The sequence below is a fragment of the Amblyomma maculatum genome, chromosome 1, assembly GCF_055883805.1.
Source record: "Amblyomma maculatum isolate TAMU_Amacu chromosome 1, ASM5588380v1, whole genome shotgun sequence".
NCBI classification, from domain to species: Eukaryota; Metazoa; Arthropoda; class Arachnida; order Ixodida; family Ixodidae; genus Amblyomma; species Amblyomma maculatum.
This window is the reverse complement of record NC_139344.1, coordinates 169421726-169710083: the sequence shown is the minus strand read 5'-3', so window position 1 is coordinate 169710083 and position 288358 is coordinate 169421726. Positions and strand designations below refer to the sequence as shown.

At 46.3% G+C, this 288358-nt stretch overlaps 3 protein-coding genes and 1 pseudogene across 7 annotated transcripts in view; 1 reads left to right on the top strand and 3 right to left on the bottom strand.

The window, feature by feature from the left end:
- LOC146204847 (uncharacterized) overlaps positions 1-111462 on the bottom strand; it is a 297997-nt gene extending 186535 nt beyond the window's left edge. For both annotated transcript variants that reach the window (XM_084589560.1, XM_084589561.1), the window contains exon 1: positions 110966-111462. In XM_084589560.1, the coding sequence (XP_084445686.1) occupies positions 110966-111067 (102 nt within the window). In that variant the 5' untranslated portion in view covers positions 111068-111462. The remainder of the gene's footprint in view (positions 1-110965) is intronic.
- A 43660-nt stretch (positions 111463-155122) lies between these two features.
- LOC146204846 (uncharacterized) lies at positions 155123-171560 on the bottom strand (annotated as a pseudogene).
- Positions 171561-188101: 16541 nt separating this feature from the next.
- Positions 188102-282475, top strand: wapl (cohesin release factor wings apart-like). 4 transcript variants are annotated; one of them, XM_084589556.1, is made up of 19 exons: positions 188107-188259; positions 193020-193099; positions 198648-198833; positions 200019-201296; positions 205580-205648; positions 206733-206876; positions 207100-207236; positions 207754-207865; positions 212686-212943; positions 214443-214554; positions 220672-220784; positions 226427-226503; positions 229182-229384; positions 247849-247964; positions 257113-257247; positions 262819-262996; positions 265717-265805; positions 268249-268344; positions 280743-282475. In XM_084589556.1, exons 3-19 carry the CDS (start codon positions 198657-198659, stop codon positions 280806-280808), a joined length of 3360 nt encoding a protein of 1119 aa, XP_084445682.1. In that variant the 5' UTR covers positions 188107-188259; positions 193020-193099; positions 198648-198656; the 3' UTR covers positions 280809-282475. The 4 variants fall into 4 exon arrangements, with proteins under 4 accessions (XP_084445680.1, XP_084445682.1, XP_084445683.1 ...); XM_084589557.1 differs by lacking the exon at positions 193020-193099 and adding an exon at positions 188321-188378 and having other exon boundaries at positions 188110-188259; XM_084589554.1 differs by lacking the exon at positions 193020-193099 and having other exon boundaries at positions 188102-188259.
- Positions 241236-242479, bottom strand: LOC146204845 (uncharacterized). The gene has a single exon (XM_084589559.1). It carries the CDS (start codon positions 242477-242479, stop codon positions 241376-241378), a length of 1104 nt encoding a protein of 367 aa, XP_084445685.1. The 3' UTR covers positions 241236-241375.
- Positions 282476-288358: the final 5883 nt, after the last annotated feature.

The following is a 288358-nucleotide window of genomic DNA, read 5'->3' as shown; positions in this document are numbered from 1 at the left end:
GGGTACCGATTCATGCGGAGCCACTTGAGTCTTTTTGTTCCCGATAGTCCGCTCGTTGACCGCTGTCGAAGAGCGGACAAACGACACCGCGTTCTTCAGAGGGGCAGCCAGTACTAATCGAGCTGGAAAAACAAAAGAGATCGGGGAGGTGCTCAAAGGTATACGGCGGCAACAAAGCACGGATTACGGCACAGACCGTTAAACCTTAAACAGGTAAATTAAACGAATTCTAGAGACGACCGTGCTCGACTCATCAGATTCTTTCTTTGGAGTCGGTTGTTTTTTTACGTCAAGCATTGAACCAGCCACGAACTAATGACGAGAAAATGTAACGAGTACAAGGCAGCGATCACTGATCGGAACAGTTCCACGCGCTACACTCAGTTTCGTCCTCTTTGTCCTCTGTTCTGCGTTCTCCACTTGTTGTAGTGGAAATTTGCCCGTTTCACAACGCTCGACCTACATCACTCGAGCTTCGCTTCAGCACGTTCATTGCCGAAAATATTGATCGTCCGAGCAAGACGGAAAGGTTTATTCAATGCCAAAGGCAATAAGATGCGGAAAGATTCGCATCTCCTTAGGGAAGTTCCAGCCAGGGAATTTTCTTCTTATTTTATGCCAAAATAAGATCAAAATCAAAGCAAAACACCTTCAGTAACTTTTAAAATCGTACGCGCTGCAGCGAAACGAACTGCTGCTCTTCGTGGCAATTCGATATCGTTTTAGTCTATATGTTTGCGTAAAAAATCCTCGAATGCATTCTGATAAAGTTGCCTCAAGACACTTCTCGGGAAAATAAAAGAGGTGCAGCACCGAAAGTTTGACAATGGCGAATAGAGGCCCAGAGTGGGAAGTCCCAATTTGCATGTGTACCAGCGGTGCACAGAAAGAAGCTGCGCTCTTAATATGAACATCCCTGTACTACGCGCTCAATCGTTCAATGTGTTGTTACGTTTCGCCACCGACAAGTGGGACAGCTGACGCGGCCACCGCATAGCAACAGGCAGAACCGCGAGCGGATCGGCCATTTCGGCGCCGTTCATCGGCCGCCCAACGCTTCCTCCCGCGGGCAAGTCTCGACGTGATCCTGCCACACGCCAAATGTGTGTGTGTGCGTGCGTGTGTGTGCAAACGCCGGCCAAGCCCGGAGCTCGAGGGAGAGTGCGTCGCCCTCGCCCGTCTGCAGGAGGTGGAGGAGATGCGGTCGGGCCACCTGCGATTGAGTCATCCCGTCTTGTCCAAACGTGTTGGGCTCTCTCTTCCCTGTGAGGGCTCCCCCTTTCCCTGTGAACTGGCTGCCGACTCCGCTGAGACAGAGACTACTTTGGAAGGCGTCGCTGTGACGACGCTAGACACCAGCTGTGTGAGAGTGTCTGTATTCTCGCCGGGTTAGCTTCTCTGCCCGTTTCTTCATGATGTTGTAGTAAAGGTTGTTTCGTTAGAAGACGCCTCGTCTTTGCTGGGACCGTTGATGCCGTCCGCCGAGCCACGGAGCCGCCAGGCCAACGCTACCGAGGGGCCGCGAGCCGCACCTAATAATTGGCGTCAACGGTGGGCGGAGCCACGCGAGCCACAAACGTAATAACTGGTGGCAGCGGTGCGATGCTCAGGCGCGCGCAGCCCCAAACCTAATACTGTGCACGCCGGACATATAGAAGAAATAATTGTCGTGCTCATTTACTTGCAAGATCTTATTCGCTTATTTATTACTGCCTGAGCGGATAAAAATTATTTCTAAGTTCCCCGATAGCGGCTCTACAGAAGTAAGTTTTGTGGATTATTGATCGGAAATCGCGCGACAAAAAAAAAAAAAAAAAAAGCAAGCAGACACGGTAGGAAAGCACTAACATAATACCCGGTGCGTACGTACATGCTATAACGATTTTCAAAAAGGTGAAGGAAGCAAGAACAAAATTATATCACATGTGCTCTGCGATCGGACTTGTGAAACTGGAAAGCAACCGAATGAATGACACGGTTTCGCTTCGCCGAATATGAGTGTGCATAGTTTTCTCGGAGGAGAGAAATGGAAAAGAACGACCGTTTAGCCTGCCCAACTGTGGAGTTGTAACGCCTGCTTTTAGCTGAACACTTGGAGTATGCATCAACCGAACGAGAAGAAAGTGATTTGTTCTCATTTTCTCGCAACTATTCGCACAAATTTGCGCGAATAATGCCTTGAGGCTTAATTCGCATACTTCCTGCTTTGTGACTCCCGTGTCATTCTCCTTTCGCTTTTCTCTCCTTGTGACTTCACCTTCCTTTCCTCAATTTGCAGTAGAAAAAGCTATATGCATGCTATCTTCTACCTGTCCACACTCCTTGCCCCCAACGCTTCTGTCCCCCTTCATCTAGTGCAGCCACTGCCAAACAAAGGCCGCGCGGCGGAAGCAAGACACAGGAAGAATTCATTAACATCGTCGATCAGATTGTACATGTAAAAGCGCTCGCTGCGAGCGATGAGAGTCTAAAACACGCTTTAAAAAAAATAAAGCCCTCAGAGATTTTTTTTTTATGTATATTGTGTTTCGGATATCCGGAATAACTGATCCTGGACTGTGCCTCACGCGGCAGTCGATAGCGAACAGCGATAAATGGCCTTTAATTATGCACAAAGATGGTTGACAGTCACACGCGTTACTTGTCTTGTACAATGCGTTGGTCTCCCTGATCTAAGAAAGAAAACACAAAAATGATGAACCTACATCAGCAGTTCTATATGTTCAGGATATGAAAAAATACTTCTGCTGAAGCGCATATCATTTCTTTCTGTTTTTTTTTTTTTTAAACCAAGAACTAAGGCAGTGTGTGAAGTTTCAGCTGCCGCGATTCTCTGCGACTGCACCTTTCTTCGCGCACTATACTAAGGCGAAAGCCTTTAATGGCTCATGCTGTCGTGGACAAAATGTGTCCCGCTTTTGCGGCGGCTCTGATAGGCCGAGGATGGATGACGTCATAGAGGTCTCGACCAATCACAGAGCACCACCACAGTATGCGCTAATGCGTGCCTTATACGGCCATATGTCAATAACGATCAATTACTAATTAATGACTGAAAATTAGTTATTAATCAATTACTAATTGGTGTCTAAGTAATTAGATAATTAATTAATTGTTTAATTACCTGCTTAATGTCTAATTGTTTGAAATGACTAATCAATTTTATAACTAATTACTAATTAGTGCCAGTTGTGTAGCACAATGCGGCACTCAGGCTGTCGCCTTTCATTACTTTAGTCGCTGAAGTCCCTCATATTCCTTTTTAGTTCAACTTTCGCAGTAGTATGTGGGCTTAAAGAAAAGGTAACAGCGCCCTTATAGTTCTCTTGCCGGTACATAATAAAACTGACGCCGCTTCATTATGAATAAGCTTATCACCAAATTCATTCAATAAGAACTATCGAAGGATTCTGGTACTGCAGAAGAGCAGCGTATGGTTTCCGCCAAAAGCACACTCATGTGAAAGAGAAGCGCGAACTACAGAGGCACAACTTCAATCGCCGGGTCCGGGGACTTCTGCGACACTATGGTGTGTATAGCCAACTTTGAAGCCGCCGCTTCCACTCGGCAGTCACTCCACCGCGACGGGATGGAAGTTGCCCGCTTCAAAAGGTAAACCCAGTCCAACAACAACAATGACAGCGGCGACATAGAAGGGAAGAAAATATGTCGCAGATGATAAGCGAAGATGAAAGCGCCTTCAGCACCACTAACTCTCTCGTTGGCGCAGTAGGCCTTATTTCATGAGCTCCTCCCCTACCTAGGCTCGCTCGCCATGTGGTTCGTTTTTATCGCCTCCAAATCAAATATACCGGCCGGGTGAGCACGGGCGGCGTGATAGCGAAAAGCTCTTGCACCGCAGCACGCGCTCGCGAGGCAGAAAGTCATGCAAGGAAGAAGAGAGTGCAGAAAAGAAAAGAAACCGATGAGAAAGAAAAGATGCCTAGAAAACGATGCGCGGCGCAAAAGGAAAAGAAAAAAACAAAACAAAGAAAATGCGCGGCAAAGAGCGCAGAGCAAGGCACGCCAACAGGTCCAGTCAATAAAGTGCCGACGACGAAAGATTGGCTGCCGTCGACGCCGACGAGCAAAGCGCGCAGCCGGAAACGAGCATGCAGGAAAAACAAGCCGCGGTCGGCCAAGGTTGCAGTGGCGCCCCGCCGGGATCCCACGATGCGCTGAAATTTCAAACGTCCGCCGTGGCGGCATGGGGCCTCTATGCCCTTGTTTTATTTTATTTTTCTTGCCCCCGCGCCTTCCTCGTGCTATTCGACCCAGGTGCGGCCCATGGTTGCCGGCTGCTCCTGCCGTTGCCTAGCGCTGCGCGGTCTGGCCTGTACTACAAGGCAGCCGTCTTGCATGCCGACCTTTTGCATCGCCTTCATTTTTTTTGCTCGGTCGCGTAGCAAAAAAAAAAAAAAAAGAAAAAAAGAAAAGATCTACAACACACTTTGCTACGTCGCCGCAAGAGCCGGCCGCTCATGTGCCTCCTTTGGGGCACACCGCTACGAACAGCTCAAAATGAGAGAGAGAGAGAGAGAGAGAGAGAGAGAGAGAGAGAGAGAGAGAGAGAGAGAGAGAAAATCTGGCTGAATAAACTTGACCGACCTGCACAGGGCCGGGCCGGTTACATGTTGGCCGCTGGTTTGCGCCTGCGTCTAAATGCAACCTCTTTTTTCCGGTAGGCATTCGTTCCTCCTGAGCAATTTACTGTTGCAAACTACAACTAGCAAATGTTGCATAAGCCCAGCATCCTTCTCAATCTTATTTTCCACGCCGCACTAACCGATGCCGGCAAGCGCCGCGTCTCACACACTGGTTGCCTTCTGAGTGGCCGTCGCCGGTGCGAAGTAGACACATATTCGCAACTCTGTTACGCTACACTGTTCATTTTCTGATAGTTTTGGTTTGCTTCCTGGCCTGTCATGATGCCGGTTAAGGCACTGGGAAGCACACTTCAGCAAAAAGAAAAAAGTGGCATTTGTCTATGATCGGAAATCGAGTAAAAAATAACGCGCGGCATAGGCACAGACAGGGGGAAAAAAAAAATGCTGTAAATTTTGGCGTCTAACTTTCCGAAGGACGCCGTAGTGAAGAACTGCGCCCAACGGTTCTTTATAGTGCGCCTGACATCGCGAAGGTGCGGTTGCCTTTTGCCTCCATCGAGACATGGCTCCCGCGGCCGAGATCGGAAGCAGACGCTCCGAATCGGTAGCCGAATACTCTAACCACTGAGCGACTGCGGAGGATACAAGACAGCCGGTGGCAAACGAGCGCGTACGTTCAATTTGGAGACGCATCAAACTCGCTGAGGCTGCAACATCTGCCGGCCAATTTGCTTTCTAATGTGAAACATTGTAAGGAGTTTGCATTGGCCAGAAAGAAAAAAACATAGGTGTACGTGGTTTAACTTGCGGTTAAACCTGGAGTTACGTGTGAGCTGTCTGCATGGTTACGCTTAGGTTCTACTTGAAAGTAAATACATGGCTTTTTCATATAGTAGTTTACTCTATGGTTTCAGCTTTATTTATGCCATAGGGGGCACTTTTAACCACTGTAGTGCGATGAGGTGAAAGCCTCTATCGCGCCGTGGTCCTAAGCCCTCCACTACGGCGCCTCTCTCTCTGTTTTCACTCCCACTTTCGCGATGGCGCAATGACGTAAGCTATACCAGCCAACATCTAAAGCCCCGCTTTAACCGAGCCGTATGAACGTGCCTGCGTGGCCCAAGGATAACATGAATGCAAGGGTCTTGGTAGGCTGATTGTGATATCACCCTCCCACATGAAAGGAGGGGCCCGAGTTGGCAGCTCCTGTCAAACGAAAGCCCTACATCCAGTTAGTGCTCGGCCATGTCAGCTACCGCCTCCCACGGCCTCTTCTTGCTTTGCTCTTATAGACAGGACGGACAGGCGCCGGACAGGCACGGCGAAATGGCAAGACTGTGGCCAATGTAGCTCTCGCTACAAAATCTGTATTCGTTGCCTCGAAAATGAAAGGTGGTGGTGATTATTGGTGACGCACTTCGCATTTTTCGTGGCAGCAATGCGCACATTTAGGGGCAGCCCGTGTGTTGCCTGACGTAACCTAACGAACTGCTGGACGAAGCGGACGCAATACGGAAATCTCCCGTTGGGAGAATGTTCGCCCAACATGCCAGGGCGAAAATCGAGAAAACGTGCCGGCGCTCCAGTTCAGCCCGGCTCCGAGGCGCAGAAGCGGTATAGGATCGCAACTGCTCGACTCGGGAAGGACGAAGTATGCGCGTGGAAAGGGGTGGAATATAGCACGCGGCGCCAGGAAGCCAGAATGAGCAAATAAACGTTGGCTGAGGAAGGGGCGGGTCACGCAGTTTCACAACCTGCTCGCACTTTTGCGCGATCGTGGAGACAAGTTCTGCATTCTCCCCGGGGAAATGAAACCGCCCTCCTTCTCGCCCCTTAGAGCACGCTGGCCATTTGTCAGCTCCTCGGTTTCTCGTCGCTCCGTTACCCATTTGTTTTATTTTTCATTTCACTCTGGACTTGCTCGTGCAGCTAGCTATCTCTCGCACTCAGCTTTATTAAATCACATTCCGCCGAGCAAGTGCTTCATCCGAAGTGCAAACAGTGACGGTCGACGAAGAGAGGAGGAAGGTATAGGCAAGGGGATGAGCCGATACCATTAATTAGGAAAACGGGGAGCCCGTATATGCGCATGGACGAACGGAGCTATACACTGCTCCGGAGAGCGCACTTTTTCCTCTCTGCGCTAAGAGAGGGAGAGAGGCGGCGAAAACGGTTCATGCCGATAAATGGCCGTCGATCGTGCGTCGCCGCCAATCTGCCTCCCCCAACCTAGACTTAGCCCATCCCCATCATTCCCTCCTCACTCAACCCACGGTACGAAAGCAAAAGGTTCCGTTAACGCACGTAGTACTCAAGTCGCTCCTTCACTCGTCCCAGGGGCGCATTGTGATCGTTTATTTCGCTAAGTTTCGACAATTAGAGACCTTCTTTAATTTTCACATGATGTGCATACGACCACGCCTTCCTTGCCTTTCTTCCTTCCTTTTCGTTTTTTTTTATTTATTTATTTATTTTCCTATTCCTCGGCGCCGGGGTACATGCGTGGAAGAAGGCTGAAGCAGCTTCGGGCTCGCAACCTCCGAATGTTTTAGACACCTGCAGGAGCAGTTCGCAAAGGACGTGACGAAATAAGAAAGGTGGGAAGCAGCTGGAGACTTCCCTGAACCATTTGTGCTTGTGTTCTGTATTTTGCAATTGGTAGATGAAGAGCTAAAAACTACAACAAAGCGTCTGTCGCAAGCCACTCACCTGTTCTTCAATAGGTGAAGTTTCTCCGCTAGCCTCGTAGGTGCTCAACTTCACTGTAGTGAAACGCTTGGGAGAATTGGCTCTTTGGCTCTAGCCCGTGCAGACCAAAACGTGTTATTCATGTATCCATGGAGGTCTTTGGCGAAGCTGTCTCTCGCCATTAAAATAAAAAGTATCATCATGACGCGAAACGGCAGCGTCGTTATGAAAAAAAACAAAACTGACAGAGAACGCTTCGCCTGCGATGCATGCCACTGTGCAATGGCATTGACCTCTCGGTAACGCCATTTGTAAGAGCCTCCAAAGGCGGAAAGTGGAACTTGCAAGAGGCTTTGTTGATGAGCCCTTGAAAAGCGAAAAGAAACCGCGGGAGGTGTACGAGGGATGAGTAAGTTGACGCCGTGTAAGTGCCAGTTGAACGAATTGGTCGTCACCCATACTCGCCCCATAAAGCTGCAAGTGCCAAGGGTGGTTCCAAGTGCTAAGAAACATGGCAATGCTCCGGGAGACCGGCTGCGCTAACTGAGCAAAAACGATGCGCGAGCCAACTGAGGTTGTTTTGGCCGGGAGAATGACACTTTGCACTTCTGGTGAAGTCATGTAGTACACCGGTTCCTGCAATCACCGCAGTACAGGATAGCGTAAAAAGCTGAACGCCACTGTTACTTTCTTAAGTAGAACTGTTCTGACGGTCTATTTGTTGAGGTATTGGCATATAGTTTGGAAGAAAAGAAAAATCGATGATAATCGCACCGATGGGATTAACCTTAGAGCGGGGAGAAAAAGGTATACAGCACACATTTTATAGCGCAGAAGTTAAAAGTGAAACAACTTTTATAAATTTGGGTTCCTTAATTGATACTTTCTAAGGCCCGAGAAAAACGGCTGATATTTTTTTTTTTCGACCATCGTTTCAGCCCGTCAGTATACGGCTCGGCAAGTCACCGTGCACCCCCAGAAACTGGATCCGCGACCTCGCAGGCCAACTGTATATTCTTCAAACCCACTTTACCTCGGAGAAAGATTGCACAGAAACTACGCGCCTTGTGGTTGAAATTGTCCTCCCCTCTCCACTCTGGCATTTTGTACGCAGAGACCTCTGTACGTGCACCGATGCCTCAAGGCCATCCACGGCGACCCACCATTCCCATCGCGTTCTTTAGCTATCTTAGAGCAAATGCAAATTATTTTGCCGTTTTAAGTAATGATGAGAAGTTAACTACTAATTTGCATTCTGCCGGCAGCTCCCATCTTTCCTGACGTTGTCGGCACGCAAGACCAAGTTAGGACTGCAGGCACGAGTGAAAGTAAAGAATAAAGTGAGGCCAAGTATGAATAACGGTTCAGGACAAGGCCGGAACGCGGGAGAGTCTGTTGGCGCTCAAAACATCGTTTGGTATTCAGCGTACGGTACTGCGTCCAGCTTCCCAGCGTGCTGAGTCGACCTCTTGGGTACGTCTATGTACACACGCGGCACGTGAGTTTGACTTTAGCTTCTACAAGGAGCTTTGCATCTGCTTTCTCGGGCACAAAAATAAAAAGGCGAAAAAGAACAAGCAAATATTTGAGCCATAGCCTGGAGACGCCCGACCTCATCGGCATTATTGATCGCCCCATCCCCTAGCTGCTGCTTCAACCACGACTACTACGACACACATTTCCGCTCCTTGGGTTTTGTCTATTCGCTTACTCGGGAGCTTATTTCCTGGGTGACCCGAGCAACCCAACTGTTATACATTGTAGGCTGAGACAAGTGCCTCCTTCTGTCTCGAGACGCGAAGAACAAACACGAAATTTTCTGTTGTCATTGACCCACTTTGAAGCACTCATAAATTATTGGTAGGAACATTTGTAATGCGTACTTGTTCGTGTTCTAAACCACTGGAATGCTGCTTTATCGCTTGTTTGTTGAGCGCGATGCGACGAGATTTATCTGGAATGTTCCTAGCCGCGGGCAATTGGCTTTCCGTTGGTAGAGATTAGGAGATGCGTTTGCCTGGTTTCAAAACCTCTTCGTCAGCTTTAAACTGAGCGCGGTCGAAAGCGGCAGTGATTCTGCTGTTCAGTGACCGCCGAGCTGTTTGTTTCTTTGTGAGCGCAAGTATGCCCAATAAACTGCTTCTCTCGGAAGCTACGCTATTTTTCTGACTGTCGCACTGACGCCACCGCTAACAGCGCGTCTCTCAGAAGCCACGTCACCGCTACGTGCATCCGTAGACAGCACCGGGTCCTAGCATTCTTCCTAATCTCTCTTGGAGGCAATGTGCTGCCAAGCAAATAATGAAAGGCTCTTTCCTCTTTTGTCTTTTTTTTTCCTTCGTCCATTCATGTACAAGAAGAGGTTTGAATTCATTTTGAGAAATAAAAACCGTGAAAAAAAATGTTTTTTTTTTTTCTGGTTCAATATAGATCAGAGTAGTTAATTTGATCTGAACACAATGTTTATGATCCCCAAATGAATAAATATTAAATGCTTAATGTCCCGGAATAACTACCACCTTTTGTTCATGAGTAAGCTACAAATGCTGCATCATATTCTTAGTATACACTGGGGCCTTTTTCTTTCCTTTCTTTTTTTCTTGTTTAATTCACAGCCGACGACTGCTGCCAGCGGAGGATACCTTAATGCGCGGATTTCAGATGCAACTGAACGGTCTCTTTTATTGGCACGTGGCCGTCTATGTGCGGCAGTTTTTGCTTGCTCAGATGGCAGCCACATTGGCGTATCCATGGCATGGAACATTTTTCGGATCAGACATTTCTAACTTCCTAACTGGAAACTCTCGTTAACGTTCCAAAGAAACCAGCAGCTGCCAGTTTTGTATGCCTCGTGGTGTTCACCAGTCTCTTTCTAAGCTTGGCATTTTATGCAAATGGTTCGGCTGTTTCGAACAGCACTCTTATGCTTAGATAATACACCCGCGTGTTTGATGGGAAATAGGCAGAAAGGAAACAGTTATGAAAACGACTCATGTCTGAGCTCGCGTTCTCCCCACCAGAAGGCCTCCCTGCTCTTTAGCACACCACAAAAGTGAAAACAGGGGTGAGAAAGAGGAGGGACGTCTTTCCTGGAGTCATCTAGCTCTTTAAGATGCAGCGGGCTTCCTAAGTGAGCACTGAGTACCGTCTGAGCAACGTGTGAAGCAGGGTGGGAAACTCCGCCATTCAAATAGTTTAACGTCCTTTCTTTGAAACATGGGCAAGCAAGACTGAATCAGTGTATGCGAGGAAACCTTCTTTTTCCAGCAAAAGAGCATTTACAGAGAGCTTTTCCGCAGCCTTTGAGCACATCCATAACATCGTCTTTGGGGATCACAGCGGGGTCGCCATCTACACGTAGGCAGTGACCAGATCAGTAACACTAACTGCCGTTTATTATCTGACGAAGAGGGATACAAACAAAAAAAGAGCACGAGTCGAGCTACCATGAATCCAATAAAATGCATGAATGACGGTTTAACGAGACAGAATACGTGTGCGAGCGAAGTTCAGATTGAGGTGTATTGCAAAAAAAAAAAAAATGTTCGAAATCATGTTGCATAATAATAGCGAAAAACGGTCATGAAAGTTGGATGAAATCGAGAGATGTGAAAGTGGTCTTCAAGCTACTAGAGTTCCTTCTTGTACACGCGTAGGGTAATCGAAGTGCTTCTAACACAATCTCGTCCAATCTTGTGTGAGCACAACGCCTCGTAAATATCCCGTGGGCACCGGTCAAAGGCTGAGCTGCTGTTTTTACACGACGCGCGATGCACTACCAGATTGCTTCCGCCTTCGTTTGGCAGATCGTTTCCGTGCTCTCTCAACCGATCATTTATGCAACGGCCGGTCTGGCCCACATAGCACCGCCCATACCAGAAGGGAATCTTATAGACGACTCTCTTCATGCAGGCAACGAAGACCTTATCGTGCCTCTTGGTGTCGCCCAATTTCCTCTTCTATGCATCGTGGCAGAGTTTATTCATTTTTATGTTTGTGGTGTATGTGTGTGTGTGTGGGAGGGGACAGAGAGTGTCAGACAGCGCCCGTACTTTTTCGACAACCTTCTTTAGCTTATCTGAAAACTGATGTACTATGTAAGGGACTTCTGTCATTTTCCCCTCCGGTTACTGGCTCCGGGTTGCAAAGTTGCCTTAAGGTTCTGTTTACCAACTTTTCCGCCAAGTTTAGCAACAGGTATGGGTCGAATATCCTCTCGACGGTGCTTCTGATGAGAGCCTTGACAAAGCCTCCTTTTACCAGCTTCGAATGGGGTGAGGCAAACGAAAGCAACGCCTTTGGGGTATTAGTATCCTAGCGCCAGTAGCCTGCGCTCTGGGAATAGAAAGAACCGAAGCGAAGGAAGCGGACTTGGCCTTATTTATGTACCTATACTTTGTTAGACAGATACTTTAGGGTATTTTAGAATCTTCTTCAGGCATTTGAGGAGGAGGATGTTCGACGTCGAAAAGGATTAGAAAATCATCTACAAATCTGCAAAATTTTCCCCGCCAGTGTGTCACAAAAACATCTGCTATAGCGGTGTGTCATTAACGGGCTAAAAGTAAGTCACCGAGAGCAGGACGTACAGTGCTATTAGTAGAATCGCACGACTATTCTGCAGCACCAGGTACCAATAACAGTGCTCCGTGAGGAACCCGATAACAAATAAAAACTACGCCTGACCACAAAGGGTTTCTCTGGTAGATGCTCCTGATTTCAGAAGCTTGTTCCAGTTGGGCTTCGTGCTCACTGCTGTGAGTTCCGCTAGGGTGAGGGAAACATGAGTCTCCCACGTCTGTGGTATCGGTATAGTAATTGCAAGCTCTCCCTTTTTTGCGTCGTCTTTTTTATCGGTCCTTTGAGACCAGAAAGGCAAAATGAAAGAGGAAACGCTCCACAGCAAAGATTTTTCGCGATTAAAGTCACCTCAAAGTAAACAGGCCCCCCGTGGTGGCCAAGTGGTTAAGACGCTCGACAACTGTGCACACGGATGCGGGATCGAATCCCGGCCCCGGCGGCTGCTTTTCGGTGGAGGCGAAAAGCAAGGCGCCCGTGTGCTGTGCGATGTCTGCGCACATTAAAGAACCCCAGGTGGTCGAAATTTGCGGAGTCCTCCACTACGGCAACTCTCATAGCCTGTGTCACTTTGAGACGTTAAACCACATAAACCAAACCAAGCCAAAGTAAATGGAAATAATCTTAGCGTTCAACAACAACAAAATGTGTTAAAAAAAAAAAAAAAACAAACTCGCAGCACGTTTACGAGAGCGTAACGCAAATGTCTGGGCGAGCGTTAGTTATGATGCGACCCGCCGAAGGCCATCTTGCATCGATCCTTTTCGTGAGTGTGAAAACATGCCAGACACAGTATAGCAGCACAAGGAATTTTGAAGGCTTAACTTTTATAACTCTGCAACAGCAACGACAAAAAAAAAAAAAAAAAAAAAAAAAAAGTCTCCTTTGGTATAACGCTCTTCAAAGAATATAGGGCAGTTTGTCAGTGTTCGACAACAAAGTAACTGATGACAAATGACACTGTCCTTACAGCAATTTGTATTTACAAAATCGTCATGTAGTTGGCTGTTGTAGAGCATAGGAGGGCGTTGTCCCTGAAGGTTTGGAATAAAAAATGCCAAAATAATGGCACCGTTGGCAGCATCGCCTTACTGAGACAATGATAGATGGCAAAAAAGAGGACAACATCTGCCTTTTCGTTGGCGACACACATACACATACGGGGCTGCCGCGCGTGTCTGCGCCTTGCGGGCTTCAAGGCCGGCCATCACGCCCAGCTTAATAAAGACAGATGCATCTGTCAAAGCGTCAATGCACCACTGTGCCGCCGTCCTGGCTTCTCTTTAGGCAGTCTCGTTTTCTGATCCCTATTTTTATGGTTATTCGGCACACCTTGTCTCGCGGGGGCGAAAGACGTGAAGATGTCTTTAAAGAAAAGACAGAAAGAAAGAAAGGAGACATACATGTACATATATAGAGAGATAGACGGGGACAGCGAGGCGAACAAGCTGCCCGATGTCTACTCCAAACGAAATCACATTTCGGCGCTGTCGAGGAGCCGGAGATATTCTCTCGCCTGGCGGACAACGCGATGAGGCAGGAGCAGCAGGAGCGCTGAGTAGTGTTTATTTGTGCCTTTCTCGCCAGACCCGCCCACCAGCGTGCGGCGAGGGTTTTAGCGCCGGCCGAACGCCTTTCCCGTGGCCCGCGTGGGTCCATCGTTAGAGCCCCGCGGCTTCCCCGTGACAGGGCCATCAACTCTTGGCCCACACACACGCGAGCGGTGATCAGCAGCGATGCCCTCAAACTTCGGCGGACAACGCACGCATTTTACTTTCTTCGTTCAGTCGCGGTGCCGTGCATGTGATACGCATCATTTGCTGGGCGCCGTCATCTCGGAAGCCTCGAGCAACGAATGTTCGCTCATGTTCGCACCGTGAAGGAGCCACGTCGTCGACCGTGGCTCTCTGCGAAGAGCTTCATTCTTGGTTTAAGCGACGTAGGCGCAAGTGATTAGTTCGGTCAGAAACTCATGTTCCACACGCATCCCTACCATTTCATTAATCCATACCGACAACAGCGACACATGACGCAGTTGTAACCAGTGGGCGCTTAGTTACCGACGCGCACACAAAGAAATAGCGCATTAACAGCGTTCGTGTAATTAGTGAATATACCACGGCTTGCTGTCAGCTTACTTGGGGCATAAACTGCACTGCGAACCGAGATCAGCAATAAGGAGCGAAGGGGGCGGGGGAGAGAGAGGGAGGGGCTCAAACACACGACCGGCTCTGGCAGAACGCTTGCCTACCAAATGCGCCTGGGAGGAGCAAGGGACACTGGGTTCACTCATAAACTTAAAGTCGTCCGTCACACTAGCAAATAGCCACAGCAGCTTACGAGCGCAGTGGACGTGGAGACAGGGGCCCCAGAAACAACGAACGCATCACAATTAAGAGTCACCTCCCTTGTCATCCTCGGCACCGCTGGTCTCGAGTGACCAGAGCTTTGGATTTGTCTTTAATCACGCCGACAAGTGGGACATGCTGGCTCGCGTCACTCAGACAGCAATTCTCCCCTCGTTTCGTTCGGACCAAATACGCTCCTTTCGTAGAAAAGCGTTGATCTGAATCAGTCGCTGCCACCACCTAGTGTGCTGTTATCACATGCAAACCGAATGCGCTATAGATAACATATAAGCGTTCTACGGAACGGGCCTATTTGGTCCGAACGAAACGGAGGGAGAATTGCGCTCTGAGTAATGCGAGCCAGCTTGTCCCACTTACTGACGTCGTTAAAGACAACAGACAAAGAGCTGGTCAATAGAGACCAGCTGTGCCGAGAATGGCAAGGGAGGTTATTGTGAATTGTGGTGCGTTCGTTTTTTTTTTTCGGGCGCCTGTCTCCAGGTCCACAACACTCGTAAGCTGCTGTGGCTATTTCCTGGTGCGAGGAACGACTTTAAACGTTTGAGTAAACCGGTTCTCTTGCTGCTCCAGCCGCATTTCGTGTAGATGTCTGGACTATCAGTACCCACGTAACGTGGGCTGTTGACCGTCATTTGTGGGAGCGAATGCTGTCGTAAGTACGTGTGGCAATCGCCAATTTAGCTTGTCGTGGAGCGAGGCTCGTGAACGAGGCTGCAATCGGTGTTGCGGATTTTGCATGCAATATCCGAGACTCATATGAGCCACTGAGTACGTGCGCTGCTATTATACGGATCCAGTGTTCTTTTCTTGCTGCTCTCAGTATCAGCAATATTGTCTAGTGGTAGACGTTACGAGGCAGCCTGGCCTGGAGCAAACGCTGTCTACTTCGGCCACGGTGGCTTTAAAGCGCGCGCAGGAAATTGAAGATATATCCCCTACAATGCGGTTGAGGTCCCGGGAACAGCTTCTTTTGCGCCCTGGTATTATGAACAAGTTTAAAACAGCAACCGTCGATTATTTCGCAACGCAGTTCAGGCAACTGGACCAGAGGAAGAAAACATTTCTCTCTATATGCCACAGCGACCGTCGTGTCAGCAACTTTCTTTCTTTCTTTCTTTCTTTCTTTCTTTCTTTCTTTCTTTCTTTCTTTCTTTCTTTCTTTCTTTCTTTCTTTCTTTCTTTCTTTCTTTCTTTCTTTCTTTCTTTCTTTCTTTCTTTCTTTCTTTATTTATTTATTTCCTTCTCTCTTTCTTTCTTTTTTTTTTTCAATAAACAGAATATTTCACCAACAGCTGTTAACAGTCCGAATTCGAATCGCACAAAAAACGGCCATGTAGTAATCAGTGTGAAAAATTATTTCTTCCTTTCTTTCTTCTTTCTTTCTTTCTTGCTTGCTTTTTTATTTCTTTCTTTCTTTCTTTCTTTCTTTCTTTCTTTCTTTCTTTCTTTCTTTCTTTCTTTCTTTCTTTCTTTCTTTCTTTCTTTCTTTCTTTCTTTCTTCCTTTCTTTCTTTCTTTCTTTCTTTCTTTCTTTCTTTCTTTCTTTCAATAAATAGAATATGTCACCAACAGCTGTTAACAGCCCAAAGTATGTTGTAATCCGTGTGAAATATTCTTTCTTTCTTTCTTTCTTTCTTTCTTTCTTTCTTTCTTTCTTTCTTTCTTTCTTTCTTTCTTTCTTTCTCTCTCTCTCTCTCTCTCTCTCTCTCTCTCTCTCTCTCCTTCTTTCTTTCTTTCTTTCTTTCTTTCTTTCTTTCTTTCTTTCTTTCTTTCTTTCTTTCTTTCTTTCTTTCAATAAATGGCATATGTAACCGACAGTTGTTAACAGCCCAAAGTAATTCGCGGAATTTGAACCGCACAAAAAACGGCCATGTAGTAATCAGTGTGAAAAATCACGGCGCCAGGTAGAACGAACGCGCTATTTTGCGGCGTTAGTTCATGCAGTGGTGTGTTCGGAAAATTGAGAGAGCGCTGTTTGGCGCTGTCAATTGGACACAGACGCATCTTGGCAAGTGATGGAGCGTACCTACCTATGTCTCATTTGTCACGCGATAGAGAGAACGACCAGAGGAACTTTCAGTTAGACGCCCCGTCGAATCGGGATATATATCAGACACGATTGCCTTCGGCACTCAGTTAAGCTCCATCTATTGACGCCTGCTTGGAGTTGCAATCCAGCCGCTATTAATAAATTGCGCGTGACGTCATTGACACCTCTATGTGCCCACGATTTATTACGGAGGATTCTAGACTAATTGCAGGAGTTTATAAATCTCTTGTGTTCTGTTTATTTGTCTGTGAATTAGTTTGTTTCTTTCTTTCTTCGTTTTCCTGCGCTTTGAGAAGCAAGCATCGTTGACTGTCATACTTATAACACAATACGGGTAGGCTTTATTGCGTTTCACTCATATATTGCCACGACTTTTTTCTTTTTTTTTTTTTTGCGTTTCCACATGAATTCATAGTACTGCTAGTGAATCAGACTACGGGGAAAATTATTTTTTTTTTCGCTTCTATTCATCGCTATTTTTTTATGCTAAGGGCCCATTAGAGGACTTGCATAAGGGGGAAAGAACAACAAGAAGAGGCAATTCTGGTATCTGCAGGGCTGTAACTTCTTTTATCCTAGTATGAAATTGAAGGATGTTGCATTCAAGCGCAGTGTATTCTCTTCCAGGAGTAACTTACTTTTCAATTCAATGCATAGCTTCCCTCAGCGGTGATGCATTTCCGACATTGGAGCGCGCATTTTGGCACACCATCGTAGAAAAATGAAGGCAGCTGCCGACTACTTCACCAGTGCACAATATGCAGGATCTATTCGTGGGACGAGAGGCGCGTACCCTACACATGCTCCTATATCTTGAGAAACTGCCAGAAGCCAGACGGTGCTAGGTCCGGGCTGTACAAAGGGCACAAGCCCGTTGGTGCAGTGAACAACATCCGTCAGCAGCAGCTGTCGTCAACGATGCATGCATGCAGAGTGCATTGCCGCGGCTAGTGAGTACTGTATAAAAAAAATCTTGGGAAAGAAGGCTTTCAAAACCGTTCCTTGAATATGCGACGTCAACTGCATCGCTTAATATAAACGTTGCAGCTCAAGCGGCTGGATTTGATGAACACTGGATTTAGAGCGCTGGAGGAAAAAACTTATTGTGTTAACGCCAGCTCTCAAAAACGAGGACGCCCAGCTGAACGGCCGCTCTGCGAGCCAGGCGTAAAGAACGGGACAAGCAAGGCAGGCAGGGTCTGCCGCTGTAACCCGAGGCCCCGAGGCGTCCACAAGAGCAGAGAGAGAGGCAAACAGAGGGTGAGGAGGACGCGCTCCCGCGCGTCGCGGGACTGGGGACCAGGGGAGAAAAAAGAGACTGCGTGCCGGACGCGGAGGAGGAAAGATCACCGTTGTCGTACAAGCCTATTTTCGTGTAATCAAGAAATTTAATAAACGCAGTTTAATTGGATATACTCCATCCTTTTTTTTTTAACAAAAATCAGAAGTGGGATAGGCAACGTGCGCCCGAACTGTCAAACCCCACCATGCCAGTCACTCGCAACGGAGCATCGTCGACGAACGAAGATGGCGGACGACCGGGCAGCGATGGCGGGAACGACGACTCAGGCCAAGGCGCAGACGACACGATAACCAGCGGCAACTTACCTCAGGTACCCCACTCAGCGATCAACGTGGCAGAAATCCTGCAAGCCAGCGTTCAGGCAGCAGTGAGAGAAGCTATCAACGGAATCGCCTTGCTTCAGACGCAGCAAGCAGCGGCTACACCCATCATCGGCGCGGCAGAGACTGCTCGGTTGGTGCCTTCGTTCGATCCGGTGTCTTCCAGCTCTCCAACGGCAGACGCGTGGATACGGCGCGTAGACGACTTGGCACAAGTTTACCATTGGTCCGACCGGCTGACATCTGGCAATGCACTGTCAAGGTTGGAAGGTCCTGCGAAGATATGGTATGACTCCCTCTCCTCCGTCAACAAAACCTGGCCGGAATGGAAAGAAGCAATCAGGCGCGCCTTCCCCATGACAGCGGGATCGCAACGACTCCATAGGGAGATGGAGGAAAGACGACAAAAGCGAGGTGAGCCCATCGAGTGCTACTATTATGACAAGCTATCGAAAGCTCGCCGTTGCGCCCTCGCAGATGAAGCGTGCATTGAATACCTCATCACGGGGCTCTACGACGAGGAGGTAATCAGAGCAGTGAGCGTACGCACGTACGAGTCACCGGAGGATCTCCTTCACTGCCTGAAACGCCTCGAAGAAAGGCTAGTAAACATCGCCTCTAAATGTTCGAAGTCGGGTGGCCTCCCGAGTGCGCGCTCCTCCGCCATTTCCAACGGCCACACAAACAAAATCGGCGAAGCTCCGGCGGCGACCTTGAACACCAGCCGCGGCCTCAGGGACGCTTCTCCGAGGGCGAGGAGGAAGCCGCCATGGAACGAGAGAGGAGAACCCCTCTGCTTCAACTGCAGCGAGTACGGCCATAGCCCTGTATACATGGACTCGACAGCACCGGGTCGAGTAAGCGTCGAGTAAGTGAGGTCACCATTACTCGACCCGATTGGTGTCTACACGAACTCGCTTTCTAGCGAGTAAGTATCGCAGCGGCGCGTAGCGTCGAGATTTGTAGTTATTGTGCAAGTTTCTTACTCGTATTTGATTCCGTTGCCTTTTACTATTGAGAGCTTCGATTATTCTTTTTTATCGTTGATGAGGGCTAAAAAGCATTCAACTTCGCTGACGCTCATCGCCGCTCCGGTTGCTTTTTAATCCCAGAGTTCGCCATAACTCGACTCGCTGACTCGACAGAGTTTACATGCTTTTAGACAAGCGGGTCAAGCGAGTTAACCTACCCCCTGCAAGCGAGTTAACGCGACCCGCTCCGCGGCTATTTTACTCGACCCGACTGGGTATACATGAACCCGACAACTGGTTTTTTACTCGACAGGCTTACTCGACCCGACTCTGTCGAGTCCATGTATACAGGGCTCATGTGTCTCTCAACTGCCCCGCACCGCCGCGGAGGGCGAGATGCAGAGCTTGTGGGCGAGTGGGTCACGAAGAAAATGACTGCAGGGCAAAGACACAGAGAGGAGCGCGCGTCGCTCAAAACGTCGTGGGATTCGACCTCCGAGCCGCTGAAAAGGCGAACGAAAAGTATTTTATGATGGCAAAAGCAAACGGCTCTGACATAAGATCATACGTCGATCTCGGCAGCCAATGCGTAACTCTGCGGAAAGAGGATGCAGACCGAATTGGAATCGCTTACTCGAAGTTGACTAAGCCGTTCACCATCGAGGGTTACGGATCAGGGCATGTGACACCGTGTGGAGAAGCGCACGTCACTCTGACGGTCGACCAAGCTACAGCGGACGTTCCTGTGCTGGTTGTTCCCGACGCGTCACAGACCATACCCCTACTTGTGGATCAGCCTTTCACCGAGCAACCACACGTCACGGTTGTGAGGCGGAAGAATACCGTACGGATATTTGAGGAACACGATAACGTGGACGACGGTGACGACAACCTTCAGTCGATTGAAATACCAGAGCTCCCAGAACGACCCGTATGCCTTTGGGCGAAGGAAACAACGGTGGTGCCCCCACAATACGTTGGTCTCGTTAAAATCCACGCCACAGGCAGCGCACCATGCTCGGATGTGTTCGTTGACGTCCAGTTCAGGTGCCAAGAGGGTCGGGAGCATTGCATACCACGCTGTGTCCTCAGCGTTGACGGGGACAATGAAACATGCGTCCCGATCATGAATATTTCCAATCATGATCTGACGATCAAAGAGAACGAGCGGATCGCACGAGCGGAAATTTGCTACCCGGACGACACGCCACTGCGAGAGTGTGACTCGGAAACCAGTGTTACTCGGCCTTTAATGATGCCGAGCGAGGATATCAAGACAGGTCCAGGTGTTACTCCTCAAGAGCGAGAAAAACTCGAAAAGCTTCTTTGTGAATATCGGGACTGCTTCGCAAACACCGTTTCAGAGATTGGCTGCACGAATGCTGCTGAAATGAACATTGAATTGACATCACCGGAGCCAGTGAAATTTCGTCCCTACCGACTCTCCTACGCCGAACGAGCACAAACAAAGGAAATGATCGAAGAGCTAAAACAAGCTGGCATTGTTGTCGACTCCAAATCGGATTATGCAAGTCCTATCCTGCTGGTGCGAAAAAATACAGGGGAGCAACGACTTTGTGTGGACTACCGAGCCCTCAACCGTGTCACAAAAAAGGATCGGTATCCGCTACCGCTAATTGATGATCAACTCGACCGACTAAGAGGAAAATGCTTCTTCACGAGCCTAGACCTCGCGTCAGGCTACTACCAAATCCCGATGACCGAAGAATCGAAACACAAGACTGCGTTCGTTAATCCAGACGGCCATTATGAATTTGTGCGAATGCCATTTGGCTTGGGCAACGCACCGGCAGTGTTCCAGAGAATGATCAACGCTGTACTGGGTCCCCTGCGATACACCGTGGCTCTCGCCTACATGGACGACATTCTGCTACCCACAACAACCGCGGAAGAGGGACTGGACCACCTACGGGTGCTATTGGATGTCCTCCGGAGAGCGGGATTGACTCTCCGTTTAGGCAAGTGCCGTTTCTTCTACGAGAGAGTCGACTACCTTGGCTATGATATTTCGGCCAGAGGGGTACGACCCGGAAGTTTAAAGATCCAGAGCGTCGCTGACTTCCCGGAACCCGCCAATGTACATCAGGTGCGTCAGTTTTTGGGTCTTGCAAGCTACTTTAGAAGATTTGTAAAGGGATTCGCCAGCATTGCTAAGCCTCTAACGCAGCTGACATCGAAAGATGCAGCTTGGAAATGGACCTCAGAGCACGATGCTGCGTTCAGTGAATTAAAAGTTAGATTGACGGAAAGACCAGTTCTGGCGCATTTCTCGTTCAACGCAAGAACAGAGGTGCACACGGATGCCAGCAAAGATGGCCTAGGGGCAATTCTTTTGCAAGAGCAAGCGGATGGGCAGCTTCACCCTGTTGCGTACGCAAGCCGCCGAACAACTGACTACGAGGAGAGATACCACTCGTACGAACTCGAAGCGCTGGCTGTTGTTTGGGCGTTAGAGAAGTTTCGAGTGTACCCAATCGGGATGAATTTCAAAGTGGTAACCGACTGCAACTCAGTACGCGCAACGATGAGCAAAAGGAATCTCCTTCCCCGTATAGGCCGATGGTGGTTGCGGATGCAAGAGTTCGACTTTGACATGGGATATCGAAAAGGGACGGCAATGACACATGTTGACGCACTAAGCCGTTCAGCATGCGACCCTCCCGAAGAGACCGACATCGTTCCTGGCCTTCAAGTCCTCGCGACATGCGTAGAGATAGAGGACATCCTCACCGTTGCCCAAATTAACGATCCAAAGGTGCAAGCGTTGAAGGAAAGGATAGAAAAAAAAGAAGACCTCTCCAAAGAAGACACGCGCGTCAAATGGGATTACCGGCTGCGTAACGGCATCGTGTTCAAGAAAAACCAAGACACTGACTCGGAGGAAAAGCTACTCTGGGTAGTGCCGAGTCAACTACGCTGGAGAATCGTGAAGTCATGCCACGACGACATTGGCCATTTTGGTGTGGAAAAAACTTTGACCAAATTAAAAGAAAGGTATTGGTTTCCAAGCATGAAGCGTTACGTCAGAAAGTATATCGCTTCCTGCATCGAATGTCTCTTCCACAAGACTCCATCTGGAAAGAGACCAGGCAAGCTCCACAGCATCGACAAGGGCAATAAGCCATTTCAGGCAATACATATTGACCACCTCGGTCCATTTATAAGAAGCAAGTCCGGAAACGCCTACATAATCGTAGTCGTCGATGCCTTCACAAAGTTCGTAATGTTGCGTGCAGTCCGCAACACATCAGCTGCACCAGCGGCGCAGTTTCTACATGATGTGTCAGGAATGTTTGGCCCACCAGCAATGGTGATCACCGATCGAGGGACAGCTTTCACAAGTGCCAAGTTCAGAGCGGCATGCGACTCTTACAAAATCAGGCATGTCAAAAACGCAACCGCCACACCACGGGCTAACGGTCAAGTCGAAAGATACAATCGCACGATAACCCCAGCTGTGGCGAGCATGACGGAAGATGAGAACGGAAGAGATTGGGATGCGGTGTTGCCTCGGGTGATGTGGGGCATCAACAATACGCTTCATCGAGCTACCAAAACTACGCCGTTCGGACTGCTCTTCAGCTTCAGGCCACGGGGCATTAAAGGCGACAGCGTGGAAGATGCCCTCGAAGAAGAATTTGACGATGAAATGGAAGCCAGACGAGCCTCAGCGGCTCAAAATATTCGAGAGGACCAGCGTAAGCAACAGGAGCGGTACAACAAGAGGCGGACGGAGGCGCCGACGTACACTCCCGTAGATGTTGTACTGGTGGAACGAGAGCCGGTAGCAAGCGGAGAATCGAGGAAATTGAAAGCAAAATACAAAGGACCGTACATAGTGCGAGAAAGGCTGCCAAACGACCGCTACAACATTGAGAACATGCCTCAGGTTCGGCCGAGGCGAAGAGCATACAGCAGTATTGCGCCTGTTGACAAACTGAAGCTTTGGGACAGAGAATTCAAGGAGACGAGCTCAGAAGAATCTGACTGCGAGAACGATTCCGACCGAGACGGTCGGTCTGACAGGATGGCCGAATGTTAACGCCAGCTCTCAAAAACGAGGACGCCCAGCTGAACGGCCGCTCTGCGAGCCAGGCGTAAAGAACGGGACAAGCAAGGCAGGCAGGGTCTGCCGCTGTAACCCGAGGCCCCGAGGCGTCCACAAGAGCAGAGAGAGAGGCAAACAGAGGGTGAGGAGGACGCGCTCCCGCGCGTCGCGGGACCGGGGACCAGGGGAGAAAAAAGAGACTGCGTGCCGGACGCGAACGAGGAAAGATCACCGTTGTCGTACAAGCCTATTTTCGTGTAATCAAGAAATTTAATAAACGCAGTTTAATTGGATATACTCCATCCTTTTTCTTAACAATTGCAAACAAATGATGTATGCACTTAAATTTTAATGTGACGCTGAAAAACAGCAAACATGATTTAAATCCCATTGATGTATGTCTACATATTCAAGATGCAAAATACGAGAACGATGTTCGAACAATTGCAGCGCAAGTCATCATAATTGCCCCATTCGCTCAATTTCGACGATATTCACATCGGGGAACAAAAGGCGTACTACATCTATGCGCTCTACAATCAGTCATGGTACGCGTTACGGAAAATAAGTATCACCAATTTAACATTTAACAATTCCTTCATATGAAATGTTCAGCGGTCACTTACAGCTCGCGAATATAACTGAACAATTACGGGTAAGTAATCGGTTATTACACTGTAAAAAATGTGAGTGAAATCACAGGTATTCTTAATGTCCCCATACAGAGAACATCTGTTCTACTTCATTGACCGAAATACGTTCACGAAAAAAACAGTAATTTTCGGTTTTCCAGCCAAAACCTTGATTGGAAGGCAAACAATTCGATATAGGTTATATATATATATATATATATATATATATATATATATATATATATATATATATATATATATATATATATATATATATATATATGTGTTTGTCGTCTGTTCTATTTTCTACCGCAAAGTAGTTTTTACTTGAATAGTAGGTAAATGTTGAATAGAAAGGGAAACGCTATTACAACCCCGAATGTACTGTCTGACAATCGGCAGCGTAAAAATTTTGATTGTGGCGCCACACTGAGGTCAATTTTTGGTTGACTCCCTGCTACAGCGGCATCTGTTATGCATTTTTCCACTTGCCTTTTTTCGGTGGCTAGCCAACGGCTATTGCGCGGCGAACTTTATGGGTGTAATCGAGTATTGGCAGCGCCAAGAGATATCCGTGAGATGAGTAATTAGCAAGGCTTTCGACTTATAAATGGTGTCCATTAAAGAAATTGGCACTCAAGGCAATTTTGTTGTTGTTACAGGCAGACAAACATGTGAAATGAAAGACGAGTAAAAAAAAGGTATTTGCATCATTACTTTAACTGCAACAAAAAAAAACTAAAACTAAAAAAAAAAAAACAGAAAACGCATTACAACAATTTTTTTTTTGTAAATTTACAAAAAAATTCTATCAGGTGTAAACAGAAAAAACTGTAAAGTCACAGAAAAATTAAAAACCGAAATTATAGCAGAACAGAAAATTTCTGGAAACACAGCTGCCAGAAAATTTCTGTATTTTTCAACAAGACTTTTTTACAGTGTAAATAAAAAGACTAGACCAAATAACATAGGCACAGACATAGGAGTAGACAGGACGAGCGCTAATCCTCGTCCTCGTTAGCGCTCGTCCTGTCTACTTCTATGTCTGTGTCTATGTTATTTGCGCTAGTCTTTTTTTTTTTTTCTTTTTTATGATGACACACCAACTAGCCCAGCTTTCTGCTTTTACAGTGTAGCACGCAGTTTTTCATCCGTATTTTATAAGCACAGTAGAAATATAAACAAACGAGAATGAAGCTGACGCAGCTTTCCCGATTTATAGTCCGTTCCAGTATATGTGTTGATATTTTTCTTGCAGTCATTTTTACAAAGTTTTCTCCGACATTTTTTTTTTTTCACATTTCCTTGCAAACACACTAGTACCGACACTGAAGAACATCCGGATGTACTCTCCAGCAGAAAGTGCGTTGTTTTGATATATTCGAAGACCTTGCGCATCAATCTCGAATTTGCTCAAAGCGCCACGCTTCACTGTTGTTCGTGCTCTCAAAGAACAAACCCTCAAGCTCACTTAACATTACACTTGTGCCGTCTTGCTTTGTGAAATGTGAAATGATAAGCGCGGAACATAGGGCTACTCAAATGCGAGTCGATCGGGAAATATGCAGAAATCCTGGCACTCGCGGGGATTCTCTGCTGGTCGACCGTTGCCGCTTTAAAGCGAATGAATTCTTTGCTAGGCAGAGTTTACTGCCGAGCTCATGTTCGCGAAGTTATACCTCTCTTTAATTTTTTATTTCAAAACAACAATACTACAAATTACTTGTAATCTATTACTAAAATGATAAGTGGGTTGCAGATGATGTGCATCTCACTAAAAAATAAGTGCCTTGCAAATTTTGAAGAATATTTAATTTATTAACAAGTAATCAGTTACTTGTAACACATTACGTAGAAGAGAAGGCAATGCAGCATGCTGTACACAGCGAGATAGCGGGCTATGCTTCGTGCGCGGCTAGCCGCAATGGATGGTTAGCCTATAGTAAAAACGTTGTTAGGTCATTAACTTAATCTTAAAATCCTAATAGTATGCGACTGTTTCAATAATTATATTTTATTGAGGGCTAATTGAAGCACAGCAGTGATGGCGCTCAAACAGACTCTTGATTTTAATTCTCTCTCTTGAAATGCGGCGGGTTTCGCCCAACTAGTTTGAGCGTCTGATCAGCAAAGAATTTCTCCAATTCCACGCATTTTGATAGAGAGCATGTCTGTTAGACTCTTGTTCTACTTCAACCTGCAAGCCGTTTTCATGCATTCATGAGAAATTCGCATGATATGGAATTGCAGAGAACAACTGAAGAAATATAACGCTCGAGCACTCATGCAGACAAACGGAGTGGGAGGCGGGTGTGGCCCACACGGGTCTCTGAGCAGCGAAAGCTGCTGACCAGTGCTTGGGAGGCAGCCCAAGCCACTGGAATCCTGGTAAGAAAAACCACCCACATAATTCCGTCAACCAATTAAAGTTTATTCTCTCTCTCTTTCTCTATTGCCAACCACTTTGTTCCTTATATTTTTCACAAATGTACAACCGCAGCTCTAGACTGAGACATATTTCTTTCTTCCCAGCAGTGCGATGACTTCCTGACAGCGTCGGAGGGTACCAGAGTTTACGGCTCTTTTCTTTTCTTTTTTTTTTTTTTTTTTTGTTCTTGAAATGCATCGCCTCAGTCGCAGCGTCAAGCTTAGTGAAGTTAAACATACTCTGATTCGTCTGGAAGGATTTTTCCAGATGCGTGACACTTTTAGTACCAGGAAACCGAGACCGCCTCGTCATGATTGCCACGTTGCGAAGCTTCGTTGTGACGCATCGCGCATCGAATTGTCTGTTTTTGTCTTCTGCCTACAAACGGCTAACAAATTTGTACGCTTTTTCAAATAAAGATTAAGGAAAGCTTCCTAATCAAAGAATTCCGAAATAAATTTTACATTATAGCCCTGCTCTCAGTGCAATAGAAGCTTTTTAAAACCTAACTTTAATTCTGCGCCGCCCATCAAACAAGAATTACGGACCGCCCGCTACGCCTGCAACCCATTTGCCAGAACGCTTTACATAGGCATACGCGTGTATAAAAGCGCGCATTCTCACTTCACTTGCTCAGCAAAGCAACTTAACTGAACGCTGCATGATATGCTTGACGTAAATAGTAAAATGTACATGCTAATGAAAACTGCACGGAGCTGGTGTTGGAAATTGCTGGAATGGGTACAGAGGAGCGCCACCAAATGAAAGCAGTTTCGAGGTACGGTGCATAAAGGATGGGCACTTTAACTCGATTATGATGACTTCGATGGTATATTATTAAAACCAATGAGCTTCATTCGGTGCACTGCGTCTGGTGATAGATCATTCCAGCCTCCCGATATATCTTGGCGACAAACGACTCGCGTCGAGCTCAGCGGGAATATACGACGGTATTTGCTGTCCCAAGTGGCTTCTCTAATTATAAGCGCTCGTGACCTCTGCACAATCCTCCCTTGCAGTTTCCTCGCGTCAAAAAAAAAAACGCAAATTGCATCGCCAATTTTGTTGCTTGGTAAATAATTTTGTAACTGAACGCAGATGTACCAAGTGTTGGCAAAAGACCACACTGCAGCTGTGCCTGCGGTCAGCGGAACTTTCATACGTCAGATCTCAGCGTCAACACTGTAAGGAGCCAAATACTGCCTCAGTAACGGGCCTTTCCGTCATGATTGAGAAGTCTTGGTCATGCTGATAAGCTGACTTGAGAATTAGGCAATATTTCATACGTGACCAGCGGACTTTACGCAGCGGAGTTTATGCAATTTTTTCGAGCCTTGAGCAAGGCTTGGCAACCAATTAAGCAGCAGGCTGGGCCCTTTTTATTCGGCTTTCTTAGTGCGAGGCACAAATCGCACAACTAGGAATCAGAAAGAAAGATAGCAGCTTACTACTCAGCCTGAAGAGAAGTGTTCGATTCCGAGCACGGCGGCCGCGTTTCGATGAAGGCGAAATGCAAGACGCACGTGGTCCTTTAAAAAAATCTCCAGATAGTTGGTTACCCTCAGCCCTCCACTACAGTGCCCCTCATGGCCTGAGTTGATTTGGGACGTTGAAGCCCACAAACTAAACTGTCTTACATCCAAGCGTTTATGGAAAACGAACGGTCCACAAAAAATAATCTACGACTAACAAATAAGAGGTGTTTCAGAACGTTCAATAAAGTTCTCTTTCAAGAGGCATGAAAAATACGCCGGTGCGGTTTGTACAGGTGAATTGTACGGCAAGGCGGACATTATTTGTCTGGCGGTGTGCAGCGAAATGACGAAACATTAATTTAAAAACTTCTTGAATTTTTCCCTTTAGGTTCCAGCATTACACTGCGAAATTGAACGCCTTCTATATTGGATGTGAGTTCAGTTTATATAATTCCTGATTTGGCACTTTTACTAGAAAGTATCACACGTAAAAACAAATACGCTTTCGATTGATGACGCGCTCTTAGTGCACATTCCTAAAACGGCTTTTCTGCGCGTGGTATCGTCGTGTCAATAACGTAAACGTCTTCTACACCTTGAATGACGTACGCTGCGTCTGCATTAAAACACTGCACGGGCTCGGGCAGGCCCAAAAATCCGAGCACTGTCCGGCCCACGGGCCGCTCTTCGATTGAGACGGACAGCATGGCACCCGTGCACTCTGCGGTGTCAACGGAAGTTGAAGAGCCCCAGGTGGTAAAAGCGATCGGACGCACTCCATTGCGGCGTTCTTCATAGCCTGAGTCGCATTGGGACGTACACTAGCACGTTCGCTTTCCGACCAAATTGGCAGTGAATTTCGTCTGTGAAATAGTGTTCATTAAGAAAAAAAAAAAAAAAAGCCCTTAAACTGGCTGCAACGACGCTTTAATAGTGAGCCATCGCGGCCCGTAAAACATGAGTGATTAAAAATCCCGAGCAAAATCGATATTGGTCTTGCCTTGCATGACGACAAATAAAAATCACAGACGCACGTCTGATAGGCTCTGCTTAAGCTTTTTGATTTTACTTAACGCTTCAACGGGAGAAAAAAAAAGAAAAAAGAAAGCTTGTGCGCAAAGTTTAGGCAAAAAAAAATAATAAATACGTTGAAAGGGAGTAAAATGGTGGAAAATTTAGAAGCGGAGCACAGCGGAATAAACAGACTTCTCTAAAATAGCAGCCATTCAAAAAAGGTTTTGCTACCGAATAATCTTTTACTTTGTACCGAATGCCGCGGTCCATAACTTCGTATTAACGCGATAGCTTTATAGGCCCGGCGCCGGTGTCAGCATGGCTGGAAAATCCTGATTGGTCGAGAAGGGTAGTGACGTCGCTTAAAAGGATAAAATAGATGGTCGAGAGCTAGAATCGAACCTACAATCATTAGGTCATGAGCCGGGCACCTTACCCATATAACCACTGATGAACGTTAGTCCAGTGAGGATAAACGCAAGCCGTTTAAGAGCACTCCACCTCACAGTACATTAGAGTACAGCAACGCAGCAACGCGCAGTTAACGAGTGTCGCTAATTAGTGATACTCATTAATGCCACACCCGCCGCGGTGGCTCTGTGGTTAGGGCATTCGACTCTGAACCCAAGGACGCAGGATCATATCCTGGCGGTGGCGGCCGCTTTTCGATGGAGGCGAAAAGTAAGGCTCCCGCGTACTGTGCGATGTATCTGCACGTTAATGAGCCTCCAGGCGGTGGAATTTTCTGGAGACCTCCACTACGGCGTTTTTGATAGGCTGAGTCGCTTTGGAGGTTAAGCTCTATGAACCAACAAGACGACGCAACATGAAATGACTCGATTGACCCTTTAACCGCCGTGTGATCTACATAAGAAATTACCTTTTGTAGCTGACAATAACGAATAAACTGTCACATCTCAGTAGATGCGAGGGGAGCGAGGTATGATTATGACCTCAGGTAGCAGGCACTGCGGCAGGCTTAGCTTAGCAGGCTTAGAACAATTCTCGCGCAGGACACATCATTCAAGAAGTAACCTGCTCGAACCCATTTTTGCAAGGACTAACTCTTTCAAGCACAGTTATTTTCCATGGACCATTTCCGACTGGAACTGTCTTCCTGAGGCCATTCTCCAGTCTTCCAATTTCATTAAAGCTCTAGAGTTGCATTTTTTTTTAATGATACAGTGTTGTATTTTGTTGACTTGTTCATTTACTCTAATCCCGTGTTTTTATTTTTATTTGTTGTTTTAATGCCTTGTATATCCACTCCTGCCTGGGCCAAAATATTGGCCTGCAGTATTTTGAAATAAATAAATAAATAAACATGTCTGTGCACTGCTGCGTCGCCCAACCTTTCGAGCCATGTAAGAGCACTCTACGAATGCTGCCACAAAAGCGGGCCACGTCGCCAAACTCAACCTTCCTAGCCACGCGGACCTATTCTGTCAGCGTGCTGAGAATGCGACGAAGAGGGCGCTGTGGGCGAAGGAAACTACGGCCTACGGCGTTTCAACTGACACGAGAGCGCGGCTACTTGATGTTACATTTTCAGATACCCATTAAACTCTGCATTCAAGACTGGCTGGACTAAAGCAAATATTTGCTATCCCCACTCACATGTATCAGGCTTTCCAGGGCAGCTATGAGTGACAGCTGAGGCTACGGAATATTCACATCTATATAAAATGGGTCCCAGCCCATGTCTCTATTGACGGAGTGCTGTAGAGAAAGAGGGTTTTAGTTCAGTGAAAGGAGAGCGTATATGCAAAGGGGAGCTATAGGGGAATGCTACTGATACTCACCTAAGCTGAAAGTACGGAGACCTGGAAAAAAAATAGAGGAGGAGGGGGAATTTTTATAGCGAAATCTACACTGCGGTAGGTTTTCAAGCCGTGGGCGTCGCACCGTGTTACCGTGGCACCGTGGAAGAAGAAGAAGAAGAGGAAGAAGAAGACAACTCGATAGTTGGTCGAGGCGAACGAGAACAGCAAGTTGCTAGGACAGAAGGTTCGTTCGAACGTTGTGACGGCGGTGTGCCCCTGAGTTCGACGTAGAGACGATGTCATACCACTAGAAGTCTTCTACACCCTAATGAGAATGGTCAACGACGAGAGGCAAGGGGTGCTCATACGTGAAGTGATTACCTTATGGCATAAATAAATCTGAAACCATATAGCAAACTACTATGCGCGAAAGCCATGTCTTTGCTTTGAAGCCGAACCTAAGCGTTGCCATGCAGATTGCTTTCGCGTAACTCCAGGTTTAACCACAAGTTAAACCACAGCTAATTTCTTTTTTTTTTTTTCTGTGCCATGGTTTAAGAATAAGACAGTTTTTCTTAGGAAAGCCTGAATGGCTGTCGGTGAAGAGGACTTGCATACAGCCTCCTAATTTTGCTTACGTCAATTGCTTACGTCATTTTTCCCCTTCTCGTTCTTCAGTACGTTAAACAGAACCTGGAGTTATGCTTTATAGCATTTTCTAGCGCGTTTAAACCTTTTCATTCTTGCTTGTTCCTGTTCCTATTGTAACCCCGCCTAAAGCGGCAAAACAGCGTTTTTGTTTTTTTTTTCATACTTAACAGTTATGAAATCCTTTGTGCCATAGAAAGACACTCGACATGACTTAAAACGTACAATGTTGTGGCGACATTGCTCACATGCGTGCAGACAACGATGGAACGCTTCATTCAGATCAAAAGTACCATACGAACATCGGACTTGAAAAACCTCAAATTAAATACACGCCTACAGAGGTTTCAGGCTGAGAACGCCTGTATCTGTTATAAAACTGCCAACTGAAGGTGCCAACTCGGTCGCGCATTTCAACGCTTTCACAACCGGAAGGCCATATGGCGAAAGAGCGGAGGAAGAAATCGTTGCAAAACGACGGGCTGGCCGGATCAATATAGTTCCGCAAAAAGCATAAAGTTCGATTTCGGCTTGTTAAACAGCAGTCCCGAAATTTCGAATACAAAAGTGTCCAGGCAATTTCGAAACTCCATCGTTGCAAGATATCACAAACGACGGCATGAAATGCGAACAACACACGCGAGGTCTTTCTACAGGTCGTACCCACAAATTTCCAACGCTGCTCACGTGTAGTGTAGCAGGCTATTAGTGGTGCACTATCGCTCTCACCGACTTCTCCGTTTGCAGTTTCCCACGTGTGCTGTCTAATACCTCAGGCAGCGTATATGCTTCGGAACTGTACAGCAGCGTTTATGGTGCCCTTTGTAAAGGTTACATATATCAGTCAGCAGCAGCTAAGGAAGTTGTGTTCCACATCGCTTTGGACGAAATGAAATGTTGCGTAAAAGTGGGGAAACTTTTACGCGAACCTTACTCGCTGCATTGCCGGGCTGCTACGCGGTTAAGTCGTTCACAAATGCAAGTAAGCAGCCCAAGCTCGCAAAACGAAAACACGAAACAGTGCCAGACATTGCATAGGATTGCGCAACGAGTCCCCTAAAGCCTGCGTTCGTCATTCTCGCGGTCAGCCTGAGTGGGACGCCGAGGACCCGCTCTGCTCCCTCAACCTTGATCAGGACGACAGGTGCCTGCCGGTCTTTCTCTACCCCCTCCCCCCCCCCCCCTCTCTTTTTTTTCTTGCTATTTTTCACGCTCGTCTTTTGCCTATCTTGTCTTCTCGCGAGGCTCCCTTATTTCGTCCATTACTATCCCGCCGTATAAGCTTTTGCTATATCCTGCCTGCTCTCTGCCCTGTACAAGAAGCGTGCCTTCGCTCGATTGCTGTCCGAGGCCGCTGGCTGTCACGACGGCCGTGACATTCGGATCGCAGGGGGTATGTATCTTCTCTGGCTAGATACATAGCTCTGTCCGCGGACACCCTTTTGACGGGCTTAGCTATGTTAATTATTTCTGCTTTCCCTCTACTTCCACGGTCGCGTTTTTCATGCTTGGCTGATTATTTTTCTTTCTTTTTTTATGTAGGCAGCCGCGTGATTGGCTCGAATAGAACTTGAAGCTTGCAGCTCCGAGGCCAGCGTCCCCTGTTCTGTAACGAGTTCCCGATTGCTTCCAAGGCCGTACGTGGGCCTCGTAGGGCGACATTTCAGTTTCAAGGTAGCAAGCAGCCAAAAGAAAAGACAAATAAAACGTGCGATTACACGCGGCAGAGGAAAACTGTGTGCAATTTATGCCGCTCTATGCGAGACACTGCTGTCCAGTGCATTCGTCAGCTCTCGGACGGTATTATTAACGGCACTGCTCGATGCAAACGAGTCGCTGTTCGGCCGACCAGTGCAAAACGATTGCTGCCGCTTCTTTCATAAGCAATTTTAACTCCACGTATGAGAATGGAGCGTAATATCGCAACAAGAAAAAAGCGTAAAAAAGCGAACTCTACACCTTGATCTAAATTCACTCTGACCGCAGTGTTGTTTTGTTGCCGCACTTCTGTCAGGTCTAAATTAATCCGTAACCCAGCACTACGGCGTCTATCACAGTCCACGTGGCTCCATATATATCACACACCATACCAATCTATGTCGATGTTTTGAACAGCCGCTCAAGATTGTCTCGTTCGCGTATGAGCGGTATGAGCACGCAGAGTTTCTGTACTCTAGCATGCTAAATTGCGTGCCCTCCATAGCACGCAAGGTTAATTAACCCTGATAGCAGATTAAGCCGATGCTACAGTATACGTTGAGGCATAGAAGACGCTATGCTAGGTTATGGTAACATTAAAAGGTAACTGCTTTGGTTTGATTTGGTTTATGAGGCTTAATTAACGTCCAAAAGCTACTCAGCTGCAGGCTATGGGAGACACTTAAACTGTAAATGCTTTCAACTTCAGTGTCTGTGAAAGAAACAAGGAGCTAAGCGTTCCAAGCGAACACTTGCCGATAACATGTGCGTAAAATGTTAAGGTGATAAGTTGGTAATGATAAGGTGATGAGGTGCGCGCACTCGCTTAAACGGAGGCACTCGTTACATTCGCTGCAAATCTGCGAACAGCCAATTTTCTAATTGAATCGAATTGTGACAAACTGCGGCGCTGAGTGGCGAATTGAACCAAAGAACATTTTTTTTTTTAATCTTAATCTCCTCAGAGAAAAAGAGAGCGAATAGCGAATTGAATACAAATGTTCCAAATCTGACCATGTCCTTGCAGACATAATCAAGTAGATGTAATGAATTACATTAAGCTTGGCAGCACACAGTCGAAAAAAAAAAAATACAGCCGTGTTAAATATACGATCATGTATTGTGTAGTTCTGTAGTAACGTCAGACTTTTCTGTAGTACTTTCTGTCGCTACAACACAAAATTTTGATGTTACCACAAAAAATTTCTGTTGTCACAACATGTTCACTGTAAAAAAAAAAAAAAAAAAAAAGCGCACAGAAATTCTTTTGTGACAACAGAAGCACCTTATAGTTTTTTTTTTCGACTGGAATGTATTCATGCGAGTGAGAAGTGAAAAGCCGTTACACCTGTGGTGGCCCTAATGATGATAAACCCAGGGTTCATCATCATTGCAGAATAAAAAAGGCAGATTTGTAAAAGGACGGCGCTCAACTAGCATGTGCAAATATGTTCGCATAGAAAGCCTGATTGATATTTAGCGTGACAGTACAAATAATTTGACAGCTTACGAAATAGATAGATAGATGAGCTCATTGAAAGGAAAGGCAGAGATGTTGGCCAGAATGAGGAAAATCTGGCCTGTTACTCTGCACTGGGGAAGCGGAGAAGAAAGAGGGACAGCATGCAGAAGTCTCAAGTAAGTATATTTCAGTAGAACTGCATATGACGTCAGCAATTTTGTCACGCTAAGTGACCATTTTTTCATGGATATATTCGGTCATGAGCGAATATTCGGGGATGCCTAATGCATTTTTCTCCAATTGAATACGAAATGAGTATTATGAAATGTCCGATTCAAATTTCAATCTCTCGAACACTCGCTGAACGCGCAGAAGACAATATTTTATAGCGGCATGAAATATTCGCTCTCCGTCAACTAAACAAATTTTGGTCTGATACCAGTTTGAAGCCCTCAGATGCAAGGCGTCTCGTGCCGCTCAACTCTTCGGCCAGGCTCATCTGCGCTGCGTGCTTACGGAATAGCGAGAAAACATGCGCAGACTCAGCTAGCGGTGCAGCCGAGCGCGTGTATTTGGATCCGTACGAACTTGTTGCGCTATCTTTTCTTTGCCGAACTAGAATGGCCCGTTAAAGTCCCCAAACTAAACATATATTTCCGAAAATCCGTGCTCAGCAGATCGGCGCATTTTGGGCACGTAGAAAACAGCGGACAACCACTCGCGTACAGTCGAGCGCGATTTGAAGGTTATCGCGCGAGCGTCGACCAGCCTTGCACTCCAGGCACCTGGCGGCCGGGTTTGGAACAGGAAAAATCATGATTTCGCACTCTTCTCTCCCTCGTTCGCTGTTCCATGCAACAACCATCACCCCCGCGACACACTCACCGCCCTTTCTCTCTATTCTAAGCTTTCCATTTGTTGCGATAAAATGTCCAATTTCAGATAATACCGAAGAATACGTCGTGCTCACAACGATAACTGCCTGTTCGTAGAACCAAACGAAAAAAAAAAAAATGAAAGTGATGTCCCAGCAGGGAGTGACGGCTGCTAAACGAACAGCAAACAGAGTGAGGGAAGCTGGCTTGATACCTCCCTCGCCTCGGCAGAGAATTCTGGGCCATGGCGCTGTTCATGTACCCGGTCGACGCTCGCGCGATAACCTTCAAATCGCGCTCGACTGTACAACACATGGACGGACGACATGATTACGCAATCGGTCTCCCGAGTGCCGGGCGGTCGCCCCGCCGTACACACACACACACACACACACACACACACACACACACACACACACACACACACACACACACACACACACACACACACACACACACACACACACACACACACACACACACACACACACAAAAAAAAAAAAAAAAAACGACACCGCCACTTTCAGCTTACGCGGATCGATAACCAAAGATTTTGCCGTCGCTGCCGCTGGGCACACCGAATGCTCAGCCAGTGCCAACAAGGGAGGACGACTGCACCGCAGCCACCGCGGAGGAGGCACCCGCGCGGCCCAAACAGTGCGGCCGTCGTTTACAAATGACAGCGCGCGGGTGCGCGCGCGTTACGCGCGCGTAAGGCCGAGGGCGAGAGTGCGGGCCAGTGGCGTAATGGCGCGTTCGAAACGGCACGTCGCGCGGCGATAGACAGCCGAGGAAAGGAAACCCATTTGCCACGCGTCCAGCCCTGCTCGTGATGAAAGTCGACGGGCAGCACTCCACCGAGTAAGCCGCCGCCGCCACCACCACTTTCTTTCTCGCTGTTTTTTCTTTCTTCCTTTCTTTCCCTCACCTTTGCTTTCTTTCGTGGCTCGTCCCTGCTTTCTCACTGTTTCTACCTTTCCTTTTTGTCTTTCTGCAGGTGGGGTGCATCGATCCTCGGAGCGTCGTTAACGGTAAAGCTTTGTACTCTGCCCATCAGGGCGCAACCCAAGTTTACCCGTTTATCTCTATACATGTACGCACGCCCCAGACACTCAGATGCATACCGCGTGGCGTAGTTGGCGCAAGAGTCGGCCATGGAACGGTCGACGATTATACGAGGGCTACAAATACTAAAATACCTCGGGCACACTGGGCAAAGTCCTTGTTACAGGGCCGAATATGAAGGAATCGCGCTTATTATTTCACTTAGGTGTTCTTTTTTTTTTTTGTTTTTACTTTCAGTATATTACCTCTTTAGTTTTTTGTAATGAGCCGTGCACTCAATGTCACCAGAGAATTATCAAACGACTGGTTATTAAGTTCTTGCCAGTCAATTTAATTTTTTTTCCCTTCGCAACCAGCTGCATAATCTCCAGGGCTCCGACCATACGCTGTGGCGGAGAGGATACACGATACGAGCTGCTTTACCGTGAACACTCCGCGCAACCTTGTTGCACTCTGATGGCTGGCTACCCGACTTAGTTCGCGCTTACTTCGCCCTAATCAGCATTCCAATCACGTTCTGTTATGGCTTTTAAGTCTGCTCGTTCTCGGCCTGTTTCGATAAGACATATTCGCTCAACTTTAATCGGCCACAAGCGGATAACGCTCTACACGTAGCGGAAGCAAAAGCTGTCTTGGCACGTATGTTCCAAGCGCCACCAGCATTTCCCGATTCAGATAATATTGCGTTTGTACACTCTGTGTTTCGGAAATGTTCGCGCACGTAGGCCACTTGCCCTTAGTCACTATCGCCTGAGGCTGGGGTACCGACTTGTCGAACTGGCCGGTCATCTGCCGGAGGCAGTGGCTGACCGCTGCTTCCTTGAGCGCCATCGAACGCACAGAGGTCACGTGCTCGTGCCGCTTGTATGTTTCACATATCAGCCTTCTTTCTTTTCTATGAAGAGAAAAAATATCGCCATATAATGCGGAGTATTTTGTTCTCGGACATCGCAATTCTACGAATAGTGATTGTTGGAAAGGCAAAGCAGTTCGCTTGCAAATGGATACTCCATGCGAGGAACGTAAGACCTTGCTAAGGATTTTCAGGGTGACAAATGAGCTACGCTTAAACCGCGCGTGGACACTGTGTTGATTTTTTTCTGTGCGTGAAAGAGGCCACTGATTCGCTGCCAACCCTCTCCTTTATCTTGACCAGGTCGTATTCGCAGAGCTTTCCAAGCACTATTCGTTTTTCTGAAGGCATCGTGCTTACAAAAACAGCTCGCGGCTTCGCAGGGCGTGTCCTTATCTGATGGCTTTGCTTATTATCTCATTCTCCTCTTTGCCTTTTGCACCCCATTTTTCATTTCTCTTAGTGCAAGGTGGCCAACCGGAGCACCATTCTGGGTAACCTTCCTGTCTTTCCTCCTTCCCTCTCTATCTCTCTCTATTCGCCCATGCGCATGGCCAGTTATTCAGGGTTCAGTGTGCGCGCTGAGACCAATCGCGATAACCGACAAGACCATAGTCGAAGCGCCCACAAATCCGGAACTGAGCATAAATTAAAGCGACCTTGTGAAATGGCGACTCGTGTCATGAAATCAAGGCCGAAAAAAGCATCTGGTACGTGCAAATGGTTCTTCACCGCCTCACGCCAGTCACTTTGGTAATCGTGATAGCACGGCATAAGGGAGCAACTGCAGTGCCGACCAATCACAGATTCGGGTTTTTGCCTGGTTATACCTGTTGCGCCACTTCTTCAATTGCAACAAATTGCGTGCCTCACAGTTTGTGTGATGCACCAGGGTGCGTCGATGAAAAGGCGGAGACCGAGCGCTCGGTTTTCTACAGCCTAATAACGTCAAGCGCCGAGGGGTCAGCCCCTCGTAGGCGGTTGTTCACAAAAAGTAGGCCACCCAATCCGCTTTTTCTGGCAAACATATAATATCTGATGATTCCATTTGTCGCAAACCAAAAGCTTGCCGCGAATCTGCCAGAGGCATCATTACGTAACGTCAGCTCAATCCTCCTCGCCTCAACTCTCCCGTCCTCCTTCTCGCCTGATCGTTAAACGGCTACGTACGTGGGGGGCAGCTGCTCCGCCGGAGTAGACGACCTCTTCTTATACCAGTGACAACCGGCTAACCAACTACAGAGAAGGGACCCCTGACCTCCCTTAACCGTCAGCTAAGAAATGCGGATCAGCGCTCATGAGCCGTAAAAGACATTATGTTAATTCGTCGCCCACACACGCCACACCTGCCCTGACAGCGCTTGATGTTTTAATGCGTTGAGTCCGATTCCACGCACGGTGCTTGCGTGTGCTGTGTCTGTGCGTGGTCTTCTGAATGAAGGCAGTGGTCTCTACAGACGCTTTCTTTATTACTTTATTTTTCACTGAAGACAACGAACAAGACATCAGCAACGCAGCACTCACTATATGCATTGTAGCCGTGCGTCCTTACCACCAAGGGAGGAGAATGATCTGTACCCACCGTCGAAGTTCTCACTTGGAGTTGCACATAAGAGAACTCACAAATATGATGCCGACGCGGTGTGGAATATTCGTTTTAAACGGCCACTCGCTGCGATCATTTGTTCCGAGCGCGCAGTGGTGCATCTCCATAACCGCCAGGTCATCATTCGAGGCGTATAACTCTATTTCAGCGATTAGGTCGCTTATTGCGAATTGTAAAAAAATAATAATAATAACAATAAATAAATAAAAAACAAAAAATTAAGCCATTCCTTCGCGCAATTTTTTTTTTTTTTTCATTTCAACGCAACAGTTCGCCTGTCTAAAAGAACCGTACCCATGATGAGCACACTTTTTTCCTCTCTCCTCCTAAGGCAAGAACATAATAGGGCCTACTCTAAGCGCCAATTTAACAGATTGCACGACTAACTCAGCAGCACTCTCCCCAATCTCCTAACAAAATCTACCTTGTGGTTGTTAAGTATTCTCTGCAGCATTAGCCTGCCAAGCCTGGCTAAGGATAAGAAGGAAAAGCTGCTCGAGTTTGGGTGGAGAGCTGTCTCGAGTAGGCTTAATGAGCAGATTAAATTAAAGCGGTACGGCACCAGAACAAAGGTGCCGCTGACCGCCGCGCCCGCCTACAGAAATGCAAAGTCTCACAACAAAGGACCAAACGGTGCGCAAAACCATGGACTCTGCAAAATGTGCCCGGCCTTGCCGCGCGAGACCACATCAGGACAGCCAGCCAGAGGCGCTTCTGGCATAAAGTTTATTTAATCACTCAGAAAGCTACGCATAGCTCAGCGGTTACTGCGCGTGTTTCTTTTCGAAGACCGAATACTCAAGTAACGAGTTTCATTATACTGTCATTGTACTTTATATAAGCCCAAGTGCGCCTGGCATGTAAAGGCTCCCAATTAGTTCTGCACTGTGCTGAAACATTGTTGCCTAGACCCAGCAGCGAGACAAGAAAGCTAGCTACGGATTATGAAATCCATATCTAGTTTCGAGGAAAGGATTACGAGTGAAATATAAAAGTCTCCAGCTCTCCCTCTTAAATGCCGTATTTTCAGACATCCGTATTTGTTCAGTCGCTTCGCCAGGAGATGCCCTCAGAGGTACTTTACGTGGCGAAGTATATTCGGAACCCCCACCAATTTCGCTACCTCGTCCCGAGCGCGAACGGAGCCTTTTTTTCTTCTTTATTTTGTTTCTTCTTCTTCTTCCTCGCTTTATCCAACACGTATTTCCTCACTTGAAAGCAGAGGCGTACGAGACAGCAAGCACAAAGTACTCAGCTACCACAACCAATTTGTATTCCTTTACTCGTGTCATTCCTTCAGGAAACAACGCGAGATCTTCTAGCGCACCAGCGCCTTTATATGGCAGCAAACACTTACACAGTAAAACGTTCGGTAACCGCTGCTCTTTAAAAAAAAAAAAAAAAAAAAAAAAAAGGAATCGATGTTCGCTGATGCAAGCCGGGCGTGGTGTCCATCAATATGGGCAAACAATAAAATCCCTCTGGTCGAGCACGTGACAAGTTGCAGATGCAGAGGTCAGCCGCCGCAGCCGCGAACGCAGAAAGAAGGCGGACGTGTCGTGCATTGCAAGTTGGCGTAGCCGACATGCTGCGAGCACGCTGGTTGACCGTAACACAGCGCGCTTGGAAATAGCGCGCCCGTGTAATTAACCGCTCAGAGGAGAGAGGCACTTCGACACCCGCAGCCGCATTGCGTGTGCAGGGCACGTTTTTGTGAACAGTGTGTGCTCAGGTGTGTTGCGTATGGCGATACCGCACCGCCTCAGCTCAGCGTTTTTTAACGAATACTTTCAATGATGTTTGAAACCATGCTGTGATAAAAATAGAGAAAAAAAGATTTTATTAAAGACTGTTGCCGACGTGAGAAAGAAGAGAACCATCATAAAATGTGAGCTGTTTAACTAAAATTTACTATTACAAATTTCAGGCCTTGCATACACTGCGGCCCTTCACAGCAATTACGTAACTGTAGTTAAGAAGATAGTGAGAGACCGGAAAGCGTGGCGTGACATGGTCCATAGGGTCACGAAGAGTCGGACACGACTGAACGCCTGAACTGAACTGAGTTAAACGTTTCTAAATATCAATACCGTGTCTCTTTCTCGCTCTCTCCCTTTCTAAAATCAGCTCTTAAGGAGCCAACTTTAGGTCTCACGTCAGTACGGAGAGCCACGATTTCTTTTTACCAAGCATCAAAAAGAACCACAGTTCTTATATTCTGAAGTCTGTAATTACACTTTCTAACGTTTAGCATAAGGTTCCTAATAGTAGTGGGGCTTCATATTTCCATATTTCCTGGATTAAACAGAGACGAACAGCAGTTGTTCACATTGCCTCCTTTCTTGGGGGAAAGCCGTGGGGAGTGTCAGTGTGATCCAAGGTCCAATTATAAAAAGTATTATTCTTGGGATTTCTCTGATGCAATTTCCCTGTATACCATCAGGAAAGCATCCGAGCTCTAAGGAGCGTTCAAGCTCAGGTTTTCTAGACGTGTCTAGGGTTGCACAAATCCGCCCTTGTGGCCGCACCCTTGATAATCGTCAGCACATATTTGTCACCTCACTCGGATTCCCTGTCCCCATCTTGCAAGCCTTCTTATTACCAGGCCGCGCACATTATTTGCAAAAATCATTGACGCCCCATCGCACTCTGTTGCAATCTCCGTTTACACCCTCCTGCAGAGTCCTATCCATGATGAAGCCTGCATCGGATATCGGCTGAAGGTCTACGCAGCTAGACGGCTCAATGAACTCAGTCACTGACAGCGATCAGAGTAAACACATTTCGACTTTACCTAAGGATTCATAACTTAATGCCATCTAAAATTACAAGACTGCGCATAAATCTGCTCAAGAGCGGAAATGGCGAAAGCCCCTTTACAGGCCTCACGAACTGCATCGTCATTTTCGTCCTTACTATCATCATCATCATGGTCATCATCACTGGCGCTACTATCGTCATTATCAACTAAATGCCCCGACGCTGTCATCGCTACCGCCATCATTATCACTAACTGCACGTCATTTTCATCGCCGCTATCATCCTCACGCTAGGTGAAGAGAATCACGATCGGTTTATCCCGAACCCGGCGCGATATAGTGGTTAGCGCGCTCTGTTCGAAATCGGGAGGATAGCGGTTCGATTCTCGGTGGAGGAAGATTTGTCCCTACATAATTTCATGCGGCAGACACTCCAGACGGACACTCCCGGTGAATGGACACGAACGTCACCATCAGCCTAGAAAGGCTTTAGCGTTAATGTATATAAGTCCAGAAGACACACAGCAGCGGTCTATTTCAACTGACTCAAAAGCAGCTCACCAAGGTTTACAAGCTGCTTTTCCTAGTGAATATAATGAATAGCCGCTCTAGAAAACCTCATAGCTACATTCAGTTCAGTTCATCTTTAGTTTCAACATTTCGCTATTTTGACGGACTGCCCGTCGGAAAAGTGTTAAGGAGAGCTTGACGATGTCAGGGAGCCAGCGACAAGCAACGGTGACAGTAACGCCAAAACTTCAATCAAGCATCTATTGCTCATCGGAGGAATTCACTCTGCCATCAAAAAAAGGACACAGTATAGTCTTCCAATAGCTACTGGACACAACGGCATCTATAGGCAACTACCGCTCAGTGGAGGCTGCGCGAAGTGCCTACCACGCCGGACATAATTTTTAGGGGACGAATATAAAGGGGTAGGCTTCGAACACCTGCGAGGGAGATACCGCTTTCCTCCTGGAATTCTGGCCCGTTTTCCAACCCACTTCTGCAATTTCTAGGCCCTTATTACCTGCGGCTCCGATTTACACCCTACCTAACACGACGTTAAGGAAATGTACCGTCTTTGCCAAAAGTAACCAGGCTGCTCCGAAGGCTGGCGGAGCGAGCGCGCGGCCGTGTGGCGGCGTTGCGCTCGCTGTGGCTTATCGGTGCTCGTCAGCTCCGAGGGTACAATAGCTGACGTAACTTCGCACCTCACTCTCGTCCGTTGAATGATAAAAACTAGGTGCGTATGATGTGCCGGCTGCGGTTTCATGTGTGCGAAGCTTGGTTGTGCCCAGCGAGGGCGTTCAGTATATCGACGGGGCTATTCGCTTTTCTCGGCAACTTCCCTGAAGCAGATATGTCGCGTTTCTCGCTATATAATTATACATTCTTGCGTTCTGTAATCCGCTGCTAAAACGCACTAGCAGTATTGCGCTTTCCTGTGTATTTGATGCGCCTGTGCATTAAAGAATGATAACCCACCTCAAAATTTCAATATGTTTTCTCCAAGGTGCCTTGCGTAGTGCCATATTACGGGTCGTAACTCCGGTACTAAGATATGGGAAAGCTTGTGAACCCTTTCGAACCACCTTATCTCTCTTTTAGGCTTGGAAAATTGTATTAGCCCCTTGGGGAGGCTGTTTAAAATTATGTGCAATGATTGATTCTAACAAATTTTTGCATTTGCTTGTAGGTAAGTTTTGGTTTAAGTAAGGAACTGAAATGAAACCTTCTTTGCGCTTAGCCAATATATGCACATGATTGCTTTCTCGTTCCCGGAACACTTATTTCAGGGCGATACTGCCTGGCAAAACCTAGCACATATTCGTCTTAGAAACGAACATGAGCTCATCGTGTCTACTATCACCTGCTTTTCGGTTTTCCGCAGTTGCCGAGAAGAGCGAATAGCCCCATCGCTATAGTGAGCTCCCTCGCTGGGCACAACCAGGCTTCGCACGTGTGAAACCGCAACCCGCACATCATAGGCGCCTAGTTTTTATCATCTGACGGCGGGAGTGAGGGTGCGAAGTTACGTCAGCTGTTGTACCCTCGGAGCTGACGAGCACCGATAAGCCACAGCGAGCGCAACGCCGCCTCACAGCCGCGTGCTTGCTCCGCCAGCCTTCGGAGCAGCCTGGTTACTTTTGGCAAAGACGGTACAATCGCCTGGCGATTGGTATCGTATTCGCGAGCCACTACTCCTTTGCTGTCGGCCCTGCATACACTGTCGAAAGGCGCAGTCTCGAGCGCCTTGACCCTCGTCCGCTAACGGAGGTGAAGATTCTCGCTCGGACGCTGTGGTAATCGTCGGCCATGAATGCTTGCCAGGATTAGCTCAGGATGTTTTTTTTTTTTTTGTTTTTGTTTTTTAGTGCATCGGGTTTGCGCCTTGGCTCACGCTAATTGCTTGACTTCATGACCCTCTTAATGCCCTTTTTCTCCTTGACCTCCCCTCATCCATTCCCCAAGTACGGCTATCAAACCGTTTTCCTGTCCCATTTAGCCTCGCCGACCTTGCTTCCCATTCTTCTCCTCCTTATCCTGACTGTAGTAGGTAAAATGCTAAGCAGCTTTGTTCGCCTGTTTTGTGACGGTGGCCACGTCTGACGTCACAGTTTCCAAGAGACTATCTATTTTTCGACAGAAGTTGTTCGGGTTTAACCCAGATTTTACCGTTTACAGAGCAGAAGCTCCATTAAGCATGGTCAGACACGGTTGGCGATGGTTTAACTCCTCCCTGGCTGTCTGCGAACATCAAGGAAACGCAGCCGAAGCACTTGTCTAGAGCACTATAGCACTGGTTCCAGCACGCGACTTCTCTATGGCTGTCTGCGAACCTCAAGGACACCACAGCCGGGTCTATACGACACGAATGTATCGACGGCATTTTGATGGAGGTCCCATGAAGCAAGATGGACAGCGGTGGCGGTGGAGGGAACAGGTAGGCAGGGGACTAGGCTGTGCGGCTTTGCGTCAGGCAGTGTCGTATATTTGAGGAGGTATGTACCGGTACGAATAATATTTGCCAGATGTGTGAAGAAGAACTAGCAGCAGGCGTGCAAAGTAGAAGAATCGAAGAAGAAAAAGAAGCGATTGCCGCCGACTCCACGCGCCGCACGTGCGAAGAAGGCGCACCGGCTCCTCGCGCCACACCTGAGGTCATCTCTCGGTAGGACATGACCTTCAGTTTTGGCATGGGAGAAGCATAGACTTCCGCTATAAACTTTTAGGTTTGAAATGTTCAAAGCCTTCGCCAAAACACTCCCCCCCCCCCCCCCCTTCCCATATGGTGGTCGTCGGAAGACTAGACAGGGCAGGGCGCGCACTATGTCTGTGCTGGCCTGGCTATAATAGCTGCAGCTAAGCAGTACAAGCCTATAGATTTGTATGAGGTGCTAGTGCAGAAAATAAATAAATAAATAAATAAATAAATAAATAAATAAATAAATAAATAAATAAATAAACAAACAAACAAATAAATAAATAAATAAATAAATAAATAAATAAATAAATAAATAAATAAATAAATAAATAAATATAGCCTTCTAGCAGTGCTTCCTTGCACGCGTTGTCTAAGGCCATTCTTCACCTGGATGTTAGCGCCTGTCGTCAAGACCAGGTGCTAATGGGTCTGTTCTACAGCGACATATTTGCTGTGCCTTAGCCGAAAAAAAAGGCCGACAAGACATGACACCGTCACAAGTGACAATCCCATGGCATTGTCAGTACCTCACGCGGCTCTTCCGTAAGTCTTTTCGCGTGGCGTCTTAAATCGGTTAATGTGTTCTGCGCTCGGAAACACTTCAACCGAACTGGTTTCGAGGTATCTACATCGTCAGTAGTTAATTCCATCGCTTTGCGATGCACTGCCGCTGCTGTTGAGCTTTTTCTTTTCTACGCGATGGGTCACACCCCTATTTCCGGTTGCTTGCCTCGTTTGCTATTCGGTCACTTGATATTTAGCTTTTCAGTGCCTCCTCACCAGTTGTTTCGAACGTGTCAGCGACACAACGGCCTCAAGCGTTCGGCGCTTCATTTTTTTTTTTTTTCTTTTAAGTGTACCTCGTTCCACAGAATCGCAGCGCTTCGAGTCTGCTCCCGTATTCGTGTTTAGCTATTGGAATGTGCAGGAGGGGTGCATTTACCCTTTTATCCTCCCTTTTCTTTTCCGTTTTATAAGCCGTCAGCATCCAGTTTTCGTTAAGGAAGGATGGCGTTGTTTTGCTTACACTGTGGCAGTTGACACCTCGTTTCATGTTTTGTTTTTACGGCATTTGCTATATGATTATATTACCAATGTTCATGATGAACTCGGCCAATAAACAAACTACAGTAACAAGAACAGAACTGAAGACCCAAATTTGTCTGTGTATTTTCGCCTGCGCATTGGCCATCAGAAAAAGGAATGAGCGGAGATGACGAAAAAGTAACCGACCGTCGATCCGTGATTACTGCCAACGTGCCGTTGGGACAGCTGGCTGCGACAGCCGCAGCGCGCCAACGATCATATGCGGCAGTTGCAGAAATATTGTGCATTGATTAAAATTTTTACAGTAAGCTACATGGGCGACTTATGAAATCAAGTCGTTGTCGAGTGGTGAAATAACACGATTCGTCGTGATCGACCGTCCCAGACTTTTGTGTGAATGCTATATGGGAAGAGGGAGTGGGGCCGGAAAAAAAAAATATAGGTTGCTTTCTTTTCGGCAAAAAGAGACATGTTTATTTCTCGCTTTCTTTCATGGACGTTCCATGCCAGGCAAGGCTTTCGTCACTAGAGGGAATTGCCAACAGGGACTGTCGGGAGAAGAACTTCGGAGAAGCGGCCATCACACAGATGATCGGGGGGTTTGCAGACCGTTACACTGAGCCCACTATGCGTCATTGTTACTCAATCGCGAGCTGAGCATTGAGTCCAACTCAACATGAAATACTACTCTTCATAACAGCCGAAAATCAGCCCAGCGTGCACAGTGCACCAATGTGCCCACGCGTTAAGAAGGCATGCATGCATGGGTCGCGCCGCTAACAGGGGGAATATAATCACGCGGTCGCTCGATCGTTACATAACCATTGCCCCTTGTGCCACATGTGTCCCTATTTCCGAAGCTGCATTTATGCTATTTCCAGAGTAGCGAAACCGACACTCCAGCGAGCCGGGCTTTGTCGGCCACTGAGTGGCCTTTGTTTCCGACCACCACACAGACTACGCACAGAGCGGTATGTCGAGTGGGCTCATCGTGCTCACGCTATGCGTGCGGTAAGTACGAGCTTTCGCGCACGCACGCGCAAAGTTCGTCTCTATAGCAAACCAAGCTGGCCCCTAGATAACGCCCGATTGCCATTTCTGTTTTTGAGCTATCGGAATAAACGCTGCAAACCCCATTTCGTGTGCATGTTGTACGTGTCACGCATGTAGAGTACACGCATAAACCGAAACTATATTGCGAGAAGACTGGAAGAGTAAAAATACCTTCTACACGTCATTTCTGAAATGCGTGACGCGGTATCGACCAACTATTATACTTACTGTACATGTGGAAAGCGAAAACGCGAGAAAGCAACGCAGCGCGCTCTTTTGTCGTTTTGTTCCCAAACCTGCACACACGGCCATCACACGTGCTTATCCACATCAAATAAATCACGGCAGCTACCCCCTTTTCAGCTAACGTACGAACTCGTACGTTTTTAGTTGTTTTTTTTTTTTTTTTTTTTTTTAGCACATTTTAGTTGGCTGCACGGTTAGCTCGGTTTATCGGCCCATGAGCAACTAAATCCGCCGCCAGCAAAAAACCGTACGGCTGAAAACATGGCGTGTTTCGTTTTCGAAATGTGCTCTCATATATATATATATATATATATATATATATATATATATATATATATATATATATATATATATATATATATATATATATATATAAAGAGAGAGAGAGAGAGAGGTCCGAGAATCCTTTTTAATCTACAAATTCAATGCAGTTACTTCTGGTCTCAATGAAAACCTAGGGAAAAGATCTTTTTTTCCCAAGACGCGTGATTAATATTGAAGTGAAGGTGCATGACATGCTATGTTTACGTTTTTACATGTATTTGCTTTTAATACAAAAGAGTGCTCCAGTAAACTTGAATTGAACTTTCTACATGTCAGCATATAAAATATCTTTCTCTGTATGTTTCACTAGCGACTGCTCCTCGTGTGTTGGATTTTGCATTTATTTTGTGTGCAAAAGATGATTACATATCTTGCGTATGATTCTTGGTCATATCTTAAAAGATGCAATACGCATTAATCATTACCTTGTGCGCATGTGACCGGACATTGAGTGTCGAATTGTTATGTATCTGCATGCCACGCCGAAAATGTACTGCATGAGCGCCACACGCGCCATTATGAAATGATATAACCTCTTTGACAATGTATTATTTGTGGTTTTACGCGCATTTTATTCTATTGTCATTACAGTGTCACTACTTGTCACATGTCCTTCGATAGCGCATGTATTTAAGCGGAAAGCATAGGCTGCTCTGCGCATTCCTTGACGAAGGCCGGGCCCCGGCCGAAACGTCGGAAATAAACCTTTGTTTTCGTTTGTGCGCCCCTACCTCATCTTTATATATATATATATAAGAGGTTCTTGTCCAAGAAGCAGACTGGAGTGAAAATACATTATTCGTTTACAAAACTATGGCAAACGTTTTTCTCTTAGACCGTCGAGTTCTTTCGCGCAATAACCCAATAATTTACTGCTTTAACATATCGACAATTTTCACAGGTTGGTTTGTGTTGTTTCTCGACCACGAAGTTGTGCGTGATGTATCTGTGATCAATATGAAAGCGGCATAAAACAAGTTGGAAAAAGCCCTCATATTTCCTGCATCATTTATATTCTCGAAGTAAGCGCTAGTTCAAATCCAGCTTTCTGGGACAACTTTTAATCTTGAGGCAAGCGTGGGACGTTTATTTATTTATTTATTTATTTATTTATTTATTTATTTATTTATTTATTTATTTATTTATTTATTTATTTATTTATTTATTTATTTATTTATTTATTTATTTATTTATTTATTTATTTATTTATTTATTTATTTATTTATTGTTAGATACTGTTATTCACGTGTTGGTGATAGGGACATAATCTTTGGATACGTAGCAAAAACATGTTGCTGAAACTGGTCCTGCGTTCAGGGCGAGTAATTAAGACTGCTATTCTGAAAGCCAACAGGGTGTCTTTTGAAAACAAATAGCAAAAACTAAGTTTGTAAATAGGGCATCTGAGGGCACATTTATTTTAAGTTTATATGGTTATGCAATATGCGAAAAAATTCCATTGAAAAACTGTTTCCCAGAATTTGTCTAAACTTTTGTGGCGTTTGTTTGGTGAGGCATGTTATTGAAGTCATTATCCCAGTTTATTTTCCAATTTTCTTGCGAGTTTTAGGCGTGGATATTTTGTGTCTTTTTTATGGATCATAATACAAATATTGTTAATGTGTACGTCGTGAGCTAATGCTTTGCACATGGCCGCTTTTTCCTCTGTTCCAAAGCCCGGCTGAATTTGTCGTGCATCCGTGTTTCGCAACTGTCCTCACGTCGCGTACGACGGGCCCTAATAGAAATGCAAGTAAACATCTGAAACGCAGCGCCCAGAGAACGCTGAAAAAGTCCGTGTAAAAGCATTTCAGAGAGCGCTATAGTTAATAAACACCGTCCGCGCGTTATTTTAAGATCGTAACACAAATTTATGCCGAAATAAGCTCGGGATATATATTTCCATCTGTAAGAAACGCGTGTAAAATGTGTGTTCCTCTGTTGCAAACAAATAAACCGTGTTTTCCGCGAAACGCTGCACAATAGTTGATTCGCTGCATAGAAAGTTCTGCGCCGCTAGCGAAACAAGGGCTCACGACAGAAACACGTGGCGTGATCAAATACTCTCTGCAAAAGTTTTGGAGAAGCATAGGGCCATCTCCGGAAACGAGAAGAGATCGAACTAATTACGAAAATGTCCCTCACTGTTTGTTGCCGTGTCTGGCGAACGGCGCACTCCCCGCGCCGGTTCATGGTGTGTGCCGCGGATGTCATGGAAACCGTGACAGACGCGGCAGTTGGCATAGAATGTCGGACGATAGGACCTTCCTCATTTCTGTTTATTTTTTTTTTCTTCGGCAACGACGCATCAACAAGGAAATCGAGTCGCACAAAAGAAGTGCGCGGCGTCCATGCTCTATATTAATAATCAAACAGAAGCAGCTCTTTTTTTTTTTTTTTTCGCGACCTCTTTCAAGTAGTTCCATCGACCATAATATTACTTTAATAGACGGTGTAATCAATATGTCTGCATTCGGAAGTACCACTTGGCAAATTGTATCAACTGGTACCGGAAAACTAAGATCATCCTGTCACTTGAAGTCGAGCTTACGTGTTTATTATAAAAAGTTAGGAGCGTGTTGATTCCCATTTCACAAACAGCGCGAGTTACAGGCCATTAACCGAGCCCCATCCCACCTTTATTCTTGGTACTTTAATTTAAAAAACCACCAGTATACCAGCCGTTCTCGCTGAACTACGGCTTCAGCCAGCATTAGCTCTTTCCCCACTCCCTAATGCCGTGATTTCCGGACAGATCCCTATCCCCCCCACACACGCCTAAGGAGCAAAAACAGAGCTCAACGGTCGTTAACTATCGAGCGTGTTTACCAAGCGTGCGTGCGAGCAGTAGGCTCAAGTGGGTCACATTGCGCCAGCACTGCGCGGCCAGGTGCGTCCTAAAAGAGCGTTGCAACCGCGAGATGTTGTTATGGGAGCGGGTGAAGATGGCGGTGGGTGGAGTGAGCGATGCTGCGGCGGCGGTGGTGCCGAGCGGGCCGACGTCGAGGCTCCCGCTGCCTACCCCGTATAACGCGCAGGGCCACGCGCCAGTATTAATGGGCATTGTTTGTAGAGAGCCAACGCGCCTGATTTATTAGCGCCATTATTATCCGCGCGGGCCGCAAGACAGGCTCCGCGGAAGCCAAGTCTTCCATATTATACGCAGGCACGACGCGGAACCGCCGTCTAGCCTGGCGCGAAAACCGACACCGGAGCGTGGAAGCTGTCTCGACCGTTTCTTTCCTGCCATGCATTCGCCGACACTATGCGCTGTAACCTCTCTCTTTGCCGCCAATGCCTGAAAATTGGCTCCGGGCGCGATGGAGCCTTGAGCGATACTTCTAAAACTCCGTGTGCGCCTCAAGGGCGAAATATTTGGCCAGCCTATTTTATCGACCAAGCAAACAGCCGCTTACTCGGCCCCATAAGCTATCCAATAACCTGGGACCGACAGATCGGGAGCGAAGTGACGCTACAGCGGCTGCAAAGCGCATTTTATTTTTTATGGGACAGTACAGCGTATGAAGGTAGTGATGGTCACCTGCCGAGAGGAAAAGTAACGCGTTCAAAACGGGACTATAAATGATCTGCCTGCTATACTGTTCAGTTAAGTGACATATTAACAGGATAAAACGCTTCCTAGCCTCCGATATCGTACAAATAGATTTTCAAATATAGCTTTACCCTACCCACCACCTCCGCATGCAAACCTAGGGCGAACCTAGCGCTCCATTCAAGGACGAGTTTTAAGCGAGCTGTAGCCTAAATGTTGCACCTGTTTACCAGCTTGGAAGCGATGGCACAATGATTAAAATGTAGCTGCAGATGTAAACAGGGCTGTCACAGGTGACCGACAGGACGAGCTCTGGTGCCATTTCTTTTGCCTGCGCATACGCCTCATTAACGCTGAGAATCTTTTAACTAATGACGAACCAAACAGTCCAACATATACTTTTGAGGGAACGATCATCTTCGTATCAAAACAACAGCGATTTCGCGATGGTTTGTAATGTGGCGGCGGCCACTGATGGGACGCATGCATTTTGGGAACGGCAAGAGAAGGTGGTTGCGGTTCGTACACGTTGTGCGCGGTATGACCGCAAGAGACACCGCAGTGGACAGCTTCGGATTAGTTTGCACCAAGTGACGTTCTTCCTCTATCGAAAAGCGGCCGGCCAAACCAGGATTCGATCCCGTATTTTTGGACTCGTAGTCGATGAGTGGACTGCAACGGGTCATTGCTTGCGGTGATGAAATCTGAGGGAAATGGTAACAACAACAAGCATCTTGCGCCACGCGCTTGGGCTGTCACTCATGACAAAAAAAAATTAAAAAGCAAGCAATCCGTGAAGGACCCGGATGTGCAGCCGGGCTAGCGCAAGTGGAAAGGCTGGAGTTACAATTTGTGAAGCGAAATCGAGGTGCTATCATCCGGTCCGTATTGATGAAGGATCTAGCCCTCGAGAAGTACCTAATCCGTCAAAGCGTGCAGATAGCTATAGAAGCAGCCTAATAGGCACGCTAGGTTTGCCGCCGCGCAGACTGCACTGCAGCGTGTAGATGCCGAGAAGGAAGCTTGCTGCCTTTGGGGCGCGTGGCCCTCGTGAGTGCCTCCGCTGGGCCAATTCGCAGTTTTGTCAGGCATGATACGCTTTTAGCTCCCATTCTCGATGAATTCATTTGAACGTCATCCCGAAATCGAAGCTAGCAACTCAGCTACTTAGCGCTTAATATCACTCTGCCGCTGCCGCAATGACGGGCGCCGCGTATCTTAACCCCACAGTTAAAGCGTATTGTAGCTGGAAACTCGCGTTTAACGCCACAGACGGACAGCTTGTAGCAGGTGGCAACCCTATCAGTACAATACACACTTTGAGTACTCTTGCGCACTAGCGCAAAGGGGACATTATCGTCGTCGTTGTCATCATCCTATAGATGGCTGCTGCATTCGCTCTACAACACGCAAGCGGCACAAATCATCGGCGCAGTCATCAGTCATCGTTTATGTCCAGTACGTTCGTTCTGCGCTTCCACATACTTTATAGCTGTAGGGCCGCAGTCATAAAGCGGGCGAAAGCTTTAGGAAACGCTACGCCGGTTTTTATTTATTTATTTATTTATTTATTTATTTATTTATTTATTTATTTATTTATTTATTTATTTATTTATTTATTTATTTATTTATTTATTTATTTATTTATTTGAGATACTATCAGTCCGGTCAGGACCAAGATAGGAGCGATACAGGGTACAGATTACAAAGGCGGAACACGACAAACAAAACACCAGCACCATCCAGTCGGTGCCAAGTTTTAACACATCAACGCCAGAGGTGAAAAAAAAGGTTTAATTACGCCAGCTACAGCAGTTTTATACGCTGCCGCACGCGAAGGTCGGGTGGTAGCAAAGGGTTAGAATGTGCTCCTATAAGGCCGAAGAGGGCGAATACTAGTTAAGCAGCCAATTAAGCGAGGGGTGCTCAGAGAACAGCTAGTTGAATGGGTCAACCAATCGGTGCGTTTAGCGCTGAAAGGAGCGATGGAAGGCACGTGCGCTTGCTCAGTTGAAAAAAAAAAAAAAATAGAGAGAGAAGCAACTCACGATGTTGGTATAAGCCGTGAAAACAGCCAGGAATACCATGTGCGTCCCATTCAGCTCGAAGAATAGCAAGGGGCGATGGCGAAGATTCGTCCAGGTGGCAAAGAACCTGGCCCATAGGCCCATTTAAAGAGCGGCAAGCACCATCTATGAGGCATCCGAGAATATGCCACACACGTCCGGCTGAGCAGTTCATGCTTTCGAGTCGGAATCTCGACCATAAGGTATAGGTGCAAATTTATCATGTGCAGTGCGTCCCTTTTCCGCTTTTTTGAGTCTGCCAGTGCGCGCAGCTTCTTGTTGCCTGCCATCTGGCACTAGTACTGCAAGCTGCCATCACGTCGCAGCAAGTTGGACGACTGCAATTTCACGTCTATAGCTGCCTCCAAAATCGCCGAGTGCAACGATTTTTAATACTTCTCTCCTTGTTTTCTGTTGAAATGCTCATGACATTTGCTCCTTTCAGTAAAGTCTTCTATCCCTGGAAGTACGGTAAACAAACAAATAAAAACATTTAGCAATTTTCCTACCCGCTCCCGCTGGCCAACTGCAGTAGTCAGAGCTCTAGAGCAACTGCGAGTTATTTGTGCGTCAGACCTGCTTTCGAACTAAACTCAAGATTTTGAAAAGAAAAAAAAAATATTTATACACCTCTATCCTGGCCGAACAGTACGCATATTTGCGAAATAGTGAATTATGCCAAACATCATCTAGTAATAAATCTCGAGTGAACGTCGTCCCGATTGCTGCAATATGACCCTGCGGGACAAAAAAAAAAAAATCCCTAAGTCCGTAAAATATAGAACATTACATTGATCCAACACTTCCAAGTGTGAGCGTCAAATTAGTTTCCGTATTCGCCGCCATATTTATCCGCTAATCAGCGAAACGCACGAACTCTGCGATAATTTTCCGTGAACGGCTTGGCTGCGCGCTAATTCGGGAAGGATACGTTGCGACATACAGGTCCCGGGGTGGCGTGCAGAAACCGGCGGATGACAACAGCGATCACCACTGACAGGACAAAGGACGATTACAAACCTTGGCGATAGTGTTTTCTACGCTTCCTCTTGACGGAGGAAAAGAAGTAGAGGAAAGACAAAAACGCGACAAAAGCTATCCGAAAGGAGTGCAGTATAAATACATAGCGCGGCAGTGAAGTTTATTACGTGCCCCTCTTGCATTCTTACTTCCCTCAGCGCTGTGCCCATTACTTGTACCATAGCGCCACGCTTTGTCGCGTTATGGTCTGCAGCGTGAAGATCCCGGGAGAGATAAATCGGGCGTTGATGGCACGACATTAGCTAATTAAGGATCATCCACCTGTGCCTCCCCGCGCGGTCGGTGTCCGCTGGCGGGCACAACGTCCCAGGGCGGCCGCAGACAGATAACCGAATTAGACACACTGCCGCTGGCAACTAGTCCGAGCTTTCCAACATTTCTAGCTGCTCTCGGGCAGCGCCGTTACCATTGATCGCGCTCGAGGAACCATTTGCACCTCGAGAAACATCTCACTTACGCGGTCCATTTATCGCCACATTTGTGAAGGAGGTCACGGCAAATTGGTGGAAAAAGGGGGGGGGGGGGGGGGGGACAGGTGATGGCGAGGAGAACCCGCGCTGCATAGGCACCGCCTAATTTGACTTCCATACGCTCCCAATGAGGTGTCGAGCAGTCGGCTGTCTAACAGGGCGCACGAACTTACAGCCTCTCGAGTGATTGCTGATGTGCATGAGGCTAGTAAGTCGCGCGTAGGCGTCCCGTCAAATTATGCAGGGAGCAATTATGCGGCCAAATTGGCAGCCACGAAGGCCACTTAGACTCACTTCGTCATATAGCGATTAGCATTGCTACTTCGCAGTGCCATCTCCGTCAGCACTCGTGCGCGTATACAGTACCCATGCAGCGTTGAGACCAGGTGGCTATGAATACAAACTTCACACGCGCCTCCTTTCAAGGCAGCGAGAACAAGAAATCTGCGCCAGGGTTTAAAAAAAATGGAGCGTGATGGCGGCTCGGCGTCTGCTGCCGATAGCGCACGACGCAACGCCAGTAAGAAAGCGAAGCTCCGCTCGCCGAGTTAGAAAGCAAGCGCAGCAGCGGAACGCGAAGAACCGGCAAGCCGCTGAAAATCGCCACCGCGTTCGTCATTACTCCGCCCGCCGTCTTTTCGCTGTCAGCCTGTTTCCCGGGGAGCGATGTCTTTGCGCGCTTTTCTTACTCACTGCCTGTATCTCACAGCATCTGGGGCAGATGCCTCGTCGAGCCTCGAATCGTTGCGGATGAGCCTGCGTGAGTGCTCCTTTGAAGTTCCTCGGTGGCTCAACCGTCACGGAGGGAATGCGCCGAAATCATGTTGACTTTGCGCTGCACCTCCTTTGCGAGTTATTTGTAAGCGAAGGATATGGTGTATTTAGGCCTCTCTTGCAAGCACTTTCCTTTGCAGCTTTTCGCCGCCAAAGCGATATCATGTCAGTTTATTCTGGTATATTAATACCAAAGACACGTGTACTTCCTAACGATGTCGGCAAGCTACAGAGGAGGAAAAAAAGGTAGCGTAGTGTCAGAAATGTGGGCAAGTATACAACAAAGCGGACAGATGAACATCAAGAAATAAAAAAAGGCCTTAAAAAGAAGTGGTCGGCTGGATTCAGAGGCCGAGAAAAAGAACGCGAGCAAGGAAGTGCATTAAGGATAGAAAGCACAGCACTAATTCTGGTAGGCAGGTTCATTGGCTCGCAGTAAGTGGCGAACCAGAGAAAATGTTTGCTCGCGAAAGTGAATCACCAATAAAAAAATGCTCGAGTTATCGTCTTCCAAGAGGGATAAAAAGTGTGGGAGAGAGAGAAACTCAAGAGGTGTATTTGGATACATCAGCTAAAAAAAAAACGGCTTGTGCTAAAAGTTCACGTGTATTTCCAGAAGCGACTGAAATGTGAGTGCTTCGTTCATCCTCGACTTCACTTCGAAGCGCTCCATGAAGGGAAACCAGGGCGCAGAATCTTCCATACCTTCGGACTTAGTCTGGGGAAGTAACGAACACGGGTGTTATAAAGCCGCCTTCCCCTGTCTGAACCTTTCATAGAGTTAATTATATGGTTAGTTGCGCGCATACACCAAACACATGAACGCTTTGAGGCAGGGCCCCTTGCTTCGGAGCGAATTCACCGTGGTCAATGCGTTTTTTTTTTTTTTTTTTTTATACGTTCATTGTAAATAAATGGGGCATTCGGCTTTCGGTCTGCCTCATGTCCCTCTGGAAGAATATGCGAGCTGCGTTGCTCTTTTCATTTTGATTGAGAATTTTTTCGCTACTAGGCTTATAACAAGAAACGTCGAAACTGGTGGCAATTTTCGTCCGAAACGCAAACATTGCGACAAAAACAGTCCGAAACACCCCGTGAATTCTAGCCAACACCAGCGCGAACCAAGCAGCTTGCTCGACTGACTCTTCAAACCATTGGCACACACACCCTAGCAAGGTGTAAAGCCACTTTTTAGCATCTATTTCTACACATTAACTACACCGTAGATGACAGGTGGCCAGACTGAATGTATTTATGCGGGTCGCGCCCCTTGGAAGAGTGCATGCAGGTGATCGCATCGAAGACACACGGCAGTGCTTTAAGGGCACTGATGGTGACAGCGCGGAAGCGCAGGGGGCGACTCCTGCCGCACTAACACAATGGGAATAGATCTACATTATTGACGCTGTCATCGGTCACCTTTCGTGACCGGTATTCGAATGTGGCTATGATTGTCCCGCGCGCACACGCGCTTAGCGACAGAGCAGCCGCAGTTGGCTGCTGTGGCTAGACCACGACCGGCTAGCTGGCCGTGGGCTAGACGATCCCTGGAGTCGGCCAGAAAAATAAAAATGAGAGGGCAACAAGAAAGAAGTTTGACACCAGAGTGAAGCAAGCGCTCAACTGATCGGCGTCGGCTGGTCTATGCGAGCACGTACACTCGAACGCGAGAAGGGAGCGGAGTGTTTCATATAGAGAAAAAAAAGCATACACGCATGCAACCTGACTCAGACGGATTCGAAGAACTCGGCTAGTAACCACTGCGGCCTATTCTATAATGTGACACGCTGCCTTTGCAAAGCATTTCCTGCTAGCAACTACTCTCAGTCACGAGACAGACTAGAGTTTATTTAATTAATTAACCGCCAATTTATGAGACTGCTGAGAATTCGAATCGGTGTATGAACTTCGCTGTAGCGTGTGCCCACTTTCGTGTCCAAACTCGGCCTTTGAGAGTTTGCATGGCAAACATGAACTATGAACGCCTTAATTATCGCCTGACTAATATGGTTATTTTGCTAAGCGACAAATGTCTAAGTTTCCTTATTATTTGGTGATATACGACCGCAAGTTTGATGTCAACCTAAAAGGGTAATAACAGAACCCTAGCGTGCTGTGAATGTCCAGCAACGCTCTTGCTGAAGAGCGACGTTACTGAAAGCAAAGCAGATTTCATCTATTCAGAAGGCTGCTTGTCTACTCATTTTAGAAAGCAGAGTTACTCTGTGGCGTTCACTTTCCTAATATTTGGCTTGATTTATGGGATTTAACGTCTCAATGCGACTAAAGCTATGAGGGACGCCGTAATTGTGGTCTCCGAAAATTGAGAACACCTGGGATTCTTCAACGTGCGCTAACATCGCACAGTACATGGCCGCCTTGCTTTTCGCCTCCATCGAAAAGGGGCCGCCGCGGCCAGGATTCGATCCCGCGTTTTTGGGTTCAGCAGTTGCTTAAGTCACCACGGCGCGGCACATTTAAAAGTGGGCGAGGAATAAGTATGTGGGCAATAATAATGTACGCTTTAATTTTTATCGAGATATCTGTGTGTGGACAGGAGAAAGCAGAGCCCGCTGTTGTGTTTTCATCCCATTTGCGTATTGCCAAGTATATATTGCAGCGAACAATTCAAATCGTTTATTTGTTCTTTTTCGACAGCCGCTGGCCTGCGGCCATATCACTCTGATTCTGGCACGCGGATAAATTCTGTATTTTTTGTTTGTTAATACTCGATGTCGCGAGACGCAGCTTTACCATTGCCTTTGTCGCGCAAGATGCGCCGAGATGTGTCTTGAAGATTCCGGCCACTCGCGTGTGTTTCTGCAATGTTCCAGGGTGCACTAGTCACCATTGTTTCTCAGCCGCCTTTAAGTTGAGCGTTGACGGGTGCGACGGGATTCGTAGATCGACGACCGCCGCGCACGCTTGTTGCTATCACCGCCGCCGATTGCTTAGTTCTTTTGCGGCCCCAAGTCAGCCCAAATAAAGAGTTTATTCCAGTTAATACCAAGCCTCCTCATTTCTCGCCAACGGCATTGTCACCACTACGTGACAATATGAAGTATATCGAGAGCGTATGCAGGTGAGTATTTGAAGAAACGTTTCGCGCGGACACGGACTTTCTATTGTTTCCTTCTATCGGTCAGGTATGAATGCAGTATAGCAGTATACCACAATAAGCAGAGACCATCGCGTGGGAAGATTCTCAGTGAGCGACGTAATCCGTCTTGCGCCAAGGCTTGTCTATTGCAAAACGCAACGGTATTACAGTGCCAACTGCAGCAAGACCTGTTGCGCGCTTTCCGATAACAGCACCGACTGCATACGTCCTCTGGAATTGTGCGTCGTCGCGACGGATTTAAAATGCGCAACTTCTTGCGTTTAAGCATTCCCCTCCACGTCCGCCGTTCCGTGGTGAAATTTCCCTTCGAGGCAGTGCACGTGTCGCATCACGCGTGTCGACACTAGCAGGTTATTAACTGAATGTTTAGCGCCGCCAAGATGGAATAACCGGCCGGCACTAGCTGCGCAAGCTGGCTGTAGAGAAAGGCGCAAGTAGCTTGTGGCACCCAGCCTCCTCGTCTACGGATTTCAAAATATGCGGCCATTACGCGTGAGCTGTTCGGCAAACACGCGCTGAGCGTCTGTGTCACTTGCGCGGGAAGAATTTGCGCGCGCATGCGTGTGCATGCAAGCTGCGCTTTCTTCCATCCCGATCACTGGGCATTAAAGATCACGTTTCCTCCTCCCCCTCTTTATTTACCGTCTTCCTTTTTTTGTCCTCATGATGATAATAATATATTATCAGTGTATTGCATATCATGTAGTTACCAACTAACAAAAACGGTAGGCTTCAATAATTCAATATGTATACCAGGTGTTTCAGGAAAGCTGGTCACTAATATTTACAAATACGCCTTTTAACAAAGAAAGGAGCAAAAAAGGGATGAATCATGCCAGCCAGTAAGTCGTTAAGCGAGTTCTAATAGTTCAGTTGTTAACCGTTACAGATAGGCACCTCTTCGTAGTTACAGATATAGATTACCAATAATAACAGCCATATCAGTTTCCAGAACTTCGCAAACGACATTGTCCTCGCTGCTGCGGTTACGAAAAGCTCGGCCTTTTCTGGCCCAGTTCCTAACTGACCCACACGCGTTGCGGGCAACGCGACGACCATGAGTCAGTAAACGTAACTGCGCTGCGCATATACCTCGCCTTGTCCCCGCCTCGGCAAGAGGAGTTAGCCGCGGCGTAGGACAAAGAAGGTCACGTGGCAAGCGCGCTACGGAGCGAATCTTTTCGATAGACGCCGCTATGCGCACAAAGCAGGCCCTCACTTTTCGATCTGTGCAAAAGGCCAAGAACAATCTCTTTCTGCAAATTTAAAATAAAAAAAAAAAAAAATTAATGGGTATTCCTGATCATCAGCTACTAATCTTTAATTGAAATTGCAGTTTAAAAAGCTTTCAGAATTCGGTTCACTAGTTAACATAGTTCTCTTGTTTGCCGGCATCCGCCAACACTGGTATTAAATGGGGAAAAAAATGTGTTTGCCTCAAAAAGCCTATTTTTAAGAATTAGCAGCGGGCTATGAAGCTAGTAAGCTAGTAAGTAGTAGAAGTAGTAGTAATAAAAGTAGTAAGTAGGAGGCCTCTAAAAAAAAAAAAAAAGTCATAGCACCCTTCTGCGTGTTACCGCAATAGCTGTGAGAACTCTTTAAAAAAAAAAAAAGACCCGCTTCTTCAGTTAGGGTTCGTAGCACAGTCTAAAAGGGGGTTCGTACGCTTTCATCCGCACTCATTGAATATGTCGCCGCCAGCTGTTCGTCCGATTTTCTTCTTCAGTTTAAACACGTGCTCGTCCCTTTCGTCACGCATATTACGCTACCGTTGCCAAGCGGTCTAGCGTTTCTATAGGCTCTGGCGTCCCACCCGTGTCACATATTCCGAAGACGCTTTCTGGCTCTCGAATCACCGAGCCCTCTAGTAGATGCATAACTGCTGCTTACACGATCTCCATACTCATAAATAGCGTTTAGATTTAGCACCCGCAGAGCCGCAATAGTTAGCGAGTTGGTCAGCCGTTCAAGCGAACGATTCCGCACTGTTTGTGAGCTCAAATACGGAACAAAACGCAGTGAAATATTTTCAACGCAGAATTGAAAATAACTGAAAAGAGGGATTATAAGGTGAATTAAAGATCGGCGCTTGTCTCAAACGGCGTAAGTTTATAAAGTAGTTGATATTACGGAAAGAACAGTTTGCACTGTTTATTGGGATTCAAACCCATGATCTTTGGGTTATGGGAATGATGGGATTAACTCTTTGTAGCCCCATACATTTAAGGCGGAGCTTAAGTGTTCCCCAAAGTTATTTTTTGTGCACATTAATAAAACAAACAAAAAGAGCAAATCGTGCATGTTCCTCGAAAGTACGTGACATTACCATGAGAGTATAAGCGATTTATGAGCACGTTCCGCAATGTAACTGTGCACTCAGTTTCTTCTTATTCATCCGATCGCCATTCCTTTACGCACCTTTCCAAGAGCGTAGGCCAGTTTTTTTTTTTTTTTCATCCCTGTTTCGCTCCGTAACCGCTGCAAGGCGACTAAGTTTTACATTAAGATGCTCCGCGTACTCGCGTGGTGGGACTCTTGATTAATCATTATCATCATCATCAGCTTCACTATACCCACTGCAAGGCGAAGGTCTCTCTCATATTCTTCCAATTAACCCGGTCCTGTGCTAGCTGCATCCACTTGACCCCTGCGAACTTCTTAACCTCATCTGCCCACCTAACTTTTCTGCAGCCCCCAGTTACGCTTTCCTTCCCTTGGAATCCAGTTTGTTACCCTAAGCGACCATTGGTTATCCTCTCTTCGCGCTACATGTCCTGCCCATGCCCATTTCTTCTTCTTGATTTCCACTAGAATGTCAGTGACTTGAGTTATTTCTCTGACCCACTCTGCACGTTTCCTCTCTCTTAACGTTATACCTACCATCTTTCTTTCCATAGCCCTCTGCGCTCTGTCCTCAACTTAAGTAAAACCCTCCTTGTTAGCCTCCACGTTTCAGCCCAATAGAGTAAGATGCAACTGTTGTATACGTTCCTCTTGAGCGATACCGATAAGCTGCTAGTCATAATCTGGGAGTACTTGCCAAATGCGCTCCATCCTAATCTTATTCTCCTTGTTATTTCCCTTTCATGATCTAGATCTGTGGTTACTACCTGTCCTAAGTAGACATATTCGCCTACTACTTACAGTGCTTCGCTACCTAACTTAAACTGCTGTTCCTTCCCTAGGCTATTGAACATTACCTTAGTCTTCTGCATATTGATTTTCAAGCCTACCTTTCTACTTTTCCTGTCTAGGTCACCAATCATTATATGCAGTTCATCCCCCGAGTTGCTTAGCAAGGCAATGTCATCAGCAAACCGCAGATTACTGAGGTATTCTCCATCTAATAAGGCGGAAACTTGGGCGAGTTGGAAAGCATTTGAACTCATGTGTTCCTCCTTCATCTAATGTCCCTTGTGTGTTACGAAGTGCTAGAAAAGATGAGTCTCCATCTACCCTTATCCCTAACAGCTCCCATTCCAAGTCTCTGAATACTTCTTCTAAGCAAACTGTGAATAGTACTGGGGGGATCTTGTCTTCTTGCCTATCACCTTTCTTTATAGGAGTTTTGTTACTTTCTTTATGCAGAATTATGGTTGCTGTGCACCCCTTATATGTATCTTCCAGCACTTTCACGTACGGCTCGTCTAAACCCTGATTTCGCAATGCCTGCATGACCGCCAAAGTTTCTACTGAGTCGAATGCTGAGTCGAATAGTAGAGTATGATGATAGTAGAGTGCGAGAGAGTAGCATGATCGATAATAGATAGGACTCTTGATTAAGACGGGCCGAACAGGCTTATTTAACGCGCGTTTAAGTCTCAAACGCGAGTGTACGCATTCATTTCATTACCGCAGCCTAACTAAACGCCCACTGCGGGATAAAACCTCCTCCCCCAATATACCCGGACCTGTAACAGTTGCATCTACATTATCTCTGCAAACTTCATTATCTCATCCGGTCATCTAACTTCTTGCAGCCCCTTGTTACACTTGCCTTAATTCCCTTGGATTCCATTGCATTTATGAATGGTCCACTGGTTATCCTGCCTTCGCATTACATATCCTTCCCGTGCCCATTTCTTCTTCTTGATTTCGACTCGGAAGCCAATAAGTCTTGTGTGTTCCCTCAACCATTTTACTCTCTTCTTGTCTCACGTTATGCCTACCGTTTTCTTTTTCATGGCTCGCTGCGCTGTCCTCAGACTTTCCAAGCCTTTCCTTCAGCCTCCAAGTTTCCTCCCCAGAGACGAGCATTGGCAAGATATAAATGTTGGCGACTTTCTTCTTGTAGGATACTGGGCGCGGTAATAACTCTGATTTCAAAATTCTTGGGAGACGCTTAGGTGACGCGACAGCGTGGCTTTCTTGTTTGTTTTTTTCTCGACACTTTTGGCGACTGCTGGCGTGATTCCAGGCCACGGCAACGGAACCCATTCTTCGAAACGAGCAGCATACGCCACTGCGTAAAATTAGACGGGTTGTAACGCCGCACGAACCGATTAAGACGTATGAAAGCACTGGTTGGCATGGTTTGGCGTAGTTTTGCAGGGCGTTTTGGCATTGGGAGATTGGGACAGAGTTTGGCAAAGTGTTAAACGTCTTTAATTGGTTTGATTCTTGGGAAAAGGAAGGCGCAGTATCTGCCTTAGTTCTCGGTGGACACCTACACTTGCAATGAACGGCGTACAGTGGCGGTCTGCGGTTCGAATCAATATCGAAAACTAGCCTCCATCTTGACTAGCAGGCCAATGTTAACACATTTTTTTTCCAACACTTTTTTTTTTTTCCCCCGACAAGTTCAGAACGGTGCCATTCTTTTTTTTTTTTTTTTTTTTCAGGTGACGGCAACGCCTTTTCCATGGAACATAATGTATGGGCTGTCGCGTAATAACGCCTACCAAAACTCGCTCAACCCGACAGTCATACCCATTGTAATTTTTTCTCATGGTTCCGCTCAGCGGGTACTACCTGTCCTTAGTAGACATATTCCCTGACAACTTGAATGCTTCATTGGTTATCGTAAAGTGCTGTCCCCTTCAGAGACTATTGGAATTAAGCTTAGATTTTTATATATCAATTTTTAGGCGCACCGGATCCACTTTGCACGCCTAAGTGCTGGATCATACTTCGCATTTCGCCCTCGTTACTTCGAAGAGAAATGTCATCAGCGAATCGGCGATTGCTAAGACATTCTCCATTCATCTTCATCCTCAACTGTTGCCAATCTAGTTCTCTGAACACCTTGTGCAAACACTGTCGGTCTATTCACGCGAGGCGCTGGCCAGGGACTACTCCATGTACGGTGTCCAAGTCATGCTCATGGTTAGACAGTATACACTGTCGACTCTTTTCGCCAGGATCAGGCAGCACGCCAGGCCCGGTGGGACGACAAGCGCAAGCCATGAAGAGAAGAAAGCTTGAGCGCAAGAATCGTTCCAGTCTTCATCTTTTCTTTTTTTTTTTTTTCGTTATCTGGTCAGTTGCGTGTCACCCGTACTCGTACCGCGGCTCTCCCACATACGAGGAAGACACTCTACCTTTACGTCATTGCGAAGTGTATTTACCTTTCGTGTGCATCGAAATGCGGCCGTCTACGTCGGGACTGAGCCCCCTTAATGGCGTTCAGCAGCTAGGCGACCGCCATTATATGCCCTGAGCCATATAGCGACAGGCAAGTGACCACCGCAGGGTGGAGGAGAAAGGCAGAACTGGTTCACTTACTGTCTTGAATGACTAGTCACTTTGCGTGCTTCAAAACAATGCCGCATCTAGGCGGTAATTAGACACTCTTGCAAATGGCGACCATATCAGTGTTATGGCGTAGTGGACTAGAGTCGCGAAGCCATAAGGCCTAATAAAAAAAAAAAAAAAAGAAGGTTCATCGGAGCCGCTTCGAATTCACGCACGCGTGAAATTAGAATCTTCCCTGCACGGAGCTGAGACAGGCAGTAAGAGAAGTCGTGTTTATCGCCCTTATCGCGCCTTCTTCCTCTACGCCTTGCAATGGAACGTCAGCTTCTTCCTTGTGGTTTACGTTTTATAATTTTCTGTGTGCCTTCTAGCCATTTTTTTTTTCTTCACTTGCGTTCTGCTTGCACTCGACCCAAGAACTAAAAGCGCAAACGTGCACTGTCGGTCTCGATCATTTCCATGATTTCTCCATTTAATCCTCTTCCAAATGAAATAAGGGAGGGCAGGGCGTAGAACATAAGGCATAACTTTGCTTTCGGCTTCGTGACGATGGGCAAGAAAGGGCGCGGTAAATGCATGTGGAAGGGAAAGAAAGAGGAATGCAGAAAATATTTCTCATCTTAGGTCACTTTTGTACTCTCATTTGCAAACGCATATGTGTAGACTTTTCTCAATTTCAGGGGATAAAAGCACGTTATATTTCGACCCCAAACGCGAAGGACGGGTTTCGCATCATAGGTTGGGTTCTTTCTTTCCTCTCACCAATTTCAGACCTGCACGTCAAAAGGGCCACACGGACGGATTCTAAAATTATATTTTCGCTCTCGCTCACTGCTTCCGTGTCTCGCCTTCTTTTATAAAACACTGTATATACCCACATGGCTATTCAGCCGCGAAATTCTCAGTTCTTTGTGACAACCCAATAGCAACATGGGAGGCGTAGCAGCGGGCGGCAAAAAATTAGGTAGGCGGATGCCGTTAAAAAGTTTACAGAGGGAGAGGCAGCTAGCACTGGACCGGGTTAATTTAAAGCCACCTAGTTAAATGCAGGAATATAGGAGAAGCGGTATAGTCCGGTTGTTGTTGTTGACGATGATCATGAATGCAACATGGGGCTTCCTTAACCTTGCACGCCGTAAAGGTGAACGGTTTGATTCCTTCCAATACAGTGTGTTTTAAAAAATAACAGGCTAAAATATTCATGTATGTGGTTACAGCAGCTGAAGGTCAGTCTTTCGAACGCTCTCATCTGATCGACGCTCCATCGGGTTTCTGTTCGGGCCACGCTGTGCGACTCATTTTGCGCCATCAGCGTTTCAAAACACTCGAAGGTGCGATAAGCTATCGTACTTACCTTGCCGAAATACTTCCGGCGGGAGACGTCTCAGAAGCAAACGCCGTGGACTGATGTTTGCCATGCTCCATGCTCCGCATTTAAATCATGGTCCCGATGAATTCGTTGGTTGGAAACTATACCAGCTTAGAGAATTTGTGAATGTGCGATAGCCAATACGGTATTTGGCGACGAATTCTTTCTTTCTTCTCACCTGTTTCGGAATTGGAATGCGTCAAAAGATGGCGAGCTCGTGAGTACACTCGCTCGCGGCTGGGTACGAGCACTACACAGGCTGTGTGGCATGCACTGGCGCTCGAGCCGCTCTGTTGCCGCTGCCGTGGAACGCGTGCTCACAATATTTCATTGCCCTGTGAAAATCACCGGCATGCTGGCTTGACGCTAAAGCTCGCGCGCTGGTAAAGTCAGCCGATATTCAAATTTCATCGTAACTGTTGTTGTCAGGGAAAAAAACGTTATTATTTTCCCCGCGTATATTGTCGCAAACTGCAGGAAAAGGCCAGGCTCCATGGACTGTGATTAGCGAAGCGTTTAACCTTAAAACTGTGCCTATATGACGAACTATATCGCGGCAAAGCGCGTCTAAAGCCTTGCATAGCGCTACGAAGCGAATTAATTTCCAGCGTATAAGCTGACCCTTCGCAAGCATCGCCGCGACGAAACAATTCCGAGCCATTTCACCTGCGACGCCACAACTCGCCGACCTCGCGATACTAACGTCGCAGCCGGCAACGCTCGCCTTCGGACAGACAAATGTCGCACCGGCCGCCTGTCGCTCGTCCGGTGTCCTGGCGGAAACACCAGCGGCAGGCAACAGCTGACGCTGCAGCGCCTTCATTTCCCAGAGGTCCGCAGCCGCTTCATCCGCAGCCGCTTCATCCACAGTGACTCTCTCGCAACCAGGTCCGCTTGCAGGGGAGGGGTTATATTTAAGACGCAGCCTCTGGGGGCTGTTTCTCTCGCGCGGGGACGCGGCTGTCAACGTGTCATTCAAGACGAAAGCGGCGGGCCCCTCTTTTTGATCGCGACCCTTTTTGCGCAGCGCGTGGATGCACTTGGTTGGCGCTGCTTCGGATCGCCCGTCGCTTTCGCTCAAGATGGGTCATCTCTCTCTGAAACCACATCGATTCCAATGCCAAGTTCAGTTTCGAAAAAAAAAAATCAAGAAATTTTATCATTTTCGCCGCCCTTGCACTTGTCTGTCCACGGCATACTATATACCGTTCCGGAGGGCACTGAATTTTTAAAACTCGGATGAATCAATAGACAAAGACGTAATAAATGTAGTTACGTCATTGCGCGGCGATATACATACCGAAATAAATAAAATGTCTAGTTAGCCTAAAATATTTATATCGCTGGCGTGTTTTCACATCTTTTATTGGTGTCATACCCTTGCACCATTTGCATAGATTTTAGAGGACTGGGTCGAGTTGAGTTATTGGATAGAAAACCGGCTATTATAGGTTCATGTAAACGCCGCTGGGTCAAGTCATTGAGTCGAGGTGTCGACTCCAGTGAACTCTGCCGCGAGGTGTGTGTTGACTCTCTCGACCCCGCTGCAGGAAGCACGTAAACAAGGTCGAATAGAGTCGGCGGATCGATGAAAAGCGTGGACAGGGGTATTTCCAGTAACATGACATGATTTGGTGAGAAAAATAGCAGCGCCAGCCAGCCTTGTCAGCAACTGCATCGCCTTGAGTGAGGAATAAATTTGGGTTTATCTCTCTTTGATTTCCGAAAGGCATGCAAACGATCGGCTCTAAACCAAGCACTAGAAGAAAATAGTTCATTATTTTATGGCCTGGATATAAGCACCCATCTACGGGAATGGCAAGAGCTCTGTAAACGTTGGCAGAACCTAAAGAAGAAGTTCACTGCCCTTAGTTCAATTAACTTTACTTGTCATGTGTTAAATCTTTGCGAAAAAGTAGCATGGCTTTTCATGATTAATTTTGCTTTTTTTATGTATGTTCAAGAGCGTCTAATGCAAGCGAAAAGCGGAGAAACGGAAGGCGCTGACCCGTCCGCGGCTACCTTTGCGGATCCTTGTTCACGCACATGTACGTACATTGCCATTGGCTGAATCACTGGATCCCTTAATTTGTGCATCTATTATCTCACATGTACTCTACCATCAACGTAGCGAGTGAAAAATCACAGGAATGGCTCTAGCAGGTGGTAACTGGCAGCTGACAGAGGTGGGCAGCGATTGGTCGCAGGGTTGTGTGACGTCACACGACACCGTGATACGGCTGATTTGGCGGCAACTGCAAGCTCGGGCTCCTCATTTCGGATGAGAGGGTGAAGAGAATAAAACCCTCTAGGACCTTTGGATTCCGAGTGAGACACGTTAATCTAGCTAGGTCACGCTGTCACGTTCGTAAGGCTTGGTTAAAGCGGGCTTTACATTTCTGGTGGTCATTTGACATATAGAGGCGCACGTTAAGGGATGACTGGTTAAGCGAGTGGCAAAGTACGTATACGCGAACGAGGATCCTGAAGGGTAGCCGCCGATGGGAGCATTTAACACTGTCACGTTAAGTCCGCTAAAGGCAAAGCTTAAATACCCTCCACCGCCCTCCCCCTCGTTTTTTAAACGACTTGCTTTCTTTCCACAAACTTTTTTTACCCGAATGTTCGCTTGTCGGCTGTTTCAGTTAACGTGCATTCATTAGGCTCGGTATAGGCCCTAAATACAGGGTTCTGTTTTATGCAGTTCGTCATAACCCGCAGTGATTATCTTTATATTTAGCTTATAAGAAAAAAAAAATCAACTCTTTATCATGTGCTAAATGTAAAAGAGAAGAAATTAGCAGTGGTTAAACGCGATTAAACGGAGTTTCACAAGCGATAATTCGGTTATGCTTGATTTTGCTAAAGCCAGCTGTTCAGCTGACGTCACAGCAAACATATCACGTGACCTCTGACGCTATTGAAAAATAAATTCGAAATTCAAAGGTTCGTAGTCATGGTCAAGTGGTAACTTAATCATGGGCTCATGCACCAGCTTACCATACATAGCATAGCACAATGCACGAAACTTGTCACTAGAAAGGCCAAGTTTGACCTTGGCTCAGCTTCAAGGTCACCATGACAGAACCAAGCGGTCTCCGTGTTTGTACCTGAAGGACTACCACTCTGAAGCTAGCCTATCTTGCACAAGCGCCCCTTCGTTCGTATGGCAGAGGTATTGAAGAATACGTTTGTGTAACATAAAGATTTGACAATAGTGTGCACATTTTTAACAAAGTAGGTGCCACCACAGTCATTGAACAACGCAGGAATCTATTCCCGGTGGCTGATTGGTTGGGGCGCTGGACTTCTGAATCCAAAGATGCGGATTCGATCCTGGTCTCGGCGACCACTTTTCGGTGGAAGCGGAACAGAAGGGACCCGTCAACTGAGAGATGTCAGCGCGTTAAAGAACCTCAGGTGATCGAAATTTCCGGAGCCCTCCACTACGAGGTACCTTATGGCATGAGTCGCTTCGTTTTGGGACATTGAACCCGATGCACCAAACCAAACTGCGGGAAGAAACTTTGAAATTTAAAATGTCCGCTTCGCGGTTAAAATGTGTAAATTAAACTGCCGACTTCCTGCTACAAAGCTTTGTTTGCACTCCGAGATGTGTCAATGCAGGTGCTGCCTTCAAATTGATTTTGACTATCTTATTTGCCTTAACGCTGTCCTAAATTTCGTAATACGTCGAGGAAAGGAGAAGGGGAGCTGGTTGGTTTTCCTATATGTCATCATCGTCTTAAAGCACCTAGTGCATCTAAAATACAAAGCTACAAACAACGTCGATATGAAGTTAAGGTGTGTAAATATAGTTTATTTACAGTCATTGGGGACGCCGCGGAACGGTCAGCGTAAGGTAAGCCACTGCACCTCCGCTCTTCAACTTCCTCATCTTCCTTCTACTGCTTCACAGTGCAAAGTATCACTTCCCCCTGGTCAGTCAAAGCTCGTCCTCGAACGAATGCATTAGTGAGCTCGCTGATGGCAAATATTTAGGCGGACAAGGTTGCCCTGGGACTTGCGGTAGCGACGATGGCTTGAGGTAACTTTAGAAATAACATAATTAACATCCCCGAGGCGGTAGAGGAAATTACGAGGGGACCGGAGTACACAGCGAGGGAAATTTCTAGTACTGGCCTCATTACCTCGTCGACGCAGAGGCGTGCACAACCAAACGTAGTCACCTGGTGTGTAGGTAACCGTAATGCAGCCGTCCCTAGTACCAGGCATTAGTGCGACCTTGTGTGCTGAGGGTCCTCAGGTGAGCAAGTCGTCGCGCTTCGTCCGCACAGCATAGTTTTCGATATGGATGTATCAGGATGGAGAGAAAACGGCAAAATTATTTCCAGAAAGGTGCGTGGTGAGCGGGCGTAAAGGAGAAAGAACGGCAAATATCCGGTGGTCTCCTGCTGTGTTATATGTATAGGTGACAAATGGCTGCACGATTTCCCTATTCTTACGTCAGTGGTAACATGCATGACCAACCTGTTAGTTAAGGTGCCGTTTATGCGCTCCGTACAGCCATTCATGTGTGGATGATAGGGTGCAGAGTGGCGGTAATCAGAGTTACATAGTCGGAGTAACTACGACGACATCGGCACTGAACTGACGTCCGCGGTCATGATAGAGGAGCACCGTGGCGAAGAATGGCAGAGTGCAACAAAAAGTTGGAAATGTCTCCTGCTTTGGCAGACAGGAGAGCAGCGGTCTCTACATATATTCTGCAGTAGTCGACGCACACAACAATCCAGCGGTGGTCGGTTGATGACATGGGGAGCGGACACGCAAGTCGATGCCAATTTTCTCAAATGGAGAATGCGGCGGGCCGATAGGTTAGTAGTTCGATGCTTGAATCGTCGGCGCTGGACACAGCTTGCAACGTACTGCCGCGCAACCTTGTATAATCCGGGCCAGCAGATTTGTTGCCTTGTTCAGTGGTATGTACGGGCAAAAGATGGCTGGATGCGATATCATCGTGCATGGTGCGAAGGACAGCGCACGAAGGCTTGCAGGGACGACCAGAAGCAGACGGACACCACACTTAATAGTTTTTCTTGAAAAAACAAAACAAAAGAAAACACGCCTTAATTTATGAAGAATGCTATTAATTTACAGCGATTGGTGACCCCACAGAACGGTCAGCTTATTGTTGTTGGTGTGGTGCCCTTAGATAATGGTCAGCCACTCAACCCCCGTCCCTCAGCTCTTCAACTTCCTCATCTTCATTCTAATGCCTCACAATGCAACACATCAAGGAAGAAGCAATAAAACGCGTGGCGCCACAGCGGTGGTTGATATTTTAACGAAATTGCATAAATGGCATTGGTGTTCGCCAAAGAAAGAAGAAACAAAATAGAGGATTGCGCGAAGAGCGTAACGAGCGCCAATGGAGTCATTGTACTACAGAATGGTCGCTAGCCTTCATAGAAGTTGTTTACTGTTTTTAATTAAAAACACAGCCATCGCGCTTAGCATTGTAGGTGGTAGCATACATCAAAATCCTGCTGGGAAGTGGTGCCCACCACGCTGGTTAACAAATATCGAATATTTATATCTTTAAATATTGTCACTACATTATTTTCTTCACTATGTTTGCAACCCGTCGTAAGTGGTATCTTATCAGTTTTTTTTTTATTTATTTAAGGAAATGTCATTCTCGTCGTCGCTGCATACAGTGCAATGAACTCTGGGACCGGACAGGGGCGAAACCAAAACTGCGTTACCGAAGAGAGCGCCAGCCACGCCTTTTCTTGTAGACGTGGCTGCCGCTCTCTCCAGCCGCGCAGTTTCGGTCTCGCCCCTGTCTGGACCCAAAGTTTATCGCGTTGCAGCGAAGACGAGAATGGCATTATTGAAAATCTAAAGACTTTATATTACTGTCAGTTATCGACAGTCATACCAATAAATCACAGCTTAAAAGTAACAGGTAAAAGGGAACTATTCAGTATTAACCAGCCTGCTATCTATTTGAGCATTAACTGTAATCTGATGCTCAAATAGATAGCAGGCTGGTTAATACTGAATAGTTCCCTTACTTCCTTTGAAAGTAACTGTAGAAGCGGACCCTGCATGCGCATAACAGCGCATAGGCAAGCGATCCCCAGAGCGGTCTCTACGGGCACCGCTGCAAAACCCGAATCCAGCGCAGTCGCTGCGACAACGGGAAAAATGCCGCGCAAGTGCGATCACTCAAGCAGCGGCTCTGTAGCACCCACAGCCATTAACTGTAATCTGATGACCCCGCCGGGGTGGCGCAGTGGTTACGACGCTCGACTACTGTTCCCAAGGACGCGGGATCGAATCCCGGCCTCGGCGGCAGCTTTTCGGTGGAGGCGAAAAGCAAGGCGTCCGTGTGCTGTGCGATGTCAGCGCACGTTAAAGAACCCCAGGTGGTCGAAATTTCCGGAGTCCTCCACTACGGCGTCTCTCATAGCCTAAGTTGCTTTGGGACGTTAAACCCCACAAACCAAACCAAACCAACCAACCAATCTGATGCACACCACTGCGGTCAATGTTATGCCTAATGAGCGCTCTTCTAACACGAAGCGCCTAAATTTTAACACTGCTGGAATCCTTAATTACGTGAGACATCCTGTATATGTAGCATACTGCCCGCGATAATCTAGTGGCGCGGGAGGTTTCCTTCTCTGAGACTCATCTAAATTCTGTACATAGCGTACTCTGACGAAACGTGCCCTGCGAGCTTTGAAATGTCCCCCCCCCCCCCCCTTTTTTTTTTAGAACTAGGGCATGTAGTGCCATGTGAAGCTGACAGATGAAATGCTTCTTCCATTTCGCTGTTTTTTATTATTATTTGCGTTATCGAAAGCACTGACGCGTGCATGAGGTTTATAGCTGATATGAACGCCGCTAAATCGAACATACGTACACACCGCTAGATATAAATCCTAGATACACACCGCTAGATATAAGATATATATAGACATCTAAAAGAGAGAGGGAAAAAAAAGTATATTTGAAGGGCGATAGGGACAAGTGCTATTGGCAGCTGGAAAGAGCGAATGAGGCAACAAGCGAAGCACCAGTGCAGAAATATGTTTACACTCGAAGCGCTCACAAGCAGCAGTGTTGCCTACAAAGCTCGACAGTAGCGGCAGAAGAAGAAAAAAAGTATAACAAGACGAAATACACAAAGTGTTAAACGGACCGCCAGATCAATTTTCTGCCACCGCAACCACAATGTGTGGGCGTTTGTTTCCCTCCACCCTCGGTGCGACAGCAGCGGGAGCAGTAAGTAGTCCACGGCCAGCGCCTGTAATGATGCGCGCCCACGAGCTGTCGCTGCGAAAGAGCGGGCGCCTTTTTCGTTGCCCCCCTTTGTCCGAGAGCGCGTCAGGGAAGTACGATAAGACTGCCGCCGTTTACATGCATTGTTTACATGCCCATCTTCCCCGCAACTGTGTTACTACGTGAGCATACGTATATTCACTGGCGAGCGCGTAAGTGGATTCATGTATCTTCCCGCACCATCGAAGAGGCTAGTGGTGTTCGAGCCCACACGCTGCGGTCTGTCTGTTTTGGTCGCCGAGCCCCCTCGCAGCCCTTTGCGTGCGATAGAACCTGCGTCGTCGCAGTTGTGTACACGCAGATGCAGCCGAGCCTCTTATCTAAGCCTATCGCGTGCCCACCGCTGCGTGCAAAGTAGAAAAAAAAAAAAAAAAACGCCATCGCAACAGCTTCCGGGTATGCCTTTTTCGCGAGTGCGCATGTTTTTTCGTGCTCAACAACGAGGCTCTCGAAGCACGAACTTCGAGAAATAGTGGTCGGAGAAAACTGCGTGTTGTCTCTGTGCCGCGAGGTGTCTGGGTGGGTGACTGCTTGATAGCACGTGGAAAAAAAAAGTAAAACTGCGTTCAAAACGAAGAAACGCTTATAATTTAAATCCAACTCAGCGGCCGTCATGTAGGCACAAGTGCAAACGGCAAATTAATCCGCACAAAGGGACTCATAAATCTAAGATGTCAGAGAGATGCACATATCTCCTCTACGGATGTACGGCCGCGGCGATATGCGTGTTAATAACATCCATTTATTTCTACACATTTTTTTTTTATTTGAAGACTTATCATGTGGTATAGTTAAAACCCTCAGGAGACATGCACTCGAATAAGGTTGTTTTTGTTGTGTTTTTTTTTTTCTTATTTGCTCCATAAACGCCGAACCCCTGTCATTCCCAGTCCATTTTCTTCATCTTCGGTGTGCAAGGACATGCATGTAATGTACCAACCCGTTTCTCAGTCAGAAAGTGCAGCATAATCGACCACAACCTTCTTTTTATTTTCTTTCAAATATTGCAATAAGGCTACTGTGCAGACTAGACTGGTAAAATTGTTACGTTTAAACAAGCAGCTCTTCCGTATTCTACCGGTCAAGCAAAATGTTTATATTTTATGTTATTTACATACGTTTCTATAATTAGGTACGCACCAAGTCGAGCATTGTGGTACATATATATACGATGCAACTGCAGCATATGATAAGATGCTGTTACGCACGTTGTGAAAGAAGTGGCTTAAGCTTCCGATGCATACCAAAATTTTGATGAATTTGCCCTGCGCTCACAACGAGTAACTCAGACTGCTACAGAAAAACAATGGAGCTCGTTATTGAAAGTTAATTGCAAAGAGTAGAAGCCTGCTGAGGGAAGACCTGTGGATATAGTTATTGTTATCACGATGTAACCCGCCGAGGTGGCGCAGTGGTTACGGCGCTCGACTACTGTCCCCAAGAATGCGGTATCGAATCCCGGCCTCGGCAGCAGCTGTTCGAGGGAGGCGAAAAACAAGGCGCCCGTGTTCTGTGCGATGTCAGTGCACGTTAAAGAACCCCAGGTGGTCGAAATTTTCGGAGTCCTCCACTATGGCGTCTCTCATAGCCTGAGTCGCTTTGGGACGTTAAACCCCACGAACCACGAACCAAACTTGTTATCACGGTGTTAAAATACGTGGGGGGAAAATAGGTTCAAGAACTTTTTCCCAGAAGATGTCCAAAATTTGAGGATATGAGGTGCATCTGTCAATGATGAAAAAAACGAAGACTGCTACATTTCACGGCGCACTTAACAAATATAAGGAACCTGCTCTGGAGTTTCCCGCATACTACTAGCGCCGCATTGTGACCATCGCATCACTCGCTTAGTAGGATGGCGACGGCTACTGCGGCCAGAGGCGCGAACGGCCGGCCGAATTATCATGGAAACCGAAGACACGCTGCTGCGTTCGCAAGCGCTAGGCTAACATAAAAATTTTGCTTTACTTATATATAGCAGTATTTACGGTACAAAAGGAGCAGTGGCAAGCTGGTTCACGCGCCCGGACAAGTGCGATACATCCTTTTGCTTCTCATTTGTGCGCTGCTTTGTCATGTGCGAAATGCGGCTTCGCCTACTGCGCCGTAAATAAATGTCTTGTTTATACGCCGTTATAAATTGCAAAAATCTCAGATCATAACGCGAGGTGAAGTGCACCCGTGTGAACAAGGGTCAGCTCGAGTTCCGCGCTGGGCCGTGAAACCGTTGCTCGCGTCATGTGCGTGAACGTGAGCCATTGCGAGATGAACAGGGAGGAAGCCTGTTAACAGGTTGTTTGTTTTATACAAGCTAGAACAACAATGATGAATTCACTTTTTTAAATCCCATACGCCTATGATGTACGCATAGCCACGTCTTTTGTATCTGGTTCGAGAAATTTTGTACTTCGATATTTTGTACTTCGATATTTGGTCGTCACGGGCGCACTCGGTGGCAAGAAAAAAGGAAGATGGGTGGAGGCGTCAAAGCACTCAAACACATCGCGGCATCAAAAGGGTGCCTGCCACAGATATCGTCTCGTGCAGAAAGCAATGAAAAAAAAAAAAAAAAAAGAACTTGGTTTCTCAGTTGCCTCTATTCTGCTTGCATGAGACAGAAGAAAACGATATTAGACGAGATAAAGCCGAGCAAGTAAGGACTTCATGACCACCTATTCTACCACACGCGTTCTTAACGCTTAAGTAACGCTGCGACATACAGCGCTGTTTTGTCATGCTGTATTTTTTTTTTTGTCGTGCTTTTTGTCGTTCTGCTGCTTTATTCGTGTGCTACTGTGTCGCTGTGCCGTTTTTTTTTTTTGTGCACATTTTTCGCTATGCTGCTTTTTGTGGGCTGTTCTGTCGTGTGATGTTGTTCTTTCATGGCGCCAAGGTCGTGGTTCCAACTTACCTCCACCACTCTCGGCGTCTGCAACTTTGGCCACGTCACCCAGTTACGGGGTTGCTAGTTATTAATTTAGAGGTTTGCGACGTCAAGAGGTAGCGTGACCTTTCTCGAAAAATCAGGCAATTCAGTTACATAGAGCGCGAGGTTTTTGGTAGTGAACGGGAATACACACCACACCAGTCAAACTGGACTTAGTAGATAAAAATCATCGATACACAAAAACGTGATTTATGGAACCTCCAATTATGGTGTGCAAAACTACTTTCGCCTGTTCCTGGTTCAGCGGCGTAACCTTTTGGTAGCTATAAGGTGGCCCAGACGCCATTATACCCTGGGGCTGAAGGTTCTACCCGGCCTCCCACGACCCACCATGGTGATCCTGAACAAGGGCGTCTCGAACAGCCTCATGAATGACATCGTTGGGATCTTCTACCAGTGCTGCTTTAGCGCTCGCAGAGGCCACAACAGAGCCGGAGGAGTGACCATCTGCCTGCGCAAAGGGGGGTGAGTGAGTGAGTGAGTGAGTGAGTGAGTGAGTGAGTGAGTGAGTGAGTGAGTGAGTGAGTGAGTGAGTGAGTGAGTGAGTGAGAGAGAGAGAGAGAGAGAGTGTGTGTGTGTGTGTGTGTGTGTGTGTGTGTGTGTGTGTGTGTGTGTGTGTGTGTGTGTGTGTGTGTGTGTGTGTGTGTGTGTGTGTGTGTGTGTGTGTGTGTGTGTGTGTGTGTGTGTGTGTGTGTGTGTGTGTGTGTGTGTGTGTGTGTGTGTGTGTGTGTGTGTGTGTGTGTGTGTGTGTGTGTGTGTGTGTGTGTGTGTGTGTGTGTGTGTGTGTGTGTGTGTGTGTGTGTGTGTGTGTGAATCTGTGGCTGCGTATACACACCTACATGACGCTCGAAAAATGTTCGCCTCATTACAGCGAAAAATGAAACCACGTTAAGAGCTGGGCACAAATTTCGAATTACTGAAAATCGTCATCGTCGGCACTTTTGTCTTTCCGTACTCAGCAGAACTTTTAGAGTGAACCCGCCCGCCGCTGTGGCTCAGTGTCTTTGGCGTACGGCTACTGATCCCAGGGTCACATAATTTAACCATGATCACAACAGCCGCATTTCAGTCTAGGCGAAATAAAAAAAGAGAAGAACCCTCTTGCAGTGCGATTTTAACACTGCCGGATTCGGAGGATAAACCGAAGGTGACCTATGTCGATCAGCTGCGGCATTCTGAGGACAACGATGCCCCTCGCACCGGAAAAGAACCCTTTGTAAGGCAGAAAAAGCCAAGGCACAGTATACAGACGTCTCCATCATCGACCCATTTCGCGAGCAAACTGCATGTGCCGACACTATGCGCGGATATCGAAAGCTATGTATACGCTGCCATTCACTTCAAAACGATGGATACAGATCTCACGAGTTTAAATTGAGCGGCGGGCATTTTTTTAGACCGAAGCCACAAATACATACTTCGCTCGCTGTCAAACATTACCATGCATAGCGATAAACAGCCAATGAAAACGTTTTGCCATCCCCGCCGTGGTGGTGAAGTAATTAGGTCGTTCGACTACTGTACCTAAGGATGCGGAATCGAATCCCGGCCACTTTTCGATGGAGGCGAAAAGCAGGGCACCCGTGTGCTGTGCGAAGTCAGTGCACACTATCAGGAACAAAAGAAGAAATTACGAGACACTTTGGCGACTAAAGTGGTGAAAGACGAAAGCCTGAGAGCCGCATCCTGCTACGCATTTGTTGCGAATGTGGCGGTGAATGATGCTTCGAGTAAAGAGGGTGACTACTGTTTCACTCCTCCCTTCCTTCACGGCATGGTACATGTGTACGCGGAGAATTGTGACAGGTACAGCGCCTTTTCTATCCTGCAAATCAATTCCAAACACCGCTGATGCCTGCTGTACTAACGCCTCCTATCAGTGTAAGACGCTAAATTATTGGGGACACTTAACCTTTGAGGGTATGACGCGAGAGCGTAAGCTGCCAGCCCACATATGAAGTCACGCTTCAAACAAGCCGTATAAACGTGCCTGCGTGTCGTGGGGGTAACGAGAATGCAAACGGTTCTGGCAGACTGATTCTGATATCACCCTCCCATATGAAAGGAGCGACCCGAGTTGGCAACTCCTGCCCGCGTGGCATAGAGGTAACGTGAATTGAAATGTCGTGGAAGGCTGATTCAATGGCAAAAGCGTCACATTTTTGCTGACGACAACGATGAGCCATTAAAGGAAAAAGGCGAGAACCGAAGGGGGTGTCAGGAGACGGCGGTTTCGTTCCCCTGATCGCTGGCCGAACGGCCCCTCGCTGGTGTGTGCGCGTATGTGTGCGCGTCACAGTGCTCTTCAGCGGCTCGTGTAGCTATTATAACAGTTTGTTAAGCTTACGGGAGTTTTCTTCTGTGACCAAAATACCTCTCGTCATACACGACGACAACATAAAGATTGGTGCCGAAACCCAGGACTTGGATCTTCCGTGGATTTGTGAGATCATCGCTTCACTTCAACGCTCACATCAACGCATCTACTACCGGTGTCATCGATCCGGCGAGCTTAATATTGGCTAGCTAATTGTGGAGAAGAAAATGGAACGTCTTTTAAAGAAACGGAAAGTTTTGCGCTCGCAAGTTACCAAGCTCATAAATAAAATCGACGAGCGGCAAGCGCCACGCACAAGTGCTGATGCTAGAATCAGCAAGCTGCAGCCACAGCTCGAGACTGTCAATATCGAAATTGAATCATTTGTGCCAGAAGACGACGCAGAAAACAAGTATGAGCAAGTGTTTGAATATCAAGACCGGATTGTCACCTGCCTCGCTGGACTACAGCTTCAAGTGGATAGTGGTCAATTACCAACGCAGGCTGCCGTGAAATCGGCGGGCAGTGGCATCATTATTCAAACGGCCACGCCAGCCGCTCAAATGACCGCGCCAACTACCCAAATGGCCACATCGTTGAATACAAGAGTCAAGCTGCAGAAAATTGAGTTAATCAAATTCAACGGACGAAGCTCTGACTGGCAATCCCTTGGGGAAGTGTTCGGCAGGTAGTAGACAAAAATAAGCTAAACCCAGTAGGTTGCGTAAGCAAAGCCGACGTAGCTTCTCTTTCTGTTCTTTCTTCCTCGTCTACTTCTTTTTCCGCTTCCTTTTCTTCTTCTTCTGCTTATGCGGCGCGGCGCCGGGTTTGCCCGACGACTTGAAGAGGGGCCCCATCTGCGGTCGCTCTAAAGGTCAAACGTGGCTACCGGCCGGGTTTACGCGACGGGCTCAAATCTGGCGTGGTATTGCTTACGCAATAAAAACGAAGACTTGTCTGATATAGACAGATTTCACTAGCTGAGAGCTTAAGTTACGGGTGAAGTGGCAGCGGCACTTGCTGGTCTTCCATCGACGTCAACGTGTTACAACGACGCCATCCAGCTACTCAAGAAACGGTTTGGCAACGAGGGGCTTTTGGTTCAAGAACATCACAAGAGGATGATCGGCTTGAAGCCCGTGCGTTCATCAAAAGATATCCGTGGCCTCCGTCTTCATTACGACACCTTGGCGGCACACATCAGAGGCCTCGAGACGCTCGGACAAAAGTTGGAATCCTGCAGCTCGATGCTATACTTCCAATCGTGCAAAGAGCGATGTTATGTGACATACTGTTGGACTTCAGCCGCAGGTGCGTTGTGGACATAGACAGCCTCGCCTGTGAATAGGGTTTTATCGGCAAAGGTACTGTTTCTTCCTTTTTAAAGCTACTCTCCTTTCTGAGAGTAGAGGTCGAAATTCGGGAGAATTTGGCTGCACTGCAAAGCATGGACCTCAAGTAATAACCTATAGAGAAGGCCTTAAGGACAATTTGAAGCCGCACAGGAAAACGCATGAGAGCATGCCCGATCGGTTGCGATGCTGCATCAAAACGCAATCCCGTTGACCTGCTTCTTCTTGGATCCAACGAGCACAAAACGCCGAACTGTGACGCCGCAAAAACTTTGGAAGAAAAGAAACGACGTCTGCGGTCGTCCGGCCAATGCTTTAAGCAGAGGTGCATGTAGCTAGTGTAGCATTGTAGCCAGTGCAGTGAGTACATGACAAAGTTGCTGATCGTTCGTGAATATTTCTGTGTCAAAATCTTTGTAACTTTTTCTTTAAGTGCAAGAAAGCCGGTCATCAGTCACGAGCATACAGCGTAGGCCTGCAATGCAACAAATGTCGCAAGAAGCATGCCAGCACAATGTACGACCCATCGTACACCGGTAACAGACCACCTGAACCGAACCGAATCGTGACGAACGCGCTAGTAAGCCTCGAAACTATAACTACGGGAAACGGCTCTACTCCCAAAAGAACCATTTTGCTGCAGACCGCAACTACACTGTGTGGCGGAGAAACTTGCAAGGCTCAGGCACGAGTTCTATTCGACGGAGGAAGTCAGCAATCTCACATCACTGCTGACACCTCGCGGAAACTGGGATGCACACTTCTCGGGCATGAGAGGTTGTCCGTCGGTGTGTTCAGATGCTATCAAGATGAACGCGAGTTCCGAAGAGTAAAAGTTACGCTAAAGACTAAGTGCGGAGACGAGCGGAAAGTCGAAGTACTGGAAACAGATACTATACGCGATCAACCTATTCCCTCGCCACCAAAAAAGGTAATGAAACGACTAAAGTCCCTTGGGTACGAACCGGCCGACTTCTCAATTGATAGCGCTCCGGGAGGCGTTAAGAATTATCGAATTTGACCACATATGGGACCTCACGACAGGTAGATCGATCACATTAGGAAACCGACTGAGGCCACTGGAAACATCAGCGGGCTGGACAGTTCAAGGGCCCATTTAGGATAATGTCGAGCAAACCCAATGCTTGCAGACCGTGGCACTACGAACATCTATAATCGAGAGGCAGACGACAGATATTCTGACCAAATTCTGGACTTGGAATCAATTGGAGTAAAGGAGATCGAGGAAAACGACAAAACGTATCAAGCTTTCGAGTTAATTGAGGACAACATCAAGCGAGTCGGTAACCGCTATGACGTTGCGTTACCTCGGATAATCTGAGGTAGTGGTCGAGGATAACCGGGAAATTACACTGAAGCGCCTCAATCAGTTGGCGAACCGACTCAAAAGAGTTCCTGATCTCGAAGAGTACGACACGGCGATCAGGCAGCACGGCATTCAAGACATATTAGAACGAGTAGAAGACGAGGTCAACCACAACCACTGTGTTTATCACATGCCTCATCAAGCGGTCATCCGCGACTCCAGAAAACTGAGCGTTGTAAGTGACGTTTCTTCCCACGCCAACAGTTCAAAAAGTCTTGATGACAACGTGGAAACCGGACCGAACTTAACGGTAGAACTCGTCGGGCTTTTGTTTGATTTCCGTGAGTATCGAGTTGCGTTTGTCGCGGACATTGAACAGGCCTTTCTGAAAATTGGAATGCGAGAGCAAGACAGAGACGCTTTGCGATTTTCTTGGTTCCAATAGACCCCTCAGCCCGGTACTTCGTTGCCTCCCATTGAAACGTGGCGAATGAAACGAGTACGGTCTGGAACCACCGAAAGCTCGTTTCTGCTCTCCGCTAACGTTCAGCACCACCTGAAAGATTGCGAGGAAGAGTTTCCCCACACTGCGAGCCCGCTGCAGCAAAGCCTTTATGTATACGACCTGCTAACCGGTGCAGATGACGAAGAGGAGTATGTGAAGCTCTACAACGAAGCCAACGCGTTCTTTCGCATCGCCTCGATGGAGTTGCACAAGTGGTCATCGAATAACGAAAGGCTGAGCCGACCGTCATTTCGTGGGGGAATGTGCCGGGAACAAGAAAGGCCAGAACCGAAGGGGTTGTCAGGAGACGTCGGTTTCGTCCCCCTGATCGCCAGCCGAACGGCCACTCGCAGGTGTGTGTGTGTGTGTGTGTGTGTGTGTGTGTGTGTGTGTGTGTGTGTGTGTGTGTGTGTGTGTGTGTGTGTGTGTGTGTGTGTGTGTGTGTGTGTGTGTGTGTGTGTGTGTGTGTGCGTGCGTGCGTGCGTGCGTGTGTGTGTGTGTGTGTGCGTGTGCGTGTGCGTGTGCGTGTGCGTGTGCGTGTGTGTGTGTGTGTGTGTGTGTGTGTGTGTGTGTGTGTGTGTGTGTGTGTGTGTGTGTGTGTGTGTGTGTGTGTGTGTGTGTGTGTGTGTGTGTGTGTAAAGGCCCGAGACCCTACTGACGTATGCGGCCACGCAGCATGCCAGCTATACTGGTATGGACACCCCACGAGCAAGAGGACGAACTAGTTGACTGCGTGGCTGGGCAACGAATTCGGGTATCGAAATGTCTGGTATGGCACACCTGGAACAGGTTAGCTACACGACGCAGTACGGCTGCAAGAATAAAACACTATAAAGACATGCACCGTCTTCACGAGCATTGCGCGTTGAACAGTTTGATTGCAAGCCAGCTCGTGTTCTGGCAAAGCGATATATAAATGAAGCCCTGCTCGTTTCCAAGACAGCAGTGACATACTTCCAGCTGGGACGAACATTGGAAAGGCCATAGTGACGAACACGAGGCGGTAGACTCGGAGTGAGGAGTAGCGAGCGTTTTCAGATGAGCTGACACAACGTTGATAGCTGCCTGTTCGTTGCGGAGACACTGTCGTCTGCCTTAAAGTAGAATGGAGATGTATTGCCAGACCTAGGCACGCAGTGTGAGTACATGTTTTTAACACAAAATTAACAGGGTTTCAACTAAGGTTAAACCGAGTTAGACGTGTGAAAGCACGGTTTAATTCGGTTCAGTTGTTTGTCGGCACTTTTTTTTTTTCCCTCTAAGTTTCGATTAGGTTACGCTACAGGATATACACACATTAGGCAACGTGTTCATGCTTACGGCGTCTTCTCTCCCGTTGCAACTCAACCCGCAGGGCACGGCGCGCTCCTTTGGCCGAGGCAGTAGAAGGACCCGACTCACTCGCCATCCTGGCGCGGTCTGACGTGCCGTAGCAATTGCGCGGTGCGCCCATGCAGGTCAGCCATGGCGGGCAGCAAGAAGCCAGTCGCATCGCGTCGGGGCTGAGCCACTGTCTGTGCGGCAAGAGCGAGACAACCACGTTGTGCGTCTAATCCGATATTGACCTCTGTCCCAAAGCGTGACGGAGCGGGCATTTGTCAGCGTCCGTGGACACTCTAGGTCAAGCCACGCACACCGGTTAGACCTCGTAAAATAGTGAATTCGCACAAAATGCAGTTTCTGCTGTGAAAAAGGTCATTGCAGACACTGCACTCAGAGTATGCGAAAGCATCAGCTCTTTTTTTTTTTTTTTTTGTAATGTTTACTGTTTAACTTTTGGTGTTTTTATTTTGCTTCTTATTCTCAACTATATTTTTTATTTTTCTTGTTATTTTTAGCTTTTATTCTTGTATCTCACTAATTATCATGATATATTATTTTATTACTAATTACAATCGACACTTTTTATTTATCATTTTTACATAAGCAGTGTTTCAAATTGCTTTACAGGAAAGGAAAGGCGCAGTATCTGTCGCGCACATTCTGAAGGCCGGTTAGACCGCCTAAAATCAAATCAAAATTCAGGGTCGAGTGCTGAGTGTTCAGCGGCAGCATTTAGAGAACGCACACTCGCGTCGCACCGATTCTGGTTTTAGAGCACAGCTCTTTAGCGCCCGTTCCTGGGTTTCGCGTCGGCGTAGGACTCGTAACCAGCTCCGCCCCCCTTTCAGCCCCCCAAGTCAGCCCATCTCTTCTTGCGTGGCGCCAACCACGCGTGTTATCTTCTTACTGCGCGCGCTCCCCCGTACGCCGCTGCTTATACCCCCCCCCCCCCCCCCCCTCTTCCTGCGTGGCGGCGAGGGTGCTCTCCGGTTGCCGAGCCCCGCCGGGGTGGTGCAGTGATAAGACGCCCGACTAATGTGCTGGGGTACCCGGGTCCGAACCCGACCTCGGCGGCTGCGTTTCGATGGAGGCGAAACGAAGAGGCGTCCGTGTGCTGTGCGATATCAGCGCACGTTAAAGATCCCAGGTGGTCGAAATTACTTCGTAGCCCTCCACTATTGGCTCCTCTTTCTCTTTCCACCTTCACTGCCACCTACCTCCCTTCCCTTACTGCGCGGTTGAGGTGTCTACAGAAAACAAGTGAGACAGTTACCACGCCTTTCCCTTCCTATAAATCAATCTAATCAAATCTCCGGTTGCCGAAACGCCGGCTGGCTATCAGCGGATCACAGTGCGTGCATCCCAAGACGAAACGCAGAGCCACGTTCTCTTCACTCGCTAGCGGCGTCAGCGGCATCAGTCAGTCGCTGCTATCTGTTCGTCGCGCAACGTTCCTATGGGCCCACGCGCTGCTTCCCGTAACCTCCCGATAACCTAATTGCTCTCTTCATTTCTCCGACCACAAAGCTTCTTTCATGACAGCCAAGAACTGTTAATGGAGTGTTTCTTGAAGGGATACATCTGAAAAATTAAAAAAAATAATAAGTTGTCTGTAATTGTACATACGTGTCTTGCTCGAGATTTGTCTCAATCTATCGAAAAGGTGAAACAGCTGATGAGCTCCGCTCAAATTTCGCATTAGGAAGTAACGTAATCGTCGGAAATTTTTCTAGCGTTTTCATTTTTCTTTTTAAACCTATTTTCTAAATTACTTTAATTTCCTTTTAATATTTTATACAGTTTTAGTCATTTATTTTTAGTTTTTATATTATCCTTTTATCCCACTAATTATCATGAACAATTTTATTAGTACTTGTTATTAATTACCGCCATCACTACATGTCATTTTTACACGAACGTCGTTTCAAATTGGTTTACAGGAAAGGAAAAGCACAGTATGTGGCGCGCACATCCTGAACGTCCAGTTGGACCTCGTAAAATCAAATCACACATTCGGAGTCGAGAACTGAGTATACAGCGACAGAATTTAGAGAACGCAGGCTCGTGTCGCACCGGTTCTGGCTTTTTAGTGTTGTTTTTTTCTCTTCCTATTTTTAAATTTATTACTTTTATTTATTTTTCTTGCTATCTTAAGTTTTTTATTTATTGTCTTATTCATTATTAGGTTTATTTTTCTCATTATTTTTAGTATTTATGTTATTCTTTTAGCTCACTAATTACTATGGATTATTATTAGTTCCTTGGACTGCCAGAGATCAAATCAGTCGATATTGTCGACCATAAACCCTGACTGCTCATTGGAGGGTGAAATTCTAAAGTTAAAGCTCAGCTACTGTGGTCATCTGATGAGAAGAGAGGAGTCGCTGGAGAAAGATTTGATGTTGGGAAAGGTTGAGGGTCACCGGAGAAGGAGCAGGCAGCGAACGCGATGGTTAGATGGCATCCTCGAGGCGCTGCAGATGAAGTTATGTGATGTTAGGAAGATGGTGAGAGACCGGAAAGCGTGGCGTGATATGGTCCATAGGGTCCCGAAGAGTCGGACACGACTGAACGGCGGAACTGAACTGAATTATTTTACTAGTTGAAAGCGTGGCGTGATATGGTCCATAGGGTCCCGAAGAGTCGGACACGACTGAACGGCGGAACTGAACTGAATTATTTTACTAGTTATTTGTTATTATTTACCGTCATCTCTATTTATCATTTTTACATAAGCAGGTTTACAGGAAAGAGAAGGCGCAGTATCTGTCACACTTACTAATGCTTTGATTAGTAATTGGTTTACAGGAAAGGGAAGGCGCGGTATTTGTCACGCACATCCTGAAGGCCCGGTTAGACCTCGTGAAACCAAATCAAACATCGAAGTGCTGAATGTTCAGCAAGCGAGAAACCCAGAACATACCGATTCTTACGTATGCTGTTGTGCCTGTTGGAGCCTGCATGTAATGGCGCAAAACGCACCTTGAAGCGTAAAATCAATCAGACAAATTGTGATCACTTTTACCAAAATTGTTGGCTGACAAAATCAAATATGCGGCCAGGGCGCTGTGTTATTGTTACTACGCAAAGTTGTTATTATCAATAGCGTATTTGCGGTTGAAAAGTGATCTGCTATCTGCTCGTTAAGAGATGATCTTAGACGACAGGCATACAATCCCGGTTAATACCACTCATGCAGCGATTTCTCCCTTTGCCTCTGCATTGAGCTGCCATATTCGTGAAGGAAACACTTAGCAGTTTATCTCGAGTGCACGTGGTTGCAGTGATGTGCAGCTCAGTACGACGAGGAGGGAGGAGGGTGCAAAGTGATTCGCGAGCCGCATGCAGCTCGCTAGCTGCAGTTCGGCCACCCCTATAGTGAAGAGCTTCGGCCCGCAAAAATACATGGGTTAAGTAAACATTTTCATTATTTCGTCGCCCTGCTGCAATGGCGCATTGTTAGGGTGCTCGACTGCTGTACCCAAGGATGGGATCGAATCCCAGATGCCGCCGTCGCTTTTTCAAGAAAGCGAAACGCTAGGCGCCCGTGTGATGTGTTATGTCAGTGCACGATAATAAACCCCGGGTGGTAGAAATTTCCGAAGCCCTCCACTACGGCGTCTCTCATAGCATGAGTCAGCAAAAAAGTTTTACCAAGCACGTTAATTTGTTGAAGTTGTCCCCAGTGTCCCTTTAAAAAACCTCAGCAGGTGAAATTAATTCGGGGCCCTACACCACGGCGTCCCTCATATCTCGTGTTATGTTTATATCGCATACCGCCACCCACCACCATGGTTTCAAGAGATATAATAAAAAATCTTCTCTAACATCAGCATGATGTGTTGGGCTTCATTGGGCAGCATGGGTAACTTTCAAAATGCTATTAATAATCTGCTGAGAAGAAAAAAGGCACAATGTCGAATGCCCAAAGAACAGCAACGCTGTGCAGCATCCGGCTTATCATCAAAGTACCGTTGCTTTCGTGTAAAACAAAATAAACAAGTTCTATTTTTGCACGCGATCGATCATTTGGAGCTAAATATAGGGCTAACACTGCTTCTTAAACACGATGGCCAGCACTCAGCCCCCTAGGGTTCCTCACAAGAGAGCGAAGAATAGTGTGAACATCCCCTGACCGTCAACCGAATAATCGGCGCGAGAAGCAACACTCAAGACGGAATCAAACCAGGTTTCGCGCTTTTGTGTTTAATCCTGCGGGTCCGCCTCCCACGCATGAAGAGAACGCATTATACCCATAACACGCGATAACGAAGTTTGTATGCGTTGTTGGCAGCTGTGTTTACTGTACGCTTTCTTCCCAGATACTTCAACCAAGCGTTCGGTGCTGCAGCCTATGGGCCGTCTTGACCTAAGACAGGAAAATTTGCGGTTACAGAGTGATTGAGTACCACCAAAGCAGATCTCCTTGCCCCCTAGAACAAACCCGCAGTAAGAAGGAAAAGAGCAAAAGTATAACGCTTCCCGGACTATGGATTAGACGAATAACTACGAGTAAAAGAAGAAAAATAAGGTGGGGTTCTTTGGACAGTTTAATGTTGGGGCTCTACACAGATACCGGCACTTCCGAAAGCGCCTGTATGCAGTCGTTCTTTCAGACGCGGTAAACTTTTTGCTCTGTTCGATCAAAAATGGTATGTAATAGCCGCGGAACTGTGCATTTACGAGCGGGCAGGCATCAAAGGTAAATAGCAGTGTCAGATACAGGCAACTGCGGAAGCCGTCATCAAGCGCTTGTTAATCATGCCTCGACTCCGAACACTTCGTCAAACGTAACATTTTTTCTGCCTCTCTCAAAAAACGAGAGAACGGGAAGGAAGAAAATGTTGAATACCGGGTTATGTGCAGGGATGAAGGTTACTACCTCCGCCGTTCAGGAGTGTGCAAATAATGAATTAAAGACGCATGCTTACAATGCGGCACAGATATAGCGGCCTTAGAATGTTTTCTGCCGATAAAGCTTGACTATGACGCAACAAAGGCAGACTGCTTCTCTTATAGTGTAACTCTTCGGTGATCAGTTCGAATATGAATTCCCATAAATGTTGCATCTCCATCCGGGGACGAGAGTCACCCGAGCAGCGGATTTTCGCCGGCGCCAGCGAGTAGGGTGTTACTGACTCATAAAACATACTCACGCAAAAGAGGGGGGAAAAAACGTGAACGTCGCACCATAGAGTCAGACTTCTCGAATGACCAGCAATATCGGCTAAACAACACTAAGGTGAGCTCTCGACAGAATTATGATCCCTACCTAGCCAGGCTTGTTCGCGATACCTTGTTCGCGATAACCTGGAGGGCCCTCGAGTTTGCTGCTTTCGTCGTTCGTGCAGGATAGATCGGTTATGCGGCGTATTTTCTCGTTCAGGATTATGGGTTAGCTGCCGTTCATCAGGCTGCCCAGACAGCGATACAGACCTGCTCATTTCTCCTGTTCATTTCTGTCTTGTGATCAGAATATGCCGTAATTACTACGTCTGAGGCAGACACGCGCATACTGCGCAGTCGGCGTTAGACTTGCCTTGCAGTTTTCGAACAGTCATGGCGAAAGAAAACATAAATAGAGGAAAGGGGCCTCAGGATACGTCACGACTACGCAAGCGTCTGATATTCTCACCAAACGTGACAGAAAGCAAGTGTAAAAATAATTATTATACTCAAAAATACAAACTTACTATTAAGTGCTTTTCAACATACTATGTGTGAAAATTTACTTTAATGTAAAGCGTTTTCGGCCTTATTATTCTTTTTTTTTTTTTCTACCATCGACAAGCCTTTCAACGCTGTAGCCAAATCGCCATTTGTCTGGAAAGCGTTGTGAGTGTCGGTCGCGTCAGTGTTGCTGTGTCGCATTTTCTCGTGTTGGATGACACTGTGGCTAAACGGACGAGTTCTTGATACGTCACTAGGGCAACGGCGCAGAAGACGGGGTCGAAAGAAGAAAGACACGTTCGTCCATCCGTCGCTCCGTCCTTCCGTGCCGGTGGTTTGTTTGCAGAATGGAGGGGACTGAATGGATACCGCATACACTCAGTGATTCGGCAGTTCTATGCTAGTCCTGCGGAATGATTGAACTTTCGGGCGTTTCACTGTACCGGAAATTGAGTATATATACCGTTTACTCGCGGGCACAGTGCTCGCTGGTAAGCGCAGCGGCCGCTGTGTTCTTGCTTACGGGCGGCATCACCATTTTGCGGATGCGGCTATCATTCTGTGTCGAGACTTTCTGTACCAGTACGTCCTCATTCTTCATCTAGGCTTCTTTGCTGATTATTTATCTTTCTCCGAAGAATATAGTTTCCTCGACAGGATCCGTCTCTTTTATTAAATACTGAAGGCTGAATACTTACCCGTTTTAAACACAACACAGCCGCACCAAACATAAACGGCATTTTGTGATTTATGGCCTCAGTTATAATCGTGTCGCAGGTAAGCTTTTCCGTCCCAACTGACATCGTAATAAACGCGGTAAGACAAATTTTGGCACAAGGAATTAAAAGAGACTTTATGTCCACCTTCGGCAACAGCCAAACACGGGTAATGCGCGAGCGATTCGAGATTCGTGCCAGTAGAAGCAAAACAAGAAGCGTGGGCCAGTTCCTCTCATCAACCGCTAGCTACACTGGAACCAATTGAGCGGCTGTGGTCTATGGGAGTGTCCTCTCTTATTCATTCTTTCTTTATTGCACAGTTGTCAATAAAAAAAAAATTATGCAACAGCTCCTGGCTTCGAGGTGACACTCTTGTGTGCGCCTGGCTTTTATGTGGATCTTCGTTAGTGCAAGCGTTGTCTAGAGAATGTGGCGGGCGACAGGATGTTGTTTTGTTCGCAGGGCAGTGTGCCACTCGAGCACTCTGCCCAATGCAGGGATAAAGCACCCACTGTACCTAACTGCTTATCATGAACAGTTGCTCCTTCACGCAACCGCTCTTTTTGTTGTTGTTGTTGTTGTTGTTGTTGTTGTTGTTGTTGTTGTTGTTGTTGTTGTTGTTGTTGTTGTTGTTGTTGTTGTTGTTGTTGTTGTTGTTGTTGTTGTTGTTGTTGTTGTTGATACTAGTCGCTTACCTGCGGCGCGAAAACTTGGTGGCTAACAAAAAGGCTTAAATGAGCCTGAACAAAGTGCGACGAGCAATGGAAAAGGAAGTTATGAAATATGAGGAACAAGAAACATTCAGTCAATTACATTCAAGCCAGATACATCATAAAGTGGAGTAGTTACTATATAAAATAAGAGTTTAAATATTCCTTAAACGTTATAAACAAAATGTTGGTCCTGGTTATATAATGTTTCCTAGAGAATAGCGGAAGTGGTTGGTATACTTGTCGATATTGTATCAGTATACTTAATTTAAGCAATATAATTCTATTCACGTTCCCATCACGCCGACCCTTTCCTTGTTCGGGGCACTAGAGCGGCTAATAAATTTTGAGCGTGCAACCGCAGTCCCCATCAAGAAAAAGGATTTACCCAGAAAATACTTCATGACGTCCCGATATCCTACACAGACCCGTTTTCTAACCAAAGAAAAGAAGACAGTTCCAGCTTCTTGTGCTCAACCTTCGCAATGAAAAAAAAAAAAAAAAGAAATTAGAGGCTATCAATTTGATTGACGCGTAGAATTGCTCAAGCATACGCCCTTTCATCTCCAATTATTTAATGATCAGGAACACGTTAAGGACTTTCAGCAACTTTATTTGACTTTCCGCTGTTGCTACCCGCATCATCCTATACACGTGGCGCCATCCACAGGCAATATTTTCACCTGATAGGCAGTGTAGTTGCTGCACTCGAATACAGCTCAAGAACGAAGCAGTAGATGCCCCTCAAAAGGAACTTTTCAGCAAATGACTTCGACCGATTTTCATGACGCAGCGGTTAATACGATTAAGCCTTCGTACTTTCATCTGCCATACCCTTGCGATGTCAATCCGTGGCGCCATCGGAATCGGTCGACGCCATGGGCTGGAGGGCCTTATGTGATGCGCATTTGATGCTTTGTTTTTGGGTTGTATCCGACCATTCATCTCCAATTTTGCTCGGCTATTTTCTGTCGTTTTTAATTTTGTTGAGACATTTTAGTCATCTTTAATTGTGCTGAGTCGTGCCTCGGGCAAGAACCATTGTATCCTAGTCCGTCCTTAATTCGAGGGTTTCGTCATATCGAAGTCCTTCATTGTATACACACTGATATCCTTCTCTTCCTGATGAAAAGATTTACTTCTCTGCACTCTGCCACCTGACCACCGCGACAGGTGGCTAGAGGTTGCAGAACCACGCCGAACAGTTTTCGTTTTCATGGCCCGCATGTCGCATCTGCATTAAAAACGACCGTTTTATGAACATTACGCCATTCAGGTCTTTCCTTGATTGCCATAGAGTCCCCCCCCCCCCCCCCCATTTTTTTTTCGCACACACTTGAGGTGTGAAATGAACTTGACTGCTCATTGCGACAGCTACCACCTGAATAGTTTTTCGAACAAGCGCCTACTCATGTACTGCGATCTTCATTTTCTATGTAACCACTCGATCCCCTGCCATGTCTGAAACTTAAAACAGCAGTATCTGTAAATAAACACTACATTGAGCATCACATGGGCAGTCTGTGATGGAACACTGTCAAGGGCGCCCTACTCCTCCCGCCACACTCCCCCTTTCCTCGGCAGACGTAGTTCTTACGGTCCAGGAACACCTGAAAATCACCTTCGCTCGGACCTGCTTCCGACTCGCTGCGCCCACGGCAACGCCATATCATCGCATGTAATGGTCGTCGTAAAGACAGATAAAACGCAAATGACTTTTTCTCTTCTTCTATAATTAAGTAAAGCGAATGTCAACAGTAGAACATCATTTTAAATTAGTACATTAAGAAGTTTTGCAAAAGAAATCATGTTTGGTTATAAAATGAGGTACTGTTCATTTCATTTTAACAAGCGCTCTCCGTTTCCCTAAGTTACACAAGCGCCGCAATTTATCGTCGTTATTTTGCACGATTTCGTTGCGAGAGAAAAAGTCTGGGCGCTCTTTTAATCAGATTGGTTTTATGCGCACAAAAAGACAAGGGAGACAGGACGGAGCGCTCCTGTCTCCGTCCTGTCTCCCTTGTCTTTTTGTGTCGTCTTTTTGTGCGCATAAAACCAATCTGAGTATGAACCAACTAGCCCCACAACGCATATTACTGGAATACGCTCTTTTAATATAAATATTAGCGAAGGGAATTACCTCATTTCATTTTATTTTTTAAAGGAAACCATTATAAGCCAGTGGAGAGGAGATGGGGTTAAGGAGACATTTTCTTTTGCACATTTTTATATCTTTGGGTCGAAGTTTCCGAAGAAACAGTTTTATGCTTGTCACAAAGCGATTTAATTTGTCGAGTAGCTTGATGATCGAAGGCATTCGGAAGCATGCGTCTGTGTCATAAGGAGTGTTGGAAAAGCTGACCAGCGTATGTCATGCGCGCGCTGTGAGTGATGAGCTGCATATGTCGAACTAGTTGTGCATCGCCTAGTTTTACTACTTAACCTGTTCACTATATGATAAGCCAGCCTGCACTCGAAGGTTTGGTACAGCAGCGCTAAAAATTCTGAGCAGAGAAGCAGCTGTTTGACTACGCTTTGTCTAAGAAGCATAGCCGAATCAATTCCCTTCGTCAAACTTGGGATATCTGAGATACTTAGCCTCTAATATGAGATGATGGAACTAAGGATATCACCTACACAGATTTATGGCCCTTCTTCAACATGCGCCTGACAGTATGTTGACAATGCAAGGACTAAAGGACCGTGCAACCGCACTGCAAGTGCCTACAGCGTAAGACAGAAAAATTGCTCACTGCATATAGTGGTGGTGAGCATCGTCGCAAGTGTCATGTGTACTACCCAGCGTGCACTGCTAACGCGGCCAACAACAGAACCTTCTGCAGCGACGTATTGCGACGTATCGTCTCATCATCGACGTGCTACCTTGGCCTTCACTGGGCCCATCAATCGACGCGAACACACCTTTGCAGACCCGACAAGTCACCTTCCCTGCCAATCAACGCAGTGTGCGGAGAAGCATACAGCGGGTGTCTTAGGGTAAGGCTTCCCTAACTCTTTGACAGTGAAGCCAAGAGAAAAAGCGTGGTCACTCTGCATTTCCTCATAGTCTCCTGGCTCGGCTCTGCTGATCAATAGCCTGACAAAAAAAAAAATGAAAAATGGCTTAGCTCAGCCATGCCTGGATATACGTAGCGAAAAGCAGTGACTACCTCGGGATCAGAAGAAGTGAATTTTTCCAATCTTCTGCGCCGTTCGCCAGCAGCTAAACTCTCCTTGGCTTCCATGTCGAGAACGTCTAAGTTCACCGGCGTTCTATAATTCGTTTACAGGAAAGGAAAGGCGCAGCATCTGTCACTCGCGGAAGGCAAGAAGCGCCGCCAGGCGGCGTTGGAGCGCACTTGTTCCCGCTTGGGCCTCATAGCTGACGGCAGATGGGTGACGTCACATCCTTGGCGTCACCCTAACTGAGTGATTTAACTATTTTAGTCCTCGGTACTTTCAAATTGCGCGCCAATCGCAGTATCTGTCACTCGCGGAATCCCGCTTTCACGACCCGGGGCGTGGCACAGCGGTAAAGCGCTCAGTTGGGGATCGAAGGGGGTTCAATTCCCGGATGTAGACTAACATATATATATATATATATATATATATATATATATATATATATATATATGGCTGAGGGTGGCGCTGGTGAACACTCTCAAGGTTCGTATACAGACAACATAAATACCCAAGAAAGTAGCAGGGGGGACAGCGGCCGATGTAGCTCAGTTGGTAGAGCACCGGACGCGTTATTCGGAGGTCGTGGGTTCGGATCCCACCATCGGCACGTTGTTTTTTCTTCTACTTTGTGTCTAATTATCTTTCCCCTAAACAGATTACATTACTAATTTCTGTGGTTATCGAAGTAAACATTAAAAAAAAATGACATAAAGATACCATCCCCAACGCTTTCCTTGGCCTCGCCGACTGTTGGCTTCTTTCCTTCATATATATATATATATATATATATATATATATATATATATATATATATATATATATATATATATATATATATATATATATATATATATATATTAATGAGGAGGAGTCGCCCACCTCTTAAGCGTTGCTAAGCAACGCCGGCAGAGCTTGGCGAGGGGGTTGCGCAGCTGGCCTTTGCTGTGACGTCACTCGATCACGGCATACGGCATACGCGAAGCTCGGCTCCGACATTCGTAGTGAAGCTTTTCGCTTCAAAAAAGCATTCATGCGCTCTTGCGTCTGCAGTCTTCATTGTCAAAGTTAAGCCGAAGTCAGCATTTTTCCAAAGAAGAGAAAATAAACGTGATCCCAGGTAAGCCTAGTCTTAACGCAACGATGTGCGTCAACCATGGAGGAAGGATGTTCTTTCCTTCCTCCATGGCGTTGACACGCAGGCCGTTGTGTCCAGACTGCCGCCGTGACGCTGCTAGTGTCGCGTCCAGTGCCGACGGAGCAAGGGACGTTCGTCGCACCTATTTCCCGTGTCGAAATACGAGCGCCACAGAGGCGCTCCGCCTGGCCAGCGTGGGGTTCGACGCACGTGCTCGCCCTGAGCTAGATGAGCTGCCGCCGCTAGCGCACGTTTTCTGTGACGCACTCGCCGCTCTCGGCCGTCTCGGTTCGACCAGTGGAAACTTCCATCTAGTTTCACGAGGAAGAAAGCGCTCGCCTTGCATATCGGCGCCACCTTTGACGATAAACACCTTCCCTGATGACAGCGTTCAAATGGCTTCCCCCGTAGAGACCTTTCAACCCGCGAAAACAACAATAAAAAACAATGCGTTGAGCTTGAAGCGCGAAGCCAGCCGCTGGCCTGGAAGCTGGCTGCCTTGCGTGCCTCTGCAGTCGCAAAAGTAGTTTCCTTTTGCACATGCGTTAATTTCTGCCTTGGAATAAGAAACATGGACCGTAGTATGTTATTATTATTATTATTATTATTATTATTATTATTATTATTATTATTATTATTATTATTATTATTATTATTATTATTATTATTATTATTATTATTATTATTATTATTATTATTATTATTATTCACATTGCTGGTTTCACGCTCATCTTCAGAACAAAAACGAGAAAAGTGAACGCGCGATGCACAAAGTACTTGCACAAACTCTAGTGTTCCGATATTACGATTTGCAACCATCGTGGCGTTTTGTACGAAACTGTGCGCGGGCCTATGAAAAAGTAGCAGTTGGTGTTGTGAAACCGATCGGCTTTCTTTCGGGCTACAAAGAAAAATTAAGCAGGGGCCGTATTACGGACTCCGCTCACAAGTTTGTGAGCGTGACGTCAAAATTACGAAGCTGTGGCGCAGCCTTGAGACGTCAATCGTGACGAAGTACGAAATCGTCCAATTACCAGCGACTTTTAGCGTGGCTCCGCCCTAGTAGTCCCGAATCCTCGGCAAACGTTGATGCCACAGTGTGGCACAAAACTGAGCAGGGACCGTCTCCTAACTTTTTCTAACACGACGCAACTAATACGCAATAAATAAAACAAACAAAGGTTTATTTTGGCAAGATACTATTTTTAGTATTGATTAACATTGAGCTCAAGTTGAAGCGTTCTTAGTTGTGTAGTTATACTTGCTATTAGGTAACTTTTGTTGCCGCGAGGGTGCGCCGGCGGCGTCATGGCGTGCACATGGCGGCCTGCAAGCAAACAGCTGATTCCCCGAGAAGGTGCTGCTTTTTTAGTGTCGTCGGTAATCGAAGTGCCGTGCAAGTGCCGTGAGCATGCTGAAAATCTAATAGAATGCAGTCGAAGACCAGGGCCTGCAGCGATAAAATTTCATGGAGCGCTTGAGACGGAAATGGACAAAGACAACTTGCGAAGGTGTTTTCGGTCGGCGCCTACTAGTATCGATGAGAAAAGTGCTGAAAGTGCAGGCTCCGTGGTTCTATTTGTTTCTCTTTAGGAAATGCAAGACGACTGTGAAGCATGTAGTGTAGGCCAAAATGAAGCTCTGTCCTTGCATTATCATCTGTTTGTATGTAGCTGGATAGTTTAGGAAAGAACATGATCATGGGAATGCTTCCACCCCTGCCGTGACTGAACCCGAAGCCTTCATTCACTGCAGTGCCACCGTGACAGGGCTTTCGATGTAGCTTTCATTGTAGTGTGCTCTGTATTTTTTTTTTCTTTGTTCTCATGACTGAGTTGCTTTGTTTTTGAGCGATACCTTCTGCCCACACACCATTTGCTTGATGCATATGTGATGTTTTTCTGCGTACGCTACAATCACTGTGAGCACTAAAACTCGCAATATTATGCATTCAATTTGTCAGCTTTACACTGTTTAGCATTAAGCAAATGCTTTCTATGCGTCCTAACAGTATATGCAGGCCTGTAGTCCTGGAAGGTTCACTAATGGAGACTACCTTATGCAAACATTGTACATAGCACTACTTGTGTCATGTTTCTGCACTGTTAAGAGCCATACTTTGTTTCCTGCTTCTGAAATGTGCCAAACCTATGACAACTACTATGCAAGCCTGTAATCATTAAGCAACTATTCTTTTGTGTCATGCCTCTGAGTCGCAGTTTTATGCACAATACTTTCATTTCTTGTTTCTGAAGTGTGTCAGACCTGCGATGAGTACAGTGCCAGCTTACAGGCTCTAAAAAATTATTCGTGTATGTCTTCTCTGTGTAGCACAATTGTGCAGCACGTGCAAATAACTGCCTGTGCTATTGCAGGCAGTTGGTTTCGCTGCTGCATATTCAAGCGTGTGAAACGCTGCAGGAAAATAAAGGGGCACAGGTGATACACGTGCTTCTAAAAAACTTATGTGAGACTTTCCCATTCCGATAGGCATCACAATTGCTGCCTCGTTGTGAAACACTTTAATTATGTACTCAAACACAGGCACACACACAAACACCAACATGCACGGTTGCAAGCAACAGTGAATGGGGGGGGGGGGGGGGGGGGGGTACGAAGACAAATTTGACTTGACAGATGAGGTTCGAGAAGATTCATCATTATCACAAAGGTTTCTGGCACAGACATGAAACGAGAAGGCGCTGCACTTGGCTGCCTGCGATGAGTTGGTCAGCTACGTGTGGTATATCATAGCCGATTGTTGTGCTGGCATTGACGCCGCAGCTGTTGCCGCACCATGGGCAGCTGTGCCAGCCAGCTCTGGTGGCAGGTTCTGTGGAACAGGCTAACATGATTCTGTATGGCTTTTCCCTAGAGGTATGCATGGCAATAGTGATCCCACTTCCAAGTAGCCGGTACACAGATGTGACCCTTTCTTGTCCAAGCCAGCAGCACCCTCCTCGTCTGCAGGCAGGAAGACATCCAAAGAAGTTATGCAACACGGCACATGTTACACGCTCTGGCTGGTAGAGGAGCGTCTAGTATTTTTGCAAGCACTGGAAGCGGCTCTTCAGCACGCCTACGCAGTTATCCACCATTAACCTTGTGGAGGTGTATGCCTTGTTCTATAGCCGTTATGGAGAGTCCGGACCGGGATGCCATGGCACTGGCAGCCATGTCTCCAACAGGTGCCCCTTTCACCAGCATAACCGAAAATGGTACGCTGTTAAGCACATTCTTCGTCGTTGTCGACCTCAACAGCCTCATAAACTTTAACAGCCTTGCTGACACAATGGAAGAGTCGCATCAAGTAGCTCATTGCCAGGTCTTGCTGACGATGACATTCATGGGAGTGCAGACAATGAATGATTGAAAGTTTCAGCAACACTGCTGTAAGGACAGCCTTGCACTTCATATCGGTATAAATGGTGCCCCATTCCTACTCAATACAGGCATCAAACACACGCATTCCCATATTCGTTTCTTACGTAGGCATTTCAAAAATGTACGACGTGTCTTACGTTTCAGCTTTTATAAAAGCCCAAGAACGGCAATACATGTGAGGCATGTGGAGCCTACCGTAACTTATCTTGCAAAGAGCAGCACGGCTCACTGTCGTGAATTCCACGCCTCGCAGAAGGCCTTCCTCGGCCTGTGTCATGCCGGTGTGCAGCCGAAAAGGCCGCCAGAAGAAAGCATCATGCCAAGATACCACGTAGGGAGGTTCATGGCCCAAATCATGTCGGCATCTCATATCTGAAAACAGGGACATCACAAGGCTACTCGTAGACGCCCGATGGGCCGTCGACAAACCCGACGACGCCCGGTATGCTGCCGTGACGAAGGAAGCCTTTCTTCGCCGCCGCCTTGCTGCATGCCGCAAACGCTTTCGAAGTGTCGGCTGCGCGAGGCCGATGTTCGCCTCGTTGCCAGTAGCGGTTTGGAAGCCACTAGGAGCTCGGAAAAAGCGCAGTGCACACATTATCTGCCGCCACACAGACAGCGCACTCGGCCGCACACACCTATCTCAGTTCGTCGCGTCGCACAGTCACTGTCCTATATCCTTCTCGAGTAGCAACATGCATCGAAACATCTCGCCCGGCACGTCAAACAGTCTTCGTACACCGTCCTTCGCCGATGATCGCGTCGGGGCGCCGCCGCTACCGCCTCACGAGAACGCCGGCCGCCGCATAGACCGCCGTCATTTTTCCTTTGTGAGTGCGCTCACAAACGAGTTGTGAGCGGCTCGCGTCGCTCACAGCCTCCGCTCACAATTCGCCGGTAGCCAACGTCATCACTTCAAGTGTGTTCATGACGTAAACAGCAGACGTCGATGACTTAAAGAAAGGCCACTCCCGCCGTGTTGCCGCTGGCCAATAGGAAGATTGTGAGTGTGATTGTGAGTGTGAGCCGTCTGTAATACGGCCCCAGGGTATTTTCTAAAAGCGAAGGCTCTATCAGCGGCGTTCCCAAATACCGAGGCGTATCCGTCCGCTCACACCAATCATGCATGGCACGCGTGCTTCGCGTTATGCCTTCGTCACCTTTGGCTCAATCTCGACCATGCCACCACCTGAGCCTCGCGCTTCATGCAGCTTTTGTCGACTGTGGCGCGTTTTTCTCGGACTTGTTCCGCGCGCTTCAGTGCACAATAACAACTTGCATCCACTATAATGAGACCACGATGACTGCGACCAAATGTCGCACGCGCTTTGCCCCTTTGCGGCTGCAACGGTGTGTAACGCGAAATGGACAGTTAGACGCTTCAGGCGGCGAGGCGACGACTCGAGCGAAAGAATCGCGCGGAGGATCACATTGTCACGTTCCGCGTCGTTTCGCCTTCGCCTTTTGTAAAAGCCGCATCCGCACACCGGGGCGCATACACCGTAGAAGGTTCCAGCCCACGTGGACAATATTATTCTGCAACCGTCGCCCTAGCCCCACTATTTGTTCTCGACTCTAGCTGGGCTCGTCGTTTGCGTGACCGCACAGAGGCGCATCCAGAACTCGGAAAAGGCAGACTTTCACGCATCGGTGTCCTTTCAAATAATTAATATATATAAGAACGAGGGAATAAGAAAGTGCGGGAGGCACTATAGTAAATCCTTATGCCACGCTCACCGGGCGGCTTTGCGGATGATCGGAAGAGAAGTCACCCATGAGAAGGGGAGAGATCGGTTCGAGCCCAGTGAAAGTGTGCACGCGCAGGCCGATCTGTCCCGTGCGGGCCGGCCTCGCTCGCGGTGCTCGTGTTTGTCCCCCCCCCCCCCCCCCCCCCCCACTAGCGGATCGGCGCCACAAAAGAAGCTCATCCACAGTTGCCGCCGCGTGATTTGCATAGCCCGTGCCGGCCGGCCGGCGGTAATAATGAAGGCGCCAAGCAGCAAAACGGCGGCGTTTGCACTGCATTCGCCTCTCGCGCGCCGCCGCAAACTGCCTCGACTTCTCTTGCTTGCTCTCCCTATCTGGCGCGCCGCTGTCCCTCGCGGCCGCCCCGTTAACAAACAGCGCTCGCATTACGCAGAAACACGCGCGCACCATACCCTCGCGCCAACGATGCCGTCGCAGTGGCTTCCATGCACCTCTTCTCCCTCGCCCGTATGCTCCGGTACTGGTGAGCGACGCACGGCAGCTGCAATGCCGCCTCTCATACCCGCCGCCCGAACTAATTAGACGCGCTTCGAGTGAAGGGATGACATCTCCGCTCGTGATATCCCCCGAAGCATATATCACGCAGTTTGTCGGCTGCAGACGACCATGAATTGCGCCAGACATTCCTCGATTAGCCGAGGGACGGCGCCTCAGACAGCTCGTGCAACCGATACGAGAGTTGCTTTTTTCCTGTCATGTTTAGCGGTGAAGTTCTTTGCCCTACTGTGAACATACTTTCAACGAGGATTAGTGTGTAGTTGACGGCGGAGCCATAACTCTCTTTGGCGCGGTTAGCTACTACTAATGCGTCGTGGTGTTTCAGTCCATCTTTTGCTTATTCCTGAAGCACAACCTCGTTACCATACAGCTCTGTACAGGCCTTAAGGGAGCGATGTTTATGCAAGAATCCGATAGAGAAATGGCTTTTCGCATATTTTTAACCATTAACCATGAAGTTTTCTGACTTGTAAAGCGCTTATTTTAGACCGGGTGCATGAGGTATTCCGATTTAAAGTTAGTCGTCATAAAAAAAAAAAAAAAAGAAACTGTTGGGCGGTGTTTTCTTCGCTGTAGGCTGTGGCTGCTGTGTGCGCTAGACCGCTGTGTCAGCCACGTATTCAAAAGTTCCCATGAAACGCGACTTCCTTTTTCTCTATTCATGCAATAGTCACCAGCAAATATATAAGAACTGGGACCTGCTCCAATTCGGAAAGACAGCCCTTAAATGAATGTTTCCGGTATGATGCGATATATGGTTTACCACGGCGGCAAACAGGTGTGCAGTTAGTCGCCTGCTGGCGGCGTTCCCTATTCGGGTTGCGTCTATATTCCCCTCGGTCTCTCCATGGTATTTACGACACGCAAACGGTGGGCCAACCTAATACGTCATCACACAAAAAAAAATATTTTGTCACCTCCACCATCTTCGCAAAATTACACGTTACGAACATCATAGATTTAAACAAAGTGCATTGGCCGTTGGAAGGATGCAGGCAAAAATGTTTTCCTTTGACACAGCACATCTTGACTGAAACTCGTACTTGCGACTCAGCCTCGAAACGCGCTCGCTATTGCATGGTATCTATAGTACAGACGATTAAGTATTGCATACACAAGGGCGTCGCGTGCGATAAGTGTGCTTGCTCCGAACACTATTAGGACCGAAAACTGAATTCATTCTTTTTCCGCGCATGCTGCTACAGCGAGCTCCGGACGAATGGTGCTATCAACGCGGTGGCGCTCTCTGAAGGAAGATTCCCTAGCTTCAGAGAAAATAATTTAGAGGACGCTTAATTACCTAACGTTCTTAAAGTGCGATAGCATTAAACTTCGAAGTACACTCAAGTCCACTTTACCTGCTTATCCTCCTCCGTCATTGCTGCTCTCAGCCTAGGCGGAGCCTACGCTTGGCCCTGTGCAGAACCAATATCCGATCTTTAATCGACACACTTCCGTGGCCGTCCTCTCTACCTGCGGGGATTTTCCACTACAGTAGACCCCGTGGCATTGCTTCTGGGTGTACTCCAACATGATACGCGGAGATGTCAGCTCAGTTGTCAACTGCCGCCGAGCCCGCAACCGCGCTCGGCCATGTGATGTGGCCAGCGCACCTGCCAACCTGGTCACGTCGTGCGGTTTCGCACGTGGCGTCACCCATCCGTTGACCAATCAGAGACTTTATGGAAGACGACGTCGGACGCCGCAGTTTTACCAAGTGAGGCTTCTAATGCTATTGCATTATTTACACATGATCGCTGCCCTGCTTGCTTTTTTACAAGCAGTAAAACCTTACATCATGCTTTCGCTTCCCCTCGCCTCGCAAAAAAGATAACTGATAGCCCCGACAGAGATTTTGCGACTCTTCTGAGATTCAGCAATTACTCAACTTGAAAGGCACATTTTTTTTTTTTCTTACGAAGTCGTGTCAGTGAGAGAGTCTATGGTTAGTTGCCTCGGATTGAGTAATTGAAGGCACAGTATTTGGAAAAATGGCATTTGCGGTATGACAAGCATTGAGACAAAAACAATTTTTTTTTTGTTTCCTTTTTCTTTTCTTTTTGAAGCGATGACTGTTTTTATTTCGGTTCAAGTAGAGTACGCAGCAGTTGGGATTCACTCGAGTTTGGATTGCTTTGGAACGCTTTGAAGAACTCTCTACGTGTGCTCTGCAGATTATGTACTCTCTGTGCTTGGTGCATAATTTGCCCAGCGAAGGCTCCTCTGTACATTTACAACGGGTGTCCTTGCACATGTGTGTCTTGGGCAGAGAGATGGCGGACACCTTCGCCTGTGGTGTCTCAGAGTACGTCAAGAAACGCACCTCAACGCATCGAGAGAACTTTCGGAAAAACTGTGCATAGCCATTTCAGTACCCTGTGGCGCCCACCCAACAAGCTGTATGTGGCTAACGAACTAAGACCCCACAAGATTTTACTACACCGCATTCGCACGGGCTCTGCTCGTACGCTGGTGCGGATGCATAAGACAAGCCTGACGTCACCTGCGTTATGTCCCTCTTGTGGTGCGTGCTCCATGGTATATAGAATATCATCTCACGTGCTGTCCAGCAAGACATACCCAGCTGGGTATGTCTTGCTCGCTTCTCTGAAAAGGGCTGCGCAGTTCTCTTCGAGACATCGTTTACCCGAGCGGCAACCAGGCATATAGAAAGGAGGTTTCTCATCTTATGAAATTCTAACGAGACACTGGCCTGGACCTCTGGCGCACCGTTTATTGGTTTGGTCGACATGAGGACCTCATCAGTTGTTTACTGAGGATGACTGCGTACATGGCAACGCCCATTTACCAGGTTACCAATATGCGCCTATATTCCGGACTTTAATATCCCAGTGTCGCTATACGGTGGGGCGACTGCCGGCAGATTCCGCAAGGCTAATTCGACAAGTAGCTAGCAACAATCTCAAGCTCTGTACGGCAGCTGAAGTACGCACCGTCCTCTGTGAACGTTATTTCGTGACTATTAAACTATAGCTCGCAGACATGTCGCAGAGGCTTCGCTAAAATCGTCGAGGTCATGTGCCCTGACCGCGATTTCTCGGTTCCCGTGAAGAAGTCGCGGTTACCTCATTTAAACAGTGTCGTGCGAACTGGTCACTTTACATTGCTGTAATTGTGAAGGCTCTCTGTTGCAATTCCTGTGCATCGTTCAAAGTGGGTTTAATGCGCTGTAATCCTTTCTGGCGGTAATGAATGTCACAGTGAGTGAGACTTTTCACTAGCTCTGGTAATTACCGTGCATAAACGGAGCCACCCTTGCTTTGCCCTAAGAGAGGCTACCCTCGTGGAGGTCAAACCCCTCGTCTATCAGTACATAACCGCATCTCCGTCCATACATTTTCGGTTCCTCCCTTTTAAACTCTCTCCTCGATGTAATTACTAAATATGCTAAACGTCGTGCGTTACCACCAGCACCACAGCCGTGATAACTTTATGTTAGGCTTGCGCGCTGTTTACTTTAGGTCTAGTTCTGAAAAGTGCTGCAGCGGTGCCAGGCGGTCACGTGAGCGTACAGTGCCAGTTCCGACACGGCTTGCGAAGGTAGCTGCCAAAACGAGTACTCAAGCGTAGGACTCCGCAACCTAGTAGACGCGTGCGCGCAGTATATATACATTTCAATTTCATGTCTCGCATGCTATAACATGATCACGTCCAATTTCGCGACAGTGACGTTGACTGCGACCAACTGACCAACGTACGCGCGACTGCACGATCGTCATATCGGTCTACGAAGATGTCATTCATGCGCATGAGTACGAGAGAATTAACGTTGTAAGCAGTTGCCACGAGTACTAGTTTAAATAAGACTGCCTAACGAGACGCTTGACTGGTTCAGCGATATGAATTCCGGTCTTCTGTCCTAAAGCGCTGCTACTGAAAAGACGCACGCATGTATGTACCTCATTGCGAGGTGTATACATTGACTCTCAGAAGCCTGTGTACACCGTAGGCGACAAGTGTGATGTCGCATATAGTCGCTGCGCATGCTATCGTGTGGATCGGGTTTCTCACGCACACTTGGCACGACAGAAACTTGATCTATCGCAACTGATTTCTGTTCGCAGCTACCCGTATTCTTAGGTCAAGACCAGTGCCACACAACACGATAAAAAAAATATATACTACATAGGACAACGCGCGCTATGGTGCTGTATAGCTGCCACGTACTGCTACATAATATGTGACCTCAACTTCATATAATACCGCTCCTCCACCAACAAAACGCTAATCACCAGCATGCAGCCCAACTACCCTGAATACGCAACCACGAACCGCCCGGGTTCTGAACGAGACGGACTCTATACAAAGCTCTGCAGAACGATGCGCTGCGTCGTCTGCTTTTGGCCGAGCGGAGAGTACACCATGCTGCACTTTTTCTGCACCTCCTCTGGAGCAAGTGCAAGCTGGACGAGAACTCGTGCAGAACTAGTCCTGCACCTTGACAAAACGAGGGGAGAAGTGCTGCGGCGCACGCTGCACCAGCAAAACGAGGACGACGGTGCTGCACTACTTGAACTAGTGCAGCTGGTGAAGCCAAATCGAAGAGACCTTATATTTAACCCTCTGCCGTGATGAAATGTCCCTATACTGCTGCTGCCTCACTTGAACACGAAGAACGCTAGCATGCGATCAGGGTACAGCTCACCTCAAAGTTGTTTCTTTTCTTTTGTGCGCGTGTCAAAGCAATCCTGTGGTCTGGCTTCGGCTTCAGCATACAGCAAGGAAATCCTTGAGTAATTTAGACTCTGATAGCTCGTCCACCGCTAGCGCGTGTTCGGCCAGCTGAAAGCCGCTACAGCTTTCGAAGTTCGAAGAGCCGCGGCTTATTCGGCTGCGACGAGACTGGAAAGCTTTTTTCCCGCGGCCGGCGCGTCAAACTCGACTTTATTGGAACAAAGCCTCCCTTTGATCCAACTCTTGATGGAAACTTGGGCCAAGTAGGTGATGAGGTCACAGCCGCGCGAGCAGAGAAACCCGTCTTAAATATTCATGGAAAAGAGCGTTGTGTTCGGAGAGTAACCAGCACTTCAACCGCGCTGCGTTTGAGACGAGGACGGATTACTGCTTTGTCCCGTAGAACGGTTCCTTCTAACCGAGCGGTTTTTTCTCACGCGTTTTCTTTTCGCCTTGGTTCTCTGCACACAAACGTCCGAAAAGCGGCGACGTATAGACAGGCGCTACTCCGCTCTCGGTCGAAGGCTGCGGTCTCCTTTTGGAACGCGTGTTCCCTATGCGGTACAAGAACAGCCATGAGGACCCTTAGTGCATGCAGGCAGGTAATGGCTGTGAATGTGTTTACGATCATTGTAGCTATACGAGGGTTACTTAGTACGTTTGAAGCCTAAATATGACGCAGTAGACAAACGGTTTCTGATTGGTAGGTAGTTTACGCTTCACGTCAGTTTCCTCCTTCATTCTACTTTCACTGCACCGTAGTGAAGATCGCTCAGCTAGCAGCAATGGTCGAAGCGAAAGAAGCTATTGCCGAATTTCTGAGGAAAACGTATGAGGTCGATAAATTTGTGGACGCACGAAGAATGCTCACGACGACTTTGCGGCGTTAAACACTGTTGCCAGACAGTGGCTCAACATTGTTTGCGGCAGTTTGTCATCCTGCCCCTGAACTGGGCTTCTGCGCTCCATAACTATGACCTGGCAGGAGCATTGCGCATGTCCGAGGACTGTCCCCGTTGATTCGCGAAAACGCTGACACGTGAAGTAAACAAAAACGAAGTAAAATCCCGAAGTGTTTGTCGTGAAAAATGCTGACGAGAGCTCCATTTACAGGCAGTTGATGACTGGTGATGCTGCCTGAATATATAGCACTGGGACTATAGCACAAGCAATGAAGATGTGCGCGGCCTGGAAGCAGAATACTCTAGAATGCAGCGTTTGCCATAATTACCACAATCACAGTACTTTTTATTTAATCCTATTGGCTTGTTGGCTGCCTGCCAGCCAAAGCAAACTCAAGTGCTACCTCAAGTGCTGCCTCAGTTTAACGAGGATGTCAAATAAAGCAACGGGGAAAATTGAGCGAAAAGTTTTGCAATTCTTCGTGTCAATGCCCCCGCTAGCACGACCCACGTTGCACAGGACGCTGCGCATGGCAGCTGGTTCTCGCTTACCGCCAGGCCTATTCTCTGGACAATGCTACCCTGTAACTTCTTTTTGCTCCGACATTTCAAGCACCCCATTCGAGAAGACCAATTTCTAGACGATGAGGGGCTCAAAGAAGCTGTTGAGCGCTATTGCCAGGGGTGCGACAAAGTTAGTGTCTTCACTTCAGAAATCAAAGAACTTCGAAATCGATTTGTGAAATGCGTGGACGTTTGAAGGGAAGGGGATGGCGAAGGTGGTTAGGTTGGAAAATAAAAATGAGTTGCTTTTTCTTTTTCTTTTTTCTTTTTTTTTTTTGCTGTTGTCTTTGTCTTAGAGTTCTTGCTTTTATATTGTTAGGCTTAGAACTTATTGAACGCTCCTCGTACATAACTAGCTCTCACCACAGACGGATAGGCAGAGGACCTTCATTAGGACGTCTCTCAAATTCGGACGCCGTAATCAGAGCTATGCCTTAACTTACAGGTGGATCAATACGTTGAATTTAACGATAACGAGTGAAAGCACCATTTGCAACGCTGAGCTCTTTTTTTTTTCGGTAGCATCACACAAAATGACACACACGAGACCATCGTAAGGGCAAGCGGTTCCAGCTGGCGTTTTTTTTTCTTGCTGTTTTGCTAGCTTTCTTAATTCCTTCTTAATTGCCTTCTTGCTTTAGCGATCATCACGAAAAAAAAAATCAGTACGTCTCCTCACGAGAGTAAAGAAAAAGCCGTTATGCGATGATTCCTTTTTAGCAATATTAACTCATTAACACCAGTGAGTGGCCTATTTCCTTGTTTTACACAGGAATATCAGTCAAATGGTGGCGCCCAATACCGGCGTTCCTACTGACTGTCGTTTGAAAGAAAAGCCGACATTATTATGGCAACGTCACATGAGGAGCACACAGCAGCACAGAGTGGTGCGACGGAGGTTCAATACAAGGAAACCATCGCGCACGCGGTTCCAAGTTTCACTCTTGAGAAAAAAAGAGGTTCTCTACAGGTATTAAATACAGCCGCACTCGCGATGTTGCACACAGACGGACGTTCTCAACGACCATTTTGGGGATGCGGGGGAAAACCGCAGTTATTCTCAGCATTCATTCTCGCGGTATCGTGTTCGCTATTAATGTTCCGTGTTTCCTTCTCTGTCCCGACTGACCTGCACGGTTGGCGGCAATTTCACAGACGTTGGTGCGTGCGAAAAGGTCTTCAAATCTGGCCCTGGTCAACTGATGTCAGCCCAAACATCCGCTATGCTGCACTGAGACGCAACACTTTTCTTTCCTGCGGCTCCTCGCCTGTGACGGCCACATGAACGTATGAGACGTTGATTAAGACTTATCTCATCAGTACGCGCTTTGCTATTTTCCTTGATTTATGTTCACAGAGGGAGCTGCGAATGGCTGAAGTTCACAACACCAAAACAAAAAAAAAAACAAAAAAGAGAGAAGAACGTTAAATAACCTTGTATGAATACGCCGTGATTTGTGTGTGTGCATGATTTTCTGTTGTTGATTAATTCACACTTAAAAATTACTACCTTAGTAACGTGGCGGCGCGGTGCACAGGGATAGCATCCGATCTATCTATATTAAACTGGTGTATTATTATTTTTTTTTGTCAAGATCCACAAACAATATAAAAATTTTACTTTCGAACTTTCCAACGGTTTGGCATCATTTGAGTCATTTTCGCCTACACAGATTTAAAGAAAACACAGCGTAACACGCGGCTTTACGTCACTACTGTGGTCGGCTCGACGAATCCGATCACTATCATGGAGATTGCGTATATCAAATCTTCACAGCAGTCGACCTGAAGGTTGGAAAAGAAACAAAAACAGGGGATACACGGCTGTCTCCTGAAGAATAAAAAAGGTTGTCGAGTGCTGCCGTTCCATTGACATTTGTAGCAGACATTTTCATGCACGCCACGTGCACGGCCTCTTTTGATACTGCTCCTGTCTTGCTCAGCCGCCCATCATAAATAGCCGAAGCATATTACGGCTTTCAAAAGAGAACGTCTTAGTTCACGCAAAAGCACGCTTGCACCTCTTTCGGCCGTCTACAGCCTTACATAAAGCGCCAACGTTTGTAAGACATTTCCTTATGCGCCTACCTCGAATCTGAGTCGTCTCAAGAGCCACTTTCAAAGCTAAGGGAGGGGGACTAAGGAAAGGAGCTGCGCAAGAAATGAGTGATGGCTGGTGAGTGAAGCTGCCTGCTTGACAACTCGAATATGCAACCGCAAATTAAAACCCCATTTTGAGCCTCCTCCCTTTCTCTCTAGCGTCACGGGGTACCTGCACAACAGAACCAAGAATGTCGAGACCTACCAATAAATCGGGTGTAATTTTTTTGCTATAGTACAAAACTGTTATCGGGCATCGGCATGTCGCGATGAACGCCACTAAATATAGTAAGTTTCTTCGTTTGTTTGAAAGAAGGGAGAATCGCGAAGAGAGAGAGGGACGCACTGGTGCTGTCGGCACTTAAACGCACGTGCAGCTGGAAAAGCTGGCAGAAAAAGAAAAAAAATGACATAAGAAGTACAGAACACCTTATTTTCCAAACTGCTCACAAGCCTCCGGGCTAGCTGATAGGAGCGATGAACAGGCAGATGTCGGTGATCGGCGTCCTTACTCCCTCTGCGTGTTCTTGTTTCTTTGATTAACACAACCTCCAACTTATGCTTCTTTTTTATTTTATTTTTACTTCTCAAGATTGAAAATAAATTAACGAAACTGACGCCCCCAGCTTTTCCAGGGCGGCGATTCGAAAGGCAGACGAAAAGGGAAGGGTGGAAAGTCTATTTTGAGTCGTCCAGAAGGAAAAAGCTATGAGTAGTGAAGAGAGAGGAGCCTTTTTGCGTTTATATATTGCGTTGCCCTCAGGCAGGCTAATTACAAGCGCGTTCTTCAACTGTATAGACAGACGGCTTCATTTTAGAAATGCGGGCCTGGTCTGTGACGTTTTTAACCATAGCTTTAAATCATGTGCTTTGACAATGATTGCACGGGTCCAGATTATTAAAAACTCGAGAAGAGAGCCGAACAAGGGAGAGGGTGCACGAGACGATTACTGTTTCTGCGCTGCCGCTACCGCACGACCGAAATAAAGCTTGCCCGTCAGAGCTTAGTGTAGCCAGTGTACGTCCTCCGTGAGACAAAGCTGTGTTTTTTTACCAAGGTGATTTAGCCTATATTTCAATACATATAAATGCGTACACTGAAGCCTGGATATTTTATAACAGGTGCTTTCGGACATACAACCCCTAGAAAATTCGTATATACTATACCTCGTCACGTAGCTTGATAGTATATTATGTGTGACAGCAAAGCCTGCGGTAATACACCTGGTTAAGTCGTTTACAGCCAATTACGGCCACAGCCCAATAAATTTGAAGTTTCATAGGTGCATTAAATATTACTGTAACTCTACCCTGGCACCCAAAAGGAATATCTGAATAACTGGTTTGGTTTTGTTTATGGGGTTTAACGTACCAAAGCGACTCAGTCTATGAGCTAGGGACGCCGCAGTGGAGGGGTAAAGAAATTTCGACCACCGGGGGTTCTTTAACCTGCACTGACGTCGCGCAGTAGACGAGGGCATCACATCTAAACGCGGCGGCCGCAGTAAGAATAGAACCGCGGATCTAGGGGCTCAGTAGTACACGAGAGCTCTAATAGCTGAACCGTCGCGGCAAGGAAAATTAAAAATCCTCCAGTGTAGGGGATCCTTGTCAGGAATGATCGCAATTCACTCAGCCAAAAACTTAATGAATCGCAACACAAAACAAGTCAGAAGTCAGTGTCAGTCCATTGTGCGCACTTAGTGCTTTGCTTAGCGGTCCGTGCAAGTCCGTTTATTCTAGTCATAGTCTTCAGCGCAATGTCATTACACTGGCTATATGTAACGCAAGGTAAGAGATATATACAACCTGAAAACGCATTTCTGACAGGCCGCATGTCTTTTTTTATTATTATTGCGACGTATGTGATTTATGTTCATACCGACTGCTCCCAAAAACAGTTATCGGGCATCGGCATGTCGTATGTGTTTGTTAAACGTTTCAGCACTCACCTGTTATCCACAGCCTTACGGGACCTGGCATGACACACGCGGCTGTGCGTCAGAGTAAGCACTTATGAGTCGTAGGTGTCATGGCAACGCGCATTCTAAATGCGCGTCAATCTCGGATATCTCAAAATATTGTCCTCACTCAGATCGTCGTGACCACTGCGAAAGCAACCGCAACAATAACATTAAGGAGACTTTTCCCAATCGCCTCAATAATAAACCGGTAGGGCAGCGTATGCAGAGTTGTTTGCCGTAAAACGAGAATGGTGTCTGGGGGAAAACTTGCAAATACGGCCACCTGGGTTTTGGATAGACCAATAAAACAAACCGTTCTTTTATTCTTTTCTTTCTTTCTTTTTTTTCTTTTTTTTTGTAACGGACAGATCACTCATTAAAGCACCACATGCACTTTCCCTTTTTTTTTTTTTTCAGCAACAGCAGCGGATCTGAATGTGTCGAAGCTCCTGTGCCTGGGACCGTTCCGTGGACTCAAAGAACATTTACGTAGCTGCCCTAAACGCCCCTTAGCCGCCAAGTTTCCCATTGTTACCTCGTGAGGACAGTTGCCTACTGCGGCTCAAGAATCAGACAGAAGATTCAGGATTGTTCGCCGATGCCTTTCAGCGTGGATGCTGCAAAAGATTCCAACCTTAGTGATTTATGCCAGAAAACACGACTTTCAGCCACAAGCAAATGGCCGGAGTAAACGTGCAAGTTCGCAATCGCCCTGTGGCGCAAGCGCACGTAATTACACGAGCATGGTTGACCCGTGCAATTAATTGCACTTGCGTAGGTGGTGTCCGGTTGTCTACAAAACCGCACTGTTTAGTGCGTCACTGTCACAAGGAGGCTAAATATCGTTAATGTCAACAGTACTACGGCTCTTCACTGATTATGCATACTAAAAATTCTCAATTGAATGCTGGCCCTGTGGTCAACTTTCTTATTCTGTAGCTACGAAAACTGACTTTCATGCAAAAAATATTCTTCCTTGTTTTGATATCGTATGCTGGTTTAACAAGACGTCCTAATCCTGCCGGCTTTAACTATCCCTCTGCATGATGAAGTTCTACACTGCTATTAATGACGTCAAAATCACATACTTTTAAAATGACGTACGATATAAGTGTCTTTTCTCGTGGTTGCATAAAAGGAGCCCGAAGTGTCCCAATTGTCGACTGAATAACTTGATGCAGACTTCCGCGCGGTATTCAGTCGCGCTGTCTGAATGATACAAAAACATTGCATTGTTGTACTAGGCCTTCATCGTGGATGACAGTAGGTGAAATGAACGCTTCCATTCGGATCGATCACGAGACGATGGTTACGGTGAACCTGCGTCCTCAGTGCCAGACAAAACACGCAAACGCATGCACGCACTAACGCAAGGTACGACGTGGGCTCACCCGTAGCATGTCGAAGCGTCTCCTTGGTGGCCTTTTGACGAACAGGTAGCCCTGCTTGACGATGTCACCGGACGAAGAACCGCAGAAGCCCTGGTCAGCCATGCACGTACAGAGGAAGGGACTGTGGGCGCTTGGCCGTGAATCTCTGCGGGCAGGCACGCACCGCTCTCCGGTTCCAGTCCACGCGGCGAGCAGCGACTTCCCTCTCGTCCACTACTGCCGCGAACTTTTTAAGCTGCACGCACAAGCTTCCCAGCAGCCGGCACTGTCCGGCCGCTGCAGCCTCCCACGCGGAGGCCAACGCGCAGGACGCCCGCGGTCAGCGGTCGGGGCGGCGTGTCTTGCCGGGTGCGCGCGCGATAGACGGGACGGATGGCGCGCGCTGCGGGCGACGCGCGCGGAGCACGTTTATCTACTGTGGGTTCGCCGTCGTCGCTGCTGCCAGCGCGCGCGCACGTTGCTGGCTCTCTTTGGCCGCCGCGGCCGAACCCCCTACTCGCGCCTCACGACGCCGGAGCGCGCCAAGCGCTCACGGGGGAGCGCCGCCCCGTGTTGGCGACGCGAAGGACAGGCCTTCTCGGCGCCGTTGCTGCAGCTCGAAGTGGCCGCGGTTTTCACAGTCGTGTTCGACCGTGTGTGGGAAAGTTTTCTCGGAGTGTTCGAGCCCAAAATTAACTGGCTCCCACGAGTAACAGATATGCGCTACTGAGCACCGCTTGACAGCGAACGAGAATGAGCTTTTTGCGAATCTTAAAATTTCGCTCCCTTTCTCCCGTTGACAAGAGGGAGGTAAGAGCCAGTTGGCTTCCTCGTAATAATGGCGCAAGGAATGGGGGGAACCCTTCTGTGGCTAGCTTAAACAGAAACACTGTTATTGCAGTTCGTGCGAAGTGAAGGATTAGCTTTTGCGTGCTTTTTTTTTTCTCAAGATTAACAAAACTAGAAAATAGTACTAAAGGCAGTATTTAAACACATTTTTGCTCAACTAAAAAAAAAAAAATGAACTGCAGTGAATATAGTAAACCTTTCTCCCTCAACTACTAATGTTGTGTAATCTTCTGAGGTCAGCCTTTTAAGCTAACGCATCAGCACCCCCTTAGCTGTAGATGTATGTAGCACTTCTTGACATATTTCGAAGGCTAACACATTTCGCTAGACCACTTGAAAAAAATTAGCCTCTTATTTTTTTCATTTTTAGGAGGGCCGCCACATCGTCCGAACGTGTCTTCCTGCTGCTTCCGAGTTTGAGGATGATGCCACAGAAGCCCCTCTTCGAAAAGTAGCAAGCAGATGCTTTACTCTTGTTTTCTACGAAACCTTCGTGGTCCTGTCCACGTTGTGCAGTCATGCCAAGCCTAGTTATTTGCAATGATTGTTGGCAGTATTCACTCCAGGCTTTCAAAACTTACAAGTGTTTTTGAAATACTTTCTTTCGCCAAATAGCTTATGTACTATAAAACGGTGTTTGTAGAAAAAAGGCTTCTTCGGCGAAAGTGGCCTGTTATCAATATCATAATTCCTTTTTTTTTCTGTTATGAGCAAGGTCTTGGAGGCCGTAATGTACTGACTATTGCAGGAGAATGACGATGGAATGCTAGATAAACAAAGTTTGTAGTTTGAAGTTGAAGTATATTGTGACATATACGCCCTGCATCGCTGGAAGTTAAGATGAAAACGATCAGCAACAGTGACACAGAAGAAGACAAAGTGGTAGCAACGATTGATGCTAGAATAAGGTGGACGCTGCTGTGTTTCTGTGTCTTGTGTGCTGTGCCAGCCTGGACTAACCTTCGTGGACTAACCTTGCCACGTATCAATATTATCAATGATGGTAACCGAGCGAGCTCTTTCGCAACATACTGGATAGGGATACTTGTTCAGTAAAGTAGAAAGTTTGGCCAGTTGCTAATGATTCGTGTTCTCATGTTCTTCTCTGTGCCTTCGGGTTTTATGTGCGCAGTTTTAACATGGCTTAGTTGATCAGAAGCGGCCTGTATCACGCAAAATGGGTCGTTTTGCGCCGTCGTTCCACTTGAATGGTCTGTACAGGCACTGTAAGTAATTATTGAAAAACAGAACTGCGCCAAAGGGACGGGAAAATAGAAGAACACAGGACGAACGCAGGCGCAGTTCAGTTTTTCAATAATGCCTTACCAACTAGCCCCCCATCGCAGTCTATTAGACTGTAAGTAAACAGCCTTGGACCTTTCGTCCTTACCTTTCTCCATCTTTTGCGAAAGTGTCATCTCTTCCTTATTAACGATATCTGTTTATCTGGATCGGCTTTTCGTGCGTTGCAGCACTGTGTAGCTGTTGTGTTTTATAAAGCGACCGTCGTCGGCGTGCACTTTTCTCGGACACCACGTTTACAGACTTCTGACGTAGTTTTATGTCTATCCATCTAAAGCAAGCAGGAGAAGAGTTGAAAGAACTTGCTGTGCAGGCGCTAACATTTGGGGGGAAGGGGGGCAAGGGGTGACGTAATTGTTGGACGGCGGAGTCCTTGCAAGACATGACATTTTCGAGGAGGCTAGTTGCTTGGACGTGGGAATTCGTACTGTGGAGGCATGGTTTTGAGATATGAAAATATTATGGTAAATTTTAATCTCTGGCTTTAATTTAGTTATTCAGGTTGATTTCGAGACATACATTAAAGAAGGCTTGTGAAAATGCGCGCTGAAGATGAGAGGAAATTGTGGTGGTTTCACGGCGGATACATTGCATCTTCCTACGCAACGAATGGTCGTAAGTTAGGTCTCAGCTGCCCTTTTTAGCTGATGGCGTTTTTGAGAAGCGGGTTGATTGTAATAGTAATAATAAACTTTATTAGTGTTTTATCCGTATTACATCACTGGCCTGCCATAGCCGCAGTGGGCTTGAAGGGCGGGCCGACAGGCAGCGGTAACAAACTATAATGAAGGAAATACCACAGTATACTTTGGAATATCTTGAGCAGTAACATGCAAGAAAAGAACTGACAGCAATGAGGAGAGAAAAAATAACAAACAAACCACGTAACTTACGCTAAAATGAAATGTGGGGTAGTACTTCGTTTCCCCAAACTGTTTGCAGCACTACGAAAGCTAGGAGCGATCTGGGCCAATAACGAAAGCACGCATTGCACGACTGTGTTCCTACGTGCCTATCACTGACGACGGCGTAAAATATTACGAGCACAGCCATGCAGTGCGCACCACCCTAATTGATCCTTTAATACGACGAAGGATTTGTTTTAATTTAAACTTTATTTTTACGCGAAAGGCACTTGCTGGTAGTTGACTGAGACAAGATGTTATACAGTAAATCCCGGTGCGCTGGTCGTATCTGGCGGAACAGCAAAGCACCCTGTAACGGTATTTATGCCGGAGGCAACGCGAAGGAACATATATACTTCGAAGCAAGTATATATACATTTAGACTGCAAAGGAGTATATATATATATATATATATATATATATATATATATATATATATATATATATATATATATATATGTATGTATGTGTGTGTGTGTGTGTGTGTGAAGGAAAGAAGCCCTAAGCAGATTACATTACTCATTTGTGTGATTATCCAAGTAAAAATTAAAAAAACGACATAAAACATAATCCCCAATGCTTTCCTTGGCATCGTCGACTGTTGGCTTCTTTCCTTCATGTATTATAACGAGCACCCTCATTTCCCCTTCATTTATCTGCTTGTAGCTTACGGGGGTCTCGGTTCTGGCAGTCTTGAAGCCATATGTAGCATAAGAGGGTTCTAGCACAGCTTTCGCCCTCGCTCTTGATCACGTTCTACGTGACGCTGGCGGTAACACAGGACGTTCCAAGTTCGCCGCTATGGTTGAGGGTGGCGCTGGAGAACACTCTCAAGGTTCGTATACAGACAACATTAATACCCGAGAAAGTAGCAGTGGGGACAGCGGCCGATGTAGCTCAGTTGGAAGAGCACCGGACGCGATATTCGGAGGTCGTGGGTTCGGTCCCCACCATAGGCACGTTATTTTTTCTTCTACTTTGTGTTTAATTATATTTCCCCTAACCAGATTACATTACTCATTTCTGTGATTATCCGAGTAAAAATTAAAAAGAAAGACATAAAACATAATTCCAAATGCTTTCCTTGGCATCGCCGACTGTTGGCTTCTTTCCTTCATGTATTATAACGAGCACCCTCATTTCCCCTATATATATATATATATATATATATATATATATATATATATATATATATATATATATATACCGGGTGTCCCAGCTAACTTGAATCAAGGGTTACAAAATAATGTATTTGAGGTAGGTCAGTGAAACCAAATGCATACAACTGCCAGCCTGTTTGCGCGCTACAGGCAATTTTTTGTTTTGCAGTTACTTAATTAGCTAATTATGTTAATTTCTCTAATTTTTTAAAATATCGACTTTAGACCAAACATGTGAATTGGAAAGTTGTAGAGCACCTTCAGAAACCCCCATTCCATTAACTTCGATAAAGAAAGTCTCACGTGTATCTTTTTTTCCGGGCTCAGAAGAAAGCGCGCGAAATACAAATAATACCATGTGACTAGCGCATTTGTGCGCCGCGATTGTGGTGCTCTCAGTCGTGGTTTGAGCGAACGACATAAGCTGCGGCTGTGATCCGATGGTCCCGTTGTTGTTGTTGTAGCGGTTATTTATTGTATGTACAAAAGGAAAGAAAAGATGTTTGCCAGCCCCGGTATCTGCTATCTTATATCTGAAGCACCTGAACTGGGGCGGCGCAAATAAAGGGATAGCGAGGAGAAGGTAGAGGAAATCAAAGAGGTGAGTGATAGGGAGAAAGAAAAGAGTAGGTAAAAATAAAAGAAATATATACACTATGGTACAGTATACAGTAGTTTGCTTGAGGCCCACCCGCAAATGCATTAAGTCACTGAGCACTCGGCCCATCGGGCGGGCCTCCGCAATAGCTTTGCGTCCAGGCAACTGTTCACAACGCATGCACTGGCCAACTGTACAAAACACTGACGGCTGTCGTGGGCGATCGGCCGTTATTGTGGGAAATAGCACACGTGGAGCGTTCAGTGCCAGCGCGCACTATCTGGCGAGGTGAAATAGGCGGGTCATCAAGCCCGCCTGTTCGATGTACTCACACAAGCTCACGTGAGCTCGCTCGCGGGCGCGCGCACAGCCCGGCGGCCACAGGAGCACAGCTACGCTGTCTGGGATTACCCCCTGCGCTCTGTAAGCCGCCAGCAACTCACGTCGTGGTTCGGCTAGCGCGGTGCAGCGCAGTAGAAGATGTTCGAGAGTTTCTACCTCGCCACAGCCGTCACACACGTCACTATTGGCAAGTCCGTGGCGCATGTGCACGGAGGATCATTGCGCGTTGCAGCCGAGTCAGCGATGTAGCGGCAGGCAGAAATGTTGGCGATGGTTCGAGCAAGCTCGAGCTCGCCTGTCGCCACCGCGATTTTGGCCAGGCCTGCGCACCGCAGCAGCCTACATCACGGCAGGCGGATGGCGATAAAAAACCGGCAAATGAAGGTGCAGCGCTAATTTTAGTCGAGTCACATGATGTCATCTCGCCCCTTTACCCAAGCCTGTATGCGCAGATTCAGTGGCTGATACCTTATCGCTCATTCGTTTGTCGTGACGTTCGCTGATGAGAGAGAAGGAGGCCTTGTTAGAATGTCGGTGGTGTCGGGTGTCGGCTCGCCGCTCTCGCTGCTACTGCACCGTCACGTGGGCCGGCTGTCTGACGCGGGCGAAGAAACCATCGCAGGCATATCGGCCTGCCGCTTTAACGGGGCCAAGAAGACACGGCCGCAGCTGATTTCGTTCGCTCAAACCACGACTGAGAGCACCACAATCGCGGCGCACAAATGCACTAGTCACGTGGTACTATTTGTATTTCGCGCGCTTTCTTCTGAGCCCGGAAAAAACGATACACGTGAGACTTTCTTTATCGCAATTAATGAAATGGGGGTTTCTGAAGGTGCTCTACAACTTTCCAATTTACAAGTTTGGTCTAAAGTCGATATTTAATAAATTAGATAAATTAACATAATTAGCTAATTAAGTAATTGCAAAACAAAAAATTGCCTGTAGTGCCCAATGAGGCTGGCAGTTGAACGCAATTGGTTTCACTGACCTACCTCAAATATATTATTTTGTACCCCTTGGTTCAAGTTAGCTGGAACACCCGGTATATATATATATATATATATATATATATATATATATATATATATATATATATACTTCGAAGGAAGTATATATACGTATATATGAAGGTGTGTGTGTGTGTGTGTGTGTGTGTGTGTGTGTGTGTGTGTGTGTGTGTGTGTGTGTGTGTGTGTGTGTGTGTGTGTGTGTGTGTGTGTGTGTGTGTGTGTGTGTGTGTGTGTGTGTGCGTGCGTGCGTGCGTGCGTGTGTGTGTGTGTGTGTGTGTGTGTGTGTGTGTGTGTGCGTGTGCGTGTGCGTGTGTGTGTGTGTGTGTGTGTGTGTGTGTGTGTGTGTGTGTGTGTGTGTGTGTGTGTGTGTGTGTGTGTGTGTGTGTGTGTGTGTGTGTGTGTGTGTCCAGAAATGTCTGAGGATAACTGTTTCTGCGAGAAGGGAGCGAAAATTTGAGCACATTAAGCCTTTTAAAAAGGCAGTTCCGGCAGGCATACTCCTAAATCATAGCTAATAATTTTCAAAACAGTTCGAAGGATGCAATTTAATCTATGTTCCCATCGAAACGCGCAGTGACCAAACACTAATTCCATAACTGAGTATGCGATAACCCAAGGCATGTAAAATAATTTTACGAACAGACAATGGCATGTAATATCTAACAATATTGTATAAGGTTCCTGAAACTGCACGAATCCTTGAGCATAGATAAGCCAAATGGGAATTACAGGCAAAGTCACTGTCAAAAAAGACACCCAGGTATTTTACACAAGAAACATAAGAAACAGGCGAACAGCTACAAGGAGGGCAAGAAGAAAGGTAAATCAGTAGTGGAAAGTTTAAACTTTCTTCAAGGGATTGTGGAAACAAATAAGCTTCGTTTTGGAGACATTTATTTTAATTACATTTTTACCAAACCAGTTCATGACATTAATTTTTGCATCTTTCAAACGGAAATCCTGGAACAGGATAACTGTGTCATCTGCGTACTTTTCTGAAAAGTATAGGTGGGAATAGCAGCGGCAAGGTCATTGACGTATAATTTAAAGAGAAGTGGACCTAATACTGATGCCTGAGGTACTCCGGCTTTAACTGCAGCTATATTACTCTCATACAACCCAGTAGCGACGTACTGAGTTCTATTTTCCCAAAGGTTAGTGAGCAGTTTTAGAAAAGGCCCACGAAATCGTATCAGAGCTCTAGCTAATAAAAGGCTGTGACATACACTGTCGAACGCTTTGCTGACATCAAGAAAAAGAGCGCGTACAACCTGGTTGGCGTCAAAAGCTGAATTTATAAGGCCCGCGATACCCTTCAGGAGAACCTGTGTGCCTTTACCTGGTATAAAGCCGCACTGCACCCTTTTTGTTTTATTGCGCTAGTTTGCCCTTCGGCATAAGAGTTTACAAAAAAAAAAAAAAAAGCTGTACTGCGCACTTGAAATAGTGTAATTAACATCGAGATACTTGGACGTGACTATGACTAGCAGCAGATGTTTTTCTAGTATTTGAGATAAACACGGCAAAACTGAAATGGTCTTCAACAGGATAGTTAAGCGGGCGAGTTGGTGATGCATTATCCAAAAAAACAGCGCGAACAAACGGGGACGAAAGGAAAAAACCACAGGAACTGTATCAGGCGCTGTTGCTGTGTAAATGGACGATATTTTTCGTGTTTGTTTCGTGCACCTCCCTTGAAGAGAAGAAATACTTTGGATTTTTTTCATTGCTGATGGGATAACGCCACTAACTATAATATGGTTCAGCAATGTTATTAGCACACACTAAACAGCACCGAAGTTTCTGCGCAACTTTTCTACAGAAATGCCGTCTACGCCACGTGATTTATTAGGTTTTAAATTGAAAAGGATTGAAATGCGATCATATTTTGAGAGAAGTGAAAGATGCACAGATTTGCATGCTCTTGTGATCGGACGAGCTGCGGAGACCGCCAGGGAAGGGCGACCACGATCGAGACTATTGTGATCGGACGGGCTGCGGAGACCGCCGCGGAAGGGCAATCACGATCGAGACTGGAAGCAGGTTCCACTGACCCCCACAAACTAGAGCAGGGGGGGGATTGTCCGGCTATGAGCTCGCAAAATCGGCGACTGTGAATCGCCCTTGCACCTGTCGACGACAGGACAGAGGAGAGGAAGCGACAAATTTCCGGTCACTTCATGTCGAGCACCGCTACAGAGAGCGGGCGTGCATTCTTCCCTTTCTTCCTGTGGTGGGCCACGGGAACAGCTTCCGTCTAAGTTGCCTCGTTCAGTGCCGCCCGGCGGAGTCGGGACCAATGAGCCAGCCCAGGTGCAAACACGCGCGGCGACATCATGCTGACGCCATCTACACCGTCTAGACGACGACCTCCTCACCCTGAAGCCAGGAAAGTCAGAGGGGCATGTCAACGAGTGCGAACAGTGTTGGTGCGTGTGTGTGAGAGGGGGGTGACAAATACACTTCCTCATAATTTGGCCTGCCTCTCATCTGGGAAAGAGGGAAACAGCCCTATATAAACTGGCGACAGTTGTGTGTGTCGTGGGTCGTAAAACGGAGGCTGTCTAGTCAGTCTCCCACTAACCAACGCTACCATGTAAATACTGTATATAAAGGTTTCCCATCTAACTTCAAAGTCCGTTTCCAGCCGCCTCATCCTTGTTCCTGCTCCGACAACCAACCGGGCCTACAACACGCAACCTGGGTCACGACAATGCGCTATTTCTTAACGTGCAGAAATCAGGGTGCGGTTTAGCAATACCAGATACGTGCAAAAAGAATGTATTAAATTCATTTGAGACAGTTGCGCCATATGCAGAAAACTGGGAAATAAGTAATTGCTGATTTCCACCAAGTTTTGGTACATCTCTTAAATCATTTGCGAACGAAACAACTGGGAAATAAGTAATTGCTGATTTCCACCAAGTTTTGGTACATCTCTTAAATCATTTGCGAACGAGACAACGCGCTTCATTGAATTTGGCATGCATGTGATTGCGCTTTGCCAGCCGAATAAGAAAATACTCGATTTGTAGATATCTTGAACTTCAGCGGCAGCTCAGGACTGTTATGAGTCCGTTTTGCTTGGGCACACATAATATCTTTTTCCTTAATCTCAGCTAATATTTCTGATGATGGGCCATTTGTTCTCTTCGCGACGTAATCTGACTTTTACTTCGCGTTTGTCCATTACGGTTGTCGCTTTATGCTTAAATTCATCAATCAGTGGCACACCACCTGGAGTTTTGTAGATTAAAGCATTGAAACTGTAAGCTGTCGAAGTCACAATTGGTTACCGCAGTGAGACTACCCATGACATTCGTGCGGCGAGCCTATGCAATGCGGTCTAAGCGCTCCTCACTATCATCAGATGTAAATCATGGACAAATGCCCATTTCAACAAGGTAGAAGATGTGAGTAGGGGATCGTTCTGTATCCGGGCAGCGCGCAAAATACGAAATAGTTGGCAACGCCAACTTCACCAATGGCAAAGACGAAGGAAATAAATGAACCGAAAAATATATCTATGCAGCTCTTCAGTTTATACCCGGTGGGTGACCCGGAGGCTGAAAACAAAATCTGTTTTTTGAAGGTTCATTTCATTATTTCTGACTGAAACTCGTTACATTAGCACAGATTACATCAAAATGAAACTAAAATAATGTACTATTTCACAGCTTGTATTTCAGATATACATGCTCAGCTTTCATGAACTTTACCCGCCGTGGTGGTGCAGTGGTTAGGCCGCTCTACTATGGTGCACGAAGATGCGGGATCGAATCACGGCTTCGGCGGCCGCTTTGCGATGGAGGCGAAAAACAAGGTGCCCGTGTGCTGCGCGATGCCAGTGCACGTTGAAGAACCCTAGGTGGTCGAAATTTCCGAAGCCCTTCACTATACGGCGTCTGTCATAGCCTCAGTTGTTTTGGGTTGTAAACTAAACTATACTAAACTAAACATTTACTGACCATCACAAACTACTGTCATCTGTCGGCCGTCAGTAGCGAACACCATGCAACTCAATGAGGATATTTTCATTTATAACCGAGGAGGAGGTGGAGGAAGATGAAGAGGAAAAGCAGGGAGGTTAACCCGTAAAAGAAACCGGTTTGCTACCCAGCACTGGGGAAAGGGGTGAGTGGATATAAAAGTTGTGAGAGAGGGATGGGTGAAGTTAGTACAGTCACATCACAGACATGTCATATCACATCACGTCACAGTCATATCACGTAACATAACAGCAAAATCACTGTCTTTCGATTAGGTCTGTGCTTTTCATAAAGCGGAGCAGTGCCTGGGAGGCCTTTACCGCAGACGATCGCAGTGGCCAGTGTCCTGAACTTTTAATTTCAGTCAATGGGCGTCCATCTAGATGCTTCAGCGCACGGCATAGAGACTGTCTTTCCTCACTGTATATGGGGCACTCACAAAGGATGTGTGTGGCCTATAAACTCGTCGCACCCACAGTTTGTACATGCAGGTCTGTTTGCCATACCTTTCATAAAAGAATACGTGTTTGTGAATGCTACACCAACCCACAGGAGGCACAGCAAAGTTTCTTCGCGTCGGGGTAGGCCAGGTGGAAGCCGGAGCTTCAGGTCAGGGTCCAGGGATTTTAAGTGGCAGTTCGCAAACTGGCCAGAATTCCACAAGGAGAGCGTGTGTTCCCGCGCAAGTGCGCGAAGCCTGCCCGCTGCGTCTGCCCTGGTGAAGGGAATCAACACACAATCGCCGTCTTGGTGAGCTGTTCGTGCGACCTCGTCCGCCCGGAGATTGCCCGCTATGCCGCTGTGTCCTGGAAACCATTGGAAGATGATGTCATGTCCTCCATTAATTGCATAGTGATGAATTTGTCGTATTTCCGCAACGAGTTGTTCATGGGCTCCACGACGAAGAGCCGCTTTTAAGGCTTGCAGGGCTGCTTTTGAATCTATAAAAATAGACCACTGCTGAGGGCTCTGCTGACTGATATGCCTAATTGCGACACGAAGAGCGATTAGCTCTGCAGCTGTTGAAAAAGTCTGGTGAATTGTCCTAACTTTTATTTCTGTATTATTTGAGGGTATGACCATGAAGCCTGAAGAACTCGCGGCATACGCTGAACCATTGGCGTATACATTGCATGGTGCTCATGGAAGTATTCAAGAATGATTTGTTTTAGTTAGTCGGCGATATCTCGACCTTCTTCCTGATGCCGGGCATTGAAAGAAGCACGTGTGGTTTATGCAGGCTCCATAGTGGAGAGGACGGTCTAGATGCGGGTGTAAACTGGGACGGCAAAATAGCGCGATGCGCATCAACCGTCTCTATAAACGATGCACGCGGCCTGGTAATAGGAAAACTGGCCAAATGATGATAGGGAACCCGGGAGATGTGTCGGAAATGTGCCCTCAGGGCGTCAACTGTTATGTAGGTAGATATGGGATGCTCCAGTGCAATTAAAATGGCAGCAGCCATAGAGACACATTTCGACAATCCCAGGCAGGTTCGCAGAGGCTTGAGCTTGAACGCTCTGTAAAATTCCTAAGTTGGTTTCCTAAAATAAAGAATGCTGTGAGATGGCATGCGAAGACGTCGATATTGATGACGTATTCCTACACACTGCAGAATCTGATATGTATCTTGAGGTATGTCAAATAAATGGTATGAGGTGTACCAGACTCAAACGTCCCATAGTAACTTTTAGAGTCATGGAAATTTATCCAGAGACTCAAGTAATATTTCATGTACAGTTCCATGTTTCACGTGGTAGCAGCTGCGCAAAATATAAGCGTTTGTCTAGATTTTCTGGGCTTGAAATAATTGGAAGTATGTAAAAATTTGTCTAATGCAAGCTTTTTGGAAAACATGGTTTGTTTTCATAGACTTCAGCTTAGAACACGAAAGCAAACTGTTTTATAAAAATTGGCAGAAAGTTCGTTTTACTGCATAAAGGACCTGGAATTTGTAATGTTCTGAGTGGCATTTGAGGTCTCACAGAAAACAGCTTTTATCTGGAAGTGTTACAGAGGCTGCTTTTTTACCAAATATTTTTATACCCAATGCTATAAAGTACAAACACTTTACCTAAAGTAAATGTGGTTCTGAATTACATATATTCAAAAAGTAAAAGTGGACTTGTAATGCATAAAAAATTGCAACATACAAACTTTTAATGAAGCCTTCAGCAACACTTTAAAGACATACAACTATCATAAAAGAGAAAATTGGCTAATATAATCGGGATCGCAAAATGTTTCTAATTGAAGTGACTAGAGACTATGCGCAGAAGTGCAGTTCCACCTCAATTTTGTTTCTTTCTTCAGCTGGAAAAAAGAAGTTTCGCTAATCCACTCAAATGCCACTGCTCAAAACAGCTCTTTGGTGTCGAAACATGCATGTTAGCATTTGGCATGCACAAAAGAGCTGTAAACTTTCTGGGCGTTTATCTGCGAATAAGAGCAGAAAAATGCCACCGTAAGAGCTCGATGATCTTGTCTGAGTTTTGCTCAGGATAAGCATCAAGAAATAATTGTTCGTCTTGAATGAAATTGTGTTGTCTATAGAGCCTCCACTGCGTGTAGCAGCGATATCGTCGAGGTAGATCTTAGGCCTCGCTTGCAAGCGGAGAGCGAAATAAAATCCACGATTCGGTGAAATTGCATAACCTGGTATGACGTGCGGCCTGGTCACAGCGACCACAGCCGCGCAACGCGCTTCCTCACCAGAACAAAATTTTGGTGCCCTTGTGTAGTAGCTGGCCACCGCCTCTTACATGAATGCAGAAATTCACCTTTTAATCTTAGTCCAGAGGGGCCGCGGAGCAATTTTACGAGGTGGCGGTCACACCTGTGGCGTAGCAGAAGATAACAAGAATATGGTTCTGAACACGCCACCATTGGAAGCTGAAACAGGCAACGTTTACCGAACCTTATCTAGCGAGGCTAATCAAGCGGTGCTGTTCGAGAAACTAGCGGATGTTAAATGGGACTTCATCGGACTTAGTGAGGTTTGGAGGTCAGATGAATCGTGTGCAGTTCTAAAGGGCACGTACGGTGCTCTTATGGTTTAGCGGACAGCCGAGAACTCGATACGGGATTCTTGGCCACTAAGGATATAGCTGATAACGTAAAGGAATTGTATGGCTTTGGCAGGAGGGTATCAGTTAACGTAATAATTATTGATAATTCAAAAATACTTAAGAGTTATCGCAATTAATCTCAATTAGAAGTTGGTACAGGCCTACGCGCCTACACTCCAGAATTATCTCTTTTAAGTAGAAAAATGGAGGCAATTTGTTTCCAACCACTCTCAGTAATTCATAAAACGGACTCTGTACCCTGAATTATGGAAGTTACATGCGATTTAGAACTGCACCTAATCCGCAGAACAGATGTCATGACCTAATTTACGTTTGGACAAAGGCATAAGTTAGCAACGTTATCAGTTTTCCTGAATTCCCACAATGTCAGTATACGTTATTTACATGCGTTTGGATTGCTGTCATTTCTGCGCTGAATTTTTGACGCTGCAATCTCGGCGCCAACAGCGCTTGCCCATTCTTCCTAATTTGACCTAATTTTGGCCGCAGTGATAATGTGTCATATAATTCTAATTTTTTACGTTCAGCTGCTGATAGCTGTTATTGTAGAGAGGCCATGTTATTTCCCCATTGTTTGTGCAAAATGCAGATGTTCACATGTTCCCATGGATACATTGGATACAGTTGGATGAGCAAACTGGGCTCCGCAGTTGGCACGGGCATAGACTGAGTGCCCAGCGCGACCTATACCACATATGGCGGTACTCACGCATTTTATCGCACTGCAAGGAGCCCATAGGGACAATATAGCAAATATACTACTCGCATCAACATTACTAGTGTTGAAGGCATCGTATTCAAGATACGGAAAAAACACGGGCCAACTATGAACGAATCCACCATTTTAGGCTTTAAGACATATTCCGTGGCCTAGTTATTGATCATTCGACCATAAAATTAAGAGTTTTTTTTTTTTTTTTTTACAGTAATATATACCTTCAGAAACGATGGCTTAAGTAATCATATGCTTCATGTGAAAACGAACGAGTAAATCAAAACGCAGTACACTGCATCAGTGATGGGCGACTTCAATGTCATGCAGGCTTGAGATCAGACAATGGGCAACTATGACATAGGGTCTAAATTGGGAGTTATTAGCACTGCTCGCAGAACGAAATAACTTACAAATAATTAATACATTATTACGCAAACTTGAGAAGGCGAAGTGGAGGTGGACGTGGAATAACCCGAATGGAGAGGCTAAAAAAAAAAATATACTTCATCGTGCGGCCAAAGATTGTCATGTCACTGTGCAGTATGTGGAGGCGCTCGAGAAGGTGCGATATAATGGCGAGGTTTGGAATCAGCCTAGGCTTAAAAGGAGACAGGAAGAAACTACAGTAAGAAAGAAGCCGATCAGAAAGTTGGCCTTAAGATGGAAAGTGGATGAATTAAGGATGACACTTGCTTTTATCCTAGCGTGACGACCCGTTCAAGCAATGAACGATAACCACAGGGGTAAGAGGAGTGTCTCTTCAGAGACGGCTTGGCCAAACTTTGTCTATATAATTTATGCATAGGGGAAAAAACGGTCGTAGTACGGTGAACACACCTGTTGAACCTTAGACGGAACAAAAATAAAATTAGCCGTGGTTTAACTCGGCTGAAACCGATTAAGATGGCCGAAAGCACTGTTTGGCATGCTTTTTCTTGTCGGTTGAGTGCTGGGGGACTGGCACAGAGTTCGGCGAAGTGCCAAGCGTCTTTGCTGTACATGTTAGGTCAAGCCCGTTATACTTAGTGGCACGGGTAGAGGTGTATTATTTTTTATTACTTTTGGGCAGACTCACCATAGAACATGTTAGGATTTAAATTCACGAGGATGATGGTCAGATCCCTGTAGTAGTTCGAAACTGCTTACGTTTCTGCTACGCAGTCTGCGTTGGAGCATCGTATCACCCATGGCTAATAACCCCTGTCACGCGAGCAATCAGCATCTAATGTCATTATTCCCGTGCTACACGAGAAAACTTAATGTCATTAGGTTCGAATGACATTCTTCATCGAATGAGTTTGGGGAACTCATTCGCATTCGATCGCGAACCGAATGTGTACTCTTTACACCAGATACGTAGCAGAAACAAGTAACGCAACAACATATTCTGCGCACATAGAAATTTAAAAATTATATTAAGTTTTGTTTTAAAACCTGTTAATTTAGGTGTAAAATTATTAGCGCTGCAGGCTCTCGCGGAACTGCATTACTCTCGGTCACAGTAGTGGTCCAGTCGTGGCAGCGACTCACGATCATTTTGGGCTCTTTGTTTTCTGGTAGCCGCATCTCCCCGTAAGTTTATCTCGGAACTATTTAAAGTTTTGACTGAGCGCCTCACAGTTTGGACGCCAATTGCATGCTCTACGTGTCTCCGTGCGTCTCCGCACTGTGTATCCGCGCTCCGCTGTGTTCACTTCCAGCCATATTGTTTGTTTACAGTTATCGGATTTGTGGGTGACTCGATACTTGGCTTGGATTTTTATGGCTAAAGTGCTGCAGCACAGCCAAAAGTAATTTTTTTCGCTTGAATTATCGTACAGAAATGTTTTGATCAGCTTTAAAATGTTACACAGTGATTTCAAACGCCTTTTATGCGCACTGATGTTCCTTAAGTATACAGCATTTTTTTATAGCTGATGGTAATTGCCACAATTTGCGAATGACATTATATTTTACCGTGTAGCACCGAAAGAAACCGAATGACATTCGATTCGAATGACATTAAATCTGCTCGTGTGACAGAGGTATTAGCTCTGCGTAGGCTTCACAGCTGCTATGGCAACCAACGGGGCACAAGCAATATTTTTGCTCGGCTCTGACGCTCGTATGAATGCTTTCGCACTTAAGCTTGCAGACCGAAAACACTAGAAAAACAATTGCTCCCGGTGGACAGAAGTTGTTTTTTTGTGGCTGGTTGCTTTTGTCTACATCGTCAAAACTACAATCAAACTGTATGTCATATTTCCTGAGGCTCGCCGCTACTGCTAGCAATAAGAAGAATTGCCTCGGGTCTGGCGAAGTCACAACATCGAAGAAGTTTGCCACGGAGTCCGGCTATTATTCAGTTTTCTATTCTCGCTAAGAAAAGACACACACCGCGCTTTTCAGTCGCGTACCCAAATTCTCCTTTTCGAAGCAAAATTACGAATTACTTCAAAACTGAAAGTTGTGCCCTTACTGACAGTGTAACAAGTAGGAATGTGCACTGGTAACTTTAGCACAGCTTGCGTGGGTCACAGGTGACCGATGCTCAAGGAGCACGGAGAGAAAAGGGTTAAACCCGATGTTTACCCCAAAATTCGAAACTAAAATAAAATAGTGTAGTTTGCCAGTGCACAAGTGTAGTTGACCGAGACACAGCGCAGAATTCAGTTCATGTCATTCAAAAACAGAGCTGTCAGGTAACGTTTGGGAACTTTATAACTTTTTCCAACGTTTTCTTAGCACAGCATGGTGAAATACGGCGATAAGTTCGATGAGTGCGTTTCAAAAGCGGGAATACAGAACACAGGTACTGACGGAGTGGTCCACTGGTATCACTGCATCGGCTATTGCCCACAGTAACGACCTCCTGCTTCAAGGCTGTTGGAATCCTCGTTCGCATAATTATATGCACTTTTGGCTACTCGCTTAATCACTGATTCCTTAAATTGGACCAATGTTATCAGAAACATACTCATAACATACTGCTAGCACATTATATGTAAGAACAGACGGCATAGATATAAAACATCACATTAGCCAAGCCGTACAAGCGGGCCTGCGCAGATGACCTCATGTATACTCTTTTTTTTCTCTCTCTCTCTCTGACAAGCCAAGCATCGATGAAGTTGTTCATTTCACGGCTGATTTTGGTTCAGGTGTTCGAGTTAATCTTTTTAAGAGTTGTGATCGATCGACACTTCCGAATATGCTGGCGTGGCATGGACATGTATCTAGGCCACTACCCAAGTACAGCCTTTCTATAGAGAAATGAAAACAGAATGTTAGCTTCGTTTCCTATAATTAGCGAAACATTGAGGTACAAAAAGAAAATTCTGAGCTGGGAATATAGAGGAATCAGAGCTTTTTTAAAAAAAAATAACTGTAGTCTACGAAGTTAAAGGCTGGAGATGAGCAACGATTCCCGTTGTAGGGCTTAGAAGCAAACACCTGTTGTGTCGTGTATTTGAAAGCGGCAGCTTTGAAGGCTTGAAATTACTTTGTCGGTGTCGCGAGCGAGAAATCGCGAGCTTGGCTCTGGCAGGTGGCAGGTGGCAATTCACAGAGCAGAACCTCAGGTGGCCTTTCACATAATGTGGTCAACTTATGACTGTATGGTGAAGAGTTCGCGTGAAACCCCGTAAACCCCGCTGCGCGCCCCTCCTCCGCAGTGGGCCCAAACCCAGTTTCGAACCTCGCAGCCTGCAAAGGTGGTTCTGTTTGTCTTGCAAAGGTACTTCCTTTGACCCTCACCTGAAGTGCTCCCTTAGAGCCTCAGCTGCAGCAGTCCTAAAAAAAAAAAAAAAGGGCCACATAATGGGCTGTTGCCGCTCAAGGCGGACTTATTGTTGTCCGATGGCGGAACGAATCACTGCCACATCGGCGCAACTATTTGGGCCGTGACCCCTTTTCCCAAGCATTTCACCCCAGAAGAGCCGAGCACCAGGCCGGGGGAAAGCTTGTACCCATTTAAAAACCGGTGGGTACCCGGCGGCACCAGGGATCGAACCCGGTACCTCCCGAATGCGAGGCGGATGCTCAACCACAAGGCCACCGAAGCGGTGGCCTTGTGGTTGAGCATCCGCCTCGCATTCGGGAGGTACCGGGTTCGATCCCTGGTGCCGCCGGGTACCCACCGGTTTTTAAATGGGTACAAGCTTTCCCCCGGCCTGGTGCTCGGCTCTTCTGGGGTGAAATGCTTGGGAAAAGGGGTCACGGCCCAAATAGTTGCGCCGATGTGGCAGTGATTCGTTCCGCCATCGGACAACAATAAGTCCGCCTTGAGCGGCAACAGCCCATTATGTGGCCCTTTTTTTTTTTAGGACTGCTGCAGCTGAGGCTCTAAGGGAGCACTTCAGGTGAGGGTCAAAGGAAGTACCTTTGCAAGACAAACAGAACCACCTTTGCAGGCTGCGAGGTTCGAAACTGGGTTTGGGCCCACTGCGGAGGAGGGGCGCGCAGCGGGGTTTACGGAGCTTCTCCCAAACGCACACCCCTGTAAAAGCCGAGCACCAGGCCGGGGGACGCTTGTACCCATTTTTACCGGTGGGTGTCCGGCGGTGGGTTTCGAACTGACCACCTCCCGCAGCCGAGACGGGCGCTCTAACCACTAGGGCGGAATTAAGCTTTACTAATTAAGCGAGTGGCGCAGTGCATGTACGCGAGACATAATCCGCAAGGGAAGCAGCGGACGGGAGCAGTTAACGCTGGCGCGTTGCAACCTTAAAGAGGTCATGACAGCTAACTTTGAGCATGATTATTGCATTTCACTGTACATGCGTGAGATTGTAATTCCTCGAAATTTGAGCTTACCCGGTGCAGCAGGTATTTAAAAAAAAAAAAATTATTGTTTTGAAAGCAGCTTGCTGGTTCTGCAACCGTCGATCGCTGACATCATTTTTATTTTATTTTTATTTACATATACCTTACAGGCCTCCAGACCAACGCTGGAGGCCTGTATGGAGATCACAACGGCGTATCAATCTCGTGTCATCTGCTATTCGATGTTTGTTGCACTGAGGTGCTTGTATGCACGCTGTGGACGCTGGCCGCTTAGAAAGCCTTAGAGCGTCAGCTGCACAAAGCTGAGCGTGTATGCACAAACTTCAAGCTCAATGGATGCCGCTCACACTGTGCGGCAAACGTCGTCGTAGTCTTCATCGTCGTGCCCAGGCACGAGAGCACTATGCTATCGCCGCAGCCGATCACGCCTCGTGTAAAACTGCACCATGCTCTCGCGCTGTGCAGCAAACAGTGTCGTCTTCATCAAGTTCCAATTGCAGAACACTCGCTCTGTGCACTCTACGTCGTCGTCTTCATGAAGTTCCACCTGCGCTGCTCCTTCATTTAACATAGGTAAATACGCCATACACATACGCCATCTTGCTACAGACTGAGACTGCAGCCGTGCCAGACAGGCTTCCGAGGCCATCGAAGAACGAGAAGCCAGACTAGCCCGTTGCTGAGAAGTTTACCAAGCGAGGAACCGAGACAAGATCGAACTGGCAGCAATAATTGCGGCTGCAGCCGATGGCTAGCGCTTGTGAAACTTGGTCCAAAGATAGTTGAACCTCTACAATTTTTTCATTTGCAAAAATAACTTTTTTCCATATATTTTTTTTTTCTTTTGGAAGCCTTCAGCATAATATTCCAGCTCAATGAACCTCGGAGAACAGGCTTGGAGAACGGAGAGATTGACAAAGAAGCCGAAATCGATGGGCTCATGCTGTATTATTTAAGCATACATTTAGAGGCATATTATTCGTATGTATAAGAGTTGTCTCTTTTTAGCAGCCAAGCGCTCCCGCGTATGAAAAGCGACACGTCCAGTCTTTACTTCAGCTGCGCTGCGAAAAGAGGTGGCGTTGCGTTATTGCTGGCTGCCGAGATATTTCCTGCCGCTCCATCAGTTGAACGACTAAGAAAAAAACTCGAAAACAAGGTGACGCTATAAAACACACTTTGCGAAGTTACAGGAACAGAGAAAACTTGACCTAGACGGCTTCCTCGCTAATGCTTGGGAGGCTACATGTGTATGTGCGCCTATACGTGTTAGTCGAACGTACATTAATTCTTTTTGGCTGGTAAAACCTTTTTGCAAAAGTATGGCCGGTCTGGCCTTAGCTAGAGCGCGAAAGCGCGCACCGCCGCCGGCGCTCCAGTCCCGGCCATAGTAAAATCCAACGGCAACTGTCGCCACCGTAAACGTCTCGCCGCCGCCGCAGCCACGCGCGCGACTGCAACTGACTTTCTCATTTTTGCAGGAGTTAGTGGAAATGGCACGTATTGATTTGAAGCTGATAGCGTTAAGGTGAACACTCTGTAGAGCCAATTAGGCAGCCTTGTCAATCTGTTTTCTGACATTTGTTGTTCATATGTATTTTATATGTTTTTGCTCGTCATGGTTTTCTATATCAGGTTGTGTGGACATGGTTAGTTAATTGCAGATTGGCCAGTGCTGGCAAAAAAAAAAAAAAAGTCTAGACTCCCTATTTTAATCTTGTCTTAGTGCCCTACAAATCTGATAGGTGTATATATCTATAGATTTTCAACTAGGGTTACCTCATATTTGATGATCAGCTCATGGGAGGAGGCCGGCACGTACTCAACAATTCTTAGAAACCTTTTTTTTTGTAGCAAAAAAAAAAAAAGAAGAAAATCTGAAGGTTTTCTTCAGTTGTGAACCTTCATGCTGAATGGTAGAAATTAATTCTAGTGGAAAATAGGGTATTATAACTTAGCATCATGATATTTTACAGCAGTATGTACCAATGACGGAAACAGGTCTTATTATCTGAGATAGCTTAGTTGCAACAGCATCAATGTGCGCGTCCGAGGAGAGATTCTCTTGAAAGACAACACCTAGCGTCTTAAACTTAGGTACAAGTTCGATCGGCATTAAGTTTAATAGTACTGATTGATCGACTATGGCGGTTTTATTTTTATTTGGAATAGCATTGGCTTTGTTTTCATCGTGTTTATTTATAGACCGTTTGCAAGAGCCCATTGATTTAACTGACCCAGCGTAAGGTTTGCTTTGTGAACAAGCTCATTACCTGCTCTGCCAGTTACAAATATGCTTGTCATCATCATCCTCATCATCATCATCAGCATGATTATACCCACTGCAGGGCGAAAGCCTCTCCCATATTTCTCCACTTAACCCGTTTCTGTGCTGACCCCTGCGAACTTCTTAATCTCATCCGCCCACCTAACTTTCTGCCGCCCCCTGCTACGCTTTCCTTCCCTTGGAATCCAGTTTGTTACCCTCAGCGACCATCGGTTATCCTCTCTTCGCACTACATGTCCTGCCCATGTCCATTTCTTCTTAATTTCTACTAGAATGTCGGTAACTTGAGTTATTTCTCTGACCCACTCTGCACGCTTTCTATCTCTTAGTGTTACCCCTACCATTTTTCGTTCCATAATATGCTTGTATCTTCGGCACTATATTTATATTTTGCAGAAGATACATGAATATGCTTGTATCGTCTGCAAAATATAAATATAGTGCCGAAGCGTGCAGTTTTAATGTCAGTCGTGGTTGGTATCGTCATGGTTCGCTATATCAAGCTGTGTGAATAGGGTCAGTAAATTGCTGATTAGCCAGTGTTGCCAAAAAGCCAGACTCAATATTTAAATGTTGCTTGAGTGTCCTACAAATCCGACCAGAATATGACCAGCGCTTCCTGCTAATTTTATAATTGTGCTTTTTTCGTTATGACCAAAGCTTGTTCTTAAATGGTTTGACCGAGAATCACGTTCGGTGACCACTTTCATTAAATCAATTGGCTAAATTTATAGTTCACATTAAGTCAAAACTTTAGCGCAAAAATAAAACACAATGGGCAGAGAAGGACATATAAGACGATTGACGAGCGCTAACTACCAAATCTTTATTCATGCCAAAGTACAGAGCATATATATGGGGGAAAAAAATTGAGCATGCGCAGAAGGGGACAGAAAAAGCAGAGCAGTCAACGCAAAAACAGTTCACAAGCGGCGCTGACATGTACCGGCTCCCTTCAGCATTGGTCGCCAGGCAGGACCACATCCGCGCTTCCCTCTCAATATGCACGCGTCCTGCGATGAAAGCAGTCGCCGATTTTGGATCCCTATTGGCCGCAAGGAACCGTTAAAACTTGTGAATGCGCTCTCCGTTACTGCCGAAATTGCTGGCCCGAACCCCGCGAACTGGCTAGGCTTATACATACTCGTTGCGGAACGGGTCGGTTGGCAGACGTCGACTGAAATTTCTGACGAAGCTCATGGCTAATCAGTTTTAAAGTGTGAACATAGGAAGTGTAGCCGCGTGTCTTCTTTTTTTTTTTTCTTCCTAACTTGGTTAAGGTACAGACAAGCGCAGCTATTAATAGACCGTTGCCTCATCAAGCGGGATTGAGGAGGAGGAGGAGGAGGAGGAGGAGGAGGAGGAGGAGGAGGAGAAAAGGAGGGCGGAAGAGGCGGGATTGAAGTTTTCGCTCTGCCTACAACCTGCCTGAAACAGATCGGGTGTCCGTCCGCTGTTTGGTTTCGTTGCCGTTACGGGCCTGAAAACCTCGCCCTCCGACGATATGCGACTGTTAGTGGCGCTGGCGTCGTCGTCGGCATAATGGACAGACAGATGCGTCGATCAGAGAAGTAATCTACCGCACAACCCATCGAGTGTGACCATGCTTTAACTATGCCAAAGAAAATATACCACATTGCTTCTTGTCGTCTTGGCACGTAACATGTTCGTTAAGCACTCTCGCGTGAGGGACGACCGCTACTGCAGTCGTCCACGAAAATGAAATAAACCTGTCATTTGATATTGTAGCCTCAACTGCAGATGGCGCTCCGCCGTCTAGCAATATATGCTCTCGTGACGTCACAAGAGCATTTCAAATGACGGTCGCTCTTGGTGAGAGAAGTTTCTATAGCGTTTTTTTTTTTTTTTTACTATTGTTAGTATACAGCGAGCTTCAGACGTTAAAGCTTTGGGAGTATAATCAAAGACATTTATTTTATCCACACAAACGTAAAACTACAATACGTCGAAGGACCTTGTCATCGCCCCTTTAAATCCCTCCGCAATTTTTCACAAAGCCTACACCTAGTTCGTTTGAGTTTAAACGTAGCGTACGTTGCTGGAAAGGCTGCGACAAGCTCTTCAGCGCTACGCTTAGATGTGAAGTAAGGTAAAATTGTATGAAGGGAAAAGAGGATGGGAAACGGGGAAGTGACGAGCACGTTGATCGGCTCTCGTAATCAAGGGCTCCGCTGGCTTTTGCTGCTTCACGGACCAGGTAAACGATCCTTAGCTGGACGCCCAAGGGCTCGCTTCACAGCGCCACCTCCACTTCTCGGATGGGTGTTGTGTCTGAGAGGCAAATTCTGTGGTTTCGCTGCACACCCCCATGATATGTGGAACAGAGTAGGGCAGGCGCCACTTTTGTCCCCCATTGTATCTCTATTACGCGATAGCGTGCACTGCTCGTTCCGCCGAAAAAGTGCCTTTTCCATGGCCTGACATCGAGCCAACAGTCGTCTAACATGTCGGCAAAAATCCTAATCAGTCGACATGGTCATGATCTCCTAAATAAATGACCTTTTGCGGGAATTTCAAGCCCCCACATTCAAAAAGTTCAAAACAAAAATTCGCGAAAAGGAAAGGCGGTGTTAAAGGCGCTGTCGCGATGTATTATGTACTGTTGTGCCTGTGGGGTTATCACGCAGTAGCCCACCGTCCACAAGGTTGTGCCAAGGAGTTGGTTGCGTAGCGCTCGTCACCCGTTTCGTGAACGAGGGCTGTCAGCTCCCTGGGCGGTAGCGAAGAAGCCGAGTAGGCGCTGGTGAGATGAAGAAAAAGCTTTATACACTATTTACAGGCATTTACACAACGATATCGGCTCTGGGGCCGAAAGCTAACATAGCCATACGCGACTGCTCTCGCGCAGCGACAGCCGAGGAGATTCCGCGTCCGCTCTCTCAGGGGTCCAACTGCTCCCGATGGACGCTAGTGACGAACTCACACTCGGAGTCTCGAGCAGAAGCACTTGAGGCTCCGTAAACAAAAAAACCGTTGACGCTCAAATGGTCCAATCCGACGGCAACGCTTTCGCAGGGCCAATGAAAGAGCTTACTGCGCTCTTGCCTCAAATATGCCACGGGGCGATAAAGGATCCACCGCCAGGGCCACGGCGCCGAGCTGTCTGGATGCTCAGCTCATGTTCAAACACGTCGCTTCTCTCCCCTTGGCATGGCTCGCCTCTAGTGCACCGGTGCTTTGCTCAGAAGTATCCAGATTTTGTGAAGGAGGCGTTCGCCGGAGAAGTTTGGCGTCCGGCTGAATTTCTGGGCGGCTTTGGGCGGACACAACAGCACCCCAACATCAGACAATGCGCCGGAAAGACTAGCTGCTCGCATGTGGCTCGGATTCCGGGCGCGCTCGTTCGCCAGGTTCCTCACGTCTAGTGTCTGGGCGCCAGGTAGCCTCACGTGCCTCGGGTTCCACTCGCCAGGTCAGGATCTCTGCCGACAGCCTTGTTGCCGGGACACGTTGATCAACTTCGCTCAGGTCGCTCCGATGCCCTTGCCTCTCGCCACTGGTAGTGGTAGACTGTTCTGAGGCTTGCAAAACCGACCGACAACTGGCAACAACACCCAACACAAGCAAGTACCCTCGGTCACCTGTCAAACACCAGCCAGAGGCAAAATTTCAACTTCAGTTAGCTAAATTGTTGTCTCCTTTTTGCTCCCACTACAAGAAGACACAAGTGTAGGATGCAGTACACAAGGTTCAAACAACAATTTTGCACATTAACGATACATTAAATAGCAGAGAAAAGTAATAATGACTAATGAAAAAGAGTCTCCTTGAAATCACTTGGACCGTAAACCACAACTGAGGAAGCAAGGAGGTCATTCAATCCGCCTTTTGCGCGAGGATGTGGCGCCATCATGCGGGAGCGGGCGGGAAACACATTGAGCGGCAGTGTAGCAGACGACGCGAAAGCGCACCATACGAAATGGCCACGCCAACGCTGGTAGAAAGCGAAAGCTTCTCCCCTTTTTTGGCCTTGGAGCGGAAAGTGGTGACAGTGATTGCAGCATATCATGTTCACGCAGTATGGGGGAAGGTAGAGCGTTTTCACAATCCACTCATAACGCACGTACGCATATACTATCTTCGTATTGTAAGAGCGTGTAGCGCGGGCCGTGTTCGACGTGACAGAATGAGACGCTCTCAGCGTGCAGGTTTTCGGCAGACAGGAGAGCGTGGGGGCAGAGAGAGAGAGAGAGAGAGAGGGATCTCAAAGGGCAAAGCAGCCAGGGGTTTGTTGATGCTGCAGAGCTAGGTGGAATCGTCTCCTGTGACTTTGAGCGGCGCATATGCGCGGGGTGTCGTCTTGAGTTACCGAGCGCAATGCGGTCACCGCGGCGCCGGCATGGTGCAATGGGCGTCGCTTCCTCCTCGCGTCATCTACAACCGTGCAGCTATAGGATTTCATCTACGAAGATCGGCAGAGAGGCACATATACACACCCCGTGAAAAGGGCATTGTCCCGGCCGGAATGCACACCTGCAGGAAACGCGCTGCATTTTTCTGGCAATGGATGATTCAGAGCTGTAGTCGGTTTCTAGCCTCAGGAGTCAGAACGGATGTGGTCGCAGTGGTGAAAAGGTTCTCGGTGCGCAGAGAATGGTCATTCTGTTGTGAAAGGATCTCCAACGTTCATTTCTGCCTCCGCCGCGATTTCTGCGGAATCAACAACTTGGTGACACATGTGAATCTCCTACATATCGGATGCGCATCTCGGTCAGGAACCAACCCTGTTCTACGTCCAGAGCGATCCACTCTGCAAGTGAACGAGTATGAACCCTCCAGGAGACTCATTTATTGTGCCGGGAGGTTTCCTTGCCGTTGCAAACGGCTGGACGTAGACGACGATTATTAAGTTCCCTAACGAAGTGCATCTGATTGCGTACACCAAAGGAACAAAATCCGGATGCTTTGGCGTGCACGAAGGCGAGCCTTTAATTTAAAAAAAAAAAAAATACTGTGCGTTGTGCAAGAGTGTCAAGTGCGTCATATGCTCCGAGCGGCAAAAACACAGATACTACAGGTATGTATGCATCTAAACGAAATATGCATGATGAAAAGTACCTACTGGAGTTTTCACCCAGGCTGTAGCGCCCCAGGGATAGCTGCAATGAGGATTTTTTCGGTGCGTGATTGCTTTAGCTGCGCCAGGGCCTGAAGGCGATGTATTTTGTCCTTTCTTTTCTTTATGTGCGAAAGGGCTAGGTAGCTTAGATATCACAGGCGGCTCTGTGCGCTAGGCCGTAATATTTAGCATGTTTTATCGTGACTGCCTAACAAGAAAAAAAATACGGCGTTTTAATGCACTGCCGTTCTCGAGCCTCATGACCAGCTCAACCACTCGGCTCGCGAACGGCGGTGCATCACAACAACCGCCCAATTTTTTCTTTTCTTTTTAGTCAGGCGGCAGTCGCGATAAAACATGCTAAATATTACGGTCTAGCGCACACAGCCACCTGTGATATCTGCGCTACCCAGCCCTTTCGCACATAAAGAAAACAAACGACAAAATACATCGCCATCAGACGCGCCGAACAAATGCTCATTGCGGCTATCACTGGTGGGTTACAGGCTTGGTGCAAACTCCGGTAGATACTTTTCATTATGCACATTTCCTTTAGATGCATACATACCTGTAACGAAGTGTTTTTCGCACAGTCGAGAGTACGCAGTAGGTAGCTAAGGTCGGCCATTCACATCTTGACGCTTGGTGGCCCTAATTGTAGCTTCACGTCGTTGTTGGCCGCGGCTCAGCGAAGGAAACCTGAAAAACCGCGTCTTGCATCTTGGCGCGCTTAGAGAGTGGCAACCGTACGCGGCAGATGTGGTTGGCATCGCTTTGCCAAGCCTGTGACGGCCACCGTGCCGCCCGGTGCCGCCAGCCCCCGTGCACTGGCGGCGCCGAGAAACGCCGTCGACGCCGCTCAATGTGTTTCTATCGGTCGCCGCTACGACTTCGCGCATGCGCAGAAAACTCGCGCAAAAGGCGGTACAACGTTACCGTTAGCGACGAAACGCTCGGCGAAAGTAGCTATGTCTCGAATGCATGACTCAAAGCATCCGAGTTCACACTGTGCTGCTCTCTTCCGCAAGCGACAGAACGACTAGCAGTAAGTATTCGGGCGGTTTGGCTCTCCTCCCTCCGCTACACCTTCGGCTGTCCATTTCTCTACGAGACCTTTCTTTCCACTTTGTGCGTGAAAGAACAGACGTGCACAAGTTGCTCGCTTTGTTGAACGATCTGTCTCGTTCCTTATGCTTTGCGCACCAATCGCGTATTTTCTCAGCATGGGTGCGTTTGTGCCGCTGGGATCGCTGCTTCTTTTCCTTTTGCGATCGTTTGCGTCTTCTCACCTTTCGATGACAGCATTCTTTCATGCACCGGCGTTTCCGCTCTTTTCGGCGGCAGCACTTTAATGGTTGCTTTCTTTCTTTTTGGTGCCAGGTCTTTCAAGCTGCCGGTAACCGGAGCTAGTAATGCGGCGCAGCGCCTGCATCGCGGCCAGCAGCGCATGACTCACTGCCAGTTGCGTCCGAACAAGGCTCGCTCACGCCAGCATGCACGCCAGCCCCCGAGCTAGGCATATCCTCTGCAGGCTCGCCACTCAGGTTACCCCGATCCGCCGGTGTGCCACATCGCTCAGCGCTAACAGGCAAACGATCAAGTTCATCCGACAGCTGGGGCGCTTCGGATCGCGTGCGGTCCATGTTCGCACTAGGGTTGTTTTCGCCAATACAATTGAGTGCGTCAGGACACGAAAATTCATGGCTCCTGCCTAGTCGCTCGCTGTCATGCTCGCTGTCGACTTCACAGGTGTGGTTCTCGACAGCGTCCGCGTCATGGGTCTGCCTTTGCTGTTCAACACTCGTGGGCTGCGCAGTTTCCACGAACGGCACTTCGTCTTTCTGTGAGTCATGGTCTATGGTGACGCTGACTTCGAAAATTGCACTTTTGCCATCTCCTAGCGTGAGTCGTCCGCCACGCTGTACAACTGCCCCGGAGTCGACAAGGGGTTCATTTAGTGTCAGATGCCCACTCATTTGGTGGAATCGGATTGCTTACAGCTACGTGGGGCGGCGTGCATGACGGTGTCACTGCGGATTTCTCGCCGATGGAGTCGGCTCCAACCGTCTCAGCTGCCAGTGGCTCGACCAAGTTAACCCGAGACCCTTCTGATCAAGGCTCGATCGACTCGCTGCTGCGGTCGCGTTGCTCGGCTGCTTTTCCAAGCTGTGTCTCAATCTCTGGTGCAAGTACGATTTGCTTCGAGACTTCCCGACTGTCTAGCCATTCGGTTATAGCGGCTTTCAAGTGATACGCCAAATCCAAGAACGTTTTGGTACAGTTTTTCTCACGCTGATACCTGTCCCTAAGCTACATTGGTGACAGCCGATGCCTTTTCAGTAAGGACTCTTTCAGGAACTCGTAGTTTTTCAAGTCACCGTCTAACACGCGCTTGATTTCTTCCGACGCCTCAGCGGAGAGAAGAGCTACCAATTTTAGGCCCAAGTATCTCGCTCGAAGCGCTTACTTTTGCAGACACACTCGAAATATGCCAAATATTCTGCCATATCCTCGGCAATGAGGAACGGTTGCAGGCCCTCTCGCGGCTTCGAACTGTTACCTTGAATGGCAATTAAAGCTTCATGTCTTTCAACACTTATTTCATGTGCTGAAAGCTCAAGCTGCATAAGCTTCTTTAAACGGGAAAACCACCTTTTGCGTTCTAACCTTTCACGCTCATAGCGCTCTTGGTGTTCAAGCCTTTCACGCTCATCGCGCTTTTGGAGTAGCCTTTCGGCTTCCTCAGCCGTTCCTTCCTCTGCCTGCATGATCTCAAGAATTTCCCTTTTTTTTTCTTTTTGTTGAGCCCAAATCGATTCCCAACTCACCACGAATTTGGAGAAGTCCTCTGACCTTGTAACTCTCCATCATTTACACCGGCCTCTTGTTGTTTGCCTTTTTAGAATAGTTTACTAGAGGTTCGCTATCTCGCTCCTAGCAAGAGACGCGCAAGCTTTTCTCACAATGACTGCTCTCTCATCATCCATTGGTTTTCAAAACACTTCCTGTAGGCTTGAAACGCAAGGTTAACATAATGCTACGCTTAGCCTTTCTCGAAGCTACACTGTGTGTCAGAGAAAGTCTGGCGTTTGAGGGAAACTTCAGGTACTCACCGCGCTAAGGTGCCTGTCGCCGGTCAGTCCCGCAGCTGCCATCCAGTGTTGTGCCTTATTTTCCACAGAAAGGGGCACATCATCCGTTCATGTGTAGCACAACAGTACTCAAAATTATTCACTGCACGATACTATACCAAGCGTTTCCACAAACATTTGGCAACTTTTGTGTGGGATCTCTGAGGCGTAATAACCCTTTCCGGCCTGTAAGCTCTGGTGGCCTTAGTTCAGTCCATCGGTATGCCTGACGGATAGTTTCTTGTTTCATGCTCCTCCGGGACACTTCACTCACGCCCAATAGTATATGCATTTTTGCAATTAAATTTAGTTCATGTTTTACCGAATCTTGTTATGTCTTCTAATGTTTTTGATCGTCCGTGTATATGGGGTGTGATGCGTCAGGTATACTTGTGTTTTTGTTTCCTAAATGTTCGCTTCTCTCCAGAGTTCCTGAGTCAGTGTACAGGAAGCAGTTGTAAAGGGATTTAAGTTGTATGATCTTCGCTGCGCCCATGTACTGCCCTGAGTATATCTTGGTTGACAGGGACATGGTGCACTCCAGTGAGCAGGCAAAATGTCTTTCCTGTCGAGTATACAGACTTTCAAGGCGAAAGCCTTTCTAGTCTCATGGAACGAAATCTCGTGCGCGAGATCTAGCGTGTCACTTGCTAATAACGGATGTATGAGGAGGGAAATAAGCTGTCAATCATCCTGATGATGTCATCTGAAAAATAAAAATAATGTCTCCACCGGGAATCGAACTTCAATCCCTCGAATCCCTAGCCAAGCGCTCTAACCAACTGAGCCATGCCAGGGATTTTTTTTTTGTATTATTATTGCATGGAAGTACTTGAAGGAAGTACCGCAACATTTCATGCACAGTGACACCAGCATCGAGCTCTCAATTTGTCCACACATGCCCGGGATCGTGAATCGCACATCACAATTATCCTTGTCTGCCGTGAGGATGATAGTAGCGATGGCAATGACGCTGCAATTAGTGATATTGGCAATGATGACAGTAGCGATGATATTGACGCTACATTTAGTTGATAAGGATAATGAGAGCAAACGTGATATACTGTCTGCACCGTTAGCGTTAGCAACGCTTAGGCTTTCGCATTTCTGCAGTGTAGATTCCACAGTTGTCTCAGAATGTTTTTGACAAGTTTAGCTATTGTATACTATTTACATTTGCTGGTTTTTCGTCCGTTACAGATTTTTCCCATCGATTTCTCCGTCGCTTTCAGATTCAAGATGGCGGTTAAGTCACGTGATCATAGCTACAGCATTGCAAATAATTTGTTAGCTACCATGTGACCACCATTACAATGGTGCCCACCACTACCGTTGTCAGATGGGAGAGGGACTTGACACCTGAAAGTGCCGTGGCCGAGAGTCTCACATAACTCATCAGCCCATCATCATCCCTTCAACACCTCCGGTAGACCCCCCCCCCTCCCCCCACCCCCCACACACACACACTCCGGGGCTAAGTGGGGTCTGGGGGAGCGTTTTGTGTGCGCGGTGAGAGCCCTACCTGGACTAAGAGGCCGCCGCGCGATGCCGCCACGTGGGCTACATCAAATGCGAAAACGGCCTGCAGCGCCATAGGGGCATTGAGCCAACCGGGCGGACCTTCATGATCACACAAAGGTCACCAAGGACGACCATTCCCTGTAGTGGAATCATTCGGACACAGAAAGTGCTCCACCAGTAACAGAAAAAATCAGAGACGGCAGACACCTAATCTCCGAGAACCTTCGCTCTCCGAGAATGCGACATTCCCGCTTCAAGTGGAACCAGACCTCCTCCCACACCTTTGCAGTTGCTTCATAGAGACCCGGAACCCTGCGGCTATATGCGACCGCTCAGCGTGCCAGCCATACTTGGTACGCGCACTCTACGAGCAAGAAGACGAGCTGGTTAACGGCTGTGCCTAGCAACGGATTCAGGTATCGCACAGTCTGGTACGGCATATCCGGAAGCTGGAAGAGGTCAGCTACACGACGAAGAAGCGCTTCAGGAACAAGACACTGCGAGAACATGTGCCATAGTGTCCTCTCTACCACCACAAACAGGACAAGTTGGCCGCAAGCTGACCCGTGTAAACGCTGGAGCCTGAATGGGGAGGACTCCCCTGGCGAAGCGGTACATACAGGACGCTCTGCTTGCTTCCAAAAAGTCCACCGTGATGTACCGCCAGCTGGGCCTAACATTGACAAGGTCGTACTGGCGTAGGTGAGGAGGAAGACTTGGAGTGAGGAGCCTAAACAATTTCTTGAGGGGAACCGAAACCGCATCGATGTCCGCCTCCGCCGTGTCCGCCGTTTGAAGACGCTCAAGGCAGATGGCTGCTAGGGTGCCTCCAGTAGTTGTCTTCATGCTGAGGGTGAAGACAACTGCGTCGTCTGCTACGGCGGCCGCCATTGCCAGGCCCACTTCAAGGGCGCGGGGCGTGCGCCAACATGTTTTGCGCCCTTGCCACTGCAAACGTGCGCTCAAACTGCACTCAAACTCAAACTAGGCCTGTAGTCGTCTACCGTCCAAATATTTAAAGGTTTGGACGGTCGTTTATTCTCGCCACAGCGACTGGGGGTCTTGGTTAGGAAAAAAAAAAGTTCATAGAGCGGTGCACTAGCTAGGACCTTAGCTGCGGATCAGAATGAGTAATTAACAATATCACAAGCAGGTGGATTCCATTCAGTCATTCACTAGTGTAATTAACAGCACTTGAATTTCTTTATTCACATTTATTGTCAACATCATTACTAGAATGACATAGTTTTAGAGAATGAGGAAGATTAATGTTTTTTACGTATTTTGTCCTAAAAAATAAAAACCCGCGCATTCGCCCCATGTACGTGAACCAAATTTCGCAGTACCTGTACCATGCATGCACTCATTGTGCACTGAAAAAAAAAAAAAACATATCCAAGTATTTATCGATAGCATATACAGCTCGTTCGGTCGAAATGCCGTCGGCGTAGCACTAGTATAGTCTGCACCGCGTGTCGGGAACTTGATCAAGGCTGTGTAAAAATTAATGCCCGGGTAATTTGTGACTCTAGTGATTGATTGGTGTGATAGGTGGTATCAAGCTTATGAACTCAGTGCAATTAACTGATGAATTAAAGAGATGAAAATAAAAAAAAAATGGAAAGGGGAATTTCAAAGGTGCCAAAATGCTCCGAATGAAAAGCCAATGCTTGATGCTGCTAATTAAAAAACTTTTGAGTGTAAGCAGCAAAATTCGGAGACGCGCAAAAAAAACCGCAGCAGCACTAAACTTTGCAGCAGTATTTCACCGTAAGACTACATTCATCGACAAACAGCGCTCTCGAATTTACACATTATAAGGATTGCTTAGGTGCCCAGTAATTTTTGCTCTGTTCCTAAATGCAATCAATGAAGAAGAATTGTGTCCGCTCTTGTGAAGAGGTTTGATGTTCATTGTTTCAAGCACAAATGCAGTCAGTGAGTCAGAAAAGCAGGCGCGCCAAGAAAAACTTTTTTCGCCAAAAAATCTCATTCTCGAAAAAAGGCTCGGCTAACCCCATTTTTTTTTATTATTATTTTTTTGCAGTCCAACTCGTCATATGAATGCGAAAATTTTTATGCTTTTTTAGCAGATCCTTTCCGCGCAGCAATGCTCGTTCTGTCAGTAGTCCAATTCGCCCACAATCCCCACGCACCAAGTTGCTCATTCTCAGCGACCTTTAATATTAGAGTTACTACGTGCAAAAATTTTCCTGTTAAAGCCTTCCACACGTTCCCTTAATAAAAATGAATCGCGTATCTCAACGGTACCCACATGCGAATCCCACGGCATAGAAAGGACAAAGTTTTACTCATGCTACGAATGCACGGTGTGTTTGTCGGCGGCCACTTGTCGTACCTGGTCTTTACTGTCCAAAGCAGGCTTCTCTTGGGGTCTCTCGGGAACTGGAACATTCTCCACCCATTTATAGAGTGGTTGGTGCACTGCGGCACACAACAGCCCATTTCCAGTTTTGTACTATTCTTGCGTAAAATATATATTCTAGTGTCTAACGCACCGACACACGTGAACCTTTCGCGGGCTGACCGGCCTTAATCAACGCTGACTCTTAGTCTGGTGGAAGCACAAACTAGCCCCTGAATCTCCATGGTTTGCGCCTGGCAGCAGTTTGACGAGAATTTCATGCCACATATTATAGAGCGAAACAAACTCCAAAATTAGACACATGACATCGATCACTGTATGCACATGAATTCAATACTGAATAAAACTTCCGAAGATCTCTCCTTCTAAGAGGCAGCCTAAGCAATTTTATAGAATAAAAAGTGCGCTCGGTTTTATGTTTATTATTATATTTTAAAACAATATAAAGCAATACTTTTGTATGCCTGATGTTTATGAAGTACTGAGATTGTTTGGGGAGGTTTGTAAAAATTGAGTATTTTGTTTTTTAACTTCGAATTAAAGTTGTCAATCTTTTGCTGATTTGTTTTCAATTTTGGCCAATTTTGAAGCAATGCGGAAAAAACGTACTGTCTACAGCTACAAATTTTCCCTGAAATGAAGTACATGACCTCTATAAAACAGAAAAAAAAACCTCAGTGACCAAGCCTTATTGTCTCGTGCAGAATCTAGGGCTGAAAATTGACTTCATTTTGAAGCGAAAGCTTCAGTACGCTAGGTAGAGCCGTTTTGCGTGGCACTTAATTGTCTTTGCCCTTGGCACTTGGCATTTGACCTTTGTCGGGTTAGAGGTTATGCATGTTTATATGCGGGTCAGGTGTCCACGGAGAAAAATGTGACAGATACTGCGCCATTCCTTTCCTATAAGCCAACACACAATGTCAGCGTGGGCTAGCCATTGACCTTCAAGGAGTCACAGGACAAAATGTAGCTATAAATGTACTGTGCCTTCCTTTCTCCAAAACATCTATCGCTTGACACTCAAAAAGATTGTGTGACCTTCACCTGATTAAGTGCAGCTGTCCACCTACAAGAATACTGCGCGCCCTCTGTTACGGCACGTCTTTTTCTCTTTCCACCATTACTACAACCTTCTTCCCTTCTCTTACAGCGCGGTTCAGGTGTCGACAGAAAAAGGTGTGACAGATACTGTGTCTTTCCATTCTTGTGTTTATAATATTTAAAGAAAACAAAAACGCGGATGGAAAGGCGGTATCAATGGGGATATCGCGTCTACTCTCACAGCTCTCGCTCGTATCACTATAGTTCAAGCCATGCTTAAACCTCAAAAATTTTTGCAGCCCGTCGATCCTGGAGCATTGCTTGCGAGTTTTTCTTTAATAAGCTAAGACACACACACAAAAAAAGAAACGTTTCTTAGACTTTCTAAAAGTAAACGTTGCATAGATTTAGTGTGTAAAAAATTATGTACGAAATATTTCAGTGCGCAAACAGCAAGGCTCCAAACTTGCAACTTTTTGAAACAGCGAACTTAGCATTTTACGCCTCTTGCGGTAACGATTTTTTACTATGGTTCATTCCTTCGTGTCGACACATTTGCCCATCACATATAAAAATTTAATTGCAAGCAAAAAATAGTCATGATACCTCGATTATCTTTCTTAACTGAACACAGGTAGAATTTGATCTAACAATAAGGAAATATGCGAACCCTCATGTTTAGATCAAGCATTCGAATCTTGATCCGAACCCTAACGATCTACTTGAACTAACGTGGGTTCGGATCCCAGCTGCGGCATGTGGTTCTTTTCTTCGACTTTCTAACCAGTTACCTCCACGATTAATTATTATTTCATATTCACGAGCAGCATTAAAAAAAAAAACAAAAAAAAAAACATTTGCTTTCCTTTGTGTAACTGGCTTTTAGCTCTTTTCTTATGCATCTCATAACGAAATCGCTCATTTTCCCTTCACTTGTTTGCTGATCAGTTATGACTGAGTCATTTAGGAGCGACGATAGGGTAATCTCTGCAAATGGGGAAGCAACGCTGGACAGTAGGATAAAAAGCTGCTTATACCTGTCCAATCTAAACTGGGAAAAGGTGGAAACAAATACTCCTAAATGCACATCTGCAGGGATGAACCGAATTCCAGTGAAGGGGATTAATGAATTTGGTCCAAGAAGCAAGGAAACATCGTTAAAAGCATCGAAAACATAACGAATAAGCAAATTCCGGGTAGCTGGCGGCAGAGTAAAATTAATTTGATTTGTAAAGGAAAAGAAGATAGGATGCACATAAAATCCTACAGACGGATTACGATAACATCAGTTATATACAGGATGGTAATCCAGACGGTGAAATAAAAAAAACAGCCATGGGTAGAAGGTAATAAGTTACTCGGGGTATTAATATGATACCGAGTTTATAAATGGTAAACGCTTAGATGATAGCATGTTCGTGTTTGCCCAATGTATAAAAATAGCTAGGGCAGAAAATAGACTCTTGTATTTAGTTTTCCTGCACATAAACGGGGCATACAACAACGTAAAAAAAAAAAATCGAGGTATCGGCCATGAGATAATTTATTTGCTGGAGGAAATACATCGATATAATAAGCATAAATTACGTATAGGAACGGATGAGAAGTACGGAAACTGTCGAAGTAAGCAAAGGATTAAGGCAAGGTTATCCTCTATCATCACTGCTGTTCATGATTTATGCGGTAAATATAGAAAAAAGGATAGAAGAAAGTAATCTAGGTTTTAATCTTTTGCACAGATTAGGCATAAAGGCCGTAGAGCAGCGGCTTCTTTGTTTAATGTATGCGGACAATATTGTACTGTTAGCAGATGGTCAGGAAGATTTCCAAACTAAATAGTTAATTCTTATGGAGTCGAAGGAGACACTCTGGGCTTCTGGTTTAGCACAATTAAGTCGGGTTTAATTATTTTCTTTCATCGATACAACCAATCAGGTGTTTAAAATGCAAGGCCGTTAAATATCCAGAGTGGCAGAAAAAAAATTCTAGGGGGCACTTTGGACCACTAAAGTGCGATGAGGCGAAAGCCTTTATTGTGCGGTGGTCCGAAGCCCTCCATTACGGCACCCCTTTCTCTTTTTCTTTTATTTTTCACTCCCACCTTCACTCAAGGCGCGGTTCAGGCGTCCGCGGAGAATTGTGACAAATACTGTGCCTTTTCATTTCTGTAGACCAATTTGAAACGCTGCTGATGCCGTATCTATCCTGTGCCCTACCACTCTTCAGATGTCAGCCCAACCTCAACCTCAAACCACGGGACCAGCAGCACCCTCCCCGTATCAATCCACCTCCGCAGTGAACTCGCAGGAAGCCCCCCCAGGGGCGGTCAAACCTGGTCAACCCCAGCTGACAGCAACCACGCCAGACACCTCCTCATACTCAGGTATGCTGGGCACTCTCCCATCCCTCCTCCTCCTACCCCCCCCCCCTCCTCCGCTAAACTCTTGCACCATACACAGACCTAAAAAAACCGTCTTCTCCCGTGTGAGCAACAACTGACCGAAATCACCCAGCGTGTTTCCACCCTCGAAACCCTTGTTTCTAATGTTCTCTCCATTGTCTCCTCCTCGTCTCCCGAATCGAGGAGGTCACCAATAGCGTCGCCTCCCTCGAAAAAACCATCCATCCCAACACTCCCACCCCCATGCAAGCCACTTCCCAATCTCAAACGTACACACCCAACTCCGAAAGCCGAGGTAGGTCGTCTATCTCTACCCCTGCTGTCTTCGCCGTTCTCTCCCACTTCTATAGCACACTGTAATGGCTAACACAACGGCACTCCAAATTGTGCAATGGAACTGCCGCAGCCTCAGAACAAACAAAACACCTTTGCATCAATGGCTTCTCACTCTTCCTTCTTTACCGGCTTTCCTTCTACTTCAAGAAACACGCCAATCTCATAACGTCCCTGGGTATCGTGCACTGCACACCCCCAACACTATCAAACCCCTCGTTTCCTCATTCATCCCTAGAGACCTCAAGTTCGAACACATCGAATTCCTGACCGTGCTACAACCTTATTTCGTTGCTTTCGTATTTTACCCTTCACCAAAAGCACGCCCTACACGCTTCCTCAATCTCTACAACATACCCACCGAATACTGCCTTTTCAAACCCCTCTTCTCTTTCACTGCATCACTATCTCCCACCCAAGAGTTGCTACTTGCAATAAATTTCAATGCCCCGCACGTCAGTTGGGGCTATCCGACTACATTACGGCCTGGCCGCATTCTTCACACACATATTACGCAGCATCACTTCACCGTACTCAACAGTCCTGACACGCCCACACACATGGGCACAAGCACACAAAAACCGTCCACCCCCGACCTCGCGCTCTTTCTAGGCTCCACGCACATCACCTGGCACAGCACGGACGCACAGTTCCTCAGAGATCACTGTCTCATACTCTTGTCTCTCCACGTCTCTTCCCGCCACCGAAAAAGTACCCGACACCTCACAAACTGGAAAGCATTTCGCAAAATCCGGAATTTCACCTTATCTCAAACTCCATCATATCCAGATTGGCTCCAATCTCTTCTTTCGGTGCGACAGTCTGCATCTACGATAGAAAAGTCTTCTGCGCCCACTCAATCTCCTGGCCCACACCTAATCAGCCTGTGGAAGCGTCGCAAACGACTCCTTAGAAGAATCAGACACCAGCCACACAACCAAACAAACATTAGACCGACTACACTCTGACATAACACACTACTGTTCGACCCTTGAAGCATCTAATTGGGATAAAGTTTCTAACCGCATCAACGGTACCCTCCACCAAAAATCCACCTGGCATCTCCTCCGATCCCTTCTCGGTCTCCAACCCCACTCCACCTCCACTATCGATTAATTTCTATCCCTGTAAGGTCCCGCTCAACTAGAGCAGACCCTTTCGAACCTCTACATTCCTCCACCTCTTCAATCTACCTATCAATCTTACACAGACACCTCTCAACCAGATCTCGACAAACCCTTCTCTCTGAACGAACTTGACTTTGCTCTCGCACGAAATTCCCACTCCTCGACACCAGGTGACACCTCATGACCTACACTCTTCTTCGAAACCTTCCCAATCTCGACAAATAAAGTTTTCTTTCTTACATCAATGAACACTATAGTCTAAAGGCACTTTTCCCGACGAGTGGAAATCCTCGACTATTGTCCTTATTCCAAAACCAGAAAAACCATCTACTCTCCAAAGCTTTCGTCCTATATCGCTTACTTCATGCGTGGGAAAGACAGGAGCGGATGGCTCTGACCCGCTTTCAGGAGCACCTCAACGACATCGACTTCTTCCCTCACACTTTAATTGAGTTCCGTTCTCACGTCTCGACGCAAGACCGTTTCCTCCTCCTCGAACACACATTCCCTTATGTGCATGTCTTAGTCACAGTTGTCGTTCGTAAGACATTTGACATCAGTCATGATCACATGCTTGACTCCATTCAGCACACTAACTGTGGACACAACACATATACTTACCTCCGTAACTTTTTGAAGGGCAGGACGGCCCAATTTTGACTACAAGATACTCTTACTGAACCAATCGCACTCCGCAAGGTGCCGTACTCTCCCCCACCCTATCCAACATTGGCATGACCGCTCTAGCCAGATTCGCCTCCATCCCCAATCTGCATCATATATTTGACGCAGATATATTTTACATCACACTTTGATGTACCCGCGGGTCGCCCGGAGATGTCGAGAACACGCTACAGCAAGGCCTTGACCTCATCTCCTCTTTTCTCTCTCACACTGGACTTCGACCAGCACCGGAAAATTCCGAACTCCTTCTCCCACACACACACAATACCAACGCTCCACCCAGTCATTCATATCACTACAAATCGATAACCAACCAATATCACGAGTCAATTCATGCCGGGTTCTCAGCATAAACAAAGCACGCCCTCCGTTTAACATGCCATTAACGCATGTCATCAAGTTACTCACTTGGTTCGGCGGGTAATTAGACGTCATGCTAGACTATGTGAGTCACGTGCCACGCAGCTAGCACACGCCTTAGCCCTAAACAAAATCCTTTACTACACACCTTGCCTCACACTTACGCTGCAACACATTACCAAACTCAGTGCCGCGCACTCAACACACTATACAAAGCCGCACTGCATTTCCCAGTTCACACGACGCCTCTACGAAGCAGGACTTTTCCTGCCTCTTCCTGCGTTCATCAACCTCCATCGGGAGCGCCGGCTAGTACGCTTGTCCGGCACGCATCAGGGTCGATGGATTCTGTGGGAGGCTGGAATACCCCCAATTGATCTTCCTCTCCACATACCCGGTCATTGCACTCCCTTCTAACATCCGCATTGCACCCATCCCTAGGCACATGCAGCTGGGGCTTCATGAAGGTCATCGACAGGCCCAAGCTGCCCACCACAACCCTCCTTTCTCCACTCCACTCATACGGTGGCGTACACAGACGCCTCACGCCTTTCAGACACTGGAACGGGCGCATATGTCATCCATTCCCCGCATCTTCCGGACCCGATATGCCACATGTGTGGACCTTTTAGCAACCCTCCCAGCTCAGCCACGCTTGAAATCGCGCCCATCGTGCACGCCGCTCAGATATTCGTGCAAATACTCTCCACAAATAACTACATTACACACACGGACTCACAAAACGCTCTTCAATCCATCCACAAGCGCACCATACCCGTTGACATACGATATAGTCTCGGTGAGGCCCTCTTCGCTTTACGCCCAGCCACTTTTACTCTAAAGTGGATGCCTGGTCCTTCAGAGATCGCCGGAAATAAGCTGTGTAATCAGATCGCCCGCAATTCCCATAACCGGGCTCCGGTGATCGCCTGGGTCAGCCCACCGGCAAGTGACGATGCACACGCTCTAAAACGCACCCTGAAACAGCATTATACGCAGCTAAAGGAATATTTTTCCCGTCTTCCGGCGCCCCATCCAGCCCTCACTATCTCCCAAGCCAGGGTCCTGTACAAAATTCAATCAAATGTCCTCACTACCCCGGCGCGCCTCCACCTTTATCACATGCGAACTGACTCGTCGTGAACTGCTCCTCCAGGTGGTGGTGGTGAAAACTTTATTTCCGTAACTGCTCCTCCACTTACGCGAATCTTGAACACTGTCTTGTCCTCTGCCCCGCCGTCATATAATCCTCACACTATCCCTACCCCCCACCTGTCTCCTGGCGTGCCTGGCTGGAATCTTCTTCACCGAAAGACAAACTAGCCTTGATACAACGGGCAGCCAACTTGTTGGACGCTTAATTTGAGTCTTAAATAAAGTTCATTAGTACTAGTACCTGCTTTACTGCGTCTTCTGTGTGATGTTTGGGAAGTTCGAGGAAACGCCAAATGAAAGACGCAGCACGGATGCCTGGATCGGACGCCCGACGGGGTCAGCTTATATGCGTGAATGACGTCATGACATGATATGACGTCATTGTGGCGTCACGTTAGGTCATGACGTCACCGTGCGATGACGTCACAGTCATATTCATTTCATTTCATTTATTAATACTGTCAGCCACTATAAGGGGCTGTAACAGGAGTGGAAAATACAAAACGAAAAATGAGCAATATAGAACACGATGAAAATCAATAGTCAATCAAAAATTGTCTCTGAATGCACACACAAACAAAACAAAAATGAATTACACAGAAATCGGAACAACAGCCATCCTACACAACAGCAATAGATCCTCATCACCCTGTGGTAGTGCCATAGATGAAATTTTCTAAATGGCGTACAAATTCAGATAATGATGATGATCGAACAGCAGAATCAGGAAGAGAGTTCCAGTCCTTACAAGTTCGCGGGAAATAACTAAACTTGAAGCAATTATTTTTTATAGCCGGCAATGGAATGAACCTACTATGACGATGCCTTGATGTCTCATTAGTTTTGATCTCAAAGTAGTCTGATTTATTAATTTTTACATAATTATTGATAATGAGGTAAAGAGTTTTTAGTCTTTCATACCTAGTCCTGCTTTCTAACATTGGTAGTTGGGCTTGTTGGCAGAGGTCTGTTGAAGAATGGTTACGGCGGTATTTATTATATATAAACCTTGCAGCGAGCCGCTGAATCCTATCTAGCTTGTGAATGTTAGTTGCTGTGTGAGGATCCCATACTACTTTGGCATATTCAATAATTGGTCTGACTAGGGTTTTGTAAGCCAGGCACTTTACATCCGGGGTAGCACTGTGCATTGTGCGCCACAGGTACCATAGTGTTTTAAAAGCTTTGGAAATGACATTTTCAATGTGGGTATTCCATCGTAGGTCTGATGTAAAAGTTAAGCCTAGGTATTTATACTGATCAACTCTTTCGAGCATGTAACCATTTAATTGATAATTGAAATTAAGAACATTCTTTTTCCTAGTTACTGACATGAACACAGACTTTTTTAAGTTTAACTCCATCTGCCAGTCGTTACACCAATTGACTGTTCTTTGTAGGTTTAAATTTAATTTAATCTGATCATCAATCGTATTTACGCTACTGTATATCACGCAGTCGTCAGCAAACAGTCTTATTGGAACATCAATGCTACTTTGCAAATCATTAATGAAGATGATTTGGTTTGGTTTGTGGGGTTTAACGTCCCAAAGCAACTCAGGCTATGAGAGACGCCGTAGTGGAGGACTCCGGAAATTTCGACCACCTGGGGTTCTTTAACGTGCACTGACATCGCACAGCGCACGGGCACCTTGCTTTTCGCCTCCATCGAAAAGCGGCCGCCGAGGCCGGGATTCGATCCCGCGTCCTTGGGAACAGTAGTCGAGTGCCGTAACCACTGCGCCACCCCGGCGGGGTTTAATGAAGATGAGAAAGAGGAGTGGGCCTAAAACGGTACCCTGCGGCACACCAGAAGCAACAGGAAGAGTGCTAGATTCACAACCTCTAACAAATACATACTGTTCACTAGAGGATATATACGCGGAAAACCACTGTGTGAGTGTTTGATTTTTAAAGATCGCATTAACCTTATATAACAATTTTTGGTGTGAAACTTTATCAAATGCTTTCGCAAAGTCAAGGTATATAATGTCTGTTTGACCAATTGAATTTATTGCTTCTGCGCAGTCATGAACTATTTCTATCAGTTGGGTAGTTGTGGACAGTCCCTTTCGGAAGCCATGCTGGCGATAATAAAGGATATCATGCTGGTCGAGGTAGTTGAGCAGGTATTTAGATATGATATGTTCAAGCAACTTCGAAACTGTACTATTGAGCGAGATTGGGCGATAATTGCTAACAGAATTATTTCCGCTTTTATGGACTGGTATAACTTTTGCTCGCTTCCAGTCAGTTAGGAAGCATCCGCTAGTAAAAGAAGACTGAAATATTTTGGTCAAGTATTTAGATACCCATTCAGCGTACCTATATAAAAACTCGTTAGGAATACGATCTGGACCTTGGCTTTTCTTGATGTCAATATGTAATAGCAGATTTAGAACACCTTGCTCATCAATTTGTAAGTCAGTAATATGAGGCCTTTCAGTTTCAACATTAAAAGGAGGCATTACACCATTATCACGTATGTAAACAGATGAAAAAATAAATTAAAATCTTCGGCACGTTTATGGGCGTTCTCCTCGGTCTCAGCATGGTGCAGAACCTTTGACGGATTTATATAGCGCCAAAATTTACCAGGTGACTCGCGAAGAAATTTCGTGAGCGTCACATTATAGAATCTGTCTTTTGATTCCTTAAGAAGTCTCTTTAAATCCTGGCCCATGCGGCGAATACAAAGTTTATTTTTTGGGTTTGGGTTGTGTGAGGAAGCCTTACGTTTACGTTTAATTCTTTGTTTGAGATGAAGAATGTCTCTAGTTATCCAGGGACTCGTTTTATTGATGCTCTTAAATTTCTTAGGAACAAACTGATTAAGGCACCGCTCTGCTAATTCCGAAAATAATTCCCATAGTTGGTCAGTACTAGCATCAGAGTCATACAGCTGCACAAAATCTTCATATGAATAATCGAGGCAGTCAATCACAGCAGCATCATCAGCGTCATGAAAATTAAAGAAATGTTTTTTGGACAAAGTACCTGTGGAATCTGGTGATGCCTTTAAGGATAACAAAACCATCCTATGTTCGGACAAGCCATCCAAGATCTCACATTCACAGAGAGGTTTGTATACGTTCAGAAACAAAAGTCAAATCCAGTATAGATGATGATGTAGTACATATCCTTGTGTAATCAGATACAGCTTGAACTAAATTATGACAAAAAGCCAGATCAAGTAACTGCTCACAACTAAGCACTTCTCGTGTTCCAGGTAATTTCGAACACCAGTCAATGCCGGGTAGGTTGAATTCTCCCAATAATAGCATCCTACTATCGTGAGGCAGGTAGGAGTCCATAAATGTTCGCAGATTTACCAAAACGTCTACCGGGGCATTTGGGGCCCTGTAAACACCCCCGATGAAGACTGTTTGTTCATCTAGTTTTGTTTTATTTTGACCCATAGCGCTTCTACGCCATTTACATCTGGAAGTACAGAAAAAGCTATGTTGTCCTTGATAATTAATGCAACTCCCCCACCTCTGTCTTCTCGGTCCTTTTCTCACTATTTCATAGCTAGGAGGAGTAACTTCGACGTCGAGTATATCCCTATGCAGCCATGTTTCCGTGACTACTACTACTATCATCATCATCATCATCATCATCATCATCATCATCATCAGCCTGATTATACCCACTGCAGGGCGAAGGCCTCTCCCATATTTCTCCACTTAACCCGGTTCTGTGCTAGCTGCATCCACTTGACCCCTGCGAACTTCTTAATCTCATCCGCCCACCTAACATTCTGCCGCCCCCTGTTACCCTCAGTTTGTTACCCTCAGCGACCATCGGTTATCCTCTCTTCGCACTACATGTCCTATGTCTGGTTCTATTCTATGATTATGCTTTCTAATTCGACAATTTTATTTAATATGCTTCTGGCATTAACATTTATGACTTTGAACGGTTTTGATCCTGTGTTCCTGCGTCAATCGCTACTCCCAGAAGAGGTATGACATTTGTACCTTTGTTTCGTAGTTTCGTCCCAGGCGCAAAGGATATTGTTCACCTTCATCTTATCGAATACCATCTTAACATTGGCTCCATTTTTCCTTTCGTCTACAGTGGAATTCCAGAGGTTCTTCCGTATATCATGCACTCTTTTAGAATAGTCCTCTGAAATGCTTATTTGCCCTCCTTTAAGTTTGTAGCAATTATTCATAATCTTAGTTTTTTTCCCTAAAATCACCAATCCTAAGGATAACTGGACGATGCTTTCCCGGAGACAACTTACCAAGACGGTGTATTCTCTCAATGGTACTTAGCTTCTCTCCGAGTTTTACCTCGAAAACTTCGTCGTTTACTTTTCTCAGCAATGTTTCTTCGTTTTCATTTTCTTCTTCCAGTATACCTCTTACAATCAGGTTGTTCCGCCGGGACTGATTTTCCAAGCCATCAAGTTGTTTAGCTAGTGCAGCGAGCTGGCAATCACTCACAGTAGTCTCAATATTAGATAGCCTTATTTGGGATTCCTCTAGGACCACGAGCTTCGCTTCGATGGAATCGAGTCTTGTTTGCACTTTCACAATACCTGCCTCAGACGATGTTTGTTTTTCTTGAATAATAGTAACTGTGGCCAATATTTCTTTTTGAGTTTTGAGAATTTCATTTAGGATAGTTTCTGAAACAGGCCCAGGGTTTTCCTCTACATCCCCTGAAAGCTTCAGCAGCATGCATACCAATGAAAGACAGTCGTTGACACAATCAAGCAGTACTTGATTGTGTCATTATCATCATTACTGCCACTATCATACACTACTACTATCATTATCGGTCACTATCTACTACTGACTAAAGTTCTTCACTGACAGCTTTAAAGGTAAACAGCTGCGGTGGTCTTCATGGCAACCGCGTTGTCATGACGTTAGACAAGGAAACGTTGTCGGCGTGGCTATAAGTCAGGATTATTGGCAGCTATAATGGAACCGAATGAATGCCGACAGTACAGCCATTAAAGGCTTTCGCCTTAATATGAATACCTCATACTATGGGTAAACGAAGGACTGACATACATGGAAAAGCACGAACAGTCTATTGGAGGAGGGCGAAGAGATGCCGGGAGAATGGAGCATCTATAGGGAATTGTGGCGGTATTGTACAGAGTTGTCAGGCAGAGTTGGGCATTTGACCTCAAAACGTCCCCAACCTCACCTCAACCTCAATAAAAATGTCCTGACCTCACTCAACCTCAACCTCACCCATTGAGGTGGAGGTTTGCCCAGGTGGCCTAACCTCAATTTTTCAGAGGCCACGTACCACCGACCTTTCCAATAAAACTTCGGTTGGGCCTAGTTGGTTCATGATTTTCTACGGAACTGAAGAGTGCAAACAGAAGACAATCCACAGAGAAGAAGAAGCAGGTGAGCGCCTGTCCTTGTGTTCTCTTCTTCTTCTCTGTGGATTGTCTTTTGTTTGCGCTCTTCAGTTCTGTAGAAAATCACCTCAAACTCAAAGCGTGAGTTTGAGGTCGGCTTCTCGACCTCAAAAAAGAAAAAAAAAAGTGAGATAAAAGTTCTTTCTCTTGAGAACGGTAATTATAAAGCGCCATGGGCGCAAATTCTGTGCGGTGACACGCCAGAATGATGAAATAAATTTTAAATAACGTTGAATATGATGAAGCTTACTGGCAAAAGTAAAAAAGAAAATAAACTTTTGCCGGCGGGGCTACTGATTTATAGCAGGCTGACAATCATGGCGTTTTGCCCTATAAAGTCCTGGAGCATCAAGGGACAAGTGGAAGCTGTGACAGATTTTCTCTTCTTCGGCTCCAAGATTACTCCGGAAGGAGACTGCAGCCATGAAATTAGGAGACGCCTGCTTCTGGGAAAGAGAGCCATGGCTAGTCTTGACCGCCTAGTAAAGAGCAGAGACATTAGTCTGCCCACCAAGATCCGTAAACTCGTGCTATGGTCTTTCCAGTTGTGATGTATGGATGCGAGAGTTGGACTGTGAAAAAGGCTGACCGCCGAAGAATCGACGCGTTCGAATTGTGGTGCTGACGGAGACTCTTGAGAGTTCCTTGGAATGCCAGAAGATCAAATCAGTCGATATTGTCGACCATAAACCCTGACTGCTCATTGGAGGGTCAAATTCTAAAGTTAAAGCTCAGCTACTTTTGTCATCTGATGAGAAGAGAGGAAGATTTGATGGAGAAAGATTTGATGTTGGGAAAGGTTGAGGGTCACCGGAGAAGGGGTAGGCAGCGAACTCGATGGTTAGATGGCATCCTCGAGGCGCTGCAGATGAAGTTATGTGATGTTAGGAAGATATTGAGAGACCGGAAAGTGTGGCGTGATATGGTCCATAGGGTCACGAAGAGTCGGACACGACTGAACGACTGAACTGATCTGACTGACTATAACGGCAGAATAATTGTTCAGTTTTAACTCTTCAACTTTTGTTGTTATAATTTATATGTTGTTATGGTTACCTTTAGTATAACCTGATTCCCGCTGTAATGCTTGTGTCTCCTTGGAGCTTCTGGATGCCAACTGCGAATCACCGAAGTTACTTTAGTCTGCAGTGAAACTTCCCACGTATTTGTGACCAGTCCACAGTCACTCCACGACAAGCAAGTAATAATTTCTTGGTGAAAACCTTTCCCTGCGACTTGAAGTCGAATCGGACGACAAAATCACAAGCATTGTAATGTTTCTTCATTGGTACATCTCTATTACAAAACAAGAGATCTACCGTGTACCTGTAGTGACAGAGGGAAGCTGTAATACTATAATGTTATCTCGCTCGTGACTTATCACAAGACGTTGACGGAACAAAATGTTACCATATGCAGAGATACATATAGTTAAGAAAAGGTAAGCTTGCCCTGTTGACTTTACGCTACTTTCCATAATCCTGACGAGTGGATTGTGCTGTATGGAGCAAACGCCGTGAGAAATTGTTGGAAAGATTGCCCTCCATTCTGTTTATAATAATTAATGATGAATTTGCAGCCCCAAAACAATCACTTTATCATTCATGTAAATTAAGAAAATCTTACGTTGGATTAGAGATAATTCCCACATGTTACCTTGAGATGCTGAGAGAAGCTCAACTGCTAGTTCCGTTGTCCACACAGCCTCTTGTCGCAGTGAATGCATTCCAAGTTTACAATGCTTTTCGTTTCTTTTGCGTGGCTAATGTAACGGAAATGATCTTAGATGTCTTTGTCAATTCGACAATTGCACGCGCACACATCATCGTCGGCATATTTAGATTTTTTTTTTTGCTATATCTGCCATAATCACACCAGCCATAACTGCAACCAAGCCATGCACTGGACGCCGAACGCAACTATGTGATAGACCTTTAAGAAGAGCAGACCTCAGCTGGAAAGGGCGGAAACCTCATAAATTACAGCAATTGGTCGTTGACCACGGCCATGGCTGAGTGTCTTCGCTTCAAAAAGATGCGCTCCCTTCTCCTCTCAGAGTCCGAACGCGGGAGCGAAGGACGGCCTCGGCAAATGGCGAAGAACGTAGGGTGTTGTTTGGATGCTGCTTTTTTTGCCGATATTGAGCGGCTCACCCCCGCCGTTTGAGGGCAACTTCCAAGTGGACGCTCCAGGAATGTGGTGTCGATGAGAACGTGGGGCTGAGGCACCAGCTTCTAGTCGCGACGAGAGAGCCACACCCCCTGGAAGAATGGAGTGTGAACACTTATCCCATGTTACGGTGCATAACTCTTCCTTGCTCATTAGCCGAGAGGAAGGCCTGTGTGTGGTGAGCAGGGTGGCGCCGTCTACACGAAGGAAGAGCAGAGTTCGAACACTGACTGGCATGTTTCCCCTGCAAGACGATGAGATCCCTGCATGGTCGACAAGCGACAAAAGTCCGCTCAGCCGCCGCGGCGTTGCGAGAAGCGAAAAGGGCTTGTCTTTATATTTCTTTAAACGAACAGGAATATGCTGGTCCATGCGGAACGCACAACTAAAAGCCAGACATGCAAAAACAAAACAAAAAAATGTTGCGAGAGGAAGAATCCGAAAGTTGCTTCTTCTGTCTTTTTTTTTTTTTCTAGGGTGACCATTGGCCATACCAAAAGAAAAGAAGCCACATCACGGTGGTTATGAGTAAACGGGCGCACGAACGCTAGAAGGGGCACTGGTAAATGACGACACAAAATGAAAATAAGAAATTAGGAAAAATAGGGGTGTGCAAGAGGACTGAAGAAAAAAAAAGTGCCCACGATTACGTTTACGTTGCTTCCTAATGCGAAATTTGAGCGCAGCTCATCACCTGTTTCACCTTTTCGACAGATTGAGACGATTTCGAGCAAGACACGTATGTACAATTACAGACAACGTTTTTGTTATTTTTCACACGTATTCCACCAAGAAACACTCCACCAACATTTCTTGGCTGTCATGAAAGAAGCTTTGTGGTCGGAGAATCAAAGTGCAATTGAGTTATCTTAAGGTTGAGGGAAGCAGCGCGTGGACCCATGGGAACGTTGCGCGACAAACAGATAGCAGCGACTGACTGATGCCGCTGACGCCGCTAGCGAGTGAAGCGAGTGAGAACGGGATGCACCGTAATCCGCTGAGAGCAGGAGGAAGGAAACCTTAGGGACCGGGTGCCCGTTTTATGGCGCCACCGTCGCCTCGGCGGACAGCGCCGCCCGCGGCGGAGTGCCGAAGCAGCGGAGTGCCATGGCAGCTGAGTGGCGCAGTCGTTCCGTTCTGCGAGGCATTTTTGAGCATGTCCCTACCCGTCGTTTTGCGGTGTGGCTTTAAGAGCCTTGAGCTGCTTTGAGTAATCGCAAGTATTTTTCGACCGGAAAATCTTGAAAAAGGAAAGTGCCGTCCTCAACGGAACGTGCGTCTTTTTTTTTTTTTTTGAAAATGCCCGGCGCATGGTATTTCTGTTATATACTCGAAAATGCCGCGCGCGTGATTTCACCATGCGCTTAGGAACACCTTCGTTAGGAGCTTGTAAAGACGACTTCGAAGACGGGAATTGTGCCTGCACTGCGCGTTCATCTTATATCAGGTCTAGTCGAAACCCGCCTGAAGATGAAATACCGCCGAGCCGTGTAGCCGTGGTGCCGTAGTAGTGGCAATAGTTGTAATGGTCAATGTTGATGTAAAATGAAAAAGATGCTGCACCTGTCTTTTATGGTAATAGCCAGGCTCAAACTATTCAGAGTAGAATAATAGGAAATGACATTCCAGTTTCAACCTTGCAACGAAAGCTGGAAAAGGAGAAAAATAAACAAGCAAGGCAAAAGTAGGATCCTATTTATGGTTGGAAAAGCAAACACACATATACTTCCAGGACTTCCTGCACAATTACGCTAGAATAGCTCACTGAACCCGGCCTTGAGACTATCAAACTTAATCATAATATAAGCCAAATGAGTAATACCACCTCAGCATCATTTTTACATATACGGCAATGCTCTTAATGAACACGTCAGAGCTGCTACATTAATTGCCTTAGAAAATATTATACTATAAATACCTTTCTCTCGACATGCTCCGATGATTGTGAAAAGAAAAAATTTCCTGCTATCAGCGGCCCTATTTTTTCGGACGCCTGCTATGATAAAGATCTTGGTAGTATTTGTCTTTTGGTTATTTAGGCGTTCTCTCAGCGCCGGAAATTCAATGCGATTGACCACAGCTACCTTGAACATTTGAAGGAAATAGTCCAATACCGTCAAACTGTTAAACACAATCGAAAACACACACACACACACACACACACACACACACACACACACACACACACACACACACACACACACACACACACACACACACACACACACACACACACACACACACACACACACACACACACACACACACACACACACACACACACACACACACACACACACAGCGTGATGTGTTGTAAGGTAAGCCACCGACAACTAAGAGAGCGTTCTATTGTTAAATGAATCCCTCTGATGGCTCGTTCGCTAATGTGTTCTACTTTCTAAGCGTACCACGAACTTGTGGGGCCGATACCTGACCTCGATACTTGATGAGTGTGAGGGGACACGATCATGTAGGTAGTTTTCTATTTGCACGTAAAGGAATCCGGAGAATTGAAAGCCATTCCTTTTACAACTTTGTCACTGCAGCTTGCCGGACTGCCGCTAAAGCTGTTTACATTGGTCATAGAAGCAATTTCTGAGAGATAAAACGGGCTTGTCTTACTACGCCACAATCAGGAAATCTCGCGTTCACTAAAACGCCAATGAGAAACACATGTATTTAGGCGGGCCAGGAAATGGGCGCTGCTGAGAAAATACGTAAACCCGTGTAGGTGCGACGTGAATACGAAAAACAAAAAAAAAATGCTACACGGCCTTCGAAGTTAAAAACAAAATGGTACGTTTATGCTCGTTTCCACAAATTGTATTTTTTTTTCTTGTTCGACTTTTATATGAAGCCGATAGCAGATTTTGTGACCATGCGGTATTGACTGAGCTGTGAAATGAGGGATTTTATTAGGCGAAATGGACATGCCACAAACAAATGTTAACAAATTCTAAGAGCATCAACGCAGAGCTCTCAGCTCATTTTCATTGGTTGACAAACGAAGAGAAGAAAAATGACCAGATCATGGTAATAGGAACTGTTCATGTCTCCTATCTGTTTTTTTTTCTGTTAAGAGAAAAAAGTAAATTATCTATGACTATGTCAGCGAAAGTAGCTGCACAAACATTGTCTTTGCCCATCACTGAAGATCGGAACGCAGCCTGAACGACGATGGTGGAGCTGCCTTTTCTTTTTCCGTGCTGGGGTTTTCTTGTACACTGGCGGGGAAATGCTAGCGTTGTAACTTATGCTGTCGAGTTCCTTCGATTTCCAATTGTCAATAAAGTGACGATAGAAGAAGGAGTGCGGCTTCGGCTTCGAGACTTTCGTGCCGTCACTCCTGGGGAACAGAAGGCACATGCATTCGGTAGCAAGCGGAATTTTAAAATTTCGGCACTTTCCATGACCACACAGTAGCCAAATACGTAGGTTCATGCATCTGCCTTTCAGAGAACCATGCTTAGGTCACCCGCCACTCATGCTTGAGTGGAAACCCGTTGAAATGAATCGACTTAAAAGCGTCCGACGAGTTTGGGTAGCTGCCAGTGCAGCCAACAACGCACCACGTTTCGCCAGCCTTGTTTGGCCAGACTTCGTTTCACTGGACATATTCACACAACTAGCCCAACTTTCTGCTCTCTTGAGAATATATTCACGCACAACGCCATCTAAACCTTAGGGCTTCCAATTTCCACACAAACCAACGACAAACAGCGCGCTCCAATGCCGGCGCATTCCAGCGATTGAGCGATGCGCCTAGAGGCGGCGCCACCCGTTCAGCTGTCCGGTCCCTAAAGCGAGCCGGCGTTTCGGCAACCGAAGAGCACCCTCGCGGCCTCGCCGCCACACAAGAACAAGGGGGGGGGGGGGGGGGGGACTCCCTCCTCCTCTTTCCGCATGGCGGCGACGGTGTTCTACGCAGTCACGTTGTCTTGACTCACTATAGGGCGGCAGCGGCATCAGTCAGTCGCTGAGCGCTGCCTCCGGCAACCCCTTCCCCTCCCCCCTGCCTTCCTTTCCTCGTGTTCTCCGGTTTCTGCGCGCGCTCCTGCCCCCATTGTTCGCCGCCGAGTGTACCCCCCCCCCTCTCTTCCTGCGAGGCTCCGGTTGCCGTAGCGCCGGCTCGAGTGGAGCTGGTTCCGAAGCCGCCGACGCCGACGCGAAACCCAGGAACGGGCGCCTAAGAGCTGCGCTCTAAAATAAAGAAAAGAGGAGACACAGACCTCGCGCATTCACACGCTAGAATGAATGAAACAACTTTATTGCCTAGGATATGGTCGCCTAGGACAGGTGAGCTTGGTGTGTCCCCCAGACGGGAGCGATTTCCTGAGCCCACGTGGCGTGTGCCAGATGTATCTGGTCGGCGTAGGAGTTCTAGCAGCAAAGTTTGGGGAGGCGGATGTCCGGCGCATCCCCATAGGATATGTGATTGTGTGGCAATTTCAGCCTGAGGGCAATTTGGGCATGTGGGCTGATATTCCCCATTGGTGATAAATTACCACCTCGAATGACTGAGGATCGACTGGGTCTGGAGTCGGCGCAGCGTCGTAGCCTGCGTTCGAGTGCGGTCTGGGTGAGGGGGCGGAAAAACACGTCGCATCTCCCTGTGAAAAAGGTTTGAGGGGCCTCAGCTCTCGTGGTCGGAGAGCAGGAGGTGACCACCCGGCTTCTTAGTCCTCTGGCTAGACGGTCGGCCCCTTCGTTTTCAGCGTTGCCCGCGTGGTCAGGAACCCAGACAAGGTTTATTGGATGGGTAGACGAGAAGCCGCGCTATACACGGGCAGCCGGACGGCACACGAAACCGGCTGAGTAATTTATGATCGCTGTTTTAGAATCACTGAGAATGGTTCGCGTACGGGGGTCGGCGATGGCCAGCGCTATGGCTCTTTTCTGCTGCAGTAGAGGATGAATGAATGAATGAATGAATGAATGAATGAATGAATGAATGAATGAATGAATGAATGAATGAATGAATGAATGAATGAATGAATGATATCTTTATTAACTTTCAAAAGGTTACACGAGTAACAAAGGAGAGAGGACACAAGGCAAAAAGCTCCATTGTTGCAGCTTGAGAGCCGCCCTGCGCCCTCTGCCGGCGTATGGTATGTATGGCAGTGTGTACGGTAGCAGCCCCTTCATGGATCACTGCCTTGTCGTGGCGGAGGGGCTTGCGAAACTCGATGAAGTCGTGAGCTCTGCTGTGTAGGGCCACCCAAGATAGACAGGTCACGGCAGAGAGTTCTGACAAAATGTGATTCACTGGAGAAGGTAATGGCAACCCACTCCAGTATTTCCTGCCAAGAAAACCCTATGGCCAGTCACAATACCATTATCGATATGGCGCCGGAAAATGAGCCCCCCAGGTTGGAAGGCGTCCCACATGTTACTGGGGATGAACAAAGGGCGATTCCTAGTAGCTCCAGGACGAATGAAGCGGCTGGGCTAAAGCCAAAAGGACGCTCAGTTGTGGATGTGTCGGGAAGCGACCGGAAAGTCCGATGTTGCAAGGAGATATATCACATAGCAACATGGAATGTAAGATCTATGACGCAAGGTAAACTGGATATCGTCAAGCGAGAAATGGACAGATTGAACATTGATATCTTGGGTATCAGCGAGCTCAAGTGGACCGGAATGGGAGAATTTAACTCCGGCGACCATTATGTCCTTTATTGTGGGCACGAATCCAAGAGAAGGAATGGGGTCGCTCTCACAGAAGAATGGGCAAAGCAGTGCTAGGGTACAACCCCAAAAACGACCGAATGATTTCACTTCGGATCCAAGGTCACCCTTTCAACATAACAGTTATCCAAGTCTATGCACCGACCACTGCTGCTGAAGAAGCTGACGTTGAGAGATTTTATGCGGACCTACAATGCCTTTTAGACCGCACCCCATCATCAGACGTCGTTTTTCTCATAGGAGACTGGAATGCTAAGGTCGGGAGTGAAGAAATATCCGGAATTACAGGCAAGTTCGGTCTTGGTGAGCCAAATGAAGCTGGGCAGAGGCTAGTAGAGTTCTGTCAAGAAAACAACCTGACCATAGCGAATACTCATTTTCAACAGCACAAGAGGCGCCTGTACACATGGATTTCACCGGACGGTCTGTACAGGAATCAGATCGATTATATTATTTGCCGGCAGAGATGGAGAAGCGCTATACAAGCAGTAAAAACAAGGCCTGGGGCCGATTGTGGCACCGATCATCAGCTTCTTGTTGCCAAAATTAAGCTTCGATTGAGGAAAACGCAGAAAACTAGAAGGCCTTTCAGGTATGATCTGGATCAGATTCCATTAGAATATGCTGTGGAAGTGAGCAATCGATTTCAAGATTTAGATCTAGAAGACAAAGAGCCCGAAGAGATGTGGACTGATGTTCGTGATATAATACAAGAAGTTGCTACTAAGGTAGTTCCAAAGCAAAAGAAATGCAAAAAAGCAAACTGGTTATCTGAAGAGGCTTTGCAAATAGCTGAGGAAAGGAGAATGGCAAAAGGTATGGGGGAAAGAGAAAGATACAAGGTTCTCAATGCGGATTTTCAGAAAATAGCAAGGAGAGATAAGAATGCCTTCTTGAACGTACAGTGTCAAGCAGTTGAGGACAACAGCCAATTAAGGAACACAAGAGCTCTGTATAAGACAATCAAAGATATCAAAGGAAGCTTCTGTGCTAAGCTGGGCGTGATAAAGGACAAACGAGGCAAGGACCTCACTGAAGCCTCAGAGATAAAGAAGAGGTGGCAGGAATACACAGAAGAACTGTACAAGAAGGACCCGGATGTGCAAACCCAACATAGGACGGTTGTGATTACTGATCTCGAGCCGGGCATCCTGAAGAGTGAAGTTGAATGGGCCTTAGCCAGCCTTGCTAAGAACAAAGCTAGCGGAATTGATGGTATTCCAGCTGAGTTGCTTCAAAACCTCAACCACGACGCTGTTAACACACTGCATACATTATGTCAAAAGATTTGGACAACCCTGCAGTGGCCACAGGATTGGAGGAGGTCAGTTTACATCCCCATTCCAAAGAAAGGCAGTGCCAAAGATTGTTCCAACTGCCGCACGATCGCGCTTATTTCGCATGCTAGCAAGGTGATGTTAAAAATCCTGCAAGGTAGGCTGCAGCAGTATGTGGATCGGGAGCTTCCGGACGTGCAAGCTGGGTTTCGCAAGGGCAGAGGAACTAGAGACCAAATTGCCAACCTTCGCTGGATCATGGAAAAAGCAAGAGAGTTCCAGAAACCCATTTACTTCTGCTTTATTGATTATGCGAAAGCGTTTGACTGCGTAGATCACAGCAGATTGTGGCAAGCTCTCCAAGAGATGGGAGTTCCAATTCACCTCATCTGTCTCCTCAGGAACCTTTATGAAGGGCAAGAGGCCACAGTCAGAACTGGGCATGGTCTTACTGATTGGTTTCCGATTGAGAAAGGGGTGAGGCAAGGCTGCATACTGTCGCCCTGCCTATTTAACCTATATGCAGAGTGCATCATGAGGAAGGCCGGTCTGGACGAGTCTTCAGCTGGAGTGAAGATCGCTGGAAAACGCATCAACAACCTTAGATATGCGGATGATACCACTTTAATGGCAGAAAGTGAATTGGATCTCAAGAGACTTCTGATGCGCGTACAAGAAGAGAGTGAGAAGTTTGGGCTTAAACTGAACATTAAAAAGACGAAGATCATGGCGTCCTGCCCTATCAAGTCCTGGAGCATCAATGGACAAGAAGTGGAAGCTGTGACAGATTTTCTGTTCTTGGGCGCCAAGATTACCTCGGAAGGAGACTGCAGCCATGAAATTAGGAGACGCCTGCTTCTGGGAAAGAGAGCAATGGTTAGCCTTGACCGCCTAGTAAAGAGCAGAGACATTAGTCTGCCAACCAAGATCCGTATAACCCGTGCTATGGTCTTTCCAGTTGTGATGTATGGATGCGAGAGTTGGACTGTGAAAAAGGCTGACCGCCGAAGAATTGACGCGTTTGAATTGTGGTGCTGGCGAAGACTCTTAAGAGTTCCTTGGACTGCCAGAAGATCAAATCAGTCGATATTGTCGACCATAAACCCTGACTGCTCATTGGAGGGTCAAATTCTAAAGCTAAAGCTCAGCTACTTTGGTCATCTGATGAGAAGAGAGGAGTCGCTGGAGAAAGATTTGATGTTGGGAAAGGTTGAGGGTCGCCGGAGAGGGGGTAGGCAGCGAACGCGATGGTTAGATGGCATTCTCGAGGCATTGCAGATGAAGCTATGTGATGTTAAGAAGATAGTGAGAGACCGGAAAGCGTGGCGTGACATGGTCCATAGGGTCACGAAGAGTCGGACACGACTGAACGCCTGAACTGACGGTAGCAGCAGCGATGAGGGTGGAAAGTGGTGTGGCGGAAGCGGCCACATAGGTAGTGGCGTCCTGTCGTGCCGCATCTACGTAAACTACACGTTCGGCAATGGAGTACAAATCGTCCAGTGCTTGTGCTCTAAGTTGGCGGCGTCTTTCATGGCGGCCAGGGAGCATGTTTTGGGGAATTGGCTTGATGATCAAACATCTGTGAATTTCAGCAGGGAGACGAGAGACAGGATGCGGCTCACCGATAGGGTTGATATTTATACGCCCAAGGATGAGGCGGCCGTCCTCGGTACGAGAGAGGCCGTGTATTTGTGCTGTTTTGTGGGAATCGATGAGTTCAGGGAAAGTATTATAGATTCCTAGTTGAAGGAGGCGTTGTAGTAGCATACTGGGGAAGACCTAGAACAGTCTTATATTCAGAGCTTTGATGCTGTTTACGGCCTCCTCGTCCTTTTTCCAAAGGTGATAGTACGGATATGAGTAGACTATTCTACGTATTAAGAAATCTTGGGTTAGACGGCAGAGATCAGCCTCCTGCATTCCTCTGTGGCGAGTGGCTATGCCGCGAAGCAGGCCAGCAATATGTAGGGCGGTAGTGCGAAGTCACTGTACGGCTTCCGAGTTTTGCGTGTTATTTTTAATGAGCATACCGAGGACACGGATAGTGCGGACGGAAAGGATTAGGTGCGTGTCAATTTGTAAGGTAATGGGTTCCTGCGTTACCGAGTGAAGGGGTCGGGAACTTTTACTCCGTATCACTAGGAGCTCTGACTTGGTTGGTGAACAGAGCCCATTTGTTTGGACAAAAGTGTGAACTGTGTTGACTGCTTCTTGGAGTGAAGCTTGAATTTCACCATCCGAGCCAGTGTTTGTACATAAGGTAATATCGTCGGCATATATGGAGTGTTTTACATGCGGTATGTCGCTTAGCAAGGTACCGCGCATGGTGATGTTGAAAAGAAAGGGAGAGAGTACTGCCCCTTGCGGCGTGCCTCTGGGCCGAAGGTAATGCGCTTGCTGCAAAGGCCCCCAATGTGGAGATCGGCAATATGGTGGTGGAGGAAATCCGCTTGTAGTTGTACGTACGCGTGCCCACGTTCATTTGCGAGAGGTTGACCAGTATAGCGGCTTGAGATACGTTGTTGAAAGCTTTGCTGACATCGAGACACAAGATGGTGCGGGTCGCTCGAATGTGGCTGGGGTCTAGGATGTAGTGTTGGAGGTGCCACATGACATCTTGAGTGGAAAAGCCCGCTCGAAAGCCTAACATAGCAGGGGGGAGGGGGAGTTCTGCTTGGTCATCATGTGTGCGGAGTCTGTTTAGCACAACATGTTCCATAACTTTCCCAGGCATGACGTGAGAGATATGAGTTAGAGATTGCTTAGATCAAGCCTCTTCCTAGGTTTCAGGATGAAAATAATTTTGGCGTGTTTCCAGGCATCAGGCAGGCGGCCTTCCACCCAGATGCGGTTGAAGAGATCCGTAAGTGCCTCAACCGAGGGGTCGTCAAGGTTCCGAAGCATTTTATTGGCAATCCTATCATCCCCTGCGGCTGCAGTGGTCTTAACATGATTGAGTGCAGCTCGAACCTCCGCGGTTGTAATAGTTACATCCATGTTAAGGTTAAGTGTTCCAGTGTATTCTGTCGGGTGGGGATTTCAGCAGGGGTGTTTACGTATTTATCCTGTAAGGTATCGAGGAATTCGTCATCTGTCCCCGAAAATTCGTGTATGACTCGAGCGAGATTTTTTGCGAGACGTCGACTTTGTCTGGGTTGGGTCCAATAGGTGCTCAAGCAGAAACCAGGAGTTCTTGTTACCTACTTGCTTACTGAGGCGATCGCAGGTTTGATACCATTGCTCTATGCTCAATTGGTCAGAGTAGTTTTCAATTTCTCGCTCTAGGCGAACTAATCTAAGGCATAGAGCACGATTGTGTTTCTTGCGAAGCCATCGAGCGTGGAGACCGCGCTGTGCTTCCCACATGTGGCAAAGTTTAGCGTCTGGTGTGGGGCCCAGCTCATCTCGAGTAAGTGCAGAGGTGGCGTTTTCTATGTCGTGAAGGAGCGATCTGGTCCATGAGTCAATGTCCTCAATAAATGAGGGTGCACTGCCTTTTCGAACGTACCGAAATGCGTCCCAGTTAGTGTGTTTGACTGTGCGTCAGGGAGTTTTACCAAGCGTGTCCGTGAAGGTAGTACTTGAATGTAATGTTCGCTGCCCAGATTCACATGTAGGTTTTTCCAGCGGGCGCCTGGAATGTTTCGGGTAAAAGTGGGATCGGGACAGCTGTCTCGTTCAACACTGTTACCGATACGGATTGGCTGATCGGAATCTATAAGAAGTGCGAGACCGATTGTTTGGACCGTCTCCCGAACCCTGGCGCCTTTACGACCACACGCCTTACTGGGGTAACCCTATTCGGTTTGGTTTGGTTTGTGGGGTTTAACGTCCCAAAGCAACTCAGGCTATGAGAGACGCCGTAGTGGAGGACTCCGGAAATTTTGACCACCTGGAGTTCTTTAGCGTGCACTGGCATCGCACAGCACACGGGCGCCTAGCTTTTCGCCTCCATCGAAAAGCGGCCGCCGAGGCCGGGATTCGATCCCGCATCCTTGGGAACAGTTGTCGAGCGCCGTAACCACTGCGCCACCCCGGCGGGCCGAGTAACCCTATTCAGCGTGTGGCGCGTTTAAATCGCCAAGGACCGGAAGCATGCCAGCTTGGGCGACTAAGCAGGCCTTCCGGATGAGGGTCGCAACTCGTGTACTTTTATCGCTGGAGGAGCTGTAGATGTTTGAGAATGTGAAAGGGGGTGGGAGAGCGATTGTTGGGTAGGACCTGTACGAAAGTATGAGGAACATCGGGGTATTCGAGGTCAAGCTGATTAGCCCTCTACACCTGGCGCCTAGCCGAGCGTCCTTCAGGACCCCTACTGTGGGAAATAAAGTTTTACCAAACCAAACCAATTAGCCTTGAGATTTCGGTGAATTAAAATGGCCGTATTTGGTCGTTGGTGAAAGGCGGTGTTTTGGTCGTATGAAGCGTAGCCAACCAATTTTGTTGTGGTGTATGTTTCCTGTAGGGCGATTATGTGAGGGCTGTGTGACAGAGCCTGCAGGGTAAGCTCCAAGGCCCACCGCTTTGCCCTGAAGCCCCTGCAGTTCCATTGTCTCACGGTGATGAGAGAGCTAGCCAGCGCGTTTTCCGTGTGGCTCTGTGAGCTGCGGAAGCGCTATAGGTGCTTTAAGAATTCCGCCTGCTCGTGCCCACTCGTCTGCCGTATCGGGCGCAGGCGTCGCGACCTGTGTTGAGTTGGAAAGAGTAGCTGGGGTAATCGAAGGGACAAGAGCATCAAGGCGCACGGTGAGATTTTGAACGTTTGCTGCCATTGCTGCGCAGCTCGCAACGAGACGGTCAATGGTGGGTGTAAGTTGAGTGAGGGAGTTTTCAAGAGCGGTCAACTGCGTTTCCGTAGCCTTCTGTTTGGCGTCAAGATTAGCTTGGGAGGGAGGGGGGGAAGGGGGTGGTTTGCGTTTGGCGCGTGGCATGGAGTCAGTTTCCGTACGTGGAGGGTCAGGGGTGGGAGTATGGGGTTGCGTTTTGGCGCATTACTGCACCGACTCCAGACTGTAGATTTTGGAATTTGCATTTCCTAATTGAAGCTTAACTTCCTCTACCATTTCTGCCAGCTCTCTCACCTGTGAGGTAGGAACGGAGGCGTCTTCTCGCACCGGTTATTTCAATCTAGCTCATTTGGTATTGGAGCGGCTGCCTGTGCGGCTGGCTTACCGCTATTCTAGCCACCCTAGCCAAGATGGGGGAACGACTCTTCTCTCAGTGGCTTGACATTTGGCGGAGTACGGGTTTGCGGTTATGATTGATGTTCTGAAGCGTCGGGGTTGATGGACTTTGAAGCATCATGCACCGATGCAACTGACTTCGATCGTGTGGAGCGATATTTACAGTTCTTGCTTCCCGAGGGATGAGCGCCCTTGCAAATGATGCATGAGACCTGACACGAAGGCACTTGCCCCTCCGTGGGTGGCTCGTGTGCTACGCCACAGCGCCGAAACGTAGGCTCTCGTAGCTGCGGGCACACATCCACGCGGTGTCTGAGCCTGCGGCAGTTGAAACAGGCCTCCGGTCTGCTTCTATAAGGGAAGACTTCGCAAGTGAAGCCCAGGTACCGCAAGAAGCGGGGTAGGCCTTTGTTGCCCAAACATAACGACGAAATGGCACTTGCCGCCCATGCGGCGCGCCGCCACCACGGGGATGTCGGGATGTCGAGCACGTATCTCGGCAAAGGTCTCGGCGTCTGTTTCGTGGCTGTACGCACGGTAAAGCACCCCGCGTACAGAGTTGTCCGGTACTGGGGTGTAAGTTGCAACTGGAGTAGTGGTCGATGCGGCGGTGATACTCTTGATTTGGGCATACTGAGCGGCACGATGCTGATCTGGAGTGCTGACCATGATGGTGTTATTCGTGGGGTGAATTCTCACCTAGTTATCTGTTATTGCTAATCTACCGTCAATCTTGGCAGTTTCATAAATTGTCATGGCCAGGCCGGCCAGGCCTACAGCAAGAAGGTCGAGTGACTTGTGGTCGCAGAACCACCTTACAGTCGTCTTCAGGTAGGCGTGGGATGGGTCGGTGTTTCTGCTGTGGGGGAGCTCGGGCACAAGGTCGCGCTGCCGGGCGAACAGGCGGAGTGTTGGCCGACTGGTCAGTCGATGTCGATGTCGATGTCGAGGGGTGGCGGTACTGAATCTGCATCGTCAATGCCGTCCAGGGGCCGTCGGCCAGCTCCGCAGCGGTAATATTTGTTTCTGGGACTGCGTAGTGCATCCTCCGAAAAGTCGATATTCGAGACAGTGGCCGCAGCCAGATCAGCTCGGAGGTGGAGACGATGGAGCAGCGGCCGGGGCTCCCTCGCAGACACGCGGAGTCCCGGGAGGCCCGCTTTCACAGCCGCGGCAGCGCGAGGTTCGCCAGACGCAGACGCTTTTCCAGGAACCTGGAGCCCCGCTCGGGGCGATGGGTCGCGATTTGCAGCGAGTGGCTTACTTTCCAAGAAATGCCGAGGGGTTCCCTCAGTTGAGATCGGACACCGGCTGCGAAGCCGAACGAGCACACAGGCAGCTGCTAACGAACAAAAAGAGCGCCCGCCACTTTGGCTGCAAGCTGTAAAACGGAGGGGAGGCCCTCAGAGAAACAAACACGTAAATGCTTTCTATGCGTGGATAGATGCTGCCTTTCCATAGGCAGTTGCCAGTCACCTGTCTGTCCTTCAATTATTATACGAGAAGGGCACATTAAATTCATATTTTTATGTCACGGGTTAGTTTGTTGTCTAGCGACAGAGAGCAAACGTAATAATAATAATAATAATAATAATAATAATAATAATAATAATAATAATAATAATAATAATAATAATAATAATAATAATAAGGAATAGTCGATTGCACTCATACAACTACGATCTACTGTGTTTTGCTTTCTTTCAGGTTAACTCGTACGGTATACTAACAGCAAAAGCATATTTTATTTGTTAAATAGCAGGGTCTTCGTGGGGTGTCTTCTCATCAAGGCATTAATGTCTCGTCTCTTCTGCTTCCTAGTTTGTTCTTTCCATATGCCCCTCTTAAACCTCCTCTCTCGTGCCGTCCTCCCCAAGCAATTCCTTGGTTGCTGGATCTTGCGCTTCCCTCGTTTCTACTATTCTAACTTTTTCGCTTTTTTCCCGATAAGTCGACACGCCCACATAGGTCCGGAAACCCTTAGAGTTTGCGCAGACTTTCTTTATTTCCCAAATCCGCTCGGAATGGCGGCGTGATCTTGTTTCACCTTATTTTGAAGGCTTTTGCAGCCATTGTCCGGCCCCACTTGTTTGCCGCGCTGCACTTTCCGACCCCCCCCCCCCTCCCCTCCCCTTTTTTATTTTTCATGTTCAACTCAACACGCACGCACACAAATCGTTCGGTACACTACTTACGCGTTGATAACCCAGAGAGTGCAGACGAGAACCATTACGAAAGGTGTTTTTCCGGCTGTTTTATTGCTGTGGGAAATAGTAATAATTTCGACTTCAGAAGCTGGCCTCACAAGATTACAACCTCACTCAACCTCAAACTCACGCATATGAGGTTGAGGTCTCATTTGCCGACATCAAAAAAAATTAATCTATGGCCGACCTCACCTCAACCTCACCTCACCTCACCTCATGCGGTTTCGACCTCATGAGGTTACCCACCTCTGATGTCACGTACTGAGGGGTATTTGGAAGGCAATAACGGTGCAGTTTTATGCCCAAAGGCAGAAGTACAGTCGAGATTAGAAATAAATCAGAAAGATTTTTGAGCGGTTAGCTCTAGGGGCCGCTGCAAAACCACAAACGAGGCGGTACAGGGAGATATGGGCTGAGCCTCTTTAGAAGCACGGGAAGCTCAGAGTAAAATTTTGTTGAGGAACACCTGAGAAAATTGGACAATAATAGGTGGGCAGGTAAACTATTTAAGAAGCCCATGAAAAGCTGTATACTAAAACTAGGAAACGCGCATGAGCAATATACATCACATCGGTTCTTACCGCGACGCAAACTTTTTAAGCTAGCTTCATTAGCACCAATCGAAAATGGTTATCATCATCATCATCATCATCATCATCATCATCAGCAGCAGCCTGATTATACCCACTGCAGGGCGAAGGCCTCTCCTATATTTCTCCACTTAACCCGGTTCTGTGCTGACCCCTGCGAACTTCTTAATCTCAGCCGCCCACCTAACTTTCTGCCGCCCCCTGCTACGCTTTCCTTCCCTTGGAATCCAGTTTGTTACCCTCAGCGACCATCGGTTATCCTCTCTTCACACTACATGTCCTGCCCATGTCCATTTCTTCTTCTTAATTTCCACTAGAATGTCGGTAACTTGAGTTATTTCTCTGACCCACTCTGCACGCTTTCTATCTCTTAATGTTACCCCTACCATTTTTCGTTCCATAGCCCTCTGGGTTGTCCTCAACTTAAGTAGAACTCTCTTGGTTAGCCTCCACGTTTCAGCCCCATAGGTGAGTACAGGCAAGATGCAACTGTTGTATACTTTCCTCTTGAGCGATACCGGTAAGCTGCTAGTCATAATCTGCGAGTGCTTACCAAATGCGCTCCATCCCAATCTTATTCTTGTTATTTCCTTTTCATGGTCCGGATCTGCGGTTACTACCTGTCCTAAGTAGACATATTCGCCTACTACTTCCAGTATTTCGCTACCTAATGTAAACTGCTGTTCCTTCCCGAGGCTGTTGAACATTACCTTAGACTTCTGCATACTGATTTTCAAGCCTACCTTTCTACTTTTTCAGTCTAGGTCATCAATCATTATTTGCAGTTCATCCCCCGAGTTGCTTAGCAAGGCAATGTCATCAGCAAATCGCAGATTACTGAGGTATTCTCCATCTACCCTTATCCCTAACTGCTCCCATTCCAAGTCTCTGAATACTTCTTCTAAACAAGCTGTGAATAGTACTGGGGAGATTGTGTCTCCTTGCCTAACACCTTTCTTTATGGGAATTTTGTTACTTTCTTTAGGCAGAAGTATGGTTGCTGTGCAGCCACTATATATGTCTTCCAGCACTTTCACGTATGGCTCGTCTACCCCCTGATTTCGCAATGCCTGCATCACCGCCAAGGCTTCAACTGAGTCAAATGCTTTTTCGTAATCAATGAATGCTATGTATAAGGGCTGGTTATATACCGAGCATTTTTCTATCACCTGATTCATGGTATGGATATGATCGATAGTAGAGTACCGTTTCCGAAACCCTGCTTGATCCTTTGCTTGATTGCAGTCTAAGGTTGTCCTGATTCTATTAGCGATTACGAAAATGATACTCCTCCTCTACTCCTTCAATTCGGCGAACGGAGCGCAAGAAAAAAATATGGAAAACACTTAAGCTCCGCCTTCGAGGGTATGACGTGAGAGAGTATGATACCACCCGACATATAAAGCCCCTCTTTAACCAAGTCATATGAACGTGCCTGCGTGGCCTAGGAGTAGCGTACCTGACTGTGCATCCAAGAGCCCTGGAAGGTTGATTCTTATTCCACCTTGCCACCTCAAGTGGGCAACGCGATATGGGAACTCCTGCCAACAGTTTCCGATATAATGTGGTCTCTGTAAACAGCGCAAACCATCGAATAATCAGTTCTCGGCCATGTCAGCGCCCACGCACGCTCGTGGTTCTTCGAGGGTATGAAGTGAGAGAGTATGATACGACCCGACATATAAAGCCCCTCTTTAACCAAGTCATATGAACGTGCCTGCGTGGCCTAGGAGTAGCGTACCTGACTCTGCATCCAAGAGCCCTGGAATGTTGATTCTTATTCCACCTTGCCACCTCAAGTGGGCAACGCGATATGGCAACTCCTTCCAACAGTTTCCGATATAATGTGATCTCTGTAAATAGCACAAACCATCGAATAATCAGTGCTCGGCCATATCAGCGCCCATGCACGCTCGTGGTTCTTCGAGGGTATGACATGAGAGAGTATGATACCACCCGACATATAAAGCCCCTCTTTAACCAAGTCATATGAATGTGCCTGCGTGGCCTATAGGAGTAGCGTACCTGACTGTGCATCCAAGAGCAGGTTGATTCTTATTCCACCTTGCCACCTCAAGTGGGCAACGCGATATGGCAACTCCTTTCAACAGTTTCCGATATAATGTGGTCTCTGTAAATAGCACAAACCATCGAATAATCAGTGCTCGGCCATGTCAGCGCCCATGCACGCTCGTGGTTTTTCGCCCACAACACCGACGCCGACTACTCGACGCTGACAACGATAACGACGCCGGATTTTGCTGCGTAACGTGCCATTTAGCGCTGGCGCGTTAAAAATTAAGACAAGTCCAAGACAATGAAGGCAAATTTTCTGGGGCTATGGGCTTGGTTCGTTGCAGTTTCAGTTGCAACTGTACATGTGGTGCCATCTAGGAACCACCGTGACAAATGGAGGAGGTGTAACTCTACTTAAAATTTCTTATAATGAGCGAAAGCGCCCGCCGCAGTGACTCAGTGACGCTTGATTTCTTAACCCGAGTACCCGTGTTCGAACCCTACCATTTCGGATCCGGTCCCTTGTTCTGTTCTGTTTTTATTATGTGAAAGCACTACAAGAGTTCAGAGTAAGTCATAGGCTCCATCACTGTCTCTTATTTTAAAACAGCGCAAGGACACGGGCAGATAGAAAGAGACAAACACACATTACGATGTCTCTTTCTGTCTGTCCGTGTTCTAGGGCTGTTTTAAAATAATGTTCAACCAGCTCGCCCAACAAGCCACATCACTCTCTCTGTTGGCTGGCAGACTTGAAAGGCCTGTCGAGGAGACTCGCGCTTTGGAGCTGCTATACCGGTGTGAGTTTGAATTACCCGCGCTAGGCAAAGTTGTGACAGCTTATCCAATCGAAATGATAGCAAACGCGTTAGACGATTTTGCTAGGCTCTGCCTACATAAACGGAATGAAAAGCGGAAATTACCGTTTCCACCAACAGCAACTGACATTTCACGGGAATACGGTCTTAGGAGTATGAAGTAAGAGCAAAATCTAGCAAGAAGTGGGAGGGGAGCAAATATTGACAAACATACAAGAACAAGCGGAAGAACAAACTTTTTCTGATGTTTTCGTCATTGATAACAGTCCGAAAACAAGCATTCAAGAACATGAAGAAATTGACTTATTCTTGATACCTCTTCCTTATGACTCCAACGAATATGCCCAAGGACAAACTTTTCATCTTTCTGTGCCATCGGCAACGTCACATAATGTGGACACGTGCTTCTTTCACTATTTCCAGCCAGCCTATACCTCCCTTCCAGATCTCCACTTGAGATCTTTCAGAAGGTTCACCTCTATCGCCAGTTAAAAGTCCTGTGAGTGATTCCTTCACCAAATGTGTCTTTTGGTCTTAGTGATCAGGGTCCAGTGCTTCCCAGTGCAAGTGCGCCACCCTCAAGGGACTGTACTCACAAAGACCACCTGTATGGGTTTCTTGCTCATTTCTTGCATTATGTTCAGGGGCCCTCTAAATATTGACTCAAAATGGATGAAAACTAGGAAACTAACAGCATGCAGGACACGAAGACGGAGAAATAAGGAGCTTTAAACGACAGGTTGAAAACCTTAGGCAGAATCCAGACTATGAAATCTGGTTATGGCCTACTTCATATAGGGATTCCACGTTCCGCGCATGTCGTCCGCCTCCACGCAGGAAGAAAAGCTAATTGTTTTTTCATGTTTTGCTTAATTTCCAAGGTATGTGTGGTCTTATTTACAAAATTTATCTTCTATTTGGTGTTCATTTTCTGTCCTGCACCTAACAAAACTCTGTGATCCTCTTTGGTTCTGTGCAGGGGCGTAACCAGGGGTGAGGCTTAGGGGGCTTCAGACCCACTCAAAGAGGAGGAGAAAGATGAGAAGGAAAGGCAGGGAGGTTAACCGGTAAAGGAACTGGTTTGCTACCCTGCACTGGGGGAGAGGGGTAGGTGGGTATAAAAGTTGTGGGTGAGAGAGGGTTACTGTCACGCGCTGCTGACTAAGCATCAACCGGCAGAATTTTTTCGTGATGTTGTATACAATGTCTTTCTCACGCTGGAAAAGACATTCCGGCGCGAACCATGCGAACTCGGACTGGGTCCATTGGCAACGCCCTTGCACATGAAGTGGCATAATGCAAAGGAGCCCCATCCGAGTACACGGTTTCAATGGCGTTTCGACGGCGAGCCGGCTCGTCGCGGAATCTACGGAGTGAATAAATTTTAATTCTTAAACTTTATGGGTATAAAGTTCTGATAAACTTTTGACGCGAAAGGTGTATCGACTTTCTCTAATGTCGTACATTGGTCCATACAATGAGACTCGTCACACTATTAGACAAAGCACGCATCGAGGTCCAATACATGGGAGAAGAAAAAAAAAATTGCCCACGATTACGTTACTTCCTAATGCGAAATTTGAGCGCAGCTCATCACCTGTTTCACCTTTTCGATAGATTGAGGCAGATTTCGAGCAAGACCCGTATGTACAATTGCAGACAACCTTTTTTTTTTAATTTTTCACACGTATTCCATCAAGAAACACTCCACTAACAGTTCTTGGCTGTCATGAAAGAAGCTTTGTGGTCGGAGAAAAGAAGAGAGCAATTGAGTTATTGGAAGGTTGCGGGAAGCAGCGCGTGGGCCCATAGGAACGTTGCGCGACGAACAGGTAGCAGCGACTAACTGATGCCGCTGACGCCGCTAGCTAGTGAAGCGAGTGCGAACGGGATGCACCGTGATCCGCTGAGAGCGTGCCGGCGTTTCAGCATAGCGTTAATACAAAGACTCTAGAGGGAAAGCTGCCCGTTCACCCAATGCATTCGAGTGGTGACCGCGTAATTGCTGTCATTATCATACTGTTCATTGGTTGCCAGATTAATTTTACTTGCTAAATCTGGCACATGAAGATGGTTTGAAGCTGGCAACGTAGATCGTGGGAAGATGGCGGCGTGCAGTTAACCGACAGGTATACTGTTGAGTAGGTGCTGTAAACAACGGCAGAATCGTCGCGTCTGGAGCATCTCTTGTGGTATGTTGCGTCGCGTACCTTCTGTAACATCACATTGGTGTCCTGCTTCTTTTGAGTTGTTATCGCAAGGCCGGCTGTCCCTGCGATTGTTACGCGCTTCTCATGCCCGATCACCTGAAAACGCGTCAGAAATTTGCTTTGGCGCAAGACGACGACCACAGTATATTAAAAAAAAAAAAACAGTGACGAATTCCACAGCAACGGCCCTTGGTCTATCCGGGATGGCTAGTGCTGCATACAGTAAATGTCAAAGGGTGCTCGTGTGTGTTTACGTTTACTGTTGATCTGCTACGTCTGCTTGCAAACATGATTTCCAATCGTTGTACGTCATTCCTTTACAACCAAGAAGGTTGCCTGAAAGATCACATGCTTGAAACTTGAAAACAATCTATAGAAATTTCCTACAGTTGTGTTATCGGCAGCGGTTTTTAAAACTTTTGTTCAAACCTTTGTTCATTTTTGACGCAGTGAGCAGAAACTGCTGGCCACAATGATAAATTGGATGATGGCGGCGAACCAGTGGGAAGCGCGTTTCCCTGCTCAGCTTTTCCTCTAGAGTTTGTGTATTAGCTCTATGAGTTTCAGCAACCGGAGAGCACCCCCATGGCGGAAGTAGAATGGTGGCGAAGGCTGGGCCCAAAAGCGGTTCAGCGGTACCGCAGCATAGCCACAGGTCGGGGGGCCAACCACTCAGATTAAGAAATTATACTACTACAAATTAGAAGTATCAATCAATATAAAAAGAATAGACATTCTGATAACTTCGCTTGTGAATGAGGTAAGGTATTTTATAAATACATTCTTAATTTTTTTTTAAATCTTGCAACACTCTTATCACCCCACCTTCTTGATGTTTCACCGGTCAGGAGGCGCTGCCAGAGGTAACCAGGGCAACGGAGATAACGAAGCTGACGAAGCACGAAACGGTTTCTTATCGCTGTCTGCTGCTCGTCTGCTGTGGTGCGGGCCTTGGTGCGCCCAGGAAAGCGTAATTTAGTTCGCAAGTCTGAAAATCTCCCTTTTGCGAAGATTTCGACGTCCTTGCTGGTCGCTGCTCTGTCGCTGCTCTGTCGCCGTTTGGTGAGATTTAATATGCCCCTGCAGCCGTGTTTTTTTGGTTTCGTCTCCTTCGTCGTGCGAGCAGTGCGTGAAGTCTTTTTGCAGCAGTGTATTGCGCTTAGCGTTTTATCACAAGATGGGCCCGCACGCCCGCACAAAGTGAGGAAGCGATGCTCTGTGGCACGTTGCGACAGCGTGGACTCAACCATCAGTGTCTTACCGCTTCCCGGCTGACTTTCACCAGTGAGCAGATCTGGAGGTTGCACAAAGACTAATGCTCCTGTGTTAAGCAAGTTTGTTGATTCTAAAGCTGTCTGGACTGGTGCAACCTTGAAATTGCCTTGAAAACTGCTGTATACTTTCTGCCGAAGAATTTAGATGTGAAGAATAATCCCAGTGCTCTATGCTCCACGTATGTTTTGATGCACCTACTAATTCATGACATTTTTATTTCAATTGCAGCTGTCATAGCTTTGTTTTCTGTACATGCAAGTTTCTTATCTGGTGATGTTTTGTGGCAGGCACTTCAAGCCTTTTCCATGCCTCGGCTGTGATCATTGAGATGATTAGCCCGCAGCGCTACTGTTTGTGCTGTCTACAACGTGCATTTTTATTGTTGTGATTTGTTGCTGTATTTTATTGGTTGATGCAATAAACCATGGATATGAAAACCATAATTGTTCACTTGGTACACTCTATTGCGAACTGGGCACGACTGCCCCGTTGCAACAGTTTTCTGGACCGCACCTTACTGCGCTGAGGGACGAAGTAAATAGCCAAAGTACTTGCATTACTTGCGGCAGTATCTTTATTATGAATTTGCATGCGTGGTCTCTATTTGGAAGCGTTGCTGCCTTTCTATGCCGTCACCTTTGCCAACCACTTTCATTGTGCTGGAGCAACTGCTTATTTTTTTTTTTTTTTTCGAAGAGTTTGCCACAAGGCATAAGTTGAGAAAGGGGGAATGGGATGCAGGAGATAGAAAGTTAAAAGAAGGAGTGCAGTCCAGTTGTGCTTATGAATTCTAGAAGGTTGGCAGTATAGCGATTGTCCATTGTCCATTTCTCATAATCACTATCGCGATTCCACCGCAGGCCCACCTTCATGAGTATCCGTTGCCTGATGTGCGTTGTTGATGGACACGTCCACAACAACTGCTTATGAACAAGGGCGTAAGCAGTTTTTGTGGATGAACAAGGGCGTAAACAACATAAACTGGAGTTCTTTTAGATGGCAAAGGTTGGCGCGCGCTGAAAGGCAACAACCTTCAAAAGATGAAGTTCGGCAATGCAACGCGGCGGTTAAAAAAAAAAAAAAGATCTTGTTTATAATTCGCGCCAAAGTGAACGTATGCATGACGTCATTTGACGTCATGCCCCCCCCCCCCCCCCCAATTTTCATTGGTCGCTGGAGCCCATGAGCCGCCATGTTTTGCACGTATGGGCGTCTATGGAGCCTTCGCTACCATAGTACATATACCTTGATTGATTGATTTTTATAGGAAGGGAAAGGCACGGTAACTGTCTCACTTGTTTTTCTGTGGACACCTCAACCACGCCGTAAGGGAAGGTAGAAAGGTCGGAGTGAAAGTGGAAAGAGAGAAAGAGGAGCCGTAGTGGAGGGCTACGGAGTAATTTCGACCACCTGGGGATCTTTAACGTGCGTTGACATCGTACAGCACACGGACGCCTCTTCATTTCGCCTCCATCGAAACGCAGCCGCCGAGGTCGGGTTCGAATACATATACCTTGGCACCCTTGCCGCCACGCAGGAAGGGGGGGGGGGGGGGGGACCCCTTTTTTTCTTTCTGAATGGCGGCGACGGTGTTCTACGCAGTCACGTTGTCTTGACTCGCTAGCGGCGGCAGTGGCATCTCTCGTGTTCTCCGGTTGCTGCGCGTGCTCCTGCCCCCATTGTTCCCCCCCCCCCTGCCCCCCTCTTCCTGCGAGGCTCCGGTTGCCTAGTGCCGGCTCGAACTGGATGAAAGGGGGGCGGAGCTGGTTATGAGGCCGACGACGCCGACGGGAAACCCAGGAACGGGCGCCAAAGAACTGAGCTCTAAAAACTAGGAGCGAGAGAGCGTGACGACACGTGCGCAGCCTCTGCAGGCCAACTCTCCTCTGAAGCCGCTGCCTTCTCTCTTGGGGCCCTTGTGTGCACTGAATCTCGTTTTTGTTTCTCGTTTTTTTTTCTTTTTTTTTTTTTTTTTTAGTGACAGTGCATGCTCCAACAAAAAGCATCTTAAAGTGATCTGCTTAAAGTCCGCGGTTTTTTTTTGTAACCCTTAAATTTCTTTACAAATGTTGTATTATAATCAGTATTATGTCACACTGGAAAGACCAGCAGGTAACATTTTCCCCTACGAATTTGTCGGGAAGAGAACGCATTCGAACTAACGTTAATGGCCCGCCTGGGAAACCGGTTGTGATGCATTTTCAGTTATTCATTTCCTGAATGAAACTAAAATGATTTTAGCCTGAACTATGTGCATGCGCGTGTCATGATCGGCAAAAGTTTATTCTCTCGAGGGGTGCGCATAGGTGGATACGCCATAGAACGGAAGCTTCGGGCGGTGTTATTCTTCCGTACAGCTTTTGCATCCCAGCACGCAGCATTTCATGGCGCAGTTTAGATGACGCTTTTTTTCACCCTCATTATCAAGATTTATCTTCGCATTTGTATATACTATTTCATTGTATCTTTCGATTTCTAGTTTATATTTTGTACAACCACTGCTTTTCCTACGTGTTCGCTGTTGCGACTATCACCCGCCGTGGGGGTGCAGTGGTTAGGGCGCTCGACTACTGTGCCCAAGGATGCGGGATCGAATCCCGGCTGCGGCGGCCGCTTTTCAATGGAGGCGAAAAGCAAGACGCCTGTGTGCTGTGCGATGGAGTGCCACCGCTAGTTAGTGGTAGATAGCGATCGATGATGATAGTTAGTGACAGCGATGATGATAATGACAGGAATGACTGACTATGACGTCATTATGTGGTGACGACGTCATGACGTCACCAGGTGATTCACGCGTATACGAAGCCTGCCGGACGTCCGATCCAGGCGTCCGTGCGGCGCTTTTCATTTGGGGCTTCCTCGAATGCGCGCCAAACGGCATACAGAAGCAAACGCAGTACAACAGTCATCAGCGGCATTTCAAATTGGTTTACAAAGAAGGAAAGGCGCAGTATCGGTCACAATTCTCCGCGGACACCTTAACCGAGTCGTAATGAAAAGGAGGAAGGTGGGAGTGAAAATAGAGAGAAAGAGGTGCCGTAGTAGAAGGCTTCAAATCACCAAGTAATAGCGGTCTTCGCCTCGTCGCAGTTTAGTGGTTCAAAGTGCCCCCCTTTTTCATGTATTTAGTCCCTCCACAAATTCTACACGGAGCAGGCCTCGCAGCAGCGTCCAGCTCCTCTCGAACAAACTTTCCGGCTATGCCATTGCTTCTGTTTGGTAAATTTTGCATCTTACTGTATTGTGTTTCACTTAATTTACAAAATGTGTTATTTTTTTTTTCCCCCGAAGGAAAGGAATACGTTGTACATGAGTTTCGATTTCGGTTTCGTTTTTATGGATTGGCGTTTTACTTTAGAGCTGTGCACGGGCTCGGGCCGCACGGAAGCCCTCTGCCTCGGGCTCGGGCCGGGCTCGGGACAGAGTATGCAGTCGTGCCTCGTTAATATGGACACTTTGATCAAAACTGTCCACAAAGCGAGTCATCCATAATAACGATTAATGAATAAAAACGAATTTTTAAAAAATAAGTTATTGCTTCTGGACATGCTGGTGTGCACTGGACTCAAAATTTGACCGAACACCGGCAATTTTGACTTCATTATCCTTGTCATCGTGGTCCTGGAAAAGTTGTAGTGCAGCCTGAAGTCTAGTTAACCTTCCTTCCTTTCCGTTCTAATTCTGAGTTTTTTTTTTTTTTTTCTTTTTTGCCTTGTACTGTTTCTGTAAGGTTAGGCTGTAAGCGAGGGAGTCAAGTTGGCAGGCTAGCGTGCACAGGCCATCGAACAGACCCCCCCTAGCGCCGTTCGTATGGGTTTTTATCAAACAGACACTGGAGGCTGAAGTACAGTTTAGAACGATGAATAGCCGACTGCGAAGAGCTCAGAACTTGTCAAAGCGAAGCCAACATGCGGTCCTGGGGTGCAAAATGCCGCTGTTCCGCAGCGTAACAGTGCCGAAAACCAGGAGCCCCGGAGAGAAGCGAGTGATGGACTGTACACTCGGTACAGGTTGCGTGCTTGTCGCCTTTTTATTGTCGCTCTGCTTTGTGAGTGTGTCTTTTAACTCTGACCGAAAAGCTTTAGCGGCTTCACGGGGCACTCATTGTGGTTTTGGGTTAAAAAAAAAACAACTTCAGTTCACGCCGCCATTTTGTTTTCTCTGTCATTTCTTTCTTACGCTTTTACCGGCCTCTCTGTTCACGTTCAGGAGAATTTATTGCAACCACATGTTGCTGTTTTTCCGTACTGCGACCTCTCGTTGCGGTGCTCCCGCTGTATCCAGAAATCTCCCATTTCCTCCTTTCGGTCTCACTAAGCTGACCCTCGGTTTGCTGTGCACGTTTCTCTCCACTTTTGCGCATTTTTCCCTGCCCGAAAACGGCGACACGCCCGCTTTGATACTTTCCAACCCCGCAGGACTCGTTGAGGCATCCGGCCGTATCGGGTGTCGTGTAGGTTCGCGGGCGGCGCGCCCTTTACCTTCCGTTCTGACTGCTCTGCTTTCTAAAAACCACTGTTCAGATTAACGAGACAAAAATTAACGAAACAAAATCCGTATTAACGATAGGCATAAATACATTGAAAAATTTTGGTCTTCAGAAAAACTGTCCATAATTCGGGTCGTCCATATTAACGGGGGTCATAACAACGGGGCACGACGTATTTGTCTCATGAGGACCGGGCTGGGCCGGACACCCCGAAACCGAGCATATGCAACTTTTACGAAAGCGCCAATATGGTCATGGTGTGATAGGCTTCTAGAACTTGTGCAACAACTTCCTTCGCATTCTCCACGCGAGAGCTTCCGTGTTCTCTCTTGGCGTCAGTCCGCCTTTCCTTCACACCTCCTCGCCATGAACGGATCTCTGGTAGCCGTAAATGATCGAGCAGATGAGCCGTTAGCACCGCTAGTGGGCGATTGAGTTTCGAGTTTCGTGTCTTCTGTTCGGCAACGTCGGCGCAAATGTTTAGGTATTTGTTTCGAGATTCGCGCCACGCTGTCGCCGCCTCTCACGCATCTCTTTAGTGGCATTGCTCCTGCCTCTACTAGCCCCGGTTGAAGCGGGGCGTAGCTCAAAGCGCCAGCGGTGCTTGATTTTACTATAGTTTCAAGGCATAGGCAGTGCAGTGGAGGCGCCTTGCCGGCGATTTGGAAAACACACGCCCATGGATCATGGCACACAGTGAGCGAGACGAGCTCCCCGAGCACTTCGCTACAAAATCATCCCCTTGGAGTGATTCTTCTGAGCAATAGAAACAATGCCAAATTGTTCTATGCTGGATATAACTTTTCCTATGCTTGGTTTGTCAGTGCAGAAAAACGCAATTGTATCATCCGCATATGCAAGCACTTTAACCTCATTTCCAAGGAGAGGGAAGCAATGGATACTACTGTTTTGTAAAACACTCAGACAAAGTGGCTCCAGGTAAAGAGCAAAAAGCAGCGGAGACATCGGACAGCCTTGCTTCACTGAAGAGTTGATTGGTACGGGGCTTGATAGGTAGCCATCTACAATCAGGCGAGTCGAACAATTCCTATAGCAAAGTTGCACCCCCTTCAGTACTACAGAACCAACATTCGCTCGCTCCAGAAGAGAAAACAGCAATGAATAACTAACTCGACCAGATGCTTTTGCGAGGTCGACCTGAAGTAAAGCAACATAATCATGAGAGCAGGAGCACGATTCGAGGATTGTGCGCGCAATATGTATACATTACTTTGAATGGCGCGGCCCCTCAAGCCGCACGTCTGGTGAGGGCCAATGAGAACCGACATTGCGAACTGTAGGCGATTTGATAAGATTTTGGCGAAAATCTTGTAATCCACATTTGCCAGTGTGATTGGTCTATAGCCTTCCACTGAGCGTAATTTTTCTTCATCAGTGCTCTTTGGAATTAGGACTGTGCGGCATTTTGTAAAAATCTCGGGAAGGGCTTCTAGATCAAAACTCATCAAGAAGACATCTAGCAGGATAGGAGCAAGAACAGTTTTAAAAGCTTTGTAAAATTCAGAGGAAATACCATCAGTGCCAGGCGTTTTTGAGAGAGGTAACTGATCAATTACCTCCTGCTGCGTGAAAGAGCTACTGATTACAGAACAATCATCTTCTGATAAAGGGGTCACCAGGGATGTGAAACGCGAGATAATGTCAGAATTTCCCGCAGGAGGAGTGGCACTAAACAACATCGAGTAATAATCCACGAATGCGGACGTAACCTCCTTCGTACTTGTAACAAATGTGCCATTACGCATTAATTCCGGAATCAGCTTTGCAGTCGCATGATGACGTTCATCAAGCAAAGCTTGCCGCGTCGGGCGTTCGCAATGTAAAGCACGCTTGACACGAGATCGAACTAAGGCACCCATGTATCGTTCCGCATTATGCCTTTGTAATTCACTTTTGACACTAGCAATTGCGTCCGCATATGAGCCAGGGGATTCACATTCTAGTTCATTCAGGTTACACAAGTTTTTGTTAAGTGCCTACTCCTGATGTTTCCTGTAGAAAGATTTAATGGAGCCACGTTCAATTGCTATCGCACGTACTTCTTGCTTGAACATTTCCCAAGCGGCGAACAATGGTAGACTTCCGTAAAAACATGATTGGAGCTGTGAGCGCACACGAATGATAAATTCTTGGTCATTTACCAGCGATGAGTTTAACTTCCAAAGTTCCCACTGCGGCCTAAACTTTGAATGGTCATTGCCCCCGAGCCGAACCATTAAGCTTGTTCAGATATAGAGCTTGCGCACTTTCTTGGAAGCAAAGAAGCCGCTTACCCAAAACTTGGTTTCCTTCCTGAGAATTTGTAATTCCAAGCACGAGTTAGAGCACTGAAAGAAGCTTCAGCGCTGCCACATTCATCACCCAGGAGCGCCGCGCCGCAAATGCCGCAAGCCTTCAACACTGCAGAACTTGTTGTTTTTACATACTAAGTTAGAATTATAATTCTACGATTACCTATGATGTGCCTCAACAAATTCTATAAATTTGTCATCTTAAACGTTAGGACTACACATTTCAAGATCTTTGATAAATTTATTACCCTTAAATTATTTCTTTCTGTATCACCGCTTCAACTTCAATCATAGCATATGTCGGGCCGAGCCGGTTTCCTTGTTTCTAGTTTCCTTGTTCATGTATACTTGTGTCACGTGTTTGCTAACTATAAATAATCATGTGCGGTCAACAAATCGGGCCTCCTTCTTCAATCTTCATCAAATTACCTTTGAGACTCAGCTCACTTCATACGGCCGATATAAAACATACGTACTACTACACTTCGTCTCACAAGATATTTGCAGCACTGCGAAAGGAATGGGATCCTGGTCCATTCAGGATCCCGCGCGCTATAATAGGCAATTGTGTGCCTCTCCTCCCTGCGCACTACAATAGATAATTGTGCTCCTACAGTCACTCCCACCAATTCAGGCGCGTAGGACCACAATTCCCTATTGTAGTGCGCATGATCCTGATTGGACCAGGTCGCCACATATTTCGCAGTGCTGCAAAGAGCTTGTAAGACCAAGTATAATATACATTCGTGATTCAATGTAAGAGGCAGGTCGAGAACTATGCGACAGAGGGCACGATATCGAAACGTAGACAGGTGATTAGGGCGACTGCTCGCCCAAATCTCCTTCATTTCTCGTCCCCTCGCTAAAAGATTGCGTTTGAATCTTCCGCCAAGCATAAACGATTGGTGCTGTAATTTCGACCCGAGAACGTTGAGAGCACGGTAGGCATGACAGTAGGCATGGAGGAAGGAAAGTTGCTCCATGACGGTAGGTAACAACATTGACAACATGGTATTCTCTCATATGACTTTCCTCATTTTCACTTAAATAATTTTCCTATTTCCCCCCCTCGTGTGGGCAGTGGTTGGTGGTTGCGCCGTTGCGCGAGCACTATAGTTGCGCCAATAAAAGTTATCAGCGAAGTCAAGTAACTTTTGATAGTATTTGAGTTTTGGCTTATCAGAGTGTCAAATGTCAAAGTGTACAGTTTGGTTGATTTTTTCTGTTTAAATCAACGCATCAGCCATGGCATCAGCCGCATCATGTACGCAACTGCGGCCTGCCAGTGTCCACGATCCACTTCCCGTGTTTTTGATGCCAGAGTAATGGCGGACGACCCGATGGCGGGGTTGCAAGGCTGGCGAAATGTAACGTCTCTGTTTTCTAATTGATGGCTTGTGATCAGCAGGTCCGGCGATAGATTGATGGAGAAGTGGATGACTTAAATCTAGGTATTGTCTCTCGATGATTGATTATCTGCTTTTTATATTGCTACTCTTTGGCGCGTTTTAGAGCTTGCTCAACAAAAGGCCTAAGTTCTTCCAAGTTTCCGAGGAGAGCCGCGTTGTGCGTAAGGACACAGATTTTCTCATATCGTTGTATTGTTTGTAGTGCATCATTTCTACGCAGTCAGCTTGGACGTGAGCTGCGATTCTTGTACGGCGAGATAAGGCGTTCCCTACGCGTAATACGTGCAAGCAACCGCAGTGAACGCTTCGCTCGTCTCAACTTCGCTCGTCTACGTGGGGACACCTCGTTATCATAGAACTTCCGTTTACAGCTTATGGCGGAGGTTAGATCGCTGTTTTACCTGTTCTATTGACCTGCTGCTGTTTGGACATAGCGCACCTTGCAGGCTTTGGAGAAACGTGTGTGAACATTTCATCCTGTCCGTTCATCGTAACGTTGGCTGTTACGTAACCCAACCATGCGCTGCCCGCCAATTCGGTAATAGTTGTATGTTCTCTGTGCAAGTGATTTTCGAGACAGATTAATTTGGCGATAGACCCGTCCAAGTCTCCCTTCTTGAAACGGTAATGTGCACTGATTGGTCCTTTTAACTTCCGCATTAGCGATCTGTGGTACGGCGCTGCCTGATTAACAAGTCAGTTAAAAGGCTGACTTGGGGAGACCACCTTTGGTGCACGATCTTGAACATATTTTTGCTAAAGTACAAAGTGAGTGTAGTTAACGAACGTTATGCTGAAGACGCTGGCAGGGCATCAAAGTGGGTACAGGAAGCTTTTCTCAGCCCTTTGGTGACCATGCATTACCGCGGTGTCACTGGCATTTGCCGCCTGTGTACGTGGAGAGTTGCGCGCTCCGATCTCTTTGAGACGCCTTGCAGACCGCACAGGAGCGGCAGCTGCATTGTGGTAACAAATGTCAGCTATAATTCCTGCATAGTAATTTGCGCGGCGTATATGGTCGTCGGTGTAATGAGCGCAGGATATTTCGAAAGTAGCATACTTAATATCTAAAAGCTGAGTGCATAACTACCTTGCTGTGGGTGTAATAAGATAACCGCTTTCTCCAAACATGGAACAAGTTGCTTTCATTTACAGCTCTTGTTTTTGTGCTCAAAATGTTTCGCATAGCAGGAACTCGTCATTGAGTTCTTGCGGAATGTGTATGGTGGTTTCGTGTGGTTTTCTGTGCAAAACAGACTGACTGATGACATAAACTGTTATGTCATGAGTGACATCTGTTGAACGCACTATGCACATGTATTGCTGGTGCCCGTAGCCAGCAATACATGGCATGCTGCCTTAGAGCTATGTGGTGATTTGTATGCCTTGATTGACAACACATGGAGCGGTAGTCTGCCTCTTTGGAAGCAAACTGCCAGCAGCTGATGTTCAAATAATTGTGCCTTGTTTTCAGTATTTTACGTGTGATGTCATTTGTATGGATGAATGGTATTTTTGTGAACAAGGCAGTGTATTACTGGTGGAAGCTCCTCTAGCATCTTTAGCGGTAATGTTGTCTCCATGTTTCTACATTACTGTTGCTGTTGCGACAGTTTTTGTGAACTTTTTTGCACCATAGCCAGCGGGGCTCCAATTTGGCTTTCGTGAAGCTACAAACTGTTGCTTACACTTCATATTTTTTTTTTTTCCGGACACTGTTCTAATATTTTCTTGGGCCTTGTGTGCAATGCTTCCACTGCCGATTTTTTAAGCGGTTGGGTAATGTTATGTGCGGTTTCAACGTTTCGATGTGACACATGGGCTATTAGGCTAGCCTAGTGGAGGGCTTTGAATTGATTTAGGCCACCTGGGATATTTAAGCAGCTTGAAAGGACTGCTGTGTTTTTATATTGATGTCTTACTGTGATACATAGGGCAGTTTGTAACTGCAGGGCTGCCAGAAAGCATTGTTCTTTCGTGTGACTTAAGAATGTAAGACCCTCTGTATTTCATTGTCTCAAGTACAATGTGTCAGGTGGTTTGTGCATTTAAAACTTAAGAATGAACCTTCTGTATTTCATTGTGTCAAGTACAATGTGTCATGTGGCTTGTGCTTTTAAAAATTATTTTGCGGGCACTGAATATTTAAGCTTTAGGGATGCTTCCTGTGCATTCAATAAGTTGGATTGGTGGAATGCTTTTTGGGAGTGTGGATTGGGAGTTCAATTTCAGTTAAGTGAGACATGTCGCCTCTTGTATTCATAGCAAATTTTAAGCGTGTTATATGTTCTACTTCTATCTCGGGTTCTGACAACTTGCCACTTACTTAAATTTAAATAGCGGCTGATGTTAAGTACTGCTGCATTACATAGTTAATTTCTGTAGATTTCATAGCAAGTAATTTATACAAGACCGAGATGCATTCACCCTCCATTGAAATAAAATTGATTGTGGTCTTTTTCATCGTTACAGATGTGCACTTGCTTTATCGTGCATTTGGCCATGAAATTTTAGTCGTGTAATGCGGGACCTGTAGATATTGTTTGCTTAATGTCTGCTAGATGTGGTACATGACTAAGTTTACAAAGATGTGATCTCTAGGAGGGATCCTGCCGATAAGGGGTATTCACAGGCATGGGTGGCACATTACTTTTTGGGTGCTGCGCCACGGTGTTACTCTTCGCAGGTAGGCTATGTACGTGACACTGCTTGCTGTGCTTTGGCAGTGTGGTATACTGCGCTTTCAACGAAGGCAATGGGAGTTAAAAAAAGAACGAAACAGGAAGACTAACTTCTTCGAAATCCCCAAATTGCGCTCAGTGAGTGCAAGAAGACGAAGGAGCTCTTGAAGATATCTGTATGAATGGATCGTCTGTATTAACAGACATAGAATTGAGAATCCTGATAAGTACACAATCTGTTCTCACCGCTTTTTATCAGGTGCACTTTTGTAGCATGCTCAAAAGTAATCATAGATGTGCCAACGCTTTAGAGGTTTGCTTTGGTTCATTGTTGCTGTGATGTTTTAAAGACTGACAACGGGCAAACGTACCCAGGAGAGGTGACATTTAACATGTATACTTGTAAGATCTTGATAATTATTTAGCATAGCACATTACAGAGAATTGTGCGTGGTTTACTTTTTGTCTGTACAACTACACATTTACTGCTTCATGCTGCCATCTCTTTCTCAGTGTGCAAGGGGCCTAATCCAGTCAAAAAGCACATAAAGCCATCTGCCGTTTGTTCAGTAGGCTGTTGCCTATGACATTTGGGGTCTGCAGGCCAGGTCCTGGAGGTGGCAGCCAAGGCTCAATCGCATCAAAAGTAAAACCATTTTTTAAAACTGCTTGGGCGCCTTACAGAATCGGAGGCATGGTCTTTCATAAAAACTCTGATAGATGTATGAGAATTGGTGGGGGGCCTCTATAATAGCAAACTTTGTAGTCATCCTTCAAAGCTGTTTTGGTGAAGCTCCACGCTAGTACTTTCTCCACTGTCTTTCCAAGCTGGTATGAAAGACATTTGTTCATGGCTTTAAATGGATATACAAAGTGGATAGGTTCTGCAAATAACATATGTAAAAGAAAAAAAAAAATAGTATGTTCATATGGGCTAGGTGAAAGGAAACGTAAAAATGCCAAAACACAAAGAAAGCCAATAAGTAACTTGACGCGCCAAGCATGGTCTTAGCATTTTTTGCTGATTCGGTGTTGTGCAGACAAATTTGTGGGGCTTTGCTTGGCTTCTTAGCAACTTTCAGAGTTGCTCGCTGCTGAAAAAATGTCATCCAAGAGAATAATCTTAAGGTACAGATGACTTTGACATGCCTGGAAAAGCAAAAATTTTGCATCAAGGTGAAACTTACCTGATGAAGCTGGTCAGTCGCTTGTAACATGCTTTCTGACGGTGCCATTCTTACCGAGGTGCTTTAAGCGCATATCCAATATGCTGTGGCAGAGAGGATTACAGTTGTCGAATAGCTGCTGCGGGCGGCCTGAAGCCTGTAAAGCGTAATTGTATGGACATTAAAAGTAAACATTCACATAATGCTCTGTCACGTGCTGCACTAAACAGTTATCAAGATCGGACAAGCATGCATGTTTGTCAGAAACCCCTGCCTTTAAGGTCAGCAGAGGCGCAGGATCCCCTTTATGGTTACCCGTCGTCCCTCTATGAGGTTTGAGAACACAATTATGTTCGGCCGGTATGTATGTGTGTCAGTGCGTCATTGAGGAATAAGTCCAGGAAAGTTACTTTTTGTTTACAAACAGTGGGATATTTATAGCTAGTATCCAAATTACACTACATAATAATAGCACAAAAAAATAAAAGAAAACATCACGACACGAAAGGGATACAAAGTGAGTCGATAAATGACGGAAAAAAAAGACTCCATTGAACAAACACTGGGATAAAAGAAGACTATAAAGATAACAAAGCAAGTATTCCAGATATGATAAGTAGAGGCAAGAGTTACACAGAAAGCACAGCGTAAAAATACTAAGTCAGATCAACGTTTAAACAAGGACGAAAACAATGTTCAATTAACCGACAGTTTGTGGCAAAAAAGAATTCTCACTGCTTTCTTGTTAGATGAGGCGTCGAAGTTGCAGAGTTGATTGGTAGCGGCGGCCGTACAATAGGAGAAACAATGAATTGATCGCGGGCTCGGTGAAAAACAAGTCGCTTTCTCAGAGTGAGCGGCTGCGAGAGAGGTCCGGAAGACAATCTTCCCAGAGCTCACTGGTGTGGGTGTGCTGCTGTCTGCCTTTTTATACTCTCGGCTGTTTGCGCTGCAGCCTATCGTCAAGGACGTGTGCTTGCCGGTCGCTGCCCCGGAATTCATGTCGAAGCATGCTTGGAGGAGCGGGGAGATCTCGTAAGTTCCGCTCTATATGTGAGACAGGAGATGCCGTAACTTCCGCTCTATATGTGAGGCAGCTTGTAACAATGTTGACAGTCATTTCACCTTGGATCTTTTACCCATGTCAATCTTCAAAACATCACTGCAACTCTGAGCCAAACGAATCGTTCAAGCGTCTCTCGTAGCCGGAGTTGCTTTGGGGCGTTAAACATGGACCATCAACCAAACCGAACCGCTGAAGCAGCAGCATATCGTGGCCAGCCGAGGATTACTTCTGGTTTGGTTTGTGGGGTTGAATGTCCCAAAGCAACTCGGACTATGAGAGACGCCGTGGCGGAGGGCTGTGGAAATTTCTACCACCTGGGGTTATTTACCACCTGGGGTTGCTGACCGCACAGCACACAGGCGCCTTGTTTTTCACCATGGTGCGCCATCTGTCAGCAGCAAGGCAAGCGCGGCAACGGCCGGGATGGCACTTGCCTCGCTGCTTGACAGATGGCGCACCATGTCATAGCAACTTTTCGACTCTCTTCTGCGAAAATTGTGCACTCCGCCGAGAGCAGTTTTTCGTCGATTCCGGAAAATCTAGGAATGTACCGATGTTGAATCACTTATCAAATAACAACGTAGACCATATTTTGCTACTTTGTGAATGCTATTTCAGCTCGAATAGTGCAGTAGATTTCGCATAGGATTTTTTTAAAACCCGGGCCTCAAATACAGACGTCATGCATGCTAGTGGGGCTGCTGTACATTGCACTACTATGGTGACACTTAACAAGTAGCATGCTTTTTGAAAAAGGGACACTAAACATGCCGATTTGACCATGGTGTTACTTTTCATTTAGTGGGTTCCCCAGCTTCTTGATCTTTCGTGTCTGGGGAAATGGCTATGATAAACTGTAGTTGTCTGCAGCTACGGTCGCCTGCTCTCTTAATAGTGCAAAAAGCCATTGTATAGTTCACCTCCCCACATCTCATCAAGGAAAGAAAGAAAAGCAAGTCATACAGATCTGCATCCATTGAGAGGATGCAGGTTTGAGTCAAGCTTAGCACATAAAGCCCTTTCCTTGACGCAGCTTAGGGAAGTTAGTTTTTCTGATGCTTGTTATGAGCTGTCACTGAAAACCTGCTTTTAACTACCTGTAAGTTGTGTTTGTACATGCTCAAAAACAGTGAGTGCATGTGGGTTCACGTCGTTTTTATGAAATGGACTCCATGATGTGTGCTATGGGCAGTTTGTCTCAATTATGATCTAAAGCTAAAGAATATAAATTGACCTGAAGCTTAAAATGCTAGTAGGCATTAACTGAAGGAGTAGACTAAAGCTCTTGTATTCATTCTTAGTGTTTGCAAAATATATTACTGCCAACCCTAGATGTTACTGTTACTGTAGATGTTACGGTTATAAGTAATGCATAAAGCTTGAGTTAGTTCTTCTGCTACCATTCCTGAAGGTCAAATGATGCCGTGATTTGGCCTCGAACGAAGGAATGCAGTTGCTAGTCACGTATGCCGTGGCAGGAGTGCCTCCCCAGATGCGTCGCCATATGTATAAAATATCGTTGTCCAGCCTAAATTGGCTATGGCGAGCACTATGGTGTCCTCCAAATTTGGCCCGGGCCACCCCCAAAAGTTGACCTTGGCCAATTTGGATGAAAATCGATGTCCAGCCTAAAACGACTCTGGCAAGCACGATGGTGACCGTCAAATTTGGTTCGGGCCAAACCTAAAATTTGACCCAGCTGATTTGGGTCAAAGTTGGTGTCCAGCCTAATTCAACTATGACGAACACGGTGATCTCCAAATTTTGCTTGGGCCACTCTTGAATTTGGTCTGTACCACCCCTGAAATTTGACCTTGGTCGGTTTGGACCTGAATCAACTGCGGCAAACGTGATGGCCACCTTAAAAATTTGCCCCGGGCAACGCCTGTAATTTGATCTCAGCCGATTTGGACCAAAATCGATATCCAGCCTGATTCCGCTATGCCGAACATGATGGTGACTTCCAAATTCAGCCCAGGCCACCGCAAAAGTTACCTCGGCCGATTTAGATTAAAATTGTACTACGCCGTGGGCAAAAATTGTCATTAATCAACTGTTTATGCAACCACTCGTCTTCCCGCTTGTTAAGTAACTCAGAGCTAATTCTCAATATTCAGGTTTGCAGTGTTGAACCACTACTGATTTTTCATTACAGTCAGCATTCCATTACTACAAAGTTTCTCAAACTGGCTTCCTTGGTGCTTTTTTCGAAGTTCACTGAGCGCCCAAATCTATGCATGCTTCAGCTGGAGTCCTTCCTTTTTATAGCTACAGTGCCAAGGGTAATTACATTTCTTAGGTTCTAAAAACTTGTGTGCTGTTAGTAATGGACAGCTGCAAACCTCCAATTGCTACCAGATGCTTAACTGTAAAAGTTAAGAAGTTATCAGAAATTAGTTTTTCCTCTTTTTTGATGTCCCCAGAAGCCATGCTCACACCTAAGAAAGCCACTTTTTAACAATTAGTAGCAGGCTTCCTTACAGCACCTGGTATAATATATGTGTGACCAATTGTCTCCACTGGAGTCGTACTACCCTAGTACTTTCAGTGTAGCCCCCCACGTGACTACATGTCAGCAAAATATTGGTGATTTTTGTAACGGCACATTGTTCTTTTTTCTTCTAGGAGTGCTTGCCATAATTTATTATATTTTGCGCTCTCTCCAGTGCGTCCTTAAGAGGTTTCGCACCGCGAGAGGTATGCTGTCAGGTTTTGCCACTTTTGCCACAATTTCGTGAATGAAGCAATGACAGTGCCAACTAAAACTTTCGTCGACGAGGGCGTGCGTTATTGTGCCGTAACAGCATTGAGTGGGAAACTGAAAAGGACGTTACTCTATGCAAAAAATGTCTGATTACTGTCTGGCGAGTGAAAGTTATATTTGTTTTTGGTACGTCTTCTTTGTCGACCACCAGTCGTCATCGCGGTCCCTGTTCATGGTTTCCAGCATCGCACTACATAAAAACTGGAGCACGCATTGATTGAAAACTTCCCGGTATAAAATTTTCTACAGCGTTTCTAACAAAACCGTTATGGAGTCGAATATTTTAGACATCCATCTTTTCACTGCGGAGAAAAAAAATCGAGACTTAATTCCAGTGTTCTGTCCCTTTAAGCATGTTTTATTGCATTAGCATGAAAAAATTCTAGAAGACACTTTGGACCATTAAAGTGCGATGAGGAAAAAGCCATTATAGCACGGTGGATCCCTCCACTACATCACCTTTATCTCCCTCTCTTCTTTCACTCCCACCTTCCTCCCTTCCCTTATGGCACGGTTCAGATGTCCACAGAACAAGTGTGACAGATACTGCGCCTTTTTTATCCTCTAAATCAATTTCAAATGCTGCTGATGCCTGCTGTACTAACGTTGTTTCCAAATAGACCATACCAAAAGTAGAAGCGATGATGAGAAGGGCTCTCAGCTGCCACCAATCAAAAGAAATAAATCCACAGTGAAGTAGATTTTCACAGGGTAAACTAAGTACTCAGTTGCATCGTTAACCGAGGATCAACTACTCTTGAACCTCTCTACCACTATGTAAAGTACTTCTGAGAGAATTTTTTTTTGTGGCCAAGGACGTTCCATCAACGTTTGTATATTGCAGAGAGATGGAATCAAGCTAAACATTATGTCAGAAGAAATCGATTTTCATTGGCATTATGATTTGCATGGCAGACTTGAAATTTTCGATGATCCGAATATATTGGCAAGACAAGAATATCAAGCGTTGCTGATGCAATGACATCCAAACGATTTTTCAAACTTTGAGCAACACTACATGCCACAGGCATCGATGCTCCGCAGAATCCACTCAAGAACAAGCTTTGGAAAGTGGCCCCAGAATTTCATGCTGTCAGAAGTAGAGAGAAAAAGCAGTACTGACATACAGATGGTGTCCTTTACAGGAAGGGTCCCCACAAAGCCATTCTTAAAAAACAGCAATACCCAGAAGATATAAACGCCTCCCAGACACCTGCGTCTGCTTCTGTTTGCTGCGTGGCGTTCATGGAAGCGGCAAATCGCCGCACGGACGCCTGGATTGGACACCCGGCGGGGTCAGCTTCGTATATGCATGAATCGCCTGGTGACGTCATGATCTGTCGTGACGGTAAATTGCGCTCCCCTTGTTGAACACAACCAGCATTTCGTTGAACGCATCAAAGTTCATCGACATTCTATAATTCGTTTGCAGGAAAGGAAAGGCGCAATATCTGTCACTCGCGGAATCCCGCTATCGTCCTCACGGTAGACAAGGGGAATTATAAAGAGCATTTCACGATCCGGGGCGTGGCACAGTTGGTAAAGTGCTGTGCTGGAGATCCAAGGGATGGAGGTTCGATTCCCGGCGGAGACAAGGTTTATTAATTTATTTTAACTCTCTCTCGAAAGCGTGACACCTCTGCTGATAGCCTTCTGTTGACAACTTTTTGTCAATTAAGATGAGGCATTAAAGGCTTTCGCCTCAAAATTTGCATTTGTGTACTGCTCATAACAGACTCCTACATATTTCCTACAGTTTGTGTCTGTGTCTGCTTTCTGACTAAAAAAAGCACTTTGCTTGTTTCGTTTATGCGCATGCTTGCTTTGCAGCTGCTCAGTTGAGTGGTTTGCCATTACTGAATGACAACAAATTGCTTTCATTTGAGGGTTATGCGCCTGTTTTATTTCTGTTGCTTCAAAAAATTTCGGGATTCTTGTTGCACTGTTCTGTAACTACTTTTAATGCCTTGGAATATTTTCTTTAGTTCAAAATATATGAGAACATTATTTGAAGGCAGGCTATTGGCCTGCAGTGTATTTCACATTTTGATGTTCATTTGTGTCATTGTGTCCAAATGGCTGCTTTCACATTACACAATGCACAGGTAGGATCATGACCTCAATGGGCAGCCAGAAAAAATGGGCATGTAGTGCATGTTATATGCAGTAATGTGGTAATGTTTACCAAAACAATTTAACAGAAAGTAATCATTACATGACCACTTTATGACCACTCAGATTATCAACCCAGTGTTTTCTGTTTGGGTTTTCACAGCTGGGAAGTAAAACATGTAGTAATGGCGTTTTTGTTTTTGCCGAAGTCACTTAAGAGATGAACTTGTTCTGCTGCAACGTGCTTGCTTATTGTGTAGGTATTCTTGCAGCTGAAATAATGTGAATTGAGCAGTGGGAAATTTATGGCTGTGAACATCAGCATTTGTATATATTTTAGGCTTTCATGGGGTAACACTTGTTATTGGAAAAGTTGATTGCACCATAGCTGTGTGGTTCCTTGGTATGCCTACTTCCATGAATGTATAAAAGCTAGCATCAGGAACCATTTGATGGAACATTGTCTGTGCTTTTCCGTTCCCTGCTGTTTGGAGCTTGCGGTTATTGTCACCTTGCTTTTCTGAATTTTTTGCATACTTCGTTGCCTTTGTGAGGACTTCATTTTTCGCTGTCAGCATTGTGATTTCCGGTCTGATTGTGGGGTAAGCACGTCTCTCAATAAATTGGCTTCACTTCTGCAGGTCTACATCATGTCAAAGTTTGGGGCAAAGACTTATGGCCGTAAGCATGACTGCCGCCTGGCACCTTCACTGGACCAAATCATTCTTGACAAGGGGGACAGCAAGACCAGCTCGGCCAAGATGTCTGTGGCAGCGGTCCATCGGTGGGGCATGACCTCATTCACATCCCTTCGTAAGACATCTCAGGTAGGTTCTCTGAGCTTTTAAGGTGCCACTGAGCTTCATTTTCATCTCCTGGTCAGGGGTCAAACAATTTCTTTTTATCTTATTGTTCGGTGTCATCCTGGTCACACATAGTCACTTTGCATAATGTCATCCATTATTGTTCATCAGAAGGAACAGTAGATAGCTCTTATTTTCGTATACAGTAACCAAATTATCGAATAAATTGTCACTGTAGAATCTGCTGTGGCACATCTTACGTACCTGCCAACCCTCCTGATTCGGCCAAAGAGAGGTTGATTTTTTTTTTTTTTTTTTTTTGCTGAACTTTCTAATTTTACGACCACTGCTCTCCATCTCCTGATAAGTTGCCTCTGCACATGCAAGAGTTCATCCATCCATTCTTGTTCATTATTAATTTGCACACTGAAAACATCACTTCTAAGTAAATTATGTCCTGCTCACTTACACCTTGCATTGCACATAGGTTTTGTTGATTGTAATGAGTTTTTAATAGTATTTTAGTTGTGCTATTTCAGTGAATTTTCATTTTTGCAGGGGGAAAAAACTGCCATGTAGCATTAGTGGGAGTCTGTAGGTTAAAGAACTGGTTTGATCTTGCGATAGTAAGCATCCATTAGTTTGCACCTCACTTGAGAGCTCTTCTGGTTGGTATTGACAGCTCACTTTTGTGTTTGTGTCATTCTTTTACTAACTGCCCACCATCAAGATGGAACTTGTCTATCCATGAAATGAGAATAATCGTCATTTGTGGATACTAAATATCGAGTATGTGAGACTAGCTATGAGAGTGCCTGGCTCACTCAACGAACTAGATATGGTCGCGCTGTCGGGCAGAATGTCAGAATCTAAATAGTTCTTACACTAGGGTTTAGTGCCAAGAATGAGTTTTGTCAAAATTGCTGTTGTTATACTGAAGCTCTGGGCTTTATTTATTTATTTTTTTTACATGTATATATAAAGTAATGCTCAATTCTCTACCCATGTGGTCACACTAAGTATTTAATGAAAATTAACAATGCTTGTAGCCTACTCTCTAATAGTTGTCATGTATGCAGTGTTTCATGAAATTTCCTTTCCTGGTAAATGATATAAATTGTTGGACCTGTGTTCCTAACATTTATTACAGATGGCAAGTGGCATTGGCTCAATTTTTATGAACATTCTTTTCTGCTTGTGTTCATTTAGGCGAACGGCCAGCCTGATGGAGCAAACGATGCGCCAGCACCTTCGGACTTGAAAGCTGGGCGCTCTTCATTTGATGATGACCCATTCAGCTTTGACAGTGACCGTGATGACTCGTCTCGCAGCACCAAAAGTGCACTTTCACATCTGCATGGCACGATGCAGGAGGCTGCGCAGACAAGCAAACAGCCGCAGCCGCCAAAGCCTAAAAAGTTCTTCAAAAGCCGTAACGCCGCTTGTCCATCATCTCTGGCTTCTCAGACATCAGCACGGGCAGTGGCACAATTTGAAAAATTGAAAGCATCGACTGGTTCCAGTGTACTTCCAAGCAAGTCTAGGGAGAAGAATGAACCACCATCTAAAGTGGGCATCAGTTGGGGCCCTGACGACAATGTTGACTTTCGATGTGTAAAGCTGGAAAAAAGCAGTCGTGCCGCAGCACTCTCAAGGGATCATCCACATTCTGTTACTGCTTCTGCAATTGCTGTTCCTCAGACCAGTGGCACTGCAAATGCTGCACTTCCCATTAGTGGCTCGCTGGCCTCTGCCTCATTGACTGTTGCTCCTTCAGCTTCTATACCGTTAACCGCTGTTCCTTTAGCTGCTTCACCTTTGGCTGCTGTCCCTCTGTCGGCTGCTTCTTTGACTTCTGCGGCAGTTGCTGCGCCCTCTGCCCCCCAAGGACTACCTCCACCATCCTCTTCCACGCTTGTCGTCGAGGAGCCCGTTAAGGGCAGCGAGCCCTGTGATGGCAATGATGAGCGCTCATTCCGTGCACCACCAGCCATTCGAACATACTCTCGGAAAAGGAACTTGGGTGGCTCTGTCGAGGAATCGGGGATGGTGATCCCTGTGAAGAGAACTGCTTCAGCAGTGACTGTTAGTGACGCCATGGTTTCTGGTTTGGTGCTGGTGGTGCCTACTGCAAACCTGGGTGTGACTGTGATGGGCAGTGGCGAGGCAGCAAGCTCCAGTGAGCCACCTTTTGGCAACTCATCATCTGTGAATGCCGGGAGGAGAGAAGAACCGCTAGCAGCCTGGCAGGACACAGATGCAGTGGCCTCAAACTCGTCACTGCCTACCTCTCAGTACTTAGAGCCTGGTTGTGTGATTGCTGGTGAGACCTCTCAGGCTTCTGCCATAGGTTCCCAGGAGTCACCGTCTGGATCACAGGACTCAGCTCCAAGCTCTCAGGGTGATGCTGCCAAACCTCCAGGACCAAAACCATCATCTTCTAGGTCCATATTCAAGAGCAAAAAGATATTTCAAAGCCCAAAAAAGGTAAATAGGTTTACATTTTGCTATTGCCCAGTGCATTGATATTGGAGGAGTAGAAGCTGCCTGTCTGTCTTGTGACGGGCTCAGAACCAACCTATCCAGTTTTTAAAAGCGAAAGCTTTTACTGCTTCCCTCTGTAGCTTCTTTGCTGTGTGTGTGTGTGCGCATTTGTCCTTGAACCTAGGAGAAACCATGTGGTAGCTATGACGTCACTCAGTCGCCACTCAGAAACCGAGGTAACTGCGCGCTCGCCTCTGCCTAGTCATGTGACAACCATGACATCACTTAACCGCAGCTGTGCTGGAGCCATGGCACTCGCTCTGTCTAGGCAGCCTCCACTGCCTCTTAGGCGGTACTGATAGATCGCAATAGCTCTCAATAATTTAACGATAGCAGTCATCTTGGATGACTCAGGTGAAACGCCTCGTGCACTGTCTGCGTCTCTGAGGTTGCGAAGACGACAGGCCGACCATGTGACACCTCTAATGATGGCGTTTGGGTGTAGGGTTAGGGTCTATGATTTTTTTTGTTTAGTGTGTGATCACTGTCAATATTTGAACTTACCATCTCCAGAAGCTGAAATTTTGCTCCAGCTACTATTTTGTAATTTGATGCAAGAAGCAAAATTTTGCTACAAAATGCAATTTCTTCTGCTACAGAAGTTGGAATCCGCCATGTTGCAGGATTCTGGATACTGCCGTTCTATGGCAGTGCAGGTTTAGCTACCCGAAAGTTGGCATTTGTCGTCTAAGGTGCCCAGATGTTGTTGTGTACTTTGACGTACACAAAAAGGAGCTAAGGATAACCAGGGAAACAAAGTGAGGGTGCCAGCTTCATAGTTTTTTATTAATGCGCACCAATACTTGGCTCATGTGCGCCATGTGTGTACAGAACGTGTCTGCAGTGGCTGTGCAGCTTATGTTCAGTATAATAGCCACAGGTGTTTTATATTTGATTAGATTATGTCGAGTAAAATTGCACTTTACTAATTTTAGGTCTCAATTAAATGGTGTTAATTAATTGGGATTAAGTTGAAATTTATGCTACATCATTGTCATATCATTGATAGTTTATGGCAAGTACAATTGCACAACTGATTTTATATCTTATTTATGGCTTAATTTGCTAATTACAAATAAATTGACATTCACCCTACAACACCAAGCTATACATCGCTGTATAGCTTACATCGAGTACGGCTGCACTACACTAATTGTAGTTCTTAGTTCGTAACCTGTGATTAAATTTAAGCTAAAATGTGGAGCTATGTATCAGTGAAAAAGCATCAATGAGTAGTATCCAAAATCGAACGCTATACCAAGTAAAACAACATTTCAAACTGATAAAACCGCGCGTTGACTGAGCTAACGTTTATCGAACTCTGTTAAAAAACATGCAGCGGAAGTGATACAGTAGAACTTGATAAGCATTGATGATAATGATAGGCTCTTTATTTACTCCCAAAGAAGGGGAACCAGCTGAAAGACTGGTTGCACTGCTTAGAGAAGGTCAGCAGGAATTCCTTGGGACTCTGTGGCCTCCAATGCACGCAAAATGAGCTGGTGCTGTTGGGCGTGCTCGGTGGTACGCAGGAGGGACTCCCATGCATCTACTGTAGCTGAATTGTCTGCGTTGTGTCGTGTACATGTCCACACCATGTGAATGAATATGGCTGGTTGTGAGCAGTGTTTGCATGTAGGTGCAGTAAGATTTGGGAAAAGTTTGCTATATAGCCATGGGTTTGGAAAGGTTCCTGTTTGTATTTTGCGCCAATGGACGGCCTCGCGCAGGGATAGTTCCCGGTGTGCAGGGGGGTATAGACACCATTCGAGCCGATAATTGTGGAGGATGTCCGTGTACATAACAAGGCGTAAATGAGTGCCTTGGGAAGTGTCAGAGGAGGTGGCAGGCTGAGGAGGGTGCTCCGCCTGGTAGCTGAGTTCTCGGGCTAGAGCATGCGCCTGTGCGTTCCCGCTGAGCGCCTAATGGGCTGGGGCCCATATGAGGAGACGAGGTGTAGACGGTAAGGGGAGAGATCGGAGGATAGTGTGCGCCTGCCGGGATATACGACCTGCATCGAAATTACGAATTGCCTGTTGAGAATTGCTAACGACTACTTTGGTGGAGGGGTCGGTCAGAGCTAACGCGATGGCAACCTCTTCCGCGGTGGTAACAGTTGCGGTGTTGTGCCAGTTTCGGTGCGGTGCCAATGCAACCGCAACCATAGCGGGGCGAAGGGGGTGGTGGGAGGCATCTGTGTATGTACTGTCGGGGCGACCGGTAAAACATTTGTGGAGTTGCCAGGCTCGGTCGGCTCTGCGCTCTGTATGATACTCTGGATGTTAGCAGCGCGTAAAGAGACTTACGTGCCTCGGTAGTTCTTTCGCGTTGGGATCACCATACGGGGTCAGCGGGAAGCCACTGCCAGATGTTGAGTTCTTTTCGAGGGTACTAATTGAATCGCAGAAGGATCGTATAAAAAGGTCAAAAGTGAGCTGTTTGTTTATCTTGTAATTTGCCAAGGAGCACTCGGCGGTATGCCAGCGGTTACGGCGCACTGTGTTAGTCAGCTATTAATTTCTGACGCGGTACTAATTTTGTGCCTGGCACTTCGTCTTCATGTGCCCGTTTTTTATCCTTAATGCTCAGCTTGCTTTTATACAAGTCATACACATTCTTCTGTTGGCGAAGTGTCACAGGCGAATGGATCCGAAGCAGACAACCTTCAGCTAGCCCGGCGCACGCAGTAGGCAGTGTAAATCCGTCTTTCACCACTCGCTGTCAGCTGTTTGGTCTTCCCACATATTTTGCGAAGATCGAATCTTCCAAGCAGAATTGATAAAGCTACGGTGTGCACCCACAATGCAGCATTGGTAGTATGGTTAGACTGTCACTCTGCCGATCACCTGCTATCTTGGCACCGAAATGCATACAGCAATGCAAATTATCAGGCCATTCTTTTTTTTTTTTTTAGCGCGTCCAAGTTACACCAGGGCTTTGAAGCACGCAGTAGTAGAGGGCTACGGATTAATTTTGACCACCTGGGGATCTTTATCGTGCACCGAAATCTTGACACCCTGGTGTTTTAGTTTCTGAATTTTATAAAAGAAACGGCTGCTATGGCTAGGATCGAGCACAGATCCTATGTCTCAGCAGCACAAGGTCTTTGGTCAGCCTTAAACACACAAGCAACCAGCATGTTTCAACAAGATGCACTCGTTATCGAGTGTGCGATTGTTATATGGCATTGTCAGCGCAATGCGGACGCTGAGTATACTTGCACCTCAACAATATGATCGTCGACACAAAAAGAAAACAAACAGAGGCCAATGATTGAAGAACAGTGTGAGCCCGACATTTCAAAACAAAAAGACATTCTTGCCCAGTGCACTTGTTGGTCTTGAACGTACGACACCGTTGTAAGTTCCTTTGCGGCCGCAGTGGCTCTCCAATTGCATTTTCAACGCATTGTAGGCACTTGCAAAGCTGCCTGGAAACGTGGAAAACACCAAAAGGTCCACGGATCACAAGTCTGTCATTATTTCTCTCTTAAACCTTAAAATAAACATATTGCCAAACCGAGAAAGCCGCTCATACACGCACCAGGCAATCCCACGACTGCAATCCCCCAACATGGCGCCGCTTAATCATTTTGGTTCTCCTCCAGTAGATAGCAGCACTTTTGCATAAGGTCTATAACAAGCTGGTAAAATAAAATGAAAGTGTGCACTTCTTAGAAGCAAAAGAATGGTTACTACATCCGGACTTCAGCTGAAGTTTGTGCAAAGCATCAGTAGACTTATTTAGTTGAAAGTAATAATTTTATAAGAAATGTCAGCATTCAAAGCCAGTTTTGAATTTTTCAGGTAACTGTGTAGTTTAAACTGGGATAATTTTTGCGGTAAGGGAGTAATTACTCATTGACATGGAGGGGATATAGTGGCTGCTGCCTTTTGAGGCACCAGAATACCCAGTATCTGAAAGGTATGTACTGTACCGTACCATATCATGTTAAGAAAGCATAAAAAATTTTTTGTGTGGATTGTATGTGTGGGCTGTAATGTGTCTCTAAAGTCATGAGGGCAAAGTGGGGCACCTTATGTTTGCATGAAGGTTTGCTTTAATTGGAGCAGATTATTGTCTCCACTTTTGGATAAGCACATGGAATGGGAAGGTTATAGCGTATAAAAAGAACCATAGTTACTCATTCGTAATGTTAAGCAGGCTCATATATTGTCCGTGTATGTATATATATATATAATTTTTTCTCTCTCTCTCTAACACAGCCGAAAGCCGTTTACAAGATGCGGCACTGGCAGACCCCAGATGTTGATGAAGAGCTTGAGCAGACAGAGGTAATTAGTTGCTGCCCTTTTTAAACAACCTTTCACATGATTTGTATATTTTAAACTGTGTAACTGTTCTGCAGAATATTTGTCTTCAGGTCCAAGACATATGAAACACAAACATTTAATTTAAATGCAACTTATGAATGCTACCTCTGTGTCTGTGATGAGTGTGCCCCTTGTTTTTAATTTTCAGGTTGTGATTCTTTGAATTAATGAGCCAGGGTCGGATGTCTTGAAGGAGATGGTTGGGGGGCTGTCCTATTTGCAGAATAGATTTGATATCTTGTGTAGAAAAAATGAGTTATCGCATGGCTTTACCCATACAAAATTTCTCACATGGGAGTAGTAGGTGTACCCCCATTTTAAATTTGCCACTGGAATGATCACTGTACTGTGGATGCTTCATGCAGAGAGGGGAAAATATTGGCTACAGGGGAAAATACTGGCTCGGGGCACGCGTTTTGAAACGTTCAAAACAGCATTTCTTATTGCCTTTTTGCACAGCGGGCTGCACAAAGTTCGCGTCCTTATACAGGGGCACGGTGCCCGAAGGAGATATGCTCAGTTTCAGTTTGAAAGGGGAAAAGGTGCTGAACTTCCTCATGTTACACAACTGTAGAAAATTAGTTTTTTTTTTTTTTTTTCAAAAGTAGTCTTCTTCTCAGCTTCAAACTTTTTATTGGCACTAACCACCAAACTGGATTAAGAGTTCATCAGTCTCTCTTAGTTAATTAGCTTTATACTTAGATGAGTTGTTGCAGTAAATTATGTTAGCTGAGGCTGAGGCCTTGTTCCTGAAGTATTTTTTTTTTTCCTTTCTCGAGCTCCCTGTCCTTTAGGAATCATTGAAGTGTGTGCAGTAACACCATGTATGTTGGACTCGCCTGGCATGGTCAAGTATCTTTTTTCTTGAACTATTTTTAGCAAGAACCTCTAATAAGATGAACTTATTTTAACCCCAGCAGGTTTCTAGCAATCAGTGTGCAGCAAGAGAGGATTACAACTGCAAATGCCAAAATAATTTGGGTATAAACATGCATTGCAAAAAAACAAATCTAGAAACAACTTTGTGTCTGTGTTTTGTTTGTAGGCAGCACAAGATCAGAACAAGCATGCCGATGAATTTGATGATGAGTGGTTTGATGACGGCGCTCTGACCAAGGAGGTGCGCCGCCCTTCACGGCCTTGGAAAGACACTGTGACATCTGTAAAGTGTCCTCGTAAGACGCGTGAGGTAAGGCCACCTGTGAAATTTCATTTTATTATTCATTTCCTGTGACGTTGGCAACCCTGATATAATGCATGCTTTAGCAGAAGCCCAGAAATACTGGCTACAGATTGAAGTATTTATTGCACGGGATCATAGAAGTGTTTCTAGGATAACTACATGTGTTTCATGCCTTGGCACTTAAATGGGTGTTAAAATTATAATTTCTCCCCCTTTTTTTCTCTGCTAGTTGTATACCGTAGTCCACAATGTAAAAAAGGCATATCAGTGCCACGAATCTGGAGAAACACAGGAGTTCAACGATGACATTGACTACCTGCTGGAGGGAGTACAGCCTAGTAACCCAATAGCAGCTAGGTGTCTCAGGTGAGCCACGTGAAAAATTGTTTGTGATGGTAGTCTTGTTCTTAACAGAGGTTTGTTCATAATATATTTTATGAAGGTGCAAGCTTTTAGTGATTAGATGAGGTGAGTTTGTTAGAGAAAATATATCCTTGCAGAAATTTCATGTAACGGCTCATAAATAGCAGAGTTGAACATTCATTCTTTTAGTTGTGCCCTCGGTTTCACTTCTGTTGGCGTGACTAATTCTGCAAAGTGAAGTGCCTCTTCCTTCTGGGGAAAGGCACATTGCTATTTCAGTGTGTAGTGTTGTAGCAGGTTTAGCGTAGGCACGAGGAAAAAAATGTCCACGTTTGCTTAGATTTTAGCTTACAGTGATTGCTACATAGTACTAGGGCATAGTTTGCATGCATGTTTTGTTATAGTTTTCTTAAGATTTCATTTAATGGCTTCCATTGCTGTGGCTTGGAACACCTGTCATTGTTTCCTGCTGATCTTTTTTTGTGTGTGTGTGTCCCTCGTGTGATCACTCTATGTGCAGTGTCGTTGGCTTGGCTTCTAAGTGCATGGTTCCTGCATTCCGGATGCATCTACGAGCTCACGGAATCATGTACAAGTTCTTCAGTGCCTTAACTGATGCTCCTTCTGACCCAGTAAGTTTCCTGTTCATTATTGTTTGTCTGTTAGCATTTTATTCATTTCGTTTCTTTGTTGTTCTGCTTGCGTTTGTACCCGAACAAGCTGTAATTTCACTGGTTGTCACTGAAAGAGAGCATTAGTAAATTTTTGTTTTTGGATGCACAGTCACAATGGGCAAGCACACTTTGAGGTTGAATGCACTACGTGCTGAATTGAGTAAGCAAACTTTTTTCATGCAGTTAGAATGCTGTGGCAAAGGTGGTGGTGGTTTCTAAAAAGCGAGAAAGAAGCTGGCGACTGTGCTCTAGTTGCAAGGAGAGGAGAGTGTCACATACCTATGCTGTCTCTGTTTTCTGGTCACTTGGAGCTGACATGGTTCATTGTAGCGCCAGCAGAACTCGCTTAGTTGTGTAATTTAGATGTTTGAGACAGTGTTCGTGTGGAACTTTATCTTATCTGGTTTGTTATCTGAAATGCTGTGCTGTTAGTAATTGTTTCAGTGGTATCATTCTATGTCAGAGGAAATGCCATGATTACTTGACACTTAGATTTGGCTGAAAAAATTATTACAAGCTCAGTTAAAAACTGTAATGGTATGTTTATTATAACCTAAAATTCTTGATATATCACCTAAAATTCACTGAAAATTATTGATGCACTATTCATTGCTGTTTAACCAAGAAAACGTTACTGGAATGAGTCTAGTCTTCCAGAAGAGTAGTTGTATAAAATTGACGTTTTCATGTTTCACTGTCACAGAAACCTTCTTAAAAACTCCCTTAAACCTGCTGCTGCATCTGGCTGAAATATGCAGGTGCTAGTTTAGTTTACAAGTAGGTAACATGTGCATGTCCTGTGATACGAAGAACACTTTGCAGTTCTCTGTCTTTTAGGTTAGATTTTTAACCTGAGCAATGAAAGGTTGGTAATTCCGGCTTTTGCATAATTCAAATTGTACGACTTGGTCCATCCACACTTCGTTAGAGTATATCAATGCCTGTTAATTGAAATGCAGATCGCAATGTTTCGTGATCGCAAGGCCTACCAAGGAACACATTTGTGAGGATGTGCCACATTATTGAAATAGAAAGAGTAAAAATGGCGTGTGAGCCTCTAGGGGATTTGTGTGGACAGGCAGGCAAAAATAAGGCCTGAGCAGGTTTTTCTTCAAGTTCAGTAGTGGCACACCGGCAACTAGTTACGTGGCATCAGTGATTTCTCCCCAGCTGTTGTCGTCAGTGGCCTCAAAGGCTTCAGTAACTTTGCGTGCTGGTTGCTGTGTTAAGCTGTGGATGGTGCAACCAGCGCCAAGGTACGTCAAATTATATGTGCCACAGTGTTACCAGCATTCGCAAGGCCACAGTTATGAAGGCATTGCGACATGTCTCAGTCTCCATATCTCGATGCCCTCTCCGTCATGTCACCATTTCATGTTCGCAGCGCCAGTGACAATTGTCACATCGAGTTAAGCCGACTAATTATGCCATGGCTTAGTAAAAAATGTTGTCAGTCTGCTGTAATTAGCGTGTTGCCAATAAAAAAAAAGGCTTCTAGATAAGACTGAAGCCATGTGTCACGTTGATACTTAATTGCTGATGATGCAAGATGTGTGGCCAGCTAGCATGCCGAATGGTTTATTGGTTTGCAGCTTGTTGCCAGTTCAGAAAAACCGAGTAACATGCTGCTGGCTGCCAATTTTTTTGCTTTTCGATGGTCATACAACCTCCATTAAAAGTGTGAATTTGCGAGTGACGAAGGTTGCACAATTATTTTGGCTTAAAAGTGGCAGTTGCTTACTTCTCAACTTTCACATAGGTGTTTCCATGACCTTTGAAACTCCAGTGCAAGTCTTCACTGCGCTAGTTTAACTACACTGAACACCACCCGCCTCTTCAGTTTTGAACATGAGCACGTAGAGGAGACTTCCACTGTGTTCGGGCTTTAGGAGAAAAAGTGTTGGCCATTGCCTTGGGGGGGGGGGAAAGGAATGATCACAGAACAGAACTTTTTAGAGGTATAAAATAAGGTAATGTTACTGTCCAACTGCTTCCCGGTCGCAGTATACCGCACATTGTTACTTTTGTTAGTTTGAACTTTGATGAATTAGAACTGCATTGTCATCCAAATGCAGTTTAATTATATATAACAGGCTTTTACTGCACCTGCAGCAGATGCTTTATAGTATTTTCTTAAATTTAACACTAAATGCGGTCATGTCACGCAGTAGCCATTCCTTGAAAGGAGCAGGCAAGCGCTAGTTGAAATAAATTACAGTAAAAGCTTGTTAATTCAAACTCGAAGGGGCCGAGAAAATTGTTCGAATTAAGCGGAGTTCGAATTAACAGTAGGGCACTGGAATGAGCGCCATCGTGGTCCACCGTGCTGGCCGAGCCCACATGTTGACTCATTACCATGAGTAAAGAGGGCTAGACGCTACTGAACGTTTACGGAGGGCGATTCCGATAATTTTTGCAATCGAGCCGCAACGGCGAATGAACAGGACCAATCGGCCAGTCATGCGCCGCAAACAAGAACCGGAATGCATTCGTGTTAGCGAGCTTCAAAACATGTTTATTTACATGGAAAAATAATCGGTAATGTGCGTTTGCTTGCGTTTCTTGTGCCGCGACTCCACAAGCATCGACTGCAGCTTGCCCAAGAGTTCCAGCGCAGGATCCGAATTCTCATCGGCGGAGAAGTATCGTGCAGCGAGATCAAGCGCCGACGCTACTTTACATGCACTAGGGGGTGGCACCGGATCGTCGCCTTCATCGGACTCTTCATTGCTTTCAGCAGTGTTCGCCACTCGTGAGCCCTTTGGAGCACATGCAGCCACGATTATATCCTCATCACTCAAGGGCCCAGACGTCTCCACACCGTTGTCAACGTAGGCTTCAAAGGCGACACCCTCCGACAAAGCAGCGTAGCCATGGTCGAGCACGACGGAGTCATCATCAGACGAAGCCTCCGCTACCTCCGCGCTGCCTGCTTCTGGGGCATCACTGAAGCCACACTTGCGGAAACAATTTTTGATAGTTTCCGACTTGACGGTATTCCACGATGATGCCAGCATGTGGACAGCTCCAAGCAAATCGATGTCGTACGACTTGCCACTGTCCAAACGAAGAAGTCTCTCTAGGAGGTGGCGCCTGTAAAGCGTTTTTAAGTTCTGAATAACTCCAAGATCCATAGGCTGCAGCACAGAAGTCGTGTTTTTAGGCAAAAATGCCAAGCGGATTGCTGTCAGTCCACTCACGTCACAATGAGCTGTACAGTTGTCCACGAACATGAGAACATTTCTGTTCTGTGCAGCGAATTTCCTGTCTAGCTTGCGCAGCCAGTCGGTGAAAATTTCCCGTGTCATCCACGACTTTTTGTTTGCGGTGTAATCAACAGGAAGTATCTTGATGCCTTTAAAACAGCGAGGCTTCTCTGCCTTGCAATCACCAGCAAGCGGCACTGTTCCGTGCCTGTCGCATTTGCGCACATCATGACGGTGATTCTTTCTTTGCTTCTCTTTCCGCCAGCACAAGTGTCGCCTTTGTAAGTGACGGTCTTGTTGGGGAGCAATTTGAAATACAGCGCCGTCTCGTCAGCATTAAATACATCGCTGAGCGCATAATCAGCGAGGAGTTCCTTTAGTTCACTGGAGACCCACTGTTCACACGTTTCCTTGTTGACTTCAGCTGACTCCCCACAAACGTTTCTAAATGTCAGCCCGTGACGCGCCTTGAAACGCGACAGCCAGCCTTCCGACGCGTCGAACTCGCTGATGCCCATTTGGCTGGCAAAGACTGCAGCCTTCGCAGCAATTATGGGCCCGCTTAACAGAATGTTCCGGCTGTGAACTTCTTTTATCCATGCCATTACGGCACTCTCCACTTCGGGATGGGCCGACGTCCGTAGCCTTTTGCGAGAGGGCTCCATAACGTCTTTACGAAAGGCAGCACTGATCGATTCCTTGTTCCTGAGATACGTTCACAGCGTGCTCTTCTTGATGTCGTACTTTTCAGCTATATCCGTCTTGGATAGGACACCACGTTCCACCTCACTCAAAATCTCCATTTTCGTCTTGAGTTCCTTTGCTGTGTATTTACCGCGGTTTGCCATGGCTGTCACAATCGATGAGTCATCGCTGGCAAAGCGGTGAGGCAACGAAAACGGTAAAACTTGGACCACCGCGGCACGAACAAATGCACGACACCGACAACTGCGTTGTGCACACAACGTGACCGCAGGACAAAAAGAAAAAGGCTTGTCAAAAGCGCACCCAGCAACCGCGGTGCAGCCAAAACCTGCAACAGCTTGCGCCGGACCGTTGGTGTGATGGAGCCTGGCGGCACCTGGCAGCGAAAACCTGCTACGGCATGCACCGGAATGCTCGCTGTGACTGTCGAGTGCGCACCTCGTCTCGCGCGCGCGGGCAGGTTTGAAAGATTTTGTTTTTTGCATCTTTAGTAATTTTCCTGCGCATTGTACACGGTATGGGCCGACTTCTGTCTGCGAGGAGCTGTGTGAGCCACGGGCTCCTAGTTCGAATTAACCGTTGTGGATACTGGCATGTTCGAATTATCGGGCTTTTTCTCCTATTGAAATACATAGGGCCATGCCAGGACCCATGCGTCGGTTCGAATTAACCGTAAGTTCGAATTAACCGAGTTCGAATTAACGAGGTTTTACTGTTGCATTTTGCAAACTTAACTTGGAATACTGTGCCAGAGATCGGAAAGATTACCTTCTGGGCATGTGTCACCTGTCTTAAAGGGACACCACCTTGCATCATCAGCTCCTTCGGAAATATCTATATATCACCTTTCTTTCCATTTCCTTGCAGAGCCTGTCGCTGTGCACGGCCACGCTCTTCTTCGTGTTGAGTCAAGACCGGCTCACGATGGACTTGGATGCGTCCACGCTTTCTCTCATGCTGCAGCTATTTGAGTCAGACCCCCAGCAAGGGGGAGACAGTGGCCTGGAGGCCGCCCAGCACCCTTCATCCGATCTCATTGAGAGGCACCGGGAGAAGGTTCAGCAGCTGTGTGAGCAGATGCAGCAGAAAGGTCATGCCAAGCACCTCAACCTCAACAGAGTCAATGTGAGGGCTTCTTTTTCCTTCTCATCTTTTCATTCCCTGATGCTTTATCTTTAGCTTCGTCATAGTTGTGGACAGCTTCCTGAGGCTATGCAATGGAAGCTATGAATGCGAGGCATCGGCTTCCATAACCTCTCTGTTGTCATGTGACATGCACTCGCAGGTTCCGTTGCATAGCTGGCATGGCCACTGGAAGCTGTCGCTACTATAGTCAGTGTAACATTCACTTCCTGGGGCTAAAAAAAAAGCTCAAACAAAAGAGAAAAAACAGCGTAAGCATTAGCAAAACGATTCGCATAACACAAGGCAATGCGACGGTGCAACAGTGTCAAGCCAACATGCTGGAGCCGCCGGGGCTGCTGGCGGCACCTTTATGACGAGTAGTGTTCCTGGCGGCCAAGGTTGGAAGGCGTCGCCGGTGCGGCCACCACCTCCCATTGGGAGGCCCCTCCGCACGGCATACTAGCCAGTATATTCTAGGCACTATAACATAAACAAGCCTTGCTGTTACTGGCGCCCGGCATCTTGGCATACTGCCAAGGTCTGTGCTGCAGACGACCTGGAACTGAGGAAGGAGAAGACACATTAAAATATGGCGCAATTTTTAAGGGAAAATTGTTGCCTGATTATTCTAGGCACTGTCACAGTGGTCACATTGTTATGGGGTCTCACTGTACTCAAATATTATTTCATGTTAAATTCCTATCCTGTCGTAACTAAATTTTAGCCCTTCACTCAGGCGTTTCTCACAGCCCAGATGCACTTCTCCGGGGCCTAGGTGCCCAGCAGATATTGCCTACTTGGCATATCGACATCATTGTTACATTAATGTCGCAAAACTTCATGCCCCTTCTTATATTGTTGCTAATCCATAGCTTTACCAGACATTCTGTCTGCAAATGCACAGCATTTTGAAGTTATTTGACTTTTTATAGCTTGATTTGTCTACTGTAGCAAACTACACATTCGCTTATTTCAATAGGCTGTCGATTTTTTTTATAATCAAGCTTAAAAGCACCATTAATGAAGGTCACTTTGCAATCGCAAATGGGTAAGCAATCTTCTTGCTGCGACCACCACTAGGGTGTTTACCTCCTCAGCCACCATGTGGCATCAGCTTGTGAATAGTTGTGCCAAACAACAAAAGGGTGTGGGGACACGATGAAAGTTAAAAGATGGATAACGTGCGTCTGCTGTCTGACAGATTTCTTCCATCATCCTGTCCTCACTCTGTTCTCTTGTTTGGCTTCTAGAAAGGCACCAACAGCCCTTGACCAGCATCTTGCTGATGTTTGTGCTGCCACTGTTCTTGTCATGTCTCTAGCAGCATATGACCTTATTGGTTGAGTATCATCATTTGCTGGGGACTGCTGCCAAGGCTACCTCACATGAAAATGGTCGTCTGTATACAGCAAGAACTGCATGTGATTTCACAATATGATACGTAATGGCTGGTCTACTGAAGTGGTTCTAATTTTATGTGTTTGTGCATTCACATGCAGACTGGCACGCTAGCGCTCGAGACTCTACTAAGTTTAACATCTAGGCGAGCTGGAGAGTGGTTCAAAGAAGAGTTGCGATTACAAGGTGGACTGACACACATTGTAAATACAGGTAAGGTATTCAAGACATGCTTGTCTGCTTTATGATAGTGTGGTTTGCTTGTGTCTGGATTTCACATTCTAACTTCATTTTTTATCATAGACATGTGGTTCTAAAGGGAGAGGTACTGTGGTGAAATGAGCTTTCTAGTGGTTCCAAACGTTTCGCGGTCAGCGGTGTGGGCGCCGAGCTATTATGCTCGGAAGAAGACCATTTTCACTGATATTTCGGCCAGTTTTTTGCTACCAGCAGTCACAAAAACATTAGGCTCACTTTGATGTTTTTCTCTTTTTTTTTTTTTTTTTGGTCATTGAAAAGGCCTTGCAGATTCCGAATTTAATCTTTTCTAAAATTTGAAATTTTGTGAAATTTTCACAATTTGATCCCACGTCCCCCCTTAAGTATTGCCCGAGTTACTATCCCTCTGGTGATTAAATTGCAGTGCTCTTGCTGGCATTTTAGAATTTTGACTAATCAGTTCTCCAATTTTACCCATTCGCTATAATAAGGTTCGACCGTACTTTTTTTGTTATTATCTTGGCTTCCATTCTACATTGCCTTTTCGGCTGTTCACGCAAAAACTGCACATACGTAAAACTGCATGCGATGAAAAGATGCGGACCTTTCTCAGTTTCAATACCTCGAGGTTGAACAGCACCTTGCAGTGACTTGAAAGCGTCATGCTGTACGACGCCTGTGTGCACTGGTGGTCAAAGGACACAGCACCTGTGACTTCTGGGATGGGTCCCTAAGTAGACTAACATTGCACTATGCTTGACAAATGTGTTCAGGGAGATGCATGCATTCCTATCCCCCCTTCCCAGGTGTGCTGCATTGCAAAGGCACGGTGGCATGCTCTTACTGCTATTGGGTGCGAGCGCCACCACTGGAGCGAACGGCGCTAGTGTCGACCTAGGGAAGCAAGTGGGATCACGTGACTCCTCTTACTGCTGCCCAAGCAGACGCTTGATTGAATTTGTGCGTTTTAAAAGCTAATAGTCACATTTAGTTATGTAGTTTGGGTTGATATAGAGTGCCAGCCTTGCACTTTTTGATCTTGCATCATTACTGAGGCTGCTCAAGTCTTTGCTACGGTCCGTTACTGCTCTGTACCCGGACGTAAGCGAGGGAGCCCGGCGCAATTAAGCTCCCATTGCTAATCGAAACATAAACTCACAGAACTTTTCTTAATCAAAATTTGATTGGGCAAATCAGTGAGTGATCATTCTCATGATGTGCGCAGCAGACATTTCAGCGAGCGAGATTTCGTCCATAGAGTTGGCGCTAAAAGTTAGGTGAAAACGGCGCACGCATTTTAATTTGCTCTTATCACTTGTGAAGCTAACGGTACTATTGCTGGAAGAATGGAAATGATGCTGGCCTCTTCATGGAGCAGTACCCTCCCAAAGAAAGGAGGGATCATGTGAAGGCCAGAAGGTCTTAAATTATTCTAAATGAATGCGTTGACATGGAAGTTTCACTGAAGTGAACTAAACATTCTGCAGCCACAGGCAGCAGTATGAATGATGAGTGGTCTCAGGCAGCATCTCCAGTACTGCAGTAATTTCAAATGAGTCCGTGAATAAATGAAAGATAGAGCATTGCATGCATGTTGTGATGTGCTGATCGAGATATGCGATATAAAAAAAAAAAAAAAAAAAAAAAAACCTACTGTTTGGGGGGGAAACAAATATCTGCTCTAACCAATAGTGCCAATGATGGTAGTCAGTGTGCAAGAATTCGCTGCGTGGAACGCACATCTTCACACTAGCTATGAAATTAATCCATGTCAAACTTGTTTGCTCTAGTACTACGTTCGAGGGAGCAGGCGAACGGTGCCGCTTCCGCCGGCGCTATGCGAAGGCGCTCAGCATCTATCAGGCTCCTCGTAGTCCTCTGCTCTTGCACTGACTGCTTACATTTGGCTGGTTGTGTGGTAGCTTGTTTTCTTTTTTTTTTTTCTCTCTTTTTTTCCATAAGAGCAGAAATGTTGCAGCCAGTTCGCTTCATCGTAGCAGTAAAGTTCGCCAACTTCGGTAACTCTGATTCGGTGAAGTGCATTCTTGCCGAACAAGTGGGTCTAATACCTCCAATTAAGCTTATACAGGCCCAGACTGAGGTGTATATTAAATAAATAAATAAACGTAATGCTAACGCACAACTGAACTGCCTAGGAAAGCATCCTACGACAGCCGTTCAACGTGCGTTATCCCACTTACTTCGTCATGCGGGCACTTTTGAGAGGTGGCGCCACAGTATGTCCTCGCGCCCAATAATGGAATGAGGGCTAAATTGAAACTCTTCTAAGCAGAGTCAGCTTGTCCAAACATGGGAAAAGGTCGGAACTGCAAGAAAATGGCAGCATCCTTTGAAGTGAAGATTGCTTATCAGCATCAAAATGCTTTGCGGTCCTAATTTTCTCATTGTGATACTAGATTACTGGCATTCTGTCTGTCTCATTTAATTTGTGTTGTCAAAACGTGTAAACAGTAACATATCATTGCGTTGCCTTTTAACATTTGTCGCCAGGACAAGTACCACAGCTACAAAAGCCAATGACTGAATGCTTGCCTTGAGCATGTTTTGTTTTCATCATCATGAGCTTTCTGTTACGGGCCCCTCTGCAATGCAGCACAGTTCCCATCATGGCATGTATGCTTTTCATCTGAGCTTCACACATCACACGCGCATGTGTAAGACTGTCAACTTCTAGCAGCTTGGAATATTGAAGCTGAAATGACTTTCTGAGCTGAAGCTGATTACAGTGGAATCTCTCTGCACGACTCTCACGGGGTCGCGAAAAAGTTTGTGTCAGAAATTTCTTATCATTAAAAACTAGCAAAATTAGTACAGTCAAACCCGGTTGTAACGAACAGCGTGATTTAACGCAATTTATTCGATATGCGAAGTGGTTCGCTCTGTTCGTACCTGTTTATAATGAACACTGGCATCAAATTGATTATAAAACAGTTGATTGAAACTGCATTAACAAATGAAAAATCATGCCACTCACCATGAATAATCTACTCCAAGAGAAATTTATTGCAGATATATCTATATCTATTTGCAGTTGGCGGTGATTTTCTCCTGAACACTGCTTTTGGCACTATGAAGGAAAATCACGTTCACGACATGCGGCATCATCTCGGCGAACTCCAACTCACTTCTTTGTATTTCGGCGCAGTATCGCCGCTGCATATTGGTAGCAGAAAGGGCTTCTTACAGCGTCTGACGAGGACGATTGTCTTCTGGTGGCGGCTCATCGGTGGCACCGGCACCAGATGCCAGCATGTCTACAACAATTTCGATGTCCAGTTGGCTAGCTGTCACAGCAATGTCGTCGTTGACTGTCAAAAAGTCCTCGAAGGCAACTTTTATTGGCAGGGCGTCCGTTGTATCAGCGAGCTCTTCCAAAGTGTAGCAATATCGCTGTCGCTTTTCACTGCCCTCGCAACTTCTGCACCCTGCTGACATAATCCAGCATGGTGGAAACAGTTGTGAATTGTGTCTCTCGTCACACCTTGCCAGGCACGGTTGGTCATTTCGATTGCGCCTAGCAAATTTATCTTCAGCTCGTCATTCACCCGCAATTTCACCAACAGGTGCTCAACAACACGCTTCCAGTAGCCTTGCTTGAATGCCCGTAGGATTCCTTGATCAAGGGGCTGTAAAACGGCTGTGGCATTTGGTGGCAAGAAGCAGAGCTTTGATGTTTTTGAGCGAGACACCGCAATGATGCATGGATCAGTTGTCGAGGAGGAGGCATATCTCAAGTCCGCTCGTTTAAAGTTTATTGAAATCCAGGCTTTTAAATTCGACTTGCATGTCACTGGTAGCGAAGTGCATCCTCGCAGGCGCATCGGAGTCTTGAACTTGCCAGTGACAAGCTGTCGCAACTTTGTGGGTCGCGATCCATGTTCATTGGGAGAATAGTAACTTGTTCAGTTTGCCTCCATGGCACCTCATTTTTGAGCGCCAATGTTCTACTTGGCAGTAGCTGCGAAAACAAGGCAGTCTCGTCCGTATTAAAATTGTTGCATGGCTCATACCTTTCCTTCACACCACGCCATATGTCCTGCACCCACTTTTCGGCGCCTTCTGCATGCACGACGTGGCTCTCACCTGCTACCACTTTTCCAGGGATAGAGTAGTGCAGAAGGGAAAATGTTTGGGCGTGTTGGTTCATTGTCAACAAAGCAAAGCGCAAAACAACGTCCTCATCCTGTCCTTTGTCGTTTTTTGCACTTTGCTTTGTTGATAGAGTAGTCCTTAAATCTTTAGAGCCAACCACTTCCAGCCGTTAACCTATCGACGTCCAAGGTGCAGGCGAAATCTTTTGCCTTCTGTTGCAGCAAGGGGCCGGAGACTGGCAGATTTCGTGCGCAGACATCCAAAAACCACTGGTATAGGGCTTTTTTTTTACTTTGTCGTAAGCTGGCTTGCGGAGGCGACAGCCATCAGCTTTCGGGCGGTCCTTTGCATTGTCTCTGATGGCGGTCAGGATGGTGCTCAACGTGCTCTTTTGAATTTTGATGTGTTGCAACGTCAGACTTTTTTCCACCACGCTCGGCACGGTGAATTATCTCAAGCTTGTCAGAAAGTGGCAGAGCTTGCCGCTGCTTCTTCGTCGTCTTGCAGAAACGTCGACAACGTAGCTATGGCCGAAGTCTTGTGAGCTGCACAGCAGCACACTAGAGCGGCACGCAAAAGTCGCGAACATGGAGAAAGCATGAAGGACGTGGCCGACGCAGCGCAGCAAATGCTGCCTTCTCCCATCATCCGAGGCACGATAGGTCCGGCGCTGTTCGCATGCACTTGATCACGTGGTAGGTAGCTGTTGAATAAGAACTGGTAGGAGGCGCAGAATTGAAAGCCACTCCCGGTCATTTTCTTTCGTTTTTCCTACAGTTGTAACGTTTCATGGAAGCACTGTCAGGTAGCGCGGCAGCCCAGAAGCTACCCGGAGCCGGCCCAGAAGCGCATTGGCTGGCGTTTGGTGACCAGTCGCGCTCGCTCAGAGTTTGCTATATTAATGTGTAGTTCATTATAAAATATGCGTTTTACGTGCATAATGTTGAGTGTTCGCTGTTTATCTTGGTTCATTATTTTCGGGTTCGTCTGTATACAGAAGCATAGGAAATGCGTTCATGCAGATCTGTCTATGGCCCTACGGTTATGGTCTACAGCAGGACTGGCAATCACGTTAACAGCGATCTGTGAGCTGCATGTCGCCGCAGACTGCTTCCTGTGCATACAGAACAGCGAGTGATCACAAAGTCATCAGTGTGCAGTCCGCGCATAGTCCCCGAGGTTGTGGCCACGGCTCGCATGTTCATATCATCCATGGTGGTGCCGTGGGAGAATGTTCGCAAGATCCAAAGTTTTGCTTGTTGTACACAATGCACTCCTGCCGAAAAATTTCACACTTTTTTCGTCCTGCAGTTCGTGTCAACTGGGAATTCACGTCTCAGATATTCTACTGTGTTTGGCATTTGAGAAGTCTCCGTAGCACCAAAGCAATTGGTTGCTGACTCTTTTTGATGTTTCATTTTCTCCTGTTAACCGCCTAAAAATTTGAAATGCTTTGAGATTGTTTGAGGTTAACATTAGTATCATTATTGGCTTCGATATTCAGAATGGTAGAGTATTCGCAAGACCCTGCATTAGAAGTAACCTCTCTTTGATCAGCTTTCCTGGGCCTTCGTTTCCAGTTTATTATCTGCAGCACATTAAATTTAAAGTGGCTTATTGTGATATCGTGATATGCTCTCAAACACCTTTCTCACTGGTCCCACAGATTGTCTTTTTACAGAGTAAATTCTAAAATTGTGCTCTACTGTTCTGCGGAAAAAAGGCATTTTAACTCACATTGGAGGTTTCAATTATTAGCCGTTGCAGTATGATACAATGCAGATGCAGGAAAAGTTTTTTCATCAGATTTTAGTTGTTTAGTTTACAGATGAGCACACGAGATTAAACATCATTGCTCATATCCAACAGTAGTGAAATGTTGACTGCATTAGCTATTGCTCTAAGATATGTTCCGTTCTCATGACACTTCACGCTGCACATTTAACTGAACAATTCTTTTCTTCACTTAATATAAAGCTTCTTTGTTTTTCCTTTCAGTTAGCGATTGTCTCACCTATTTTGGAAAAGGGGTCACAGTCCTGGAGAATCCAACAGACTTCCAGCTGGAGAAGCTGAAGAAGATTGACAGATGCTCCCGTGTACTAGAAAACGTATGTGTTGTCTGGAGTAGCAGCAGATTAGGTAGTGGTAAAAGTAGTACTTCTGGCCCTTGCAAATGTGCACTGCATAATTTTGGTTGTTGTTCACATTCTAATGAACATTTCTGCATTTGTGTGAAAATGTGCGATATCATATGGGAGTTTTCGTTATGAACAGCGGAGGCTACCGCAAAGAAAAATTTATTGCAACAGATATTCTCTGTGTAATTGACTATTTCTTGTATAATCACTTCGTTGAATGAAGTTTTTGTGCTTGTAAGCAACCGCAAAGCAATTTCGAATGTTTTTAAAAGTGCATAGCCCTGCCTGTTTGGCTACAAAAACTATGAAATCCCGCTCAACACAATTTTTATTTGGGATTTGTGCATTTCCAGGTGATAAAGCTAACATTACAGGCTTAGCAAGGGTCTGCAACCAGGAGAAGTTCGTTAAGAGTGTCCATGGTGGTAGTGACTCTTCTGCCTTATAGAGTGGTAGCACAGTCCAACACCAGTGATGGCCCTTTGGTTATGGATGGATTTGTTTGATACCATCAGCCGTTATCTTGATGTTCATGATGCCCTCACTGCAAGACTAACCGCATACAATCCGCCTTTTGCGCGAGGATGTGGCGCCATCATGCGGGAGCGGGCGGGAAACACATTGAGCGGCAGTGTAGCAGACGACGCGAAAGCGCACGATACGAAATGGCCACGCCAACGCTGGTAGAAAGCGAAAGCTTCCCCCCTTTTTTGGCCTCGGAGCGGAAAGTAGTGACAGTGATTGCAGCATGTCATGTTCACGCAGTATGGGGGAAGGTAGAGCGTTTTCACAATCCACTCATAACGCACGTACGCATATACTATCTTCGTATTGTAAGAGCGTGTAGCGCGGGCCGTGTTCGACGTGACAGAATGAGACGCTCTCAGCAAGCAGGTTTTCGGCAGACAGGAGAGCGTGGGGGCAGAGAGAGAGAGAGAGAGGGATCTCGAAGGGCAAAGCAGCCAGGGGTTTGTTGATGCTGCAGAGCTAGGTGGAATCGTCTCCTGTGACTTTGAGCGGCGCATACGCGCGGGGTGTCTTGAGTTACCGAGCACAACGCGGTCATCGCGTCGCCGGCATGGTGCAATGGGCGTCGCTTCCTCCTCGTGTCATCTACAACCGTGCAGCTATAGGATTTCATCCACGAAGATCGGCAGAGAGGCACATATACACACCCCGTGAAAAGGGTATTGTCCTGGCCGGAATGCACACCTGCAGGAAACGCGCTGCATTTTTCTGGCAATGGATGATTCAGAGCTGTAGCTGGTTTCTGGCCTCAGGAGTCAGAACGGATGTGGTCGCAGTGGTGAAAAGGTTCTCGGTGCGCAGAGAATGGTCATTCTGTTGTGAAAGGATCTCCAACGTTCATTTCTGCGGAATCAACGACTTGGTGACACATGTGCATATCCTACATATCGGATGCGCATCTTGGTCAGGAACCAACCCTGTTCTACGTCCAGAGCGATCCACCCTGCAAGTGAACGAGCATGAACCCTCCAGGAGACTCATTTGTGCCGGGCGGTTTTCTTGCCGTTGCAAACGGATGGACGAAGACGACGATAGCTTCCTAACGAAGTGCATCTGATTGCGCACACCAAAGGAACAAAATCCGAATGCTTTGGTGTGCACGAAGGAGAGCCTTTAAGGTAAAAAAAAAATACTGTGTATCGTGCAAGAGTGTCAAGTGCGTCATATGCTCCGAGCGGCAAAAACACAGATACTACAGGTATGTATGCATCTAAACGAAATATGCATGATGAAAAGTACCTACTGGAGTTTTCACCCAGGCTGTAGCGCACCAGGGATAGCTGCAATGAGGATTTTTTCGGTGCGTGATTGCTTTAGTTGCGCCGGGACCTGAAGGCGATGTATTTTGTCCTTTCTTTTCTTTATGTGCGAAAGGGCTAGGTAGCTTAGATATCACAGGCGGCTCTGTGCGCTAGGCCGTAATATTTAGCATGTTTTATCGTGACTGCCTAACAAGAAAAAAAATATGGCGTTTTAATGCACTGCCGTTCGCGAGCCTCATGACCAGCTCAACCACTCGGCTCGCGAACGGCGGTGCATCACAACAAACGCCCAATTTTTCTTTTCTTTTTAATCAGGCGGCAGTCGCAATAAAACATGCTAAATATTACGGTCTAGCGCACACAGCCACCTGTGATATCTGCGCTACCCGGCCCCTTCGCACATAAAGAAAACAAACGACAAAATACATCGCCATCAGACGCGCCGAACAAATGCTCATTGCGGCTATCACTGGTGGGTTACAGGCTTGGTGCAAACTCCGGTAGATACTTTTCATTATGCACATTTCCTTTAGATGCATACATACCTGTAACGAAGTGTTTTCCGCACAGTCGAGAGTACGCAGTAGGTAGCTAAGGTCGGCCATTCACATCTTGACGCTTGGTGGCCCTAATTGTAGCTTCACGTCGTTGTTGGCCGCTGCTCGGCGAAGGAAACCTGAAAAACCGCGTCTTGCATCTTGGCGCGCTTAGAGAGTGGCAACCGTACGCGGCAGATGTGGTTGGCATCGCTTTGCCAAGCCTGTGACGGCCACCGTGCCGCCCAGTGCTGCCAGCCCCCGTACACTGGCGGCGCCGAGAAACGCCGTCGACGCCGCTCAATGTGTTTCCATCGGTCGCCGCTACGACTTCGCGCATGCGCAGAAAGCGCGCGCAAAAGGCGGATTAACAGCACATGGCCAGACCCATTTTCTCACTCCCGACTGATGTTTTAGGGCAGAATAAATGTGACAAGGATTCCTTTGTGTTCGGTGCCAGTTTTGCTGTAGTAGGGTCTGACAGTATCCTTAGCTCTTTCCCTGCTGAGGGAGAAATTACCTCTTTTTTGTTAGTTTTAGTATCTTTTTTGTGTATTACGAAAGTTATTACACTTAATATTTTATGTAATGCATGAAATGGAAGCTAAGTAAGCATACATTTGAGGCATGGAAGTTTGAACGCCAAAATATATGCTGCAACACAAAAATTTAGTTGCCAAAAGCAAGATTTTATGCAAAAATTGAACAAAACTTGTAAATATACACTTGTGGCTGAAAAGAAAAAAAAAATGTTAGAATTTTTCTAAAATATGCAAACAGTTTGGCCATTAATTCGTCACTGTCTTAGAGAAAGCAAGAGGTCTAAGTTGAATAGTATTCAGTCTGCAAAATATTTGGACACACAAAATGATGTCAATGTTGAAAACAACGCTGACACACAGACACTGATGTTCCAGATCGCGTGAAGTTATCGTTAGATGATCAGTGGGTACTGTAGGGAAAGAGTAAAAACAACATGCCACCTTGTGCAGAGCATCTTTTTTCTTATTTGTCATACCATTACCTCTGTTCTTGGCCTTGTTCTTCATCATTCAATGAAGGACTAAAAGAAAAAAACTTATAAACACGCAGTAAAGGCAAGCAAGATGGGTGCTTTATGAAGTTGTGCTTTGTGCTAACTAGGCAGCATCCGCTGCCACTTAGTGAGGCAGGAGACATTTGTTGCCAGGAAGCAGTGTATTTGCTTCTGGCTGTGTTAAATGAGTAAGAGCCATTCTGTGTTCTCCGTTGCTGCTGCTACCCACTAACATGGTGTGCTATGCAAAAAGAAAATAAGTGCTTGTCAAAAATTGTCTTGACATTTTTGGGGGTGTCTAGTTGCAGTAAAAGAAAGGGGGTTGTAGTTTTTCTAGCAACTGTCATTGCTCACAGTTTTTTATTCTCTGGTGAAAAACTTCTACTGAAATTTAAGTGAGGTTTTGTTCTGTAAAAAGCAACAAGGTCCTAGTTTTCATGGTGTTGACCACATAGCATGTTGGTATTGACTTATAGCCGCTTTAGGCCCATTTCGAATGCTGCGACTAGAACAAAAAAAAACGTGCCAAGGGCAAAACACGCCCGTGCCGTGATGTGTTACGTGTAAGTCATTTCGGAGTTGCTGGCGTAAGACGCAAACCCGGCAGTAGCAGTCACCTTCCTGCATGCTTCTCATGTCTGTCATCCATGAATCCGCGTGCACGCTGCTTCAGCAGACTACTCCGAATTGACTAAGTGGCACAACATCACGGCACTCCTTATTGGTCAGTCACAAACTGGTCAGGCTGGCATTGCATGTTGTTTTCATCAACTTCATCCATGTGTGATGCATTCAAACACACTGCTATCGCATTGCCCTCTTAAGGTGCATTAAGCAGCCTCTGTATTTCATAGTGCGCTACCACAAAGATTCCTGATCACTGATTTCACCAATCATTGCCTGAAGTCTGACCTTGAACTCTAGCCTCAAACTGAAAGCAACTTGAAGTGTGACATCATCATCATCATCAGCTTGACTATACCCACTGCAGGGCGAAGGCCTCTCCCATATTTCTCCACTTAACCCGGTTCTGTGCTAGCTGCATCCACTTGACCCCTGCGAACTTCTTAACCTCATCTGCCCACTTAACTTTCTGCCGCCCCCTGCTACACTTTCCTTCCCTTGGAATCCAGTTTGTTACCCTAAGCGACCATCGGTTATCTTCTCTTCGCCCTACATGTCTTGCCCATGCCCATTTCTTCTTCTCAATTTCCACTAGAATGTCGGTAACTTGAGTTATTTCTCTGACCCACTCTGCACGCTTCCTATCTCTTAATGTTACCCCTACCATTTTTCGTTCCATAGTCCTCTGGGTTGTCCTCAACTTAAGTAGAACTCTCTTGGTTAGCCTCCACGTTTCAGCCCCATAGGTGAGTACCAAATAGTTGCGCCGATGTGGCAGTGATCCGTTCCGCCATCGGACAACAATAAGTCCGCCTCGCGCGGCAAAAGCCCATTATGTGGCCTTTTTTGAGACCTGTGACCCCTTTCCCAAACATTTCACCCACAATAGCCGAGCACCAGGCCGGGGGAATGCTTGTACCCATTGAAAAGCCGGTGGGTACCCGGCGGCACATGCTAGTGCGCACATTTCACTTCACATTTGACCAGTTTGGCTAAATCAGCTGCATTTTTTCTTTGTCTTCTGCTGCTTTTGAGCATGAATTAGTGTAGTGCCACGGTTCAAACATGAAGCAGCAGAAATTGCTGTTTGCCACGTAGATGCGCTGCAGGCATTGGAGCATAGCACATTGTATCAGTTGCGGTCACTCGTGATTGTAGATTGGGCAACTGCTTTACCCCTTTTTACAAGAGGGCAACAGGCCAGAGAGTTGATGCAGTTAGTTGCTGTTATCCTAATGGAAATGTAGCTATAACATTTTAACAGGTTACAATTATTGAAGGCATGTGAATATCAATTTTGGTGTGAATTGAATCGAATACTTTCAAGTATTTTCTAGTTGTTTCAAATATCGTTACAACTAATTCAGTCTAAACGCAAATACCTTTCCACAAAACATAGCAGTGAAAAGAAACTGTGCATTGTGAATCAGATCGAAGTGTCAATACTATTTTAAAACTGGTTAAAGTCCGCACACCCTAAGTTTGCACATACTTCAGAAATATCACATCAGCACAAAGAAACGTCATGCACTAACTAGCCAGCCAAAATGCTCTCTTGGAAGTTTGAGGGCACTAATGGGATATTTAATGACTCGGTTTCTTTTTCTTGGTTGTTGCTTGGCTTAGGTTACATATATGAACACTGACAACCAGAGGTACCTGCTAGATTTCAAGGACTCCCTCATGGTGGCATCATATGTCAGGTGAGTCTGTTTTTAGCTTTTTCATTATACAGTGTATGCCTAGTAAGCAAAACGTCATTAAATGAAAATTGCGGGTGGACGGAATTAAGTAGAGTTATTCGGTAAGTTTCCTATGTGTACAGAGGTAAAGTTCTAAGGTTAATCGAAACATTGCTTACTTGTTGCCCTTGGTTAAACGGCACAAATACTAAATGTTTGGGGTCCGCCTAGTCGTGTTTGTGCTTACACATGCCAAAGATGGTCTCACAACCATGAGCAAATTCTTTGTAGCCAATACTAGAGTCTGGACAAGTCGAATCGAGTGGTCTCCCGTAAGCCTCCTGATTGTTTCCACCAACGTTTTTTCTCTGCATTAAGCTTAGTGCAATCTGTGTTTTGATGTGGTGAGCAGTGTCAAGAAACGGCTGCATAATGTAATCTCACTTGAAAAAAATAATAATACTGCAAGTCCTATAGGAGCTTGAGCGAAGCAGCCTGTCTAAAACAAACCACAGGGAAACTGGATGTCCCAAAGTCAATACTGTCACGGATCTTGAAACAAAAAGGTGCCATTCAAGGGGCTGTCAAGATTGGGACCTTTGCTTCAAATCAAATGCTGATAAGTACGGTGCTCTATGTAGAACTAAAAAAAGTTCTTCTGTAGTTTCATCCTTTGAGTATTGAACATTTTCGAAGAAAATTTACCCCAGTGTCAATTTTTTTTATTGCTGATTTTAAACAAACAAAATTGCGAAAGTTCAGATAAATAGGCAAAAAATATATAGGGGGAGAGTACTACAGTCAAAGCATCAACGAAACTAAACAGGAGAGCAGTGACAAACCATGAGTGTCGATAAGCCGAGAGAGCATTAAGAAAGATAAAAATCACCCTTCACGGGCCTCTGTTAGCATCCCAACAGAGATAACTTTTGCGTTTCTATTGCGATCGCGCGGAGAAACCGAAATCACGAGGGCGAGTTGCGCAAATGATGTGTATCCCCTAAGGTCACAATGTTTTTTTTTCTTTCTCTCTGTCTCTGCAAGATGGTAGTGTAAACAATTTTAAAACACTTCTTGTAAGACCTCCGCTAGCGTCCCAATAAAGACAGATCAAATTTTGTGTCTCTTGTGATGGCGCGGAGAAACCAAAACCGTGCGGGCGCACCGCTGCAAACAGCGCGCAGCACGACAGTCATGGTCAGTTTTCTTTTCTTCCGCAAGATGGTAGCATAGACAATTGGTTATTCTTATTGTACATTCTAGAAGATGGCAGCACCTCCCGTAAGCGCATCTCTTCAGAAGGGCGTAAAATTTCAAGCGCACACTCAACGCAGTACAGTGCAGCCACTTATAACGATGTTGAGAAAACCTGAAAATTCGATCGTTATAACCGATTATCGTTATATTTGGACCAGCGAAAAAAAAAGTGTGCTGTTCTTTGCCTCTGGTGATAGCATTCTCCTGCTTCTTATAAGTGTTCCCTACATGTGGAACCCTCTTCACATAGCATTTTTGTAGAGGTGGGGATTGAGCCTTTTAACAAAAAGCTGGATGTTCACAGTATAGTAAAGTCTGGTTGACTCATGTTAATTTGGAAATATACCTGGTCACGGCCGGTGCCCATGTAAGCGTATGGTGTCGGACGCTTGTTCATTCGAACATGGGTGGACTCGCGTCGGTTGATTCGGAGGGGGGTCATGTTGAGGAATGACCCACGAAGCTAGGTATTGTTGAAATAGATCTCCTTGAACCTGAATTTCATGTAACAGTAGTGTCCACGCACTTTGGGTGTGCGCGCTATTACAGGCACGATGTTCAGTAGTCCTCACCCCCACCCCTTCTGTTTCCAAAATAGGCCTAGCAGCATAGCTGTCGAGGAGAAATGAACCGCAATTTCAGACAGGAGGTAAGACCGCGATGTGGATAGGATATCAGGTCTGAAGTCGTGTCTTTTTTTTTTTCTATTCTACAAAACGTCGCACCAACTGGTCTCAAACTTCCTCTTTTTGAACCTTTTTGCAAAATTTCAATTTCGCTGCTCTTAAATTCACGCAGTCCCTCCACTGCCATTGGGCACGCGTATCAGCCAGTCGCACTGTTTTGGGCATTGCTTTTTCCGCGCCGCTGGTCTTTTAGTTTTATTTTGCGATGGCGTTGGGATGGCATCATGCCTTTCTAATGCCTAAGCTTCAGGCGCGCTAACCCATTGCGTTTTGAGGATGGTTCACTGCCTCACAGTTTGCACCACTTGTGAAGAGGTGACGCTGTTACTGCTTCGCGCTACCAAAAGGGCTGCGGAGGCATTTCAGATTCTGGAGCAACTCTTTGACATTTCTGATAGTGTGCGCTGAGTGCAGCACCTATTGAAATTGTGAATTGTCTTCGTTGACGCTTAGTTTTCATATCATATGTACAGCCAACCATATTTCTGGTGTTTATGAGGTAAAATTACCCTGATACAAATAATTTTCGACAGTATTTTTAGTTTTTTTTAAGGCAATTTTATAATCTGGGCTTCCAGATATTCGAACATTCTTCCTTGAAGGCCAGATTAACAATATTTCACTGTAGAGGCCATCGTGGTTCCGTGTTCTATCTAGGTTCTTTGTGGGTGCTGTGGGCTTTGAAAGCTGAATGAATTTTAACATAGATGGTCACGGCAGCGCTAATAACTATCCTTATTCCCCTTCGATCCGTAGACTGCTGCTGCTGTGTCAGTCAAGCCTGATGGTGCACCCAGTTGTGAGTGAGCCGGGTGCTGGCAGCAGTGCCAGTGGCAGCAAATCAAGCGAGGGCCAGATCACCTCCGTGGTGCTCCAGAACATGCGAGGCCCTGGTGCGGTCTTCTTCTCCTGTCTGCTGTCTGTTCTGCGTGTGCTGCTGAACATGACGCATGACAGCGGTGAGTACGCATTTTCTCTCACTTGGATCTTTTGAGATGCCAAGCATATGTCTTCATTTCGAGGCACACTAGGCCTAGTGACCCTGAGTGAGTGTTGAACTTCTGTGGCCTAAAATATGCAACTATAATTGTGATCGGCACGAAATTGTGCAAGTTAAAAGCAGTTCCCCCCAAACCACAGCAGCATATGTAGGCCCCAGGTTTGCCTTATTCCGCTATCCTCCACTAACCCCTCTTCCATGTACGCTGCATCTCTTATTTGTAGAGATCAAGCTTGATGGGATCTGCAATACCTGCTTGCTTTCTTCTTGGGCATATTTACAGCCACTTGTTGACTGCATTATTGTCGCACAATGCACTGATGCGCTTCATTTTCCAAACCTGTGGGCGTACAGCAAGCCGCACCTCTAAGGCTTGCAACGACCATGAGTGCATTAGTGTGATGCCCGACATAGCAAAGCCACGCGCATGATTTTGCTATGTACTTCAGTTGATTTTTGAAGGAAGAACAGGTTAAGGGGGGACACGGCTCTTCGCGGCCGAAAATCGGTCTAAAAATTGGATCTTTTATTTCTTCATTTTTGCAGTCCTGAGATATTTCTGCAACTATCTGCAAGCAATTTTGGTTGAAAAATACCGCCTAATTCGCACGTTACAGCGTTCCAAAAATGCGAATCTGAACGTTTGGCCCTTTAAATTGAGGTCAAATCACGCTGAGGCTTGATCGAGCGCAGATCGAGAAATACACGCTCCACAGGCATCATTTTGGTCTCGTTCGAAAGATCGTGATTCAGGCTATTCCCATGTCACAATCGGCGTCTGTGAGCAAACACCCGAAGCGGAAAGCAAAGGGAAAAACTTGGACAAAACACGCGCTGCTATTGGGCTCCGAAAGCATGTGACACAAATGACCACTTTTGGTTGGCTGCCCGCGTCAACTGTTTGCGGCCTGGTGCCATTTTGAAAAGGCCGCTTAGGCCTACCTGACTTAGCGACTTCCCGTCGTCACGACCACGGCGTAAAACGGGGAAAATTTAGGTTCGAGCGTTATTCTGGCCCAGAAATCGAAGAAAGGTAGAGATAAGAGGTGCGCCGGTGATGCAGCGATGCGGCATCCTGTTATCAGCTATCAGCGACGAAGCGCCCACGCTCCGCGATGGGCCGATAAGGGCGTAGCCGGTGGTGCTCCGCCGCAACGAATAATTCGAACTACGCGCCGCCGAGTATGGGCGCTTTGGCGCACAGCACGTGGCATAAAAAATAAAATAAAAACAAAATCCCTCATAGAAAGAGTGGCGTGGTTGGGCTGCGCGCTTCCAAAACGGGGACAGAAGATGAAACCAGATAGAACCATGGAAGAGGGGGTAAAGCCTAAATGGCGCCAGAGGGTAGGGGTTGGCGGCCGCGGCTGCCTGCTCTCTTCCGCGCAACCTCCGAAACTCGCAATTAAATACTCGTTAATTCGAGCCCTGTTAATTCGGAAATGCGCATAAGCACTGTCGGCGCGGTCCTCGCAAATGCCCACGAGAAGTTAAGACTTCGGATCTTTTTTTGCGAGAGGCGTTCACCCTTTCATCCATGGGCCATCAACGAGAGCAGGCGGTCGGCCGCAGTCATGATGCCGGCTTTTAGTATCGTCTGCTTCAAAAGGCGTTTGCTGCTATCGCGCATGGCAGTAGACAGCGCCCGCCCCAATCGCCTATGGCATGATAAAGCGAACATACTGAAAATGAGGCTTGTACGACTGGACAAGTGCTTGCACTCTCCCAAGTTCGCTTTCTCCCATGCTAGAAAAATGTTGTGGAGTGTGACAGCGCGATACGGAGGGACCCGTAAATGGCTGATGCCTTTTTTTTTTCCCTCGAATTTTAAAGTGAACATTGCGGGTGGGTGGGTTCGTTATGCAAGTGGGTTGTTTACGCGAGTAAATACAGTCGATTTACTGTAACGCAGATGGTTCTTGTCAGTGCAGATGGTTCTTGTCAGTTTTTTCGAGGCCATTCGATAATTCGAACATCGGATAATTCGAACTTTTTTCCCAGTCCTGTGAAGGTCGAATTAACGAGCTTTTACTGTACATAGAGCACAGAATCTATAAAATTCTCATCCACAAAATAACTCCAGCACACAAAATGCTCTGTAACAAAGAAACAAAAATTTTTGTAGTTACTTCTAAAGGTTTCTGAGAAAGATAGTTTAACAAAACTTGAAGATAGGCTAGATGGTGCATTGCAACATGACTAAAGATAAAAGGCACAGGAAGACGCACTCAAGAGAAGAAGCACAGGTTTCTGAGAAAGATAGTTTAACAAAACTTGAAGATGGGCTAGATGGTAAATTGCAACGAGACTAAAGATAAGAGGCACAGGAAGACACACTCAAGAGAAGAACCACGTGTCCTGTGTCTTCTTCTCTTGAGTGTGTCTTCCTGTGCGCTTTATCCTTAGTCCAGGTTTTAAGGGGGGACACTGGTCTTAGAGCTATTTTCATTATTTTAAAGCCAATCCTGATAAAATCATACCCACTTGTTCAGACTTTTATGCTGATTTCAAAAATGTAACTTGTTTTTCTCTATGTCAGTTAATTCCCGAGATAATAATATTAATTATTCATTTAATTAGTACTTCCGCGCAAAAAAAACGCCTCTATAAAACATCATTTTTAATGCATGGCGGTACAGTACAATGACCAAAGAGTGCAATGATCAAAGCAGTTTTTCCATTTTACCCTTATTAGCAATTTTGCTGCACTTTGAAAGTTGTCCTTCAAGACGTGCCTATCATGCTTCAATTAACTTGGCAAAATAAAAAATTTTTGAAGCTTGAATAAAGAATTCTGTTTCGATCATTGCATTCACTGCACCTTCAGCTTTATGTAGAAAAAGGAATTACATCTCTATCTGTCCTAGATGCAGAGATATCGACGAACTAAACCAGCCAAGTGTCCAAAATTTGAGTTTTGAGAAAATGGGAAAAAACAAACTAGGCACAATTTATTCAAAATTTCGAAAAGATATATGCATATTTACACTTGCAGACAGCTAATATGCACCAGGCATGTAATCTGACTGCTTGGGCTGACTAGAATGCCGCTTTTTCAGTGCCCGATGCATGTTTTCCGCAGAGGCACGCTTGCGTACTGATTCGGCTGTTCGGCGCCTGTCCTTCTCAGCCATCCTCCTGATATTCTGGACACCAGGGTTCATATTTAGCTCACTCAGTATTTTTGAGCATGCTTGTAGGTTTCCTGCATTGAAGCGGACAACAGCCTCTGCAACAGCTGCTTGAACGGAGAACAGTGACGCATGGCGCTCCTTTGGTGCGAGTGACCATATTAGGGAGTGCAAGCTTTCATTACTGTTCTGGGTTTTTCCCTGCTGGCACCGCTCCAGCAGCTTTGGGTCTGCCAAACGCTCATAAATAGGCAAAAGTGCTTTGCACACATGTGGTGGCAAACTGTATCTGTGCTTGGGAGCAGGCTCTCCCTTGGCTGCAGCAGCATTCTGGCGGCACCACGAGTTTGCGCCTGTCGGGCAGAGGGTGTGATTTGACACGGTATCATTGGAGGTTACGTGATGATAGGTAGCCATCACTGCCTTATGCATTGCCCCAACATCTCCAGCATGGGACTTCAGGGCCCAGCTGTAATACGATGTCAACTTGGTGACAAGGTCGCCTGTCAGCTTTCCTTTGCCACTCAAGCTCTCTTTTGCATCACCTTTATGCTTGGCAATTGCATTGCGTAGGGCCGTTCCCATCCGCTTCTGCACATGGTTTGTGCAATCTTCTTTGCTGATTTCGATGTAGCCGTACACAGCTGATTCTTGCAATGCAAGAAATGTGCGGCTATCGCCGTCTGAGAGCATGGTCGTGTACCTAAGGCCATGTTTCTCCAGTGACCTTTCGAACAAAACAAGTCCGGCCTGAACTTCCATTTCACCGGACTTTTTGTCCGTGTTCTTTTGGCACAAGTGGCTTTCTTTCCACGCCTCATAGGACGGGTCACCTTCTTTGGGCCCACGCTCACACCCAGCACAAAAGTTACTGAAAACTACATAGTCAAGTACCAGTCCAGTAAAAAGTTCTACTACGGCGCCGACACCGATGTGGGATGAATGACCCCGGGTCATCCATGAACCATCGATATTCACGGCAAACGGCAAGGATATTCACGGCAAACGGATTTATCTTCTGGCTGCCTTGCACGCGCGGCGAACTCCATGCCGATGAAATGTCCCCGCAAATCACGCACGCGAGAGAGAGTTTAACGGCTAGACCATATTCACGATTTCCTTTTGAAATATGGACATCCCCGCCACACACTTTACATTTCACAGCAGACAACAGTTCGTTCAGCGACTCCAAACTCACAACAGTGAACGTCGTATCGTCCGCACGGCAACCGCCGGTCGCGTCAAGAAGACGGGCGTCAGAAGTGGCGATGAAATCCGCTTTCCTCTTCGTCGCTGCGGTTGAACCCAGCTCCTGCAGCATTCCTTCGGCTTTTCTTTTCTTTTCAATCAAGTCCGAAGGCTGCAGCATCGTCGTGTCGTGGCGGACGCGTCCGCTGGGCGTAGGCGCCGCCGAGCTCGCTAGGCCTATTTCGGCCGCGGGGATTTCTTGACTTGCCGCTGGCTCCTGCACATCCTCGGAGCTTTCGGGTGCCGCAGGACGGTTCCGAAAGTTGTCGCCGCGCGCACTCTTCTTCTTTTTGCCGAATTTGTGGCGCGAGCGGAATTTACTGAGGGGCATCGTCTCGCCTCGGTCTCGACTCAGAACAAAATGGCGTCTCGGACGCTTTCAACGGCTGCTGGCCCGCCGCAAGCAGACGACGTGCGATAGAATCAGCCAATCGGATGGCTCAGTTGCAGTCACGTGCGCTCAGCAGCGAATCAGATGCCGCGTTTTCGTTTTTCTTTGTGGTTATTTTTCTCAGTGGCCATTGAGGGCAGACAAGCGCTAGCGGCGGGAAAATGAAACCCAGAAAGCGCTCTTTCAAACGAGCCTAACATGGCCGAGATCGGTCCGGCGGAACGGCAGTTGCGCGCAACGAAAAATGTGCCGTTTTATCGTCTGCTGCTGCGCAAATTCAGCCCGCGCGATGATTTCAATTCGTTATTATGCTGAAAATACTGACTTCTGGAAGAAGAAAATTGGTGAACTTGTAGATTAATAGCCACAGATTCCAAAAATGCCATTTTCAGAAAATCGGTTTTTTGGTCATTTTTTGGTCCCAAAGACCCGTGTCCCCCCTTAAGAAAGTAAAAATGTCACTGAAATAATTGTTTAATAGCTTAAAATATCTGATGTTGGTTGCTAAAGATCAGACTGTCCCATAATCGAATGAAAGGAAAAGTGCATAGAACACGACATGTGCAAATGCAAGCTCAACAACGAGGACTGAACAAGGAACGTTGTGTAGCCATTTAGCCTGAATCCCAAATCTTAAATCGCTTCCAATTTGCAAAGTTTCTGCATTCACATACATTTGACAACTGATTTTTCGGACATGCTTGATTATTCTGACTTTTTCCTGGCCCCAGGACATACTTTATAAAGTCAATGTATTGTGCAGGTCAAAATTTCGGACATTCCAAGCGTCAGCCAGGCAAACTGCCACCCATTTTGAGCGATGTCGCTGCCATCTTGTTTGTTTACTTTTTTCTTTGATAGCCTCGGAGCCGGTGACGCTGGATCGAGGCTATATTGTTTGCCTAGCAGCTTCCGCTTCTGGAATAACGTCGCTGCTCACTGCTGGAGTACTTTTTTTTTGTCTTTTCTTTTAGCTTGATCGCTTCGACTGCCTATTCCTCTGTGTGTTGGCTGTGCGTTTCACGTGCGTTGCCAAGCGTAGCAAGTAGGCCTAGCCGTGGTCGTGCTGATGCGAGAACTACGTTCTGTCGCTACTGTGGCTCTCATTTAATTGAATCGGCTTCAGTTCTTCAAGAAGCTGTTTCTGGATTTTATAACGACCTTTTTTTTTTTTCTTTTTTTTTCGTGCAACGCGCATCGAGAAGGCACTCAACGAAGTCAGTGTTGTGATCCAGTTGTTGGTGGCGGTGGTGTGCCTCGACAGTGGGAAAACCTACTCTGTCGATTTGCTTGGAGCACTTAATATGCTCGCCGATGATGGAAGTCGGTGGCACCCACAACGCTCCGCAATTGCTTCCGCCACACGGTGTTTGTGCTGAATGACGAGTCGGCTGCCTTGGATGAGGAGAGCATCGTCGAGCAGCTGTCAGGCAGTGAGCAGTTCATTGACGACCTTCACACTGTAGGTGTCAAAATTCCATCGACCGTCTCGTTTCCAGAGTTCGCAGACGTGGACCATGAGTTGGAACTGTGCGCTGGGCTCACAGATGCAGAAATTATTTGCCAAGTACTTGCGTAATCGAGAGCGACGTTGACAATGACTCACCTGCAGCAGCGCAGCAGACGTAAGCTGAGCTGATGCAAGCGGTCGCAACCCTTTCGTTGGCTTACGGTGACACTATGACTCTCGCGGAAATTCAGGTGGACCTGTTAACACTGAAGTTGGTTGGTTGGTTTGTGGGGTTTAACGTCCCAAAGCAACTCAGGCTATGAGAGACGCCGTAGTGGAGGACTCCGGTAATTTCGACCACCTGGGGTTCTTTAACGTGCACTGACATCGCACAGCACACGGGCGCCTTGCTTTTCGCCTCCATCGAAAAGCTGCCGCCGAGGCCGGGATTCGATCCCGCGACCTTGGGAACAGTAGTCGAGCGCCGTAACCACTGCGCCACCCCGGCGGGGTTAACACTGAAGTGGAGAGTGGTGCAGAAAAGCATTCATGACTTTTTCCGGCCTCGAAGTCAACAATAGGCAATAAATTGAGCTTTTTTGGGGCACATTTGTTTTTTCGGACTGCCCGATTTTTTGAACATTTTCGCGGTTCGTTGAGAGTCCAAAAAATTGGTTGTCGACTGTATTTTGGAATTTGCTTGTGGCCTCACCCATTCCACAACTCGTGCACTGTCCGACTGTGCACTAAGCATAGAACTACAGCTTACCTGGGTAAAGAAGGTAGTCGCTCCAACACGGCAGCCTGCAGTAAGTTTCCTCTATACGGCTTTCTGAGGCTACCCAGTGTAAGCTACAAACGCAAAGCACTGGCTTCTAAAAGCTCCCTGTTTTCACACGAAGCGTACTAGTAGTTTCCGCTGCGTAGCCACTGAAAGTTGTAGCTACTATATTCGGTGCGAGTTTCACACAGTAATGGTTTTTGTGGTTTGTCCATAGCGCCCTATATCTAAAAAGCAATAAAGCCAGTGTTTCGAGGTTTGTGGTCCCCAGCCTTTTGGGCAGGTGTTTCCATGACAAGACTCATTTCACTAATGTATCAAAGAAACAACTGAACTGCTACAGCTGCCCTGAAGCACTTGTTTAGGCTGACAGCAGGAAAATTATCAGTTGTAGTGTTGAGGCTTACTACAGTAATCAGAACGAACCATTAAATTCCATTTTGTATCACACTAGTCATATTTTGCTAAATGTTTCTCAACCGTCTTGATAAGAATGATGGAGAAAGAAGAGAAACCTTAAGGAAGGTAAATGCGGAAACAAATCTTTTCTCACTCTGCTTTTTCTCAGACATTAAGGAACGATGATGAAAGAAGAGAAACTTTAACACTTTCTTGTTTGCGGGAAAAGCAGGGGTGTTTTAGTGGTGTCATTTTTTTTTTCTTTTTATACAAAAACTTGCCGCTCCTCGAAAAAACTTTTTTTTTTAATAATGAAGTTAGAAGGCTGAAATTCACACAGCTGGTATAAATTGAGCTCCTGTTTCTATATATGTAATCAGTTTTTTGATAGCTATAGTAGTTCAATTTATATGCGCTATGAAATTTATAATTATCACCTTTCTTGTGCACACAATTTTTTTAGTAATTATTATGACAGAGCATTTTAAGGGGGACGCGGGCTTTGAAAGTCGAAAAATCGCGAAAAAGTTGGCTTTTCAAAAAGTACATATCTCAGCTGTATATGTTATAAACTACCTTTCCTATAATTATAAACGCCTAATTCATCGTGGAACTGCTTTAAATTAAATATACAACTGGGCGCGGCAGCCCCAGAGTCGTGAGCGAACGGCAAAAGTACCCAAACTTCGCGCGCGCATCATTTCTCTGCCGCTGAACTGAGCGCCGCCATCTTGGTCTTGTTTTGTTTGTGAATGCTTGCCCTTTTCCATATTGCCTTCGCCGGCGGCGGCCGCGGCGTAGCAGAAGCATGGCTCGCTTGTGATTGGGGGCCTCACAGGGATTGTTGAGCTTCCCGCGTCTCGAATTCGGGCTGTGATCGGACAAAGCGAGCGCTCCGTGAGAACGCGGGGGATCGCGCGACTGCTATTGGCTGCTGCGCGTGCTGACGTGGTGGCCCCTCCGCGGCGCGCCGTCTGCTCCGGCTGCCTACTGAGCTGGCGTTCTTCGTGCACTCGCTGAATCGCTTCACGTTTCACCATTTTGAGATCGCCGTGATCATCGCTCGTTACGAATTCTGGTGGCGTGTTTTGAACGGTTATGTGCACTTTGTGGATTATTGCACGGTCGGCCACGATGCGCGCTAAGAAGTTCAAAACACTGCATACGTCGTCGTTCTGTGAATGCCGTCCGAATCGCGAAGTTAGCGAAAAGCATTGCCAACGGGCGCAGAGACGCTTCTATTAGTGCTGCTTCTGCTACATCACTACTAGACAGACTGCGCTGCCACTTCCAACTGCGTATCTTTCGCGTCAACGTAAGGAGCCGCCGTTTGAAGCGTGCCTGCTGTACCGACCATATCAACCTCGGCGATCTCGGCCTCCCGTATCGCGTCTGTCATCGCAAGCGATAACGCGTCTGTCATCGCAAGCGATAACGCGTCGTCAGCGTCGTCCGCTGTTCGCATGAAAATGCACTTTCCGAGGGAATCGGGGAGGTGGAGGCACAACGTGCTGCAGTAAAAAACAAACTTTAGACTTGAAAATGCTGTTTTAAGGCGGGACATGGGTCTTGAGCAAAATTTTCTTAATATTTGTCCTGTCAGTATGAAATTTGCAGGGTTTATGTAAATTCTTGTGCTGGTTTCAAATATGTTGTTAGTTTTCTTCTACATAAATTTGCTGAGTAGTTACAGCAACTTTGCTGTTCCAGACTTGCGGGAAGCTTGTAAAAATATCTACTGAAGGGAAATTGCTAAAATGCACATGGCTCTGTTCTGAATGTCTAAAGAACACAATAAAACAAGTTTTGTGCTCCTGCCTTACTACAGGCCAAAGTTATGGAAGTTTTAAGTTTCAGCTTCACAAGTGCAACCACCCCCTTTCTACATCTTCTTATGTTTAAAAATTTTTCATGCAGTTGAGACCTTGTATAATAGCTTTATTGTGTTCCTTTAACACTCACGAGCCAGTAAAAAAAAAAAAAAATCATTTCAATCTAACGAGTAGGAGAGCCACAATGCCACCCGCAAAATAGAAGGGTAGGCAAAATTTTCATTTTGAGAAAAATGGAAAAAACGAATTGCAATGTCAAACACTAATTTAATCAAACAAAAACTGTAGAAATGCAGGCCACTGTGGCCTAGAAGGCTCCTGGACAGTAATCTGCATTGGATTTGCCCTTCTGCTTTCGTTTTGCTGCAGTCTGAAAAGCTGCAGAGGAAGCACGCTTCCTCTCTGCTCTCAGACATTCACTGGTGCAATGCACACGTTTACAATTTAAAATGGCTATAAACCTCCAGGAATGTAGTCTCTTTGCTAGTCTCTTTGCTTTCCAACGTCCAAGTGTCGCCTCTTTCATTTTGATTTGCAGTGGCAGCACATTCAGTTGTCACGTTCTCGTTTTTTTTTTTTTTTTTTCTTTTTTCTTTTTACATACGTCGTTTTGCTACGTCCTCGCATCAAGACCGCGATGAGGAACGTTTATTGCGGAAAAGAAATGTAATTTGGAGCTGTTTGCTGCTTCCCAGTGCTCTGCATTGCACTGGAAGCAAGTGAATTCCCTAAGGACTATGAACGAGGTCCGATCGGCGCAAACGCGCGGCGAGCTCTACGAAGACAACGTGTCCCGCAGTTTACGCATTGGAGAATAAGTTTGACGGCGATTCCTTATCCTCGTTCACTTTTTTAAATGCCAATATCGCCGTCGTATGTTTTACGCTTCGCCAATCTCGGCAAACTGTTTAGATGTGACGATCGTGAACTCCGCATCGCCAAGCGGACTGTCCGCCGCGCTGCCGTCATCGTTATGAACACAATCCGACTACCGCTTCGTTGCTGGAGTTGGCGCGAGTTTAAGCTTTTCCTGTTTTGAGCTTATCTTTCTGCTCATCTGCGGCCTGCGTTATCACTGTCGCGGCGGGTGCGACCGCTGGCAGTAGCAGTTCCCCGTGCTGGGGAACACGCTAGGCCTACTTCAGGCTCGTACACACGATCGTTCGGCGCACGATTTTCATCGGCCTGAGCGCGCACAGCCGGGGCAGGGCATCACTTGAGATGATTATTCAACTATTTTTTTTTCACTTTTTTCACAAATTCTTGCCATGAACGCACCTCGCGGTTCAGAACCAAGCGCGGCCGGCGTCACGTCTCCGCCGTCTCCCCGCGGCTCGGGCGCGCCGAGCAGACGCCGTCAGCCAGCTCCACCAATGCGGGGACGCCTTATCGTCACGTGCACCCCGAAAGCCAATGGGATTGCAAATGCCACGTTTTCTTTTTTGCTATTTTTTTATGCGACCAATGGGCGAATGTAAACAGCAGAGGCGGTAATTTGAAGACGAAAGGCGGCTCTTTCGAATGAGACCAAGATGGCTACGGTGCCGCGCACAAAATGGGAGCTACGCCTCGCGGAAAATGGTTGTTTCGGGGGTCGTTTTCGAGCCAAATTTGGGCGACATCGATTATATAAATTGGCATTGTGACTAAAATACCGACCCTAGAGATGAAAAATTTAGCAGATAGGTAGATAAAGAGCTACTTATTTCGCAAATCACATTTTTTAAAAAGTGATTTTTTCGCGATTTTTTGGTCCGAAAGACCCGTGTCCCCCCTTAAACTTCAAGGGCCATTTTCTCAGAATGAATTTTTTTCATGGTATGGTTGCTTATTCCCGCAGTATTTCTGGAACCGCTAATCGGATTCCCACCTGGCTTTTTTTTTATGTGCCTGAATAAATTTCCGAGGGCAAGACAAGCTCATTTTTTCAAATTATTGAGTCTGGAATTTATAATAAACAATCAAAATTAGGCTAATGCAAGTCCAATTAGTGGCACTAACCTCAATGCACTACTAAAATTTTTCGGCAGGGAAATTAAAAAAAAGGGCTCTGTCTTGCCCTGTGGTACCTATTCAGGAACCTTCATAATGAATTTCATAGTGCCAACACATTTTGCAAGTTCACTAGGCATGGAACAAGGAACCCATGTGAACCATTCTGATATACTTCTCTAACTTGAATACCAATGTGCGCAGTTCCATGAAACTTTGCAGTTATTCAAATGGCTGTGCCATGAGTCTACCCTGAAAATTTCATTCAATAATCTCAAGAAACAACAAAGTTGGTATTCAAAGGTAGCCTCCCCCCTTAAAATACCCTGTGTAGTTCATTACAAGCCACAGAGTGTTGAAATCTAGGTGAAATAATTTTTATCTGCATCTTTTTTAACAAAATAATTTTTTGAAATTAGGGTGTCATTTTCTTTTGTTAGTCAGTACTTTGTTATGAAATTATAATAAATATATGATGAGACTAGATATATAAACAAGATTTCAGCACACTATACACTCCAAGGAACATCTGTGCAAAATTTCATTGTGATCCAAGAACTACTAGAGGAAAAAATTGTGTGCACAAACTTCAAAAATGGGCAAAAACACCAATTTGAGAAAAACGCAATTGAAAGTTTATTTGCATGTGAATGCCAAAGTTCTTGCTCATATCACTTCAAACTTGGTGCAAATGTAGCTCAAAGTGTTCACTACTGCACTAAAACACTAGAATTCCCCTGCTGCATATGTTTTGCCCTCACGGTTCTTGCGAACTGAGTCCTCCATACGGACTCGCTTCACCTGGCTGCGGCGATGAGACTGCGCTTCAGCAGTCAGCTTGGTCGACATCTTCTTGATCCTTTTTGGGTCGCTTTCCAAGCTGAGTCTGATCAGCTGCTTTAAAGGGAGGACACCCAGTTCTTCCAGCACTTTTTCAAAGCTGGAGTGACCCCTATTAAACCACAGCACTGCAATGGCGGTGGCAGTCTCCACTGCAGTCCGTGCGGCAAACCGAGTCTTTGGACACAACATCCAAATCTTGCTGTTCAGGGATTCAGCAGCATTCTGAGTTTTCCCTTGCAAACAGCGGGCAAGCAGTTTGGCATCTGTCAAACGTTTGTAAATTGGCAGCACTGCCTTTCCTTGCGCTTTGGTCAGGAGGGGGGTGTGGTTTGGAGCTAGTTCTCCCAGAGCTTGGGCTCTCTTTTGCTTGCACCACGACTCATTCCCATCAGGGCAAAACTTGTGGCTGTTCGCTTCATTGGTGGAGCACGAATGGAAGTAGGATGCCCAGATTTCACAGAACATGCCCCTTACATTGCCCCGGTTGCTTGTTATTGCGATTTTATAATAGTTTTGTAGCTTTTGAATTGACTTGTCAGTGAGCTTCTGTCCACGTGGGAGCGGCGTCTTCAGCTTTCTTAGGGCGGTACCAAGACGTTTGGCAACGTGGTTGGTACAGTCTTCTTTGGTAACTTCCTTCGACCCATAAACCTGCGCTTCACAGACTGCAGCATATGCCTTGCTGTCGCCGTCACTATGGAATGTTGTAAACTGCATGTTGTACGACTGCATCCTGCTCCAGATGCGTAGCGCTGCTTCACTTTCCATTGCATGTGACGTGCAGTCCACATTTTTTTCACACACAGGAGAATGGAATGCACGCCATACTTCCTCCTCTTCATCATCAAGTACTTTGTGGCTGCTACAACCTTGACAGTAGTTTGTCAGCACCTCAAAATCTAAGCAGAGGCCAGTGTCCACAGAAATGGCAGTGCCAACACCATTGTGGCTCTTGTGGCCGCGCTTCTGCCAGGTCCCATCAAACATTACAGCAACGTCAGTGTGGTCAGCTTGCAAGGCAGTAATTCACCTCGCTTCTGCAAGGTTGTCGGAGGCTGCTTTGGTGGCTGCAATATGCACTTTCTTCGCAATGTTGTGGAATGTCTTGTGATGCAGTGGCTTTGCTAATCCAAGAATGCCACAAAACCTCGTCAGTTGGTCGTGTCCGACACCAATCGAACGCGCACCAAGCACCGCTTTCACATTGATCGCGAAGCTATCGCGGGGGCTTCCACTGGACCGCTCCGCGTCGCAGCCTTCACGGCCGTCGGCATCGGTGCGTTGCGACGTATACACAGCCGAAACTACTGTTGCCGGGCATGCACCATTCGTACACCTGAGCTCCAGGAAAGAAGCGAGGCCCTTGCGCTTGTTCACGACCTCTACCACCGCGACCTCTACCACCGCGAGTTTGGACTTCCCGCACGTTCCGCACAAGGCACCGCGCACGAGTCGGGTCAGCTCTTCAAGTTCGCAGATAACGACGCTTGCGCCGCTTCTGCTGCCGGCTCTCTCTCCATCCTGGAACGCTGCCAACTTCCTCTCCGACGTGCTCACGAAAACGAAAGCGTCAGTTATGAAATCGGACGCCGCGCTGCAAGACGGGCTGCCGTTCTGCTGGCGTAGGGGGCTTGCAGCGTCCGCCGCGTTCGTGGCTCTCTTACGCTTCTGTTTGCGCTTCACCCTGTACGGGCACGCAGTCCGGTTCTTGCGGAGACTAAAGTTGCGTTTCTTCTCGTCGTTCATTACGGAAAACTTCTGATAAGAAAAACGAACGCAGGCTAGTCCTAAGAGGCGATGCGATGCGAGCGGATACGAAACTGCTGGGATGGCTCCACTGCACGGCGGCAGCCAATGGCGGTCTCGGGTTCGCGTCACGTGACTGAAAACACACTCGGAAGACCGCGGGAAAAACATTTTTTTTTTATATTTTCCCGTGCAGATACGAAACTGATGGATGTACCAGTCGAAAGAAGAAGGCTTTGGCCACATTTTGCAAATGGCCGCAATGGCGGCAAGCGCCGATGCGCTGAGCGGCGGCAGCTCAAAGATGGCCAAAATTTGGCAGCACTCACGATTTTTTCGGTCACCGCGAGTCATTTGGACGCGTTTTTAACTAATGTCTCGTACAAATTTAGTTTTAATATTTCGCTGCATGAAAGTAGGATGTTCAAAGATGATAGTGCAAGCAAAAACAGAAAATCGAAAAATTTCGACATAATGCCGATTTTTCGACCCGGGTCTCCCCTTAACATCTTTATTGCATAGGTGAAAACAATTACAGTCAAACCTCAATATAACGAACACGCATATAGCGAATTATTGAATATAGCGAACTCTTCCGAAATATTTTTGTCAAACACATGTATTTTTAACTTCCCATAGCGAACGTGGTTCGGCATAAAACGGATGTTACGAACTTCGCGACGCCAAGCACTACCTCACTTTAATAGCAGGAGGCAGGCTTCATTGCACTACATGTGTGTTATGCGGCGCAGCAAACATTCAGGATTACCTCGCGGGCGCTACAGCGCCACAGATGTCACGACGGCATTGGGAGTTGACAGCCAAAGAAATCTATGGCCTCCGAGATTGTTTGTGCGCACTGAGGTGATCTCGGAGGCCATAAGAAATCATTCGCATCTCACAATCGCTGACAGCGCCGCTTCGGCAACGGCGCAATCGAATGTTGTTTTTTGTCTTTTTGGATGGAGGAAGCAAACAACTTGCTGTTTTGGTTTTTGCGCCATTCGCGCTTTTTTGGTTTTAGTGTTAGCAGCGGCGTGGCCAACCGTCGTAGCGTTCGGCGGAGGCTGCGTCGGTCGTCGTGTCGAGTGTGGTGCACGGTTGTGCGTAGTGCTGTGATGGCGGTGAACGTGAAAAAAAGAGCAGCACTGACGTTAAAGTCCAAGCTCAAGATAAAGGCAGTTTACAAGAGGAGACTGATTGACACTCTTCTCGTGAAGCTTCTTATGAAGCAGGACTTGAAAATCGACTTGCTGGGAGCATTAAAGCGGCATGGGACAGCGTGAAAGGCGAAACAATTGCCAACTGCTTTCGGCACGCAGGTTTTGTTCCAGCAGAGGCCCGTGCATCAAGTGACGATGGGGACGAAGCAGAAGCAGAGCTCCGCGAGCTCGATGAGCCTGCAATGAGTTTAGTTGGTGACATGCCCGCAACAACGACTGTAGAAGACTTTGTAAGCGGCGACGACATCGCGGCGACCATGGCTGTACTGACGGATGCCGAAATCGCTGTGGAAGTTACTGGACATCCCACAGACGAAGCTCAGGCGGACCGTGCAAACGATGAGAACATTCCGGCTTCACAAGAAGCGCTTACTGCATTGGATTTACTGCGCCGCGACTACAGTGGTATTGAGAGCAGTGGGTTTGCCCTTGTTGAGCGTTTGCAAACTGGAACAGGGTGTGATAAGGAACGGGGTCAACACAAAAAATCAGGCCGCGATAACGCAGTTCTTTGCACGTAAATAAATGGACGTGACCCAAGAAGGCACCCTCCGAGTTGCTGTGCCTTCTCTGATTGAATTTTGCTGCTCTTGCATGGATTTTCTAAGAAATTTTATATTACAAATTATGGATAGAGCGAACTATTTTCCGATTTTTTAACTTTTCGTGATAACGAGGTTTCACTGTAGTCAAAATAAAAAAATTCATAAAAAGCAAAATTTCTTCACACAAATAAAAAGAAAATTGAGATATGCGGTTTTTTAGAGCAGGGACCGAGGTAACAATGCTGCAAATTCTAGCTTTCTAAGTACAGCATTACTCAAGTTCGGAAAGAAAACTTTAGACCATACGACTATCGTGCCACCGCGCGAAACAGTTCCTTGTTGCTGTGAAACAGTTACTGCACGTCTCACAAAAAACATTTGTTTTTGTTCCACCTTTCTCTCTTCATAGCGTGATTTGCAGTTCTTGTACTTCTCAATTTTTGGGGGCTTGTGCTGCAGTCCCTGAGGTTGATCATCAGGCGGAAACGGAGGGCGAACATCGGGGTCTCCAGTTGTGGCTCACCAAATCCAAGCAGTTGCTCGGCCAATTCAAGTCTGAAAGCGAACTGATCAAATCTTGTAGTCCTTGACAATTATGTCATTTCGGGATGCGCCTGGTGATGTGCGTCAAAAAGTATGAAATGGTTGATGACCGCTACATCGATGCAATGGAAAAACAGCGTTTTCCACCAGCGGACGCTTTTTATGAGAACATTGTAGCTTCCGATCAATTGATCCGACTTGTCCACGCCGAGCATGCCTACATTATATTCATCGATGAGTTCTGGCTTTCTGGCTAAGATTTCTATCCATTTATTATCCACTTTCGTCGTTTGGTGAGAACGAACTTGTTTGCCGTGTGCGCATTAGATTATCATATTTACGACCCGCTTGTCCTTCCACAGGAGATACAAGACGTCCTGATCTCACAGCCATCGCATACCCCCCTTTCTGCTTTCTTTTCCCATTTTTTGTCTGAATTCATTGAGAAAGCCGTGCCGATCTTTTCGCTTGGTACCGCAAGCGAGTGTCTTGCTTGGTGATAGCAGAAAGAAATCGATGGCTCTGGAGTAGCACTGTGCGGTGCTGCGGCACGCAATGCCGAATTCGACCCCTGGTTGTCTTCTAGGTGGCAAGTAGTCCTGCCTGAATGACATTGACATCCTGCAGATAAAAGTTGTGACCTTAAGAACACTCTGATTCTTACTCATCAGCGCGCAGCAAAAGCGGAACTTTTCGAAAGAGAAAATAAAGCTTACCGGGGCATGGCCGTTGACGTCCCTGGTTGGTTTGACGCAGTTTTGCAGTCGGTGCTGCAGTCTGAAGAGCTGAATTTGTCTTCCGAGTTATCACTGTTGCGAGCAAATACAGTGCTAAGTGCTCAGCTACATCCGCAGATGAGCACTCAGATGTGTCAGTGTCCATAGTAACGGGCCGCTTCCAAGCAGCAGCAGCGCGCGACGTCGACACCATTTTGCAAGCAAGGAGCGCCGGTTACGTCACTCCAAAACTATAAGAACGGGCACGACGCGGCGGAAGCGAAATTGAAAAAAAGGGTTGTTCTATTACCCACTGGACACCGCCACTTGTCAAGGAGCGCTTCAAAAGCAGAAAGTTTCGAATCGTGAAACTATCGATAGCGGGCTATCGATAGGCACGGATAGGAAAGTGTTAAGAAAGCTAACTGTGTAAACAAATCTTTTCTCAAAATGGCATTTTGAAGTTTTTCTTTCAAATTTAATTAAATTACTTTAAAAATGGCTCATCTGGCTATGTGGAAATTTTTTCAGATTATATAATGATCCGTTGTCAGTGCAGTAGAACCTCATTGATATTTTTTCTTGCTGGAAAACATGCGAATTATCCGAGAAAAACTATGATCAAAACTGTCCTGTTTTTAAGAATGCAAGCATTGAAAGCAGTACAGAGACGTTTATTGACATTTTCACTCCATAAAAATGTCAGCATTTCTTGGCATAAGGTATAAACAGCTCCTTCTCTTAATTCTGTCACAATTCAGTTTGCACTTGCGTTGTGTTCAGTGATGAAGAGAACTCGCAGCTGTGAATGGCAGGGACGAACCGGGATCGCTTTCTCATTGTTTTTGGATGCTTCAGTGTGAGATGGTCTGCTCATATGTAAACGTGTAGTTGTAGTTCACAGATGCTTCTCCCCAGATGCTTTTTACTGTCCGTAATTTTGATCATGTGAACCAGGAACTTTCCAACAAGGTTTTACTTTAGTCTTAGTCTAAACCTTTTTACAAACTGATTGTGTTATAAGCATGAAAATAATTAATAGGTTTAATGCTCTTTCCTACTATGATGACAGATAAGAGTACTTTTTTCTGCACAGTGCAAGTGGAGACCAGTCCTTTATGTCCTGTTTAAGGCCACAAACATGTGGAATTTATGTAAATAATTTAATAGATGAACTGATTTCTGTTACTGAAAAAAAAAAAGGTGCATTGAATTTTGTAACTTAGCCTATTTTTTGTAACTGTAGTACTAAAAGGAGAAACAACACCGCAGTAAATAAATTGCACACCTTTGAGGCCAGATGCATTACTGATAGGCGTAAAGAATTTCAGAATAAAATATGCGGTAGTTTTTTAGATGTAAAGCAGAAACCAACAATACCTATTTACTTTACCACACCCTGCTAAGCATTGCACACTTACATTGACTTGCTCTGCTATCGAGTCTGGTAAGGTATGAGATTCCATAGTAGCATAGCAGAGGCAATGCTTTCCAGAATTAGTTTGCTTTCGTGCCATGTTGTGGGATTGCAGGGCGGAACTTTTGGAAACACTGACATGTAATTTTTTCCTTTTTATTTCCAGCTTTGGGCAGCGCAATCGTTGGAGACCAGCCAGGGTTGCTGTCGGCCATTTTGCTTTGCATCCTGCAAGTCCCCAGAGCAGTGCCCTTAGAACAGCGCTTCGATCTTCTGGTTCTGGTGAGATCCCTGTCTTTTGTTAGGACTGCTTGAGCCTACGCAGTGTCGGTGTGTTTCCAAATTGTGTGGCTGTTCTGATAGAGGTTAGCCTCATTATAAGAGACATGGATGCTACAGTAGGGAATAAGAGACACTTTTTGCTCATTTGATTGTCTGCCCTGTCTCTCTCATTAAGGGGGGACATGGCTCTTAAAGCTATTTTTCTTCATTTTTAACCAAACTTAATAAAACTTCGTACTATTATGATTCAGTTTCTTGCATTGATTTCAAATATATAGCTATTTTTTCAATTGGTCGATTAATTCACAAGACAAATGAAATTAATTGTTTGTAATTTGTGGAAGCAATGAAAAAATAACTGCACTGCAAAAAATTCATGTGGACACTTTGCGAGGTACTAGAAAGCATAAGGAATACAATATTAGCAGCACTTTTTTGATATAACAAATCTTAGCGATGTTATAGCAATTCAGAGTTCACTGTTCCAAATGTAGGTGCCCTACTGTCTGATGTAGAGCAAAACTGAAAAACTTTTTAAACGTAAATTGCAAAATCTGTTCCCAACATTGTGTGCTTTGCACTTTTAACTGCATGCCACAACAAAAATTACGGTTCTACCTCCATTAAAGGCAGAGAAATCACTTCCGCAAATGAGCAAGAAGTCAAGAATGGGTGTTTTGAGAAAACGAGAAGATAATTTTTATTTATAGGCGGATTTGCACCAGATTTGAACCATTTGTGCATTTTCTCGTGCGCATTCCAAAACTGCAAACTGTTTTTACCTAATGCAGGTAGTTTTATATATAATATGGAAAACTGGTCTTTTGTTTTGATAAAGCATGGTTAGTAAACATTCGATCTTGAGGAGAAGATTTCGATCCTTAAATGGTCCAGAATCATCAACAGACTGCAATACAGTAAAAGCTCGTGAATTCAAACTCGAAGGGGCTGAGAAAATTGTTCGAATTAAGCTGAGTTCGAATTAATAGTCGGGCACTGGAATGAGCGCCATCGTGGCCCACCGTGCTGGCCGACCCCACATGTTGACTCATTACCACGAGTAAATAGGGCTAGGCGCTACTGCACGTTTACGGAGGGCGATTCCGGTAATTTTTGCAATCGAGCCACAACGGCGAATTAACGGGACTAATCGGTCAGTCATGCGCCGCAAACAAGAACCGGAATGCATTCGTGTGAGTAGCGAGCTTCAAAACATGTTTATTTACACGGAAAAATAATCGGTAATGTGTGTTTGCTTGCGTTTCTTGTGCCGCGACTCCACAAGCATCGACTGCAGCTTGCCCAAGAGTTCCAGCGCAGGATCCGAATTCTCATCGGCGGAGAAATATCGTGCAGCGAGATCGAGCGCCGACGCTACTTCACATGCACTAGGGGGTGGCACCAGATCGTCGCCTTCGTCGGACTCTTCATCACTTTCAGCAGTGTTCTCCACCCGTGAGCCCTGTGGAGCACATGCAGCCGCGATTATATCCTCATCACTCAAGGGCCCAGACGTCTCCACACCGTTGTCAACGTCAACGTAGGCGTCAAAGGCGACACCCTCCGACAAAGCCGCGTAGCCACGGTCGAGCACGACGGAGTCATCATCAGACGAAACCTCCGCTACCTCCGCGCTGCATGCTTCTGGGGCATCACCGAAGCCACACTTGCGGAAACAATTTTTGATAGTTTCCGGCTTGACGGTATTCCACGATGATGCCAGCATGTGGACAGCTCCAAGCAAATCGATGTCGTTCGACTTGCCACTGTCCAAACAAAGAAGAAGTCTCGGAGGTGGCGCCTGTATAGCGTTTTTAAGTTGTGAATAACTCCAAGATCCATAGGCTGGAGCACAGAAGTCGTGTTTTTAGGCAAAAATGCCAAGTGGATTGCTGTCAGTCCACTCACGTCACAATGAGCTGTACAGTTGTCCACGAACACGAGAACATTCCTGTTCTGTGCAGCGAATTTCCTGTCTAGCCAGTCGGTGAAAATTTCCCGTGTCATCCACGACTTTTTGTTTGCGGTGTAATCAACAGGAAGCGTCTTGATGCCTTTAAAACAGCGAGGCTTCTCTGCCTTGCCGATCACCAGCAAGCGGCACCGTTCCGTGCCCGTCGCATTTGCGCACATCATGACAGTGATACTTTCTTTGTTTCTCTTTCCGCTAGCACAAGTGTCGCCTTTGTAAGTGACGGTCTTGTTGGGGAGCAGTTTGAAATAAAGTGCCGTCTCGTCAGCATTAAATACATCGCTGAGCGCATAATCAGCTAGGAGTTCCTTCAGTTCACTGGAGACCCACTGTTCACACGTTTCCTTGTCGACTTCAGCTGACTCCCCACAAACGTTTCTAAATGTCAGCCCGTGACGCGCCAAACTCGCTAATGCCCATTTGGCTGGCAAAGACTGCAGCCTTCGCAGTCTTCGCAGGCCCACTTAACGGAATGTTCCGGCTGCGAACTTCTTTTATCCATGCCATTACGGCACTCTCCACTTTGGGATGGGCCGACGTCCGTAGCCTTTTGCGAGAGGGCTCCATAACGTCTTTACGAAAGGCAGCACTGATCGATTCCTTGTTCCTGAGATATGTTGACACCGTGCTCTTCTTGATGTCGTACTTTTCGGTTATATCCGTCTTGGATAGGACACCACGTTCCACCGCACTCAAAATCTCCATTTTCGTCTTGAGGTCCTTTGCCGTGTATTTACCGCGGTTTGCCATGGCTGTCACAATCGATGAGTCGTCGCTGACAAAGCGGTGAGGCAACGAAAATGTTAAAACTTGGACCAGCGTGGCACGAACTGATTCACGACACCAACAACTGCGTTGTGCACACAACGTGACTGCAGGACAAAAAGAAAAAAGGCTTGTCAAAAGCGCACCCAGCAACCGCGGTACAACCAAAACCTGCAACGGCTTGCGCCGGACCGTTGGTGTGATGGAGCCTGGCGGCACCCGGCAGCGAAAATCTGCTACGGCATGCACCGGAATGCTCGCTGTGACTGTCGAGTGTGCACCTCGTCTCGCACGCGCGGGCAGATTTGAAAGATTTTGTTTTTTGCGTCTTTAGTAATCTTTCTGCGCATTGTACACGGTATGGGCCGACTTCTGTCTGCGAGGAGCTGTGTGAGCCACGGGCTCCTAGTTCGAATTAACCGTTGTGGATACTGGCATGTTCGAATTATCGGGCGTTTTCTCCTATTGAAATACATAGGGCCATGCCGGGACCCGAGCGTCAGTTCGAATTAACGAGGTTTTACTGTAATACATAAATGAGCCTTCTAGGAGGATTTGGAAGTTCGAAGCCGAGATATTGCTGCTCCAAAATGGTGACTGTGTCCAAATTTCAATTTTGAGAAATCGGCGAAAATAGGTTTTTGGCACATTTTTGAAACCAAGGCTAACACCAAGTCAATAAAATGAGTTAGGACTAGTTTTTATTGTGAATTCATCATTTCCCGTTGAGATAATTGCCTCTGCAACTCAGTAAATTTATTTCGACAAGGTTTGCGATTCTGCATGCCGCACGTGACGCTGTTTCGCGATCGCCACGCCCTAACTTTTTCAAGTGCTCAATCTGTTTGCGACCATGAAAACTGCTTAGATATCACTTTTTCATCGGCATCGTCATGATTACGATGCTCGTACGCGACTGGAATCTCCTCGAGGAAATCGCGAGCACCACTGGCTATGCGCTTATTGGCCCATCACAGAACGTCGGTGCTTCGTCACTGATTGCGGATCCGCGTCACCGGCGCGCCTCTTATCTCAACCTTTCTTCGCTTTTTAGGCCAGTGTGGCGCTCTAACCTAAATTTTCAGTGTTTTACGCCGGGGTCGTGTCGACGGAGCATCTCTAAACAAGCTAGGCCTAACTGCGCGACCTTTTCAAAATGGCGCCAGGCCGCAAGCAGTCGATGCCGGCAGCCAACCAAAAGCGGTCATTTGGGTCACATGCCTTCGGAGCTCAATAGCAGCGTGTGTTTCGCGCAATTTTGTCCCTTTGTTTTCCGCTTCGGGTGTTCGCTCATGGACGCCATTCATGACATTGGAATAGCCTGAATCGCGATCTTTCGAACGAGACTCTAAAATGACGCCGGTGGAGCGCTTATGTCTCGAAGTGCGGTCGATCAAAACTCGGTGCGATTTGACCTCACTTTAAGGGGGGACCCGGGTCTTTGCAGCCGAAAATCGGATTTTCAATGTTCTCGTTTTTGCGATTCTGAGATCTTTCCGTAGCTATCTCCGAAGTTTCGTTGAAAAATATCGCCTAATTTGCGTGTTACAGCGTTCCAAAGACGAGAATCTGCGGTATGGCCCTTTAAACTGAGATCAAATCGCGCCGAATTTCGATCTCTCGCAGTTCTAGAAATACGCGATCCGCGGGCATAATCTTGGTGTCGTTCGAAAGATCGCGATTCAGGCCATTCCTATATCTCGGTTGGTGACCATGAGCGAGCCCACCGAAGCGGAAAACAAAGGAATAAAATTGCGTGAAACACGGCCTGCTATTGGACTCCCACCGCACATGAGCAAAATGGCGAGCTTTGGTTGGCTGACGGCGTCGACTGCTCGCGGTCTGGCGCCATTTTGAAAAGGTCTCTCCTTTAGGCCTAATCGGCCTAGCGCCGTTCCCTCATTGTAACCACAACGCGAAATGCGCAATATTGAGATTCACGCTTTGTTATTAGCCTAAAAAAAAGTAGCGAGAGGAGATAAACGCGCCGGGGACGCTGCATCGCCGCATCTGGTTATCTGCAATCAATGACGAAGCGCCGAAGCTCCGCGTCAAGTCCGCGATGGCCTGATAACGGCGTAGCATAGCCGGTCGTGCTCAGTGCGATAGCGAGGAGCGGCACGATCTGCCGCGTACGGAACCATGAGGTTGCAGATGAGCAAGTGCAGCTTTCAAAGCCGGGATAGATCGCCCTGTGAGGCAGTGCCGCGATCAGCCACAGGGGCAGTCGTGAAGCAGCGTACCGCGACACGCGGAACATACAGAAGATTGCGCAGAATCCCAATCTTGTCGAAATAAACTTTCTTCTGAATGCTACGCGGTGCAAGACGAGCAGCGGTCGCTTATCACTAGTTGCTGGCCGACTGCGTTTACTGCATGAACATGCGAATCGCGATCGCTTGTCAGAACTTGGCACCAATTTTTGCGGAGGTCACGATGCAAACGCACTCGTCTTGGTGGCGGCCTCCGGAGCATGCGTTCCGTTCGCCGGAAATTTCATTCTTTGAGGCCGAATTATATCGATGGGAAACGATGCGTTGGCATCAGAAGTGAGTCAGAACCAACTTTAATGAGTTACTGTTAGCTTTGGTGCTTAAAAAATTTATCAACACGTTTTTCCTCAATTTCTCAAAATCAAAATATTGAGGATGGTACATGTTTGGAGGTGCGATATCTCTGGTTCTACTTATGATATTGCTATAATTCCTTTTGCACCAGAAAGGTAAACTCATGTAGAGTGCAAAAATATAAATGAATTTGTGGTACTTAATGTGGAAAGCTTTTAAAATTTTCATGTTTTCTGGAGTGTCAAGGTGGCTTTTTGGTCTGGTGAACTTTGACAAGCTGTAACTTTGGTTAAAATAGAACCAGGACATTCAATCTTGATTTTTGCATTCTCTGTGTGTTCTAAATTTATTTGATACGTCCGGTTTTATTATAGCTCCTGTAGTTTTACTGACAGCTCACCTCCAAACAAAGAACATAAAGTGCTCAATATCTTCAGAACTAAATGGCTTACATAAAATTAATGTGCATATTTGAAATCAGCACAAAAAGCTGCATAAATGGTGCAACTTTCATCACAATCTACCAGTAAATAAAAAAATATTGTCTTAAGGCCAGGGTCCCCCCTTAAAGGGCCAAGCATTCAGATTCACAACTTTGGAATGCTGTAACATGCAAATCAGGTGGTATTTTTCAACTAAAATTTGCATATAGCTGCGGAAACGTCTCAGGATCGTGAAAATGAAGAAATCAAAAATACGATTTTAAGACCGATTTTCGACCGCAAGGAGCCGTGTCCCCCCTTAAGTGGACCTCTTTGTAACTGACATTGGGCATAGAAGAGATTTGGAACTTGAATTTTGTTCAAGAACCTCCTTATAAGAGACATTTAGCTTGTGGAGTTTCTTCCCCACTCTGCGGATGTGGCGCCACCGCTTGCAATGCGTGGTTGTGTCTGTGTGCCAAGGAGAAGGTAAGGCAAAGCATGATCACTTGCATTATACAGTAAACTCTCATTAATTCATTCATTTTATTAATTCGGAAATTTGTATAATTAATACTAAGTGTGCAGTCCCAGCTGACACCCATTTAAGTTTATGGCGTGGGATGCTCGTTAATTTGGTCATGGGTGGGCTTGCTCCGGTTAATTCACATAGGCTATTGCTCCAAGGTACAGCTCACGCAGCCAGTGATCATTGAAGTAGGCTCCCCGAAACTCAGTTGTATCCCTGTAGCAAACATGACAATGATAGGAAGTTCCCCATTTCTTAACTATAGCTGTCGCATACTTTTGGGGTCACTTTCCTCTATTTTACGTCATCCCGCAGCTGTGATCAGGCACACGCATTGGCCAGTCGCGCCATTTCGGACGCTGCTTGACTCGTCACTGTTCTTTTATTTTTATTTTGGAGGGGCATCACCCTGTCCCAATGACTACACATATATGCATCCACGTGCCGCTACCAGTACACTGAAACTGCTCGCTGGCCATGCACAGTTTCGCCTCAATGCTTCATGCGTTGACTTCGGTGGAGCATCCTCAAAATGCGAGGGGGCTGTTTCGTGAAGAGGGCCCCACTGCTGCTGCGGCATACTGTGAAAAGAGTTGTGGATGCCCTTGCGATATTGGAGCACTTCAGTGTTTCTGGCAGTGTGTGCAAAACAAGGCACTTAACGAAACCGGGTTAAACCATCATTCTAACTTGGGGTTTTATCTCAAATGCAGACAACTAACGTACAGGTGTTCATTAGGTGAAATTAGAGTGATGCAAACGGTTTTCAGAATTTTTTTCAGGCCCTTTCGATGACGCAAACTTTCCATAGTTCGAACACTTCTGATCCTTGGAAGACCGAATTGACAAAATTTTAGTGCAGCTAAAACTAATGTAGGCTGAGTCAGCTAGGTACAAAATATGGCTGAAGCTGTAGTAATTGCGAGTGCTGCATGAAGAACAGCTCCCAAACTACCAAGTGCGTTTGGGCATCTGCCTGGACCGAGAACGGCAGCAGTGCACAGAATGCATGGTTGTGCAACTCCGGTGATCGAGAAGCTTCAGATTCGAAAAACGGTTTGCATGGCCTGCAGGTCATGCCGTGAACCAATGAAGAAGCCTGTGGCAGCGCACCATAATACCAGATTCTCGTGCTGCTTTGCAGTTGGTATGATTTCAGTGCTCGCTGATACGTGATATGACGCAGGTCTATGCACACTGCCTTGCCTTGTGGCTTTGAAGCTTGGTAAATTGGAGAACCTGCGGCGGGACGCGAAGCGAGATCATTACAGTTGGAAAGAAGCACACATACCTCCAAGGCTGTGGTCCCCTTATCATTGTGATTGCACACTCTTTGTCAATTGTATTTTGTGCACTGTATTGCCGCTACACGGGGCTCCTTTTTTTTTTCACCACCAAGTATCCATTTGCATAGTGAAGTTTGCTCTACAAAGTAATGCTAGACAGGTGGCTTGAAGTTTTGCAATTCACAGTCAGTTAACTAAAATAATTTTGGCACTTAATCTTGGAATTCCATTTATTTACATATATATTATATGTATATCTGTTTTTACAACCTCAAGTTACCCGGAACCGGTTTTGCTCCTTTTTTTCTTGCCATCATGCTTGGTTACAGGATTTAATGCACTGTGAGAAGAGCAGCTCACATCCGCCCTAGCAATCGTAGATGCCAAATGATTCTCTGGTTGTTGTAAACCAGTATGCTGCATTCAGCTCAGGTGAGGGACAGCAGCGCACGAGTTGCGAGCTAGCATGCGCCTACGAAGTGATCTCAGATTTGCGGCTTTAGTGATCAGTAGCGCATGCGGTGGGCACACAAGCAGCACATCATTAACTTCGCGACCGCTAGTCGCGCTGTGTGCATCGCGAGTAGTGTGCGGCGCCGCGTGGCCGGCACGTTGCCATCTCCTGTCGTGCTATACGCGCCACGAGAAGTCCGCGGAGGCTCGCAGCCCGTGCGTCACCTACACTGTGATCGCCTGACGCGCTTCGTGTGCCGTGAGTGGCGAGCTGTGACTGTATGACTGTAATAAACCTTCTCAGACGTAAACAGAACTGCGTGACTGCCCTTCCCATGCTTTTGCGTAATTATTTCCTTTCGTTTTGATGATACAAATGTTTGGATGATACGAATTTTTTCACGACCCGTGAAATTTGTATCACCGAGGTATGTGGATTTTTATGGGATATAAAGATTTCATTCTTCCCCCTTCTCATTTTCTTGCCCATTGTCATTGGCCCAAGTAGTATGTCACCCACTGTCACTGGATGTGTCATTGCTTGTTCTAATGGTGAGCAGAAACCTAGTTAGCGAATAGTGTTGGAATTGGGTGGAATAGAGAGCTGTTTGGCCGGATTGATTTCTTTCCTCTTTTCTTTTTTCCAATCGAGTTCAAGAACATGGAATTGGAACCCAGCTGTGACAGTTACATTTCAGCGAAGGCGAAACTGTGCTGTGCAATGTCTGTGCTCATTAAAGAACCTCAGATTGTTTAAATGAATCTGGAGCCATCAGCTATGGCATTTCTCATAGTTCATCTGCAGCTTGGCGGTTTGGGGATGTTAACTCTTCATATGCCGTACCAAACCGTGTTTGAGAATAAATTGCTTGTCTAGAAAGTTTCCCAGAAGACAATGGGACTTGTCTTTTGCTTGTAGAAGGTACATACTTGTGCATTGCACATAGTTAAATATAGCCTATGTCAACTTCTCTTGTACTGAGCAGTTGAAAAAAATGTATGAGTAGCATTTTTTCCTTTTCTCTTCCAGGGCAGGCTATTCCATGTTGTCAGTGCGCTGGGAATAGCATTATTTTTGGGGTTGTGAAAAAAAAAAGAATCCCTCATCCTCTGCATTTTGTATTTTGTCAATGGATGTGCGTGTATCTTTTCAGTCCCTGGGCTTGCTGATCAACTTGGTGGAGCACTGTGCAGAGAACCGGAAGCGGCTGGCAGACACACAAACCGTGGGCTCATTTGAGTCAGTCTGTGACCAGATGGAGATGCCAGCTTTTAACGCCCTTATGGATGTGAGTGGGCATCATTTCTCCTCACCCTTTTGGTCAGCCAACGTCTTGTTCATAGTGTGTACTGTAAAAGCTTGCTGTTACGTTTTTCACAGGACAGTGGGGGAGGGGGAAGAATGTTATACTGGCTGGGAAACATAGTAGCCAGGAAGCACACAGCTGGAAAAAAAGAATACACAATTGTTCAGTATCTTATTTTCATGATTCTAAGCACCCCCCTCCGCTCTGCCCCCTCTTTTCGGTCTTTGGAAGAAAAATGGAAAGGAATATTCGTGTCCGAAACTTCGCTCAGCATCCCCATTTTTTTGCGAGGAAGAGCGCATAGATAAGGCTGCCAGTGCACTTGCTCACTCGGTCGTCGAGCCGGGGCCGCTCGAGTCCTGGAGTGGTGTAGTGTGCTCGGTGGCTTCTTGGTTGCATGCGGTAAAACACTAGTACATGACAGCTGGCAGCACAGAATGTCAGAAGCTGGCCGAAAGTAACCCTGCTAACTATCAGCGTTGCTGTCACGTTGACTTGGAATCGGTGGCCATTTGGCGGAGCTCAGCAGGTTTCGCAGGCATCTCGGGCCTACTTTGCTTTGTTTAGTGTCAGCTGTTTGACAGTCGTAACGAAAGTTTGTAGAGGGCCGTCATAGCTGAAGCTGAAGCTAACTGTAATTGCTGTTGCTGAAGATGTTTGCCAAATAAAACATTATTTTTTGCACTTGTCCCATCATGATATCATTGCAAAAACGGTAAGGGCATATTTTAGACTTTTTGAATCTCTGTGTGTGTGTGTGTGTGTGTGTGTGTGTGTGTGTGTGTGTGTGTGTGTGTGTGTGTGTGTGTGTGTGTGTGTGTGTGTGTGTGTGTGTGTGCGTGCGTGCATGCGCGCGCACGCGCACACACGCACACACTTTAGGCATCATAATAGGGGGTGCTTGCTTAGAATGGAATAAATGTACTATTTTTTTAAGGAGGGATGCTACACTTGGTAGGCAACTTTCTTATTTATGAATAGATCTGAAACAAATTTTCACATTTTTGTGTATTTTGACATGCCAATTCCAAAGGTGCAACTATTTGTGTCATGGGACAAGTAGTTTTTTAAATACTACAAAAAAACAACAACTGCAAAATCTAGAAAAGTTAGCGTCTAAATAGTAAACCCCAGCACAGTTTAGAATGTTTAAGGAGTAATAAAGTATAAATAAATGTTCTAGGTCAATTTGAGCTTGAGTTAGAACTCATCAAAATTGCTAGGGAAAAGTGCCATCTTTGCACGTCAAACACATGACCCATTTAAAAAACATTTCTGAAAAAAAAAAATACTGTTTAAGAATGGTCGTATTGCATACTGCATGCATTTATCTTTCTGGCAAAGAGAAAAAAAAATGGTATGTTGGTTACTAAAATATAACAGATGCTACTTTTCCTCCAAAGTTGCAAAATGTCAAAACATCTTTACTCAGGGAGGGGGAACAAAAAAAAAACCCCCCCTCGAGGAAATGCACCAGAGGCATAAACTGGATTCATCCCGTCTTTATGCTTCTTCTTGGCCAGCTTCCTCGGCTCAGAGATATGTGCACACTTCTCCGTCGCCCATTGCATGAGTGTCAATCCTCACACGTCCAGCGTCCACATTGCGCATACTGTCAAGGGAAGCTACCTTGCGCACTTCTCGCTCGCCAATAGCATCAATGGCGCACCCAAAATCTATACCGCTCACGCTATCCGCACTTCTGTATCAATAACATCGATGCTTATGCTGCCTGAGTCGCCGCGTACGATGTCTGGGGAAGCATGTCAGGGGAATGCGTCTTTGGTCACGATGGCGTTATCGGCCAATCTCGGAGCCTGATTATCCATTGCGTGCTCCTGCAACGCGATGGCAGCATCATTATGCTTCCTGCCCTCACCTTTCTTCAATGAACAGCCAAAGTGATGCTTAGCTCAGAACTTTTTCGCACCACCGGGCATCGCGAAGCACACGGTCACAAAAACAATACCGCTTCAAAGTAGCGACCTGCACAAGCCATGAGTTTCTCTAGCCAATCAGAAACCGCCATTTTGGTCGCATGTTTCAAGCAACTAATAGAAGCACGTGCTGTGCATCATTTTTGTAATTGCTTTTATCGCTTCCATGTGGCGCTCAAGGTTGCTTACTGAAAATAAAAAGCTGTTAACTCGAAGCCACTAAACATGCTGGCGACCAAATGGCAGGGTAGTCATCAGCCCTGCTTTGGCTGGTGTGCTATGCCTGCAAGTTGCTGCTGAAGTTGCGACATAACGGCAGTTTGAATTGCATTTGTTTCTATGGGGCCATAGATGGGACTGGCTCATGGAAACATGGCAGCTAGGAAAGTGCAGCACCTGGAAACTTAAACTGTAAATATATTTGTGTAAGGGATGATCTTTTCACTGGGCTGGTGTCGCACATCCCTCTTCTTTTCTGCAGTGACGTGTTTTTATGATGATTTAGCCCAGCCCCGGCAAATCATAATGCATCACAAGTGTTGATGATTTGACACGTGCTCAATGAGTGGTGCGATTTATCTGCCTTGAGTAGAGCAGGCTGGCAATAACGATGGTTTCGCTGGATAGCGAAAACTTTCAAACAGTTGATACCTAATACAGTAGAACACCGTTGTTACGTTCCTCACTGCTGCATTTTCCCGGCTGTTACGTCGCTTTCATCCGGTCCCGGCATTGCTCTCGTAGGATCCAATGTATTGGGATCCTCGTTGTTACGTTGTAGCTGTGAAAACGTTCCCGCATGATACGTCGCAACTGGCCACCGCGAACCCGCCTGAGGCAATGCGCGCCGACCACCATTTTTACTTTTGAAGAGTCTTGGCTAGGCTTAGCTTTGGAACTAACTTCAAGAAGCCGCACGCGAGTTGGAGAGGCCACCACTAGATGGCCATCTGCCTCGTGAACGTCGGCTAGGTGGCGTGCACCGCCACCGCCCGATTCAAAGGGTTCAGCTTCATCCATCCATCCTTCGAACCAGTCCACGACAAAGCCGGTCGTGAACCAGTCGAACTAACCCTTGTCCTTTGTATCCGCCGATCGTGATCCGACGTTCTTAGATGGCGTCGCGCAAACGGAAGGCGCTTTCCCTCCAGGAAAAGCTGGACGCACTCAACGCTGTCGACAGGCAGCCAGCGCGGAAAAGAATTGATATTGCCAGAGACCTTGGTCTGCTACCATCGACGCTTAACAGCATCGTCTCAAAGCGTGCCGAGATTGAAGGCAATGCAGCGCTTTTCGGCCCGAAAGCTAAGCAGGCTCGTGGGGCCAAGTATGGAAACCTTCTGACCTGGTTCAAGCAAGCTCGCGTTGCTGGCGTCAACTTTGATGGCAGCATTTTGCGCGAGAAGGCAGTGGACATCGCCGACAGACTGGGCATCACGGACTTTGCGGCGTCGAATGTATGGATCGACCGTTTCCGGAAGAGACTCGGCATTGCGTACAAGACAGTAAGCGGTGAATCAGCAAGTGTGAACCTGGCAACAGCCGATGATTGGAAGGCCACACTATCTGCTATACTATACTAATTGAGGGCTATGCGCCTCGTGACATCTACAACGCCGATGAAACGGGCCTTTTTTTTTCGGGCGCAGCCTTCGAAGTCCCTAAGCCTGAAAGGAGAAGCGTGTCACGGAGGCAAAAACAGCAAAGAGCAATTGACGGTGCTCCTTGGCTGCAACATGGATGGTTCCGATAAGTTAGCCATGGGTAATCGGCAAATATCGGAACCCGCGGTGCTTGAAGAACACTCGCCTGCTGCCATGTCACTACAGAAGTTAGTCGTGCGTGGATGACGTGTTCGTTGTTCGAAGAATTTCTTCGCTACTTCGACAACAAGATGGCATCTCAGTGCAGGAGTGTTCTCCTTTTTCTAGACAATTGTGCTGCCCACCCAAGAAACTCGCAGTTTCTTCGGAACGTCAAGCTTGTGTCCTTCCCACTGAACACTACAAGCCATTTGCAGCCGCTGGATGCCGGCGTCATAAAGAACCGGAAGCATTCCTACCGGAAGTGTGTTGTGAAGCGCTGTCTTGCGCATATTGATCGTGGACAGCAGCCTGTGACCATTTCGGTGCTTGACGCTATGCACTATGTCGCTTCAGCGTGGGCTGCAGTGGCCACATTAACTGCACAGCACTGCTTCGCGCAGTGTGGCTTTCGCACGGACGGCGAAGGGGAATTTCCTGGCACAAACGCTGGGGAGTCGGAAGTAGCCTCTTGCGATCAAGAGCTCACTGAGGCGATGGATGCGCTGGGTGCCACGGGACTCACGTACGACGACTATATCGCAGTGGATGCTGCCGTCGTGACATCGGAGTGCCAGAGTATCGGTGAAATTGTTGCGAGCTCGGTCGCGAGTGAAGCCGCAGATTGTGATGGCGAGCTCGAGCCACACGATTCCGAGGATTTGTCAGATCCGAGCTTTGGAGAAGCGGTCGCGGCTTTAGACCTCCTCCATAGGTATGTCGCACCTCAAAGCGACGCGGACAGCAATGCGACTTTCCAGGCTACTGAGAAGCACCTGGTGTTTTCTAGCGAGCGAAAGAAACGGCAGTCCACTATTCTTGACTTTTTTAAGTCCTAACGTCACTTTGCAGAAATAAATTGTTTGAAGTGAAAGCTGCACCGTTCTCGTTCCTTTTCAGAGCCTTCCTCACTGTTGCATTTTCTCGGCTGTTACGTTTTTTTTTTTCTCGGATCGGTGAAAAACATATGAACGGGGTTCTACTGTAGTATGCACGACCTTTTGTCTGTCTTGCAGATTTAGCCTAAAACATTTTTAAGTTCACTTTCAATTGGGAGAAAATGGATGCTCTGTTGAGTTCTGAATTTCAAGCCGTGAGATTTGGGGCCTTAATATCGAGCTCCTGGGGACACCATGGCTAGTGATTGTTCATAACACTCCGACCTATGCCAGTCGGCATGAGGTGGCCTTTGCCTGGCCTGGTTTTTCACGCACATCACTATTGAAGGCCTTGTGTTTTAGTAAACTGGCAACATGGCTACACCTTTTATGATGAACTGTGACTAGATTCTAAGCACCTTCGCTACAGCTTTGATGCAAAGCACATTAGCCCTGGTGTTGAGTTGGTAGCACTTCGCTTCAAGAAACCGTGCCACTGGCATTGGTGAACCCTGCTCTGACTTTTGCACAACAAGGGATAGTGACGATATGGTTTTGTCATGCCTGGTGTGAATGCTGAGCACACAAGAAGGTGAATTAGCAGGGCTGAGGCACTACGTGCTCATGGTGTTTGTGCGAAATTAGGTGCAGTGTTAATTGAAGGCCATGTGGACCACGGAAGAAACAGGGATGCGTTTGCAAGTCTGTCTTATGTATTCAAGGAAATGTAAAGAGCCTTCAGATTATGAGATGCTTTTTTTTTTCCTGGGCAAGCGCAATGCTTCTTGAATCACTAATACTGAAGACGTAGAGACATGCTTATTACGGTGCCTTGTGCTGTAATCTCCAGTTTTGCAGTGATTAGCAAGCACATTGGCAGTTGACGAGTCACGCAGTGTCCTTGAATGTACACTTTGTTTTTTTCACGGGGAACAGCTGTTCACAGACAAGATTGAAGCAGCCCAGCAGTCTGAGGAGCAAGCTAATGAGCTGCTGAGCAGCCAAGAGCAAAAGGTCAAGGCATGCATGGAACCACGGGATGGAGATTCACTTCCCACCAACCAGCCACCTGTTACCTCTCAGTCCGATGACCTGGAGGAGACTCTCATGAAAGGTTAGGAACCCATAATCGATGTGTCTTGTGTACCCACGTGCCTTTTGTGTTGCCATTTTTTAATAACTTGGCACTGCAGGTCTCCTGCATATTCTATGCCTATGCCTTTGCAGGCATAGAAGCAGGAGTATGAAATAGCTGTTCAGTTTGAAATGCATCGTGTAACAAATTTTGTGATATGAATGGTCGTGCAGTGGCAGCAAAGGGGCGAGAAAGGTCGTTCGAGCCTTGTTTTACTTGATGAACAGCTAAGCTGAATAAAGTGGGTACTTAAGTGACCAGTCTAATGTGAATGAGGCTCTACCTGGACATCTGCTGAAAGGAAGGACAATAGTTTTAGCTATAGAAGATGCAGGTCTGAAAATGGGACTACGGCTTCGAAGAAGTCAGAAGCCAAATTGCAGTTTGTAAATATAAAATCACTTTTATAAAGTGCCATTATTGGGCATGCAAGGGGAATTAGTAAATGTTGTGTGCTATTAGGTGTCTCTTATATGACAGTACAGTAAAAGCTTATTCATTCAAATTTCAAGGTACCGGAAGATACTTTTTAATTGTCTGGAGTTTGAATTGTCGAATGACACTGAAAAAAAACTGTCATGAACAGCTTGTATTACTTCGAATTTGTTTGCCGAAATATTGAGGAAATGGTCACCTGCTTTTGAGACAAGAACAGTGCAACAATTGCTAGAACTCTTCCAAAATAGTCTAAGGGCCTCCGTGGCATCCTTCATGGTGCACTGCTGCAACTAATCGCATGAAACATGATGTAGAGGGCCCTGGAAAAATTCGACACGCACACACACAGCAAACTTCACTGAAAGTTCCAATATGTTTGCCCTGCCGTGGTGATGCAGTGGTAAGACGCCCGACTACTGTGCTGGAGTACCCGGGTTCGTTCCCGACCGTGGCAGCTGCGTTTCGATGGAGGTGAAACGGAGAGGCGTCCGTGTGCTGTGCGATGTCAGTGCACGTTCCCCTGGTGATCGAAATTACTTCGTAGCCCTCCACTACAGCTCCTCTTTCTCTCCTCCTTCCTCCCTTCTCTTACGGTGCGGTTCAAGTGTCTACAGAAATAAGTGTGACAGATACTGTGCCTTTCCCTTCTTGTAAACCAATTATATATATATATATATATATATATATATATATATATATATATATATATATATGTTCTTCGTGCATGTCTAGTTTTAAAGTGCTGTTGATGAAGGTAGGCATCTTATTTGTTGTACTGGGAACTTTTACTTGAGCAAACTTCAAGGGACCTCAGGGAAAAGTTTGTTGAAGTGAAAGTTCACTCAGCTGAAATAAGCGTCATTGACTTTTCTGAGATGCTCTGCGCACTTTCTGATGTGGCCGCAGTTGCTTAGTGCTGGCTCATAATCGTAAACAGCAATGATACTGGGATCCCAAATAACTTCACAATGTCGACTTTGCACTGCTCGGAGTCCACCCTGTGTAAAATATCCAGTTTTCCATCTAGATTAAGGCGCTTTCGTTTGGTGTTCATGGTTGACCGGCACATGTACGTATGCGTTTCTTGGAGCTAGAACGAAGGTCTGGTAGGACTGAAGCTCTGGCTATGGTTGTGGAGCCAACTAAACATGCAAAGCGAGCTATGATTTGGCTGGCTACGAGCTTGTTTAGGTAACCAATTCATTTTAAAGCTAAATGGAGGCCACTTTTTGTCGCGCGGTAATGGAGCGCAGTTCTCAGCCTAAAACCATGAAAGAAAAAGTGCGGGCTGTACTTGAATTGCTCAGCATGACTGACCTGTGAGACACAGGATGGTGCCACAGAAAAAGTTTTGCAGAAGTGAAATGTGCACTGCACTGAATTTCGTTCAACTGAAAGGCATTTGCATTGCTTTCAGTGGAGCTTCAGTGGGGGAATGGGAAATGTTCGTGCAACTGAATAACTAGTTTAAATGACGTTTGTTTGAGTGGTATTCTACTGTAGCCCAGCACCGACCTCATCTTCCATCACTCAGCAACTAAAGTTGATAGTAACACAAATGGCATAGCAAGTGACCGTCAACGTAGCCTTTCTCAAGTCTAAATTGCATAATGCAGTTTTGCCCATACGCTTCTGGGCACGTCTATGTAGGCATGATTATGTTCAGAAGACAATGATGTTCCGTTTGGTGAATTTTTTTTCTTTTTTGGGGAACTTCAGTGGAGGGGGGGGGGGGGGGATTCTTACGGAGTTTCAGGTTGCTTTTTACTTATTTGAGGACTTAAATGCTCTCACTTTTTCAATTTGTTGGAGTTTTCAAGCTTCCGAAGAGGAAAAGAACCTGAAATGGGATTTTTGGGTGTAATGAAGGTGTTTTCCTGTTTTGGTTTTGCTTTGTTGACCTCTATGCCAGCCAGCCAAGCTTAGTTACAGGGTGTTTCAAATGCTAGAAGAAAAATGGAAAGGGTAACGTGAATAGTCTGGAAGAGAGCAGCATGATTAGGGCACAAGCACAAATGAACTGAGTCCACATGAACTGAGTTTTAGTAAATATGGCATTCATGTCCTTGAACAAGGAGAGAAATTTCTATTTCTATTCTATTTGAACCTAGTATGTTACTCCTTGTTTGTGTGTTTGAATGTGTTTGTGTGTTTGAATGTGTTGTTGTGTTGGATTGTGTGTGTTTAATGTGTCATGGAAACACAACTTTTTTTTTAATTTTTATTTTTTATTTTTTTTCCCCTTCTTCTTTTTATTGCAGCCCTTCAAAAAGCTGGCAAGCACATGGAACACAGCATAGTGTGTGCTTACATTGCCCTGCTCCTGGGTTGTGCTGTTCAGAACAACAAGGCAAGTCTTATGCTCTCTCATCTGCAAGACTTCGCTGAAGTATACTTTTTCTGCTTGCTTTTCACTATTAGGCGTCAATGGGCGCAATATTTTACAGTTAAATCTGAGTGTAACAAACCACCATGTAGTGAATTCTATATTATGAAGTTTCTCAAGTCGCCAATGCCTGAGGACTCCATATTACAAAAATGTTGTGGTGGTTGATGTTGATATAACAAGCTCGCTGCTTATCTTTTTGCTAGGGCTGAGTTACTGGAAGTTTGCAGAACCGCGCAAAAGTTCCATTACAGTAAAAGACGAACAGACATGAGAGGAACGTCTACGACCTCAATGAGGGGCTGCAGTTGACAGCGCATCATCCTCCAGCTTCGTTGGCACATCTATGCTGCCAATGCAGCATTCTTCGCCGCCTTCACTTTTGGAATGTCGCACCATGTGGCACTACTACTGCAGTTCATGCTCAAAAGCAGGCAGAAATAATAGGGCTTAAAAAAAAAGAGAGACAGAGGGAGCAGTATGCACATATCATTGAGCATTTCCTCATGAGATGCTGAGTTTGTTTCCTGGGTCTGCGTTGGTTAGCAGAATGAGAGTGGGTGATGACGAGGGTGGCCCCCTTTTTGTACTGGGTGGGTCATGGGGCACGCAGTACAGTCAAGCAAAAAAATAAAAAAAAGCAAAATGCATGCTTATTGACAGTTATCAACATGCATGCAGAAAAAGGTGTGTCCTCGGCCAGTCTGGCTCTAACGGCTGCGGCACAACTGTAGTTCTTTTGTTGCCCAGTCGTGGTGTTTCTACCTCCTCGTCTGTCCTAGTGCCACTTGCAGCCTTGTGGCAGAGACGAACTTATGGCAGAGGTGGCTGCCACAGTCACGCTATTAGAAAGATCACAAAGCGTTTGTCCGCATTTGTGACTTTGAGTAACGGGGATTATTTTATTATTTTACTCTGCATTATCCTTTAAGAGTCTTCATGCAAAAACTGGTTGTAACAAAAACCTGGATGTAATGCGGACTCTGTTAAACTTGGTTATAAGCAGGTTTATCTGTATCAGGTGGTGGTGTAAGACGGGTGAAACGTTTTGTTCGTGATGACAGCCATGTGCATGTTGAGGAATAGGTGTTCTAGAAAGACTAAACAGGAGCCTGGATGGGCATAGTGGTGGTTGTAGCATCTAGGACGTAGACAGTGTGTTGTGCTAAGTGCGGCCAAAGAATCGGCTGAAAATGTGTTGTTGATGCAGGTGAACTCTCCCATGTAAAAGGTATGTTAGGACAAAGGAGCTGTAGGAAGAGAAGTCTGCTGATTATTAGATCGGAGAACAGAAAAATGTTTTGTCACACAGACAATGAAGACCACACAAGTTTTGGTGCTTATGTCACACAGCCATACACGGTGCACCTGTGCACGAGTTGGCGGTGGCGACATGCTCTTTTCCATGGATGCTTGCCCCCTTTAGACATCCGTGTTGTAGCCGTAACATTGTTAAGGTCACATTGCATTCATTCTTACCTGGTAAATTTTCCTTGAGTGTAAAATGTTTTCAGAGTAGTTAACTTGTCATATGCATGCAGAGTTATACAAAGTAATTGCAAGTAATTGATTACCTTTTGCATGGAGCATTGTTCTAAGTAATGTAGATATTTTTGCCAGGATTAATTGATTACTAGTGATCAGTATTTGTTTTGGAAAGCAAGTTTAAATCACCAATACAATTTAGTGAACCTGAATTTGGTGGCAAACACTAGTGCTAGTGCAGAGTATTTCTTAGTGATAGAGGTACGATGGTCGGGAAGCAAAACTATGCTCTCCAGGATATTTGGGTGTGCAAGCCTGAGTGGCCTACATTTGACTAGCCCTTTGTTCTATGGTTCACATATCTTCATATTGGCAAAACAGAATGTCATGTTTAGTGTGCTTGAATTTCGTACCTTCCGAGCAAGAACAACAACAACAAAGTACAGCACTTGGTTACCAACAAACTTACGCACAAGATCTTTGTGTGCTACAGCTCGCAGCTCGCAGCTTTCAGTGTCAACACGAGCATGAAACGGCAAGAACGGAACAGAGTAAGAGAGATTTTTTACCTGCTTCGTACGTGTATAGTATTTGTCTTATGCTATGAAAGTGGGAAGGAAAATAGCGTACTAGTCATTGAGTACTAATTTGTATTGTTCAGATACTTTTTTAACTGTGATTTACCTCTGAAATCGGTTACATTTCAAATAAAGTAATTGCAGTTGTATCCAGCTGCTACTTTTACAGTGTACAGGACTTATTTAGAGTCAAAAGTGTTAAATCCTTTGCTACAATTATATGCTTTTTTTTTTCTTTTTTTGCATTGTTGCCTGCCTTTGACTAGTTCTAAGTGTAGGCAGAATTTTTTTTTTTTTTGTTATTCTTGTCTTGGACTTTCTTTCTTTTTTTTTTTTTTTTCCAGGAGTTGGCTGAGAGGCTGCGCGAGCATACTCCAGACGGAAAATTTTTGCCCTTGGTCGAAGCACTTAAGAAATTTCATAACTTTATCAACCTGACGGTAAGTACTATTTGTTAAATCTACCGTATTTATACGATTGTAAGTCAACTCGAATGTAAGTCAACCCCCCCCACCCCACCCTCAAATCGCATGTCCCAAAAACAGCGCTAGAACACGGACAGATAGAGAGAGACAAACACACATTTTTTTTTTCTATTTGTCCATGTTCTAGCCCTGTTTAAACAATGTTCAACCAACTCGCCCAACCGAAGACACTTCGGAAAAAATATTGCCTGGCTGTACTAATGGTCTCCACTTTAAATCACATATTTCGGTGGTATACGCTGCAAGCTTGGCCTTCAGTTCTGGATAGCAAACTAAGTGTTATCACTGAAAGAGTTGGGGATTCTAAATCAGCTGTAATTTTCTAAACTTTTCATTTTCACTCATAAAGAAGCTCAGCAACCAAGTGTTTGGCGCATGATGGCCATAGTTGCCTATGTGTCAAAAAACCCAACCCAACCCAACCCTCAAAATCAAAAGCCTCTTCACTTGGCGTTAAAAATTTTGTCTCATTGCCACCGCCATTCCCGCATAACCCGTTTAGAGCCTTCGAACTTGTGGTCCATAACGCAGCACTTTCTTCAGCATAAATGATAGCCGCCTCCTTGAACGCTGTGCAGAACAAGTGCCGCATGCTTTTTTGACTTAAGAGCTCATGACAAAGCATGTGGCCGGTCATAAAGTCAAAAGTGCGAACACTTGAACCTCGCCCAAACTCAACAAACGATCAGCGTTGGCTCTTCCATCAACCATAAACACTCCCTCGATGTGCCGCGGTGTCAAGTGACCCTACATGACTGACGGGCAAAAAGCGAGCGTTGCTGTGATTTAAAAAGTGGCTCCTCCGTAAACAGTCGACACTCCCGAAGGCGCAGTTCATGCTGCGCAGTAAAAGTTAGAACAGAAAAATTCTCCCTGAGAAGCACGCACAGTAACTTCATTTTTCCACTTGAAGCCGTAGAGCAAATAAATTTGCCGTATCGTCCCTGGTATAGTTATATCTTGCTGTTACTAAGGGTGCCATGCTTTAGTTTCAATTTTAAGTCAAACCCCCCCCCCCCCCCCCCCCCCCTTCCACTTCTAATTTTTGAATTATAAAAAAAGGGTCAACTTACAATAGTGTAAATACGGTACCAATACTGTTGGTAATATGCCCTGTTTTATGTGTGTATATTGTGTGTTCCTCATTTGGTTTTATTCATTTTTTCACGAAGTGATTACTTCTGCTTTCAGTGTTTTCTCTTCTTTGTGATATCTCAATGACTGGTCAGTTGGCTCATAAACCTCACAGCGTGAAATATCTTAGGTACATTTCGATGTTGAGGCGAAATACAAAATATACCGACATGCTGTACAGTGGCATTGCATGTTATAGAATCGTGGATGGGGAAATATAATATGGAGCCCACGGCTGCACCACCTTTTTCTCTCCTCGCTTCACTCACTCCATCATCCCTTCTGCCCTGCTGGGGTGGTGCAGTGGTTACGGCGCTTGACTACTGTTCCCAAGGAAGCGAGATCAAATCCCGGCCTCGGCGGCCGCTTTTCGCTAGGGGCCTGTGTTGTCAGTGCACGTTAAAGAACCCCAGGTGGTCGAAATTTCCGAAGTCCTCCACTGCGCCGTCTCTCATACCTTGAGTCGCTTTGGGACATTAAAACACCACAAACCAAAACAAACCATCATCCCTTCCAGCTAGGATATTTTGAAAACTCATTACCGTAATTACTCGAATGTAATGCGAGGGGCGGCTTTCCATACTGCCTAGTGGGAAAAAATAAAAGCACGAATGTAACACGAGAATAAGTGCTTGAAAAAGTACCTTTAATAGACATTATGGCCTTTGCAGTCTAATCAAAAATGCTCCTGCATCGTCTTTGTCAGATGCCGAGTTCTTGGAAATCGTCTTCCTTTTCACTCTCGTCCTCCCAAACTATTCGGAAGCCTTTGCGGCCAAGCCCACATTTAGAAATCGCTTCCCGCTACATCCGGCACCCACTTAAGGGGGGAGGCTACCCTTGAACACCAACTTTTTTATTTCTTGAGGTATTTGAATGAAATTTTCAGGGTATGCTCATAGTACACACATTTGAAGAACTACCAAGTTTCATGGAGCTGGGCTCATCGGTTCTCAAGTTAGAGCAGTATATCAAGATAGTTTACATAGGTCCCTTGGGGCGGGCCTGGAGAATTTGCAAAAAGTGCTAGCAGTGTGAAATTTGTTATGGTCATTCCTGGATAGTTTCCCCAGGGCAAGACAATTCCCTTTTTCCAAATTTCCTCTCTGAAAAATTTTAGTACAGCCCCAAATTTAGTGTTCAAATTTACACCTGACTTAACAATATTTTAATTGACTGCCCGTAATTACACATGAAATATTTTGAAAAAAAACGAATTGTCTTGCCCTCAGAATTTTACTTAGGTATATAACAAAAAAAACCTCATGAAAATCCAATAAGCGGTTCTTGAGCTATGACTTTCCCTAGCAGCCACACCATGCAAAAAATTGATTCTGAGAAAACAGCTCTCAAAGGTTGAGAGAACAATAACTTTTTTGTTTCTCAAGTTATCATGATGAAATTTTCAAGACTGGCTCATAACATTAACAAATGAAAAACCACCAAGTTTCATAGAATTGTGCGCGCTAGTTCTCAAGTTACAGAAGCATATCAAACTGGTTCGAATAGGTCCTTTATATCAAGCCTGGAGAAATTGTGAAAGGCACTTGCATTGTGCAATTTGTCATGCTGATTCCTAGATAGGTTCCTCAGGGCAAGACAAAACCCTTTTTCTAAATTTTCTTGCTGAAAAATAGCATAGAATTGGATTTTTTGTTATCAATTAGACCTATGTTGATTAACCAAATTAATTATGACAAATTCCAGACATAATATTTTGAATACATGGGCTTGCCTTGCCCTCAAAAATTTATTCAGGTACAGTCGAGCCCACTTATAACGGCTCCACTTAAGACAAACACTCGCAATTATCACGAACAAGTCCGGTGCGACCGTCAAAATATACATTAGGGCTATGGCGCTCCGTCGATCTCGGCTACAGCGAACATCTGTGCGACTAGCCGATCGGCTACAGCGAACGCCTTGGTGTCGCGGACCACTTTCCACATGCTGAGATCCGTCGATCCTGTGCTCTGCAAGCCGCGACAATCGGCATTCCCGATTCCCCCGCGGCATTTCGCCCTAGCATGATGGGCGGCGCAGACGCAGCAAGTGGTTTCCCGGTTTATCTATCGCGGCATCTCGCTGGAGGAACGAGGAGCGGCCCAAACGTGACAAGCGACTTCCCGGGTTATCTTCCGTGGCATAAGCGCCGAAACGAAAAAAAAAAAAAGAAAAGAAAAAGCTAGCCAAGTCTGCACTGAATGCGTGTCGCACCTCGAGGCATCGTGAGCGACCACGCAACGTTGCACGAAACCGTTCATAGGGCACGACGAGAGATCGTAAATCCGGCGATCGCAAAAATGGCGAAAGGCGAACAGAACGTACGAAGTATAGTGAACTAGAATACTTTCACTATAGTATGAAGTACAAAGACAGCCAACAACGACAGCAAACAAAGAGCCGTAGCAGACGACGCGGGGAGACGGAGACCGACGCGTCAGCGGCCGCAGCAGCCAATAGTAGTCGCCCGATCCCCCGCGTCCTTGCGGAGCGCGCGCTTTGCCCAACCGCAGCCGCGAATTCGAGCGCGGGAAACTTGAAAGCCGCCACGAGGCTCTCAATCAGTAGCAAGCCACGCCTCGACCGCGCCGCCGTCGCCGAGGGTGGCAGAAGAAAGCGCAAGAATTCACAAACAAAACAAGACCAAGATGGCGGCGCTCAGTTCGGCGGGAAAGGAATGGCGCGCGCGCGAAGTTTGGGAATTTTCGGCGCTTGCTCGCTGCTCCGCGGCTGCCGCCGCTTGTTAAATATTTCGAGTATTTCTACGGCGAGCTGGGCATTGATAATTACAGAAATGGTAGTTTATAAGACATACTACCGGAATATATAATCTTCCAAAAATCGACTGTTTCGCAATTTTTCGATTTTCAAAGGTCGCGTCCCCCCTTAAGGTAGATTAGTAACGTCCAACCGTCAAGCTGCTGCAGAATTTCCAGTTCCTACTGCTATCATAATAGCCTTTTCGAGGCGAGCGTTATACCATGCGCAGCGCGTTGCCATCATGCGAAACGCGGTAACAACAGAAGTAACCATGCTAATCCACTTTCGAAAGATGTGACAAGCGCGTGATCAACGGGACGCGATTCTGAGCCCACGATATGGTGGCTAGGAGGGGGGGTGAGAGCAACGGCTGGTGTGGAGTGAAGCAAGCGATCATGTCAGCAGCGGTGGCACTGCTGTTGCCTTACTTAGATCGTGCTTGGCATACCGCGCTACACGTGTGCGCGTGCAGCACGCATCTCAAGTGAGGCAGTTTTGATTTTGTTGCCGATGAAGAAATGGGCTGAATCTGTGATGCTAGTACATGACAGGGATAAAAGACACTAATCGCAGACGAGACCAATCAATGTAACCAAAAGGATAAGGAGAGCATTATACGCTGACGCGTGAGCCGGCCCTTATGATATCACTGATGACTTGAGGCTCTTGCAAAGAATTTGCTCTTTATTTTTAGCTATTTTTGCCAGTGAAAAGTCGCAGCAAGTTGTTGCTGGAGAACGCACTTGACTTGATCCTGCGTTGTGATGGGATTTTTTTTTTTCAAGGGTTTAACGCTCGAAGGCGACTTGAGATCAGGCCGCAGCAGAGGGCTCGGGAAATGTCGACCTGTTTTAACCTCCTGTTCTTTACTGACACCGCACAGTGCACAGGCGCCTTGCATCTATCTAAAAATGGCTGCTGTAGTCCGGATTTGACCCGTACGAGTCTTTGGCCAGCCGGGTGTCTCACGTGTACGTTATGAATGCACCTCAGAATTGGTTGCCATATATCTTTTGCGAGGTGGCGCGCGCATCATGCCTCTTGGCAGCATGAATGACTGCGACACGTGCTTGCATGGGCGGCCCGCTGTGATACTCTCACCTCTCCTTCTAGCCACCATACCCACGAGAAAAAGCGCAATGTTTTGACTTTGGATGGGTTGGGATTTGGCTGATTTGGCTTCTCTGGTACCCATGTTGCCAACATAGCATTGTAAAACTGCGGAAACCGAGTGGTGGCGGATTCAATATAGCTGCACCCCGGCGCTGCTTTACCCAACCGAATCGCGGTATTCTATTATAACGCGAGGGTAGTCTTTGAAAGCCAAAAATCGTGAAAAAAAACTATTGTTCTATTAGTAATTACGATAGTAGCACAGTTATATAGCCTTTACTATAAAGCAGCTTCATTGGGTCCCTGTGGCCATGCCCTCTGCAAGGTGGACTCTCTCACATCAGGTTGTTATCATATGTAGGCATTGACCCTCCCATCTTGTTTCGCATGGGCGAGAAATTTTATAAAGTGCAATTAATGTTCTGCAGCTGAGCCATGCAAGGTATGCTCTTCTATCTGTTACTTCATCAGTACGCAAATACAGTGAAAAGGAAGGGCTTCATTACGGATACATAAGAAAGGAGCTAACAGTCATGGATGCAAAGGAAAGCATAGGGGATTTTTTGTTTTTGTTTTGATTAATGTGAAGTAATAATTAATTGTGAAAGTAATTGGCTAGAAAGTAGAAAAAACAACCACGTGCCGCCGGTAAGATCCGAACCTAGCGGCTCTAGCTGCTCTTTTTTTATGTTGGACATGGCGCATGGTATCATTATCAGCCGGACTTTACACAGTGCAGGGCAAAGGCGCTTTTATATTCTTGTAACTAACCCAGTCCTGTGCTAGCGGCATCCATTTGACCCCTGCTAACTTCCTAACCTCATCCGCCCACCTGACTATGAGATGTGAAATATGAGGTAGGTGTAATTTGACTGTATGAAAGGGCTGAACACCGTCTCACTCGAAATGCGCTCGAAATGCAGGCGTTTTGTACTTTTCTTCTACAGTCAAACCTGTGTACAGTAGATTCTGGTTATATTGTATTATTGCTTATATCAAATTCTCAGAACTTCCCCTTCAAAACCCATGCCTGCAGCCGCTTTGATTTTAACCCCAACCCCATAGGCACTTCTACCACGCAGTGCAAGAAGCGAATGCCGAGATATGACCTTATGGAATATTGAGTGGCATGTAGAGGTGTGCCCCTCTTTTCAACACCTGGCACGAAGTGAGGCCACAAGACAGGCATAAGAAAGACACTCTCTGCTTAGTGAATGCACTAGGAGTGAGTCGCCTCACCTACAGCATACTATGCCAACACCTCAACCTTGCAGAACTCAAGATAGTAGACACCCTCCTCAGGGGAGCATTTAAAACACCTCTCAGCCTTCCCAAACAGACATCCACAGAGAAGGTCCTAAGTCTAGGAATTCATATGTTTGAGAAGCTCAGGGAAGCACTGTTCACCAGCCAGAAACAATGTCTCTTTGCAACAACAGTGGGTAGGTCATTGCTCGGCAAGCTTGGCAAGCAGCAAGACCTCCAGGCCATCCAAGGTTAAACATCCCTACAACTGCATGTCCGCGACAGCATATCAGTGGTGTGAATACCATTCCACATGCATCATTCCAGTCCTCAAGGCAGAAGGCATGCAAGAGGGAAAGCTAAGAGCAAGGAGCTCCTATATACAGACATAGGGGCCTATAGGTTTGCAGTGGTAGTTGTGAGCTCACAGCTCAGACCGGTCATACAATCCTCAATTTGTGCGAGTCACCCACAGAAGGCAGGAACCACAGCAGTTGCCCTGGCTATCAGATATAGCAAGAAGGCAGGGATTTTGCCCACCATAGTCACGGACTCCCATTCGGCTTGTCGCTGTCTCACACAAGGCTGAGTGCCAGTGTGAGTATCGGCTCTTTACAATTCTGCCAAATACAAACAAGCTCATTGTATGTTATATGGATTCCTGGACACGAAGGACTCGAGGGAAATTAGGTGGCAGATGGCCTAGCCCAAGAATTAGCCAGGCGGGCCACCAGCCCCACCCATACCCCATTCCTCTACTCTCGTGTATATGAAGATTGTCTGGAACATCTGAGGCTACAGAGATGTAAATACCCCCTAATTGACAACAGCAGAGGCCATTGACTGGTGCCTCATCCAAACTAACGCATACCCTAATCAGGAGGAAGATAACCCCACCCACTACAGCTCTGTTTGCCCCTGGTGTGGTGCCTGCCCCACTCTGTTCCACATATCCAAAACCACAGAACTTGCCTCAGACGGAACACACATACGAGCAGTGGGAGACGGCGTCCAGTGAGTACTTGGACGTCCAGCTAAGTATCGTCCTGTGAAGCAGCACCAAAAGCCTGTGAAGGCCTGGACTAAAGGAGCCAATCAACCTGCTCGTCACTTCCCCATTTTTCATCCTCTTTTTTCCTTCATAAAGTTCTACCTCACCTCACCTGTTCAGAATAGTTTTCAACGGGCTTCTCAGTTATTCCTATGCGCTGCAATGACTTCAAATTTCTTTTCACCTTGTCCACTTCGCTTGGTAATCCAGTTTTTTTGGAGTGCGAATAATGCTGGCACGCATCTGATTCGTCATATCTCGGCGCTGGTCTGGTCGTCCTACACTGAACGATAAAAGCTAACACAGCAAGCGGGGCCATCACATTTGCATGCAGACAATAAAAATCGTACGAAATGGCCAATGCCAGCCTAACACACCATATGTGTGAACTGCGGAAAGCGCACTAAAAATACATACTACTGTGGCTGGCTGGCTATGTGCTGGCTGCCTACATCACAAAAAATCCGCATCGATTGGCAGTATAACACCATACCACCCACAGGTGCATACGGGAAAGCCAGCTTCCCGAGTTTGTCAGCATTGGTTGGAAGCTTGACCAGATCTGCGGGGAAGCTAATCCACAGAGATGTGTCCTTTTGGGCCATGCAGTGGATCTTATGGCTGATTTTTGTATGATGCAGCAGCCTTACATGTTCTGTATTTTGTTTTGTAGCTTTATGGTGCTTGAAAATTATTAGATTTAAATAATTCAATTTAACCGAGTTTGGTCTAATTAGGTTTGTCTATAGTCTACTTTTCTTATGGGGTGTTGAACAACAGAAAGCTAAAAAAGTGTAACCTTAGATGAGCACTCAAGAGATAGGGGATCTTGTCCAAAAAGGAAAGCAGGAAAAACATGGTCAGAGGTAGAACACGTGAGGCAAAACACTTGGCAGGCAGGCTCTGCCTGACTTGTCCAGAGCAGTCTTTATTAACTGTCTGATGGTTCTGAGGTCCGTGAAGAAGCGGGCAATTTCGGTGGGTCTTGGAACACAATTTTTTTTTTTTAAATATAAAAAGTGTTTCAACATCATCAGTGTGACATATGCATGTCAATAATATTTCATTTCACAGTGTGCATATCACAAAAAAAAAAAAAAATGTGGGGGCAAATGTTTGGAAAAAAAAACCACAAAGTTGAAAATGACATCTACATAAAAATAAGGAATCATGATAAAAAAATTTCAGAATGTATGGCACAAAGGCTTTTTTTTTTAGTATTGAAAAAAAAATTGGCTCGCATATGTGCGTGTTATTCTCACAGAAAGTCAAAAAAGCATGGATGCCAAAATTAAGAACTTCAGTAATAGTAATTCAGAGTATACAGAATGTGGTGTGCTGCACTTCTGTTTTCTTAGTTGTTAGAATTTGATGCTTCTATCTACAAGTTTTTTTTGTTTGTTTTTTAGTGCAGTTTAGAAGAGGTGCTCATCATACAGTTCTCAGGCTGGTTGTTACAAACCTTACTTACTCATTCTCTTTACTACCACATTAAAATACAGTGAAGCCACATTACCACGCAGCTATATATTATGTGGTGGAGTTTATTCAAGCCATGCAGGAATGAAATCGTTAAATGGCTAAAAATGCTTGTTTCCTTTCTGCTCTATCTTTGTCTGCTTTTTGCACAGATCACAAATTTTGTGTTTCTGAACTAATTTGGTTTATGGTCTGCAAATTTTGTGGAGGGTAGCAGAATTTCATGTGGTTTGCCATCAAAAATTGGAAATTTGCTGAAGGAGCTCTACTCTGTAAATTAGGTGGTCAGGCTCGGCTCAGTGTGGCTGGAAGAGGTTCTCATTTGGCTATGTTCAGGTGAAGCAACCACACATACTGGAGCTTTCCTTCCTTACCGAAACCATAGCATAGATTGTTGAAACCCTCGCAAATAGATAAAACGGCAAGAATGCACAGTGCATATGCGTTACTGGAGCTGTGCAAGGGCTTGGGCTGCGTGGAAGCTCTCTGCCTCATTCTCAGGCCGTGCCCGGGCTACGGTAAATTGGTCTTGGCTGGACAGGGCTGGAACAGGCTGCCCAAACCCAAGTGCATGCAACTTTTGTGAATGTGTAAATATGGCCATGGTGTGCTAAGCATCTCAAAAGCAGAGCAGTAAGTTTTTTCCTCCATCTTCCCCATGCAAAAGTGTTTATCTCCAATCTCCCCTTTCCTCCATATGCCCTTGCCGTGAACGGATCTTTGCCTAGCCCCTCAGTTACCGAGTAGAAGAGCAGGTTGTGAGATGTTAAGTTTTGAGTCTTCCGCTTCAGTAACACCGGCATGGCTTATGCATCCATTTTGAGATTCGCACCACGCTCTGTCGTGCCTTGCTTTTAGCCTCAACACAGCCTCGGAGGACTGAGCGAGACGTAGCACCTAGTCAAAGCATTTGCTGTGCTTGAGTTGTCCTCGTTTTCTTGGCCCAGACAATTCGGCCGCAGCGCCTTGGCGGCACCGTGAAAGGTTCATATGAAAGCACACGGCCACAGAATCAACCCCTTTCTTAGCATCTTTAGCTAGTGCAGTTTTGGAGAAGCGAATAAGCTATACACCTATAGCTATACACCTACAGCTATACATTTTCCTCTTTCAAGGAAAATGTTAATCCATTCTAGCCACGATTTAGAACAGTGAAACTTAGTGCTGCCAGAATCATGATGCACGAGCATCACACGTGCTTCAGACTTTCATCAGTGGATAATTTGTTTCTTGGTAATCACTTACAAGATAATGTTATGAATGCTATGTGCGAGCCCATATATTTTAAGGTCTTAAATAAAATCATCATCCTGAAATTATTTCTTTCTGTGTAATCGCTTCAACTACAGTTATAGCAGGTCGAGCCGGTCTAAGGTTTTTTGAGTTGGGCTGGACTGGACCGAGCCACCTATCAGTAGCATGGGGTCCAGGCAGAGCGTGAGCTCAGAAATTTTTTTCGTGCGCACCTCGAGTAATACTCGAGAGTGAGTGAAATGGAAAATTAAGAAGATTTAAAATTAGGCTAGTCAATTATTTACAAGGTCATTCATCATTGCCCTATCAAAAAAAGCTTGGACACCAAACAGGAAACAACACGAAACACAAACACGAGTTGACAGTTTGCGCACCTGTGTTTCGTGTCATTTCCTATTTGGTGTCGGTTTCTTCCAAAGCACTGTTATGAATGACCATATGAAATTAAAAGTATGGTCTCTTTGGACCACTAGTTTAAGTTCCATATTGATCATCACCTTAATAATCGTCGGAGCTGAAGTTAAAGCTTATGAAGATGTCTTTGGACTTTTCGCTACCACGACCATAAAAAAAAAATTGGTAGTAGAAGCAGCAGAATTATGCAAGTGACACCAAACTTGTAGCACATTCCACCGCAAGCTTGACACCACTTTGGCGACATTTGGGGCCGCACCCCACTCCAAATAATTATTTCTCTTATGTCGCTGCTTCCCGGAAAAAGATAAAAATATTGGAGGGTCGCTTAGATTTCTCCTTAGAGGAGAATGGCAAACACTTACCTTTCCTCTCCTATCATTTGCCTCTCATTTTTGCCTCTTATCGGCATTTGTTGCAGTGCTACATAAGAAATTAGGTGGGGTTTAGCTTTAGTTAAACCTGGTAGGTTGCGTAAGCAAAGCAAACGTAGCTTCTCTTTCTGTTCTTTTTTCTTTTTCTTCTTCCTCTTTTTTTCTTTTTGTTCTTCTCTAAAGGTCAAAGGTCAAACGTGGCTATCGACTGGGTTTACGCGATGGGCTGAAACCTTTCATAGTATTGCTTAAGCAATAATAATTATAATTGGTTTACATTAAAGGAAAAGCGCAGTATCTGTCACACTTTCTCCGGCAAGTGTTAGTTTGGATGGTACACCATTGCTCGGTCGCGTGGCATTCCTTGGCACGCATTTAGGAGTGGGATTGCAGATGGCAGGAACGCTAGACGAGAACACATCTTGCAGAATCTCGCGCACAGATGACAGATCTCGTGCACAGCTCTTGCGCATGGGATTTTGTTCCATGAGCCTCGACAGGCTTTCGCCTTAAAAAGATAGTGAACTATACAGAAACTGAAACTACACTTGTCATATTGTTGGCCTAGATGGAGCTGCATGTTCCAACACCCACAAATTTCAGTTGGAGAGCATGTTCAAAACCATGGATCATGTGTGATCCACGGCCTATGAGGCAGTCCCAAAAAAAATTGGTGACTAGTGTTAAACGTTCCCCATACCTAATTACATTTTGTACAACAGTTGTACCATAGAGGGGCAGGAACTTGACAAAGAATGAGGTGCACGATATAGGCACTACCTTCTGATTGAAAGAACCCTTGACGACCATGGCGAACGAGGCATATGAGGACACATACTGGTGCATGCACCTGAAAAATCATGTATGAGAGGAAAAGACAACAGATGAACATGCAAAGACAGAACTTGACAAATCATTGTTTTATATTCCTTAACAATGCCAAGCTGTTGTTTAGACGAGAAGATAGAGGGATAATTAATTACTTTTTTTAGCTATTTTGGGCCTGTTTTTTGGCACCTCAAATGTGTATATTTGCAATGCCCAACTGCATTTTTACCAACTGCGCTTCTACATATGTTGACTGTGAAAGGCAAGGACTACAGAATAATACAGACACACGATGGTCTTTGTGCTTTTAAGTGGTTTCGCAATCAACATGTTAAGTCTGCCCACCCAAATGTGGCAATTATTAAATTATATGCTTACGCAGCATTCTGCTGCCTTAGTGCCGTCTCAAGTTTGCTAGAGCAAAGTGAGCTGTAACATATATTTACACACACTGAAAACATTTCCTAAATCTTACATTTCTTACAAAACATACCCTTTTGAACTTAGCTTAGTTATTCTCGCGTTTCAGTGGAATATTTCCACATCTGGCAACACTGGCAAAGTTAGTAATTTAGGCAAAATAGTTTCTGGTTTGACGTATATGGTGTCGTGTATCTAGTATTCTTTTGCTTTTAATTTTCATTGGATATGGCACATAGATGCATTGTTTTTTGTTTTTTTTGTCTGCTTATTCACAGGGTGTGCTTGGAAATACAGCCACCAAAAGCATGCAACGTGTCATTGAAGTTCTTGAAGACAGCTGATCACCCAGGGCAAGGCACATTGAACATCCCTCACCAGCATGTCTACCTTGCCTTGGAAACCTGATCGATCGGTCAAGGTGTCAAACCTGGATTCCATGACGTAGCTTCCGCTCATCAGCATGTGTGCATGCTAATTGCGCAAGCCATTCTCTTGACTGTTTTTCCTCTTAGCTCTGTATATAACATGCCGCATCTATTTCCTCTATTTTCTTTCTTTTTTTTCCCATTGTTGGTCAAGGCTTTACACTGACATGGCTTGTGGTAAGAGGCAGAGAAATAGATTCATGGGAGTTGGCAGTTGTTTGTGGGCAATTTCAAACAGGCCGTGTTTTGAGGCTTTGTTCTTAAGTTGTGGTATGATAAGCTATTATACTTTGCAGAAAACTTAATACATATTGATCAGACTTCATGTAACCACAAGTGCACATAAGTGCAAGAGACGTTCCATGTCTTGTAGTTTATTTAGTGACTGCTATTGTCGGAAAGGGGCAATCAAAGGTACGTAAAGGCATGGCTTTTGATTATTATATTTACTTTATGCTCTTCTGAGCATTTTATGTGGAAATTCATACTTCATGTCTGTTGTTAAATTCATTTGCGTTTGGGGTTTATTGTTAAGCAGCAGACTTTATGTCTTGTCTTTAATGTCTAAAGTCATTTGTGACTCATTTGGCACCATGGTTATAAAGCTGATAATCATTTAGTGATAGAAGTGTCTTTTTCAAGCAAGTTGGGTTTCGATAATCATTTGGTGAAAAAGATTTCAGCACATTATAATGCTTGTTTTCTTAGCTTACTGATAAGTTTTTATCCGTAACCCTGGGGTTTTCACATCCCAAAATACTTCGAGAGGCAAAGGTATCTGCTTTTTGAAGCAAATGGAACTGTAGTGTAGAAGGAAGTTTGTTTTTATGTGTTACAGGTTGGTTTTGGGGAGCTTCCTTTGTTCAAGCACTGTTGCTTTCGTTGTGACCTTCCCCCACTTTTCATCATTCATGAATAAAGTTTTTCCTTGAACGAATGTGCCCTTGCCAATATTGTGCAGAGGCTGAGAAAGCGTTAAAATGTAAGGTGGAATGCACGGATATTGGTTTAGGACACATCTGTGGTTTTGTGGAAGCACTCGGGCCATCCTTGCCATCTTAGAAGGGTGCATGATAATGAATGGTGTGTGGCATGTATGTTTTTTGTGCTGTGTATGTCAGAACAGTTTAACCTAGACCGAGCAGTATGATGCCTGTCTGTGAAAGGCCAGATTCCATGTTTGGCACTTCTTTTTTTTTTCTCTCTCTCTCTCTTACATAGTTTGCGCATCAGTTTGCCTGTTGAGTTGGGCACAAAGTGTATATACAACCATCGTTTCACCGCCACCACCATTACATATTTGTATTTCATTTATATACGGATTTTGTTCTATGAGGCTATTATTTATTGACTCTGCATATTCTGGCTTATTGTGCTCTGTGGCTGTTTTGTTTTTCTCTGTGGGCACCGTGTTGATTCTGAAGTTGTACAAAGTTCATACGTTCACAAACGTATGCTGCACGTGCTTCCCAGTTTCATCTTCTTGTGTTTGATGAGGACATGGTATTTGTATCAGAATATTTATTTACAGGAAAAAAAGCAACCAATGTTCTGAAAAGGAGTCAATAAATTTTATGAAAACATGTTTTTTGTTTTAATGCGTAAGTACCACTGTCATCATCTCTTGCCTATATTGGCTCAATTCATCAGCTACACTTGCATGCTGAAATTCATGCAAATGCAGCCTGAACCCTTGATGATGGCTCAGTGGCTTTGGTATTTGGCTGCTGGACTCCAGGTTGTGACAGCAAGCGTGACTTCACTGTTGGTTGTGTATATGCCTGATTTAATATTTAAGTGGTGGAACTTGCAAGGCTGTAGCCAGCAACAACCTCAACCTAAACCTAGCGTTTGGTACTTTGGTGGAGGTGAACTACAGAAATATTGGTGTGCTGTGCGGTGCGAAAACACTGTAAAGAATCCCAAGTGGCCAAATATATTCCAGAGCTCTCCACTATGTCTCCTATCCGATGTGTCGCTTAAGGATGTTTAAGGTTTACTCCTCATTTAATAGCTGCCAGAAGACACATCTCGCAAATGCATTGCACGAATGTTTCAACATTTGGTGTGTGTCCTGATAGCAAGCTGCAATGCTGGAAAATTTTATATTGCTTAGAATTCAGTTCCTGTACACAATTTTAGCTTTAGTTAGCACAACCACGCTTGCAAATATAGGGATTGGGAAACTTGCATAGTTGCATGCAGCTGTGAAACAAACCTTGTGAAAGCAAATAGTAATAATGGTCGCAGTCTTCAGCAAATTAAGACAGCTGTGCTCATTGATTAGAAATAATTTGCAGGTACCTATACGTTCCTCAACCAAGGCAAAAGGTGTGTTTCGACTAAAGACCTCCACTGGGCACGCCCCCGATCATGTTGCGCATGTTTGTCTCAAAGTACCCCCAAATTGAAATCGGAACGTTGGCATTGATTTTCACTGACAACGGCGTGAATAAATGCAATGATTGTGTTTAGCGCGCCTTTTGGTGTGTGGAGTGTGGCGGCACGGACTTGCGCATCTTGCTGCACAATGCGTTCGTCCACTCGCTTCATGTCTATGGGCTCCTTCTTGATTGCACTCATGACCGACCCCTTAGCAACGTAACTGATGCATGTCATGGAAAAACAGGCAGCCACGTATATGTCAAGGGGGCGCTGTGCGTGTGCTATCTACTTCATGAAATGCATCCGGGCGCCCCAGTCCAGCCGCTGCACATATGATCCACAAGTACAGGACATGACAGGCATCCGGCTTGTATATACTGTGGTCGCTAGGTGCACTATAGCACTACTACTGAACTGTGCCTGAACATGCTCTCTAACGGCGTTACCCTCTTACCTTTCCTGGTGTGATTGCCTGTAAACAGTGTCATTTCTCACTGTCGCTCCTAATTTCCATACCTATCATCACCTAGGCGCACTATAGCACTACCAAACTGCCTGAACATGCTCTCTAGCGGCGTTACCATTTTACCTTTGCCTTTCTTGGTGTGATTGCCTGTAAACAGTGTCATTTCTCACTGGCGCTCCTAATTTCTATACCTGTCGTCACCTTGTACCTTTAACGTGACGCCAAAGGTTGCCATGTGACGTACAATCTTTGTCAAAAGTGTAGATCCCAGTGGGTCTGCCTCTAAGCTGTGTAGTGGCGTTGTTTTAGCATTCATGGAAGTCCTTCCTATTGGGAAAGGTAGGACAATAAATCGCCTCAACATGAGGAAATTTGGAACACTGGGAATGCATTATGAGTCATATGGTACAGCTCAGAAGTAAACCCCTTGGGCTCTAAACTTTTGACCAAGACTATGTGTCTCAGAAAATTGCCATCGTTGGCTGAGAGCAGAAAATCCTGATGTAACAATGAAATTCAAGAACAGGTCGAATGCTCTTTTGTTTACTGTGTATTTGCAGTTATTTTTCTAGACCTTTTTCCTCCTCTGTGAGCTAACGCTCTGTTCAAGTAATTATATGGGTGTTCAGATAGCAGTAATCGTGGTCCCATGGCCATTTTTTTGCTTCCAATGAAATTCATATATTCGGTGAGCAAATGTCACGACACAACGGAACAAAACTTAGTTTTGCAATATGTGGCATAGTTTTCTCGGAAAAAAAATATGTACTGCTGGAGGTGGAAAACACTGTTTTTGCCATTTCAAAAAGTTGCTGGAGATTTGCTGCTTTGCACTAAAATGTCATCTATTTTATTCACTAATTATATGCAACTTTTACATTTACAAAAACTATTAGAAACCGGTTTTGTTGTTGCAGTTGATTTATAAGAAATCAAACTTTGCTTCAGGAATGACATGCTGCAAAAAAGTTCAGCATTACATACTGGCATAATGACTTCAGTTGTTTGCACTAAAACGTCTTCTCTTCATTATGCGGGTTACGTTCATTTCACAGAAAATTTGGAGCTATAGATTGTTATGTGTGTTCACCACAAGGCATCAAAGTCGCCCAAAATTTTAAAACAGCAAAAAAGGGGCAACTTTAATTCCAGTTAAAAAAAAAAAATTTTTATTAAAATCCCTCTCAAGAATCCTCAGTATCTCATAAATAGTACGGTCTAAGAAGTGTTGCATTGTCTAAAGTTAATATAAAACCGAGCGCTTGTGAAAATTGTCAACACTCAACCCTTCATTCTGGCACGACTCGAAAAAGTGTTACCACTGAAACTTGAGCACAGCTCTTTGGCGCCCGTTCCTGGTTTTCGCGGCGGCGTCGGCCTCGTAACCAGTTCCGCCCCCTTTCAGTCCCCCAGTTCGAGCCGGTGCCGGTGCTTCGGGAAAGGGGGGGGGGGAGGAGGGGGTACATTCAGCGGCGAACAATGGGGCAGGATCGCACGCAGCAACCGGAGAACACGAGGAAAGGAGGGGGAGGTCGCCGGAGGCAGCGCTAGCAGCGACTGACTGATGCCGCTGACGCCGCTAGCGAGTCAAGACAACGTGCTGCGTAGAACTACAGTGGTAGAACACCGTCGCCGCCATGGAGAAAGAGGAGGAGCACCCCTCCCCTCTTCTAGAGTGGCGGCGAGGGTGGTCTCCGTTTGCCGAAACGCCGGATCACGGTGCGTGCATCCCGTTCTCACTCGCTAGCGGTATCAGCGGCATCAGTCGGTCACTGCTATCTGTTCGTCACGCAACGTTCCTATGGACCCACGCGCTGCCTCCCGCAACCTCTCGATAACTCAATTGCTGTCTTCATTTCTCCGACCACAAAGCTTCTTTCATGACAGCCAAGAACTGTTTGTGGAGTGTTTCTTGAAGGAATACGTGTGAAAAATAAAAAAAGTGTAATTGTACATACATGTCTTGCTCGAAATCTTGTACATAAGTGTCTGCTCTGCATTCCACTATGCCGTAAAACACAGTGCTTATTCTGAGTATCGCAAAATATCAGTGTTCCAGAGAAGTTTATATATATAATTAATTCATAGGGAAGGAAAGGCACAGCATCTCTCACACTTGTTCTGTGGACACCTGAACCGTGCCGTAAGGGAAGGGAGGAAGGTGGGAGTGTAAGTGGAAAGAGAGAAGGGGGTGCCGTAGTGGAGGGCTCCGAGGTAATTTCTACCACATGGGGATCTTTAACGTTCACTGACAACGCACAGCACACGGACGCCACTTCATTTCGCCTTCATCGAAACGCAGCCGCCGGCGGTCGGGATCGAACCCGGGTACTCAGGCGCAGTGGTCGGGCGTCTTACCACTTCACCACCGCGGCGGGGCGAGAAGTTGGGTGCAGTACTAGGAGTAGGCAGCGTATCCGGTCTTCGCAGCCGCGAGTGGAGAAAAGTGTTGATGATTATTTAAAAAAAAAAAAAAAAAAAAAAAGAACGGTTAGCTCTGTTTGGCAAACTGTTGTTTCAATCACACCACATGTGTGCATACTTTATTTGCAGCAAAGCTTTTCTCGTCCTAAATATTTTCAAGCTGGGATCGCCCTAGCTTTCGCCGTGGAAAGATTAGCTTCTTGTGCTTTGGTTTTAGTTCTCATTTATAGGATTCGCAACAAAATAAGTGTAAGCAAATGCTAGGCGACGCCTTACAGCTGGTGTGCTTGGCCTGACAGAGTGCGTGAGGACTGTCCGCCTATGAAAACCATCGCCTCGCGTTCGTACATTCAACCTACTGGCAATATTGTGAGACGAAGCACAGTAAACTATTTTAATGCGATAATCATCAATGTATGACATAAAACGCCAAAGAAACCACCTTTTTTCCGTAACAAAATTTCCTGATTGGTCGAAGAGGTCACGCAGCGTTGTGAAGACCTCAACCAACCAATTAGCAATCGCGGTAACGAGAGCTCGTATTCCGAATTTGCGTCGTTTTCGCCCTCATTTCTAGTCGCCTGATTGGTGGAAATACCGGAACTGAATGTCAGTTCACGTACCGCCACTTCCGGTTCCAGCCTTTCCGCCAATCAGATGAGGGCGAAAACGAGGAAATCTTCAAATGCGGGCCTATGCGACATGACCTGATCGCTTAGTGGTCGGCGAGATGTGTGCCACTGCGACCCCACGTGACAAATCGGCAGCTTCTCTGGCAACATAGCCGAGCACTCATTAACGACCGATGCTTGTGACGTCATACGACCACGTGCTATGGTCAAGCTGCTGAAAAGGAGGCAACGATAACATCGGATTGCAATGAACGGAGCTGTCGCATTTCAGTCTTAAAGGAATATATAGGCACCAAATTATATCTGAATTTTTATTGCAGTCTAACTTTGCGTCGAAGTGAATTAAGACGATGGAGTGATAATATCACAGTTTTTGCATTCTTCATATAACCTAGACTTTCACGTCATAGCCACCACTCGCTGTTGAAACCGAAAGAATTGAGAAAAAGAAACTGGCTTATTGATTATTTAGCGATCGCCGAAACACATGGTGATCCGTATATAACAAAGCCTTACACATCATTACAAAGAATAAAACATGCAACCAAAAATTAGGCGTCTATGGCCCTTTAAGGAGACTTGATAATTATTTATAGATGTGCGCGTTTTCACAAGCTCTTCTTTTCAGTGGATAACTTCCGCTGTATAAGGTAACCCTGGCAGGCTTTCGACAGTGCTGAAAGGCTGGTTTTTGAAAATCGAAAGTGCGGCGATATTTATTTTAAGCAACCGCCGTATAGGTCACCAGCTCCAGCATTGCGTACAATGTGCTGAGGTCGTGGATTCGGTTTCCACCCGTGCCGCGCTGTCTTTTCTATGCAGTAAAAGCTCTATAATTCATACGCCAAAGGATCAGAAAAAAAAGCTCCAAAAACATAAAATTATCCGAAAGTTTGAATTATCGAATGTCCCCTTTTCTTTCTACAAAAATAACATGCACAGCTAAGCTTACAAGCTTATCGCATTATTCAGGGAGAGCTGATTTGTATTAGCGGCTAAGAGGTCGCAAGCGGCAGCCTGTTTTGGCATTTCGCAGGCGGTGGTGCGTCTCACCATATGGTCTCACATGCCTGTCCTAGCGTCTGTAAGCTCGCTTGCATACTCAGACTTCTTTTACAGTAATCGAGTTCGTCATATATGTCATATAGGCTGACATGTCGATTGATCGAGCATCGTACAATGCCGTCTTCTGCGTGTTTGCACTTCGTTGATTTGCCCGAAGTGTAACAGGCTGTCTTTCCTGTCAGGACATGTCGCCACAGCACCCAACCCCATTTCGACCGCGTCACTTGGGGCCGCCCAATGATAAGTTTACATCAACGGTCGTGAGCGGATAAGGACGCGCGGTGAGGTTGCGAGCAGTAGCGAGAAGCAATTTTACAAGTTTTTCGTAAAATATAGGGTCTATGCAGAGCCTTAAAATTTGCCTCGAATACCCAGAAAAGCCGCATCCACAGATTTTTTGCATTTAGATATGATCGTAGAATATATTTTCAGGCTCCCTCCGCTGCACGGCTAAGCAACCAACACCCTTGCTTGGTTACTTTAGGCAAATCGTT

Coding starts and splice junctions, on each gene's coding strand:
- wapl (XM_084589554.1), top strand. CDS start 198,657: ATGTCAAAGTTTGGGGCAAAGACTTATGGCCGTAAGCATGACTGCCGC. Junction 207,237..207,753: donor ATAGCAGCTAGGTGTCTCAG/GTGAGCCACGTG, acceptor CTCTATGTGCAG/TGTCGTTGGCTTGGCTTCTA. Junction 207,866..212,685: donor CTGATGCTCCTTCTGACCCA/GTAAGTTTCCTG, acceptor ATTTCCTTGCAG/AGCCTGTCGCTGTGCACGGC.
- LOC146204845 (XM_084589559.1), bottom strand. CDS start 242,479: ATGTTTGATGGGACCTGGCAGAAGCGCGGCCACAAGAGCCACAATGGT.